The 288,358-nt window shown below is 43.6% G+C and overlaps 2 protein-coding genes across 3 annotated transcripts; one reads left to right on the top strand and one right to left on the bottom strand.

Moving 5' to 3' along the window:
- Window positions 1-15,187: 15,187 nt before the first annotated feature.
- On the top strand, window positions 15,188-120,325 carry GALNT2 (polypeptide N-acetylgalactosaminyltransferase 2). Its single transcript, XM_053298316.1, has 16 exons — window positions 15,188-15,410; window positions 68,335-68,428; window positions 76,031-76,184; window positions 87,452-87,550; window positions 87,655-87,722; window positions 89,958-90,023; window positions 96,426-96,547; window positions 99,271-99,358; window positions 105,359-105,446; window positions 107,200-107,303; window positions 108,355-108,481; window positions 109,668-109,760; window positions 109,965-110,048; window positions 111,298-111,424; window positions 115,239-115,358; window positions 119,254-120,325. The coding sequence occupies exons 1-16, from the start codon at window positions 15,300-15,302 to the stop codon at window positions 119,407-119,409; spliced, it is 1,701 nt and encodes a 566-aa protein (XP_053154291.1). The 5' UTR covers window positions 15,188-15,299; the 3' UTR covers window positions 119,410-120,325.
- Window positions 120,326-138,761: 18,436 nt separating this feature from the next.
- On the bottom strand, window positions 138,762-257,350 carry PGBD5 (piggyBac transposable element derived 5). 2 transcript variants are annotated; one of them, XM_053298303.1, is made up of 7 exons: window positions 257,234-257,350; window positions 184,895-185,322; window positions 176,444-176,578; window positions 164,718-164,898; window positions 159,449-159,646; window positions 157,670-157,775; window positions 138,762-152,472 (listed from the first exon to the last, which is right to left on the bottom strand). In XM_053298303.1, the coding sequence occupies exons 1-7, from the start codon at window positions 257,250-257,252 to the stop codon at window positions 152,277-152,279; spliced, it is 1,263 nt and encodes a 420-aa protein (XP_053154278.1). In that variant the 5' UTR covers window positions 257,253-257,350; the 3' UTR covers window positions 138,762-152,276. The 2 variants fall into 2 exon arrangements, with proteins under 2 accessions (XP_053154278.1, XP_053154268.1); XM_053298293.1 differs by lacking the exon at window positions 257,234-257,350 and adding an exon at window positions 243,117-243,817.
- Between the last annotated feature and the right edge of the window lie 31,008 nt (window positions 257,351-288,358).

Below are 288,358 nucleotides of genomic sequence, written 5' to 3'. Positions count from 1 at the left end.
AGTCCTGCCCAAATGAAGAGAACAGAAAAGAACATGAACTGTGGCAGAAGAAATGCAAGGAGACAACAAGGGATGCAAAAAGAGAGTTTGTGGCACATATAGCTAGAAGTGTTAAGAGGAATAACAAAAACCTATTTAAATATATATATCAGAAGCAGAAAACCTGCCAGGGAGGTGGTTGGACCCTTAGATGATGAGGTCATGAAAGTGATTATTAAGGAGGAGAAGGAGATTGAATGAGATTGAATGAATAAGAAACTGAATGAGTTCTTTGCATCTGTCTTCATGGCAGAGGATACTGGCCATATACCTGCTCCAGAACTGAGCTTCTCAGGCTTGGAGGCTGAAAAACTAGGCCGAGGTGACAAGAGAGGATGTTCTAAACTGTCTTGAAAAATTGAGCATTAACAAATTGCCAGGGCCAGATGGCATTCACCCAAGAGTTCTGAAGGAACTCAAATGTATCCTGTACCAGAGGACTAGAAAATAGCTAATGTAACTCTGATTTTCAAAAAGGGATTGGCGGAGGGGGTGAGAACCAGGAAATAACAGGCTGGTTATCTTAACTTTGGTGCTGGGTAAATTTATGGAAAGCATATTTAAGGACAAATTTGTTAAACATATAGAAAAACAGGCCTTGCTGAAGGAGAACCAGCATGGCTTGTGTAAGAGAAAGTCTTGCCTCACTAACCGTTTGGAGTTCTTTGAGAGCGTCAAAAGGCATGTGGATAAAGGTGATCCGGTTGACATTATATACTTGGACTTCCAAAAAGCTTTTGACAAAGTTCCCCACCAAAGGCTCTTGAGTAAACTTAGCAGTCATGAGATAAGGGGCGGGGACAGGTTCATGTGTGGATTGGACAGGAAACAGAGAGTAGGAATAAATGGAAAGTTTTCACAATGGAGGGAAGTAAAAAGTGGCATCTGTACTCTGACCAGTGCTCTTTAATTTGTTCATAAATGATCTAGAAGTTGGGGTAAGCAGTGAAGTGGCCAAATATGCAGATGACACTGAACTATTTAAGGTAGTGAAATCCATAACAGATTGTGAGGAGCTCTAAAAGGATCTCTCAAAACTGGGTGAGTGGGCAACAAAATGGCAAATGCAGTTTAGTGTAAGCAAGTGTAGCCCCCCTCCCCAAAAGACCCACATATACGCTAATGAGGTCTGACCTGTCACTGACTGATTAGGAGAGAGATCTTGGGGTCATAGTGGACAGCTCATTGAAATTGTCACCTCCATGCATGGCAGCTGTGAAACAGGTAAATTCCATGCTAGGGATCATTAGGAAGGGGGTTGAAAATAAAACTGCTAATATTATAATGCCCTTATACAAATCTATTGTGCGGCCACATTTGGAGTACTGCATGCAGTTCTGGTCACCAGATCCTAAGAAGAACTGGAAAAGGTGTAGAAGAGGGCAACCAAGATGATCAGGGGCCTGAAACACCTCCCTTATGCTCCAAGGCTACAGCATCTGGGTTTTTTTAGTTTGGAAAAGAGGGAGACATGATAGAGGTGTATAAAGTTATGCATGGAGTAGAGAGAGTGGACAGAGATACATTTTTCTCCCTCTCTCACAACACAAAAACCATGGGTCATCCCATGAAACTGAAGGCTCGGAAATTTAGGACTGACAAAAGGAAGTACTTCTTCACACAGTGCATAATTAATCTATGGAATTCTCTGCCACAGGATGTGGTGATGACCACTAGCTTGGACGTCTTTAAAAGGGGCTTAGACATGGAGGACAGGTCTACAAATGGCTACTCATCTGGTGGCTGAAGGCCACCTCCAGCCTCAGAGGCAAGATGCCTCTAAATACCAGTTGCAGGGGAGCATCAGCAGGAGAGAGAGAATGCCCTCACCTCTTGCCTGTGGGTTTCTCAGAGGTACCTGGTGGGCAGGCCACTGTGTGTAACAGGATGCTGGACTAGATAGGCCTTGGACCTGATCCCACAGTGCTGTTTTTATGTAGACTGGATATGCCTAAACTTTCATCTGCCTGGTGTCATCAGAGAATTGCACCATCTATATAATCCTTTTACATTAGCGTCTATGAACATATGGAATTAATGTATGGGAGTGGGGTGGGGCATAAACCAGGTAATCAGTCATTAGGATCCAGCACTTTGCTTTTGCACTAGCAACACTCTCCCTCTTCTGCAAGCCCAGCTTAGTCACCATAGTACCTGAGTATAGGGGAACAGAAAAAGGACAGGAGGGGAAGAATTAACCCCCTCACCCCTCAGCACCATGATCCCGATCCGAATTACATTTGCTTGTAGCTGCTATTATCCCTTAAAATGCAGGAGATCCTAATGATGGATCTCCTATATCACCTCAAGTATGGCCCTTACTATCCATTCTGATGTTATTTGTGTCAAATTCTGTCTTGGAATGAATACAGATTAATGGTATGTATGTATGTATGTATGTATGTATGTATGTATGTATGTATGTATGTATGTATATTAAAGGTTTATAGCCTAGATTTCAATCTCAAAAATCCCCAATGCGGCTTACAGTCAATTATACAATACAATAAAAATTACGTTGTCAGGACATAGTGCTGTTTATAGTGAATAAAGAGTTGGATGTGAATTGAAACCTGAATTCAAGTGCCACTTCTGCCATGGACCCAATATGTAATGTTTCTATTTTTGAATTCATGGTGATGCAAAGAAAATGAGAAAAACCAAGGCCAGCTGCATTATGTGAGATAGGCTGAAGGCTCTGCTAAGTGGCAAATTTGGGGAATAAGTTGGGGGGTGGGGTGCTCACATCCATAGAATGCTGGCCAGGGTCAAATTCATTGGGCCTTGAGAAGGCATCATCCTTGAGCAGTCCCACTTAGAAGCCTGCACGGAATGCAACGTACATGTTCAACCCCTGTTATTTTCAAACCATGTTCCAGAAAAACCTGGGGTTTTCAGGAAAGTTCCCTTATGAGAAGATTATAAAGGAGAACAAGTTTGACTCCACTACTGTTCCTCCCTTGCAATATGCAGCTTCAAGCAGCCCATGTGAAGTATTGGGGCAAGGGATCAGTGGGCACAGGGCATTTCATTTATTCATAAAATGCTTCTAGAAGAGTGGAGAAAACACATTTGTTTTTCTTTGCTTGGATATGCCATGAATAAATACAGATGCGCAGATCCATGCATGCACATTTTTGTCATATGACAGGAATAAATAATGCATGCAAATCAGGCATCAAAGTCATGAAAGGGTTACAAATGCAATAAAAAACAAGGCGCATGAGCGTCCAAATCCCCTTGTGGCCCCACAGCTGATAATGAGGCACATGCCGGGCCCAGTGTCTCTCCTTCGAGGCTGCCTTTCCTCTCCAGTGGTGCGGCGAGCAGGCCGCAATTGGATTGGTGTGCATTCTGCACTGCCAAGGGCCCTTGGGGGAAGAAGCTGCTGGCCGGTAGCACTGTGGGACCTGGGAGAAATGGGAGGAGAGAGTGAGACTCGGGAGGGGGCAGGGTTGAGGGGAAGGTTGGAGCCCTGCCGGCTCTGCACAAGGCTATTTGAACAGGAGGCAGCCAATGATGAGAGCTGTTCTCATTCTCTGTGAATGACCAGAGTTCTCCCGGAGAGGAGGTTGGGCAAAGGCGAGAAGCACAGGAGGAGGAAACAAGTTGATAGTATAACCCCCTCCCCTGTATTACTCTGAGGCATCTGCCACTGCAAAAGAAGCTGGGAGTTAAACCCCTGAAGAAACAGGTGCACTGCTCACCCCCACCATTGCCTGACAATTGGAAGCAGAGGGTGGATGCGAAGACCTGGCTGGGTGAGCATATCGTTTCTAGTACAATGCCTCCAGTGTGGGGTGGGATCAATGTCCTTCAGCATGGATATGAGCCAATTTGGGCAGTGGCTGGTTGACCGACAAGAGCAGTTGGTACAAGATCTGATAAGACATCAGCAGGTGGCCCAGAAGGAACTAGTGCAAGCCCTGTGTGTTGGAATAGCAGTCTGCCAACCAATGCCTATAGTGATGGGGAATGCTGTGGGGTCCCTGTGCTTAACCCCTTTTAGACTCACAAAACACATGGGGGAAGATGATGTGGAGTTACTCCTGACCACCTTTGAGTGCACAGCACAAGCCGCGGGCCCAGTGAGCATATCTAGTGGGGCCTTATTTATCCGGACCCGCCCAGGCGGTACTACAGACTGCTGGATGATGAAGCTGTGGACTATGATAAATTAAACGTGGCTATCCTGGACCAGTATGAAATTCATGAGGAGCCATATCGACAATGCTTTAGGTTCATCAAGTACCGAATGGGGGATAGACTGAGAGCTCTGGTGGCCGACTTGAAGGAAGCAGTATTTAAATGGTTGCAGCTTGGTGCTGCAGGGGAAGTGAGGATCGTGGAAAAGATTGTAGTGGAGCATCTACTCCAGATCGTAACATTGGAGGCTCGGGCCTTGTTAGTTCATAGGTCCTCTACGCTCAAAGCAGCCACTAAGCTGTTGAAAACTTCCTAGCCACTGAAGCCATTAACATGCCTGTTGATAAGGGTCAGGGCCCTAGAGAGGCACCACACGTGGGGCCTAGGAGATGAGATGAAATCTCTAGAGTGCAAAGGCAGTAGGGTTGGGGAGAGCAAGATCTAATCCAAGGGCCCCGGCACTGGCTTGGCCCCCATGGTGGAATTTGTTAGAAAGGACTGCAGAGGAAATGGGAGCAACCCCTAAGAAGGAGAGGGGCACCAGCGACCAGGCCCCCATTAGAAGGACCATCAGCTGGGACATTGCAAGGGACTTGCTTCACTTGTGGACAGTATCGCCATTTTCGCCCAGACTATCCATATATGGGGTATGGCTTTTGTGCCTCTGTGTTCCTGGGGTTGTTCCCTGTGGTGGGGGAAGCACAGCCCTTGGTTGTGAGAGTGTACATCGGTCCAAAAAGGATAGAGGCTCTGTTGGATATGGGAAGTTTGATATCAATTATACATGCTAATGAGGCCTCACTGTGGAGTCCTATCGGAGCAAGAGGCCCGGATGACTTGTGTTCATCAGCACGCACACATAGCTGCCCTCTAGTAAATGTGCGGGTGTTGTTCCCTATAGGAGAGTGTTGGCTTCGGGTATTAGTGATGACACATCTGCCTTATCCCCTGTTGTTGGAGCACAATGTACTGGGAGTACGGGAGGTCCATGGCAAGGGCCTTCTATCATCAAATGCAGGATAGGACCTTGGACTTACAGTATGGACAAGGACCTCACATCCGTAAGAGGCTTCACATTAATCTGCTCAAGGCCTGGGTGGAGAGGAACCAGACCTGCTTGCAGTTGTGACTGGCTGTTTTAGGAGGAGACAACCCCTTGGGGGAAGGAGAGCTGCCCTGGAACAGGCAAGTGGATAACTCCATCCTCCACATTGATGGGAGTGCAAAGGGAAGACTTAAAGAGGCTATTAAAAGACTTCCCTGGACTTTTCTGAACCTGCCCAGGCCAGGTTCAAGACATTCACCACACCATCTTAAGTTTGCCAGGAAAAGTGGTGAGGACAGCCTGGAGGCCCATCCCCTGAAAAAGGTGGGAGGCAGTAGAAAAGGAGGTAGAGGAAATGTTAGCACTTGTGTGATCGAATCATTCAAGAGTTCCTGGCAGAACCGGATTGTTTCGGTTCCCAATCTGGTTGGTTCTATATGCTTTTGCAGAACCTGATTGTTTCGGTTCCCAATCTGGTTGGTTCTATATGCTTTTGCATAGATTTCTGTGAGGTGAAGCAAATATCAAAGTTTGATGCATATTTTATGCCTACAGACGATGTACTTATTGGACAGCTGATGGAAGGCTATTTGCAGATTCTGCTAGGCCCTCAGGTCTGGGAGAAAATGGCCTTCATGGCACTCCAGGGACTATTTCAGTTTACCACCATGCCATTTGGCCTTCATGGGGCTGCTGCCACCTTCCAACACCTGGTGGACAGTGTCTTGAGCTGGCCAAGAGTACTCCCTGGTATTTCTCAATGATATCATAATTTTCAGCCCCACCTTGGAGTCACATATGGACCACCTATTCGTGGTTCTAGAGGCCTTGCAGGGAGCTGGCCTGAAAATAAATCTGAAGAAGAGCCTTTTGCTGTCCTCAGAGTTAAAATATCTAGGGCACCTGGGTAGGTGGACAGGTGAAACCACTGCCAGATAAGGTGGAGTCTGCTAGGTCATTCCCCTAGCCCCAGTCCAATTGGCAATTGTGAAGATTCCTGGGGCTTATAGGATGTTTTGGAGGTTTATCCCTCATTTTGCTTTGGTAGTGGTTCCCCTTAAAGGAGATGCTGAAAAAACAAAACTCCAATGGAATCAGCTCCAATTGAATTCTGCTAGCATGGAGGCCTTTGGGTGATTAAAGGATGCATTGATCTCAGAACCAGTCCTGAGAAGTCCAGATTTTGCAACACCCTTTACACTCCAAATGGACACCTCAGGAACAGGAATGGGGTGGTCCTATCTCAAGAGTCGCAAGGCCAGGAACATCCAATTGTTTTCTCCAGTCATATGCTGAGCTACATTACTCAACCCTAGAAAAAGAAGCCCTTGCTGTGAAGTGGGCCGTTACTGCCCTGCCATACTATCTAATGGACAATCAGTTCCCCCTTGTACCTGATTATGCCCCTTTGTTGGATGCATAAAATCAAGGTCCAGAACACATGGGTTTTATGATTGTATATTTCTTTATTGCCCTTTAGAGTTGAGGTTTTGCATCAAAGGGGTTCGACTCATGTAAATGTTGATTACCTCTTCTGTTCGTATGAAGAAGAAACTGCAGCATGTCCACCTGGGCGGGGAGCAGTTCTGTCGGGGCACTGTGGCACCCAAAGCTTCTTGCATATCTGTAGCTGATGGTGAGGCATGTGAAGGGTGCAGCATTCCTCTTTCAGGGCTGCCTTTCCTCCCTGGTGGCGAAGCAAGCAGGCCATAATTGGATTGGCATGCATTCTGCACTGCTGAGGGCCCTCAGGTGGAGGAGCTACTGGCAGCCACACTGGTAGCACTGTGGGACCATGGAGGAATGGAACAAGGCTTGGGCGGGGTCAGGATCGAGGGGAGGGTTGGAGCCCTGCCAGCACTGCACAAGGCTATTTGAACAGGAGGCAGCCAATGATGAAGGCAGCTCTCTGGAATGACCAGTTATTCCAGAGAGGAGGTTGAGTAAAGGCTAGTGGCACTGGAGGAGGAAACAGGTTGATAGTACAGCCCCCTCCCCTGCATTATTCTGAGGCATTCACCACTGCAAAAGGAGCCAGGAGTTAAACCCTTGAACAGGTAGGTGTGTTCCTCACACCCGCCATTGCCTGACAGTGTGTAAACCCAGACCTGCCTGACAGAAATCTAAGGGTAGAGGTTCTGGTTTAAACAGCAAAAGGAACTTGTGGTCCAGAAGGGATGAATTATCTTCATCTCCAACCATCTTACCTCCCTGCACCATCCCCATGGTGATTTTCTCTAAGCCAGGCTCACTGGAGTCCAGCTGCAGAAAAATGGTGGTGGAGGGGTCCATACCCCTCAGCTGTGCACACTTTGTGATGTCAAATTAGACCTCACACCCACATTCTATATGATTGGAGCAGAACCTGGATTAAATGCAGAGATATGCCACTGTCATGTCTAGTTCAGTCCTCATCTAACAGAGCATGGGGTTTCAAAAAGAGGGAGCCATTTTCAGAGGTTAGCTGCCCTAGATTTTCATGTTTTCATAACAACAGGACATGCCCTGCAGTGATGCATCTGAAAGTCAAACCATGGCCTGAATAGTAAATCAAGTTGTTGTTCTTTCTCTTTCCAGTCATTCAGTTTCCCCCCACTCACTGCTTTTCTTGAGGGTGGAGGGACCTCCTAGACCAATTGGAGGGCTGAAACTTATCACACCAATAGTTCTCTAACACAAGATGTTAATAAAGAGAAATATACAGATTCAGTCAGACTGGAGGTTTTGTGAGTGAGGTCACAGTGCTTACTGCTGGATCGCTACAGTGTTTCCCTACTTTCTCTGCATAGTTTTTTTCTTGGCGAGGTTGCCTGCAAGCATGTCATGTTCTTTAGCAACAATAACAAAAGGAAGGGGGGAAATGAAACAGATTGTGCAGTTTGTAAATCAGAAACCATTAGCATGAGGGTGAACAGATACCAAGGGAGGAAAGGCTTCTGCATTTCTCTCGGGCAGAAAGGGGAATTTAAGCATGTGCCGCTTTCCCCACCCCTCTAGGACATGCTGCATATGCCCAGTTGACGTCAGGCTGTGGTTTTCAAACTCTCGAGAATGTTTTCCATGTCAGCTTATCTGTCAGAGAGCCTATGTATGGAACCTCTGCACAATCAGAGGATTCTGGGACATGTTCTAAGGTGCACATTCACTTTATGCAAGGTGCTGGCTGGGACTGTTGAGCTTCTGATTGACATACATATGGATCTACCAGCCAATGCCACATCTAGTTTGTTTCTAGAATCTATAAAAGAACAAAGGGCATCTGCTTATCTGCCAAAGAACCTCTTAGCAATATATGGAAAGAGAGAAGTTTGCCAATGATATAGGGCCTGTTCTTCATCATTATATAAGATCAGGGTACATATCATTAAGTCCCATGTTAGCTGAAATACGAAAACATCCAAATTGTCTCACTGCCAAATGCATTTTAGACATCACAAAATGCTCTATTTCAGACAGCTAAATTCGCCTCCTTTTAGAGGGCCAGCATGTAGCACAAAGTGACAACACATCTCTTTCTTCCTTCTCCCAAATTGGTGTGTGTGTGTGTGTGTGTGTGCGTGCGTGTGTGTGTGTAATTATTCCTTTTGCATGGGGTTGTCTACTGTTCAAGTCTTAACACTGACCCATACTCTACCCATTAAAAAGGAACTATTATAACTGGAATGAGCCAATAAATTGTACTGGATAAAGAGCTGTTAGATTTTGGCCCTGCTTTGCCCAAGCAATCAGGTCAATGCTCTCTCTGCTTCACTGCACTGTTCAGGCAGTTTGCAGAGCTTACTCCCAGGTACACGTGATTAGGATTGCAACCTTAGTTGCCCACTAGACCTGTGCAGTGTGGTGAAGCAGAGTATTGACCCATAATGGTGTTTCCCCTCACATTCCGAGTGAGGGCAATGAAAAGGTTTCATTTGTTCTGAGTGATATCACCATATAGACAGATTTGATTGGCTATGTTGCAACATGATGTCACCATGCTCATAATACAAGATGTAATTGGGTGGGATCAGATTGTGCTGTATGGAACATGAAAAACTCAGTTTTCAAAGAAGCAGCAATGAGAGGACGAATAAAGGATGTTTTGTTCTAGGATGTAAACCACCTAGAGACATGAGTTGAAGCAGTTTATTATGCAGGCACAAGACTGCCTATGCATTATGGGTAGAGAGGTAAAACAGCATTCTGTCATGTTATTTCACCTGACTGCCCCCCCATCCTATGTCTTCTCAAAGCTTTCCCTTTGCACTATTCATGCTAGAAGGGGCATTGTTACACTCAGAATTGCCAGCTCAACAAGTGTGCCAGTGGAAATCTGTGGAAAAATTAGGGAATCCGCAGGAAAATGGCTAAGTTACGTGGAGTAAAAGTTAAGTTAAAAAGCAGACATGAAACCTCAAGAGCAGAGTTGGGTCTTCCACACACACACCCCCCCCATCTTTATAATGGGATTTTTTGCACAGACTGACTCAATCTCTTTGGGAAAGGTCTCCTTAGATGGTCTGACTTCTTTAGGACCCATGCTTTCATGGGTTAGTTGAAATATATATGTTTTGAATTTTTACTTATTATTAACAAAAAGGGCCCCGTAATGTCAATCTTGCTCATTCATACTCAGATCAGTCGGAATGTTTGTGAAGAGAAGAAGCAAGGGGGAAGGCAGTGAGTGGGCACAGAAGGGAGGGGGAATAAACAGCCTCTGCCCTTGTTGCCCTGGAAACAGCTGTGAAAGGGGCCTCTGCCAGTGCTAGCTAAGCAAAGCTTTCACCACTCCCAAAGAAGGAGAAATGTCTAGAAAGAATAACCATTACAAGCCGACCCCTGCACAGAGCATCTGTGCACTCTTTGGGGCTGGCTACCTCTCTCCTCACCGCCCCAGTCTCTGGCCGGGCCGAGTGCCATACCGCCGCCTCGCCTCCGTGGCCGGGCCAGACCCGCTGCCTCTCTCCCCCCACCCCAGTCTCTGGCGGCATGCCGCCACGGGCGGGCCCACCGCCAGGCTGAGAGCCACCACTGCTGCCACCAGCGGGGCCGCTGAGAGCCGCCGCTGCCACCAGCGGGGCCGCCGAGAGCCTCCGCCGCCATCTGTCGGGCCTGCCAACCCCACCCCAGTATCGGGGCCCGCCACGCTGCCGCCTCCTCGCTCCTCGGCCTGTCCTCCCCGTCGCTGCCAGGCCGGCCCGCCAGCGGCCATGGCCGCCACCACCGCTGTTTTCCTGGGTGCGCCTTACCCAATCAGGTGCCCCCGCAGCCCAGCCAATCAGCTGGGCTGCCAGGACGCACGTTCGAAAGGCACACCCAGGAGAATTGAATATATAGATAGTTGAATGGTTTAACTCATGTCTCTGAAGTAAATAGGAGAACAGGCTTGATCACACAGGTCTTGCTTCTTACCTCTGGCTGCTTCTGTTTTGCTCATTTTGCCTCAGAAGAACTTAGTGCTCAGTATGGCATTTACCACCTTCCAACTTTGTTCCTTATAGGAACAAAGGAAGCTGTATAAGGCAGTTTCCTATGTTCCTGCTTAGCAAAGTGGACAGACAATTCATTCGCACTACCACCAGAGGCACTCTTACCCCTGGACTTCTGGGCAAATGTCCAGGTCCTTCATAGCTCCTGCCCCCCTGAATCCTCTTTAGTTTGTCTCAGGTGGTGTGGTCGCCCAAGCATGATGACGCTTAATTTGCGGGGGGGGGGGGGGTCCAAAGGCTCTGAAAATTATGTCCAGGCTCCAAAATTGCCTAGGTACACCCCTGACCACCACAAGATCAACTCTCCTCCCTCATAAGGGGAAGGGCTGCTGAGTTCATTATAAGGGACAGAGGGCCTAAGACATTTAACAGTTGCATGACAGGTAGGATAATTATGGGTGTGGCAGCTCCAACTGAGCTCCATAAAGTGTGGAGAGTCAATGGCCCATTATGTTCACATTATGGGGGCATGAAACCTGATGTGAGTCTAAGATATTGTACAGGCTTCCAAAATCATAACCATGGAAACACAATTTGGGTAGGCCTTCCATGCTCCAATCCACCAACTACATAGGCTGCGTATGTACCAGCACTCACCATATACTCAGAGGCACATGTTACCAAATTCTTCTTAAACACTGTTGTCACACTAATCTGCAGAGTCTTTTATTGTATCAGCCTATGCAGGTAGTGGATTGGAGCATGAAGGACCCAGCCAAATTGTATTTCCATGGTTATGATTTTGTAGGCCACTGCGATATCTCTCAGGCTGGACATCAGCAGGCGTGGGCCGTGCACGTGCCTCTGGGGGGGGGGGTAGGCGGCTTCTTTAAGTGTAAATGGAGCCGGTGGGAATTGCCTCCGCCACTCACCTGGCTCCCACAGAGCCAGCGGCCAGGTGAGTGTTTGAGGCGATTCCCCGCCACGGGGGCTGCTGGGTGGCATGGAGCACTGGCTCAGTTTATACTTAAAGAAGCCGCCTGCCGCCACCCCGGAGGCACGTTCACGGCCCGCGCCTGGACATCAGGTCTTATGCCCCCCTGGCCTCACTTTCTGGAGCTCAGTTGGAGCGATCATACCCATAATTATGCTGTATACCAAAGGTTGTTTGTTCCGCATACCAAAGGTTGTTTTGGCTTTAATAAATTCATAAAATTAATAAAATTATATATATATATATATATATATATATATATATATATATAAAATTTATCAAATTTGTACACCGCCCCAAACTTTCATCTCTGGGCGGTTTACAATAACATAAAACCAGTTAAAAACATATTCAAAAACTTAAAAACAATTTAAAAATTTAAAAATCAATTTACTATCATTAACTGCCACATAGACATACATTTGGAGGATTTTAGGGATGACTTTTTGCTTCCAAGCCCCCTTTTTTCAGACCCAAAATATTTACAGGCAAAATGCTTCCTAACGAAATTAGAGTTTCCCCTTATCTGAATGTTTTCAAGAAGGATCTGAACACATAACTATTTATTTATCTGATTTATATACCGCCCTTTCAAAATAGCTCAGGGCGGTTAACAAAAGAATAAAAACGATTAAAACAGTTAACAATTAAAATCAAAACTATTAAAACAAAATAAAACCAATTAAACATTCAAACAGCTAAAAAAAAAAGCCAGGCTTTTAATTTATAGTTTTAATGCTTTGGGTTTTAGTTTTTATTTGTACTAGCTGGCCCGGGTGCAGAGCATCTGTGCCTTTAGTTCTTCCCCCTCCTCCCTCCCTCTCGGCTATTCCCCCATTCTCAGCCCCGCTGGCCGCCGCTTTCCCTCCCCCGCCGCCCTTTTCTCCCTCCCACATTTTCTCCCCCTGGCTGCCACCTTCTTCCCCCCACCGCCTTTTTCTTTCTTCTTCCCAGCCGCCACCACCATTTTCTCTCCCACTGCTGTTTTCTTCCCCCCGCCCCCGCAATTTTCCGCCCGCATGCCTGTTCGCCACCACTTTCCTCTCCCCCTCCTGGCAGCTCGCTCATGAAAGCTGCCATGCGTTGGATTAGCGACGGGCACATCTTAGAGAATATATATATATATATATATATATATATATATATATATTGTTTTAATCATGTTAATGTTTTAATGGTTTTTAGATTGTGAACCACCCAGGGGCAGACTGGAGGCACTGAGAGGGCGGTGGAATGTATGTGGGGAGGGCACCAGGTATTGAGCAGAATGGGTACTTAAGGGTGGGAGTATTGATTGCTGCCGTGTGCGGCGGGGCAAATGGGCTCCCTGCGGGTGGGGCGCACTGGGAATATGCCCTGTTGCCCTGTGGGCCAGTCCAAGCCTGGAACCACCCAGGGACTTTTTTGTATGAGGCGGTATAGAAATGTACTTACTTAATAAATAAATACCAGTTCTACTAGCAACACTAGTGCTAGTGACAGAATGGAGCAGTGGAGATATCTCAATTCAATGTTTAGAAAATGCTGCTCAGTTACTGCATTTGTCTGGAGAGGTGATCATGGAAGTGCCCACCATCATGCTTATGGTGTTAGCCTTTTCAGACTAATGCACTGACTATGACCAATGTGGTGTGGGGGCAGAGTGAGTGACATGCTGGGGGCAGGACTTCTAGACACATTCTTGGTAGCACACAGGAATACTCCCTCCTTTAAAAGAAAACGTCTGAAGAGAGCTCCACAGTAACTAGGATTCAGGTAGTATGTTGTATGAATGAACAGATGTCTGCACACTTATACATGTTTTTGTGTGAGTGACAGTGCCTGTGTTTATTTAAAAGTGAACCTGGGTACAGGTCCCTTAAATGTATGGTACAGATAGGAAGTGTTCTGCTGTACCTGCACTCAACATTACATGTGAATAATTGTACCTTGCATATAGATCTGTACCTGTTTACACTAGTACACTTGAGCCCTCGTCAGACATTAAATAAAAGATGCTGTACATGAGCACAATGTCTAAAACGGGGTTGGAGGTCCCACCATAAGTCATCCCCTCATCCCCTCGCAGGTGTTGCTCACGTCGTATCCAGGAAGTCTGGTGTTTCTATGATGGGGCCTGCCACCAGCCTCCCGATCAGTTAAACGCCTGCATTCATGGATATAGTGGCCGTCTCTTCAGACGAATGCTTGGCGGTGCCTGCAAAAGAGTGAGTGATGGGGAAAACATAGGAAACTGCCATATACTGAATCAGACCATTGGTCTATCTAGCTCAGTATTGTCTTCACAGACTGGCAGCGGCTTCTCCAAGGTTGCAGGCAGGAATCTCTCTCAGCCCTATCTTGGAGAAGCCAGAGAGGGAACTTGAAACCTTCTGCTCTTCCCAGAGCGGCTTCATCCCCTGAGGGGAATATCTTGCAGTGCTCACACATCAAGTCTCCCATTCATATGCAACCAGGGCAGACCCTGCTTAGCTATGGAGACAAGTCATGCTTGCTACCACAAGACCAGCTCTCTTCTGGGGGCCAGCAGGGTTGAGGCTTCTGGCTCTGTTTTCAGACATACAGTGTCTTTTATCTAACGTTTGAAGTGGACTTTGCCATACGAGTGTTGAACATAAGGTATGGATATTGCAATTATCGCACTTTATTATTTTACACTTACAGCCTCCACCTAGCGCATGCCAAAACCTTTTGAAAATCAACGTTGTCAAGCTACCACAGCTAAACATTACACATCCCTTACACGTTTCTCCCATCATGGCATGAATAAGACGACATGAAGGCTGCACCTTATGCAGGTTTACTAGTTGGGACTAACCTCCGCGTCCGCCCCAGGCCCCCACCTGACTCCACAACTCAAGGGGGCTTCATTCCGAGTAACGAGCAAGCACGTGCTGCAGTCCTTAGTTTATCATCTATCCCTCTCAAAAATTTGCCTGGATGGCGGGTCTCTGATTTACTTCCATTTTACAGATCTGGCCCCGAGATAGCGTTATTCCAGGCGGGAAGACTCCTGGTTCGTCTGTCTGTCTGAGTTTGAAACAGTAGTTGGGAAGAAAGCACAGTGCAATTATCCTCCCCACCCCTTCTTTTTAAAATTCCTGGTTTATTATTATTCAAAAAATAATAATACTAAAAAGAAAAAGAAAAACTCTCCCACCCCCGTTGCTCGCTTTGAAGACGAAATTTACAGCTTAGCAGACGCACACATAACGGGTTGGGTTAATTTAAGCGACGCGATATAAAACCCTGATATAACGTGATACTAGAAAACCCTACGGAAGGAACGGCGCTGAGCGAAGAAGGCAGGGAGAGCCTCTCTGGGTTGGTTGCTTGCGGCCGCTCCAGGAGAGCAACGGGTGCAACAGGGGCGCTGCTGCTGCTGCTGCGGCTCCTCGCAAGCGCAGCCAGGCAGTCGCAGGAGAAGAGCCCCGGCGACCATGCGAGGGACCCCAGGAGGCTTAGCGTGCCGCTGCCATGACGACGCACCCAGCCCCGCCCCGCGCGGGGCTGGGCGGCTCGCGATTGGTCGGGGGGTGGGCGCTCGCCCTCTGCCCCCTGACCCTGCGCGGCGGCGGAGGTGGAGGCAGCGGCAGCGCTTGCTGCCCGTTTCCTGCTGGCCTGGCGGCGGCTGGTGCCGCTGCAGCAGCCCTGGGCGAGCGGGAGAATGCGGCGCAGGTCTCGGATGCTGGTCTGCTTCGCTTTCCTCTGGGTGCTGGGCATCGCCTACTACATGTACTCCGGGGGGAACGCCGCGCTCGCCGGAGGCGGCAGGAAGGTGAGAACGGCGGGGAAGGAGGGAGAGAAGGAGCGAGCCCAGCGACCCGGGCACCGTGGCGTCCCTCGCCGGAGGCAGGCGGACTAGGCGCTGGATATCCTTCCAGCATGCTCCCCTCCACGCCCTCCCTTCAGTTTGGAAGAAGGGCTCACCCTCGCCCGGACGTCCCCGCCTCAGCCGCTGCTGTCTGCGCCGGCTCTCCTGCGCTCTTCCCTGGGCTGCGTCTTATCTCCTCCGCCTGCAGTGCTGCCCGTCACCCCCAAGACGGACCGCCCGGCTTTCCCTCTTCTCCTCCCCCGCTTGTGACTGAGGCGTGCGGGCGGGGGGGGTGGGGGGATGAGCTCCGCTTCCAACTCAGGATTCGCTCTTCTGCCCCCCCCTTCCTTTCCGTCTTTTCCTTTAGAAAGTGGTTAAGAGAAAAGCCTCGCCTCTCCCTTCCTCCCGCATCCCCGCTTTATCTCCCCGTCCCCCACTTCTCTAAACCGTTGGAGTCTCCGCGAACGGTGTCTGGGCTCGGGGCAGCAGTGTTGCGACACCCCCCGCCGCGTCTTGCGAGTAAAATATGGCTGGGAGGGACTGCTGCCCATTTCCCCACTGAGAGAGGGGGTGTGTGCGCGCATGCAAGTGGGGGGACTTTCCCTTCGTGAGAAGGGGGAGAGCAAGCGGCTCCACGGCTCCTAGGCAGGGAGGCTTCCTGGAGGAGCAGGAGGGGAGGCTGCCTCTCTCCACATGGAAGGCGCTCTCGCCTCCTTGCACGGTCTCTGCCTCGGTGCAGTTCCCTCCACTCCAGCGTTACTCTTCCGTTTTCCGTTCTCCACCCACTGTAGACATTGACACGAGGGGAGGCGGATTCTTCCTCGTTCTCTCAAAACGAGTGGCGTGAAGTCCAGACGACCTGAAGGACTTCCGACCTCCTGGTTCCCCCACTGGCTGGCTCCCTTTCGTGAGGAAGGGTAGGCAGCAGGAGCTCGCCTCTGCCGGGCTCCCTGTTGAAAAGGGCAGGTGGCTTCTTGGTGGACTTCAGACGGGCTTCCAAGGCGTCACTGCACGATTCGTGTCCAAGCCAACAGGCGTGAGCCACGTCGCAGCTTGTGGGGAAATCGGCGTGGGAGGGAATGTTCTCAGGGGAATGGGGAAGGCTTGTTCGGAATTGCTCTCTATCCTCACTACTTTGGAGGAATTAGTTGTTTATGGCGGGCCAAGCCTCAGATCTTCCCCAGCACACCTTGCATTTGGAAACAACGTTTATTACGTTTTCTTCAGATGAGGAGCAATGTCTCATCTGGTTTTTTCTATGTCAAAAACAACCCCTGCCCTTCATTAGCTGTTTTTCGAAGTGCTGCTTTGGGGTGGGGGTTGGAGCTATGTTTTCTTTAATTAAATTGATTTCAGTGGCTTGGTTGTCTTCAGGTGTCTGGAGAGTTGGAAGGACACAGCTCCCTTTCAGGCTAGCTCCTTAGATTGTTAGTATTTGGATAGTGCTGAATACATACAGCACAGAATAGTTGCTCATTATACATACACTGACCCCACCCCCTCATCACTACAATTCATTGGGTAGGGATATTGGGCAATATATGTTGAACAAAGTAGGTGTTCCTAGAGTTGGGTTTTTTAAATTCAATGATGGATAGACATCAAAGTTACCAATATTTGTTGTTAATTAAGTATAGACTTCAATACTGATATGTAACACTTTTTTTAGAGTCCAGCTCAGTGACAATCTACCTCTTGTAAAATGGAGTTATCTTGTCTAAAACAAATTTTTAAAAATGCACAGTATTCTATGCCAGTACTTCCTATTTCATATTCCTAGTTACTGGAATATGAAAGAGATAATAATCTCTTAATTTAAAAGGCTCCAAAGTTGGTTTTTGCATAGGCAAGTAAAATGACTTGTATCAGAAACATGTAGTATATGATTAGGTATGCTAAGCTGATCACAGAAGCACAAGAAAAAATTCTAGCTACTAGTATTTATTTTACCTTGATCTTGACTTTCAGACAATTCCCTATGTATGTAAAAAAAACTGGCAATGATTATAATCTTGAACTTCCTGGAGAACCAATGATGACATTTAGTTTTGAGGAATAGTGATTCATATGATCCAGAGGTGTTAAAAAAATAATCACATTGCATCTTTCAAAGTTTTGGAAACACGATGGTATCAGAGATGTGGGTTTTCTGGAAATTTTGAATTGGAAAATTTTCAAGAAAAAGGTTCCAGAAAACATTCCCCCTCATTTGCATAAAATGGGTTAATTTTTCTTCCTTAAAATTGCTGTGCAAATTTTCATGGTGCCCTAAATAGGTTGTGATCTGATTTGGCATGTTTGACCTGTTTATACAGTGTTTTTTTTTTTTTAAGTAACCACTGTATTAATTTCCCACCCTGTTTCAAAAGGTTTTCAAATCATTGAACTGAAAACAAATCTTTGAATGGAAATAAAATTCAAAATTGTATGTGAAAGTATTCTTTAAATTGGGTTACTAATATTTATAGATTCTCTCGTAAAAATTCTAGGGATAATCACCTGAAAAACATGAATTACAACTTTGAAATTGCTAAACTTGCCTAATATTGCACTGACATAATTCATTGTTACTATTGAATTTTTTGGAACAGGGCTGGACATCTGGGCTAGCATTGCACATGAGAGTTCCAAACTACCAGGGGTCATTAAATGTTGGCTCTGTTCAACAGCCAGAGAAAACCTTTTTACTCGTCCAGTTATATTGGTATATTACTCATCAGGATTCTTCTTAGTTATCAGGCGTCATTTTTCATTCGCCACAGGCAAGTAGACTAGTGGATTTCCTGAGCTCTGCAAACTACTGCTTTGCAGTTGCTTGAGCAGGGTGTGTGTGTGAGCAGGGTGTGTGTGCTAATCTTTCCTTCCCTATGAAGCCTACTGTGCATCACCAAAATATGTCCCTAAGCATTGTGTGACCTTCACGAACTTATTTTGGTAATTCACAATGGGTTTCTTCATCAGTGTTCCCTGCTCAAATGACAGTGCAGCAGTAGTCTTGAGCTCACACTATTGCATGTATGCAGTGCTGCTCTGCATGTCAGCCAGTGAAATGTTAGAAATGGATTTTTTTCTTGGGGCGGGGGGTGGTGGTTGGAATATAGGAAATATTTCCAGAATATGTTTCACCCCACAATTTCCCCCAGATCTTTCACCCCTAAGAGCTGTCTTGTTAGCTTTATGATTAGTGCATGCAGAGTTTAGCATAAAGTCTGCCATTTTAGGGGTTAGGAAATAGTGGCAGTAAGAAAAATAAAGTTTATAAAAATGGTCATGTGGCTTAACCTAGAGCTAAAATGTAGACAGTCTAAAGTAGTGACCCTGATGATGGGTTGCTGAAGGACTGTAACTATGGATGAGGGAAATGAACAATTATACATGGATTGGTGATCTAGAATTCTATTTTCTCTCAGTGAAGTGTAACATTTAATCCCAACCTTTAGAATGGCTTAGTAATTGTAAGTAGATAAAGGTGTGAATATATAATGGCTTTCGAATCTGTTGTAAAAGTCTCATTAAAGTGGGATGTCAGACCTTGAAATAAAACTTGGGTGTTTGTGAGGGGGGTGGAGGAAAGATATTAATAGAAAGATACAATTAACTTCCTTATTTCTCAAAACAGGATTTTTTTTACTTTCATATATTCACTGAAGGTTAGTTGCAAATGACTTTTTTTTTTAAAAAAAGGGAACATACTCTAGTTAAACTATTCAGTTCCAACCCCCTCCCCCCAACAAATTCTGTCTTTGTTTTGTCACCTGTCTATGCTGTGGTCTCGTTTCCTGCCTGCTTATAATACTGCATATAGATGCATAGCAACCTAAGGATATATATAGACTGGGGCAGTGGCAACTTGTGGGAGCAGTAGAGCATGATAAGGGCATAGACAATAAAGAGGAGGAGGAGGAATAGTTCTGTAAGGCTCTAGTTAGTAGTGACTCAGTTTTCTACCACCACAGCTTTGTATAGAACTAAGTTTGGTGAGTAAGGAATACTGTCTAGACTTGCAGGGTGAGGCGTGTTTTGCTCTGAGATGTAGAGTGTAGAAAAGTCACTGCCGTGTTGCATTTTTCCATGACAGACAGATCATTGCTTCTCTTGACTAATTTCAGGCTTTTGGTGCAAGCTCTGCTTATGAATCTAGAGTACTGCTATCTTAATATAGCAGTTTTTGGAAATATTTGATTATTTCTAGAACAATAGTAATTATAGCACTTTTGTTTAGCTCTCATCTTTTTGAGTGGGCAAAGTACTTCACCAGTATTATCTTGTTATCCTATCACATATATTATCCTTGGAAGATCGATGTATTATCCCCATATAGAATCTGAGGAGCACAGGCTGAAAGGTAGTGGCTTGCCTAAGGCCACCTGTTAAGTTCATGGCAGACGTGAGATGCCTGCCAGGCAAATCTCGATTTGTAGCTCAGTCTTCTTCACTACTCTGCAGTAGCACTAGTTTCACTTTAGGAATGGCTTGTTTATACGGCTTCTGGATATGTTTGAACACAAATAAAATAGATTGATATTGTCCTTGGATGCTGTGTTCTTGTAAGGGAGCATTATACCTACAGTAAGTTATTGAAATCTGCTGGTGTCTCTCACTGATTTTTCTTTGTTATATATTTGATTTATATCAAATATAAATATAAACTGGCCCTATCCAAACCATTTTATATTACTTCTGGATCATGGATTACAGGAAATACTTTGTGATGATGGGCTCGAGGAACCCATAGTAGGCAGACAAAGAACTTCTATAGCATTACTTGTTTTCAAGACTTTTTTTTTTTTTGCCTCAGCCAGGGACTTTCTTAATTCTGTGACTCGTTAAGAATTTTAAGATAGAAAAATTATTTAAGAATTTTAAGCTGGAAATTTTAAGGTTTCAAATAACTTCCAGAATCTGTTAATTTGTCAGTGCCTTACTTCAGTGTTGTATAGCTCCAGTGTACTGCAGCGTTGGGAGAGTTTTGAAGAGATGGTTAGCAGATAATAAAGGGAGAACACTTCTAGGCTGGCTATTTAGCATCTATTTTGGAGATCAAGATAGCAGTTCCCCTGCTAACTGAGCAAAGGAGCATCTTTTTTAAAGTGGTTATTTTCTTTATTGAGCCAGGGGGAGAGCAACTGGCCCTATCCACACCCAGCACAGCACCCCTCCAATGGTTGTTGCTGGTGTTTATCTTATGTTGTTTTTTAGATTGTGAGCCCTTTGGGGACAGGAATCAATCTTTTTTTAACAACAAAAAATTTCTCTGTGTAAACTGCTTTGGGAACTTTTGTTGAAAAGCGGTATCTAAATATTCGTAGTAGTAGTAGATCAAGCATTGCTGAACTTTGGTTTCTTCAGACAGTAGCACTGGAGCCAAAGGTGTTACTGGCTGCTTTCAACCTCATAGATCACCAGACTTTATATAATACAAGTTCGTGTCATCTGGAACCAAGAACCTCAAAGTTGTGGAGAACATGGTTTGGGTATAGCTTGGGCATTAGATACAGAAGTGTAGAATATTTCAATTTTTGAAAATAATTTTATTTTCCTTGTGAGTGAAGCTGTAGGCAAAACTTTATCCAGTGTTATTAAAAACTTGATAGAGCCACCAGGGAATCGCACAAAATTGCTTCATGGAATGAGCAACAAGCTGTTTAACTTTGTCTTCAATTTTGCATGCTTTGAAAAGGCTTGGAATTTCACACACTGCTTGTGTGGTGGTTTTCAGTCTGAGTTTTTTTGCTTACTGTCTTAAGTGTACTAATGTTTCCATGAGTTGATTAAGAATTGGTTGTTCCAAAACTATCCTCCCACATCTAATTTAGTCTGTAAACAAGCTTTGTTTTTCTAGGGTAGTAGACATTACTGTAGCATGAAGTAACCTGCGAATGAATGAATCTGAAGAAAAATGAAAAAATGCAAGAAATAGAAGATGGCAGAAACAGAGGAAACTTTAGCATGGCTCTTTTTAGCAAAAACAAATGTTAGAAGCCTTTTTAAAAGGACAACATTACATACAGCATACATTTCCCTGAAAATTAATGACTTTAGAGAGAAATCATTGTTCTTTCATGCTAGGTAGCTCTTCATTACACATTCTTATTTTGTCTCATAAGAAAAAACTTAAAACTAAATTGAGCTGGTGTTGTGATAGATACTTCTCTTTTTAAAGGAGGCATGATTGTTTTTTGGTACTTCATAGGCAACAAAATGGTAGAATCATTGCATTGTTCTGTTCTTCAAATACTATTTTGCTGAAAATCAGGGACATGGTGACTGACAAACTGAAGTTCTCAGCCAGCTATGATGCTGCAACACACTTGTATATTGTTTCAAGCCATGGTTTATTGCAAAACATCATGCATACTTTAGAATATTAATGATGAACTAGGGATATTCTCTTCTTTGAAGAACATGGAAGAGTATTGTTTGTGTTATTGTTGAGTTTCCCACAAAAATGCAAGTCATGTCCCCAAACTGAATAGACAGCTCTCATTCATGACACCCCTTCAAAACACACAAACAAAAAACCCTTCAAAGAGCAAGTTGCAAGTGTGTGTATGTAGATAAAACCTAGATTACTTAGCTGAAGGTGAATAACTTGTTAATGCAAGTATGCGGCTCTTGCATATGGATGTTTTCCATGCAGGTGGCTTATTAAATAAAGCCATCCTGGCAGTTTGCCAGTGACTTGGAAAGAGTATTCAATCTCTTTCGCTTTCCCCCACCTTCAACTGCCCTTTCTTGCCTCTCTTCAAAATCAACTTTAAACATTCTGTGCTCTAAGGGGAAACCCTCTTGAAACTTGCAGTGTTAAATATAATGCAAATTTAAGCTCCTTTGGTTATCCTAACATGGAAATTATTAAAATAAACCTCCAGTAAGAGTATTCCACGTAAAAAGAAATCTGACCTGTTTTTGCCTGTCATTTTTTGGTGTTTGCCCCATGCCCTCCTGTTCTTCTTTCTGTGTTGGCTTTCTAATATTCAGAGGAATAAGTATTAAGCCGTGGTTTAAAAAGTTGTGGTTGGCTAGTACCACTACAGTCATGTGTATAACTTCAATTGCAGAAGCTCTTCAGTAGAAAAAGTGCCTGAACCAGACACTTTCTTATTTGAGTATAACTTTTGCCTCTTAAAGGTAAAGTGTGCCATCAAGTCAATTTCGACTCCTGGTGCTCACAGAGCCCTGTGGTTTTCTTTGGTAGGATAAAGGAGGGGGTTTACCATTTCCTCCTCCCGTGCAGTATGAGATGATGCCTTTCAGCATCTTCCTATATTGCTGCTGCCCGATATAGTACCTGTGGGGATTTGAACATGCAACCATCTGCTTGTTAGTCAAGCATTTCCCTGCTGCACCACTTAGAGCAGATTAAAGATCAGTTAGTGCAAGTTAGTTATGCACTGTTACCATTATTTTCTGTTTGCATTGAGTGTCAATTAACAGTACTCAAACGGTGGATTTGTTTTCTCACTGTTTCAGTGCATGCTGGTTTGTGGCAGCAGAACTCTATTTGAGGTTGTTGATTAGAGAACCAGGGACTGATACACTTACCTCAGAGTAAAATGGTGTGACTTTGGTTTTGTCTCTCTGATTCTTGATTTCAAGGGCAAATATATTTGTGACCAAAACTGTCATTGGTTAGCAACCAGAAAGGAGCTTGCTATGCTGGACAAGCAGAAGCCATTTTTCTTGTTCCCTCCTTGTTGCTGCAGTCTCTGGTCCAGGAACCTTCTGTAACAATGTGAGATGTCTTGGGTAGTTGCAGGGCATGGGAGGGATTCAAAGAGAGGAAGGAGCTCTGTACTGGTGGAGCTCTTGTCTGGATGCCACTCATAGTTATGAGAGAAGCTTTCTGAGAGGAGTGCTGGGTTAAGGTAACATAAGTTGCACATTCATTCAAATTGTGTATATGGTTATTTCAAGTGCTACTTCAAACCAACTCAGTGGGGCTCCAGGTGGAAAGTAGTACATGTGAAATTTAGTTTTGGATTAAACCTATTTCTTTTGCAAGTAGAATTCAGTCATTTGATATAAGTTTGTTTAGAGTTCCTAAAGTAGTGACAAGTTCTGCCCTTCCTATTTCCCAGATTGTGTAAAACAAATTCAAGTTAGTGCTCCCAAATGACGTTTCATGTTGCTGGCTGCCTGCCATAGTGCTTTTGTGAGAAGTTGGAAACTGTATTACTAGTCTCACTTTGATTTAGCTGCGAGCTCTTAACCACATAATGGTAACTTGGTCTGCATGGTGGTTCTCCAAAACCATCACTGCAGTCTGGACTATAGTTAAGTAACTTGCAGGAAGGAGTTCATCAGAGCAGGTTTAAGCTCTTGCCTCACATGGTAAAAAGTGTATTGTATAGGAAGTGTGTATATACTGTTTGTAGGATTTTGAAATATAATTATTGCATTCATAACTTCAGTGAAATCCTGTCAGTATGTGTTCTTTAATCTGCCACATCAGTTGCATAATTCTTAAAAAACCCTGTTCTGAGAACCATTTCTGGTCTCTAACACAAAATTTAGTTACTGAGACATTTGTGGTGTTAAAATCCTGGTGATGTACAGTTTTTGCTATGGTTTTAACAAACTAGCAACTGATTTTTCTCAGTTTATCCAGCTGTTAGTGCTATGTACATAATGAAGGAGTTAATGATCCTTTTTTTTTTTAGAAGCAACAATTAGTAAATGCTTTCTTCAGTTCCACTAATGAAAAATCTGCATTTCTTCTGGTAGTCTCTCGGTAACATCTGAATGACAAAATAATTGTAAAAGTACAATATGTAAATAACCTGCTGTGAGAAAAGAGAACTGTGTTTTACATGTAGCAGGTTATTTTTAAGGGTAGCTTTACTGCAAGGTTTTATATTAATTTAAATGTCTTGTATTCATGACAGCAGTTGGATTGCCACGCAGTTTTTTGACATTTAAACATGTGTTTACAGCTATGTCCTGCATAAAAGGAATACCTTGGTATCTAATCTCAGGATTTGTGTGCTGCCCGTAATATATTAATCTGAGGCAAGATTATTGGATAACTGCATTAGGTGGTTGTGGCTCCTGTTCAGAGAGCATAACCACATTGCCTGCATCCAAAGGATAGGTTTGACCTTTGGCTCAGTCTTGAGCCTTGTTCTTTCCCCCAGAGACAAGTCAACTTGCAGCAAGAGGGAGAGGATACTTTCTCTCAAAAGTACACTTTTATCCATTTAATAGAGCCCCCCCCCCCGCCCGAGGGAGTCTCTGTGTGTGTGTGTGTGTGTGTGTGTGTGTGTGTGTGTGTGAATATATTATATATAATCTTCTCCCCGCTCAGATTCCAATGGCAGACTTGTATTTGAGATTCATGCAGTGCTACTCTTAATACTGTGGGCCCTTGGGTAGAGTATTGTAAAAGGCAGTCTTCCAGATAGGTAATTGCCTCATATTTTGACTGTGTTTTGGAGCAGGAGAGTGAGGACAAGTAGCTTAATAGTGTAGTGAATTCTAATACAGAAATCCTGTCAGTTGCAACTATCTTAATTTGCATTGTTAGTTCTTTGTACTACTACAGGGATTTGTTTCTTTTGGAAGAAAATTCAACCCATTTCAGTCTTGAAGATGTTTTGGTCAAATTTGGCTGCAAGTTAATAACATCAAACTAGGAAAAAAATGAACCAAAATACAAGTTTGCACCTCCACAGACTGCTTTAGTATGGCAAGCTTCTAGCCATCTGTGCCAGAGTTTCTTGTGTAGTTTACAAGTAAGAGCTTTTTAAAGAATGTTGCTAAATGTAGGCCTAAGCAATACAGCTAGAGAATTAGTGGGCACAGTTGACAGGTCCATTACCTTTTCTTTACTGATGACAAGCTTAACTCAAATTTGGATTTGTATCAGTGACAAATAATAGACTTGCAAAAAGCTTTTGAGCTCACATGCCAGAAGTCTGTAAAAAGCCAAGTTAGTAATGGTATAAAATACTTTGTGGATCCAATAGCTATTTAAAATGATAGTGAAACAGAAGATTAATCATTTCAACAGTTAACTACCTTTTGTCTTTTAAAGGCAGCAAGAACTTTGTATATTTTCATGGCTTAGATGCTTCAGCTCACTTGTAACTTGAAAACTTATTGCTGATTCTGCAGAGTTGATGGCTGACTTCCATAATAATATTGTGCATACTGAAAAATGTCCAGGCGTGCATTGGAGGAGGGGCAGTCCCTCCCCCCCGTGAGCTTCCCTCTGCAGCCTCCTGAAAAATATGTCCCTGAAGGTCGTCGTACTCTATACACATTTTTGGGGAGGCACAGGCAGCTGCAGGGGGATCCAGCAAAAACAATCTTCTTCTCTGTTGTGTGCATTGAACACTTTAGGGTATGTGGCATTAGTTTTGATGCCAGTTTATATTTTCTCTTTGAGTTTTTAAAAAATGAAAGAGATCCTTGGTCCAAATTCAGGTAACTCAAACCCCATATTTTGCATTAAGCTTTTGGTACAACCTCCTATACTAGTTACCATAGTCTGCTCTATGCCTTAGTACACTATTTATTGATATACTCACGCTTCTAGACCACCCCATCCAAAGGCTTTGGACAGTACACAACAAGTTTAAAACATAAAAACAAACACCATTTAAAGCACACTGCTTAAAACAATATAAAAACAATTCTAAAATAATTCAGAACCATTTAAAACCAATTAAAATACTTAAACAATTAAAAAGCCTTAGAACAATGTTTCTCAACCACCGGTCCATGGACCAGTGCCGGTCTGCGAGGCATTGGGTACCGGTCTGTGAGGCATCCCTAATAAAAATCACCCCCGCAAAAAATTGGGGGGGGGGCTGGCGGGGGCCACCAGGAGGTCTTCAGAGCTCATTTCCAGGCAGCCCTCACTGCTGGATAACGTTCATTCTGCTTCCTCGAAATGAACATTATCCAGCAGTGAGGGCTGCTTGGAAATGAACTCCGGAGAGCTGCCCGAAATTGTTCTTTGGGGGGTGCCTGGGGGTGGGGTTGGAGGCGAGGGGGTGACCCCCTTACTAACTAAATGCTGGTCCAGGAAATGGTGCATGAATAATGTACCGGTCCATGACTCCAAAAACGCTGAGAAACACTGCCTTAGAAGGCCAGGTCAAACAAGTAAGTCTTTAGGGCCCTCTGAAAGGGCAACAAAAAGCCTAAATTATGGATATCTGCTGGGAGTGCGTTCCAAAGGCCAGGAGCAGCTACAGAGAATTTCATTTAACTGAAATAATTGTATATTCCTTCTCTGTTTACCTCTGCCAGCCCTCTTGTATTCTATAAAGTGCCACACACACTGATGACGTAAAAATAAACCAAATCTATTCTACTAAGGCATGCACCAAAGAGGCTGTACTGTACATTCTATAGTGCTAATCAGAGAAGCATCATATTCTTACCCAGGGATCAGTATTCTGTAAATAAGCTAATTGTGGGGGTGGGGGCGGGAATTGTAAACTTCCTTTATCTTGCTTCTCAACCACCATGTACAAAGCACTTTACAATATCAATAAATACATTAAAATTTGGATAAGCATCTCTTGGAGGGTGGATGTCAGGCTGCAGACTAAATGGCTGCTGATGAACCAAGCAGCATCATATAGATTAATCCAGTTATTGAGAAAATGTATAAAGTGATTTCCCAGAACTTTTAAGATCATCACTTCACTGCAATATCTGCCTTGCTCTTGGAAGATACTCTTTCCGTGAATGGCTGCAAAACCAGTGTGTAACATATATCTGATATTAGTTACCTCCTTTCTGTAGGATTCTCTTAAGATGTTAGGAGAAGGTGATCTTGGTATGGCCATAGTTACTTCTGCATATCCAGGCCCTTAACTCTACATGTTTTGCTTCTGGGACTTTCATTTACATTTAGTAGGCGAACCTGCTAAAATGTCAAGATATTTTCCTGATAATTGTTTTGCATGCTTGCTTTTTAGAATATCACTGTAGTTATCAATACGGGGTAGTTACAAAAGGTGCAGTGATGCTGTCCCCAGAAAACATTGAGAAGAAGCATAGTAGTGTGAGAGCCAAATGCTCCACAGATAAAGCCTTCTGTTGCAGATTCCCATGACCAGATGTTCAAGGAGTTGTGGGAATCTGGACTGGAAATGATACAGGGCACAGTTCACCTACTATGTCTTTTCATGTGTAAATATCTCAAGAGGACGCCTGGATATGTTCTGCTGAACCTTTGTGTCACTTCGGTGGACAGCTCATTGAAAGTGGCGACTCAGTGTGCAGCAGCTGTGAAAAAGGCCAATTCCATGCTACGGATCCTTAGGAAGGGGACTGAAAATAAAACTGCTAATATTATAATGCCCTTATACAAAACTATGGTGCGGCCACACCTGGGGTACTGAGTACAGTTCTGGTCACCACATCTAAAAAAGGACATTGTAGAACTGGAAAAGGTGCAGAAGAGGGTAACCAAGATGATCAGGGGCCTAGAGCGCTTTCCTTATGAGGCAAGGCTACAACACTGGGGCGAATTAGTTTAGAAAAAAGACTGTGGGGAGACATGATAGAGGTCTATAAAATCATGCATGGGGTGGAGAAAGTAGATAGAGAGAAATACTTCTTCCTCTCCTATAACACAAGAACTAGGGGTCATCCCATGAAATTGATTGCCAGGAAATTTAGGACCAACAAATAGAAAGGTATTTTTTCACACAATGCATAATCAACTTGTAGCAGGGTGGATTTGATTTAAATCAAACTGATTTAAATCACGATTTAAATCACTAGCAGGTTGGATAAAAATAAAAAAAATCCGATTTAAATAAAAAAAATCCAATTTTTTTGATTTAAATCGGATTTTTTTGATTTTTATCCACCCTGCTAGTGATTTAAATCGTGATTTAAATCAGTTTGATTTAAATCAAATCCACCGTGACTTGTAGAGTTCTCTGCTACAAAATGTGTTGACAGCCAACAACCTGGAAGGCTTTAAGAGGGGTTTGGATAACTTCATGGAGGAGAGGTCTATCAACGGCTACTAGTTGGAGGGCTATAGGCCACTTCCAGCCTCAAAGGCAGGATGCCTCTGAGTACCAGTTGTACGGGAGTAACAGCAGGAGAGAGGGCATGCCCTGCCTGTAGGCTTCCAGTGGCATCTAGTGGGCCACTGTGAAACAGGATGCTGGACTAGATTGGCCTTGGGCCTGATCCAGCAGGACTGTTCTTATGTTAATTCTTATATGATCTGACCAGATTTCTTTGTGTTATAATGCAACAGAGTTATGCTGCCTAAGTTAAGCCTTGCTTGTGTTCTGCATGTGAGAAGGGTGGCCTCCTGTAATGCATGGCAAGGAGAAAATAGTATCTAATGGCATCAAATACAGCTCTGTGTCTGAGCCATGGCAGTTTATTGCATTTCTGGGCAGTGACCTAGGCTAGGCCTTGACAAAATTTTCTTTGGAACTAGGAGCTGGCCCAAAAAATTAGGAGGCAGACAATGGAAAAAATTACTAGACTTGGTGATAGACATTGTGGCGGAAGGCAGGGAAGAGGGTAAATGGGCTTTTTTGTCCCTTCTACAGATAGTATGCTTAGAACAGGGCTGCTTGGGACAAATCAAGATGTCATTAAATCTACCTCTGAATATTCTGGCCTTGATGATATGGCTCCCTGGCGCCTGGGAATTGTCAAGCCCAGACCTAGATACTGGCTCAGCTTTCCCATAGCAGCTGCGTATAATAAAACTCAAGTTTTTTAAAACCACAGATTTGAACATCTGTGTTGCCAAAGTTTCTAACTTTCTGGTTTGGCATTTGAATTTGTTTAGTTTGTAATGTTCTCATGTATTTGTGAATCAAAATTCTTAGCTGAAGAGATCAAGAAAAGACAGGCTAGGGAGAGAGCTAGAGGCTGTAGTAAAAGTCTTTGTATTGGCTTGCGTAGAATGTACAATTCTTGCTGTTTTATGTTTAACGTGCTGGCTCTCTTATATTTATGGGAAGAACTGTTTTTATTCAGCTCAGCCCAGTGTGTCTTCTGTAGCTGTTGCTGGTGTCTCCTTTATGCATTATGTGTGTGGTTTTTTAGACTCTGAACATCATTGGGAAAGGGAACCTTTTTCTTATTCCATTTGTTATGTAAACTGCTTTGAGAATTTTTTAAAAGCAGTATAAATATTTTAGTATTATTTTGGAAATTGTAATTGCCCTGGAGCCTAGTCAATAACATGTTTTATCTTTTGGTTACAGCCTGTATTAGGTTGCTTCTTAGAGCTTAGTTGAAAAGTAGTTTTGTTTTAGTGTTATGATGTAGCACATGGTGGCTGAACATTCACTTCTGTTCCAGACTAATTTTTGTGCTAATGCAACCACTCATACAAGCCTGTACATGTGCAAATGAGCATTCCAACTGCAAAAAGTTCCATTGTGGACGCTACCCTAGGATTTTGGTCAAATAAAGGATGAAATTTGAATGCAATGAGGTATATATGAGCATTATGGATCCCTATAGATCACTTTGGAGTAGCTGCTTCCAGCCATCTTGTTGCATACAGAGTCGGGATGTGCCATTTAATCTGAGGGCTGTGTTTAAAAATTAAAATTAAAATTGCTACTCAAAATGATGAGTAGAGTTTTTGCTACTTCCCTGTAAATATTGTGGCTCCTCAACACACACTCTTGGCATGATAAAAGTCTGCATACTTTATCACTGCATTTTCACAAAGGGAGCAGTTGGTGTGAAACAGTCCTCTTGTGAATAGTGGAAATGTTTATCATGTCAGAAATAAAAGAACACTTCAAGCACTAGGGATTTGCATGGAACCGTGTCGGCCTCTTTCAAAGGTGGAGGGTGTCTGCCTTTAATGGTGGGGGAGGGTGCACTTACCCCTTCCTCCGTCTGTGCCCGTCAGCCCATGTGCACGGACCCGACATGCATGCTTGACGGAGGGAGGGGTAAGTGCACTCTCCCTTGCCCTTAAAGACAGACACTCACACCCTTACCTTCGAACCGGCAAGTGTTTGAACCTGTTTGCAGGCCCATAAAAGGGCCTCTGAATAGGTTTGTGCACATCCCTGTCAAGCACTTCTCCATTCATTGAAGCATTATCTCAACAGATTAATGTGTAGAACAGAACTTTATTACGGTCATAGACCAATATACAAGAAATACAAACAATGCATCATGTAAATAAAATTTAAAAAGAGAGAAATATATAAACTACTTATCAAATACATTGCTAAAGATCAGATCGAGTTTTGCAGATTATAAAACAAAACCTGGCCACTATATTAATAATTTTTTTCATCTGGGTTAAGTAATAAAAACTTCAAATAAAAAAGAGTGTCCTAAAAATTTAGACAATAAGGGGGAGATTAATTTCAAATGGGCTTCCTTAAAAAAATCGCAATGTAAAATTGAATGTGTACTGGTCTCTACATGGCCAGAACCCAAAGGGCAGAGGGGGGCGGGGAAAGAGATGCCCTTAAACCTGCCCTCTAAAATGGCAGATGGAAGGGCATCCATTTGGGCTAATGTCAATGCACGTCTGAATTTGGGGATAATAATAGAATACAGATAGCCTGATGGCTTGAGATTAGAAAATTGTGCCCCGAGATAGACTGTCTTAGAAATAGAAGCAGCTTCCTCTTGCAATCCTACATCAGTGATGCGTTGTTTGATCTCCTCCTTAGCCCAGTCATTGCCCAGATGCAGCAGAACCTTTGGAGAAAACCCATAGTAAGTTAATTTATCACTAATCTATGAAAACCATTTAAATTTAAATGAATCAGTCTTAATGAGGAAAGCCAAGCTTGCGCAGGAGGACATAAATTTTAACCAGAATATGAAAATAGTTCTCCAGACTCTAGATTCCATTCGTAGCAGGCCAGCCTCCTCAGTACCTCCGATGGAACACAACGAGGGACAGCTAATAATGATCTCAGGAATTTAGCTTGCAAAACTTCTAAATTCGAGAAGTTTCGAGGTGGATCTAATTGGGCACCATAAAACAACTGAGAATACACTTTGGTGGTAAATAGTTTAACCGCTGCAGGGATTAAAAAAAGCACCTCTCGAATAGTAAAAGGAAGTTATGTGTTTTGCAGTGAGTTGAGCTACATCAGAGAGGAATTATAATGGGCACTGCGAGACAGATTAATGTGTATATTGTTGCTTCAGGAGATTTCTGAGATAATTGGCTACCATCGATAGTGTTAGGATATACAGCATGCAAGACTTTAATTGATAAATGATGCAATTAATCAACAAATGTTACTTGCATAATAAAAAATGTCTCCCGGTTAGGATGTCAACCCCTCCAGGAATTGGGGCTCCTGGGCTACCATGCAAACTAACTTCCTGCTTGTGGCAGATTTGATTGAAAAAACCCCCACAAACCTTCAAATCCAGTATTTATTAATTGATCATATTTCTATACCACCTGATATAGATATCTCTAGGCAGTGTACAAAGTTAAAAATATAGTGAATGTATTCAATATAAAAACAGTTAAAATTAACAAAACAAGTAAAAACAATCTCAGAATATAAAAACATTGAATAATTTAAAATCTCAGTTAAAAGCCTGGGAAAGCAGGTATGTCTTGAGGGTCTTTTTAAAAGCAAACAGAGAAGGAGATGCTTTTATTTCAATAGGGAGAGTATTCCAGAGCCCGAGGGCAGCCACAGAGAGGGCCCGGTCCCAGGTTTGTTTAATAAATCTGTATACCACCCACTACCGAAGTCTCTAGGCATTTTACAGCATAAAACAAACCAAGAATTTAACAGTTAATACATATGAAAATCAGATTAATTAAAGTAGTCATTAAAACGACTAACTAAAAAGCTTGGGTGGAGCAGCTCTAATCTCTGCAGGAAGTGCATTCCACGGTCCTGGGACAACTACAGAGAAAGCACACCTTTGGGATGCCAGACGGTCATTAAGGCCTCCCCGAAGACCTTAGTTGGTGGCAGGGTTCATAACGAAGAAGGTGTTCTCTTAAATACCATCAGCCCAAACCGTTAAGGGCTTTATAGGTAATAACCAGCACTTTGTATTTTGCCCAGTAACCTATTGGTAGCCAGTGTAGATCTTTTAGAACCAGAGTAATATGGTCTCTACAGGACATCCCAGAGACCAATCTGGCAGCAGCATTCTGTACCAATTGTAGCTTCTGGACTACATACAAAGGCAGCCCCTTGTAGAGTGCATTGCAGTAGTCAAGCCTGGAGGTTATCAGCATGTGCACCACTGTCTTAAGGTCACTCATTTCAGGAAAAGGTGTAGTTGGTGATAAAGAGCACTCCTGGCCACTACTTCCATCTGAGGTATCAGAGAGAGGGTTGGGTCTAGACGTACTCCCAAACTGCAAACCTGTTGCTTCTGGGGCTGTGTAACCCCATCCAGAACAGGCAGATTTACCCCATTTCCCAAACTGCGGCTTCCTACAGTGACTTCCTTTTAAAAATAGGGTTTTCCACCTTGTTTGGATACGGTCTTGGTTTGTCTGTCATCCAGCCCATTACTGCCTCAAGGGAGGCATTTAGGGAAGTTATGCCATTGCCTGATGAAGTTGATTTGGGTATCATCGGTGTACTGAAAGTACCCTGCACCAAATCCCCTGTTCTCTCCCAGTGGTTTCATGTAGATGCTAAAAGGTTTTGGAGACAAAATGGAGCCCTGAGTGACACAATACAAAAGCTCTTGCTTTGTAGAGCAGCAGTTTCCAAGTAAAAGTAAAGTTGTGCTGTCGAGTTGGTGTCGAGTAATACCTCCTGAAATCTGCCTGAGAGGTGTGAGCGGAACCACTGCAAAGCAATGCCCCGTAAACACAGTTCCCGCAGGCTATCCAGAAGGATACCATGGTTGATGGTATTGAAAGCCGCTGAGAGATCCAGATGGACTAACCAAATGAGCCGGTGGCAATCATAATTGGACCTCTCTAGATGATCTTAATAGGCAATAGAGTTCATGACAAAGAAGGCACTCTTTTAAGTACCCTGGACTCAAGTTATTAAGGTCTTTAAAGGTAATAACCAACACTTTCGAAACACATCGGCAGCCAGTACAGTTCTTCTAAAATCGGTGTTATATGGTCCCTTCGAGCAGTCTGGCTGCTGCATTCTTTACCAGTTGTAGAAGCCGCCAGATGTTACTGAACTAAAACTCCCATCAGCCCCAGCTACAACTTATTGTGGCTGGGGATGATGGGAGCTGTAGTTCAGCAACATCTGGAGGGTCCTAGTTTGGGAACCACAAAGACGCTTCATTGTGCAAAAGTTTTATAAAAGGTTGGTACAAATCAATTAAAAACATTTCAGCATGCACACCATCAGTGTACAATCAAGAACAGAAAAAGACTGCTTATGTTCCCCAGCTGTTAAATTCCTTAACCAGACAACACTCTGTTCCATGACTGTCAGAGAGATAATGAGGGAAGGTGGAGAGAGGGGAGTTGCTTGTTTTTCATCATAAGCTAATGACTGTTAGCATCATATTGTTTGATAAGACCCTGCACCAAACCTCCTGATGATCTCTCCTAGCAGTTTCATGTAGATGTTAAAGAGCACTGGAGACAGTATGGAGTCCTAGGGGATGCCATATAAAAGTTTACATTTTGAAGAACAGTCTCCAAGTGACAACATCTAGCATCTTCCAGAGAGGTAGGGATAGAGCCACTGCAAAACAGTGCCACCTAATCCTACCTCCCTCAAGTGACCCAGAAGGATACCATGGTCAGTGGTTTTGAAAGCCGCCAAGAGATTCAAAAGGAACAGCAGTCACACTCCCTCTGTTGATAGCCAATTGGAGCTCATCCATCAGGCTGACCAAGGCAGTCTCAACCCCAAAGCCCACTCAAAAGCTGGTTTGAAATGGGTCTAGATAATCTGCATCATCCAAAACTGCTTGGTGCGGAGAGGCCACCATCTGCTCAACCACCTTGCCCAACCATGAAAGATTAGAAATGGGTCTGTAATTAGCCACCTCTGTGGGGTCCAATGCAGGTTTCTTAAGATAAAATCTAATAATAGCCTCCTTAAGACTAAAGGAGGTCTAATAATAGCCTCCTTAAAGACTCAGAGAGGCATTTATAATATTTACCAGACCCTCTCTTATAATATGATTACGAGATGAAATAAGAAGTTGGGTAAAGATCAAGAGAACAGGTTGTAGGACACACAGTCCAGAGTAGTTTGTCCACATCCTCAGCAGTCACAAAATGGAAGTGATCCAATCTAATCCTAAACAAGAGTTGCTGGACCCCTGTACAATAGACTCAGCAATAACTGGGGAATCCAGTTTGGCGTGAATACGAGAGATTTTATCTGCAAAAAAACCTGTTAGACATCACAGCAAGCAACAGATGGTTCCAAGTTCAAATTCCAGGGGGAGGGGTCATAAACTAGCCCCCCCTCACAACCCTAGACAATTCATCTGGATGTGAATTTGTGGAAGCAATGCAGGCAAAAAAGAACTACTACTTTGCCGCCTGCACTGCCAGAGCATAGATCTTCAAATGTGCTCTGTGTTGCGATCTGTCAGATCCATGCCGAGTCTTCCTTCAATTGTGCTCTAGTCATCTACTGTGCTGCTTCAGCTCCTGTAGTTCTTCTGAGTACCACAGGGCTGACTTTGAAGCAGGTCAGAGAGGACGCTTAGGAGCTCTTGTGTCTACCTCTCTAATGAGTTCATTATTCCATATTTGCACCAGAGCATCGACATAAATCACTAGCAGAGCCAACTTTAAACCCTTCCAAGGTTTCTTGGAATCCTATTGGTTCCAATAACCTAGGGCGGACCAACCTAATGGGAAGATGACAGGAGTCCCTACCCATGGAACACCACCCTGATCAGAGCAAAAGATCAAATCGAGTGTGTGACCAGCATCATGTGTCGGTCCAGGAACCAATTGCGATAGGACCATAGTCATCATGGATGCTATGAACTCCTGAGCTGCTACCGACAAAATCGGTCCCAAAATGGACATTGGGACCCACCAACAACAACATGGGCCACTCCAATGCCAACTCTGCAACCAGATCCATCAGCTCAGTTAGGGACTCTGTTGAGGCAGCAGGGTGATCGATACATCAACAGAAGGCTCAGACTATCCTTGGTTCCTATGCTTAAGTACACACGTTCAATATAGGCCAATTCCCTGATGGGGATCCTGGTAAGGGAGATGTTATTCTTATAGACCACAGTATCCCATCTCCCTACCCACATCCTCTCACCTGCTCCACAATGGAGTAACCCATTGGGAGAAACTAGGACCAAAGTAGCCTCTCCCAACCAGGTCTCCATAATGCACACCAGATCGGCATCTTCATCTATTATCAAGTCATCTCAAACTTATTTTGAACCAACTTGGCATGGTCAAAACGTTGTGCCAGTAAAATGGGCAGAACTTTTCTCACTAGGAGTGAGTTGGGGGCTAGCAGTGAGCTGTAGGCTCGCTTTCCTCTAATTAGCATATAAAAGGTCTTTTTCAAGTGTTTGAGAAGAACTAGTGACAAGAGGCTTCCAAGAACATTTGTGGTGGCAAATAAGCACAAAGCATCTTACAATAAATTGAAAAATAAAGCATAATTATGAAATGTATTTTACTACACTAAAAATAATTATAAAAGCAGCAGTTGACAGGTCAAGTTTAGCATAATGTCTAGAATCTGGTTTTTCCCCTTGGTGTAATGCCTTCAAAAATCATTTGGAAGCTTTGGAAGTTTCAGCTGCTGTAGAGTTCTGCTGTGACTGACTGAATCCAGTTTCTGGAAGTATGTTATTCCACTCCTGTTGGGACCAGTTGCCATTTTGCTTCTGGGCACAGTTTAAGGTCCATATCACTTTAACACCCTAAACTACAGGTGAAACTCAGAAAATTAGAATATCGTGCAAAAGTCCATTAATTTCAGTAATGCAAATTAAAAGGTGAAACTGATATATGAGACAGACGCATTACATGCAAAGCGAGATAAGTCAAGCCTTAATTTGTTATAATTGTGATGATCATGGCGTACAGCTCATGAAAACCCCAAATCCACAATCTCAGAAAATTAGAATATTACATGGAACCAAGAAGACAAGGATTGAAGAATAGAACAATATGATCATCACAATTATAACAAATTAAGGCTTGACTTATCTCGCTTTGCATGTAATGCGTCTGTCTCATATATCAGTTTCACCTTTTAATTTGCATTACTGAAATTAATGGACTTTTGCACGATATTCTAATTTTCCAAGTTTCACCTGTATTTAGGGCTGAAATTCCTTAAGGATAGTATTTCCCTGTATGAAATCGCCTTGAGATTATTTTTAATGAAAGGTGGTATATAAATTCAACAATAAATAAATAAATTCTCTGAGATCAGTTGGAGGGGGCCCTCAGCATATCTCACCACCAGCTGAAGTGTGGTTGGTGGGAGTGAGAGTTGTGGGAGGGGAGCGAGGGCGGGTGGGGGAGAAAGAGTGCCAGCCCTTTTCATGGCAGCACTCAGCAGTGGTCCCTCTTAAAAAAAAAAAATCTGTGCAGAATGAGTTTTGTTCTGGGCAGCAGTACCAAGGCAGTGTGTGCGCACATGTGCATTCAGAGTGGAGTCATCCTGATTCATTCTGAGTGGGATCTAAAATTAACTGAGCGGGCTGAAAAAAACTTGTGAGCACGCACATGTGCACACACTCTAGAGGGAGCACGCACATGTGCACACACTCTAGAGGGAGCAATGGCACTCAGTAGGGCTGTGCTTTGAATCATCTGAAGCTAAATAACATGCACCAGCCCTTTGGACCTGCATGGAAGTGGCTGATTCCAGTGTAGTTGTCTCCACAGGATACTACCCACTTCCAGTGCAGGAGTGGGGCTTCCTTTATAGGAAGCAGAGCTTCATCCTGCCCCAGTGACAGCTGGAATGGTGTGTGGAAAGTGTTGCCAGGGAGGTGTAGTCCCTTCAAGCACTTCCCCTGATGAGCTGTATTGGGAAAGGACCACACCTCTCCTAGTGGTGGACAAAAATAGCTTTGGAAGTAATCACATTGTTGGGTCTTGCTCATATGATTGCACTGTTCGAATACTACCAGAACAACATGGAACATGTCTGTGGAGAAGTGGTAACCACACTGCTTCTATAACATAAGGATCAGCCCATGGTGTATGGAATATTATAAGACGGCACAGTTGACACATTTTTCTTGCATGCCATTGAATGTTCTGTGCAGGCATAACTCAGTGAAGAATACCCAAAGCAGGGAAGAAGAAGAAATAACAAACTTATTTTACAACAGTTAATAAGGTGATTTGGCATATGTCTTTGTTCAGTACAGAACTGCTGAAGCTAAATTAAAGATGTGTTGTCACTTCCTTAGTCTTTGCCCTCCCTGTTTCATTATTTGTGTTACATCTCTTTGTCCACAAAAAAGCATAAAAGGAAGAAAAGCAAGGCAAAAGACCAAGTGCTCTGTGGGGAGGCCAAGAAGAAGAAAGAGGTAAACTTGTGTGCTGGAAACAGTTTTGACAAGCTTGGATGAAAGAGACTTGGGAAGATTAATGGCAGGCTTTCATTTTAATGAGCTGCGTTATCACCTGGGGTTTCATCAAATCCTGGCCACTCACTAGGCTGTTGGAGGTTGAATGATAGAGCAAAGGCTACTGGTAGGGCTTAATTGTTTGTTGTTGGCTTTTCAATCCTTCTGCCATATTTTTCAGCTTGTGAGTTAGTACATAGTAGGCATTTTCTGCAATGATAATGTCTTAACGCTCAAAGGCAATCCATCAGTATTTGTCAGAGGGAAGTAATGCCAAGATAGAGAAGCCCCTATTGCTACAAGGAAGGCAGGAAAAATGCTCTCTCCTTACACACTTAAACTTTAATATCTTGAGCCAGTGTCAGTTTTTCTAGCAGGGCACTGTACTTTAATTTTAAAATGAACGTGTGAACCTGTGAAAGTTTACAGGAGTCAAGAAGAAGAGGCCAAAGGATGCTGCTCTCTACTTTTTATTCATTGCAGGGGAAGTAATAATTGTTAAAAGGGAGAAACCTGGCTGAGAGAAGACTTGTCTTAAGCACCCTCCCCCTTTTATTCCTGCAGTCCTACTAGCTGCAGAGACAATAGCCCTTACGGATGTGCATGAACTGGTTTGGAGGTCCTCTTATGGATCTCCTAACAGGTTCGAAGGTCCGGCAGTTTGGCTGGTGCCCCCAGCACTTCTGATCCGTTGTGCACCGGGGCAGCAAGGAGGGACACTGCCACCCTCTGGGACAATTTTTAGTCACAGAGCCGGTGTGGGAAACATGGCGAGGGTACCCGATACACACACTGTCGAACCAGCTATCGCCGGCTCCATGCACATCCCTAGTAGCCCTCTGATGTCAAAGCAATGGCAGGAGCAGTGGATTGGCGGGAGCAGGGGGGACAGAATTGTGCTGGGTGGGAGGGGAAATTGAGCTGAATTCCCCACCCCCACCTCGCTCTTTCCCATGATTGCCTCTGTCCTTGAAATTATTCTGAGCGGTGGATGGGGAGTTGGATCCAACTCCCTACCCCAGTAGACAAGGCTAGTATCTCCATGCTGCCCTTTGCTTCTGGGGATATTCCCCAGTGTCATGAGGGAAGCATGCATATGCAGTCATCACCTGCAACAGTTTTTTGGGTGGGTGGGTAAGTAGATCAAAAGGGTCTCCTTTTCTAAAAGAAGAGGGTACAGAGGCTCTGTTGTACCCTTCCCAACCCTCTCCTTCAGTGTCAGCATTCAAGATGCTAAAAGCACAGAAGTATAGAAACAGTATTCAGAAGCTGTGCAACTTCTGTAACTTATTTGCAATTCTGATGGTAAGCTTTTGAAATTACTAGGATGAAATGGCTTTGTGTGGTTTTTTTTAACAAGGCAGTAAACGTTTTCTTATGAATACTGCTGACACTTTAAAACTTGTCATTTGGATGCAAGTACAACTGTTCTGCACTATTGCTTAAGTTTGTATCCTGTCTTTTTTTGAACCTTTTAATGGGTGGGTGGAGTATATTGTCTAGGGTAAGTTCATTTCTCTCCCCTCCCCAGTTTTTTTACATAGGTTAATGTGAATGATTTGTGAACTTTGACTAAGTGGGGATTTGAACCTTGGTGTCCTCCATCACAAGTCCAGCTTCTCAGCTATTACCTCATACTGGTTCTCCTTACAGTATGAAATGGTGAAAACCCTTGTCTGCCATTACATTGCATTGGTTGCACTAATTCCCCTTCATTCTTTGATCTGACAAACAGAGTGTTCCTGCTGTTTGTAAAATCTTATGTACTAATGTAAAAATAGTTAATTTATATAATACTCAGATGGTGCTGAGAATAGCAATTTGTCATCGGTTACCTCCTTAAAGTGAAGCTTATTCTAAGAACAATGGAGGCTTTCATAAACTTTTTCTCATGTGAAGGAGCTAATGAAAAGGGTTTAGGCGCATTCATTGAGGACAAGTCGATCATTGGCTACTAGTCATGATGGCTATATGCTATATATACTGTTCAGAGGCAGTATGCTTTTGAATACCAGTTTATTAGAAGCAGGAGTAGGCTGTTTGCCTATATAGCCCACTGGAGGCATCTAGTTGGCCACTCTGGGAAATAGGATGCTGAACTAGATGGCCCTTTGGCCTTATCCAGCAGGGCTATATATGGTCTTAATGATGCTTGGAAATGTACAAGAGTTTCTTAAGAATAGGCCCTACTGTATCAAATCATAAGTCCAACTTGTCCAGTATCCTGTTTTCAACAGGATAGGATCTTTAATATCTCTTTTTGAGATGTATACAATGCTGATCTCTCTGATATCCCCCCAAACAGTTGCAATAAAGATCCAAGTAAGGGCATTTTGGTACAAGCAATGTTGTTTTTAGTCTGTTTCCTAATGATCACTAACTGACTTTCACTTCCATTGCACCTTGAGTTGATGTTTTCATTGAATTATCTGCTGTGATCAAAGATATATTCCCTAGTTAGTCGCAGCCTTTTTGCACCAGTGTATATCACTTGACTACATTGATTGTTTGCCATTTTGTTGCCCGGTGAGCCAATTAATTGCTCGTAAAGGACTGTAGCTTGCTTACTTCCAATGTATTCGTACATTTGGTTCCTGTTCTTTATCCTGTTGTTGTTTTTACATTTATATCCCGCTCTTCCTCCAAGGAGCCCAGAGCGGTGTACTACATACTTGAGTTTCTCTTTCACAACAACCCTGTGAAGTAGGTTAGGCTGAGAGAGAAGTGACTGGCCCAGAGTCACCCAGCTAGTTTCATGGCTGAATGGGGATTTGAACTCTGGTCTCCCCGGTCCTAGTCCAGCACTCTAACCACTATACCATGCTGGTATACCACGCCTATACCACGCCTCCATTAGATGACCTGTCCTCTTATCTTAGACTGGTTAGGTCAGGAGCTTTTGGTATGAGTCTTGGTCAAGACCTCTTTGATCAGATCATGAGTTTCATCTTTGGAAGTCCAAGTGGACAATGTTATCATGCCATTCTCTATTTTGTCTGAAGCACTCAAAGAATTCCAAAGACAGCAGGGTACATTTTCTCTTTTCAGAAACAATTTTGATTTTCTCTGCAGTATCTCCCCCCCCCCCGATCAAGAATTATAGCTTTAATTATGCTTTCCACCATCTTAGCTGGGACAGAGGTTAAACATAGGAAGCTGCCATATACTGAGTCAGACCATAGGTCCCTCTAGCTCAGTATTGTCTACCCAGACTGGCAGTGGCTTCTCCAAGGTTGCAGACAGGAATCTCTCTCAACCCTATCTTGGAGATGCCTGGGAGTGAACTTGGAAACTTCTGCTCTTCCCAGAGTGATTCCATCCCCTAAGGGGAATATCTTACAGTGCTCACACATCAAGTCTCCCATTCATATGCAGCCAGGATGGATGGACCCTGCTTAGCTATGGAGACAAGTCATGCTTGCTACCATAAGACCAGCTCTCTTCTCCTATAGGCTCAACTGTTGAGCCTATAATTTCCTGTCCTCACTCTTGGATCCCTTTTGAAAAATTTCTTGTTAGATAACCAATTTCACCTGTTGAATTCTTAATGTCTGGGTATTTGCCACCAGGATGACTTGTTCATTTTTAGCTTGTCATAGTGTGCGAATTAGCCCTTCATCTCTTGTCACTTCTGTTTCATTTGGTTCTTTCCCTGTGGTGGATGGAACTGCAGCTTGACTCACTGTGCTTCCTCGTTGGGGGTGGGGGACTATATACATCTTGATAGAAAAATGACAGTCAAGCAAAAACCAAGCTCCTGGTTAGGAGGCACCTGTTTTCCCATTCTGTCTCTTCCCTTCTACAGGACTAATTGCCTTTTGCAGGGCTTAAGCTTTTCCTCTTCTCAGCTGTTTGCTCCATAAAGGAAGTAGGGTCATACCTGCCTCCTAGATCACATGAAACTGTGATTCAGCAACTAGCCCCTTAACAAGCTCTTGGGAAATACTAGGGTCACATTCCTGCCCCAATTATTCTCTCTCCATCTTTTGCACTGAAGACCAAAGCAAAGGATTCATTGAGTTTCTCTGTAATCTCCTTATCGTCCTTCAGCATAAGAAGAGAAGAACTTACTAACAGAATGTGTATATGATCCAACAAGAACTATCTAGGATGAAGAAGATCAGGTGTCTCATATACAAATAAGTACTATGTTTATTATCTAAATTTGTTTTGTTAATATTACATTTTATAAATCTTAATAGGAATTTACTGAGTAGTCATCAAAACAGCTTAAATACAAAGTGTTTTTGTATTTGTGAAGCCATTTGTATTTGTAAAATAGAATCAATGAGGTGTAGTGGTTAGTGTTGAACTAGAACCAGAGAGACCTGAATTCAAATCCACATTCAGCCATGAAACTCACTGGATTACTCTGGGCCAGTCATGTAACTCTGTCTAACCTACCTCACAGGGTTGTTGTGAGGATAAACATAGCCATGTACTCTGCTCTGGGCTCCTTGAATGAAGTGCAGGATATAAATGTAAATAAAGTCAAATGATCTGGTTTACAGATAAGGCTACCTCTGAACCTTGAAATAGCATTATACTCATGACAATTTCCTCGTAGTTGCCATGATTAGTTTTGGAAAGGGGGAAAGTCGTATTCTCAGGCTGGTATTTTTCTCCATGAAGATTCTGGTAAAGAGTTTTGTTGTCAGGTTTTCTGGTTTGATGTATCTGTGCGTTTATGTGTAGTACAACACCATCCCCAGTGGGAGAAGAATAAAATAAAAATCTGCCTCATTTGAGTTAGTCTGCTAACTTGGCGATTCTCTTTATTTAGCAGGGAGAGAGTAACTGGCCCTATCCACCCCCAGCACAGTACCCCTCCAGTGACTGTTGCTGGTATCTATCTTATGTTTCTTTTTAGATTGTGAGCCCTTTGGGGACAGGGTTCCATCTTATTTGTTTGTTATTTCTCTGTGTAAACCACCCTGAGCCATTTTTGGAAGGGCGGTATAGAAATCGAATGAATGAATGAATGAATGAATGAATGAGTAAATAGTCTTTGCCAAAAATTGGCACTGATGTGAAGATAGGACTAACTTATTTTGATCTGTACCAACTTAAGTTACCTGAAGTGTAGATATATGGGGTGTGTGTGTTACAGTATGAAGTTCCATTTACCAAATATGTTTCTGGCTCCCTTAAAACAACTAGAAATGGTTGGCAACCAGCATTATCTGATGTGTGTGTACCAACATGTTCTCACTCGCACATACACACTAACTCAATCACCCCACACACACCCCAACAGTAGTTCTAGAATGGGCTGTCATTTAACATAATTAAAGCTTTAAAAATACTGGCATCATATAATTGCTGAGAGTGCCTCTTTTTGAAAGTCGGGTTGTGCTTTGTGCTGGGATACAGCGGTAGTGTCAGGTTAGAAGAGCTGAGTTGATATTTGCCACTTCTCCCCCTGTAAAATTGCTCAGGGCAGTGGCTGTAAAAGAACATGCATTTTGTCTTGGAGGAATTGAAAGCAAGAGAGCTAAGCTCCATGGTTACCAGTGGAAATAATTTGGTTGTTGGTGCCAACATTTATGGATTTCTGATGAATGTCATATTGAAGGCATTCAGGCCTGTAAAAATATGCCCCAAACTCAGAAAAGGAAATCCTGTAGTTGATACAGAATAAAGTTGTAGCAAATAGCTATTGGCTGCAAGAACACCTGCCTTCACTCTATTGGAGCCCCGTTCTCCAGCCATTTTACGAGGTGCGGTGGTAGATGGAATGTTCATGAACATTTGAATGTGACCGTGCTGATCTGCTAACACAAAGGCCTGAAGATAGGAGGAAAGAAGTGAGAAGCCAGCACTTATTACAGGTAGTGATCAAGTGTTTGACTGAATTTATGGCCAGGGTGTTGGAGAGAAACAAGCAGAGAATTAATTCAGACAGGTTATTTCAAGCAAAAAACATGCTCATAAATTTTCATACATCTCCATTAAAATTTACACTGCAGTACAGCAGACTAAAACATAATCAGATGATTACCATGAGAAACCTGCAGCAAAGAGTATAGTTACCAGCATCTCTTCTGGTGTCTGAGCAGGGACTTGCAGTAGATTTTAGGAAGTGGAGCAAGGGACCATAGGGCCTAACTAGGCAAGCTGTGGTCTCTAAGATATGCATGGCCAAGGTTGTGAAGGACTTCATAGAACACAGTAGCAATTTGAAGTGATTGTGGAAGTGAATAGCCTGTGCAGCAACTGCAAGATGGAATGAATGTGTATGTTTGAGACTTTTATATTACCTTTCAGTATAAATTTCCATAGTGGCATATAATGTGACAGAATATGTTCAACTTAATTTGCTAAAGGCAAAATTGGTAATAAAGAGCCGAGAAAAGCATGTTGGCAGACAGAACTTTATAAAAAACAGAAAAAGATCTTAAACTTCTTTTTGGAATGGTGGGACATACCCATGCAGACTTTCCACAGGGAGGTATTGCACAATTTCAGAGCTAAAAGGCTTTTTACCTTATTGAGGCCAGCTTGACCCCAACAGGAAACATCTTCAGCATGCCTCATTAATGGATTTTAAAAAATTGTGTGGGAAAGAGGTTCATATCAATTTCTAGAGATGACTAGAGATGTTCACAGGATGATATTTGTATTCTATTCTGAACTCAGAACGGAATACAAATGCCTGGAACGTTCTGTTGGAACAACTGGTTGAGCTGGTTGTTCCGCCAGAATGAGCTTGGAACACTCGAAACAGCGCCATTTTGAACTCCAAAATAGTGGTGTTCTGGCCTCTGAGCATGTGTGGCAGTCATTTGCTTGGTGGTGCTGACCACATAAATGGCTACCACATGTGCACAGAGGCCGTAAGACTGCCATGTTGGAATCCAAAATGGTGCTTGGAATGGGGTTGTTACATTATGAACTTGGAACAGGCCCTTCATCTGAAGGGTGTTCTGTTCTGAGTTCGGAATACTCGAAATGGCTCATTTCAAGTCGGAACTTTCCGAGATTAGAACGTTGGGCACTTCCTTATCCTTGACCATATATTATTATTACTACTACTACTACATTTATATCTCGCTCTTCCTCCAAGGATCCCAGAGCGGTGTACTACATACTTGAGTTTCTCCTCACAACAACCCTGTGAAGTAGGTTAGGCTGAGAGAGAAGTGACTGGCCCAGAGTCACCCAGCTGGTATAATGGCTGAATGGGGATTTGAACTCGGGTCTCCCCAGTCCTAGTCCAGCACTCTAACCACTACACTATGCATATAGTACCTTTAAGTCAAAACCAACACCTTGAATTGAGCCTGGAAGCCAATTAGCAGGCCCATCTTTCAGAGTAGATGTAATAAAGTATTGCACCTCATTCACTCTGCCCCATGCAGAGTGCATTAAATATCCAATCTAGAAGTCAAAGAACAAATGACAACAACCAGGTCACTCTCTAACAGTAGCAGACATGTATATTGGTTGCAGCTGATGAGATACTCCTGACTAGAGCTGATGGCTGGGATTCCAGGAGCAAGTATCCCAAGTGTTATACCTGATCTTTTAGAGCCAGTATCTACAACTTTGGCCTTCCTGCAAACGTTGGACTAAAGGTAAAGTGTGCTGTCAAGTCAGTTTCGACTCCTGGCGACCACAGAGCCCTGTGGTTGTCTTTGGTAGAATACCGGAGGGCTCTTCCATTGCCTCCTCCCGCATAGTATGATGCCTTTCAGCATCATCTTATATCGCTGCTGCCCGATATGGGTGTTTCCCATAGTCTGGGAAACATACCCGTGGGGATTTGAACCGGCAACCTCTGGCTTGATGATCAAGTCATTTCCCCACTGTGCCATTAGGTGGCTACAATTCCCATAATCTCAGCATATTGGCCTCTGTGGTGGGGGATGATGGGAGTTGTAGTCCAAAACCAACTGGAGGGCTGTAGTTGTGCAGCCCTGCTTTAGAGTGTGACCCTGCCCCAAACAAGTAATTTTCTGAGCTCAATAGGTTACTGGATTCTCTGATAATAAATTGACTTACGTGGATTGAATTCTTGTTCGCTCTTATCCAGTGCATCACTGATCTGAGGCGTATTTATGGTCACCTGCATCTCGCCTAGATTTAATAAAGAGGGGAGACTGCTGGGTGTCGTCAGCATATTGATGACACCAAATTCCACACCTCTGCATGGCCTCTCCCTGTATTTTCATGTAGACATTAAAAAGCATGGGACAATGATGTGACAGCTCAGTAAGGAAGAACAATAGCTTCCCAGTACCATTCTCTGAAACCTATGCTTCAGGATGGACCAGGCCTGATGCTCCCAGTCTCAAAAGATGGTCCAGAAGGATTAGCATAGTTGAAGGTCCTCCCTCCTGTCAGGAATCTAGCAGAGTGCTGTTGCTGACTTTTGAGCTCCCTACTTCTACCAAAGACAACCACAGGGCTCTGTGGTCACCAGGAGTTGACACTGACTTGATAGCACACTTTACCTTCTTTAAAAATTTGTCAGGTATTTATTAAAGCAATATATGCTGCAGGCTCTAAAGCTAGCAGCATTGGCCCAAAGTAGGTAAAACTAGTTATAATTCTGCAAAATAAAAGCATACTCGTGCACCTTTTTTTAAAAAAAAGGGTTTAATTATGCAGGAGACTGCTGCTTTGATAGTGTATGCATTAATTTGCCATCTTGGTTTTTTCATGGTGAAGGTTCTTCCAGTTAAATCTGCAAGTAGCTAAAGATGTGAAGAATTTTGTTGGAAAATGGTAGGTATCTTTTCTGGCTGTCTTAAAAGGTGTGTGTGTGGGGGGGGGGGACACCCTAAACAGCTGTTTGAATTGGGTATGGGGTGACACCTGTTCACCCCATGCCCAATAAATGAAATACTCACTCACAAAGAAATAAAATATTCTGAAGCACAGTCTTGCACAGCTTTTCAGTTTCTCATGTGTACTGCCACACTTATTTTTGCTTCATAATAGCTTTGGACATAAATATTTAGTGGCTTTTTAAAGAGAGAACATAAAGAATAGCAAGTTGGGGGACAACTGGAGAAAAACATAACTGCATTCTAAAGGACTTCTTGGCAGCAAGAAGGTCCCTCCCTGCCCCCAACCCAATGTGTGAGCAGTGCTGAGGGAGCAGTAGAGAACATAGAACATTTATTTCCTACTGCAGTGCAATTAAAAGTACTGCTGGCTTGGAAAAAATGAAGGTTGCACTCTAGAAAACAGTCCTGTTCATGTTTTCTGTACATACTGTATATGAAATGCAAGATTCTGGACATATATCACACTGGAGTTACTTCCGAATCTCTCTAAGCAGTGGAATGGATTTTACTTTTGAATCTGTGTTTGATGGGATGAGATACAGAATAACATTCTCACAAAACATATTTGTTTAACATATTTTTATACTGCCCAAAACTTAGTCTCTAGGTGGTTTCCTCTTGTAATGTGGTGGGCTTTTAGTTGTTGTTGTTCCTGTCTGGCAAAATATGTACCTATGTTTTTGTATTTAAAATAGCATTCGTATTTTCAAGCAAGGTTCCTTCCACGCCCAAGAATTATACAGGTGGACCTCATTATCCGTGGGCTTCTATCCCTGCATATTACTGTGGATAACAAAAACTCAGATAATGAGTCTATGGGAATGCTGGGGTTTGGTTCCTAGACTTAAAACACACACACACCCCAAAGCCCACAAAAATGGGCCAGACAGAGCATGCACCGCAGGTCTCCTGGTGTCCAGCAATGCCGCCCCCCCCCCATGGTCCCTCAAATCATGGATTTTTCCCGCAAAAGTGGGTTGGGTTTTTTTGCTGAGCCACAAAATGGTTCAAAATGGACAAAATGGCGGCAGGAAATGGCCTCCATAGTCACTTCCAGTCCTCTGGGAACCACAGACATACGGCTTTTAACCTTTTCATATCCACAGATAATGGAACGGGGTGTTGGTTAGACACCTATGAATACACGAAACCGCTGATATAGAATCCGTGTATGATGGGGTTCTCTTGTATCCTGTAACTTTTTCTCTCTGTTAGACATTGAATAAATCTTTTACTGCAAACCAGCTTGAATCAGGTGGCTTTTACCATACTGTGCCACAAGCTCTGTAATTTAAGCATTTGGTCTTCTCCCGTTTGAAATCGTCTGGCCTTCAGCTCCCTTCCAATAGGGAATGCAAGACTTCGGATTCTTCTCTGTGGACACCTTGCTTGAGGTACTATATTCCACACCTAGTGCTGACATTAAAAGGTAAAGTGTGCTGTCAAGTCGGTGTCAACTCCTGGCGACCACAGAGCCCTGTTCTGACATTAGGAAAAGCTTAACTGTCTGTTTTAAAAAGCTAGATAAATGGAATGGGCATTTATCCAGTCTTCACCACCTGCAATCTTAAGAGTTGCAGAACTGTATTCAGTTGAACATGCTTACGGAACTTAAATGACACTGAAATTATTCTCATGAGCAGTGAAAACCAGGCTAGGGAAGCTCAGCCCGGTTTTCACTGCACGTGAGAACCTCTGGGAGCCGCTCCGCTCCTGGTGGTGGTGAGCCCTCTAAAGTAGCCTGCCGCTTAATGCAGGTTTTGGCTGTGAGCACGCCCCAAAGTCGGGCTAACTGATCGTGTGGCTGCTTGGGGAGGGGCCTCCCAGTAATGCACTATGCACTCACGTGGTGTGTTAGTTGGGCTCCAGGGGGTGGGGTGCCGTGCCGCATGGCAGCACTTCCCTGCATCCCAGAGCTGCTGGGTGAGAGCCGCACGTGGCCCACAGGAGACCCGCTGCTCGTCTAGGCGGGCAGTCTGCCCACCTAGTGAAACATAGATCGTCTGCGGGGAGGGTTGGGAAAACCTGCTCTCCCTGCAGACCTGAGCCGCACGTGGCCCACAGGAGACCCGCTGCTCGTCTAGGCGGGCAGTCTGCCCACCTAGTGAAACATAGATCGTCTGCGGGGAGGGTTGGGAAAACCTGCTCTCCCTGCAGACCTGCCCCATGCTCTTCACATGGGTTGTATGAAGAGCTTCACTAAGTTACTTGCTAGCATACTTATGTGAAACATGGTATCTGGGATTAGAAATATGTAAAACAAAGCTATTTGTCCTTGTGACAAATAACAAGCAGTATTGCAAACTTCTGTACTTATTTGCAAAAGTGTGTCTGACTCCTCACCATCTTCTACTTCCTTCCCCTTTTTGCCATTCTCTTAACTTGCAGTATACCCCAATATACATTTATTTTTATTATTACATTTACATATATAACACTAGTTGTTCAGCGAACATTCGAACCTACAAGGCATAAACTTACTGAGTGTGAAGACATCTGTATTGCATCACGTGAAGTGGGGTCTGGCCCATGAAATCTTATGCCACAATTAAACTCCTTAGGTTTTTAGGAGGCAACAGGGCTTTTTGATGACTTTGCCTTCAGCAGACTAACATTTGAGTAGGTTAAAAATAAAAGTAAAACTTTTCATTTTACTTGGAAGGGACCAGAATGGGATCTAGTCAAACAGCAGCCCAAAGGCAATAAGGTGGCAGGCTCCAACACTTGCAGATCAATCTGACAATCACAGTTGCAGAGTACCACAAAAAGGATAGGTGCACACTACAAAAGCGGTGCATAGACTGATAATCCAAATGACTTCTGCAAGTGAATCAAGCTACAGACTTCAGTAGGGTTGCCAATCCTCCAGTATTGGCCTGGAGTTGCTAGGAATGTCCTCATCTCTAAAATACTGCCGAAAGCAATTCTGGAGATTTTTAATGATTTGATATTTTGTGTGTGTGTGTGTGTGTGTGTGTGTGTGTGTGTGTGTGTGTGTGTGTTTGGGGTGGGGGCATAAGGGAAGGCAATCTCCAGGGATGACTTCAGTAGAGCTGATAAACCAATGTTTCAGGTTGTGTATGTGTATGTATAATTTTGTCTTAGAAATAAGGGAACTCTCTGAGTTGCAATGCTGAAAAAGAGTGAAAACTTCTCTGCCATAATAATTGAATTGCAAGGGGAAATATGTGTGTTGGGAATATGGGATGGAGGAGAGAGCAAAATGATTAAGATTGGTAATAGAGGAGATTTCTAAAATGTAGTATTCTGGTGATTTTGGAGAGCAAGCATTTGGATTTTGAGTGTATTCTACAATTGGTGAACTGCTTCTCCTATAGAATGTTCTTCAAGCAGCTGTTTTATTTTATTTGTGTTTAAACATTTATGGAAGTTCTGTGTTTCTAACAAAAATTACCCACAAGGTGTCTCACAGATAAAAAGATGAAGAAAACGATAACCATCAAAAACACTCAAGCTTAAAAACACAGCAACTAAGCAGAACAAAAAATTGGCAGGCTTAAAAACAAGGCTATGCACATGAACAGCCAAACCCTAGCCTGGGTTTGGCTGCCCATGTGCACCGCCAGGATTGAGCCTGATCCCTCCACTGGCTTTGCAGGTAGTCCAACTTCTAACCCCGGCCTTTAGCCAGGGTTAAGGGTGTGAGCATGCCCTTAACCTGGTGCTGGGGTAGTGTATGCTCGGACTGCACGCAGCCCAAGCATAGAGTGCCCAACTCTTGGGGGAATCCTCCAATGGATCGTACTCATAGCATGGTGTATGTTGGGCTTCCTGGAGGCCGGGACCTGTTGTCCCGGCCACCAGCAATCTGCACTGCCGGGAGCAGCGTGGGTCATGTGGGCATGCAGTGGCACACCCAAGGGAGAACCGACCATCATTTGGGAGAAAGGTAGGTCCATCCCTGCCTTCCACCTTGCCTATACACACAGGTTGTGCACAAACCAGTTGTGTGTACAACCTTAATGACTACTGGGGAGCAAAGAAGATAGTTTTCTGTTACCTCAGAGGCTTGACAGAAAAAGAAAAAACTTAACCTACCACCTATAAATTGAAATGCAATAAGGCAAGCAAGTTCCCTTTGGAGTTATGCTTTGACTCCTAAAGGATAAGGTTATATGAATAACTTTTCAATGTTAACTTGCAATTTTAGAAGAGTATGGAATAAGCTAGTCAAAGCCTACTCTTAAAAAAAAAAAATCAGAGGCTAGCACAATGTCTAGAATCCTTCTGAAAATCATGCTGCTTGTAGGTGGTTGTTGAATATGTTGCAATAGTCACTTAACTTCCAGATTAGTGAGTAATGCATATGTATCACAAAGGTATTTGAGGACTTTAGAGAAACTGAGATGTTTTGACATGTTTCATAAGCAGTCCTCAAGAGGAAGCCCTAGTGAGATTAATGGATTTCTGAATTTCAAAGTAGTAAGCTCTTGAAATACCTTGTTCATCTTTTGCATTGTCTTAGAGGCGGGGGGGGGGGGGGAATGGTTTACCAACCATTAGTGCCCTTGTCTGGCTTGCTTAAACCAATCTTAACAATGGTTTATTGATCTTAACTTGGATGTATTTGGATTTTAGCTTGTCTTGTAGCTATCCAATGAAGACTGCGCTGTTCTGCTGCAGGTGTTTGCTTTGTTTGTTGAAGAGTCTTCATTAGGTAATGTTAGTCTGTGTATCATGAAATGACACGTTTCTGAAAACAAAATTCCTTCTCAGAGCACTTTACAGGAACTGTAACCTTAACTTCAGGATTTCAAGCATGCTTCATGACCTTTTAAGTTTTCTCAGTTGTAGACAGAAATATCACATTACTGCTCTTTTCTGGTACAGATTTAACTTGGTCTCCTTCTGCAAGTGAAGCACTGAAATATTTCAGGAAACTCCCCATCCCCGCCCATAGTGTGTCACCACTGTTTCTCTCCACTTCTCCTGCCACTTTGAGTTTGCTCACCCTTTCCTAGTTCTCATCTGCACCTCCCCCTGCCCCCCAGCCCTGGTCTAAATAATTAAGCTTTTCATTAGGTTTAAAATTGGCTGAAAGTTGGGTATCAGACACTCTAGGAATGTTAAGAACCTTGCAAGTGGTATTTTTGAGGTGAGCAGCAATTGGACTGTCTGAGCTCTGGAAGCTGACTTGAGGTACATGCTGCCTAGTCAGTGTGGGTCAGAATAATTTGGCTTGTAGTGAAGAAACAGTCTGGATTCCCAGTTCTACCTTTAAGTTGCTTGATGACAGATTATTTAATTTGAGTACAAGAGGTGGTGAGCATTCTCCCAGTCTCTAAACCTGGATTCAGTTGAGGGTCTGAACTACAGCTATACCAGACTTTCTCCCACAAACATTTTCAATGCAACAAATGTGTGGTATTTTGTGCAAAAAAAAAAAAAAAAAAAAGGTCCAATGTGTATCAAACCAGTGTTTGATATAGAATATGTGAAGTAACAAAGTTGTTGATCATTTTGGTGACACTGCATTAATTGGCCAGAACACTGGTAGGAGTGAGGAGCAGTTATTGAACGTTTGGCTAAAATGCTGCCCCTTTTCTGTTTGTGTCTCCATATGTAAGAACCTTGTCCTGCTTGAAAAGGAAAAAATAAAAAAGTGAAAATCCCGGAAGACTATTGTATACATCAGGGAGACAGATTTTTCAGGACAGGCCTCCATTTAGTAGCTGTGGCCCTCCTTTTAGTACCTGGATTCCCCCCCTCTTATTTATTTACAAAAGCATTTCAAATTTCCCAAGCCACTTCATCATTTTATGGTTTTTATTTTCAACTTCTTTAGTAATATTTTGTTCTGAATATATTTGTGTTAATTAAGAATCAAAGCACAGTTAGCAGATGGAAACTATTTGAGCCAGACTGAGTCAACTCTCAAGTGTGAGAGTTTAGATAGTGGAAGGCCGCAGAAATGTATTAATTTCTATTGAAGTGAAAAGATAGCCGTCTGATCTGTGTGATGCTGCTTTCTATGTGGGATGGTAGAAATTTAATTCATTTGAGACATGCCTGCACTCAAGGCACTTGGCATATAAGACTGCCAAGACAACAGTTTCATCTCACTTCTTGTCATCTGTGTTTGTGTGCTTTGCTTCTTTTACATACTACTTTAAACTCCTGTCTAATGGTCTTCATGCTGACAGAGGGCTTAACTTAATGCGGTATGCCACTTGTGTTTCACTTGAAATGCCAGAACTGGTAAACAGCCATGTCTGGAATCTAAAGGGTCCCATGTGTGAGTGGAAAACTCCAACATGCTACAAGAGGATCATGAATTTCCATTTTCTCCCATTCTCTCCCTGCTCTGTGCAGCATCACATACAGCCCTGACCCTTGGGAGCAACTCTTTTTGGAGCGGGTGGTACAAGGAGCTTAAGGGAGAGGATAGAAAGGCTGCATTACACGCTACAGAACAGATCATGACCAAACACAGGCTAGACCCCATATTAGGGCCTACTCTATGGCGGTAATGGCAGCGAAGAAATCCTACTTTTCTGCCTCCATCGCATCAGCTCAATGTCATCCAGCGGAGCTTTTTCGAGTGGTACGGGGCTTACTAGGTGAGGACCCCAAAGACCATCAAAGAGAACACTTGGCACCCACTGTGACAGATTTGCTTTACATTTTGAAGATAAAATAGCTCATATCCGTTCTGACTTGGATACCAAGATTCTTGAGGCACTGGAACTGGATGTTGCTGACGCACCGTCTGGTCTTGTTATATTGGATGGTTTTCAGACTGTGTTACCTGAGGAGGTGGACAGGCTGCTTGGAAGGTTGAGGCCTATCACATGTGTCCTCGACCCTTGCCCTTCATGGTTGGTGAAGGCTTGTAGGGAGGGACTGGGTCTGTGGGTGGCGGAGGTGGTGAATGCCTCTTTAGAGCAGGAGGTGGTCCCCCCTTGCCTGAAGGAGGCAGTCATTAGGCCCCTTCTTAAAAAGCCCTCATTGGACCCAGATAACTTTCGACCAGTTTCAAACCTCCCCTTCTTGGGCAAGGTGTTGGAGAACGTTGTGGCATCTCAGCTCCAGGGAACCCTGGATGAATCTGATTACTTAGATCCTTTCCAGTCTGGCTTCTGACCTGGATATGGGACTGAAACTGCCTTGGTCAGTTGGATGACCTGACCTACGCCAAGAGATAGACAGAGGGAGTGTGACTCTGTTGATCCTCCTGGACCTCTCGGCTGCTTGAAACCATTGACCAAAGTATCCTTCTGGGACATCTCTCTGGTTTGGGACTTGGGGGCATGGTTATAGGGTGGCTCCGCTCCTAACTAGGGGGTCGTACTCAGAAGGTGGTGCTGGGGGATGCCTGCTCCACCCCTTGACCTTTGACCTATGGGATGCCACAAAGATTTATTAAGTCAACAGAAACCAGGGAGGCAATGGATGCTCTGAACTGGGACTTGGAGGCCGTTCTGGACTGGATGGGGGCAAACAAGCTGAAACTTAATCCAGATAAGACGGAAGTGCTCTGAATTGGTAGAACAGATCATCTGAGTAATGAGGTAAATCTGGTCTTGGATGGGGTCATGCTCCCTCTGAAAGACAAAGTCCGCAGCTTGGGGGTGCTCCTCCTTGGAGGTACAGGTGGTGGCGGTGTGCAGCTACAGCTGGTACACCAGCTGCGACCCTGCTTGCAGAAATCGGAACTGACTTCAGTCACTCATGCATTGGTAACATCCAGATTGGACTACTGCAATGCACTCTACGTGGGGCTACCCTTGAAGACTATTCAGAAGCTTCAGCTAGTCCAGAATGCTGCCACAAGGATGCTCGTGGGTGCAAGTTGCTTCAAGATTATTACACTCATCCTACGTCAGCTTCATTGGCTACCGGTCCGCCTCTGGGCTAGATTCAAGGTACTGGTATTGACTTTTAAAGTCCCACATGGCTTGGGGCTGGGGTACCTGTTGGACTGCATTCGCCCATATGAGTCTGCCAGGGCCCTCCGCTCATCATCTCAGACCCTGCTCATGACCCTGCCACTAACAGAGATCTGGTTGGCAGGAACTAGAGGCAGGGCCTTTTCGGTTGTGCCCCCCCCCGGCTTTGAAACTCCCTCCCTGAAGAGCTTTGCCATGCTCCCTCCCTCAGTGTTTTTAAAAAAACATCTTAAAATGCACCTTTTAAAGGTGGCTTGTTAATGCTCCATATTTTTGTTATATCTGTTAGGTTCTTTAGCTTTTTATAGTTTTCAGTTTTTACCTTTTAAAATAACCTTTTAATTTGAACCTAATAATGATTGTGGTTTTTAATCTGACAACTTTTTTGTTTAATATAGTTAATTTTATTACTTTTATTGTATCTTGTGTCTATCTTTTTGTTGTGAGTCACCCTGAGCAGTAGTGCACTGGAGGGGCGGGGTATGAATATTTTAAATAAATAAATAAATTTTTCTATTCTACCACCTTAAGTGGCACAGCGGGGAAATGCTTGACTAACAAGCAGAAGTTGCTGGTTTGAATGCCTGCTGGTGTGTTTCCCAGACTATAGGAAACACCAATATCGGGCAGCAGTGATATGGGAAGATGCTGAAAGGCATCATCTTACATTGTGTGGGAGGAGGCAATGGTAAACCCTTCCTGTATTCTACCAAAGGAAACCACAGGGCTCTGTGGGTGCCAGGAGTCGAAATCGACTTGACGGCACACTTTACCTTTACCACCTCTGCACTGACATTCAGAAAAAGCTAGCAGTTACTGAAAGTGTTAAATTGTTTGCTCATTTTTCTTGTTGGTATAGAGGTAAAGCATTTCACCCACCATGGTGATGTATAAGTCAGCAATAATAAAACTGTGTAACTTGTGTTCAGTAGCAGCTCTAAATAGACTTTGGCATATCAGCAGTGTGATGTAGTTAGCTTTCCTCACCAAGTGCTGAACTTTTAGATACCAAAATTGCTTTTTAAAAAAATGCAAGAACTGAATAGAACACAGAAGAGATGAACATCAATAAAAATGGACTTGGCAAAAATTTAATTTACAAATGAGTAGGAAAATGGATTATATCTTTATGTATATTCTGTTAATGGTGTTTTAAAAAACCAAGTGTGTTCCTTGTTGGGGAAAGGGGTGTTCTTCTGGGGCAGTGAAATTACATTTGAAAGACTTCACTAGATTCTTCCTTTTTGGATGATAATTCTTTGAGCAGTGTTTAGCAGATTTGATGCCTTGATTACTTAAGCTGGTGTCCCTCATGATTTATGAAATGGTGCCTCTTTATGGAGTAACATGGTCTTCTGTGCCTCCAGCCTAGGAACCAGGGGAGTGTGCACAGACCATTTTTTTGCGTTTTGGTTCAAATTTGAACTGAACCGCTGGTCTGTGAACCAGTTTGGTCAAATTGACTGGCTGGTCCAATCAATGTGATCAAACTGGTTCGACCTGATTCGATGGTCCTAGGGGCTATACTTGTAAAGGGGAATCAGGTGGGAATTCCTCTTTACAAGCAAAGGGGAATCCTTCCTTCAAAAGCCTTCTAGGGCAGTGGGGACAAGAAGGCACCTTTTAAAAGTAGGTGCTCACCAATCTGTTGGCGGCAGCTCCTGGAAACCCCGGTACTCCCCCAGCAGCCCTCCTGTGCAGCAGTGGCGCAGTTCTGGCCTCTGCAGATGCACACAGGCCATTTGCATGACCTTCATGCATGCAAGAGGTCATGCAAGTGGTCTCCACACATGCTTGGAGGCAACACAAATGGCCTGTGTGCATCTGCAGAGGCCGGAACTGCGCCGTCACTGTGTGGATGGTTTGCTGAAGGGAGTGCCAGGGTTTCCAGGAACCGCCGCTGATGGATAAGTAAGCACCTACTCTTAAAGGTGCCCTCTTGCCACCCTTAGAAGCCTTTTAAAGGCAGGGTTCCCCTTTGCCTTTAAAGAGGAATCCTCACTGGGCTCACCTTTACAAGCATAGCTGCTTGTACCATTGAACTGGTCCTCAATAGACTGGGCTTGATCCAGTTCCATCGTGGACTGAACTGCCTCTCCTGAGGGCTGGTTCGATTCACGACTGAATCATTAACCGGCCTGGTTTGAATACAGCCCTACTAGAAACCACTTCCAGTGCATATATACACCACCTGCATTGCTTTTGACCTTCTTATTTTGGCACAATCCCAGTGTGCTGAGTAAGCCCCTGCCCAGCTCTTATGTGTACAGTTTGCACACCCATGCATGGCACTTTGCCCCTTCAAGCTCTGGTTTACAAGCTCTCTCTGATTAGCATTAACCATTGTTAATATAGGTGTGGATGCTATTATTTATACACTGTGTTTCAGCCAAACTCATATCTGGCTGAGCAACCGGAGTGTGTTTCTATGCTGAGAGATCATGGTGGGCTTATTCTTATATTCAGTGGTCTGAATATCCAGAGGAGAGCTGACCTTGTGGTAGCAAGCATGACTTGTCCCCTTAGCTAGGCAGGGTCCGCCCTGGTTGGATATGAATGGGAGACTTGATGTGTGAGCACTGCAAGAGATTCCCCTCAGGGGATGAAGCTGCTCTGGGAAGAGCAGAAGGTTCCAAATTCCCTCCCTGGCTTCTCCAAGATTGGGCTGAGAGAGATTCCTGCCTGCAACCTTGGAGAAGTCACTGCCAGTCTGTGAAGACAATACTGAGCTTGATAGACCAATGGTCTGCCTCAGTATATGGCAGCTTCCTATGTTCCTAATACACCAGCTGCAAATGCTTGTCTGATCTTAAGTCATTGTGAAGGTCCAAATCTGCTTTAAGAATGGTTGCCACTTATTGCCAATTGTTGCCACTTAACCCACAGTGGTTAAACTCCATTAGTATGAATTTGGTCCCAGAGCAATCAGGTTAAGTGCCAGCTTTCCAAGAGGCAACATGCCTATATGTGTTTACAAATGCAAAGCTCTTTCTGGACATAAGAGCGTGCACACACACAAATGCGCGTGTGCGCACACACATATTTCAGGGTGAGAATTTAGCAGTGTATTCATCTCTTGGACATCATATTAAGGTGATTGTTGCAAAAACTCACTTCTGATACAACCCATGCTGTTATGTAGGTTCTCATATACTGTTGCACAATGCACTTCAGATTTTCTGGAAAACTAGCTAATGGCATGGTACGATATAGGTAACTGGCCAAAATCTGGTATAAGCAATGCTTATGGTAGAAGTAACCTTTCAGATATCAAAATTATAAATGCTTACCATAAAAGGCTGATGTAAAATGTCCTGCCAGTGACTTGAAAATGTAAAAGGTAAAGTGTACCATCAAGTTGATTTCGACTCCTGGTGCCCACAGAGCCCTGTGCTTTTCTTTGGTAGAATACAGGAGGGGTTTACCATTGCCAGTCTGAGATGATGCCTTTCAGCATCTTCCTATATTGCTGCTGCCTGATATAGGTGTTTTCCCATAGTCTGGGAAACATACCAGCTAGGATTCGAACCGGCAACCTGCTTGTTAGTCAAGCATTCCCCCCCTGTGCCGCTTAAGGTAGCACAGCTTCTTTTTTGTTTTTTGTTTTGTTTTGTTTCCTAATTCTGCTTGGAAAGTATTGTAAAACAGTCTTGCAGCACCATTTTTAAATCTGTCCAGATTAGCCTTCAACCTGCTGCCTTATGATAGATGTTCAGATTGGGTTGTGTTAGCTCTTTCAGGATATTTTTCCCCTACCATTAATTAGTCACATGTGGTTTTGTTACTTTTCTTCCTCCACTCTTTAATAAGTAGTTCAACTACTGTTCCAGTAGTGCTATGCACTGAGGATCACTAAATTTCACAGATGGACTATTTCTCCTACTGCCACGAAATCTTACCCATGTTCCTAATTGCAGATCATTTTTTGGCTCCTTGAATTATTTCCCTTTACCTATTGGGAAGATTATAAACATATACATGTATCTTGTTAAAGGGATCTCTACTGATCCCAGGGTGTAATATTTCTTGTCAACTGTTTTGATGTTGATGCATATATATTTTAAAAACTGCTTGGTTTTGGAGGAAAAAACTGCCTAAAAAAAGATTTGATGGGGTATGCTGCTGGAATACTGATGCTTACACAAACACTAGACTATTGGAGCTGCTTTCTCTTGTCATTCACTTGATCTTTTAAATGCTATTCACGACTTCTACAACAGAGTTTCGTTCTCATTTCCTTTTCAAGATTAGTGAAAGGTACTCATTTTCTAATAAGTTGTTGAATAGCTATCTTGCTATCGTGTTGAAGTGACCTGTAATTGCTGCTGGCTTGCAAATACAGGATTGTCACGTGGTTTAAATTTTAGTCCTTAAAGTTGTGTTTGTGCATTTAATTTTGTTTACTATATTTTGCTGGAAAGCTTGAAAATGGTGATTTAATCTAGCATTAGTAACTTTGGAAGTTAAATAGAAAAGAAGTTTAAAGAACTTATTTGCAATACTGAATAGAGAATTTCCATTACAGTATAGTCTACAATGATCCTTCACTAGAGTACATCATTTGAATATTGTGCCTTTTTGTCTTAATGGATTTCTACTAGAGTACAGAAGCTCTTTCAGCAGTGCACCTGGCTTTTCTGTTGCTTGGATCAGTTCATAGTTCTCAGTCTGTCTTCTCTTTCTTGTACCTTTTTTCAGTTATGTGCTTTCTGGACAAAGTTAAGCTTAGCATTCCTTAAAGTACATAGAGGGCTCCCCCCCACCCCCAAACCATCACTGATGAATAGGCTGCAACTTAACCCCTCTCTGCCCCTGCCTTTCTTGGTGGAACTCAACAAGGAGATCATAGTATAGTGAGTGTTAGAGTGAATACTTATTATTTATTTATTATTTATTTATTGAATGTATATACCGCCTAGTATAAAAATCTCTAGACGGTGTACAGAATTAACACATAAAACACAACACATTTAAAATTCAAAAAATAAAATCATAATAGATAAAAACACATTAATAACACATGAACATTTTAAAAATTGAATCTCATCTGAAGACCTAGAAAAACAGGTATGTCTTCAGGGTCTTCCTAAAAGCAAACAGAGAAGGAGATGCTCTTATTTCAGCAAGGACCTGAAATAAGTTGAGTATTGAATTATGGGGGTAGGAATGGTTTGGTTAGATATTGTATCCTTGCAGTTTATTTAAAGGGCTTATTTTTATGGTTGATTTCTTTGCAGCATTATAAGTTATTTGATTGATTTTATCATTTTTATACCGACTGATATGTAAATCTCTAGGTGGTGTACAAATTTTAATATTAAAAACCACAAGTTAAAACAATAACAATATAAAGCAAATAATTAAATTACTAAAATTCTAATTAAAAGCTTGCGAAAACAGGGAAGTCATGAGGGTCTTCCTGAAAACAGAGAAGGAGATGCTCTTATTTCAGCAGGGAGCATATTCCAAAGCCCTGGGAGAGCCACAGAGAAAGCCCAGACTTGAGTTGCCACCAGACGAGCTGGTGGCAACCGTGCCCGGATCTCTCCAGAAGATCGTAAAAGGTGGGAGGATTCATGACAAAGGAGGCACTCTCTTAAATAGCCTGGGCCCAAGTTATTAAGGGCTTTATAGGTAATAACCAGCACTTTGTATTTCAGCTGGAAACATATTGGCAACCAGTGTAGTCCTTTCAAAACGGGTGTTATATGGTCCTTTCATGCTATCCCAGAGACCAATCTGGCTGCCGCATTCTGTACCAATTGTAGTTTCTGGACTACGTACAAAGGCAGCCCTGCATAGAGCACATTACAGTAGTCAAGTCTAGAGGTTACTAGCATATGTACCACTGTTTTAAGGTCATTCACCTCTAGAAATGGATGTAGCTGACATATCAGCTGAAGCTGATAAAAAGCGCTCTGGCCACCTCCTCAGCCTGAGAAACCAGGGAGAGCTTTGGGTCCAGGAGCACTTCCAAGCTACGTACCTGATCTTTCAGGGGGAATGTAATCCCATCCAGAACAGGCATATCTAAACCATCTCTCGGGTCTCAACCCCCCACGGTCAGTACTTCCATCTTATTTGGATACAACCTCAGTTTGTTATCCCTCATCCATCCCATTACTTCCTCCAAGCAGGCATTTAGGGAAGATATGCAATTTTCTGATGAGATCGACATGGGAAAGTAAATCTGGGTGTCATCAGCAGATTAATAACACCCCAGCACCAAACCTCCTGATGATCTCTCCCAGCAGTTTCATGTAGATCAGGGGTGGGGAACCTTGGTCCTCCAGCTGTTGTTGAACTACAACTCCCATCATCCCCAGCCACAATTATTGTGGCTGGGGATGGTGGGAGTTGTAGTTCAAAAACAGCTGGAGGACCAAGGTTCCCCACCCCTGATGTAGATGTTAAAGAGCATTGGCGACAGTATGGAGCCTTGTGGAACTCCACACTTTAGTTCTTGCTTTGCAGAGCAATAGTCTCCAAGTGATACCATCTGGAATCTACCAGAGAGGTTGGAGTGGAACCACTGTAAAACAGTGCCACCCAATCCCACCTCTCTCACGCAGTCCAGAAGAATAGGTCAATGGTGTCAAAAGCTGCAGAGAGATCCAAAAGAATAATCAGTCACACTCCCTCTGTTGATAGCTAGTTGGACATCATCTATCAGGCCAATGAAGGCAGTCTTAACCGCATAGCCCACACAAAAACCAGTTTGAAATGGGTCTAGATAATCTGTATCATTCCAAACTGTCTGGAGCTAAGAGGCCACCACCCACTCAATCACCTTGCCCAACCATGGAAGGTTAGAAACAGGTCTTTAATTAGGTAACTCTGAGGGATCCAATGCAGCTTTCTTCAAAAGTGGTCTAATAGCCTCCTTAAGACAATGAGGCATCCTGCCCTCCCTCAGAGAAGCTTTTATAATATTTACCGGACCCTCTCTGATAATATAATTATCAGAAGAGTTAAGCCAAGTTGGGCAAGGGTCAAGAGAACAGGTTGTAGGGTGTACAGTCTGAAGCAGTTTGCCCTCCTCCTCAGGACTCACAAACTGAAAATGATCCAATCTAATCACATAAGAGGAGTTGCTGGACACCTCCACAGTAACCCACAGTAACTCCAGACTCTGCAGTAATCGTGGAATCCAGCTTGGCCTGAATGTGAGAAATTTTTATCTGCAAAAAAGTCATTAAAAATGTCACAGTGAGTGACTGATCGTTCAAAAATTAAATTCAAGGGAGAAGGGGTACATACTAGTCTCCTCATAACCCTAGACAACTCAGCTGGATGTTAGTTTGCGGAAGCGAAGCAGACAGAAAGGAACTGCTTCTTTGCCACCCGCACTACCAGAGCATAGATCTTCAAATGTGCTCTGTGTTGTAACTGATCAGACTTGCACGGAGTCTTCCTCCACTTGCGCTCTGGTAGTCTACCTCACCACTTCAGCTCCTGTAGTTCATCCGAACTCCACGGGGCTCTCTTTAAAGCAAGTCAGAGAGGATGCTTAGGAGTGTATCTACTGCTCTAGTGAGTTCGTTATTCCATGTTTGCACCAGAGCATCAACAGAATCACTAGCAGAGCAAACCATAAACCCTTCCAAGTCTTCTTGGAATCCTATTGGATCCAGTAACTTCCTTGGGCAGACCACCCTAATAGGTCCTTCACCCCTGCAAAGGTGGGCCAAGGGTGTAAGCTCTACCTTAACCAAATGGTGATCTGTCCATGACAATGGGAAGATAAGAGTCCCCACCCACAGAACACCACCCTGATCAGAGCAAAAGACCAAATTGAGTGTGTGATCGGCATCATGTGTCAGTCCAGAGAGCAATTGGGATAGGCCCATAGTCATCATTCCCGCTATGAACTCTTGAGCCATTCCCGACAACCCGGTCCCAAAATGAACATTGAAGTCCCCCACCACCAACAACCTGCAGCACTCCAATGCCAACTCAGCAACTAGGTTTGTCAGCTGAATCAGTGACTCCACTGGGCAGCGGGGTGATTAGTACACCAGCAGAATTTGCAATTTATGCCGAGTCCTTAGACTTAGATACACAAATTCAATATAGGCCAAATCCCTGACAGGGATCCTGGTAAGGGAGATGGTATTCTTATAGACCACAACTACCCCACCTCCCCGCCCACATTCTCTCACCTGCTCCACCACAGAGAGTTACTTCTGAGAGAAGCTGGGACCAAACCGGACCACTAGCCTCTCCCGGCCAAGTCTCCATGAGACATACAAAGTCAGCTCCTTCAGCCATGATCAAGTCATGCATTACTTCAGATTTATTGTGAACCGACCTGACATTACAGAGTAATAAGGTGAATTACCCACCACCACTGGTATAGCTGCCCCATGGTCCACATCTCTGTTAAAACCAAGACACATACCTGTTCCAAGCCTAACTAAAAACTAAGCAGCAATGAAATGAGCAGGACTCTTCCTTCCAATGATCCAAACAATTTTGGCCCTAGCCCTCAGTCCCACCCCCTTTGGTGGCCTGCTTTGGTGGCTGCCTGCAGGCAGCTGCACCTCCGGTCAGCCCTGGTCCCTATTTAAGCCAAAGAGTCCCATGGGCTTCTGGAGCCTGGCAGCTGGAACAGCCGTTACTCAGCTGCAGCTCATCAGGGCAGTTGGATCGTGGCAATAGCCAGAAACAGGATCAGCAGATGATGTTACTCTGCTACTGAAGGCCAGACGTTATCCCTTTCTCCTATATAGATGACAAGTTGTCTGCCACCAAATTCCATGCACTAGCCCTTCTAATACTCCACTGGGAATATTTTACTAAAATAGAATACATGGGCACTATAGTAGAAGTAAAAGCATCCATAAAATAATCTTAAAGTATAATTGGAATTCTAGGTAGTCTTGAGAAATTCACCAGTGCAAGCCTTCTATCCAGCCAGCTGTCTGTGTGTAATTGCTCAGATATGGGATGACTCTTATTTTAGACACACATGATATTACAGAGAAGAGTGAAGTTTTTAATCCTCATCTGAAAACTGTGCTGTAGGAAATTGCACAAAGCAATTGCGTTACAAAACACATTGGTGGGTTGGGAAGGAGGCATTAATCTGTGTCACTCATATTTTTTTAAGTACAGATGTGAATTATAAAATATTAAATGTGATAGTCATTCAGAGGGCTTAGCTTTTTTTTACATATTTCATATTAAGTTTTTCTTGTTTGAAGTTTTAACATAATGATGTTGATTTCGAATATCTGACTCACTCTTCCTTTTTCTGAGAAGCTTTTATAGGGCTAATGCTCCTAGTTAGATACTATTGTCACAAACATGCTCACTAACACACACACACACACTTTATGTGAAAAGAGATGGCTATTTCTCCTAAAGATCTCTCAGGGCATGGAAAATATTTCAGATTCTTAAATTTTGGACTTAAGTGCATGATGCTAAAAGCAATTCTAAAGTTTAGAAACCTGGATGTCCAAGTATCTAGGTCCCCCAACCCCTACCCAATTGAAGGGTTTAGTTCCTGGACCTTTAGCTGGCTTATAAGAAAACAAAGGAATGAAAATTTTATTTATTATTTGACTCGTGTACTATGAAATGCTCTTCGTACAAAATGTGTTTATAGATTTGTATGCCTAAATGTATCCTGCCATTGTGGCATGTCTGTCTGTAGATCTCTGCATCTACATTAATCCATATGGTCCCTATGCATCTTGGATAAGCTTTTGCTAAAACTTGAGACACCTTCAGAAATGGCCTTGGATTTCTTGTCAGTAACTGCTGATGGGAGGGAAATCTGGGGGAAACTAGTACATGCACATAAAATTGTACCTAAAGAAGGACTTTGGTTCATAATGATGGGAAAATGTTATGTTCTTAGGAGCAATTTATATTTCTTGGCAATATCACATTTTTCAGATTTCAAGCATCTATCATGATAGTGAATATTGGCTAATTGAAAGGTAGTTATGTTGGCAATAGTTTTTTCCTCTTCTTTATACTGCCCCAAACTCACGTTTCTGGGTGGTTCACAACAAAGCAAACAGAACAGAAAGTTGCCGGAAATCATTTATTAAATAATCCATATTTAAACGCATAACAGTATTGTAGAGATTAGCTTGATGATCCATGTTAGTCCATAATAAGGATAATCAAGTCTTCTAACTTCTAAACCCTGCTAACTGGGCAAAGAGGCACCTTTTTAATGTGGTGATTCTCTTTATTTAGCAGGGGGAGAGTAACTGGCCTTATCCACCCCCAGCACAGTATTTCCAGTGACTGTTGCTGGTGTCTGTCTTATGTTTCTTTTTAGATTGTGAGTCTTTTGGGGACAGGGAGCCGTCTTATCTATCTATATATTTAATTTTCTGAGGCATACCCATGACTAATCCCATGCATGGCAGCTCTCGCGAGAGTTTGGAGAGCTGCTGGATAGGCTAGCCATGGGATGGGTGGGAGGGAAAAAAATGGCTGCAGTGGCTGGCCAGCTGACTGGCGTGGGGGGGTGGGAATGGCACTGAGAAAACAGCAATGGGCGGAAGGAGGCGGTGGGGATGGATGGGGGAGGAAGGATGTAGCAATGGGTGGGCGGGCGACAAAGGAGGTGGCAGCGGACGGGGGAAAGAACAAGGCAGAAACGGGGCGGGGGGAGGCGGTGACAGGCGACAAACTAGAGGGACAGATGCTCTGCGCCCAGCCCAGTAGTTTATTATTTCTCAGTGTAAACTGTTTTGGAAACTTTTGTTGAAACTTTTGTTGAAATTTCCATTGAAATCAATGAGACTCAGTTATGCCTTACTGTACACAGGTCCCTGACCTCTAAGTGGAATTCATTTCTTATACAAAGCAGTATATAAATATTTGTTGTTGTTGTTCATATGCATTGGTTTCCACTTGGTTCCAGGTACAGCAATGGTTAGAGAAGTTTAGAAATATCTCTGGGACACTGTTAAATACATTTTGTACCTTGACTTAGTATCCTCTTTTTATGCCACTTTCTTCAACACTACGTATTGCACTTGTAAGACATAATGAAATAAAAAGGTTAAGTCGGGGATGGGGAATGACAACTTCATCAAACAATCTAAACTGCCCCCACCCCCTGCAAATTGTGTCTTTTTTTCTTTGACTCCACTGTGTTCCATTTTACACATACTAAACTGCATGTGACTTGAAACAAAATGCTTGCTTAATCCCTGTGTAGCAGAATGCAGTGGTTACCTTGTATCACTAATTGAGTAGTACAACTTTCTCCTATCACTAAGCTTGTGAATAGTCTTCTAAAATACCTGTGTAGCTATATCTACCACTTTTTTGCATGGGCGGACGTAAACTGCTATAAAACATTGCAGGCGGGGGATTATTCTCATTTTGTAAGGCTTGTGCGTCATGCTGTCTTTGTCAGTTAAATCTAAATAGTTATAACTTCCTTTACATTTCTCCTTCAGGCTTGAGTTTGTAGAAATTGGCTTCTGTGCTCAGTTTAAGTCTGCTCTTGAAAAATAGCTACAGGCTATTATCCCCTTTAAAATTTCAGAGCTGTTCACAGCTCTGTACACTAATTGTCATACCTCTCAAAGGCTGAAGTCTACTCTTAAAGAAAAGGGGAACAGGTTTTTAATTCTTTAAAAAAAGAATCCAGCTCTCACTCATCCCTGACTCTGTAATTCCCTTGCCACTGTAGCCCCATTCAGACATTATGGGGGTATGTGTGGGTGTGGGTGTGTGTTTTCAGATGTCTATGTAGTGGTATATGTGTTTGTATGAGTGACTGTACCTGTGTTCATTTTAAATGTGAACCTGGTTGTAGACCAAAGGTGGGGTGTAAATTAGACTAAATAAAAGAGATAATCTTGCTACAATCGATCAGGGTTGTTAATTTCCATTGAAATCAATGAGACTCAGTTATGCCTCACTGTACACAGGTCCCTGACCTCTAAGTGGACTTCATTTCTTATACAATAATCATAATGCTGCTCCTCATTATGGTATGCCTCATTCTGAGGTGTTTCATCACTAATTTTAGAGTGTAGTATTATAGTGAAAGCACAGTCTTCCTCCATGCCCGTGAGTAAGACAGACTAACCTTTTTGTTTGGAAGAATTAACTATCCTATTACTTTGGGAAACTAAAATGGAAGTCACTCAGGTTTAATCAGGCTGACTTTCTTTTACATTGCAGTTAAATGTATAACAAATACAGTAATGTTTTAATGTGACAAAAGCAAAGTCTGAAACTTGGAGCTATTTTGATTTCTCACTTCTATGGCTTGCATTTAGGCTTACCATATTTCATACACTTTAATGTCTGAGTACTCACCAAAGTTTAATCAAACTATCCTGTTACTGTGATTGTGAGGGACAAAGGTCGTAGGCCACAACCCTGTAAGGGAAAAGTCCTATGCAAAGACAAAAACAATGAAGGAAAGCAAGGCAACAGACTAGATGTTCTTCATTGCTGTGGGTAACTCTTGTGGTTGAACTCATTTGAAAATGTTTTAAGGGAATCCTAGTTGTCAAAGACAACATGTAAAGGTTAGCTTCATATATTGTGTCAATACTTCATGGCAGAACGGTGCACATTTGTAGATGTTGGAGGAGAAAATGTGTCCAATTTTAACTAGAGAGCAGTTCATCCATGTACTAGATGTTCTTTTTGGTTTGGCTTTTTTTTTTTTTTTTAAAGTAACTGAATTCCTGGTAGGAGAGTGGAGCAGCATGAAGGTGATCTGAAAGAAGGATCAAGATTATGCAGAAGATTGTCTGACTGTGCCATGCCAGTCTGTTGCACTGCCAGTTGGCTGCATTGCCACATGCTTCTCAGCTTTATATGCCAGAAACTTGGAGGGGAAATCCACAGAGTGTTGGATTTCCTTGTAACTTCCTGGTGGGGAGGCCCTAATGGCTGGTTTTAAGATAACACACGTGGACTTAGTTGTTAACATTTTAAAACTGCAGGCCATTCTAAGTCCTACTGACTAATTGCTTCTATAGCAATTAAAAGTACCATTGCGCACACATGACATGTTGTGAATCCTGTTTTTTAAAGTTTCCTACATTTTAAAACTGTTTCCTTATTTTATCTCTGCTAGAATGGAGAACTTTCTAGTTTGCAGAAATAAGTAACAGATGCTTGATTAGAAGAGCTAGCAAATATTGCTTCTTAACTTCCACATGGAAAAGAAACTCAGCTAGAACTTTGAATTTGGCAGGAGAGAGAAATTTAATTTTGCTTTGGATATGTAGCAGTTTCCAGTTCTTGTAGTATTTGTTTTGGCAACGTGACCCAATTGTCCAGCATATACTTTAATGAATAGCATTGCATGTTATGCAGTAATCCCTACTAGTTCTATTTAGTGACATCACTGCTGCCTATTTAAAATTTAGTCACTGAGCACTAGTTATACAAGCACAATATAACTGAAGATTTTCAGTTTCCTAATTGTCAGGAATTTCCATTTTTAATGAAATTCCTTATGGTAGTTCTTGACAATATCTGGTGTACTATCTGCTTGCTGCACATACAGCAAATGCCTGAATGAATAAATAAATACTTCGTTGCTCAGTTCTCCTTACTGTTTGCTGAGGTTGATATTTTTAAGTTTCTATTAAAATATCTTCTTGGTTGCAAAAAGTGAAAGGAGCCATTTATCTCCTAGTAGCAACATAAAAAAATAATTATTTAATGACGTTTGCTTTTTCTTCTTCTGTTTTCCAGGAAGACCCAAATAACATTAATGCATTAAAAAAGAAAGAGCAACACAGTAGCAATGGGGATGAAAAGTCACAAAGCATGGAGACCCTACCTCCAGGTATTGAAATACTATTAATCTTACACTGAAAAGCAAGGACTGGCAGTGAAGATTAACATCTATAACAAGGATTGAAAATGTGTTTAGCACTGTGAATGACATAGAGCATAAAGGGGGAAGAAACATTTTATAGCTTTGATAGTTAAGATGGTGGTTCCATTCTAGTGATCAAATGCAGGAGCCTTTAAAGGAAGAATGACATATTGTTTGATAAGCTCTTTTGCCAAATGTGCTGGTGCTGATATATAATTGTGGTGGTAGATAGAGCCTTTATTACAGTCATTGACCAGATTAACAATAATCGTAGAATTTGCAGCAGAAAATAAGAGCCATCTCACTTAATTTTCACAGAGAAAGCTACAATCCTGAAAATTTCAGTGGCCAGCATCCAAACCACTGTTGCAACAAACAGGCAGCATACACTGCAAAGGAGGCAGGGGCGTAGGGAGCTTGGCCACGGTTGCAGGACAAAGTCCTCTGGCGGCTCCCCCGCCCACTAGGCTTTATCATCGCACGTGCAAAGCGTGCATGTGACTCAAGCCACATTGCTACATTTGACATTCGATGCAAAGGGGTGGGGCCAGTGCCGAGAACAGGGTCCATGAGCCCTGGCAAAACTTCCTTCTCAGCAGTCAGCAGTTCGTGGAATCGCTGACTGGGAACTCCTTTCCCTGTCTTCTCAAGGGGGCAGGGAAAGGAGCTCCCAGTCAGCAATTCCACGAAACGCTGACTGGAGAAGGGAAGATCTGCCGAAGCTGACGGGCTCTGTTCTCAGCATTGGCGCCACACCCTTGCATCTGATGTCAGACAAAGGGGTGAGTCCAATACCACCAAATGGACCCTCTCCCCAGTCAGTGTTTCATTGAAATGCTGGCAGGCTGGACTCTCCCCCCCCCCCCGCTGCTGCCCCAGCACAGCCAGCGTTTCAGTGAAACACTGGTTGGAGAGGAGCGGGCATGCCTTGCGCTACCAGTTGGCAAGCACTTCATATGCCAGCTGAATGCAGGAGGGGGCATGGGGCACCCTGGCTGAGGAAGACAAGATGCCTTGGTGGCTCCCCCGGACCCTGGTGGGCAGGGGACTGTTGCCCCCCTTGCTCCACGGTCCCTGTGCCCCTGAAAGGAAGGATGATTTTTGCTTATTCCCTTCCCTCTGTAACCTGCTGTGACTCGCAAAATTATGACCCTGAAGGTGACACAGACATACTTTTGGTAGTCACCATTGGCTATAGAGGGAAGGGGAGATTGATGAAATCATCCATCCCATGTAGTGCATGTGCAGCATTCCTATGGATGGTGGCCAGTATGTTTCTTATCTAGATGCTGATTGTCGTGATTGTGGGGGGAGACCTGAAATGGCAGCATTTCCTAAAGGTTCAGGTAGCCTAGAGAAGTTATCTAAAAACGGTAAAAACCAACTGTGATTCATGTCTTATTTTAGAGAGTAAACCACTCATGATGAATCCTTAGCATTAATAAATACCAAGTATTTTTTTCCCCTGGCGATTGTGAAGACTTTGCTATTGAGAGAGGGCTTGCCATGTTTCTCATCATGCCCAGAGCTGTCTCTGAAAAACCAGTGTGCCGCTAGTCATATACTTGGCTATTTTGGAGTGGCTGTGGCAAACCGTATGCAGCATTTAGTGGGCCTGCAGCCCAAAGTGAAATGCATGCACACACAACACAATAGCATGAAGTATCAAGAAGGTCATTTTATTTTATTATTAATCCTGGGAAGAGCGATAAAGTGCCCATCCTCTACAACTTATTTCCAGCTGATTATATGTTTTCTGTCTTTCTAATTTGTTCACGCTGAATCTGCTTTAAAATTTATTCTTTCATCCATGGTGACTCTGAGTTTCATAGCATTTTTTTGGTAGTTTGTTGATTTGGCAGATGGATTCCTAGTCTGACTTAGCATCTGCATGAAGGAAATGTTGTCATTTAAGAATCTAGCCAAAGACAGCCTTCAGTGGGCATGGGCAATTACAATACTTTGCAGATAACTACAGCTATTGACCTGTTGGAGTGACAGTTTGGCATATCCTTTTTTTTTTTTTTTACCTGTAAAAAATCTTTCTGGAAGCATCTTTGATGGGGAAGTAGTGACATATACCTACCTACTCTTTCTACTAATCTGGCAACAAAGATAATCTAATTGTATCATCTCTCTGAGTATTTTTAGTCTATTTTCCTGTGTGTAGTGTGACACTGATAGATGGGCAGTGGGTTTGACGTAAGCAATGTTCGTATTTATGCCAACTACCCACCCCTTGTGGCAGAATTGGAGCATCTACTCTTCCAAAATATAATGGTTGCGTTTGTGCTGTGATTTGCTTTTAGATTCCTGAAGTGTTGGGTTTCTGTGAGTCTGAGGAATCTTTAATTAGCAAAGCAGAGAGGTTTTATTGAGTTTCTCTGTTGAAAGGTTATAATCTGCAATACTCGTTTAGATCATGAACAAGTAGTAAAGAATATGGGCTTTTGCAAAACTATTAAATTTTAAAGGATAAATAGGATTATTGGCTTTCAGAATTCTTAACAGAACTCTTGAGGGCCTCACTGCAGTTTGTAAAGTGCGAGGATTATTGCTTACTGCATTAAGCAACGTTGGCTGTCGCAGGAGATAAAAACCTGAACTTCCCTAGCATCAGTTTAGAAAGATTTATTTCCAGCTTGGTAGATTTATTTGCTCCTGCCCATATGTGGTAGTATCATTCTTTTATATTGTGATAATTTATTATACGTTTCGATTGGAGCCTTGCAGTTTAGCATCTCAATAAAGTAGTAATTAATATACCTTAATCTTTCTGTCAACTTTTAAAGTGAAAAATATTCATAAAACCTATGTTGTGGCTAACAAAGGTTAAAACAAATTCAAGCCCCTTTATAACTGCTACTTCCTGCTTGGCTGCTTTCCCAGCACAGGCTATTCAATTTACATCCTGATAATAAAGAATCTAAACATTGCGCGCTCTCTCTCTCTCTCTCTCTCTCTCTCTCTCTCTCTGTAATATTGATTATCTTCAATGGTGTTCTATCACTTATTTCTTTCTCCTGTTTAAAATCTATTCATTTCTGTTGCTGTTGGGTTAGAGCAGGCTACCTTTACCTAAGATCTAGCCCTGCAGGTGTAGGGACTAGATCATTGGGCCAAAGAATATACTAGAAGAGATGTGGAGAGTTAATATAATTGTTCCTTTAACAGTTCAGGTTCTTTTCCAGAAACATGCTCTTCAGAATGAGCAAATATGCTTTCTCTTCTCTCCAATATTTACAGTATCACCTTGCTGACATAACAAATCTGCAACTGGCAAGAACTGACCCAAATTTTCCTTTTTAAGTCTGTCAACCTGAATTCCAGGATGAATCAAGGCTTTTGAGCCTCCCTAGATGCAGTTAACTAGATGCCTAGTGCCTGAAGCAGTGTGAGTGAGCGTAGTTCCCTGTTGTATTAAAACTGTAGTTACATTTTCAGATTTGCTGACTTCACATCTGTAGTAGTTGAAGAATAGACTTCAAATCCAAACTGGAACAATAGTCCGTGTTGGTGTATAGGTATAAAGAGAGGCCTGCTGCATGTTATTGCAGCAGGCCTATATAAGATAAATATTGATACCTGTATTACATATTTGAGACTCTGGAATGGCTGTTATCCCTTTTGTATCTCTCATCTGTTGGCATAACTTGAGTAACTATTTTAGTATCCCTTCAGGCCTAATGCTGCTGCTACTAAATGCCAGGTCAATAAATGGGCAAAGGACTGCCATCTGGGATTTAATCCTGGATGAGCATGCTAACCTGGTATGTGTAATGGAGAAATGGTTGGATAAGAGGGAAGGGGTTAATTTCTCCCAGTTCTGTTCTCCAGTTTTCTGGATGCAGCAGTAGTCTCGACTTAGACAGCGAGAGGGCTAGCTGGTGGCGGGTAGCTAAAGTCCATAAAGATTCATAAGAATGGCCCTGCTGGATCAGGCACAAGGTCCATCTAGTCCAGCACCCTGTTTCACACAGTGGCCCACCAGATGCCTCTGGGGAGCCCACAGGCAAGAGTTACGTGCATGCCCTCTCTCCTGCTGTTGCTCCCCTGAGACTGGTATTCAGAGGTATCATGCCTCTGAGGCTGGAGGTGGCCCACAGCCACTGGACTAATAGCCATTTGTAGTGACCAGTCTCCCTTCCCTCTGGAGGGTTAACAGGAAGTGAACCCCTGTCCTGACTGACAGGCTGATGACCTCCAGGGCTCGACTTATCATTCCACCCGGTGGGTGGGACATGAGAGCTGTAGCAGGGAGTTGTGGGAAGAAGAAAGGAAGTCTCTGCTGGGAGTGCAGAGGACATGCAGCAACCAAGTTTGCTGAAGCCGGATGACTGTAGATCTTTAAAAGAGAGGAGTTCAGGGGGCTTGATTCTTATCAGGAGTTTGAGTTCAAGGAAAGAAAGCCAGGACTAGTGTTTCTAAAAAGCTGAAAGCCTCAGACAGAACTAGTCTGTAGTAAATGAATAAACAAAAATTCCCTGTTCTTTTTACAGACCTCTCCCAGCTTGGTTATAAACCCAAAAGGGGTAGGTGGATTTCTCTGGTGCAGAACACGTCTCAAATAGAGCTTGGCCAATTAATAATTAACTCTACGTGCAAGCAAAATGCCTGGGAGGGAAAGGTTTTTCTTTATTCTTGCTTGTTAACAAGGGGGAGTAAATTTTTGGTATTTGCCCAATACCCAGTTACAGAGAGACTGGACTAAATCACTCTAGTCCAACAGTTGGACCTCAGAAAGCCTTACGAGTGCTTGGTGGCAGAGAGATTAACCTACCAGAACCTTGGGGTTTACCAGAAACCTTCTCCCCCCACCCTTCCCCAATCTTCTTTGGCTTCCTGGGTTTTAAAAGTTAGACTAAACTCCAGGCAACTTAGAGGCGCAGAGGTGACTCATCGAGGAAGCCTTGTGTGCAGAGCTAGTTAGATCTGGGCAGTCAGTTAATCATTCACCTGGTTTCTGGCTGAGTCAGAGGGAAAGGGAAATTCCACTACCCACAATCTGCTACACCATTGATAGACCTATCCTCCATGAATTTGTCTGAGCCCCTTTTAAAGCCATCTCCCTGACCAGGCATTCTGTCCATATATTGCCAGATTTTGAGTGTTTGTACGCCCGTATGAATCTGCCAGGGCTCTTGGTTCATGTTGAGCACTGCTAGTGGCCCCGCCATTGACTGATATTTGGTTGGCGGGGACAAGAGGCAGGGCTTTTTCGACTGTGGTCACTCAGCTATGCAATGCCCTCCTAGAAGAATTTCACATTCTCTCCTTTAGGGTTTTAAAAAAATATCTCAACCTGTCTGTTTAGAGAGTGGCTTTAAAAATCTTTTAATGATGAATTGATGGACTCTTTATTTTATTTTTTATTGATTTGTTATTAATTGATTCAGTAGAGACCTGCAGTCCACAACTACTGCTAATCAAGATCTGTTGATTTCTGGATCTCATGTTAATAAAGTTATATTAAGAAGGATTCTCTTTGGATCTTGTCCATCTGAAATACTGGGAATGGATTTTTAAAAAGAACCCAAAGTTTTTTAAGTACATGCCTTGTATGAATATAGATGTTGATTTCTGTTGCATGGTAACTTGGGCCTTGAAAAATCACAGGTGCCAGGGAGCCAAGATATTCAGAGGAAGAGTTATTGAATAAAATCTTTTATTTGTCCCAGGCAACCCTGTTTTTGTTCAAAGTATGTTACTTGTAAAGGGGACAAATAAAAATTCATTTACCCCTTTCCCCTGCCCCACAGTGTCCATTACTAAGTCTAGTAATTTTGTCAAGTGTCTATTGTCTGGCTTCTAAATTTTTGGGCAGACTCCTAGATCCAAAGAAAATTGGCCAAGGCCTGTGGTAACTGTTAATAGAGAATTACCATGGTATAATAGCAAGAATTTGCAGTTCATGCCCTTTCTGCATCAGTGGCATTGCTTATACTATGAGGCAGACTGGGAAGACTGATCTGTCCTTTCAGCCAGCCAGGCCTCCATGCAACAGCAGTTGTAGTGTTCCTCTTCCACAGAGCCATTATTTACTTTCAGCTGTGTCATCTTAATATTCCCATTTATGTTCCAGTCTGTTGTGCAGGTGCTTGTCCTTAATCAGCAAGAAGTTTCAGACTGGGTGGCTGTATTAGTAGGGAATCCAGCTGCTGGTGTTCTTTCCATCTCCCATTGGTCCAGCCACAACTCTCAGTAACATGCTTCTCTGGAGTCTGCTCTTTCTTCATTTTGTGTTGCTGCCCTCAAATGCACAAAGCTACAGGCATAGTTTCTGGGTCTAAACCTGGGCACTTTCCAGGCTAGCTGCTCATCAGTATCAAAATGCCTCAATTCGGGCAAGTTGCATTCGAAACGTAAACAGTAGCGGGAGCAGTCTCGTAGCAATTAACAACCCGGGGAAAAAACAATTATTTTACGCTGGATATACGACATCCTAGCTCTATATCGCAGCGACTAAATTCAAAACAAGGAACTGGAAATGTGAGCAGTACCCTGCTGTCTGCCTAGGGACTGCGGTGTCACAACGCAGGAAGTGTGGAAGCACACTTCCAAGATACACCCTGACCCCGTTGTAGGGTCTAGTCTGGAAAGCATGTTAGAGAACCTAGTGGTTTCCATGCAGGTTTCAGCTACTATATTCTCCACTGTTGTAGAAAGTGTTTTATTGGGTATACTGGAAGCAAGGACTTCAGAATATTGACCACACATCTCAAGAGCTGTCACCATTGTCTTCAAAGGTGGAAGGCTATTTTTGTATTATTTTGCTTCACTGTGATCGAATGACACAACTGACATAACACAAGATTGGAGACTATCTAGAAATCTGTCCTTCCAGAGTAAAAATACAAAACAAGGACCCACTTAACCTCTTCATGTTTGAGCATCCTTAGATGTGCTGTGTAACTGGGGGATGCCATTGGCATAGAACTAAAGTGAGTGGAAGAAGTCCTGTTGAATCAAATAGTTATCAAGTGCATCAGTAAACAGTTCCTAAGCCTAAGTACAGCGCAAACAGTAATTGTGCACATGTTTTAGATGCTGAAACTTGTTTTGATGCAAGTATGAAGCAGATTTTTTGTATTGCAAGCAAAGGTGTGAAACAGATTTTTTTTTATTGCTTTGTTCAGCCTGCTTCAGTTTAGTACATGAATCAGTAAAGGTAAAATAATAGCTAGGTTTAAGCAGATTTAGCTGCATTGAAGTCTGCTGAAGTTTAAATCAAGGAGCTTTTAACTTCAGCAGCTTAAGTCAATATTAAGCAAAGGTGCTTTGGGTTTTTTAAATCTCTGTATCAACTGTTTTGGTGTGTGTGTGCTTTATAACAAAGCACACAGTACAACTTGAAACAGAGAGGGAAATATGTCCTGTGCTTAGAATTGCCAGCATTTGATTATTATCTTGCTTTGCACAGATTCATTGTATGACTGGAAAAGAACCCTTTGAGTTTCTCTGAAGGAAAGGTGGCCTTCCTGGGATTTTGAGACTTGTTTGCAAAATACAGATTGCTTATAAGAGAACCAGGACTTGCTTTTGAATCTAATACCATGTTTTCTTTCTTAGGAAAAGTTAGGTGGCAAGACTTTGATCAAGAAGCTTATGTTGGGGTTACTATGGTCAGAGCTGGACAAGACCCATATGCCCGTAATAAGTTTAATCAAGTGGAGAGTGATAAACTGCGAATGGACAGAAGTGTTCCAGATACAAGACATGATCAGTAAGTACTGCATTGCTGTATAAATCGGTTTCCTGTACTACTTGGTCCTTAAGCTGAACAGTCTGTACTGACAAACGAGGCAAGTACAGCAAACAGCTGTCAGGAATTCAGTTGTCATAGTAAAGCTGTAAGGATTTTGGTTGTCATTATGTGATAGCCATCATAGTAAGTGCCTGAATTCTGTTTATACTTTTCTATCCTGCTGTTCCCAACTGAGTTACGTTGATGGATAGTGCTGAATGACAGTACTATAACAATACAGAACTACAAAGGGGTGAATTATTCAGTGTGTATGAGATCTTTTGACTTGCAATATGCTACAAATGCTTGTGAAAATACAAGATAGTCAACATCTTCTACACTTCATGTTAGCTAGAAATGAAAAAGGTGTGCTGAAATGTGTTTGGTTCTTGCTGAGAACCCTTACAAGTAGCTGGAAGAACCAGACTGCCTCATCTGTTTTTCTTATGCAGGATACAGTACAGTAAAGTGTGTGCCCTCAAGTCGATTTTGACTCCTGGAGCCCACAGAGCCCTGTGGTTTTCTTTTGGTAGAATACAGGAGGGGTTTACCATTGCCTCCTCCCATGCAGTATGAGATGATGCCTTTCCGCATCTTCCTATATCACTGCTGCCCAATATAGCACCAGCGAGGATACGAACCGGCAACCTTCTGCTTGTTAGTCAAACATTTCCCTGCTGTGCCACTTAGGGTGACAATACAGTACAGTAGGCTGCTGAAAAAGAGTTGCGGAAGAAACATTTATTCCCTTGATGGGTGCATTATATCTCCACAAAATGCAACTAGCAGTGGTAAGGGAGTGATGCAAGTGTCCTGTGCACTAGATTCCAGAGTACACACTGGATGGACTGGAACAGAAATGTGACATATGAAACTTGTATGCTAGGTAAAGTGGTGCACTAGTGTGTGTTTGCTCTTTTTTCCAACATGAATTTGAGCCACTGGCTCATCACTCATTCATTGTTCTGCTTCATATTTTGTGCTTCTATACTTTAAAAAATAATAACAACAGTGTAACTGACTTTAGAAGCATCCATGTTTGTCTGATCCCAGGATAGATAATTATTCTTGGTTGATATTAGCTGAGCTAGATAGACCAATGGTCTGACTTGGTATATGGCAGCTTCCTAATTTCTTGTAATAGCAGTAGGGCCTCTTGGTATCTCTCACAGAGAGAGAAGTAGGCTAAACACACACATTATTTAGGGCAGGGCTCCAGCTGTTGTTAGACTGCAACTCCAATCATTCCCAGTCATAATAGCCAATAGTTAGGGATGATGTAGTCCAACTGATAGAGAGCCAAGGTTGTGCGATCCTGACGTAGGGATTTATTCCTGGTGTCATGCTTAATAAAATTCAACAAAGTGTGTGTGAGAGAGAATACACTCATATGCATGTTCACGTGATGGTAAAATAAATTCTTTCCTACTAACTAGCAAGATGTCTGACTAAAGCAAAATAACCTGCTCAAACTTGAAAGTAAAGCTGTAGATTCTGTATATATATATGTGTGTGTGTGTTAGGTATGAGAGAGACTGTTACATTATCATGCAATGCTTTTTGGCTATACATTTATTTGTCTTAAACTCCCCTATGTGGTGGGGGTAGGAGTGACATACTGTCAGAGATTGGCTTTGGGGGAGTCGATTGGTGATATATTAATCAGTGAGCATTTGAATTCTAAAGCTTGAAGAGCAGAAAGTTTTTAAAGGTATGGACTGGTGGCGTTCATGCATATTATTTATTTATTAGAAACATTTAATATACCGCCCACTCCAAAGACTCCAGGCGGTATACAATTACATGTAAATAAGGTAACATTAAAAATTACGATCAAATTTACAAAACACACACACATATGCACCCACAGGTTAAAATAGATAATGGAAAGGAAATAGAGTAAACTACGGGGCAAATGCCCGGCAGAAAATAAAGGTCTTCAGTAAAAATTTAAAGACCAGTAAAGAGGGGGCTAGACGAATTTGAAGAGGAAGATGCATATGACAGAATGGTTAAGTGTAGAAGGAAAATTCTTAGGTGAAATGAATCGGCTCACTAATAAAATCCCTGGGTGGCTGATAAAAGGTACATATAGAAGAACTTGTCTGCCTTTTAAATGGGATATTTTTGTGGTGCTTCTGTGTCTGTTGCTTTCTGAATAAGGTGGTAGGTTAGCTGCATCACAGGGCTCAACAATCCCCAAATGGCAGCTCAACATGGCAGCTGGAAATGTAAGCATAGTGCCTGAGCTAGGTAATGGAGGAGTGACCAAGCAAGGTGGGGCAGGTTGCTCCCTCCTCCTGATGGTGTCGGTCCCTTGCCTGCCTGAGGCAGATGGATGTGACCAGGCAGTGGAGAGAGCAACCTGCCTCCCACCTTGCTTGCTCACTTCTCCTGGTCACATCTGTCACCTGCCTGAGGCAGATGGACATGACCAGGAGAAGTCAGCAAGCAAGGCAGAGAGTCTGCCCTCTCCCTTGGAATGGAGGTCATTGCTGGGAGTGAATGATGAGCCCACTCATGTCCCCATGGAGTAGAGAATAGGTTGGCTCCTCCATTTTTGGCTGGCTCCTAGAATTGGTCAAAATTTCAGTTAGTAGCTGTAACATGCTGATTAGGTCAAATCTAATCAGGACGCTCTCTTCCCCATTCCCAAATATGTGATTGAAAATAGGAATGAGTGTATTCGCGATAGAATTCAAATGCCACTTTCCCAGCTCCGAACAATGAATTTCCTTGGAAATCTGCTGGCCAAATAGAAGTCCACCCTGTTCCATGTGTAATCTTACAATTCAGTATTTTCTTTTTGATACAATCTAGACCTGAATGTTGTTGCACATATGTTTGTTTATAGTTCCACTGCATTGTGGATTTTTTTAGTCCTAACACTTCATAAACTCTTGTATATGCATATTTCTTCACTTGTTACATTGTATCATGGCAGTCTTGAAGCTGCACAGTCACTGAGTCATTCTTGCAAGTGCATTTTGCAAGATTAAAGGCTTTAAAATATTGTGTGATTATGCAATCAATGCTTATTGATAAATGTAACAGAACTGAAAATGTTCAAAGTGAACAGGCGGTGGGTCCTTTGAACACTGTCAGAGTTTTCACAGGATTTGATTATTGAGCTTCTTTGCTTATGCTGTAGATGCTTCCCATGTCCCAGCAGCCTGTATTAACTATTTAAAAAAAAAATCATGAATAGGTATTGCATATGGAGGAAGGATTGATTCTCTCCCCGCCCCTTTAGTTTGCCAAGGGAACTGTTGTGCAAACTGGGCAGGAAATGAAACTTGCACCTAGAATTGATGTAGAACAAGCTTTGAGGTGGTCTGGGCTGGTGGTGGTGGTGGAGGAGGTGGAGGAAGAGATAAGGAGGTGCAGAGGTGATAGTTGGGAGCTAATTTACAAGGTATGGGAGAATGCAGTTTTTTCCGTTTTGAAGCACTTAATCAAAATTACACTTACTCTTAAACTACATGCATCTAAGGTAAAGTGTGCCGTCAAGTCAATTTCAACTCCTGGTGCCCACAGAGCCCTGTAAGTTTTTTTGGTAGAATACAGGAGGGGTTTACCATTGCCTCCTTACGCGCAGTATAAGATGATGCCTTTCAGCATCTTCTTATATCGTTGCTGCCCGATATAGTACCAGTGGGGATTTGAACCGGCAACCTTCTGCTTGTTAGTCAAGCATTTCCCCTCTGCACCACTTAAGGTGGGACATGCATGCAGTTTAAATGTGTTTTGTTTCAAGCTTGAAAATGAAACACAGAATGCTCAAAACATTTTGTTGAAACAGCGGCAGAGCCGAAACAGACTCAAAACGTTTCGAGTATTTTGGCCATGGGCAATTCAAAACACTCAATTGTTCCCCATGTGTAGCTCCTAGGGACACCCAAGTGGGTTGGGGGGTAGGGCATGATGGGTGCTATATACCACCCAACCCTCAAAAGAAACTGGCAAACGGGTGATTTCTAACAAAGTTTTAACCTTTCTCCCAAACCTCCATAGGATCCTCTGGGGAAAGATTAAAAACTGGTTAAAAATCGCCCACTTGCCCATTTCTTTTGTGGGTTGGGTGGAAGGTAACACCCATCATACCATATCCCAAGTCACTTTGGTGTCCCTAGGAGTTACACATAGGAAAGAATGGGGCGTTTTGAATTGCCCATTGTTCCTTATGGCCAGAACAAGCAGAATGCACAGTTTTGCAACCCTGCCTTGAAAAACACTGCAGAAGCACATAGTAAAAGGGAATCTGTCCTTTCTGACATGGAACACACATTTCAAAGACAGCCCCAAAATGGCCAAAACAAAGAGTCACTGATAGGGGTGTCCATTGAACCGCACAGCTGTGGTCTGGCACTGTGGAGGGGGTTCCTTTAAGGGCGGCGAGGGTTTACTTACCCCTCCTGCCACTTGTCCCCCTCCAGCGCTCGTATTTACTGTAGAAATTGGGGCGGCAGGATACCTCCCTGCCGCCCCTTCTTGCTGCTCAATGCAAAAGGCTCCGACAAGCCTTCTGCGTGCGCGCACTTCACGTCTCCCTGACGCCGGAGGCCCGGTCTACCCAGCCTCGGCCCCTGCTGGCGGGTAGACGGGCCTCTGGCGTCGGGGAGACGTGAAGCTCGCGTGTGGCGTGCGCAGAAGGCTTGTCGGAGCCTTTTGCATTGAGCAGCAAGAAGGGGTGGCAGGGAGGTATCCTGCTGCCCCAATTTCTACAGTAAATACAAGCGCTGGAGGGGGCAAAGCGGTGGGAGGGGTAAGTAAATCCTCCCCGCCCTTAAAGGAACCCCCTCCACCTGAACCGGTCTGGAGGCCTTTAAAATGGCCTCCGGACCAGTGTGGACCCATCCCTAGTCACTGACTCAGAATCCACTGTCAGCCACAGTGCCTGTGCTGCAGTAATATAATTGGCACAAGTTTTCTCACACACAATTGTAACTCCTTATGTTCCTACTAGCACTGCAACAGCTGTCGCAGCAACACCCTTAGCATAGCCATTTGCTCAACTACAGCAATTTCAGCCACATTTTGACTGAGTACACCTTGCAATGCAGATTGCAGAGCAGTGAGTGAAACACAAGTTACACTCAAGGCGAGACATGGAGCTCATCACAGCAATTGCCAAGAAATATTATACACTCTCACACACAGTCCATTTCTTGCCGCAACACTATCTCACAAACTCAAGAAAGACAAACAGACACCCTAGTTCTGCCTTTGTCAATCTGCAATCCAGCAAAAACAAATAGTTATAGCAGCAGTAGCACAGCAACCATATTATACTCAGTGCTGAGAAAAGAAAACCACAGAATCAAACCTTCCTTGATTCTTTCTCCTCTCCTGTGGTAAGGGCTCTCTGTGTCTCCCAGTCCCTTTGAATACATTTTGAAATTTCCTCCAAAAGTGTTCCCCCCTCCCTACAGCCAATGGGGCACATTTGCACAAGCCAACACTTGATTTGGATGCTAACAAGCCAGCCAAGAAGCAAGGAGATTACAAGCCAGTTGGAAGCCAGTACCAGAAAAACAATCAACAAGGGCAAAAAGCAGCCTGACAAAATGGCGCTTAAAACACTTGAAAGGTTTAGAATTGAAATGGGGTCATTCCGTTTTAAAACTCAAAACAAGCCCTTTATTTTAAGGGCATTTTGTTTCGAGCTCGAAACACTCAAAAAAGCCCGTTCTGAACTTGAAATATTTTGCACATCCCTAGTTTAAACGTTCTTGCTGGCCCTGGCAAAAATTGAAGTTTTATTTCTCCTCCATTGAACTCTTGCCATAGTTGTCTTGAGGCTCTGTATCATTTAGAAGTCTGGAGAACATTCATCACTTGATGCAGAAGATGGAGTCTAAGACAAGTAAAAAGCAAGGGGAGTTGGAGTATCAAATCTTGCCTCCATGTTGCTGGAGCAGTGTGCTTGTTAGATTGCCAGATTACACTTCTTGAACCAAATACTTACAGATGTTCTGTAATCCGCAACGTTTGAAAGAACTTTTTAGTATGACATTCTCCACATTAGCTATCAAATCATCGCTAGTATTGCCATCTTTTGAATCTTGTATCTAAGAGTTTTGCATCAGAGTGAATTGAGTGTAATGGTATTTTAAAATGCTTCACTTATTTTGCAAGAAAGAGGCAGTACTTCTTAAGAATATTTTCTTCCCTGCCTAACTTCCAATTTTCCCCTTTCAGACTTGAATAGGACCAGTGGGGGTGGGAGAATTCTCATGTTCTCCCTCACACCCCCTGCAAATTTTCTGTGTTCCTCATGCATGTCACCCCTTCCTGACACACTTTCACATTTCTGGTTGTGGACACTGGAGTTTCAGTATTGATGATGTGGCAGACCCCACTGAAGCATACGTGAACAGAGCTAGAAAGACTTGGGTGTAGTGTGCTAATTACAAGTTTTTCATGCTTCTGGAATATCTAAAGGTAGAACATTACAGGGCTTTCTTCTCTCCAATGGGACCTGTTGTCCTGTTTGCTGGAATAGGGGTGGATATAGTCTAGTATTTGGGATGAATTTCATACCCGTGATCTAACTCAACACTTAAAACACAAAGTTGATACACTTTCTAGAAGCTGAAGAGTCCAGGAGAGAGATCTTGGGGTTGTGGTGGACAGCTCGTTGAAAGTGTCGATTCAATGTCCAGCTGCTGTGAAAAAGGCCAATTCCATGCTAGGGATCATTAGGAAGAGGATTGAAAATAAAACTGCTAATATTATAATGCCCTTATACAAAACTATGGTTCGGCCACACTTGGAGTATTGCATACAATTCTGGTCACCATACCTAAAGGACATTGTAGAACTGGAAAAGGTGCAGAAGAGGGCAACCAAGATGATCAGAGACCTAGAGCACCTTTCTTATGAGGCAAGGTTAAAACACCTGGGGCTTTTTATTTTTGAAAAAAAGATTGAGGGGAGACATGATAGAGGCCTATAAAATCATGTGTGGTGTGGAGAAAGTGGATAGAAATTTTTCTCCCTTGCACATAACACTAGAACCAGGGGTCATCCAATGAAATTGATTGACATGAAATTTAGGAGCAACAAAAGGAAGTGCTTTTTTCACACACTGCATAATCAACTCTAATCGATCTCTGCCACAAGATGTGGTGACAGCCAACAACCTGGGTTGCTTTAAGAGGGGTTTGGATAATTTAATGGAGGAGAGGTCTATCAGTGGCTACTAGTCGGAGGGCTATAGGCCACCTCAATGAGTCACCTCTGTGCCTCTGAGTTTCCTGGGGTTTAGTCTAACTTTAAAAACCCAGGAAGCCAAAGAAGATTGGGGTGGGGTGGGATGGGAGAGAAGGTTTCTGGTAAACGCCAAGGTTCTGGTAGGTTAATCTCTCTGCCACCAAGCACTCATAAGGCTTTCTGAGGTCCAACTGTTGGACTAGAGTGATTTAGTCCAGTCTCTCTGTAACTGGGTATTGGGCAAATACCAAAAATTTACTCCCCCTTGTTAACAAGCAAGAATAAAGAAAAACCTTTCCCTCCCAGACATTTTGCTTACACGTGGAGTTAATTATTAATTGGCCAAGCTCTATTTGAGACGTGTTCTGCACCAGAGAAATCCCCCTACCCCTGTTGGGTTTATAACCAAGCTGGGAGAGGTCTGTAAAAAGAACAGGGAATTTTTGTTTATTCATTTACTACAGACTAGTTCTGTCTGAGGCTTTCAGCTTTTTAGAAACATGAATCCTGGCTTTCTTTCCTTGAACTCAAACTCCTGATAAGAATCAAGCCCCCTGAACTCCTCTCTTTTAAAGATCTACAGTCATCCGGCTTCAGCAAACTCGGCTGCTGCATGTCCTCCGCACTCCCAGCAGAGACTTCCTTTCTTCTTCCCACAACTCCCTGCTGCAGCTCTCATGTCCCACACACCGGGTGGAATGATAAGTCGAGCCCTGGAGGTCATCAGCCTGTCAGTCAGGACAGGGGTTCACTTCCTGTTAACCCTCCAGAGGGAAGGGAGACTGGTCACTACAAATGGCTATTAGTCCAGTGGCTGTGGGCCACCTCCAGCCTCAGAGGCATGATGCCTCTGAATACCAGTCTCAGGGGAGCAACAGCAGGAGAGAGGGCATGCACGTAACTCTTGCCTGTGGGCTCCCCAGAGGTATCTGGTGGGCCACTGTGTGAAACAGGGTACTGGACTAGATGGACCTTGTGCTTGATCCAGCAGGGCCATTCTTATGAGAGCTTAAAATGTACAAAGAATTCCTTTTGTTTTACAAAAGTTGTTTCTTATTTAGAAAATATATGCTTAAATGGGAGACTGAGTTGCCTCAACATGAAACTGGCTGTCAGTCCCTAGGTAGACTGTTGAGACCATGGCATGCAGTTGTGTTTCTGCAAAACACCCGTTCCCAAATGCTGATGGAGTCAAAGGCCTAGTTCTCAATGAGGTGGTCAACTTGTGTCTAGATGGTACAACTTCAGGCCTTAGTTCTGAATAAATTAATGGTCTTCCATATAAACAACAAATTCTTGCATATTGAAACCTAAATGTTCAGGGAATACGGAGCCTTCTCCTGGCGTCCAGTTTTCTATGTGCAAGTTTTTCACCTACTTTCCAGTAGGCTTATGAGATCACCCAGCATTCCGTGTGTGTCCTCCCCTACTAAATTTGCAATGCCTGGGCCAGTATGAACCAAATTGGGTACAGTTGTAGAGACCCATAGGGACATCTTAGTGGTGTAGTTTGTAATGTCATCCACCCCAATCTAAGATGACAGACGCGTTGAGGCACAAGTGGGCTAACTTGTGAACCGCCTAACCAATTTGACCCAATTTGCTACAAGTGTAGGGACCCATAGGGGTGTCTCAAGGGCGTTGTTGGTAATGATGTCATCCACCCTGATTCAGGATGGCAGTCATGTGAACATTTGAGGTGCAAGTGGGAACTGATTTGGACCAAATTTGGTACAGTTGTAGGGACACATAGGGATACCTCAAAGGCATTGTTTGTGATGATGTCATCCACCCCAATTCAAGGTGGCAAGTGCATGTTTTAGGCACAAGTGGACTACGTTGTAAACTGCCTGACCAATTTGGACCAAATTTAGTCCAGTTGCAGGAATGGTGAAAGGAAAATAGGCAGATTAATTCTTACTAGAACAATTTGTTTCATATGGAAGGTTGTTCAGTCACATGAGCCCCCACCTGTAGTCTGAAGTTCCATAGTGAAATCTTGGTCTTGTTTCCTTGATGAGATAAACTAGGTTCTAACAAGAGCATCAGTGCTACTTTCTGTTAGGGATGTGCACGAACCAATGTTTGCATTCTAAACTCTGCCCTTTTCAAAGGTGGCTGCATGCACTAAATAACTGCCTTACACATGTTGCAGAAAACGTGATGCTGCTGCCCATATTCCCCAGTTCTTGAGCCTTCTTGGCTCTAGTTAGAAACAGTTGTTCTTTTAGATACTTATAAAGTCTGAAGCCAACTAATTGGGCCTCTTCTAGTTTCTAGTCTGGTATTCTACCTTCCATCCTATTGGTGTAGCATGTCAGGATTAGCTTCGGCACAAAATACCAAATCGTCTATCAAAACTAGACTAAAGACAGAATACCTGACTTTTTATGCATTGCAGAACAAAATTTAAGTTCTTTACTCTGTGTCATATGTAGAAGTGGTCCAGAAATGCATGCTCTCATCTCCTCTGTATAATTCTGGAGGGGAATAAACAAAGGATTAATGAGACTTTTCATTCCTTTTGCCAACGAGACTTTTAAGCAGCTTAATGTTATATGGGTCCTGCAGGCTTATGAATATTTTAGGATTTGATTCCTTTAGACCTAGATTCAACTGGACTATTAAAGCTGATCAAATAAGTTACTTTAGATGGAATACTCTGCCACTATTAGTAGGATTGGATTTTAAATGCCACTGAATGAATTTTGCACTATAGAGCTCTTATTCACAAAATATTTATACTTTTCGTTTGTGGCACCATAGTAGATGTAGAGTACTAGAGTATTACGTAAAGTTTTGCTGTCAAGCCGGTGTCGACTCCTGGTGACCAGAGCCATGTGGTTTTCGTTGGTAGAATACAGAAGGGGTTTACTATTGCCATCTCCTGCACAGTATGAGATGATGCCTTTCAGCAACTTCCTACATTGTTGCTGCCTGGTATAGGTGTTTCCCATAGTGTAGGGAACATACCAGCAGGGATTCGGACCAGCAGCCTCTTGCTCCATTACATAGTAAATCACCATAGATGATTTGCATCCCACTTCTGTCTATTGTCGAGGACTATCTGAGCCACATGAGATGGCCTTTTGCCTTTTTCCAAGTCAAAATGCCCGCCTCTGCCAGGTTTTTATCTGTTGCTTGTAGTGTATTAAGCTTGTCTATTAAACTGTTTTATTTTTATAATATTAGTTGCTTTGGGCTATAATTGACAGGATATACATTCTTACATCTTAAGTCGTCATTGCCATTAATGGTTTGGGTCCTGAAGGACCACCTGCTCTCAAGGGTTTCTGCCCACCCAACAAGGTTGTCAGAGGGGCCTTTGCTCCATGTGCTGACATTGAGAGAGGCTAAATTGTCATGCATGTGGGACAGAGCCTTCTCTGTTGCTGCCCCCAGGCTCTGGAATGCTCTGCTAGGGAATGCCAGCTCTTTGACATCTGTGACTACTTTTCAAAAACAACTAAAGACCTTTTTATTTGTTCAGGCTTTTACCCCTTAGGGGCTGCTGGGTCTCTCAGCTTTCCTGCTTCTGTTTGTCTTTTTAATGGTGGTGGTTTGGTGTGTGATGGGTTTTACTGTTTAATTGATTTTAAGGTTTTAAATGTGATTTTTTTAAAATGGAGATTTATTGTATTTTAGCTTTTGTAAGCCGCCTTGGGATGTCTTATGAAAGGCTGAATAAATAAAATAAACTGAATAAATAAAATAAATTGCAGAGCCTTATAGGACAAACAGCACATCCACGCTGCCTGCCATGTATGTACCATTATATACTCACATAAGATAATCTCGGGTCACTCCTCAGCACAGACCACCACCACCCCTATGCCTTCAGTCTTTCAAAACAAATCTTATGCAATCTGTTATATCTGTTTTTAGCATATGGAATTGCTGTTTTTAGTTTTTATTTTCTTAAAACATTGTTATTACTCCTCTCCTAAATGAAAGAATACGGAAACATCCCATGACTGTTCTTAGTAGCTGCACATGAAGGTCTGTCTCTAAAGTTTGTGTCGTCTTTCAAGGTGTCAGCGGAAACAGTGGCGGATGAATTTGCCAGCTACTAGTGTGGTAATCACCTTTCACAATGAGGCAAGGTCAGCTCTGCTTCGAACAGTTGTCAGGTAATCTTGACTAATTTCTTTACCTACAAAGAACCTCTCTAATGTGGTAATAGATTAATTAAATGAATTATATGAATGTACTCATTTGTTCTCTGTTTTTTTAGTGTTCTCAAAAAAAGTCCATCACATCTTATCAAGGAAATCATATTGGTAGATGATTACAGTAACGATCGTAAGTACGAACACAGGGCTCCGTTCTTCTTGTAATACCCTTGTTTTTAGAAGCCTTAAATGCAATCTGTGAAAAGATGGTCACAGTCACACATAATGTGAACCTGGAGGTCGACTAACCCACAGTTTCAATTTAAAACTGCAAATCGCATCGCATACATTGTCCAGTCACATTGTCTAGCAGCCTCCAGTTTCAGGGCAGGACGACCCCTCCCTGTTCTTGGCCACCAAGGCCATATCCCAACGAACTCCATAGTCAGACTGTGGGCAAAGCGCCAGCACATCACCAGAGCAACTGCTATTGGTCACAGTCTTGAAGGGGGTGTGCCGAGCCCATTCCCAACATGGAAAGGGCATTTAAATCCTTTTAAATGCCATGCCATGGCAGTGCTTCTTCTGACAGCAATTACACCTCCTACCTCCTAAGAGCCCTGCAACAAAACTCCCACACAAGAACTATTTCGGGAGAGGGGAGGCGTGTCAGTGTGTGTGGGGGCATTATTTCCCTGTTAGGAAAGGGAAGAGAACATGAGGACTTCCCAGAAGGGGATATGTATATGAGGGAGGGCTAAAGATCCAGTGTGTGTGTGTGGTGGTGGGGGTGGTCTCTCCTGCTGTGACGTAGGATGCTCTTGCGAGGGCTCGCCTCAACAAAGCAGTCCATGCACACCAAACCACAATCCTGCTCCATTGGCAGCTTGCTGCCGGAGGACTTGTGGTCTCATGTGAGGGCCAGTCTACTGGGGAAGACCACTGGAATGAGCACCATCTGGCTTCCATTGGTCTGTGCACTCATGAATTGAGCAAATCCAGCAAAGAGGGCCCTGCTTTCTTGGGGTCCCCACTCTCTGGTTAAAGTTAGAACTTTTGCACTACAGCCCCCTCCTACCATGGGAAGCCTTGCATGGACCCAAAGGAGATTGTGACACTCCATGTGTCAGAGTCTAGCTGCGTGTGTGGACAGGAGGAACACCAAGTGCAGGGATGGATCTTTACTCCCTTTCAAAATTCCCAGGTGTGAGCCGGTTGCCATTTCAGGTTGTACATGGGAGAAGGGGTTGTTTTATCATCACACATTATTAGAGATTTTGCCTGACACTCTGGTCCCCACAGGCGGTTCTTCTCATTAGTTGTGAGGGGGTGTCTGCATTGCCTTACCTGGCTCAATGAGTGAGTGGTCCACTCGGGATCAGCATCCATCATTATCACATAAGAAATCTCTCTCTGGTTTGACAATGCTGATTCTGCTGCCTGGCCACTTCTCATGAGTAAGCCTAGGGAGTGCAAATGTCCCAGGCTGGGCCCCCCTTCCCCAACTTTTCTGTACAAAAAATTGACTTTGGACATTCAAGAATCCCTGGTTGGGGCTGCCTTTTAAACCCGACCCTGAAACACCCCCCCGCCCGGGCTGCCCAGTGTTCCCATCCCGACACTGTAATGGGGTGCTCTGCTTACGTTGCCACCTGGAGTGTTTGTCTGAACATACATCATAGTCACTTACTTACTGCCTGGCCTGTCATCTTGTCCCCTTTCCTCCTGTTTTCCACTAGGGGAGAGAGGGAATGCCCTTTTGCTACTTTGCCGCTTGACAAGCTGAAAGATTTGGGATGGGTTCCTCATGGAACCGCAGTTGTGGCACTGTCCACATTCAGATATAACATTTCAGCAGCCATACCTCCAGATTTTGGCAGCAAACCTTACTGTAAACTGAAGGTTCATATTGTTGGCGAGTCAAACTGCAGGTCGCTTTCACCACAAAACCTGTGGTTGCATGAATTTGGACGTAATGGAGTTCTAATCTCTGCCCTGTTTAACTCCGGTTTCATATTGTGTCTGAATTTGGCCGATGTGTTGACCATCTAGTGGATTTCTCTTCTTTGGTTGTGGCTGGCACATTCTTGTCGTGGTCCTGCCTTGTGCACTGCTTCCAGTCTTAGCACTTGCTTTTTGATGTCAAAAGTAAAATCTGCTTTGATCACAAATGACAAATAGAGTTAATCACATTAACTGAGTGTCTTCCATCATTACAAGCTGTTTGCAGCTGAAATGCTCATCTACGTGGGAAGATATTGGTCCTGTAAAACAGGTTTGTCCCAGAAAGGAGCAAGTAGTCAGGTCTTCCATAGCTCCCCAGATTTGGCAGTTGTCGATGGCTTGGCAGGAGCATATAACATTTCATGTGTGTTTCTTGAGCCAAAGTAAACAAATTACTAATTAATGTTGCTTTTTCCCACAGCTGAGGATGGTGCACTCCTGGGTAAGATTGAAAAAGTGCGGATACTTAGAAATGATCGCCGGGAAGGTAAGAATTTTTGGGACTAGGAAAAACATGAAGCCTGAAACTCCAGAGTTAACTTTTTAAACAATGGAAACAATTTGCTACTGCTGCAAGGTACTATATGTATCTGCTTCAGTTGCTGAGAAGTGAAATGCAATGAATTGTACAAAGGAGACAGCTATTTAATATGATGGTCCTTTATTATTCTGTCTTCTGAAGCTTTCTAAATGCTCCCATTTCACGGTACTGGAACCATTCCTTAAATCAACAACTTTCTGGGTACAAAGGCTTTAAAAGTTAAAATGTGGAAAGCTGGTAGTCTAATTGCTTTGTTGTACAGCCATATGTTAGAGGGTCTGACAGTTGTTCTTGCTGAATTGAACTACTTGATAGACACTCTTTATGAAAAATTACTGACTGCATTACCATGCTTTCCTATAAGGCAGTTAGAATCACTAGCATCCTGGGTAGATGCAAAAAATTGTAAAAGGTAAATTTTGATGTATTAAGACCAGTGAAGTATGCTTGTGTATATTGTGCTCCAATGGTAGAAAGAGAGTGTGCTTAAAACTTGCCTTTGTAACAGTTTTTTTAAAGAAAGGGTTTCTGATATATAATACCAACAGAAACAATACCTTCAGACTTGTTGCTTCGTTATGTGGCTGCAGACCACATTAAATTTGATAGCAACAATTAAACTCCTTTAAACATATAGTATGTGTTTGAGGTGGCAATAGAAGTATTTAAGTATTTATTATCCATAGTAGTTAAATCTTGCCTTTTTTAACATAAGAAACCAAACACAGTTAAATCCGCAGAATCCTTCATAATAATAAGAATTTGAAATAAATTATCCAGTGGCATAATCCTTGATATAATATGAAGGTTAAATGCTATTCCTTTACTGAAGAAAATTTTGTTTTGCTTTTGAAGTATGTTTTGCACAAATGGCAGAGGAAATTTAAGGAAACACTTAGCAGGCTTTAAGAGGACTTTTCTAATAATTCTGTCTTGTTTAATGTTGAACTCCCCTACAAATTTGATGTGTGCCATGTTTAAAATTTATTGAAATTGGTTTTGTTGAAACTTTAACTTAATTGCCATCTCTATGAATCCAGTACCTCATTATTCAAGTACTTTTCCAAGTGGTAGGAGGGTTAAGAACTTGAATATCTCCACATGCATTCTGTTTTCTCTATTCTGTTTTACAGCATGAGAGGAACCACTTAAGAATTAAAGGTAGAAAGTAATGAGGATTGTACTAGAATGTATGCTTAAACTCAATATATAGCAGAGCTTGGTCATCTTTTCAGTTAAGTGCATATGAGTAGCACATTAGAGGAACAAAGCACAGTATGTTGTAGAAAGAGAAATAACCCCTGCTTACTTGGCAAAGAGGCACCTTTTAATGTGGTGATTCTTTTTATTTAGCAGGGGGAGAGTAACTGGCCCTCTCCACCCCCAGCACAGTACCTCCAGTGACTGTTGCTGGTGTCTATCTTATGTTTCATTTTAGACTGTGAGTCCTTTGGGGACAGGGATCATCTTATTTATTTATTATTTATCTGTGTAAACCGCCTTGAGCCATTTTTGGAAGGGCAGTATAGGAATTGAATTAATAATAACAACAACCCCCAGTGAGGTACTACCTTGGCGTGGTCATGGGGCTTGCGTGCTCTTAGGAAGGTGAGAGCTATGCCAGAGGTCCAACCATACTGGACAGGTCTCACCAGAGGAGCCAGACAAAGAGTGCCTCTCCCATCAACAATATGGTGAGACGTAACTTTAATAAATCTATACCGGATCGGTCATCTCCCAGGTCAACAAGGACCGTGCCAGGTGCTGGAGTCCCTGGACATCTGGTGGCAAGTGGACAACAGGACTCAGGATCTTCAGTTGAGCAACCAGGGCTGGAGACTGCAAGGTTACTGGAAGAAACGTCGCTTAACCGAAAAAATATACGAAAAGCACCAACAAGGAAATAATGATCTGCTTTTACAAGTCTAGTCCAACTAGAAGAGGTTATTTAAAAAGAATGTACCAAATTTGGAAAGAGAAGCATCCAGATACAGAAATAAGGCTAGCAGACCAGAGAAGATTCATAATAAGAAATAAAGTATTCACAGGAGTTGAGCTGGAAGAACTGCAAAGAGCAACACAAGCTCAAGATATGGATGAAGAATTACCACCAACTGAAGAAGTTGCTCAGGCACAGGTGGAGGAGGTGTTGGAAATAGAGGATGCCACTGTTGCTGAACTATTTCAAAATCAAAACCAGGCAACCTCCCCTTTGCCTTCACCTCAAAAACCCGAATGCTGTTTAACAGAAAAGTAACAAGAACTAAAGCAAAAAATAACTGAGCACATGAACCAAACAACCACCAGGATTCGACTTCCAGCTCTAAAAACAGTTGCCAAAAAACAACTTGCTCAAGCATTAAAAGATGTCAGTGCTGCACTTGCAGAAATAACAACCAATAATTTGCAAGAAACAAACCAACTAATTGTACAGTGCAGCAGCAATAACAACACAAGAGCTCGAATATAAGATCAGTGGACCTGTAAAAAAAGAAAGTAGTACATCACCTAAATGGAAGTTTAGATAAGAAAATAAAATCTCCAGGCTTAGATCAGATGCTATTAAATTGAAAGATATGAAAGACAAGAAGCTGAAGAATGAAAACAACAAACAGTATCTGATCCAAAAATACCACCTAGATTCAAGGAAAATTAGAGAAGTCCTGGAAATAATAAAGCAGCAAATAACAGCAGTGTCAAAGAAGATTAGCAGATATGAAGCCAGAATTACACAACACAGGCAGAATCTCCAATTCCAGTCGAATCAGAGACATTTCTACCAAAGCATAGAAGGAGAAACTGCAAGAAACATAGAAACACCAAATAAAGAAGAAACAGGGCAATTCTGGGGGAAATTATGGGACAATCCAATAGATTATAATAAAAAAGCAGGCTGGATGAAAGAGGTCAAAAAATGTAATCAACAAATGCAAGATCTAACAATAACACCAGAATTAATAAGTGAAAGAGCAAAGAAAATTAAAAATTGGACTGCACCAGGTGACGATGAACTGCATGGCTTTTGGCTTAAACCCCTAACAAGCCTTCATAAACAACTATCAAAACAGTCCAATCACATTTTTCAAGGAGGTGATATTGAACAATGGCTAACAACTGGGAAAACTCATCTCATCATGAAAGAGCCAGCAAAAGGTGCAGTTCCGAGTAATTATAGACTGATAAGCTGCCTGCCAACCATGTTCAAATTATTAACTGGAATAATAGCAGATGAAGTAATGCAACACTTATTAACTAACAAACAGCTTCCAGATGAACAGAAAGGAAATTGTCCAAACACCAGAGGCACAAAAGACGAGCTGCTGATTGACAAAATGATTTTAGAAAACTGCAAGAGAAGAAAAACAAATCTAAGTGTTGCATGGATTGACTACAAGAAAGCCTTCAACTCATTGCCTCACACATGGATACTAAAATGTTTAGAAACAACTGGTGTCAGCAAAAACATTCAGATATTTATAAAGAAAGCAATGAGCATGTGGAGTACACAGTTAACAATCAATGGTGAGACACTTGGACAGGTTAGCATTAGAAGAAGTATTTTCCAAGAGGACTCACTATCCCCTCAGTTTGTAATCGCCATGACTTCACTTTCACAAATACTAAACAAAACAGGCCTTGGATACCAAACATCTAAAACATCAAGTAAAATAAACCATCAACTGTTAATGGATGATCTGAAGTTGTATGGAAAGTCCCAGTCAGAAATTGAATCACTGCTAAACACTGTCCGTATATTTAGTAACGATATAGTAATGGAGTTTGGACTAGACAAGTGTGCTGCATTAATAATGAATAGAGGAAAAATAACAAAAACAGAAGGAATAGAACTACCCAATGGAAGCAAGATCAAGAACCTGGAAGAGAAAGAACATTACCAATACTTGGGCATTCTCCAGGCTGATAACATTGCACATGCTGAAGTTAAAAAAAAAGAAGGGGAAAAAAAGGAAGTGAATACATCAGGAGAGTTAGAAAAATCCTCAAGTCCAAACTCAGTGGCGGGAACACCATACAAGCCATAAACACCTGGGCTATACCTGTTATCAGATACACTGCAGGAATAATAGACTGGACCCAGGCAGAGCTAGAGACGCTAGATCATAAGACCAGGAAAATCATGACCATCAATCATGCTCTGCACCCCCGCAGTGGTGTAGATAGGCTATATCTCCCTCGCAGCTCAGGTGGAAGAGGAATGCTGCAAGTCCATCAAACAGTAGAGGAGGAGAAAAGAGACCTTGCAGAATATATAAAGGACAGTGAAGAAGATGCACTTCAAATGGTCTATAATGAGAAACTATTCAACACCAATGAAACAGTCAATAACCAAGCAGAAAAATGGAAACAGAAGCCACTGCATGGTCAATATTTGCACAATATAAGTGGGAAATCAGACATCACCAAGACCTGGCAATGGCTTAAGAATGGCAACCTGAAGAAAGAAACAGAGGGTTTAATACTGGCTGCACAAGAACAGGCACTACAAACAAATGCAATAAGAGCAAAAGCAGAAAAATCAACAACAAACAGCAAGTGCCGCCTTTGTAAAGAAGCAGATGAAACAGTGGACCACCTAATCAGCTGTTGTAAAAAGATCACACAGACTGACTACAGACAAAGGCATGACAAAGTAGCAGGGATGATACACTGGAACATCTGCAAAAAATATAAGATACCTGTAGCCAAATATTGGTGGGACCATAAAATTGAAAAAGTTGTAGAAAATGAAGATGCAAAAATATTATGGGACTTCCAACTACAAACAGACAAACATCTGCCACACCATACACCAGATAAAACTGTAGTTGAGAAGAAAGAAAAACAAGTCAAAATAATCGACATAGCAATATCAGGGGATAGCAGAATAGAAGAAAAAGAAATAGAAAAAATCACCAAATACAAAGATCTACGAATTGAAATTGAAAGGCTGTGGCAGAAAAAGACCAAAATTATCCCAGTGATAATTGGCACACTAGGTGCAATTCCAAAACGGGCCACAGAAATCACCATTGGCCAATTACAAAAAGCAGCTTTCCTGGGAACAGCCTATATTTTGCGATGATATCTATAATAAGCAATGGTATTGATGATAAAATCAGCCATCCCAGGTCCTTGGGAAGGACTTGATGTCTGTATAAAACAAACCAGTCAATAACACCTGTCTGACTGTGTAAACAAGAATTAATAATCTATAACAACAGCAACAACATTGACAATAAAATTCAGCCATCCCAGGTCCTTGGGAAGGACTCTGTCTGGATAAAACAAACCAGTCAATTATACCTGTCTGACTGTATAAACAAGGAATAATAATAATAATAATAATAATTAATAGGACATTAGAATTCATCCAGTAAAAACTGTGTGGTACTTGCAAAACTACCACAAATTTTGTACAAATGTAAAAATTGAAACAAAAAGCGAGTTTTTCAGGATTATGTGCTTGTTGAAAGTTGTGTTGAGTTCCCCCTCACCCCCAGGTTACAGCAGCCTGAGTTATTGCTTCCTAGGTAAGTAGTGATGGGCAACCCCACCCCAGTTAGGTTCTGGTCTGGGCTCCAAAACCATTTCAGGCTGGGAGGATGGAAATAGTGCAGTTAGTTCTGAGCCAAATTAGGACCCTCCCAGTAACACATGAAGTGCAGCAATGCCTGAATTCCTCCTTCTTCCAGCCTCTGAGCCTCCAAGCTCCCTTATCTGGCTTATACTTGGGCAGTGATGACAACAGAGAGGTAGAAACCTCCCTATCACACCCCACCCACTGACACTTGGAAGTTGGGATACTCGGAAATGTTGCCTTCCCAGGTGTTCAGAGAAAACTACATTTCCCGGCATCCCTGGCACATGTTACTTTGGAAGTTACCAAAGTAGCATTCCAGTACCAGAGAAAGGAGGACAGGAAGAAAGGGAGATCTCTCTCTCCCATCACTGCAGTTGGTTGAATGAAGTCAGAGTCCTCTAGGACTCCAGTTACAGTCTGAACTGAAAAACCTGAGGTTCGGCAATGGCACCGTTGAAAATGTTAAGGCCCTTAACAAACACACCAGTTTTGGACTCCAAACCAGACAATTATGAAATCCAGCAATATTATAGGATGGTTGAGTGTGTTGCTGTTCATTGCTACAAGCCAATGTATTGGTAGCCGATCTAATGAACTATCTAGGTCATTATGCTTCTGTCTGACAACAGCCTGTGCTACATGCTGCAATGAAGAGACTCTAGCTGTTACCTGTATTTTTCCTCTGCCACTGAATTAGATTGAACCACTAAAGTTAACTGCAGTGTGAATGTAGAAGCAATCTGCTAACATGTTCTCTTGATTTTCAGGTTTGATGCGCTCTCGTGTCCGAGGGGCAGATGCAGCACAAGCTAAAGTACTGACGTTCTTGGATAGTCATTGTGAATGCAATGAGCACTGGTTGGAACCTCTTCTGGAGAGAGTAGCTGAGGTCAGTTAGCTGGAGAATGCATTACTGAATCATAAAAATTGTCGGTCTTGATTTCTGTACTGCGTTGAAGAATTTTGGGGTGTATTTAGTCCCCATTGAATTTCAAACAGTACTTCAAAAATTTCTAATCTAGAATATGAATTTGATTAATTATTCTTACAGACACAGAGGCGTTATAAATTATACCTCTAATGTGTGACGAGGAGAACATAATTGGTAATCACTTAACTTCCTTGGGAATGGGTTTAGCAGAAACCTTGGTTAGCTCTATCTGTGGTTAACTTGTCTGCTACCATTTAACTACTCTTAAGTTTAGCAGGGGAATTTTGTGACAGCCCACTCTTCAAGGCCACCAACTTGTTCTCTTTACAATCCATCTTTCTAGAGGACAATAGCAGATGGAGTAACATTTTCCAGAGGAGGTGTTCTCTTTGTCTGGACAAGCTTGTAGCATCTGGGATAAGAAGGGGCTTATCCCAACACTGTAAATAAGCTGTGTAAGCAATACTTTAATATATATACATCCAGGTAGAAATAACACTCTGTTTCAAGATCAAAGGGTTGCAGGGGCAGAGCCACCGTTGGGCAACAGGGTTTAAAGAACCCGGGCTGCCACCCCTCAGGGGCCACGCCTCGCAGCCCTAACAGACCCCCGCATCTTCCTTCAGATGTGGAGAGCATGATTTAGCTCCTGAACAAGGCCACACAGCGTGGAGAGTTAAATTGGCCGGATTTAACTGCATGGCGTGGAGAGACTCTCTGCCTTAAAGGCAGGGAGAGCCGCTCCTGGCCACGCTGCGAATGCAGCACTGGCTTCGATTTAGCTCCTGAATGGGGCCGTGCGGCCCTGTTCAGAAGTTAAATCAGCCGATTTAACTCTGATTTTAGTGTCGGCTGATTTAACTCTCTGTTCTGTGTGGCCCCATTTGGGAGCTAAACCACGCTCCCCACGTCTGACAGCAGATGGGGGGCAAGGGGGGCTGCCGCGGCAGCCGAACACGGACCGCCACTGGCCACGTCCACCACTGAAGGGTTGTCTCTACTTATGATCTAAAGATGATGTCAAAGGTATAGCTTGCAAAGTCAGTATTTCTATGGATGATGTGAATATGCTGGTGGTGGTTGATGATCTGAATTCCTTTTATGGTACTGATATGAATGAAATGTGCACTAATTTTGGTTAAACCTACAAATTAGAGGGATTAGGTATTGCTGGCAGGGTGACTGGAAGCTGAGATACTTATGTAAATGCTTTGTTTTCAGTTGTATAAAAATAGAACACACGCTTGATGGATAAGAAAGTTGATTCCATCCCTGCCTCCTGGACCTTGAACTATTTAACAGAGTTAGATGAGGGAACAAGAAATTAGGGTAAAACACCTTGTGGTACCTGTATGTGGTAATACATATTCTTGAAATCTGGGTGATCCAGGTTGCTGCTCACGGAAGTGCCGGCCATCACAGTGACGCTGCTTCCGCCTTCAGACAAACAGCACCATAGCAGTGAGTGCCTGGCAGGAGAGGGTGAGCCTAAGGGTGGAACGTCCTCCCCTCTGCTCCTGTAACTGTGTGCTGCAGCACTCACTAATGTCTGAATGGGGCTTTTGTTCTATGTGATGATCAAGGAAGGGACATGGGCACATTGGAGGGTCCTGTTCATGCAGCTGAACTTTGTGCTGTGTGCGTGTCACAACAGTTCTTGCTGCTGAAGAGACAAGATGCTGTTGAGTTTTAAAATGCCTTGACTGCAGAACCTTTCTTTTAGTAAAAAGGAAGCAAGCCTACATAAGCAAATCTTTTCCATACATGCAAGTCTTATATTTGGATCTCAACAAATGCATTTGGAAACTGGACAGAAATCTTGCCCTTTGGTTAGAAGGCAAAGTGTGTGGTGTTAGTAGGGGTATCCTATGAAATTTAACGGTGTTGATGCTGAGCTGAGATTTCTGCCTTTTATCAGATCAACATTCTGAGATAGAGATAGGAATTGGGGAAGGAGCTAAAGGAGAAAATATTGTATAAATGGGTGACTTCAATTACCCTCAAGTTGATCAGATGAATATATATTTAAATTATGAAAGATACGATAATGTAACAGTGCCCTAGAACAGGCTAGCGGGAGGTGATCCTGGACTAAATCCTGAGGGGTATCCAGCATCTCATACCAGAAATGTTCAACTGAGCTATTAAACTGAACATATACTGTATGTCAGTGGAATGTTGCCCAGAAAGTTCAGCATATTCACACTAATTGCAGCAACAACAAAACTTCTCAAATGGAGGAATTTGTTAAAAAGAAATTGAAAAGGAAAGTTGAGATCAGACTTCTTCAGGATGCTTGGAGAATGCTTAAAACCAGCGTCATAGAAGCTTTGCTAGAATGTATACCACAGATTAGGAATAGTGCCAGAAAGTACAAGGGGATGCTGTCATTGACAAGCAGTGTCATGGAGATCACCAAGGGGATAGACTCCTCCTTTTAAAAAGTGAGAGTGATGCCCAATAAGGTAAATGAGCACAGACGCCGGCAAAAGATTTAACCATAGGGGAAATAAAGATTGCATTTGAACAATCTATTATTTAAATCTGTTTTAACGTTTTGGAAGCAGGAAATTAGCCAGAGAGGTGGTTTTTAAAAAAACATACAAACTTTGTGGCAAAAACCAAGTTCAGTAACCTTTGTTGTCCCAATGTTTACACTGATTTTTGTTTCAATATTTTAGGACAAGACCAGAGTTGTGTCTCCCATAATTGATGTAATTAATATGGACAACTTCCAGTATGTGGGGGCGTCAGCTGATTTAAAAGGCGGTATGTACCTATAATAAAAAACCAACCTTCCAGCTCCCCCAAATATGAGTGCATCTCCTAGTTATTGTAGTGTGTGTTCGTATTTTGCACTGCAAACATTTGGAAAGTCAGAGTACTCTAGTTGAGACTGATTTGTTGTGCTGTGCACTTCATCATTTCACATATTGGCTTTCCCCACATAATGCATAACCAATTTGAGGAGTCAAATGTGGTTGTGAGCTGATCCTAAGAGGGGCAACTTGAAATATTTATTTGTCTTCACATTGGTTGAATTTAGAAAATAAGGTTTTAAATCACCAAGAAGTAAAGATTGTTGGCTGACATTGCACAGTGAAACACAAGTGGTTCTGAATGGTTTGTGCTGCTGTGAGTGCCTTAAAAAGCCACTGGTACTCTTACACAAATGCTTAAGCTAGCATTTTCACACTTTTGTGACACTACTTACATTATTTCTGATGCAAGAAGCATCATGGATATGCAGGCACACCAAGTCTAAGTATTTGTGCAAGAGCACTGGGTTGGCTCGTTGCACTCTCAGCAGCATGAGCAGTTCAGAACTGCTCATGTTTCACTGTGCAACTTGTTGGCCAATGATTTTATATTTTCCTTATTTAAATACTTTCAAAATAAAGGTGCATATTAATTGGTTACATAAAAACATATTGGGTTATATCCAAAGTCATTCCATGAATGGAAGGTGGTACGTTTTACACAAGAAGAGGATAATTTCGATTGATTCCCCGCCCCCTGCCATTTCCCTCATGTCCCTGTGGCCCCTGAATATGTGCTCCTGGGGTGGAGAACTCTTCGTAGCAAGGTGCTGTGTGTTATCAGGTGGGTCGGGGTGGGGGCTATCATGAGAAGGAGGAGATTGGTGAAAGTTGCCCCTCTTTTGTGCAAATAGAACTGCTTTGTGGAAATTGGAGGATGGATACGACCCAGTGGTCTAATGTTGCTTCATTCTGACAATCAGGCTTCATGTCTCATTGTTGCACTGTTTCCATTTGCCACACTTTCCTTTTCTACCCAGAGAAGGTTTTTTCCCCAAAGTGCTCCCAATTGGGGGATGTCTTATCTACACTCATGACAGGTTTTTGTAGACAGATGCTGGTTGTTATAAATACTAGGTGCTGCTTCTTTGCGGTGTTGCTTTCTGTTTTAGTCTTCCCCTTTTTCTCTGCCCGTATAATTACTATGTCCTCCCTCCCCAGACAGACAAAAAGGTAGTTTCTAGGTAGAGCAGTAGTCCATGAGTTGGAAAGTAAAGGTCCATGTTATCTCATTAGAAATAAACATAAATATTTATTGACTCTGAGCTACTTGCATAAATTGAGTAGTTGCTAGACATAAATAGGAGAAAAGGGTCACCCAGATGCATCAGTGGATTACCCCTGTACTGACCTGCTGTCCCTGCCTGGACCCCAGTATCAAGCCATGATAGAGGTAGATATGCTATGACACTGCACAAAGATATTTTCCCTGAAGTTCTCTTTACGAAGCAGTGTTCCATAAGTTCGTAAGAAGATAATAAATTCAGCTTTAGGAGATCATGTTTGCATTAAGTTCAGATTTCATTTTAAATCAAGTTATTTTAAAAAGAGTAACTTATTATAGCTGAATTTTTCAAAAACCAGCACTTTAAAACAAACAAAAACCTTTTATCTACCCTGTATTACAAAGAAAGGTGGTGATGACTTGACTTCCTTATGAAAGACAACCTCTTTACTGGTATGCTTACTTTGGGGTTATACAAAGGAGGAGAGCTGGTCTTGTGGTACTAAGCATGACTTGTCCCCATAGCTAAGCAGGGTCTGCCCTGGTTGCATCTGAATGGGGGACTTGATGTGTGAGCACTGGAAGATATTCCCCGCAGTGGATGAAGCCGCTCTGGGAAGAGCAGAAGGTTTCAAGTTCCCTCCCTGGCTTCTCCAAGATAGGGCTGAGAGAGATTCCTGCCTGCAACCTTGGAGAAGCCGCTGCCAGTCTGTGAAGACAATACTGAGCTAGATAGACCAATGGTCTGACTCAGTATATGGCAGTTTCCTATGTTCCTATAAATGATCTTGGTGCACAAGTTGTTATTAACATCACAGTAAGTGGAACTTGTCTGATCAAATTGGGCTGGTGCATTTGTCAGCTTACTTCCCCTTAATACTGTTGAGTATTTCAGGATATCTTGTGCTGTATTTTTGATTTGTGTTCCTGAAGAGCCCCCTAATGTTTGCTGTAGTGTACACCACTTCTGGCTCAGCTATGATTGTGAAATGTTTCTGCTTTTATCCTTGTATTGGATTAAAGATGTTTAATGACATGAAATATACACTTTACTGTTTTAAAAGGTGCTTCAGTAATTACAGCATGTTTCCCCCAGACCCATATGCCAAATGTAATGTTGGCATACAAAGTGCTTTTGAGTGGAACGCTCAGATACAGTGCAAATAAGTTGTCATTTCATCTTAATAGTGTATCACGTCTGATAGCACAGAGATCTGTTAAAGCAAGGGAGACTATAAGAACCATTGTGCTTTGAGTGGGAGAATCTGTAGAGGTCTTAATTTTGCTTCTGCTGTCCTGTTAATCTGAAGCCTATTGGTGTACACAGCCCTGTAGCAATGTAACCTTACCTCTTATTAGCACAGAGGCTTGTATATTCTAGTTTTCACCTGAAATTAAGTATGTTGTTCTGAAACCACTAATCAATAGGATAGTTTCCACTCCCCCTGTGTATTGTCTAGCTAAACACACAGACTGGGTTTCCTGGCCTTAAAGGCATATGATGGCCTCTTGAGAATGAAACATGCTTCTGAGCAGTGCTTTGCTGTGGCTTGTTAATTTCACATTCCCAACACCTGCTAGTTTTGCCTTCTGGGAAGAATAAACTTTACATTCATTTGAATCAGAATTTGGAAATTTGTCAGCTAACTTCATGAGGTTCGAGTATTAATGATGGCAGTTGTCATAGAGTGATTAGTTGACACCACTGTGGCATGTGCAGAAGATTAGACTTCTGCAAGCCTTTTGTTTTAAAATATAGACTCATCTCTGATTGGTGAAGGCAGACTAACTATCCTGATTGCTAGATTTTCCATAACATATTGTTGGTTTTTGTATATTGGGAGTGAGGCTTCAGTATACTCTCAAGCTGTATACAAACATCTTGTTACCGTAGAGCAACAGGAGCAATTGCTTCCTTGCCACTACTGGCACACAAGTGTGTATCTAGCACTGCTAGCTTTATGTAAATGTACAAATGCATGGGAGGGTAGAAGGGCTTGCTCTGAGATGCGGTGGATCTTGTTCATGTTAGTGTTGCTAATTGCACCTGCTTCCTCTAAGCCAGGCCTGCACAACTCAAATGACCTGGCGGGCCGAAACCAACCGTGACTTGGTTCATGGGGGCTGAGGTCAATTCCTAGGGTGCTGATTACTAGAGTAACACTTAATATCAATCAATCAACCAAATTAAAGAGAAATGAATTAAAAATGAATTAAAAATGAATTTAATCAATATTTAATTTTTGATGTTCTGGCAGACCAAGATTGATTTAAATTAATATGAAATAAGTTGAATTAAAATTCATTCTAATGATATAAATATTATACAATCTGTACAAAATACATAATAAAATGCATTGTTCTTCCTTTCCACCTCTGCCAAATCATCACACAAAACATGGAAGAGAACTTCTTCTCATAATTTTGGAAAAGAAGGGAGAAGGGGAAAGAAAGATGGAAAGGATGCAGCAGGAGGCTTGGCTTGAGAGAGAGGGAGAGAGAGAGAGAGAGAGAGAGAGAGAGAGGAGCAGTCTTGATGGGTGAGAGAGACTTAACTGTGCAGGTGCACTTTGCAGTTGGGAAGCAACGCTGGGCCAAATGGCAGGCCCAAATGTCGCTCTGGTTTCTGCCGCTGTGCGCCGCTGCTGCCGTGGGGGAGGGTAAGGAAGAACACCCGCACCCTGCAGCCATCTCCTCAGCTGCTCCTCAGCGGCTGGAATTTGGGGGTGGGTGGGTTAAGCAGCAGGGGGAGGAAGGGGAAATAGCCCCGGGGGCCTGGAAAAAAGGCCTCGTGGACCGCATCCGGCCCCCAGGCCGCATGTTGTGCAGGCCTGCTCTAAGCCCATCCAAATAATTGGAGCAGGTGACATATAAGCAGCTTCTGGTCTAATTGGTTTCAAAAGGAAACTTCTGCAATGTGTTCTTCAGTGGACTACATGAGTCTGTGTAGGTTTGTGAGTATGTGTGCATCACTGCATAGCCTTTTTTAAAAATTCAAAAAGGGGGTTCAGCACTTCTCTTGGTATGTGGGAGGTGGGGGACTGACTGATGTGGTCATTGATTAGGAATGCTAGCTTTAAAAGTGCCTGCAAGAGTCATAACTGAAATATGCGCACATTTGCTGGTCTCTTGCTGGAAGGCTAGGGTCAGACTTTCTAGAGTAAATCTTTGTATGCTCTCCAAACCTGTAAACTTAATCTGACCCGTTACAAAACACAGAACACAAATGTGTGCATGCCAAAAGCAGTGGGAGCTGTACAATACCAACTTCAAATTCCTCAAAAAGCCACTGTCTGTACATAAACGCTGTGGGAGACAGGCTGCCAATATGTTTTTGATGAATGTAAGTTGTATGCAGTGCTTCTAAAAGACTTGCTCTAGGAGGCTTGCTTTATAAATGAACCCTGAAAGGAGGAGATGGCACCACATAAACTGTAGGATCATGTTGCCTGGAGCTTGGCCTGAGAGTTCTGAATTCCATTCTTGGGGGTAGACTCACGTCACTGCTTTGCTCTGCCAGTTGACTTGAGCACCATGCACATGCAAATAGTCTGTTTCTAGATTTTTTATTAATATTCAGAGGTCATCTGGGATTCCATCTGGGACTTGAAAATGAACAATTTTCAAGAAACATGTACATTCTAGAAAGCTTATCCATTAAAACACCCATCAAGAAAGACCTGCATTATTTGGATTCCAGAAATGCTGAAGAGCCCATTAAGCAGTCTGTTTCATCTTTGAAATATTGACAACAACTGAATCACGTGTAGATGGTTCAGGAGATGACTACAGGGGGCTATTCTTACAAGTTGCTAGGAAAGAAAGGAAGGTTTAGCACAGAATTTCATTTCCAGTGCAGTTTTGGGAGAGCTGAGCAGGGAAGGCAAGAAATGGAAGGCATGCTGCTTCTTCACAGCTTTCAGTGGTGTTCCTGTAATCATATATTGTTAGTGCTTGATTCTCCCAAGCCATACAATAGAAGTTAATACAATTTCAAATTTTAGAGCCACTCAAACTTCAGAATAAATCTGAATAAAATAAGATTTTATACTGCATATAATCTGTGGTAGTGTGTGTGTGGAATATGACTTGGACCTTCTTAGTAGTGTAACTTCTGCTCTGGTTGTATAAAACACAGCTAGGGATTAGGAAATGGATGCAGGGGTGGTTATAATTTGGTCATGTTGAAGAAAAATCACTTCATCATTGACAACTTTCAGTGGGGCTATCTGGATATTTCCTGTTATCGATAGTACAGGAGAACCTCATTATACATGGATTCTGTTCCATTATATATTTTTCCATTATACGTGGATTCTATTCCAAAGAAATGGAGGGATCCACAATTTTGGGGACTATTGGGGGGGCATTGCTGGATGCCAGGAGATGTGTGGAACATGGTAGGGCAACTTATTTGGCCCATTTTTCATGGGGGTTTTGGGCTGTGTGTGTTAGTCTGGGAACCTAACCCCCGCATCACCATAGACTCAATGACTCATTATCCATAGTTTCGTTATCCACAGTAATATGCAGGAACGGAACCGCTGCAGATAGTGAGGTCCACTTGTTTCTTAAATTAAGCTAACTGTATAACAGCAAAGAAATTCCAGATTGCAAAAAAGGAATCAAGGATGTGTACAGTTGGGTCACATTTATTGAGTGCTTTGCACTCTACTTCTGTCTGACCTATGTATGGTGTTGACTTTTTTTTCTTCTGTCTCTTAGGCTTTGATTGGAATTTGGTATTCAAATGGGATTACATGACTCCTGAGCAAAGAAGAGCACGGCAAGGAAATCCAGTTGCTCCCATAAAGTATGTGCCTGCCATTACCTTCCCCGCACCCTCATGAAACTATGGTGGTGGTCTTGGTATCTCAGAGTTGCACTTACCTTTCCTAAGTTAGACCTTGCACATTATAAAACTAAACACAGGGAGAAATTATTGCAAACTTCAGGTATGCGTTCAAAATATTGTAGACTTGTGTATGCAAAAGTCAGTTTGACTGCCATCTATGTCTTTAAAACTAGAAATTATAGTTCTGTTATGGAATAAGTACAGTCGGTTTAATATACGAAATAGATTCCTGCAAAACGTATTTTAATACATGAAATGGATGACTACTAAACATGCTACATGTAAACTGAGGTTGCATCTCTTATTTTAAAAAAATAGCTTGTGAGGTGTTTGAATCAATTTTGCATGCACCTTAGCAATTGAACTGCAGTACTATTGTGCACAGCATACGAGGAGAGTGGCATAGCACATTAGTCAATATAACAATTCCTGATTATCATGGTGCTCACTAGAGTAGATAGAAAGTTACTTTCATCCACTTTAACATGCTGGGATACATGGAATAGTGGGCTAATAGCTGCTGGAGAATAAAGTTTACACATAGTTTTGTCCTTATTGCTATTAAACTGTTAATGGACATAAGCCTGGCATGCGTACATTCATTCCTCCAGGGTCCATGTATGTTCCATACTAGTGTCAAATTACAGTATTGAGGACAGTACTCTGCTTCCCAAGAACCTCTGCTCTCATTTTAAAATTAAAGCACGTTTCTGGCCCCCACAAATTAAGTATGCTTGGTGAAATGTCAAAAGCCAGAGGAGAACCTGAGTAGGACTTTAGGGATGTGGAACTTGTATGCTCTACAGTAGTCCCACATTCTTTGCAAATAGAAGAAGAATAATCAAATATTTACACATGTATGAAAGTTATATACATTGCAGAATGTCTATGGAAGTTATATATGGTGCAGAATGTTTAGTACAGAATACACTGTCCTGATTGTTGTTAATACATACTAGGCATAGAGTTGCACATTTATAAAGCAGGCCAAGAACTTCAGAGGACAAAATTGTTGGTTATTCTCTGATTCACCAGCTTATTCTAGAAGTAGACTGTAAAACTTGCAGATTCCTGAGAATAACCACTTTTGCTTTTAAAGAAGTTGAAAAGTAGTTAGCCAGGAAACAATTTGTTATGCAAGAGCATTTTCCATTGTGGCAGTTTGTGCCACTCCACTAGGACCACCTCCTCCCAAGGGTTTCTGCCCACGTGACAAGGTCATCAGAGCCTCTGCTCCACGTGCCGACAATGCACGAGAGAGGCTCAGCTGTTGTGCATGCAGGACTGAGCCTTCTCAGTTATTGCCCCCAGACTTTGGAATGCTCTCCCGGTTGGCATCCGCTCCTCAGTTTCCATCATAGTTTGTAGAAAGCAAATGAAATCTTTGCTTTTTACCCAGGCTTTTATGAGTGTTGTTTTTGTTGCTGCTGCTCTGTATTTTATGGTCCTGTTGTGTGTGTTTTTTAAACTTTTAATTAGATTTATATTTTTATATTCCAATGTTTTATATTGTGTTAAATGTTTTGTAAACCACCTTGAGATTGTTTTAATGAAAGGCAGTATAAAAATTTAACAATAAGTAAACTGAATAGGATGGTTTTATAGAAGTCATGGGTAAAGTATTCATCTTGGAGGGTTTAAATACTATGTCTGGTTACCCTGTAAAGTATCTAATTGCAACTTTTCCCCTTTTATCTTTCTGCCTGTATAGAACACCAATGATTGCTGGCGGACTCTTTGTGATGGACAAACTTTATTTTGAAGAGTTAGGAAAGTATGATATGATGATGGATGTATGGGGTGGAGAGAATCTAGGTATGAATCTTTTCTCATTCTCTTATTTGCTTTGAAGAAAAGCAAATAACCTAATTTTCTTGAGTTCATGACCTTTGGATCTCTTTCTGGAGAGGATTAAAATGACAGTTAATACTTTAAGTGGATTATTGGCAAAAATTCAGCACAACAGGGCTGCATTTTTAAAATCTGAGCATTACGTTGAAAAATAAGAATTGAGTGGAAGCTTGAGTTAAATGGTCTTTGTATAAGATGTTGAAGCATTAAAGAAGCTTTATCTTTTAAAGAAATCCCACATAATGTGAAAATACCATTCTATTTTTACTAAACATTAAAATGCAGCTGCCAAAGTGCCTCATTTAACAGGATTTTAAAGATCTTCTGTAACTTTGAGTGTTTTTAAAACGGAGCACGGAGTTCATGGGCTTAATCCTTGTTTCTGTACTTTAAGGGATCTATTATAAAATAGATTACCTGTGGGTTGAGCTAATGCATTTTGATTATCAGTCCTAGTAGATAACTGGAACCTTTGTTTAAGATGAATTGTGGTTTTTATGGCTCTATTACAGCATTCCGGTTTGATTTTTCTTGCTGACACTTTCATTATCATTATTAATCTTTATTCTCTGATGTCCATGTTAAAGCCATGTAGTTGAGCATGTCCGTATAATCATGCTTGTCTTCTCCTATAGGATTTTAAAAAAAATTAACTTAGTTTTAGCATTTTGAAGTGAATGTGTAAAATGTGCTGCTATGTTCTGAAAACTGTTACTGGAATGGCATGGAAGCAAGTAATCACACCACTTCCACAACATAAGAATCTGCACGAAAGAATTGGAGTAACACAATTGGAACATTGATTTGAATGTTCATTTTGCAGGAACAACTACACCATTTCATAGAGTGGTGACTAATTTTGGCAAGCAAGTAATTATAAGAATTCTGTTCTCTTGACACACAGCCACTGTGCTTTTAAAATCCTGTACTTCTGAGCAACGGCGAAGCTCAACTTCGTGGTTGGGAAAGTCATGTTCTTTTCTGTGTGGTTTATTGCTTGCTTTTCTGATGGCAGAGATTTCATTCCGTGTGTGGCAGTGTGGTGGGAGCCTTGAAATAATCCCATGCAGCAGGGTTGGCCATGTGTTTCGCAAGCAACATCCTTACACCTTCCCAGGAGGAAGCGGTACTGTTTTTGCAAGGTAACTTGGGGAGTCTGTTTCAACTAAAATGACAGAACCAGGGATTGAGCTCTTAATCAAAGATCCAGCAAATAGCAATAACTTGTATTGCTTTTTTAAAAAAGGAAACTTTACTTACTACCAGTAAAATCTTGCAAGTCATTTCTCTGATTAGGTTTTGTTAAAAGTCTGTCAACATAGCAATTGAAGCAGGAGATGAATGAATTTCAGAATACTAAATTTCATAGCAGATAGGTTATATCATTGTGTCATTTTCAGACCCAGGAACAACCTCCAGAAAATCCAGATATATGCATGCACATGTGTCTATACACACACATTCTGGTGTCTTGTACCATTTGGGTGGGTTCACACATCATGCAGAATCACTTTTTTTTAAAGCTTTATTTACCAGACCTGGATTGGTTCCACAGATGTTCACCAAATCTTGGTTTGTTTCACCATACTATGGTCTGTTGAGTTCCATCCCTTCTCCTTTGTGCAATTGCTGATGGAGGAGGTGGGAAAATATAAAAATGAAAATGGGGTACTCAATATTAACACTGAAAAATCCTTAGCCTCTAGGAAGAATGATTAATCTGTTTTAATCCCTGCTAACTTGACAAAGAGGCACCTCTTCACGTGGCAATTCTCTTGATTTAGCAGGGGGAGAGTAACTGGCCCTATCCACCCCAGCACTGTTGCTGGTGTCTAGCTTATGTTTCTTTTTAGATTGTGAGCCCTTTGGGGACAGGGATCCATTTTATTTATCTTATTTATTTGTTGTTTCTCTGTGTAAACTGCCCTGAGCCATTTTTGGAAGGGCGATATAGAAATTGAATGAATGAATAAATGAATAATCTTTTTCTGTTTCTGAAATAGCATTAAAAAGTATCTTCAGCCTGTCTTTAGGAACATCTTGTTCCCTACCCCAGGGCTATAATGGAACCATGTGGGATAAAAAGGTCTGTCATGCCCTTTTCCTTACAAACAAACCTTCCCTAAGCAAAGGAGCTCAGGGAGATTAGAATAGGAAACGGCATGACTTTCATTTGTACATATTTAGCTTCTTGAGGCATCAGTACATCTTACTCTGTGCCTGCAGTGTCCTTAATGTGGAAGGATCTGCAGCACTCAAAGTAGCAAAGAAATACGAGAGTTTCATGACTGTGACAGAAGCAAATAACACATCTTGAATTATTTCCAGGAATACACGTAGGGCAGCAGAAGTCTGGATGGATGAATACAAAAATTTCTATTATGCAGCAGTGCCTTCAGCCAGAAATGTACCTTATGGCAAGTAAGTCTAATCACTGCCTTCCCACTGTTTTATCTATTTTGAGACTTTAGACTTTGTGGGGTGGGAGGTTCATGGTGCATGTTATAAAAACTGAACAAATAATTGCATAATTCTTAAATTTTATCTTCTATAGAAATACAGTGTTTAGATTATGCCAGTTTTTAAATATAGCTGATTTTAAAAGCCCACTGTTTCTTGCAATAGTATTCAAAGCCGAACAGAGCTGAGAAAGAGACTAAACTGCAAACCATTCAAGTGGTATCTTGAAAATGTATACCCTGAGTTAAGGTGAGTCTTTTTATTATATATCGTGGGTTGAAGTGTGTTCACTTCTGATAGGCAAGGAAACTTGCTTTCAGCCTTTCCCTGTCTTGGAGCCTTCATTTCAGACTATTATTTTTCCTCTGTCTACTTTCATATCTTCATGATCCAGTAAATGTATAGCATCTGTGTTGCTAGAAATAGGCCGGCTGCTTTAGGTTGCATCCATGCTAAAATGAAAGAGCATTAAATGATTAAAGATTCTACATACATGCCAGGCAGGGCCTGTGTGTAACCATACCCATTGAGTACTGGAAGGGTGTGCTTCACTTGCATGGTCATTGCAGTCACTTGTCAGGATCATGGCAGTAGCTAAGACGTACATCACAGCGGGCCTGGATAGAAGATGATATTCCTAATGTGGCTCGCCTGACACAAATAGTAAAAGGTGTGTGTCGTTCTTCTGTCTGCCAATCACAATAGCCAGTGTGTATGCCCCATTCCCATCTTCTGAATATGCACAGTCCTGGGTAGCTTAGACTTCCAATTGTGAAGTTCTTGGTCTAAACCATGAATCGCCAATGCAGTGTAAGAGTCATCTAGATCAATAATTTTTTTTGTTACATGTGGTCATTTTTGAGGAATTACCACATGACATCACAACTTTGTACTCCAGCCTAATGATGGAAGAACTATCACCCACTGACTCCATAGCCATAACTCCTAAAGTGGAAAGAACCCTGTTGTGCCCATTGTATCCAAGTGTTGCTACAACTAAACAGGGTGATTAAAATCTGCCAAGGAATAACTAACCCCTGCTTAATAGTGTCTTGAGAGTGCATCCTGAGCTTGCAGTCTGTACCTTTTCCTAGGCCTTGGGAAATGAACAATACTTAACTGTTCTATTCCATGTAAGAGGCCAACTTGTACCAGATGTCACCCTGGATGCAGTGCATTTTCTGTTAGCTTTGTCTTCAGCATTTAGCTGTTAGCAAGTCTCCTCCTGATCCCCCTGACAACATGTTTTTAAACTCTGTTTGAAGGCCTGCTGATGGGGAGGCTGCCTATGTTGCAATTGGCTGCTCTTGTGTTAAATAGCTTTTTAAATCCAGGGGAATTAAAAGGCACTGTGGGGGATATGCTAATAGAGCAACTAACAGGGAAGCTTTAGAAAATAACTGGCATTGTGTTGCAAAAATGCACCTCCAAATTGCTCTCAAGCTAAAATGAGCTGAATGTTGAAGAGTGATTTGAATAAATTGTCTTTGTTTTTCAGGGTACCTGATCACCAAGATATAGCCTTTGGCGCCTTGCAGCAAGGTACCAATTGCCTCGACACTTTAGGCCATTTTGCAGATGGCGTTGTCGGCGTTTATGAATGTCATAATGCTGGGGGGAACCAGGTTAGTATAATAACCAGAAGTTTATAATCTGAATTAAAAATTGCTTACATGGGAAAATGTCTTAAAATCTAACCAGACAGTTGAAAAGATAGTGACAATTTTCTACATGTATCTTAGTCTGTAATTGGTTACATTCATTCATTAATAGTGGAAATGCAGGGACTGTACTAAAATCTTGTAATGGTATTTTGAACTGTTTCTTAATTCTGCTCAGAATTTACCTGCACACAGGGGTGTCGCCACCACAGTGTGAACAGGTTCAAAGAACCCGTGGCTTGGGCTCCAGAGGAGCCCAGAGCGAACTCCCACGCCCGGCCCGCCAAAAACTTGGGGAACTCTCCACTAGTTATTTCAGGCAGTGCCGACTGCCTGATAGGACATTTTCCCCTTTCTCTCCCTCCAGAGAGGGAGAGAAAGGGGAAAATGTCCTATCAGGCAGCCAATGCTGCCGGAAATGACGAGCTGAGAGCTCGCTTGGGCTCTCGGCAGCCCAGGCCACTCCTCCTTTGCACGTGACGTCACTCACAAAGGGGCATGGTCCAGGCTGCTGAGAGCTCGAGTGAGCGCTCCCCTCGTCATTTCCCTTTCTCTCCTTCCAGAGAGGGAGAGAAAGGGGAAAACGTTCTATCGGGCAGTCGGTACTGCCTGAAATAACTGCAGGGGAGTTCGCCTGGGCTCTCGGCAGCGTGTGTGTGTGGGGGGGGGGAGTTCGCTCTGGGCTCCTCCAGAGCCCGAGCCACACCCCCATGCATGGGACATCACACGCACGGGCGTATGTGGAGGGAGCCGCAGAATGGGGCTGGACCCAGGCCACCGCTTGGCTGGCTCCGCGCCCGCCTGCACATCTTCTTGATGTGTGAGGATGGGGAGATAGATCATGATGTGCTCACAAATGGACGTGTGTAGGATATTTATAGCTTTTACAGCAGTTTTCAGACAACATCTACACTTCCTTATACAGACCTAACTAAACAAAATATACCAGGCAAGAGAACAGGTAAAGTGTGCTGTCGAGTTGGGGTCAACTCCTGGCAACCACAGAGCCCTGTGGTGTTCTTTGGTAGAATACAGGAGGGGTTTGCCATTGCCACCTCCCATGCAGTATGAGATGATGCATTTCAGCATCTTTCCTGTATCGCTGCTGCCAGATTGAAGTGTTTCCCATATTCCAGTAGGGATTTGAACCAGCAGCCTCTGGCTTGCTAATAAAATCATTTCCCCGCTGCGCCATTAGGTAGCTTACCAGGCAAGAGAACATACAGCACAATGCAGTGAAAAGCTGACATACTTGGTTAACATGTTATGATTTGTTCCTTCAATATATAATTGTTGATACAATGATCCTCAGTCCACAATGAAGTGATGCATTTTTATGTAACTATGTCTGACATGGACAGAGGAACAATAAATGCCATAGCTTGGAGGGAAGAGTAGTGTAATGTTCCTCCTAAAATTTGGACAAAAGATAATGGGGTCTAACAAATAACAGACTGTAAGCGATGCAATAAGTTAAAATTCAGCCAGTTTGGATAATCTGTATAGTTGCTCTTGCAACAGAGTTGCAAATACACTTTACATTCAGGCAGATAGCAGTTCTTGGTTGTAAGCAGACAGGTAGGAGTTAGTTGTATAGAAGTGGCTTTTTGCTAATCCTCCTGTGCCTTATGAGAAGTGAACGTGTCTTGCATTTGGCAAGTATCTGTATGTGGCAAGAGCTCTAAGTTACCTAGGAGCAAAACCATGAGCAGTTAGTCTTCCCCCACAAGATGTTAAGAGACCATATTCTTAAAAACAAGCAAACAAAAAACAAACAAAACTGCTACTCTGATTTTGTTTACATGGTAAACTGGAACTGGGGATTCCATCTTTGTGGTTTACACATGGATGGTGAACTTAATCCGTGTACAGTGTATACAGGTACAGATCTCTACACTGGTGCAGTTTTTCACATGTTATGTTGAACCCAGATACAACAGCACACTTCCTATCTGTGCCATGCATTTGACACATGGCATATACCCCCATGAGGGTGAGATTACAAGGCAATAAACAGATAAGTGTGTCATGATGTGCCCTGCTGTCCAATGAGGGGGAAAGGCACTTCAAAGACAAAGCAGAGATGGGATGAGACCCTCATATGAATTTATTACACATATAGATCACTTTTCTACATTGAAAGTGGTTAACAATAGAATTGAATATAAACATTAAAATACAGTTAAACATACAATTATCTATTTTTTAAAAAAACCCAAACCAGTGACGATACACAGGGAGCACAATAGCAGCACCCAACCACACTTGGCTTCAGGCATACTCTACTTCTGCTTAGGGGGCCTTCCATTGGTAGGTGTGAAATAACACTTTCCTTGATGGTTTGCTCTTACTCTTGTGCTTCTGGAGCTAAGTTATTATTAACTTAATCTTAGTGGTCTTAATCTAAGTTTGAGGCGGCATGGAGGGGAGGGAGGTAGCAAAAATGGCCTGTTCTGAAACTTTTGTAGGTCGTAACAGAAATGTGGATACAAAATCAATTACAGGCAAGACAGAAGCCATCCATACCAATCCTGTATAATTCTGGATGAAATTTAAGAATTTTTCAAGTCTTACTCACCCTCCCACATGAGATGTACATATTCCCAGCATATATGTTTGACTAAAGCTGGCCACCTAATGGCGCAGAGGGGAAATGGCGTGACTACCAAGCCAGAGGTTGCCGGTTTGAATCCCCGCTGGTATGCTTCTCAGACTAAGGGAAATACCCATATCGGGCAGCAGCGATATAGAATGATGCGGAAATGCATCATCTCAGGCTGTGCGGGAGGAGGCAGTGGTAAACCCCTCCTGTATTCTGCCAAAGACAACTACAGGGCTCTGTGGTTGCCAGGAGTCGACAGCGACTCAACCGCATACTTTACCTTTAAAGATGGTTTCAGTTAGTTAAATGCTGTTGTGCTGTTAGACCAGCAGAGGGGAGTATAGGACAACTGTCATTAATCTTGAAAACATTTTTGTTTTTTTCAAAAGAAAACCTTTTTCTTTCCAAAGGATCACATTAAAATGTCTGTGGCGAAGTTCTTAAACATTCTTTGAATGTTTTAAATTGTATTTTTAACAGTTCATTTTATTTTGTCTTTATTGTATGCATTTTTGTGAACTGCCTAGAGCCTTTGGAGTCAGGCAACATATAAAATAATATAAAATAAATAGTACTTTTCATTATGGCTACCTTAGAGAGGTAAGGCATGATCTCCATCATATGTTGAGGTCATCTGGAGAGGTCCGTCTCCATTTACCACTGGTACATCTGTTGGCAACTGGGAAAGGGGCCTTCACTGTAACTGCTCCTGGCCTATGGAATGCAGTCCTAGCAGATATCCGCAGTTTAGGCTCGCTGTTGGTCATTAAGAGAGCCCTAGAAACTTCCTTGTTTGGCTTGGTCTTCCAAGGTTTTTAAATTGTGTTTAAGTATTTTAATTGGTTTTAAAGGGTTTTGAATGGCTTTTAAATTGTGTTTATATTGTGTTAATCAGTGTGTTTTGAATGTTTGTATGTCTTTTTAAACTTGTGTACCACCCAGAGCCTTTGGATAGGGTGGTCTATAAATGCTAAATAAATTAATGAATAAGAGAGATAAGTATTAGTAATGTGCCTCTCAAGTCAGCTGGCTAAACTGTTGATCCTTGAGCATTTCTGTGTTTGTAGAGGTTCCCCCCCATGTTATACAAATCTGGGCATATTGAAGTGTGTGTGTGTGTGTGTGTGTGTGCTTTTATATACTCAGATGCAATTGTGTGTTTGCTTTATATTTCAGGAATGGGCCTTAACAAAGGACAAGTCAGTAAAACACATGGATTTGTGCCTTACTGTTGTAGACCGAAATCCTGGCTCACTCATAAAGCTTCAGGCCTGCAGGGAAAACGACAGTAGACAGGTCAGTATCCAGAGTGTGCAAACAGTTCTGAGGGCACAGCTGTATCACATGTCCCGTGTGGGTATTTATTCCTCTGTTCAGAAGCCTGGTTAACTACTCTGGACTCTGACCTGTGCAAGCTGTACTCAGCCTGCCGTCAGCCATTATCTTGGCTATGATGTGGCTGCTGTATTTCTGGCAGTCGGTGTACTGAATCCCTTTACACATTTTGGGTGGCTGTGATGGGAACGATAATAGCAAATACAGTTGATGGCTGGCATTTCTTTTTGCATCCCACCTAGTGTGAACAAATCCTTGTATTTTGTTATGTTGATGTACCTATGTCCATACTGATGTACCTATCTTGCTTGAACTACAGGAGTGGAAGTGACAGCCTTCCTCAGTTCCATTCCTTTTTGAGTGTAACTTCCTCTTTAAAATTTCAGTTTGCTAAAACACAAGAGCACATCAGACAGAGAGAAGATATTAGACCAGGGATTCTCAAACTTGGGTCCTCAGGTGTTATTGGACTTCAACTCCCATAATCCCCAGCCTCAGTGGCCTTTGGTTGGGGATTATGGGAGTTGAGGACCCAAGTTTGAGAATCACTGTATTAGACCAACAATATATGCACTAGGGCTATCAAATAGTAGCCTGTTACCCTGTGCTAAAGCAGCAGAGTTACTAGACCAGCACCACCATATACATAGGAAGAGCCTTGCTGGATCATGCCCAAGGCCCATCTAAGCCAGCATCCTGTTTCACCCAGTGGCCCACCAGATGCCTCTGGGGAGCCCACAAGCAAGAGGTGAGGGCACACCCTCCCTCCTGCTGTTGCTCCCCTGCAACTGGTACTCAGAGGCATCATGCCTCTGAGTCTGGAGGTGGCCCACAGCCACCAGACAAGTAGCCATTGATAGACCTGATAAGAACATACAGAAGGTATTAACTCATTCCACTCGGCATTGGCTGCAGTCCAGTGAGTTCCTTCACCTGTCTGCATAGGTGTTCATATGCAGAGGAGGTCTCTCCTCCTTGAGCAGCCGCATGCCACCTCTCCACACACTCCCTGTATGTGGAGAGGTGCACAACATGACACTTTAATGATGAAAGGGCAAGGCTACAGTTGGCATCACCCCCTCCCCCGTCTCCTGTGTGTCTCTTTGCCCTTCTCTGGACTGCAGCCAAGGAGAGGCTAGACCGGCATCTGACTCACGGGGTTCTTTATTTCATAAACTAATGTGTAGCCAAACCCCACACCCCACCCCACACACAACACTGTCCCTTCTCTTTGCTCCAATTCAATGGGTCTACAACATTCACTTTATTTTTTTAATTGTTATTTTATTGTTAAATTTATACCCCACCTTTCATTAAGAAAATCCCAAGGAGGCTTCCCTACAACATTGGCCCCAGAGGGTGCCATTCCTAGCAACAGGGAGGAAGAGCAGCACTTGCAAAAGGGAAAAGTAAGATGACCCTTGAGTAAGAAAAGTAAGATGACCCATTCTCATTTTTAAATTATGCCGATGGCTGATTCTTTCAGTGTAAAATAGAGAAGTCTGGAATAGAGAGGGAGGAGCAGGAGAGAGATTATTTTAAGATATTGTCCACATTTATGGTAATATGCAAGGCTTTCACCCCTTAGATTCATTCCTGAGAAACAGGCCGCCTGTTTACTGGGACCAAGTCTATTTCAGCATTCTCATTTTGAGAACATTTGAGTCTCTAGAGGTAAAAACAGCTTGATTATCTTCCAAATCTGCCCAACTTGTCAGAAGCAGAATTTTTTGAAGTGATGGGCTGTGTGAACAGAAGGCAACTCATGCAAGGAGTCTTCTCCACCCCGCCTCCCCAGAGCAGCTCTCTTGTACCCCCCAGAAAACTTTGCTGAGGGTTGGGAGACCTTTGGAAACAGAATGGCATGTAGTGTGTGTGGCAGGGAGGGGCCACAGTGGAAGGGAATGCACTGTAATTAGGCAGAGGCATTTGTGGGAGGACTTCTACCTGATTTCTGCAGATTCCCCTCACACCCTGCAGCCTGTTCCAGAGGGTTCCTGGACCCTCAGAGGCTCTTATGGGGGGGTTGCTATGGTGAGAAAGGGATAGGGAATCCCCTTTCATGAGTTTGCTTCTGCTATTGCAAGTCAGGATTCAACTTGAAGTTGCTGAATCAGTGCCTCAGTCTACAACTGCCCTAGACTCTAAGAACTGTGGCATGCATCTACTTTGATCTCCAGAGCCATGCACAAATGAGGCAGCATTGCCAGAATTATCCAAGGCAAAACCTTCGGATAAGTCTGTAGACCCCAACTGTGTGCAGCTACTCTGAAGAGTAACTTTGCCCTTGGCAAACAAACTTTTGAAAAGCTGATTTCTGTATAATTCTTTAGCAGAGTACAGCTGTCTTTGATAGTTTTATCTTGTGAAACATTTTGGAGAAAAGAAACTTCTTCCTTGCTTTGTCCTGTAGATGAACTTTGGTCCCTCTACTTAAGCCTATCTGTGAGCAAGCCCCTTATGAGAGTGCTTGCATTCTGGAAAAGGCAACCTTCACAGTCCTTCGTGCCTTATCCACTAAATATTACGAATACAACAAATATTTATATACCACTTTTCAACAAAAGTTCCCAAAGAGGTTTACATAGATATAAATAAATAAAACGGATCCCTGTTCTCAAAGGGCTCACAATCTAAAAAATAAATATGGGATAGACCAGGCGCGGCCCATGAATGCGCCTCCGGCGGGGGGGGGGGGGGACACGGCATCTTTAAGTGTAAACAGAGCCAGTGCTCCATGCCACCCAGCAGCCCCTGTGGCGGGGAATCACCTCCACCACTCACCTGGCCACTGGTGGGGGCTTGCCTCCATGGGAGCCAGGTGAGTGGTGGGGGCGATTTCCCGCCACGGGGGCTGCTGGGCGGCATGGAGCACTGGCTCTGTTTACACTTAAAGAAGCCGCCTGCTGCTGCCCCCCCCCCGCCGCGAGGTGTGTTCACGGGCCGTGCCTGGGATAGACACCAGTAACAGCCACTGGAGGAATGCTGTGCTGAGAATGGATAGGACCAGTTGCTCTCCCCCTACTAAAGAAAGAGTATCGCCACTTTAAAAAAGGTGTATCTTTGCTCAGTGAGCAGGGGACAAGTATTATTCACTTCATTTACTCAAAAGACATGCCTGACCATCCCCACTGGTTAACAAAATTATCTAAAATCCACACAGCTACCCCACGGTTCACATTATTCTCTTTTTGCAGTGTCTTTTATTTTCACTATATAGAATGTTATCTACCTTGCAACACTCAAAGATGCTTTAGCATTTAAAATTAATGAAACCGAACATTATTTGGTCCTGTTTCAACTTTTGCCTGTTACGTGATGTTGGAAAGAGAGGGTAAGGAACTCATGCAAGTGAGCCAGACTCTAGAAGGGAGGGAGGCCACTTGGTTGGCCCCTCAGAGGGGTTAAGATGCTGGTTCATTCCTCTTCCCCTGTCCTCTCACACAGTCTCAGTCTACATGTTCATGTACAGTTGCCAGTCCTTCAGACTTCATTAGGGTTTGTAAGTACTGTGGGCACTTTTTGGCAGAATTTTTGGCTTTGGCAGAATATGCAACGGGTTCTATAGATCTGAAATTAAAGTACTCTCTAAGTGTGGAAAGGTGGGGACAGATGACATTTACAGACACGCTCTGTCACTTTGCACACTAATTCATTTGCAAGCATTGTATTTAATATCTTTACCCAGCAATGAGAGCTTGAAATATACTTTTCTTATATACGGAAGCTGAGATTGTCAAGACTCCAAGTCGCATGCCAGCTAGATCTTTCCTTGTAGAATGGAATATCCTAGGAAATGTTGGTCTCTTTAAATCCATGTTTATCTGACCAGAGTATAACTTTGTTTTTCTTTTAGAAATGGGAACAAATCGAAAGCAATGCCAAACTGAGGCATGTCGGCAGCAACCTGTGTTTAGATAGTCGAAATGCCAAAAATGGTGGTCTGACTGTTGAAGTCTGTAGTCCTTCACTATCACAGCAGTGGAAGTTCACACTTAATCTACAGCAGTAGAAGGGCTTGCACACAAGTACTGTCTCATTTCCTAAACCTTGGGCAACAGTTTAATGATTACATTACTGATACTTTATATACCTCAGTATTCCATCTTTGTCTGAAAGTAGGCGGCAACAACTAAAGTGAACTAAAGGGAAGCAAGTGAACTGGGGACCTTGCCATTGTCTGATCGAATATAGCTGCAGCACGACTCACTCCTTTCCACCATAAAGGCTTATCAGTTCCTTTCCAGCTTCAAGCTAGTACTTACACAGCAGATGATTAACATCCCCAGAAACAGATGTACAGTAGAAAACGGCTTTCAACACATGGGGGCAGCGGGGTAGTGTGGGGGAGGGAATGGTTGGGAGGGAAGCAAATTGCTTGGAGAAGATCATTGGCAATCTCCATTTACATTGAAATCAGTGTTTTGTGCTTTCCAAGAATCAAAGCATCATTTTGAGGGTTTTGCCATGTGTACTTGGTATATTTGACCTTGGACTTTTCTATGACAGGACTCTAAATATAAATATATATATATATATATATAGTCAATTTCCAACTTTCTATAAATTTTTCATCATCCTGTAATTTATCAAGAAAGCAATTTACACTTCACTGGAAAGTGGATGGGACAGTTGCAGAAGAACACCACTTTGTGAAGATGCAGGCTTCTGCTGCTGAGTCGTGTTCATGCAAACACTGGATGCTTCTGATTCGCAAAGTGTGCCCTTTTGTTGCGCTTCCTTCTCCTGGGAAACCTCGGACCTCTGGGCTCACACGCTTCATCTCACCAGCATTGTCACCTCCAGTTGGGGAATTCATGCCATGTGCTCTGGATATCTGTAAACCTGGTATTTGTGTTGGACAATTCTAGACACTTTGTCTTTAAACTAGTTCTTTCTTTTTTGAGTAATGCAGCTATGAGGGTTTAGTCTCTTTTTTAGATTGTGTTCTTGTTGGTATGAGTTTTTCTTTTTCTCTTTTAAAATTGTCAGAATGACAGAACTTAGCACAAGACCACAACAGCCTTCTAATGAAAGCATGAACAGCTACTAAATGTCAGTGTTGCAGCTGTTCTGCACCTGCTCTAGGGTGCCCTGGTTTGGATTTTCTCTTTAGTTCTGTCGAGCTAGTCTCTCACACACTGACCTGTAGGGATGGGCCCGGACCAGTCCGGAGGCCATTGAAAAGGCCTCCGGACCGGTCCAGACCTGGGTGGTTCGGATTGGGGGTGGGGGGTCACTTTAAGAGTGGCAGGAGGGTTTACTTACCCCTCCCGCCGCTTTCCCGCTTGCCGCCGTAAACATACGAGTAATTGGGGCAGCAGGATACCTCCCTGCCGCCCCTTCCCTGACGTTACTTGCAAAACCTCCCAGGAGTGCATTGCGCGCGCGCACGTCACAGAGACGAGCGCGTGCTTCACGTCGCCGTGACGTGCGCACAGGCGCACAATGCACTCCTAGGAGGTTTTGCAAGTAACGTCAGGGAAGGGGCGGCAGGGAGGTATCCTGCCGCCCCAATTACTCGTATGTTTACAGCGGCAAGCAGGAAAGCGGCGGGAGGGGTAAGTAAACCCTCCCGCCGCTCTTAAAGCGACCCCTCCCACCCCAGTGCCGGACCGCAGTTGGCGGTTCCGTGCACACCCCTACTGACCTGTAGAACATGATCTGGGTGCCAGTACTACATTGGAAGCAGCCGTTATACACAACACACACACACACACTAATATTGAAGATGATTCAACCCCATTTTTGACATTTTAAAAACAAAAAAATAAAGCTTCTGCAAGATTTTAAATAGGTGAAAATGAAACTAGGATTTATAGAGTGTCCTCTGGTTACAAAGGACAAATGTTTTGTGTCAACAGAAAGTCACTTGTGCCAAGGCACTCCCTCCTGCCTCTTCTCCACAGTAGCCCCACTGTACTCTGAAAAATTTCTCCGAAGGATCAGGGCAACCTTGGAAATGGGTCCATATCCAGGCTGCAGAGGGAGACGGCACCTCTCGAAAAGGGCAGAGGTACGTTCCATGAGTGAAGCTGCACTTGCAAAAGACCGCCTCTGGCAAATTTTCAGCAGTTCTCCCTCCTCATGCTGCTCCCACCCTCAGGAAGCTTTTTCTTTTTGGCCAGGGTGTGTGTGTGTGTGTGCAGGGGCTCCTGTGAGAAGGAATGGTCCAGGAAGTCTGCATCTGCAAGCTTCCTTCCCCTCACGGAAGCCAGCATACAACCCGGAGACAATACATTATTAATCATGTCTTGACAGTGTTCTCTTTTGGCTACAGAGGTCTGAGTATTCCGTCAAAGCATTTTCCCTTTAAAAATGCAGTATTTGCCACAAATAGTGGGCAACCTTTCATGCATATAAATACTTTAACTCTGCATTGCCTGTTTGAAACAGGCAGATAAACACTTGGATTTTTATACAGCATGCTTGGGATCTCTTCAGGTACTATTTTGAAATGTCTTGGAATACTACATGGTTTGAACCTGCAATGCTTTCCTTGGATGGAGATGTATGTGTGTTTTTCTTCCTGCCCCAACTTTCCTCCTCCCTAATAAAAGCTCCCATGCATATCCAGTTTAAAATGAACTTTGGCAGGAAAAAAATGGGGGTGGGGTTATGTTTCAATTTCTCTCTTCAGGACTTGTGATGAGGAATACAATCCAGATATTAAAACTTATCTGGAGGGATAATGATCAAACTCTTAAAATAGACAGGTAAATAGTTATAATCAGTGCTTCTAAGGAGAGAACTTAGTAGAGAAAAGTCAAGCTAAAATTTTAATGTTTTCTGTTGTGAATCAGAAACTAGCAAGCAGACAAGCTGCTGTTTGCCGGAACAGCTGCTGGAATTTTAGGATAATTGACTGTTATCTAGTCAGGTTTGTTAATAAGATTTTTTAATCTTTTCCCCTCTCAAAAAAAAAGTTGTAAATGTCAGCTGTGTATTGTAGAAGGGGAGTATGTTGTATAAATTCTGGAGATGCTATGCCATTCAGAGACTGTAAGCTGTGGGTGATATTGTATGGTCCCTTGATCAGAACAGAAATATGGTAATGTCTTGTTATCTATGTTTACATGACACAGTGTGCCAAAGCTATTTACTGTGACTTCATTATTTAAAGTCTGTGGATTTCAGGTGCAGTGCATCAAGCACTGCTGTTGTGCACATCCTCTGTCAGTGGGGCATGCTGAGGAGCTCTGTGCAAGAACCTTTCACATGAACTGAGGGTGTGCAATGGCAGCCAATGGTGGATTGTGACTGTGCATATAAGAAGTAGCCAAACCCACCCTCCCTCCCTCCTTCCTCTTCTTTTGTAATAAATTACTAGGAGCCCTTGAAACAAACTGCAATGTCATCTCTGCTCTAACTTTTTCTTAGCATCTTCAAAACACAGATTATGAAGGTGGTACATGCAAGTTTGATTTTTGCAAATTAAATATAGTTTGGAAACTGTCATTTCAGTTGGTTTTTAAAAATCTGCTGTACAGAGCTTGTACTTGGTTCATTTTATAGATGGAAACCATCCGGGGCGGGGGGGGGGGGGACCCTGTTTGTTTAACTTAAGAAAATAAATACTTTATAGATAAAGTAGCAGGGTTTGCTGTCATTCTGTTGTTGTGCACATTCAGGATCCGGCCAGAGATCAGCGCACTCTTCGGGATCTGACCGAAAATCCTTGAACTGTTTGGCCAACTAACTCTCATACTTCTATCTATAAACTAATTTTACAGATCCAAAGAGTTACTCCATGGTCATGCAAAAGGTTGGGCTCTTCTTGTTTGGGGGGTTTTGTGTTCTTGGAAAAGCAGAGCCCTGGTTAAGCATCCATTACATACTTTATTTGAAAATCATACTGGCAAGCATCCAGATAAGTCATATGAGCAAAATCCTTCCCCAGCTGGGGGTGTGTGGTGTTTTTTCAGCTGTTCCCTTTCAACTGCCTGCACCCTTGAAAATATTCCAGAGAGTTGAGGGCACCCTTAGGAGCAGCCAAACCTCAGGGGTACACCAGTTCAAAGCTCACTTGATTGCAAGGAATTGGTAACATGATGCTTTGGATTTAGCCTGAAGTATTTGCTAAAATATAGTATCTAAAGGTTCTTACAATTGGCAGGCTCCACACCAGAAACACACACACACACACCCCGTGTCCTGTTCTTGCTACCACTCATCTCTGCAATTTTAAAGTTCCCAGTTAATCACAACACAGCTTTGAAGCTGGCTTTGTGTTGCATTTCCTGCACAAACATTCAGCAAGATGACATTAGGTGGAAAGGGGAGAAGCTATATCTTGTGTGCATGAAATCTTCTTGAAATGGGGATCTAGCTTTCCCCCTCCCCCCCACCCCGCCAACTTCCAAATTTGAAGAAAGCATTTCAAACTCAGGATAGTCCCATGTGTAGATACATGCTTACAATATGCTGCAGATGTTCTGTTCATGGTGAGCAGATTCTGGGAGGGTGTTCATGAGCCCAGGTGTTAGTGCACTTTCCCCACCAATAAAAAGGGTGTACTTGCCTGACAATAGAAGTTTAACTATAACGGGGATTCCCCTTGCCGTCACCTCCCCGTCTCATGTAAACTGGGCCTGCAGTTTGCAAGCATTCCTCCTGTACCACAAAAGGACCATGCACGATCCCTAACTTGTTGCCGGTTGATGTCCAGAAGAGCTTGTGTTTAGAAAAATGTATATATTTTACACACATGGACAAATGTGTTGGTACTCCTCCATGAAAAAAGAACCCACAATTGTGTCTGAAATAACTTGAAACTGACAAAAGTAATTGGCACCCATCATTGTTTGTTCCACATTTAACAAAAATCAGACTTTGCTTTAGAGTTTTGATGCAACAGAATATTTCAGATAATAACACAAATGAAAATGGCATGGACAAAAATGATGGGGACCCTTCACCTAATATTTTGTTGCACAACCTTTAGAGGCAATCACTGCAAACAAGCGATTCCTGTAGCTCTCAAAGACTTCTGCACCTGTCAACAGGTAGTTTGGCCCACGCTTCCTGAGCAAACTGCTCCAGCTGTGTCAGGTTTGAAAGATGCCTTCTCCAGACTGCATGTTTCAGTTCTTTCCATAGATGTTTGATAGGATTCAAATCAGAGCTCATAGAAGGCCACTTCAGAATAGTCCAATGTTTTCTTCTTAGCCATTCTTGGGTGCTTTTAGCTGTGTGTTTTGGGTCATTATCCTGTTGGAGGATCCATGGCCTGCAACTGAGACAGAGCTTGCTGACCCTGGGCAGGACGTTTTTCTCCAGCATGTTTTGATAGTCTTGAGATTTCATCGTTCCCTGCATAGACTCAAGGCACCCCATGCCAGATGCAGCAAAGCAGCCCCAAAACAGAACCAAGCCTCCTCCATGTTTCACAGTAGGTATGGTGTTCTTTTCTTTGAAAGCTTCATTTTTTCATCTGTGGACATAGAGCTGATGTGACTTGCCAAAAAACTCATTTTGTCTCATCTGTCCAAAGGACATTCTCCCAGAAGCATTGTGGCTTGTCAATATGCATTTTAGCAAATTCCAGTCTGGCTTTTTAATACTTTTCTTTCAACAGTGGAGTTCTCCTGGGTCTTTTTCCATTGAGCCCACTGTCACTCAAAAAGTGACAGATGGTGCGATCAGACACTGATGGACCTTGACCTTGAAGTTCAGCTTGTATCTCTTTGGAAGTTGTCCTTGGCTTTTTGTCTACCATTCTCACTATCCTTCTGCCCATTCTGGGGTCAATTTTCCTCTTACAGCCATATCCAAGGAGGTTGGCTACAGTCCCATGGACCTTGAACTTCTTAATAATATTTGCAACTGTTGTCACAGGAACATCAAACTGCTTGGAGATGGTCTTATAGCCTTTGCCTTTGACATGCTTGTCTATAATTTTCTTTCTGATCTCCTCAGACAACTCTTTCCTTTGCTTTCTCTGGTCCATGTTCATTGTGGGACACAGGATGATACCAAACAGTGGAGTGACTACTTTTCTTCATTTAAATAGGCTGAATTACTGATTGCACGATTGGAGAAGTGTATGATACTAATTAAAACAGCTAATTTTAAAAATCACTCTAATCTATTTATGATCTTTTCTAGGGGTACCAACAAATGTGTCCAGGCCACTTTAGAATATCTTTGTAGAATAAGCAATACTTTATCTCTTTTCACACTTGTTTTGCTTTACTCAATGACATATCAAAGGCATGCAGGTATACATGGGACAATTGCTTTTCATTTAATCGCTTTTCAGGAGGCATAAAACACTTTTTCAATGAGCTGTAAGGGTACCAACAAATTCGTCCATGTGTGTATATCTGCAGCATTTAAGCTTTTTCATGTTTTTTGATTGCTTAACTGAGTTTCGTGGAAATCTGACACAGATTGAAATGCATTGAACTGAAGAAAAAAAATAGCTTGTTCATTCCTTCATAATTCAGTGAAAGTCCAGGGTGTCTTGAAAAATACCTGAGAAAGCTGCCAAAGTTTGTCAGGAGATATTATTCCCCATGCTTTTCCAGTGGGAGACTTTTCCCACATATTTTTGCAAATTAATAATTTTTTCTGGGATTTTCGATTTTCCATGACTGTTGATCTCCCTCAAGCAGTTGGCAAATGTATGAAAGTCAAACAAGCCCAAGCCCTAGCTCCCATTGCTTTCATGGACAAAACAAATTTCACCTTGACCTAGTTAGATAACAGTGAGCCTGTTCCAATACCATTCCCTGCCAAAATATACTAAGATGCAGTTGTTGCATTCGCTACAGTGTTACACAGAAGTGGGAAGCCTGTACAGCTTTTACTTGGGCTTTTATTTTCTCTGAGAGCAACTGCTTCTCTCTAGGTCACTGAGAACAGGAACTGTGCAATATTGCATTCCTTTTTCAAGACAACTTGGATCCTATAAACTTGGCTGGACATTGCTCTGTGGCATTGAGTATAGTAGATGAGGCCTTTATCCCTTATACAAGTCTAACCTTCATACCTGGAGGGCAAAGAGAGTAATTGGAATCAGTGTCTGGTAAAGAGAGGGAATTGCTAAGCAATAGTAGGCCAGCCTGTCTGCCAGGCAGTAGACTGCCAAGTTTACCACCTTCCCCCCCTTCCTTGCAGTTCCCTGCTTTCCCCTCCTTGCTTCTTATGTAATTGTGCCACATTCATGCCCTTGACAATCAATGCTCGCTTTGAAAACCCATCTGTCCTTGAATACCCTGTTGATAGTTCCCCTCATAAGCAGGAAACCAAAGTACAAAGCACTAAGAAGACAAAGCTGTGCTGTCCACTTTTGGAACCACAGGGCTGCATGGGGAATGATTGTACATGTCCTGAACTAATCTGGGGTCCAAAAACCTAGCTAAGTAGCTTCTGGCATCGCCTATGGAACTAGATCAGAAGGGACAAGCATCCCTTTCATTTCATATATGTATGGATTGGTTTGCTGGAGCGGAAGGTGAGGGAATGGTGGGTTGAACTGGAACCTTGAACTGAAAGCATTGTAATGAATGCACTTTTAATCAACTGTAGCTGCTAAAACAAATCTTCATAAACTTTCATTCTTAAACTGAGCACCATCTAAGAACAGTAACAAGAGGCAACACTTTACAGAATACTGAAGTAGCTTCATTTAAAGGTCCTGTGTCATTGCAGATGTCCAACATCTCACGCCAAGTAATACAAACAAGTATCAAGATTAAATTTAATGTACTCTTACAGATGCAAATCCCTGTGCTGTTTCTGTACATAATTTTTGTTTGTTCATCAGCCTTGTTCTTGGGCTTCCCGGACTATCATCTGACTGACTATTGGGAGAAGCAGGATGCTGGGTTGGATGGACCCTTGGTCTCATCCAGTTGGGCTGCTCTTCTGAAGGAAAAAGTAGTAGAGGATTAATGCTTCAGAGCTTGTGAAGGATCACTTGAGAAATAAACTTTTGTTAGGTTTCAGCCAATGAATATGTAAGTGGGTTTTCTCTTCCCAAGAAACTATAATTTAGCCTGCTCTGTCTGGGATTAATAGGGAAGATGGGCTTTGAGACCCTTGAGTACCCCTCCCACTTGAGGAGGAGAACCTGGTTTCTCTTACCACCCACAACACACACACACACTAGTACTGCTGAAGCTGTTGTGGTTTTTTCCATCCCAAATGCAACATGACACAGATGTGCATCATCATAATTAGAATCCACATCATCAGAGAGGTGGGATCTATTGCATTGCAGAGAACAATGTGTTTTCAATCCCCTGTAAATAATGCTCATCTAATTGACTGCTTGAAACTAGCAGATTTCTTCCAATTAAAAATCTCCAATACTGGACTTGCAACTCTGATGCACAATTGCCTTTGCCAAAAGTAGGGGCACATTGTGAAGATATTTTTAGCCAGATGGCATGAATCAGAAAATCATAATTGCCTTCCCAGCACTGCAGGGCAGGCAACCAGCTCCTGCTCTCCTGATTAGAAGTAATTGGCTGTTGATTGGTTTGGTAAGCATAATTGGTCATGGCTGCCTGTCTGGTCTTGCTGTTTGTTGCCAACTGCAAGTTTTATCAATATTCTCAAGTTTTCTATGGTGTTTGCTGATAGAAACTACACATGCAAAAATCCAACATTTGCACGGCTGTGGCTGATTCTAGGAAACAGCCCGTCATTTAAAGAAGATTCAGATGTTGACCTCAAAAATTCAAAACGTGGAATTTAAATTGGAAGCATGTTTCAGACTTGCTGTCAGTCTCTTGGCAGTGGTGGGTTTGGCAGGTGTCAAGTATCAGATTTCAGAAGCCCCTGACTTTCAAATACTGTCAGTTTCCAAAATACTCCTTAAAGAACTAATACAGCTGCCTGTCAGCAATTGAATGCTGCTAATACTAAATACCATTGCAAATCAACTACCCAGAACTGTCAAGTGCCAAGTAGACAGTATCGTATTTAAAATACAAGTGTTGTACATGTCCAGCTTCAAACGTTTTGCTGAATATGAGAATATTCATTTGCAACACTTGCAGAAGATAAGCCTTTTAGGAACACATGCATGTCACAGTATTGTGTTTGGTGTTCTGAATTAGATCCAGTTTCTAATGAGGTAGATGGTAGCATTTCAGATCGTCGGTGGTGGCTCATAATATTCTCCTAACCCCCGCCTCTCACAAAAATCTCCCTGCTCATAGCAAGCTAGCTAGTAGAGACAAGGCTAGAGCTCTTCTTCTCTAGATCTAGTTTTCTATGTGTGTGGATTGATTGACTTTGCAGAAGGACATTAAGTAGGGCTGTGCATGAATGCAAATGTTGAGATCAGGTCCGACTTGATCTTATCCAATCCCACATACATTAGTTTGGGGTCCTTTGGACCCTTCTGAATGTTGGGATCGGGAATTTTCCTTACCATACTTTGTTTTTAAGTAACTGGGATATTCATGGTGTGGTGGGTGGGGTTTGTAACTGAACACCAGAGAATCCCAGGGAAAATAATGAAACATCAGAGAATCACAGGAAAAACCCAGAAATCAGTCGATGGCCTCATTTTTTAGACTGTAAGCTTTAAAAGGATTTTTTAAAAATTTTAAATCAAAACATAAATGCACGTGCAGGCAGATGGCAGATAGATGCCCCCTTTTAAAAAATTGAGCCATGATTGGCTGTGAAACAAATGTGACTTCCCTGCTATTTGAAGCTCCAAAATGCTCTGAAATTTACCAATGTTGGAGAACTTCGAACCAACCTAGGCTTTCCAAGATCTGAGTCAGGTTCTCTCTGGCATTGTCTGACATGCCTGAAATCAGAGCATTCCCCACTTCCCTGATCTAAACTTGCACAGCCTAGCATTCAGTTTTGTGAGCCTCAATGTTAGCCACCAGTTGTCAGAAATGAAAGAAGACCTTGCTCTGCTGATTCAAATGCCAGTGAAGCTGGAGTACAAGCAGGAGTGGTCCATAAGCAGGAGAGGAGAGGAGGAGTTACATCTACCCCCAGGCAGACCCCAGGGTGAGGGACTGGGTGCTTGCCTGCCTACTTCTGCTCCTGCTCCTGCCCCACCCTGCTTACTATCTGCCCCCCAGGACAGGCTGCTGGACTGTGGTGAAGCTTTGCAGGACTGGGACTCACAGGGGGTGACTTGGCAGTTTCCTGGACTCCATCTGCCACAGCTTGCTGCTCAGGGCGATTTAGGGTGCTGCTACTGGTGGTGGGATCGTCACTGAAGGAGCCACACCAAAGGGGATCATCCCTTTGGGGGAGCCACTTTGGGGGATAGCAAGGGCCAGGCCTCCTGGCCCAGGTATTTGTATGTGGGGTGGCATTTAATAGTAGGGCTTTTGTTTTAATTAGTCCTGGGTGAGATTGTTTTAGAATGTGTCTGGGCTTACCTGGGGATGCGGAGGCAGGGTGTGTGTCCACGGACTGTGGGGCGGCCATTCCGGTGGTGGTGGGGAACAGAAGAAGTCATGTTGGCAGGTCAGCGGGCCGTTACAGGGGAAGGGGACTGGAAAATCTAATAGCTGTTTCCCCTTCCGGCTGTCCTGCCAGCTCTTTGACCTTGGAGAGCGGTGCCGACCACCCCTGGAAAGTCACCTTGCTCCTCTGTAATGCCAGGTTGGTCCAGAACAAATCAGAAACCATCCATGATTTGATTCTGGATGAAGATGCCAACCTGGTATGTATTACAGAGACCTGGTTGGGGGAGGCTGGGCGTCCAGTGTGGTCCCAGCTTCTTCCTCCAGGGTACTCTTTTGAGGAGCGGGTGAGGGACTGTGGGTGGGGAGGTGGAGTGGCTGTGGTCTATAAGAACAATATCTCCCTTACCAGGATCCCTGTTGAGGTGTTGGACCATATCAAATGTGTGTTTGGGGGACCAGGGATAGACTGGGACTTCTGTTGGTGTACCGATCACCCTGCTGCTCCACAGAATCCCTAACTGAGCGGATGGACTTGGTCTCAGGCTTGGTGTTGGAGTCCCCCATGCTTGTGGTGCTGGGGGACTTCAATGTTCATTTCGGGACGAAATTGTCCGGGGCGGCTCAGGAGTTCGTAGCGGCCATAACGACTATGGGCCTATCCCAAGTGGTCTCGGGACTGACACACAATGCAGGTCACATGCTTGATTTGGTCTTTTACTCTGATCAGGTTGGTGTTCCATGGCTGGGGACTCCTGTGATTTCCCTATTGTCATCGATGGACCACCATCTGGTTAAGGTTGGACTTACAGTCACTTCTCACCTTCACAGGGGTGAGGGACCTATTAGGATGATCCACCCGAGAAGGTTATTGGATCCAATAGGGTTCCAAGAAGCCTTGGAGGGATTTAGTGTTGACTCTGCCAGCGATCCTGTTGATACCCTAGTGGAGAACTGGAACAGCAAACTCACTGGTGCAGGTAGACATGATCGCACTTAAGTGTCCTCTCCGACCCCCTTCAAAATTGGCAACTTGATATATGGAAGAACTTCAGGGGTTGAAGTGCCAAGGTAGATGACTGGAGCGCAAGTGGAGAAAGACGACAGATTACAACAAAGAGCACAATAGAAGATCTATGCTCAAGCAATACGTGCAGCGAAGAAGCGATTCTTTTCTGCCCATATTGCATCCGCAAGTTCATGTCCAGCGGAGCTGTTTAGGGTTGTGAGAGGGCTAGTATGTGCCCCTCCTCTCTTGAATCAGAATCAGGAACCATTGATTACTGGCTGTGACGTGTTTAATGAATTCTTTGTGGGGAAAATTTCTTGTATTCGGTCCAACTTAGATTCCGTCTCACCAATTTCCCCACCGGTCTTTGTTTTTATTTTGGAGAGGAGAGCTGGTCTTGTGGTAGCAAGCATGACTTGTCCCCATAGCTAAGCAGGGTCTGCCCTGGTTGCATATGAATGGGAGACTTGATGTGTGAGCACTGCAAGATATTCCCCTAAGGGGATGAAGCTGCTCTGGGAAGAGCAGAAGGTTTCAAGTTCCCTCCCTGGCTTCTCCAAGATAAGGCTGGGAGAGATTCCTGCCTGCAACCTTGGAGAACCCACTGCCAGTCTGTGAAGACAATACTGAACTAGATAGACCAATGGTCTGACTCAGTATATGGCAGTTCCCTATGTTCCTAATTACTTCAGTGTCTGATCTGGCAGGGGGGTTGTTTTTGTAGAAGGCCTAGTAGAGATTATAAATGCATATCTGAGGGAAGGCAGGATGCCTCCTTATCTTAAGGAAGCAATTATTAGATTGCGTTTGAAGAAGCCTATCTTGGATCCCTCAGAATTGAGTAACTACAGGCCACGTCACAGAGACAAGCGCACGCACGCGCAAAGCACTCCTGGGAGTTTTCTGAAGCAACATCGGGGAAGGGGCGGCAGGGAGGTATCCTGCCGCCCCAATTACTCGGAACTTTACGGCGCCAAGCGGGAAAGCGGCGGGAGGGGTAATTAAACCCTCCCGCCGCTCTTAAAGGTACCCCCCCACCCCCGAACCAGACCGCCCAGGTCTGGAGGCTTTTTGAATGGCCTCCGGACCGGTCCGGGCCCATCCCTACCTTTTGGGCAGGTTCCAGATGGTGTCCCTTGAAGACTGTTGTTTTTCAAAATCTGAACTTTTGTATGGTGTCCCTCAGGGCTCCATATTGTCTCCAATCTTGTTTAACATCTACATGAAACTGCTGGAGACATCATCAGGAGATTTGGTGCAGGGTGCTATGAGTATGCTGATGGCACCAAAATCTACATCTCCATGTCAACATCATTGGGAGGGGGCATAACCTCCATAAATGCCTGTCTGGAGGAGGTAATGGACTGGATAAGGGATAACAAACTGAGACTGAATCCAGATAAGATGGAGGTACTCATTGTGTGGGGTCGAAACTCAGGAGATGAGTTTGATCTGCTTGTTCTGGATGGGGTCACACTTCCCCGGAAGGAACAGGTACGTAGTCTGGGGGTGCTTCTAGATCTGAGCCTCTCCCTGGTCTCCCAGGTTGAGGCGGTGGCCAGAAGTGCCTTCTATCAGCTCCAGCTGATACGCCAGCTGTGTATCCGTTTATTGAGATAAACAACCTCAGAACAGTGGTGCATATGCTGGTAACCTCCAGACTGGATTACTGTAATGCACTCTATGTGGGGCTGCCTTTGTGTGTAGTCTGGAATGTACAGCTGGTTTAGAATGCAGCAGTCAGGTTCTAGGTCATCTCGGAGAGACCATATTACTCCTGTATTGAAAGAGCTACACTGGCTGCTGATAAGTTTCTGGACAAAATACATGGTGCTGTTTATAACCTATAAAGCCCTAAACAGCTTGGGCCCTGAGTATTTAAGAGAACGTCTTCTTCGTTATGAACCTCACCGCCCATTGAGATCATCAGGAGAGGTCCATCTGCAGGTGCCACTGACTTGTTTGGTGGCTACTTGGGGATGGGCCTTCTCCGCTGCTGCCCCAGAGCTTTGCAATGTGCTCCCTGCTTGAAATAAGAGCCTCCCCATCTCTGACAACTTTTTAAAAGTCTGTAAAGTCTTTAATCCTATTCACCCAGGCTTTTAATTAAATATTGTCTTAACAGTTTTATCATTGTTTCAAAATGTTGTTTTACAAATTTAAATTGTAATGTTGTAACTTTTACTATGTCATTTATTTTGTTTTAATTACTGTTTTAAGTTTTTGTTGTGGTGGTTGTTTTTTATTTTAACTAATGTTTTAGCTTTTTGTTTGTTTGTTGTAGACCGCCCAGAGACGTGAATTTTGGACGGTATAAGAGTGAGATAGCTAGATAGCTAGATAGATAGAAGTGAAGCATTCATCTCACCTGGAGCACCAGTAGCATGCCCAGATGCCCACTGCTGCCTCCATTGCCTCCTGCCCACCCTCACCTGGCACTCCTGGCAGAAATCCACAGCTGGAGTTCATTGTTGGCCTTCAGGAGAGCCCTTAAAACCTCTCTGTTTGGCCCAGCCTTCCAGGGTTTTAAACTGTTTTAAATGTTTTAATTGTTAATGGTTTTAAACTATTTTTAATTTTTTAAAAATTTATTTTTTGGTAATGATTGCTCTTAAAGGACTGATTCGTGGGTTTTATTTTTGCGGCTGTGCGCACTGCCCAGAGTCCTTTGCATGGGGCGGTGTATACATGTAATTTTAAAAATAAAGAATAAATAAAAGTCTGCTCCCAAGGGGCCCTTCTACTTCCCTTTCTATTTCAGAGTGGCAGCACTCACCCCCACATGACTCTGCATGCATTGCGCTGTGCTGTGCCTCCTTCATGTGCCTCTGCTCTGGTTAAGGAAAGGGGAACAAAGCAGAAGAGGAAATGTCACACGGGCAGAAGACGACTCCAGACACACCACAGAGGCATCTTCTTTAGTGTGCACCAAGTCAGGTGATGGCGGCTATTGCTGCTGTGGAGAAGTCAGGGGTGTGTAAGAGCAGGGGGTGGGGGGTGGCTACATCCTGCCTTAAGGCTGTGGCTACAGGTCCACCCAGTGACCATCCAGAAGCCTGTAGGCTGGCAGTAGCACGGTAGCTTTCTCTTTCCTGAAGGCTGATCCCTTATCTACACATGTGTGGTGTTAACCAAGGGTAGCCAGTAGCTTCTATCCAGCAGACTTTCAGAACTGATGAGTTGGTTTTATAAGTAAATGGCTGGCAAGGTAAGAATAAGCTTGGTAATTGTGGCATGTGTTTCGTATCTCTGGGAATTTCCTCCCATAGCATTCTAGCATCCATCTGACGTTTCTAGAACAAACGAACTTTAAATGGCAAATGTGGTTGGGTCTTTCCTTACTGACAAAAAACCCTTGAGCCTGTAGCAGAGTATATCGTATAATGTAGCAGCTTCTAGTTTGATTAAACTCCAACTTCTATATACTTCAGTGGTGGGGATGGACAAAGATGCCATGAAGCAGAGGGAAGGGTGCACACGCATGCGCTTCTTTGCTTCACAGTATGTGTTGAATACCTATGGGAATTTCCCCCCATGGCATTCTAGCATCAATCTGACATTTCTAGAACAAATTAATTTCAAATGTTTGAACAGTTTTCTATTCCCCTACTGGAGCCTCTGTAGATCAGAGCTCAAGCACTAGCCTAACCTGGACTGGGACATAGTGACTCTGAAGTTGTATGTGTCTACCGCATATGCAGGGGTAGTCCAAGCAATTTTGTTGCCTGGGGTGAATATGATCCCCACCCCCGGCCATCTGCGAGTGCATGTTCAATGTTCTCAGCCAGTGGGTGGCAACATAAAGATTAAGACTGTGCCACCCAGCCAGACAGTGGTGCTAAGGGCATTCCTAGCTCAACTTGGGTCGGGTGGGGTGGGCAGGGGGAGAAGGGCTGCATCCCAGAGGGGGTTGGAGAATGAGTAACATGCCCAAGGGGGTGAAGAGTGGCAGCAGTGAATGGTGATGGCACCTGTGGTTGTGGGGACCTAGCATTTGTCACCTCCATGCTCCGTCCTGCACCTGCGCCTCAGTCCACTGCCTCACACTGCCTCACAAAGAGCCACCCTTGCCTATATGGGTGACTTAAGGGGGAAACAAGTGCAAGCCACTTGCTGAGGCAAGCCTCTTCTGGTTAGCTATACAGGGCTTTCCAGTCCCTTGACTTAGACTCAGTGCTACAGGTGAGGTGACCTTTTGCGTATTCTTGTCGTCTCTGTGAAAGAATGGCACCCAAACTACCCAAGAGGGTGTTAAGTGGGCTTTTGGAGGCAGTGGGTTAGGGTTCCAGGGCTACTTTTAACATACAGTATTTGCAGGCCACAACCTGTTGCAGGCCTGGTTTGCGCCTCACAGACTGGGTAAGGCCAGGAGTGTTGGGGCTTCAGGGAAGAGAAGAAGAGGGAAATGGGTAGTCATTCATTGTCATTCAAGAAAGGAAGTAGTTTGTGAACAGACATGCATCGTGTGTGTGTGTGTGTGTGTGTGTGTGCGCGCGCCAGCATGAATATTTTTCCTTTGCACATTGCATGATGTCCAGTGGTGGATTAACAGAGAGGCAGAGTAGGCATTTGCCTATGATGGCAAATTTTGAGGAGCAGCAAATTTTGCCACCCACTCTCTGTGGGCAGTGGCAGCTGCAGCAAGGGTGGAGTGGGCAAGGAGAAAGTCCCCCTTTTTACCTTATATAAAAAAGGCAAACCTTTTTTGTTTCAGGTAAAAGAGTGGCAAAAGCTTTTTTGCCTATGGGTGGCAAAAAGCTTAATCTGCCCCTGATGATGCCATGAGTAAGCCTGGGTCAGTGCATGGGGTAACCCACACTCGACCAGTACATGTCCTGTTCACAAGCTGAAGGGGAGGCATATACATGTTCTCTCTACCTGCTTAGAAGAAAGCACTTACTGAGTAGGGCCTGAGGCATCAGAGGCAAGGAGCGTGGACAGCACCACCTTACCTGGCTTGCCAGGTTATCCTGCCATTATGCAGGGAAAGGACGGGATCTAATATGGCGCAAAATTTGCAGTCAGTTCATATGTAGCCAAAGTTATAATGAGCTCAAGTAGGAATTATTTTAATTTAAATCTCCATTTTATTGGATTAGGAGATTGTAGCTGTCAGGCTGGACTTGGAGACTGCAGAATCCTGCACAAGATGCTGATTTACATATATTTCCACCATTGCTGCAAAATCTAACACTGCCCCTCTCTTCTATCTTACCCTAGACTTCTCATTTTGTTTTCTGTGTCCAGCATCTTGATTGTAGTGGAAATACAGAGCAGCTGGGCATAGAATTTTAGAGCTGGGAGGAAGCTTGGAGGTCTTCTAGTTCAACCCCGTATTCAGTGCAGGAAACTACTACAATATCCCTAACAGAGGGCTGCCCAGCCTTGGGTTTGAAACCTCCACCAAAGGAGAGCCTATCACTGCATGAGACAAGACTGTTCCACTACCAAACTGCTCTGATAGGAAATTCTCCCTAAAGACTAGCCTAAATCTACTTCCTTGTAATTTCAGCCTGGAGAGCTGGTCTTGTGGAAGCAAGCATGACTTGTCCCTTTAGCTAAGCAGGGTCTGCCCAGGTTTGCATTTGAATGGGAGACTACATGTGTGAGCACTGTAAGATATTCCCTCTTAGGTGACAGAGCTGCTCTGGGAAGAGCATCTAGGTTCCCTGACATCTCCAAGATAGAGCTGAGAGGGACTCCTGCCTGCAACTTAGAGAAGCCACTGCCAGTCTGTGTAGACCAGGGGATGCTGGGAGTTGTAGTTCAAACACAGCTGGAGGGCCAAGGTTCCCCATCTCTGGTGTAGACAATACTGAGCTAGATGGACCAAGGGTCTGACTCATTATATGGTAGCCTCCTGTGTTCCTAACCTTTTGGCTCTAGTCCAGGCCTGCACACAGGAGCCTGGACCTAAAGGCTTTTGGAGGCTTCCCCACTGCAAGTTAAGCATCCTTTTTTAACACATAGGTTCTTGAGGGCACAAACCATGCCACCCAGGACAGACTAAAGAGGATTTGCTGGGGACGGGGGAGGTGTGGAGACACTGGAATTTGGCCCCCAAAGTCCAGCACCTCAGCCTCCACAATATAAGGCCCAGGGCCAGATCTGGCCCTCCAGGTCTTTTTTTGCTGGCCTGCAGGTGGGAATATCTGGCAGCAACTGCAAGAGGGAGTGCCTGTCCTGCTGAAGAGCATCTGCCATTTAATGCAGTCGGCTGCTGGAGACCAGACACCTCTTGCCCTGGGTCTGGGCTCATGGACATCATCTCTCATCCCTCTTTCCCCTTTGCTTTCCCCCGACTCCAGCCCTCTGCCCCTTCACTCACATTCATATTTTAAACAATACATTTTAATATAATAATTGATCTGCTGAAAATTGGCCTTGGTCCCCACACACCAAGTCATGGTTGGTTCTGGCCCACCGGGGTGTTGTGCCCCTGCTCTAATTCTACCTTCAGGAGCAACAGAGAACAAGGCTGCTCCTTCTGTACGACAGCCCTTCAGATATTTGAAGACAGTAGGAATTTCTGTCCTTCATCTTCTCTTCTTCAGATTAAACATATCCACTGGTCCTTGTAGGCCTTGATTTTCAGACCGCTCACCGTCATTATTGCACTCTTCGGACTCCTTTCCAGTTTACCAAAGTCTCCTTCGAATGCCTATGGTAGAACCGTGCCCACAGTAGGGATACCCAGCAGCTGGCTCTTCTTTGACCCACCATTTCTTCTCCACAGAAGAACTAGGGCTTAGTTGACAGAGCACATGCTTTGCATGCAGAAGGTCATAGATTTGATCCCGGTCATCTCCAGGTAAGGCTAGAAAAAGACTCCTCTCTGAAACCCTGGAGAGCCACTGCCAGCAATAGTAGACCTGGGCTGCACAACTTTGGCCCTCCAGCTGCTTTGGGACTACAACTCCCATTACCCCCAGCCACAGTGGCCAGTAGTCAGGAATTGTGTGAGCTGTAGCCCAGCATCTACAGGAGGGCCAGTGTTGTGCAGCTAGACAATGTTGACCTCGTGTAGTGGTACTGCGGAAGATATGGCAAGGCAGTTTAGTGGTGTGGTCCCCTTTCCTCCCTTTTGCACATGTAGGGTTTTACTTTTTCTTCTATTTATACATATAGAGAGTTTCATTTTTAACTTTTGTAACCCAGAGATCTTGTTTTTCACTGAGGACCATGTAACCCCCTGCATCCCTGTACTCATATTTTGAATTTTATATCTTTGTGCCAATTAGTATAGCAAGGCAAAGAGAAGGTTAACTTAAAAACATACTCTCTAATCACCCACCTGAGATAGGGAGGATGGGAAGTTGGGCGGCCAAGGACAATATCTTAATTAGAATGTCCTGGGCAGTTGGCCAAGTGTTTGGGTCTCACCCAAATGACTGATAAGGGGAACCCACCATCATGTTCATTTTCAGTTGGTGTTAATGAGTCCTTGGCAGTAAAGTGTTTGAGTCTCACCCAAACACTGATAAGGTGTGCAACCAAACCATCTCCAGGTGTTGTTCATGAATATAAAAAGACAGCAGGACACCCCAGAACTTTGAACCTCAGTGTAGATCTGACGTCTTAGGAAGATGCTATGCACCAGCTGGCGTTAAATGGGTCTGTTCATCATTATCTGGGGTTCCTGACAGTTGAAGAGACGTTTGGTATATCCTTATGTTCTGTAATACTCTTTATGTATTATTTATCTCTACCTAATAAAACTCATTGGCATTTACACTAGTCTGAGCTTATTGTCTTCAAATCCCTGAACCTGTTGGACACTAGCTGGCCACCCGTGCCAAGATGTCTCAATGGACCAATGGCCTGGATCAGTAGGAGATGGCAAGATGGGCCAACTGTGGCCGATACGATTCCTTGGAATTTCATTTTCAATGTTAGTTATCACTCCAACTCATTCTCCAAACCCCTCCCTCCAGCAAAAAATGAGGCCAGAAAGAAAGAAGCTCTAGTTTATATTTGACTGTATTTCAAAGTTGTTGATTGTAAACAAACTTTGTTGAAGGGGAAAAAGAATCACATGACAAGATATCAGAGTGATACTATAAATCCATTCAGTTGTTTTGTTGTTACCACACTTCACGTTTTGGAACTCAGAATTTAGCTCATGGTGTAAAAAACTTGTAAAAATTTATTGCAAGCGTGCCTCTTGTGTAAAACAAAAACCATAGTCACAAAAGTTAGGTCCTCACTTGAACCAAAGAGCCAGAAATACGAATGGGAGCCATACTCAGGAGTAGGATCCTCACATGTGCATTTCCTGAACAGATGCATATGTATAAAATTGTTCTTCAAGGTTTCAAACCAAATGGTAAACAAAACAGCACCGCACATTTAATCTACCATTGACATCTTTGAACAGAACCTTTTAAACACATTTTCTGGAAGGAAATGGAAGCTTGCAACGGAACTGCAATCACTGTTTGTGTTGTGAGCATAGCCTTGATAACACATGGGTAGTTGAGTGCACTTTTCACAACAACAGCACTACAATAGTGTTCTGTACAGTCACTTCATTAGATGGAATGTAAGTTGCAATGGTGGAAAAAGGACAACAAGAATTTGTAGCTCACAGGGTTCATTTTTGAATATACAGTTATCTCCTTTAGTATGACCTTGCCTGTTTAAGTGATATCTACTCCTGAGATCTTGCTATAAAATCTTGATGGATGGTGTAACAGCAATATTTTTGAGTATACAAGAATGGAGCAGAATTGTAGAGGCCTAACTCTGTCAAAGGTCTCTCATATTGGTGGCTTTTAAAATAAATGTTAGAATACCCAGAAAAAGTGAAGTAATTCCCAAGTTTGAATAGCTGGAATCTCAAGCTCCTTTTAAATTAGATAGGAGGAGTTACAAGAACTAAACTGAGTCTTTCAGATCTCAAAATTAGTTTAAATTAATTTTAAATTCCACTTCTCACAACACATCAGGCCGTTTTTAGCCATGTAATACCATCACTGCTAAATGTCAATTTAATTTGGCCAGCTACCTCTTATTGTATTATCTAAATTCCACTATTTTCCAGTATGCAGGGCTTTTTAGAACTTCTGTGCACATGCCAGATCAAAATTTAGCTTAAAAGTTGGAACTCGTGAAACAAAAGCAAACAAGCCATGCTGTAACAACCCTAATTGAACAATGAATTGCTTGCATCTTCCCCGATCACCACACCAATCGTATAAATAGCATCCTCCTATTTTGTGGTGAAGCATGAGGTCTTTGTTAGTTGTACACTTTGACACTGATTAATTTTCCAATGCCAGAACCATATTGTTTTGAGAACAAGCACATAAGAACTGAACTAGGCAACTCTGGAATAATGGGATGCTAGTGCCTCCTAGTTTTCACCTGTTTGGGTTGTATATAAACAGCATTACATGCTCTGCTAAGAAAGAAGGATCCACGTTACAATTTTCCCACCTGGAGGCAGATGTGCAGAAGTCCTGCCTTCCAACTCTGCACCCCACCTGCAGCAGCATCCTTTCCTTGCTTGAAAGTTTTGTTAGAAGAGAGAAATAGGCCATTCATTTTATGGAAAAAAATTGACAAACTAATTGCAACAAAAATATGTTGTTTTTCATACTCAGGAAGATATCCTAATAATACATGCAAAGTCTACCAAAATCAGAGTGACATAAGCTTGGAAAGATGCACCTTTTTTGAACGCAGGTTGGTCCCGTTCACTTAAAACATGTGCAAAATTAAAGGCAAGTACACACTTGTTGACTTCACCTTAGATTGTACCATACCTAAGATGCTTAGCTTCATTTGGTCAGTTAAAGAAAGCTGAGAGTTGTATAGATACATGCCATATTGGGGACATCCATATCTCTCATAGGCAAAAAGACAACTGATAACTTACCAGGCTGGCAACTTCCATCTATGTGCCGGAATCTGGCCCATCCTGGGAGTGAGTATTATACAAATGGTGAAACTTTTCAAGGATAGCCACAGTGTCTTGGAATCTATTTCATACACTTCAACCCCTTGTATGTCACTGAATGAAATGCTGTGGGTCAAATGCACAGTGGCTTGGGTTGTGGACCCATTTCCCTCTTCTTGCAGTCTTGGGCACTGTCTAAAGGCAGCGGTTACCAGTGGCCATTGAGGCTAGGGATGGAGGAAAATGGATCCAGTAACATCTGAGGACTCATGGTTGGTAACCCCTGAATGATCTAAGGGACTAATTCACTTGAGCTGTACATAGAACAGAAAGGAATGAAAGGAGGTTTTTAATTAACATTCCTATATCTTTTTGCTACTTGTAGTGTATGTGATATTTATAGTGATGGAGGTAGAAACTGGTTAGAGACAACTGCACAACCACTTCCTTTGCAATATTTACAGAAAAAACCTATTTGAGATTGCATCATGGGTATAGGCCCAGTCAATAAATATTTGTGTTCCTTTAATTGAACACAATTTTTAAATTCCTGGACCAACAGAGGATCAGATATTTGTGCATTCTAAGTTTATGTTGCTCTGAGTAAAAATCAAATACAGCAATGGTGGTCTTCCCTCACTTCAATTTTGGTAAATGTTGGATATGTTGATCAGGATATCTTTTGAGTATGAAAATCTACATATTTCTGTTGCAATTGGTTGAGGTAAAATTGTAAAATAACTGGCCTAAAATGCAATGTATGCTACTTAATTCTCATAACCCCCCGTTTCTCTTCCATCCAGTAAATTGTGGTACTTTCAAGTATCTATACATGCTTACAAGGTTAGCTGAGTTAAATACTCCTCACTTCACTCAACTAGTCAATATGTTGCCCAAGCACTGCATCACTGGTGTCTCAAGGAATGGGACTGTGGTCCTTTCAAAGTATTTAATCAACCCCAGTTCTGTACTTATTTTCCAATAAAGATTCGTGATACACAACGGTTGATGGATAGTTGAATGATGATGTTACTTACACCTAAGTATTGTATGAACCACTTTAATATCAAAGTAACTACTTCTCAGAGTGATATGTCTACAGTATATGCTTTTTTAAAAAGACTTTACAGTGTCTAATGTAGTTCAGCAGAGCTGCTGATGTCAGGAGTACGCCAAGATCCCATTGAGCAGCAATCAGTATTAAGGGAAATGCTGCTTATTATATGAAGTGGTGTGTTCTCCCTCTGATATCTTTGCCGTGGATCTACATAGACTCATTCGGCGGCCCTCATGAGGGCTCATCATCACAGTGATTGCCATAAATATACCCTGTCTTGATTTGGATGAAATTTACAAACACACCTATGTACGAAACAGCCCAGCTTCATTACTCAAAAGTGACTAACATCTTTATCCTGTGTTTTTGAGCTGACATTACATCACATACCAGGGTGTTGAGCAGTGTTCCCTCTAAGAGAGATTCCCAGATGTTGACTACAACTCCCAGAATCCCCAACTGCAATGGCTTTTGTTTGGGGATTATGGGAGTTGTAGTCAACCACATCTGAGAATCCCTGTTAGAAGGAACACTGGTGTTGAGCTGCCGCACCCCTCTCTAAGCAAGCACATACAGAATGGCATATGAAGACAAGATCAGGCTGTAAGTCTCCAAGAGGAAAATCACTCTTCAGCACTAGTGATGCTTTGGAAATAAGACTTAGCTTGCATAAATTAGATTTCAAAATACATAAATAGTAGGATTGAAAAATGATTAATAGTAAAGGAAAATGATCCCTTATTTTCTAGAAGACATTCTTACCAAATGAAAACCACTAGTAAAATCATGTGCACTACTTTGTGGATGGGGCTCAAGATACCTACGGAACACCGCAGGGTTGTGCAAACAGCAATTAGGACACTTCAGTCTGACAGAGAAGGTATAGTTGGTAAAAATAAGTAATGAAAACTGTTGTTTATTATGAAGCATTGCTCAATGTTGACATTAACCTCCACTAACAGTCCGAGGCAAACAGTGAACTCCCCACATATAGGGCAAGTTCATGGGTTAAGTACTGAGTAACTAGTAAGTAGGATGTCCAATTGTGTGTGAAAAGGAAGTGCTTGACAAAGGATTAGCCCTTGTATTTCACTGCATTAAGAAGAATAAACTGAGGAGGAGTTGGGCACACAAGGTGGTGGTTCTAATGTTTCAGATATGTCACTTATGCTATAGCCAAGTTAATACCTCACATCCAGGCTTACCTCTGGTTTCCACATTTTTTAAAACAGACTGGGCTGCAGTCAGTCTATGTATGCATCACTGATATCTCAGAACATTAATGTGGCTTGTTACAGTGGCAAACAAGGAGGCCCACAGAATCCTGGAATCGTTTCACTATACTGGTCAACATTTAAACTGCTCAATTGAATTCATTCTACGATGTATCCTGGAAAAGGTCAAGGAAGACATCGTGCATCCTCAGGCAAATTTAGATATGCCTCTTTAGGAAGGCCTGTTACTTCTGCCATCTCTGCTGTGGACTCTGTAGAAATCCATTGGGCAGTAAGAGAGAAGCTTACTATTCAACACTGGAAATGTTTCTATTACTAGGTATCGTAAGCAGTGCTTCATAGGCTACAGATCTCCTTCTGGTAGCAGCTAGAGCTTCCCCTTATGGCAAGTTACTCTTATAATCAGGAAGAGGTTGACAGGACTGTTTCTGGTGACTCCATTGGGCTTTGTTTCTGGGCCAACTGCTCAGAAAAGACTTGAGATGCCACTGTACACTAGGCAATATTCCTCTCCAGGTCAAGGTTGCTGCTTCTCTGTGAGGTACCTGTTATCTGCTTTAGGCCCTGAAAGACTACATTATACAACAATGAATATTTATTTACCACTTTTCAACAAAAGTTCCCAAAGTGGTTTGCATGGATATAAATAAAATGGCTCCCTGTCCACAAAGAGCTCACAATCTGAAAGGGAAACATAAGATAGACACTAGCAACAGCCACTGGAGGGGTTCTGTGCTGGAGTTGGGTAGGGCCAGTTGTTCTCCCGCTGCTAAATAAAAAAGAATCACCACTTTTAAAAGGTGCCTTTTTGCTCAGTTAGCAGGGGACTAGTGGTTGCAATGAGCAACTCAGAGAAAAATCCTTCTTTCTCAATATTGAGTGACTCTGAATCATAAATCAAGGCTTCTATGAAACTGTAACCAAAGGATCATGAATTGTTTCATCTATTTGGAAAACAGCACTGCAGAACTATTTGAGCTGACTGTTTTTGTGACTCAATGTGGATGGAAATTACAACATATAATACACACCCAGTTGCTGGACGGACACCCTTTCCTAATACTAGGCTTCACACATGCTGTAATCACCAAGTTTTCTCCATCCCCAAGCACTTATAGCAGGCTACAGTACAGTACACTAGAGCCCAACTGTGAAAGGTAACTCTGGTATATCATTAAACCTTAACAGAACAGGTGCTATAGTTATTTGCATGGGATGTAAATAGTGGAGTCATTTCCACCATTTTTGTGGGAAATGAGTCCTTTATCAGAGTCAACCATACTACCAGATCTCAGATGGAAATAACCTGATTAGCAAGATTTAAGTTGGATCATGTACACTAGGGAAATGTTACACTAACTAGCTAGAATCCATCTGATATTCAAAAGTGATTTGTGGTTAGATGTCGTTCACATATTGGCCAGATTTACCCCAAAGTCCCTGCGAGTTATCGGGGAGCAGTTCACACACAATTCAGGTTTCTCATAGTGCATTACAGCGTAGCCCAATTTATATCTGGGGTTAAAAAAAAATCTACTATTTGTGTCGGTTTTTTGGGGACAACTTTGAGTTTCAGTAAAGCCTCCCAGTAAATGCATGGTAAAGCCTGCTCTTTGGTAAACCCAAAGAGCAAGTGTTTATAGAATCCTTAATCTTAACTACCTTCTCACCCTAAAATTAAGGAGTATCACATCTGTTGCATTAGTATGGTTTTAAAAGCACTCTCCTCCGCTCTTTAGCTGGAAGGCATTATAGAAGGGCAAAATGCAGATATGGTGGATGTCTAACCCTCAAACATCACTGAAATCAGCATTTGTGGAGGCAGCCTATACCTAGAGGAAGCCTCAGGATGCACTCGAAGAGGGCTCATGAGCTGCCGGGTCAGGAAGGATTCCATTTGGCAACTGCTGGAAGAACAAAGCCTGCAGCAGTGTGCAAGTGGAGCATCAATCAAAGGTTCTAAAGAGGCCAATTTTGAGTCTGTCTCTTTTTTTGCAGAACTTTGGAAATGTCTTTCTTCATAGGTTAAGGTTATAAGATTGCAAAATAATGATAGCCCCAACTCACTTATTTAATGACATGAGAGAACTGCGTGTAGGAATATAGGAAGCTGCCATATACTGGGTCAGGCCATTGGTCCATCTAGCTCAGTATTGTCTACCCAGACTGGCATTTCCAGGGTTGCAAGCAGGAATCTCTCTCAGCCCTATCTTGGAGAAGCCAGGGAAAGAAATTGGAACCTAGATGCTCTTCCCAAAGCAGCTCCATCCCCTGAGGGGAATATTTTACAGTGCACACACATCAAGTCTCCCTTTCATATGCAACCAGGGTGGACCCTCCTTAGCTAAGGGGACAAGTCATGCTTGCTATCACAAGACCAGCTCTCCTGGCCATGTAGAAACAAGGGTTTTGAAAAATCAAAACTATCTGTTAATGGGGAAAGAGACAAAAACAATGACTAAAAGCAAAGCAGAGCACATAAGTGAACACTTCTTTTAAAAAGACATTTCTATATTTCTCCTAACTGTCAAATGGATAAATAGGGAAAGACCAAAAGCAACAGTGGACAATGTCCCAGTGAGCATTTCTAACAGAGTTCTAAATAGGAGCAAACTTGATTTGCATTGATATTTCAGTTAGTGTGGTGTTTTTGCTTAATCCATTCCTTGATTCTAGCCAGCTTTTGAACAGTGCTTTAATTATTTTTATTCCAGTCCTGGAGTAGAGGTGCAGCCAACAAACAACCAGCAGCAAAAGCACTGAAGGTAGACTGCACTTGCCTCTGTAAATAATATCTGTCTCATTAAACCATTAATATTCCTGATTCAACTCCACTGTCTTGTCCTTGCATACCACAACTCTTTCCTCTGGATTCTACAGTTGATTGATTAAGTGCCATCAAGTTGGTGTCGACTCTTAGCAACCACATAGATTCTACAGTTAGCAATACCTAATGTTATGCTTCATAATAAATAACGCAGAAAGAACATTTTAACACATGGAAGCACAATACGTGGTGAGAATGTGCTGTGCATAGAGTGTAGTTTGCATATTACATTGCCTGACAGTTCTTTGAAGTGGTGTGGCAGAGATACAGCACACAAAGGGCCTGATCCAGCTCTAATCCTGGGCAACTTGTTGCACAACAATCTGTTATGCATAACAAGTTGTGCTTGTGCATAACAATTGGTGCCACAGATAAGGGTGCACTTGATGCATCCATCAAAAGATGCATCAGGCCAGTTGATGACAAGTATCGCAATGTAGATGGTATCCACATCCAGATAAGCATCTGCATCAATTACACATGCAGAAGACTGCTTCCATGCATGCATCTTTGGGGTGAAGAAAAATAACTTTTGCTCTCTTCTCTTATATGTGCTTTGAGCTGCTTAATTTTAAGTGGCACTTAATACATGATAATCTCTCTCTCTCTCTCTCTCTCTCTCTCACACACACACACACACACACACGCACACAAACACACACCCATCCCATCTCCTTTGCTGATTAACTGCAAGAGATGATAATGGCAAGAATCCTTGCAGACTGGTCACGTGAACAGTGCAACAGTAGTTTTACCTGTCAGGTTATCCAGAGATAACTGCAGATATCGGAGTAAGATCAGCTGTGATCTTATCTTTTGGCAACCTAATAGGGGCTGACATACCACACAGCCTCCTGCACACATTTAGGGCACTGCAGTGTCTTCCTAATGGCAATTGCCAGAGCGCGCACCTGCAGAAATGCTGAAATTGCACACGGAACTTGCATAATCATATGGTTGTGAAACTGTGCAAGTGTGCACTTTTGCAATTTCCAGTAGGAAGACACAGGAGTGCGCGTGGTGCATTAAACATGAGTGGGAGGCAGAGTGGTTTGTCTGGCAGAGATGTTAATTTAATTATCCCAACTGGTCAGCATTTTGTGCAGATGCTTTCCAATGATGGACTTCAATGGACTTATGTATTGCAAACATTAACAGTCACCTAACATGGATTTAAAAAACAAGAAGCCATGTGGAATCTGTGAGACTAAGGGCATGATCCAGACAAAGTTAAGTCTTGTTAAATCCTGTTGATTTCAGTGGGAGAATTTTAGACTTTGGTCCTGATCCAATTGTATGTGACTATTGAAACTGAAGTTGTGTGTGTTGTGTAACCCTAGTCAGTTGTGTAACCCTAGTTGTGTAACCAATCTAGCCTATTAGATTGACAGTATTGCCTATCAATTGGAGGGGGGAGGGGCTGGACTTAGTAGAACTGCCTCTTCTTTCCTTGAACAGCTCTTTGGGGCTATTGCCTGTGATCTGACAAGGCTCTACACACACAGTTTTGGCTAAAGCACTCACATGCTTTAACAAGGATTTTAGATATTAATAGGGTGGTTAGTTATTGTTGCTAACACAGACTGATATGGATAGAATTAGACATAAAGGAGTTAGTTACCCTTGAAACCATCTCTCTGTACAAAATCAAGATGGCCAAGGAGTGGTATATGAGTGGATTTTTGTAAGCACACTACAGAAGCAAGTTCATGTGGGGAGTGAAGAGTTTAAATCCAACTTAGTGTTTATATTAGTACAGGGCTTATAACCTGCAGTAATGCACCCATGATAGGAAACAGACAGTGCTAACATAACCATATCAATAATGCCTCTGAATACCAGTTGTAGGGGAACAACAGCAGGAGAGAGGGCATGCCCTCACCTCTTGTTTGTGGGCTTCCCACAGGCATCTGGTGGGCCACTGTGTGAAACAGGATGCTGGACTAGATAGGCCTTGGGCCTGATCCAGCAGGGCTGTTCTTATGTTCTTAACAATCAGTGGTTATGAAAGGTTTACATTTGTGCCCTTGAACCTTTCACCAGTTCAGTCCTGATATAGCAATCAATCAACCAACCAACCAATCAATCAATTTAACATATTTCTACACTGCCCAAAACATGTGCCTCTGGGCAGTGACATATTAGTGACTTCAGTGTCTCAGAGACAGACATGTTGTTTCATGGTGAAAGAAGAACTAAAGGGAATTTTACAACAAAGGAATATGTAACAAGAAAACTACCATGCTAAAATGCTGTTGTTTTTTAAAAGGTAACCACACAAAAAGTTAATTGATATGATTTGCAAAGTTTAAAAGAGAAAAATAAGATGCTTTCTAGACAAAAAACCAAAACAAAACAATTTCCCACATCCTGTCAACAATAATGAAAGAGAAAGATTACTGTTGACACTCACTTGATTCTTGGTACCCTTGACAAGGAAAATTATCCAAGTAAGCTTTGAAGAGCTGTCATTCGGTGCTCTGCCACTGAATACCCAAATGAAGGAACCGAATGCATGTCAAGTAGGAGCATTTCAAGCTGAAAACTGATTCCCCAAATAGCCTGCAGCCATGTTGTCATTTTCCAGCCACAATGGAGGAAAATATTTCTCTATAAAAACCTGACCCTGTGTTAGCCCCAATTAGTATTCACTCTAAAGAAGCGGTACTCAGGAGTCACTTCCTACGGCAAAACTAGGGCCTGGTGAAATGTTAACACAAGCAAGGTTGTTATTTTGTTAAGTGTCTGCTTCTGTGTTGCCATAGAGTTCTACAAGATATAATCTTGTTCTAATGATTGACACTGAAGTCAGTAGTAAGAGCATCTTCTTCAGTGAATTTTAACCTGACCCTTTGGAAGGTACGAAACGTAGCTTAGTGGGTGCAATGTCTTAATGGGTGAGTTAAGAGGGCCAGATAAAGGTGGTTCCACTGACATTCATGAGCACTTGTTTCTTCCACTCATCTTTCAGAACTGAGCAGTGTTCTCTGTAACTGGGATTTCCAGATGTTGTTGACTACAACTCCCATCATCCCCAGCCAAAGGCCATCGAAGCTGAGGGTGATTGCAGCTGTTGTTGTTGTCAATAACATTTGGGAATCCCTGTTATGGGGAACACTGGAGTTGGCTACTTCTAAGGAAGTACCTTATGCGACCCCAGTGGGAGGAAGCAAAAGAGATTGGAGAGGCGGGAAATATCCTTGGACACTGGTGAGACGCAGAGCCTAATTCACTGAGTGCAGACACTGCAGCCGGGATAGCCTGGTTGTGTGGCTCTGCAGCCGGCATGTGTACAATGTTGCCTGATAACAAAGGACTGTGAGAGGGTTTCCACAGCATGCTGTCAGAACTCATGGTCCCTGGCCATTCAAGAGAGCACCATAGCACAGCATCACTGCTTCCCTTTCTGGAAAGAGCCATGCCACCACCAGACTATCCTAGTTCTATGACTCAGGGATGTAAACCTGGCTAGAACAGTGCACCTCTTTCAGTCTCTCAGGAACTTTGTCCCCTGGTAGCTACTAGGGCGAGTAGATGTGAAATAACTTCCCATCAGAAAGCTTCCAATGAGATTTCCCACCCCCACCCCGCCTGCAAGGAGCTGTTAATGTGCGTGCGGTAGTGAGATCCTCCTCTGTGCCTTTACTTGTGTGACACCTTGTGCTGAAGTGGCCATCTCCTCCAGCAACAGAGGCTAAATTTGAAATGATCATGGGAAGATGGTGGGCCACAGGCAAACTGCATATTTTAGTGCACAACCCCTTCATACCAGGATATGGCTGGTGGCACCATCTGTGCTGTTTGAGTGTGAAGTTTCAATACAACAATGTTTAGGATGCTTTTGGGCTGGTTAATAATGCCTTCATGTTTGAACTTACAGTCTAGCAAGTATAATATTTTGCTTGCAGACCGAACTGCAGCAAAGCATCAGGACAGCTCAATAACTAGGGGAGGAAGGGGGAATGCTAGAAACTGAAAATATTGTTTGGGCAGTGGGAGCTTTAGCCCACATAACCTTACATGACCATAATTCTGAGATACTTTAAGGTGCCATCAGACTCTTACATAATTTTTGCCAGTACATGGCTTCTCTTCTGGAATTTGTCACTGGAGAAAAAAGTGGTCAACGAAAGGAGGACAGACTGAAAGAACGGCAACAGTCAACCGCACTTTCAGCATCAGTGTGAAATTTTCAGCATCCAGTGTGAAATCCTTCGAATATAGCTAAATGGTCATGTCTAGGTACAGACGAATCCTGACAACTGCGTGGATTTGGATGTTCCTCAGCAAATCTAGAAACATACAGCCTCTCTGGCCAGCTGCTTTTAGACTACATGGAAGTGTGTAGTTCTGGATTATATCTAGAGAAAAGGTAATGCTCAAACAAGCAGTTCCATGGAGAAACCATCAAAATCCCAAATTCTGTCATGATGGTCATTTTCTTTTTAAAATGGGCCCTGATTTTAGCACATGGCTGCCTGGCTGTATCAGCAGATTCAGAATTTATCTAGGCTGAATTTCTATTTCATCTAATGGGATGCCACATAAACAATGATAAGCTGCATGTGCTTTGTAAAACATATCCTCTCCATTTTTGTTTAACATTCTAAATGAACAGTAAAAAAAACCCAACACAGCAAATATTTCTCATTTCCTGATGTGATGAAAAGCAATGGTCCCTGACAGCAGCTTTGATCTTTGGGAGAGGATAAGATGGGCACCCACCTTAAGTACATTGATTTCATGAGTTATGGATTGATGTTCTTTCCATGGATGTTCTTTCCTTCCTTCCCCTTTAGCTCTTAGTGAAAACCTTCTACCATAGAGTCTCGTAACTATTGGCCATTGGTGACACAAAACTCAGAGTAGTCTCCCTGTTACTGATGGCTGTTCACAAGCAATAAAAAATTAATTTTGTTCCTGTGATGTTAGGGTATATACCAGCTTGGCATTTTTACCATAAAACATGACTCTTTTTGGATAAGTAATTTTGCAAATGTACAACTATTGTGGGAAATCTCCATTTCTAGCAACTCCTGAAGAAGATCTTCAGAGTGCTACTACAAAATGCATTTCTGTTGGTAGACTATTCTTGCCTAACACTTTTGTGAAATGTACAGTAACTCAGTCTTGCCTGGGGGCAGGGTGGGGAGGACAGGAAGAAAATGGGAGGAAACAACACATTACAATATGGTACCAATCAAAAGATGCTCACACATGGTAATGCATTATGTGCTACTAGTACTGTATGCACAAACATGCACACACACAAAACCAAAAATCAGATGTAATTACAATTTGCGTCTGCATGGAGAGAGTTTGAAGGGAAGGGTCACCCTCCTCTGTTCTACTCATGGGTCATAGAGTCACTTTGTTTGTTCACATGCAGTGGCATTCTGCAGTGCAGAGGACATCCCTCTGGTCTGCCTTCTTTTGTCCTGAATTGTGGGATTGTATGAAGTTTGCCCAGATGGAAAAGCTCAAAAGGCTGCTACTACATTCATAGGATAATCCATGGGGTGGGCCATATATGCTGACACAGCTGTAGAAGAAACTGAATATCCTACTAAAGTCAAGGAGAAGTTGGTGCTTCAGATATCCAGCATTTCTTTGAGATGTGATGCTGCAGGGACCAGGGCAGCGGGGTGGGGGGGGGAGTGCCATATTTTATTTATTAAATGCAATCTGTTATGCTTCTGTTATGCCACCATTGGAGTCAATATCAACGCGCACATTGTCTTCAGCAGTGGCAAAATGACTTTTGCTTTGATTGGTAAACCTTCCAGTTTCTAATCACTTGTTTATTTTTTAAAAAGACTACTTTCCCCTAAATTATATTCTGTACTACAATTCAAAAGCATTGCAAGAAAATAAAATCTTCATCTGTCTACTAAGTCTCAGTTGCCATTGTCTAGGAACAGGCTTGCAAAATAGATCTATACATTTTTAAATATTTCTCTTCTAGAGGCCTCCTCCAGACTCCGCTCCAGCTGCTGAGCATTCTCAACCACACAACATGTGGCACCTTTACTGTGTATCTCAGTCACACAACCCTACACCAAAGGTGCTTGACTGTGATGCCAGTTTGAAGCGCTTAGCCGCTTTTGTCTGGGAGGGGACAGGGAGAAGGGCTCATGTGACAACTAACACCCTGTTGGACAAATTGCATTAAGAAATAACTACTAACTTAAATTCACTTCTGGTGTACAAATGCCCATGGAGCATTCGCAGGTGCAACTTCCATGCGGTGCTCTCTCCAAGGGCCTTTGATTACCAGCAGTGCCTTCAGCACAGCCTCCACCATCCTCATGGCTTCCCTCCTCATTTTTTTCAAATGGGGAACCACACGGCTGGAGAGATTTGCAAGTTCCCCACTTCGGTATTCCAGAGTCGCAGTCTCCTTGTCCTCCTCCTCTTCCCCTCTCTGCTCTTGACCTGAGCCGTGAGGAACGCTCCATCAATTGGAAGGTGAAATATCCTCCAAGCCCAGCAGCTCCTTGACCAGTCTCTCACCAAACTGCACTCGGCTGTACTTTTTCACATGGTAGGCATCTGACATTTTGTACAGGATGTAGGCATTGTTTATGGCAATGCTGATGGCAAACCAGAACACTTGTTGCCAGGTCTTGTTTGGTTTATGAGAAATGAAATACCTAGAAAGCACAAGAAGGGAGGGAGGGAGGGAGGGAAAGAAATCCAAGCGTCATTAAAGCTGTCTCTAAGACACGAAGGAGGGTTTGTGTCCTTAACAGTGCAGAAGCCAGACATAAGGCAGAGGCTGACATACTGCACAATGATACGTCAAACTAGTAACAGTGCATGAACTCATAAAGTTGCACAAATATAAAAACTGTGCAAATGATGTCATGTAACATTTGCACAGTTCTAGAATCTGTGCAATTTGAGTGCACACAACACTGCTAAGCTGGCGTACCATTGTGCAGTATTTCAGCCAGAATGCTTTGACCGTATATGTTGCACTTAGGGAAGCTGCAAATGAACAAACCAACCATAGCTGTTGATTTCTGTTGCTAATTTCTCCATAAGCATTTATAGAGCTGTCAAACTAGGAGAGAGGATATACTACATAACACAGCTGCTGAACAGATAAGGCTGGACAAGGTATTTGTTTCAAATATTGAAGACTCCTGCAGGGGGCACAGCAAAGTTGGAGTGGGCCCTGGGATTCCCCTTAGGAGATGGGCCTCTCTGGGAAGAATATCTGTATGCTTGCATGCAGAAGGTTCCAAGTTCCCTCCCTGGCATCTCCAAGAAAGGGCTGAGAGAGACTCCTGCCTGCAACCCTGGAGGAGCCACTGCCAGTCTGGGTAGAAAATAGTGAGCGAGATGGACCAATGGTCTGACTCAGTAGAAGGCAGATTCCTATGTTCCTATGTAAGTGAAGATGCCCTCCTGCCTTCCTCCTCCCACTCACGTTTTTAATATGCCACAGCCAAAAACTGTGAGACTCCCATCAGTAAAGCTTGCCAATATTGGTGGCAAGAAAAGACAAGCCAAGTTAATCTGCCCTGGAACCATACAAAAGGTCCCGCATTGGAAACAATGGAAGTCGCATAATGCAAGTGCCCACTCGTCATTTTAGCTCGCTGTGCAACTTCCCACCTCTCAACACCATTGGGTTGTCTTTCATTTCACAGCAGGAGCAGCCTTGGCGGGTCCCTAATGCTGGCAGCCCACAGTGTGGAATGTCAACCAATTTTTTAAAGGCAAACGTTTCGCCTAAATTGGAGATGATAGAGATCAGGAAATGTGATGGCTGGTTAGCTTATAGCATAAAGGTGTGCAAGGACATTACCGCTGACTACCACCACCACCACTCTACCGCTCTCCTGTCTTAATTTCGCATGATGGGAGTGAACTGAATCTCCATTGGTTGTTTTACAAGTAAGTTTCTTCTTCCAGACAACATTGCTATTTGTTAATCTTTTAAATGGATGGAGATGTGAAGTGGCAGTGCCTGGTACGTTGGACCTAAACTCTATGCTTTTCTCACTCCATTTATAGGATGTCTCAAGCGCAGGTCTGCTGTTTTTCAGTTAGGCCTACCTAATTTTCAAGTCTGAGTGCATCTGTATTAACTTGTTCAGAGAGACTGCTTTGAATTGCTTCTCCCTGCTCTTCCTCTGAGAAGCCTAAGCATTTTAATTAAAAAATTTCTGGGAAAAGATTTTCTAAAATGATTAAGAAAAACCAAACTCCAGCTCTCAAATCTAGTTCTTAAATTGCATGACAGCTGTGCCCTTCATCCAAACGCCGGATATTGCCTTATAAAATGCTCAAACAGAAATCTGTGAAAGCTCGATTTTGAGGCTTTGGATATCTTCCTATGGAAGCAGCCTGTTTATAAGGAGATCTAACCTTGCTTTGTATTTCTTTGGAGCAAATAAAACAAACTCTGTACAACTTCATGGCCTTAGTTTACTACTACTTTTTGCATCTTCCAGGCTCATGTTCTGGTGGGAACGCAGCTGCTGAGCTGGCAAACTCCAGTGGCTACAATGTTAGCTTTTTTTGGGTTGTTTTTACTTGTAAGTGATTTGCAAAATGGATTTCAACAGACCCTTGAAGATTAAAAAAAAGGGATTTCCAAACTTTTTTGGGGTGTGTGTATGTCCAGTTATTTCCCATTTCCAGCTTTAGAGGCTCATGCCAAATGTCAGCCCCACAACCCCCTGGAGTCCTAGGTGGACACCTATGACTTCCAGGAAAGCTGCTTCGCCTTCTTGTTACAAATAAATCAACACACTGAAGTTGTGTGACATATTGTCAAGGATGCACTCATTTTGAGAACACATTTTCTTTTAACCCTGGGCTCCTGTAGGCATCTGCTTCTGGATCTGGAAACTGATCACCATGATATTTTGTTATATTCAGGAGACTATGATGCATATTCATATCCCGCTCCTCAACCAAAGTTCTCACAGTAGTTTACACAGAGAAATAAATTAGACATTAAAAAGATGGCCCCCTATCCCCAAAGGGCTCACAATCTATAAAGAAACAAAAGGCAGGTACCAGCAACAGCCACTGGAGGGATGCTGTGTTGGGGTTGGATATGGCCAGTTGCTTCCCCCCTGCTATATATAAGAGAATCACCACAGACGGGCAACCTGTAATGTACTGAGGAATGTTGAGTACAACCCTAGTTCCATACTCAGTCAAAGATCCATTTCAATTGTACAAAAATCAAACACTGTACAGCTCTTTCTAGAGTGAACCATTTCAGAAATGCAGGTAAGGGAACCATGTTTTTGAATCCGTCCCAAAACAAAAAAAAAATCCCTGCATGCGAGAAGCTTGTATTAGTCTTGGTAAGCCACAACACTCTTTGCTGTTGTACAACGTGGCTATTTGCTGCAACGTGGCTTTTCCTTTGGAAGGGAGGAAAGGACATACAAAAACCAAGATGACCCTGTGTTTGTCTGATGTGGTTGCTGCGCTTCAGCAATGCATAAACCCTCTTTTGGAAGGTTTAAAAAAAATATTGCAAAGGAGCCAGTTCTAACAAGGATCTGGATGTAGCATTTCCTTGGTTTAATCCTCTCTGGCACATCCTGGGAACAAGTTTATGAATTCTGGCCAGACTGCTTTCTCCTTCCTGGAACTCTGAATTGAAATGCTAATCAGCTGGTTGCCAAGCAGGGAGTGTGCTTGCCCAGTTCTGAGGCGTGATGTCATTCGTGCCTTGCCCAGCTCTAATTGGCTTTCCTGAAGCCCTGTCTTTGAGGTGCAACATTGATTGGTCCATGTTACAAAAGGTGGTGATAGAAACCTTTGCTCAATCTGGAAGGCTCTGCATTTAGGTTTCCCTTCTTTCTTTTTTTAAAAAGACCTGATCTTTTTTTGTTTAAAGTTGCTCTCTTTGTCCATTCTGCTTGATGGCTGCTGGAGGTCACATTTATTTTTATTATTTATTTATTATTAAAAAATTTATACCGCCCTTCCAAAAGGCTCAGGGCGGTTGACATGACTCAAGCCAACTTGGAACAGAGTGAAGTAAAGAACTTTTTGGAACATTTACATAATCCAGAGCACTGCCTGGTGCCTAGACCATAAGCATCTGCCTGAGGAATCTTCCCTTTTGCTATTTTTATGCCATTGACAACCACTTTCTCCGATTAAATAAAAGTGGTTTATTACAGAGAGGGATTAGTCATCAATGGCAAACAACAAAAAGGAGGATTACTCAGGCAGATGCTTTTCTTCACTGTCTGTGTTCAGTCTGATTGGGGATCAGCATTGCACTCAAAGTGCCTCCTTACACTAGTTAAACACATTCTTGAAAGGGCTTTCTGTCCAGATTAGCAAGGAGAACTTGGGACGACGGCGAAGGTAGAAAAGTGAACCCAAGCCTTAAGGATGGTCTTCCTTTTGGCTTGTGTGAATCTTGGAGCATCTTGAGCACCATAAGACACTGGTGGTGGCAGCTGCTGAGAAACATACTCTGCTAATGTTTAAAATGCAGAATGGACTTGGACTGAGGATAGAAACGGATGTGATGTGGTTGGATCTCCCAACATGGGTCTCTCCCACCCACCCACACACTTTAAAGCAGCCATGTGCAGCAGAATTTGACTGCAGCAGGGTGCTGGAGATGCAGCTCCTGCATGGCCTTAGCACCAGCAACCCTACTGACCACTAGGGGCACTAGGAACAGCCATTAAAGGCATTCCCTCCCTGACCATGCTCTCTCTACTCTCATTCCCCTTTGTTAGACTGATAGTCTCAGTTTTCATTCTTTCCCCTGGAGAGAGAATCTTCCTTCTTCTCCCTCCCCCCTTCCTGTACGTAGCTTGCAATGAGGCATGTAGGTCTCAGTCTATCTCCCTGATGGATTTCCCAAATAAACTACTTTATTTGGAACTTTAACTCCATGACTCCAGACAATATGAATTAGCAGTGCTCCCTTACCTGTGCACTTCCACTGTAGCTGGGGCAGATAGAGAAATCTCCCCTGCGGAGCTCTCTAACACAGGGTGCTGGAAAAGGGGGCATTTACATTTGGGAAATGGCAGCGGAGGAACAGAGGGAGGGAGGGTTAAACTGCACCCCCTGAAGTTGCTATTAGTCCTGCTGCTGCAACAGCAGACTTTAGGGGCCTATATCACATCTGTCTTTTTTCCATGCAGGTCTAAATAGGAGCATGGGTAGGAGGGGCAGAGAGATCAAGGAAATGATGCAGTGGGGAAGCAGTGCCTCCCTCAGCACTATTGCTCCAAGCACAATCAGAGTGCCCCCTCCCCACGGCATTAAATGGAACAAGAAAATAGGACATCTGATCATGGATTTCTCACATCACATCTGTTTCCACTTTAAGTGTTCTTACCCCCATGTAAATACACTCATGAGTTAAAAGCAGTTTTAAAAAGAAGTAGAAAGCGCAAACAATACTGTCATGTTAGTTTTTCACATGCACAGAGGTTGGTTTTTGGGGGGTTTTTTTGGCATGGAGAGACATTCAAACATGCACTCTTCTACCTGCAGGTGAAATGGTGTAGCCCAGAAAGGCCTGTACTACATGTTATTTCTCCATGCTAGAATACAAGGGCCGTAAACCTAAAACCAATCCACATAGCCACTGTGCATCAGTGTTCCCCTGGACCTTCAGATTAGCCACCTCAGAAACATCTCCCCACCACTCAGTTCTCAAAGAAATCCCCTTGATGAGTCTGCAGGGCAGCTCTCTCCCTGATTCTGCCTTCAGTGCTAAAGTCAGCAAAGGTAAAATCAAGCACTTTGTTCCTCCTGGACATCTGAGAGAAGGTCTAACATTCCGAGAAGGTCCAACATTCCAAGGTTCAAACTCTCCCCACCCTCTTGCTCACTTACTTGCTGTATTTGTCATCATATTTGCAGATATAACTAAGATGAGCAGCAAAAGCTTCTACTGCCAGTGGGCAGGGGATCTCTCCACTTTTCCTCTTAATTATAACTCCTGTTTCAAATTAAAACAAAATAAAACGATTTGTTGTCATTTACAGCTCACACAATAGCTGTGTGGTTAACACACAGCTGCATATCTTACACTATCAGCACGCCACCATAGGTAAAGGTAAAGTGTGCCGACGAGTCGAGGTCGACTCCTGGCAACCACAGAGCCCTGTGATTGTCTTTGGTAGAATACAGGAGGGGTTTACCATTGCTATCTCCTGTGCAGTATGAGATTATCCTTTCAGCATCTTCCTATATTGCTGCTGCCCAATACAGGTGTTTCCCATAGTCTGGGAAACATACCAGCGGGGATTCGAACCGGCAACCTCTGACTTGCTAGTCAAGTCATTTCCCCATAGCTAGGGGAGAGAGGACCTGTGTTCACCCTTCTCTCCCGCAGCCCCTGGGAGTGAGGGAGATAATGAAGAAAATAGGGAGGGGTGGAGCTGGGGGACCCTCAGGAGCTGGGGGGCCTGGGTTCTTTGAACCCATCTGCTCAATTATAACTACACCTCTGATCTTAAAACTGTTTAACTCAGAAGTAAGCCCTAATTAGAATACTGAGATTTGTTTCCCCCCTTTCCTCTCATGGAAAATTTTGTTTACGGAAGAGGAAATGGAGGCTGGGGTTAGAGGATATACAGATTGTTTCCAAACATTTAGAAAAATCTCAATAAGAAGAGGGTTAAGAAGCAAATGGCTTTAGATAAGAGGGAAGTAGATTTAGAGTAAGCAGCTTTCTCAATAAGCCTCCAATGTCACTAGTCTACCTGCCTACAATATTTATATTAATCCCTTGTGGTTTAGAAGGGAAATCAGCCCTTGTTTTTGCAAAGCTCCCCTTCCCTGGTCACCTAAAGGCAATGTTTCCTCACCATAGGTGATCAGACAAATGTCGTTCTAGAAGACTGGGGTCTCCGCTGTATATGCAGCAGAATGAGGTGGGAATGTAGAAGAATGCGGAGATAGTAGAAAAGACTGTAGGTCTTCAGGCTGAAGGTGAGAGGTTATGGTTTTTGAATGGTTTCCTATATTAGAAGAGTCTCTGAATACTGAAAAAGTACAATAGGGAGCAGACTGGGCTCGGGGCTTTCTTCCTGATGTGCTCATTTTCTAACCTGCAGTACATTTTTGATGGGGAGCATTCAAAATGGCATCCTCTTGTCTGAAGTGGCTCAGTGGCAGAGCATTTGCTTTGTATGCAGAAGGCATCTAAGTAAGGCTGGGGAAAACCCTGCCTGAAATTCTGGAGAGCAGCTGTCGGTCAGTATGGTCAGTACTGTGCTAGATGGACTATGGCCAAACTCTACTTAAGGCAGCTTCCTACGCTGAGCTGGTACAGGCAACTCTACCACTCCATTCATGCCATCTCAAATTAAACAATAAACAAAACATCCTAACTTGGGGAGCAGTTCAGTCATAGAATAAGCTGCCTAGTGAGGTTGGTATACAGAATACCACATGATTCAGAAGCATGACGCAGGCCAAGTTAGGCATTTTTCAGTCTCATTGATTTCTATGGGAGATATTTAAATGCTTAGTGCTCCCCTTAAAATTCAATGGGACTTGTTAGTCCCTAGGATTGTTGCCTGGACAGTACTACTTCATTGAGATCCCAGTTCCTACCCACTACTTTCTGCTACAAAATGAAGTCATATAGTGGCATGGATGGCTCACCTTGCTGAACTGGAGAATAAGCATTGGTCAAAAACCGAAAATAGCCTTTATTGTACCAGCAGATCAGGGACATGTTTCCTTTCATCTTTATCCTGTACTGTCCTCGTGACTGAGGAACATCTGGGTTGTTTAGCATAGATGGAGGCAGGCCTGTGCAGTCACTTTTTCTTGCACTTAGTAATCCACAGCAATAAATCTCTGCAAATGAAAGAGGATAAAACATTTCTCTTAGAAAGCGACCTTGTGGTTGCAGAGTGGAAAAGAACAGAGCAATCTGCTGACCTATCACGATGGAGCAAGATGTTGTAATAATAGGTTGGCCAATGACCAACAGTTTTAAGAAAGAAATCATTGTTGTCTTAATAACACATAGCCAGCATACATACTGAAGCACTGGAGAATAGTTTGTTAATTGTCTTCTATGGCACATGGGATTGCAATACATTTTTTATACCACGTCTCCCCCCCCCCCCCTCGCCAAAAAAAAAAAGTGACTGACATTATGCACAGTCTTCTGTCACCAGAACACTCTGTGCTATAGCTGCTGAGGACATGCACAGAGCCCAGACACCTTTACGAATGAGTGGCTGCAGCGGCACCACAGTTATTCCCATTTACCACAATGGAAATAACCATGGTACTACTTTTTGGGCAAACGCTCATTCTCAAAAGCATTGGGGCTGCCTGTGCATCTGCATGGATGCACAAATAGCAACAGAATGCTATGCAGTATGTCTGCCACTATTTTCATATCTATATACTAGAAACACTAACAGGAAATGGGAAGAGCAAGGGAGAGGGATCTGCTCAGTTGTGCCATACTTCAAGATAGCAGTGTTCAGTCCAACATACTGAAATCTGAAGCATTTAAAACATGTAGGATGTTTTAAAGAATCATTCAGATTCATTCAGAATCAAGTATGACGAGCCAAATATGGAGGAGATGACCCAAAAGATTTATCTCATTTGCTTCACCTAGGATAATACATCACCAAACATCTTTAAGCTGAATTCATAAACGTAATTAAGTGTATATTTTTGAATACAAACTGCTCTGAGTCATTTTGGATCGGTGGTATAAAAGTGAAATTAAATACATACACTATTTGTGGCATGTGTGATATTTTAGTATGAATAACTTTCAGTTTCTCAGTTATGAAATAAACAAATCTTTATTTAACTATTTACATAGGTAAAGAGTTATACTTAGAGAGAAATACTAGGTCTGTTTGCCAGTTCAACTCTAACTGAGAGGTTGCTGAGTCACTTAGCAATAATCATTCAAGTCCAATCCTCTTGAAGAGAGTGACTGCATTTGGACATAATACGAAACCGGAGTTAAATGGGGCAGAAGTTGGAACTCCGCTACATCCAAATGTGTGCAACTGCAGTTTCGAGCCGAAAGCAACCTACAGTTTGCCTGGTCAAACTCCAATTTGAACCTTTGGTTTGCAATAAGGTTTGCTGCAGAAACCCGAGGTTTGGCTGCCACAGCATTACATCCAAATGTGGATGCCACCATAATCGCAGTTTCGTGCTGATTTTGGAACCGCAATAATAGAGAGGGCAGCCCAGACCTGCCCAGGGATGGGGTAGCTCTATGTATGCTGCGGTTCTCAATGACTGCCTCTCGGCCAAAGCGCCACACTCCCACCATCCTCCTTTCTCTTCCCTATTCTGCCTGGCAACAGTGACATGATCGGAGAATTTAAAGAGACTCAACCCTTTCAGGTTTTTCTGGCTTTTTGCCGCTGTAAAGGGGGACTCAGACAAGAGGGGGTAGGAGGCCCGTGGCGGGGGGGGGGGCATTTTCTCCTTTCCACCAGAAGAATGTTCCAATCGGGGATGGATGGCAGTGGGGGAAAGCTGGTGTGGAAGCTGAATGGAGAGCAGTGGAGGGCTGGAGACACACACTGTCAAGCAATGCTTCATCACAGCAGGTGCCACAGGCTCCCAGCTCTCTCGGCAACAGAAGCCTGCCTGCCACAAAGGGTGTGACCCTAAGGTCCATGGATGTTTGACAATGCTGACCCAGACAGCGGCACTCTCCCTCCCATCCTAACATTCGGTGTACATGCAGTCCTTGGGGCAGAGAGGGGTCCTGTGGTGGCGAGACATGCCCCATGGTGGAGGAGTAAAGGGACAACAGCCTGACATGCCCGCGCATCTAGGCAGGCAATGCCAAGTAATTTCTACAAGACTCATCATAATGCTGTTCTCCCTCTCCGTGCCCCCTCCCTGCAGCATCACTGGTGAGAGTGGCTCCTGCCCAGTCACAGCCTGTGCCAACAGAAACAGTGAGACCAGCCGTGTCCGCTGTGCCTGTGGACCAGCAGGGTGAGGGGATGGAGTGGAAGGTGGAATGTACCTTTAACTACCGGTAAATTCTCCCTACATGGTGGCCATTTGAAGGGTCCACATGACAAGGTTTTGCTGTGCTGGCCCCTCAAATGTCTGCCACACATAATCAGCTGAGTGGCAGAGGTGGGGGTGAGCTCATTGTCTATGTGGAATGCAGCAGGAGCCCTTACTGGGAATTCAAGGCATACTCCATCTTCCACTCCACTGCCCCAGCCTCCACTGGATGGGACTAAAATATCTTAAGGATCTCGTTAACAATCAACCAGTTTGTTGGCCAAGCCCTCTTCAGTGGTAATGTTCACCCTAATGAAAAGGATTAGATGCCTGCAGTAGGCCTTAGGGCCTGTGAGTTGTGAAAAAACCTCTTCAGGCCTGTAGTTGTGTATAGAGGAATGGGAGTACAGCTCGTCTCTACCCCAAAGTGCTCTGTAGCCCTGCTCCCACACTGCCCATGAGTTCAGTGTTTATCTGTAGGGATGTGCACGCATGTTTTGGCAAGGCAGGGAATGGTACCTTTAAGCATGAGTAAAGCATGTCCTTACCTGCTCCTCCGCCGCCCTTCCACTTTTCTGGGCACAGCGCTGAGCCACTCAAAAGTCCACACATGGCAGTGGGGCTTCACCCAACAGCTTGTGCATGGTGGTGAGACGCACGTGACCACCACACAGGGTGTTGCTGATCACACACAAGGCTCCCATGCATGCGCAGTGGTGATGTGCATCCTATTACCACACGCAGGCTGCTGGGCGAAGCCCCGTGGCCGTGCATGGACTCTTGAGCAGCGCAGCACCATGCCTGGAAGAGCTGCAGGGCAGCGGATGCGCAAATAAGGACCTGCTTTACTCATTCTTAAAGGTACCATTCCCTGCCCCACCAAAACAATTAGATGAGCTGCACCCAATCGATTCGGTGTGTTCCTACTGGACGTGCCGAAACCATTCGTGCACATCCCACTTTGTCTTCAGAGACAAACACCGCACCTGGAGTGACTGGGGTACAGCACCCATTTCTGAAGAGAACTTCAGGTATCTGCAAAACTCATAAGCCAAAAGGTCTACTGCAGGAACTTAATTATTTCTCATAGTGTGGAAATACACATGACTAACTAGTTTCCTAAGAGGGCCTTTAATTTAAGAAGCACAACCACAACAAAAGTCTGAAGTATTTAAAGACAACCTTTCATTTGGTTCAGAGAGCTTGTAAAACGAAGGACATTTTACACAGGATAATGGGAACCGTGTATAAATGGCTGATCTAATGCAAGAGAAGACTGAGGTATCCTAAATTCATAACCCAGAAAATAGTGACTGTTAACAGTAGTAGTAGATTTAGTGCCACCATTTGGCATGTTTAACTTGCAAGGATTAAATGACTAAATCTGCAGTGGAAACTCACAGTTGCTATGGCAATGTGCAATGAATATTAAATCCATCTGGATCAATTGTTTCCCCCACTTTTTCATTAAATCTGGATCACATGTATTTGCTTGATACCAAGAGTGCATATATTGGCCTGAGAGGTAAAGGTGGAGGACAGACTAACAGGCTTGGTCGAAGCCCAAGTGTTGACTCAGAATAAAGTCCCACTGAGCTCATTCCTATGTTTGGTTACCAGGGTTTAACTAACAGGGATACCACAGCTTTATTTCCTCTCTACCAAAGGTTGTAACAACCAGCTTCAACTCTCATCTTCCTCATCCCTCCTCTCCCTAGGTCAGCACTGATCATCCCTTCATAGAATGGTCTTGTAGTAGCAAGCATGACTTGTCCCCTTAGCTAAGCAGGGTTCCCCCTAGTTGCATTTGAAAGGGAGACTAGAAGTGTGAGCACTGTAAGAGATTCCTCTCTGGGGATGGAGCAGCTCTGGGAAGAGCAGAAGGTTTCAAGTTGCCTCCTGGCTTCTCCAAGATAGGGCTGAGAGAGATTCCTGCCTGCAACCTTGGAGAAGCCACTGCCAGTCTGAGAAGACAATACTGAGCTAGATAGACCAATGGTCTGACTCAGTATATGACAGCTTCTTATGTTCCTATGTTCCAAGAGTTACAAGAACCTCCCCCGCACTTTGACATTTGGCATATCACTCTTCTTACAGTATATACAGTACATTTCCTCTTCCCTGCATAGCCTCTGCCTGCCTCAGGCTCTGCCTCGAAAAGAAGCAGATGCCATGGCTGACCATCCAACCCCCCTGCCTATTAATCCATCTGGTCTTCAGTGGCTGTGTATCTTAGCAAAGACACCTTTTGGCACTTTCTCCTGCAGCAGCCACTTCAAGATCACCTGCTGTTGCGGCTGCAGAACATGATTTCCGTGCAAGAAGAGCCAAAACGGTCAGCTGAGGACCAGATGGATTAATAGGCAGGGGGTTGGATGGTCAGCCATGGCATCTGCTTCTTTTCCAGGCAGAGCTTGAGCATGGGAGTGGGGGAAGTACAGAGGCAGGCTCTCCTTCCCAGGGAGAGCACCAGGGGAGGGAAGGACACAGTGGTATCTCTTGCTCTCTTTTTCACTCCCAGACTAGAGTGCAAGATGGCAGCAAAGATAAAAACAAGTTGGGAGTTATGGGGGTCACTAGATACATAAGAAGCAGCCTTACACTGAGTCAGATTATTGGTCCACCTAGCTCAGTATTCTCAGTATTCCACAGCAGTTCAGACAGGAGTCTTTCCCAGTCTTAAAGCAGATGCTGTGCCACTGAGCTATGAACCCATCCCTAGGCTACAATCCTATGCAGAGATGTACAGGATAAGCCCTGTTGAATAATGCATATCAGCTGATGGGGTGTGTGAAAAGGGGGAAACCGCCAGCCAAAACATTAGCTACAGGCCTCTCGTACTTGAGTATTTATTGTGGCAAACACTTCTGTAGCCTCTTTGTTCTTCAAGGTCAACATGTAGCCCACCACAAACCTTGCTTCTCAAACTCTTCAAAGAGATTCAGGCTGGTAATGCTGGGCCCAGTGAAGATGATATGGTTTTTCCCTGCGCCGTTCTGACAAAGGCTTTTGGCCACCATACTGTGGAGCTGGGTTTTGTTCTTCAAAGCATCCAGACCTTCAGTCCCACTGCTTTCTTTCAGGTGGACGTAAATCTTAACAAGAAAGAAGAAAAGATACAGCAGGAGGAAGTCAATGTGTAAAAAGGCCAACGGCAGTACTCCTGGCTTTCTGGGAGAGGCATCTAATAATATCCAGAGTGGATCAACACTAAGGCCTATTGGTCTTTCAAAACTGTATGTTGGAACTACATCAAGAAGTACCATTCCATTCACAACAGTTAATAAGTAGCATCTGAAGACAGACAACATTTGGAGCTGGGCTGTTTTCAAAAATCATTAACTTTTTAATCTACTGAAACACCTATTGTGCCTGAAACGTGAAAGTGTTTATGTGTGGCTGTCTAAATAACCATGCACTTTTTGCAGGTCTTCATTATTACTTTCAGGTTGGTATAGGGAAACACAGTTCACAGTTCCTCTGATGGGCTTCCTCTTACTATGCAGTTTGAAAAGACCGTTGACTGTCACTAATACGCCTTGGACATTGGACAATCATGTTTAGGGTTGTAAGTTGCTATTTCTTTGAGGCACATCTCTTATTTTATCTTCTATTCAAGGATCCAGCATCTTCACTGAACATAATAAAGATTTATCTTGCTCTCTCTTTTGCTACGTTTCTCACACTCCATGCTTTAGCTTCCTCTGTTTGGATTGATCAAGATTTGAATTGCTTTGAATGTGCATTAGAACTAGTATGAACTGGTACACCATTCAGAGCAATTCTATACTAGGACCACTATGTTCAAGGCCACTATACTAGAGTTTATACAGTACAGCTGGCTGGTAAGCTATGCTTTTGTAATCACAATGTCAAAAATGCAATGAAATGATAGTAGGAGGGAAAAAAGCAACACAGAAAAATTATGGCCACTCCCACTAACATCCTAGCAACTCTGTCACCACCCACCAATCACAATCCCCTTATACTAGCCCTGCATGGAAAGCACCAATCAACACACAGTTATGGCAGGATCACCATAACGCCCCATAGTGTGTTCCACACCTCATCCTACACACCAGGCATCAGCATGCTCCCAGAAAGCAATCAAAGGGCCTTCTCCAGCATGCAGCTGGTCTTGTGGTAGCAAGCATGACTTGTCCTCTTAAGCTAAGCAGGGTCCGCCCTGGTTGCATACGAAAGTGTGAGCACTGTAAGATATTCCCTTTAGGGGATGGAGCCACTCTAGGAAGAGCACCTAGGTTCCAAGTTCCTCCCCTGGCATCTCCAAGATAGGATTGAAAGAGATTCCTGCCTGCAACTTTGGAAAAGGCACTGCCAATCTGTGTAGAAAATACTGAGCAAGATGGACCTATGGCATGACTCAGTATATGGCAGCTTCCTATGTTCCAACTGTGTTTTTTCAAACACTTTTTATTCTAATTTGGGGGAAAAACAGTTGTTTCATGGATTGCCGCAGTTTGCCAGCAGAAAGCGCTAAGAATATCGCATGACATCCTTGAATTTACTGTGGGTTTCCTGATTGTTGTTGTTCTTTTGGGGTAGTAATTTGAGCTCAAGTTGAAATATATCATTGTCCTGAAGAGCCCTAAGCATACTCCAGGAGTTGAGGTTATGGCAACATAGTCACATAACTACACTATTGTAGCTTCACTGTAACTTGGGAGACTGAGTTAAAGCAGCAAAGGAGATTTAACTGCAATCCTGTCCTCCTTCAATCATGATAATTTGAGAATAAGATTACAGCAGAAGACATCTTACTCTGGCATTTCCTGGGGAAAAAGAATTTCGAATGCTATACAGCAGAAACCCAAAGCAGCATCTGTTTTGCAGCACAATCTAATGGGAAGTTCTCCCACACAATTGCCACTGAAATGAATGGGGTTCATCTCAATGGGGCATGTGTAAGAGAATTCCCTGGTGGGTTGTGCTATTGCATTTATTGTCAGTCTAAAAATAGGAACGCACATATTCTGACTCATCCAGCAGTTGCTTGGCATGAACTATCCTATACAAAACAGCCGCCGGGCAAGCAGCACTGTCCTGGGTCATATTTTCACAGACTTCAGGGCGGACTGTATAATAGGAGCAATAATTTATGCACAAATGGATGTCTTGGCCCTGCGCTTGACAGAAAAGGTTTCCCACATGACCCTCATGAGTGGATATTCTTTAAGCCCTGCTTTAATTAATACTTGGAATTGATTTCCAAGATGTCTATCCCCAAAGCGAGACAACATAAAGCTGCAAGCGTTATTTAAAAGTCTGAAGCCAAGTGAAAATGAAACTCTTTTCTTCTGGGAAGAAGGAGCCTTTATCAGCATGGAGCACCGATGCAACTGATCGGGGGTGGGGGTGGGGGGGGTTGTACAATTTTTGGATTTCCACAGACATCTTTTTTAGACAGACATTTGTCCACTACAAGCTTTCACAGGTTCCTTGCTTATTCATGTTTCTCAGGGCCAAACTGCACTTGCTGTCAGGAATTAATTTTGAAAAAAAGTAAATGCATCCACAGGGTCCCCTCATTTGGACTGGGGCAGCAGTGCTCACGATGAAGGTTTTAAAATCCTTTCCCCAGTCCATCTTCTCAATCTGAATTGCCCCAATGAAGCTGATATTGGCACCATGGGGAGGGGGATGTATTTGTACTTGTACATTTTCTCACATGGAGCAAACAGCAGCTGCATTGGGGGAATGCAGATCATGAAAACAGCATTCATTTATTTACATACCTACCACCCTTTGTCAGGATCTATAGTGTCCAGTACTTTCCGTATGTCTCTGGAAAGGTAACCACATCTCTTTAGCTGCATCAGTGCACAACCACCCTGTGCAGTAGGCCATCTCCACATCCATTTAACAGATAGAAAACTGAGGTGGAGACACCAATCCTTGTTAAAGTCCTCCCAGTGAACTCAAAGCTAAGGAAGAGCTGGAATGGGGGGTTAACCAGTGAGTGCCTATATAACTGTAAGGTTGGAGTGTTGGATTTAGCAATGCAACTGAAAACCCTTGATCAACCACAGTGCTCACTAGATGGCCCTGGGGCAAATAAGTTGCCATCTCTTGGCCTATGCTATCCTACCAGGCTGTTGCAAAGAACAGATTGTAGTAGGCTAGGAAGAGAGCTGGTCTTGTGGTAGCAAGCATGACTTCTCCCCTTAGCTAAGCAGGATCTGCCCTGGTTGCATATGAAAGGGAGACTAGAAGTGTGAGCACTGTAAGATATTCCTCACAGGGGATGGAGCCACTCTGGGAAGAGCAGGAGGTTTCAAGTTCCCTGCCTGGCATTTCCAGGATAGGGCTGAGAGAGAGATTCCTGCCTGCATCCTTGAAGAAGCCGCTGCCAGTCTGCGAAGACAATACTGAGCTAGATAGACCAATGGTCTGACTCAGTATATGGCAGCTTCCTATGTTCCTAAGATTAAAACCTCTCTGCCCTAGTCCAAGTCTAAATCAGGATCTACAGAGAATGTATTTACTGGCTGACATGAGGGAAATTACTCAAAGTAGTCCTGCTGAAATTAAAATGCCAAGTTAAGCAATGCCCAGTTTGTCCTTTTAATTTCAATAGACTACTTTGAGTAATTTTCCACATCCTGTTAGCTGCTATTTATTTATTTATTTTAAAAGCACTCAGGCGCTCCATTTTAGATCTCCCAAACTCTGTACTTTGCTTCTCAATTTCTGGACAAACATACAGAAACATCATACCACTTCCACTGTTTGATTTTGGTTGACCTAGTTGAAACTTAGTATCATGTTCTTTTCAATAAATCATACTTAAATACATCCTTTAAATTGATCATGTGTGCAGATTCAATGCAGATGAACATCTGGATGTGAAAGCATTCAACTTGATCCACACAATAGGGATACAATACCTTCTCTAGAAAGGTAGGACCAGAGTTTTAAAGCTTCCATATCAAACTGAAATATAATATTAGGATGTCAACAGTTCTCTGATGCTAGCCTACAGGATTATAAAGAGACAGATGGCTGACCCTCCTGCAGCTCTGCCCTTGAAAAGGAAATTCACTCCAGGCTTATATTTTCCTCTCTCAGAACAGAACTAGTAAATCAATTAGAACATAATGTGAGATCAAATGAGCTTATTCATAATGACAGCCAAAGTCATCCCAATTCTAATGTAGCACCTTATCATGTTTGTTAGAATTAGAAGTGTCTGGGGATGTCAGAATTTAGGGTTATAACTTCCACAGGTTTATGAAGAATTTAAAGGAATTTAAATGAATTTCCATGATTAAGGGTCATGGAGAAGGCAAACAGAAATACAGACTCTAACCTCAGAACATGGGTACTTCAGAATAAGAAAAGCTCGGCTGGATTAAGAACATAAGAACAGCCCTGCTGGATCAGGCCCAAGGCCCATCTAGTCCAGCATCCTGTTTCACAGTGCCCCACCAGATGCCGCTGGAAGCCTACAGGCAGGAGTTGAGGGCATGCCCTCTCTCCTGCTGTTACTCCCCTGCAACTGGTACTCAGAGGGATCCTGCCTTTGAGGCTGGAGGTGGCCTATAGCCCTCTGACTAGTAGCTGTTGATAGACCTCTCCTCCATGAAGTTATCCAAACCCCTCTTAAAGCCACCCAGGTTGTTGGCTGTCACATCTTGTGGCAGAGAATTCCACAAGTTGATTATGTATCAGTGAAAAAGTACTTCCGTCCGTTGGTCCTAAGTTTCCTGGCAATCAGTTTCATGGGATGACCCTGGTTCTAGTGTAATGTGAGAGGGAGAAGAATTTCTCTCTATCCACTTTCTCCACACCATTTTATAGAACTCTCTCATGTCTCCCTGCAGTCATCTTTTTTCTAAACTAAATAGCCCCAGGTGTTGTAGCCTAGCCTTTCCTCATGAGGAAGGTGCTCTAGGCCCCTGATCATCTTGGTTGCCCTCTTCTGCACCTTTTTCAATTCTACAATGTCCTTTTTTAGATGTAGTAACCAGAATTGTACGCAGTACTCGAAGTGTGGCCGCACCATAGTTTTGTACAAGGGCATTATAATATTAGCAGTTTTATTTTCAATCCCCTCCCTAATGATCCCTAACATGGATCTAGCACATTGAGTCAACACTTTCAACAAGCTGTCCACCACGACCCCAAGATCCCTCTCCTGGTCAGTCACCGACAGCTCAGATTCCATCAGCATATACCTGAAGTTGGGGTTTTTCGTCCCAATGTACATCACCTTACACTTGCCAACACTGAACCGCATTTGCCATTTTGTCACCCACTCACCCAGTCTGGAGAAATCCTTTTGGAGCTGCTCACAATCCTTTTTGGATTTCACTACCCTAAAGAGTTTGGTATCATCTGCAAATTCGGCCACCTCGCTGCTTACTCCTGCTTCCAGATCATTTATGAATAAATTAAAAAGCACCAGTCCCAGTACAGATCCCTGGGGGACCCCACTTCTTACTTCCCTTCATTGGGAAAACTCTCCATTTATACCTACCCTCTGTTTCCTGTCTTTCAACGTGTTAGCAATCCACACATGTACTTGTCCCCTTATCCCATGACTGCTAAGTTTCCTCAGGAGTCTTTGATGAGGAACTTTGTCATAACCTTTTTGGAAGTTAGGTAGATAGATAGGCCAAGGCCTATTTAGGCCTGCATCCTATTTCTCACAATGGCCAATCAGATAACTCTGGGAAGTCCACAAGCAGGAGATGGAGGCACCCACACCTCCCGCCATTGCCCCCCTGCAACTTTTATTCAGATACATATTGCCCCATGGAGGCAGCATACAGCCATCATGACTAGTAGCCATTGATCACTTTCTTGGTAAGTAATTGACAGCTCAGCTATGTATATGTGATGTGTGGACGTTTTGCCCCAGTATGTACCACTTTACACTTACTTACTACAAATGAATTGCATTTTGGAAGGGTGGTATAGAAATTGATTGATTGAATGAATGAATGAATGAATGAATGAATGAATGAGTCATTTTGTTGCCCACTCAACCAGTTTGGAGAGATCCTTTTGGAGCTCCTCACAATCTGTTTTGATTTTTATCAATCTGATACCATCTGCAAACTTGCCCACCTCACTCCTTTCTCCTAACTCCACCTCCTATGTGATGTTTGTGGCCCAATGCCATTTTAAAGGGCACGGAAACAAACAAGACTCAAGAAGCAAGCTGGGTGGCAAGACTTAAGATTACCCAACTCTGCTGAAACCGAGTTATGAAATGGGCGACAGTCACCACTCTCACTTCCTGCTCCCATTTGGGTAGCAGCAACATGTAGTAGATGGTTTACCTCCACAACGCAGAAGGCATTGGCCACCACCAAATTATTTAATTCTGCAAGAAATAAGAAGTGCCATTCTAAAGTGCTGGAACTTGGCCACTTGGGAAATTATCGTTCCAGTATATTATCGCTGTCCTCCTTTTTAGGCACCACAGTTCAGTATAGTTATTGACAAGTTGGCACAGATTCAGAGGATAACTGTAAAGATGATCAGTAAAGTTATAAAGATGGTCTAGAAGAGTAATCTTATGAGAATACGAGGGATATGCACGAACTGTTCTGAAACAGGTTCGAACACTGGCTGGTTTGGAGGTTTGATGGCGGGTGGTGGGTGGGTGTCTGCCTTTAAGGGTGGGTGAGGGTGCACACCTCCCCCCGCCCCGCCGCTGCGTTTTCCCTGCCGGTGCTCAGTTTCCTCAAAGTCCCTCGGGTGGCAGCATACCTCCCTGCTGTCCCGTTGCCCTCTTTACCAGAAGTACTTGGTGTGCATGCCCAATGCGCATAGAAAAGTCGAGTACTTCTGGTTACTTCCGGTAAAGAGGGCAACGGGGCGACAGGGAGGTACGCTGCCACTCCGAGGGACTTTGAGGAAACCGAGCACCGGTGGGGGAAACGCGGCTGGCGGGGGGCGGGGGTAAGTGCACCACCCCCCACCCTTAAAGTTACCCTCCTGCCGCTGCTGCCGCCGAACCAGCCCCTGATGGTTCCATGCACATCCCTAGAGAACACTGAAGAAAATAATATGTTTATCTTCGAGAAAAGAAGATTAAAGGAGGATAATGATCAAATATTTAAACACATACTGGGCCTGAAGAAAAGAACAATTGTTCATCCATGTCCATCAAGGACACAGCATAAAATCATTTTTAATACCAGGGAAGTAAGATTCATAAGTGTGAGAACAATTTGATACTGGAGCATACTCCAGTTTGAATAGTTGTAGAACCTCCTTCTTTGGGTGGCTTACAAGGCAAGGCAGGACATACTGAGGCTGTTCTCACATGCAGCCTAACCCAGGCTAGGGACACCCAGCCTGGGTTAGGCTGTACATGAGAAGTGCTGGGATTGGGCCTGATCCTGGTGGGCCAGCACCACGTAGCCCGGCTTTTTAGCCCAGCTGCTAGCCAAGGCTAAGGGACCGAACACTCCCTTAACCCAGGCTTGCTGCTCATGTGTGAGCCAGGCTGCATACAAAGACAGGTGCCTAGAGCGCCTGTCTCTTGGGGGAATCCCCAAATGCATCACACGTGTCACATGGTGCATTGTGGAATTCCCAGCGGCCAGTGCTGCTCATCTGGGAGCGCAGTTCGTACTCCCAAAACATGTACTTGCTCATCTGGGGGAGAAGGTGAGTTTATCCAGCCTTCACCTCCACTTGCCCATCGCCCTGCCTGCCTGGTTGTGTGAACGACCTCACTGTGTATCTCAAGGATGTTTCAGTCAGAAAAGTGGCTAAGCTAGAAGATAAAGTCTGGAAGGAGCAAATGTAGGATTCCTGCCAGAAGGGGAAGTCTTGTTGGGATCTTCCAGGGACTCAAACCAGGAGTATTCTGGTCTGGTTTGTACTATGGTACCTTGTGTGCTAAGCTACTTGAAGCTGCAGAGTGGATGAAAAGGGATTTTCATTCCTCATTTCACCGCCCAAAGGTTTCTGCATGCTCGACAAGATAATCAGAGGAGGCTATGCTCTGCATTTTGAGAGAGGCTCAATTGTTGTGCATGTGGGACAGGGCCTTTTTAGTCATGGCTCCCAGGGTTTAGAATGCTCTCCCAGTGGACATCTGCTCCCAGGCCTCCCTTGCTACCTTTAGGAGGCAACTAAAGGCCTCTTTAGTTAGGCCTTTGCCCTATAGTAAGTGCTGTTACTACTAGAGCTTTGAGCTGTATTTTATGGTTTTACTGTTGTGTCTTCAAATGTTATTGATTTTATTTATATAATTTCACACATTTATATACCATCTGTAACTAAGTCTGAAGGCAATTTACGATTAAACATATTTATAAACCTTAACATCAACAGTTAAAACAAATAATTAAAATTTAAAACCGGAATCTAAAAATTAAGAGCCTGGCTGAACAGGTGTGTTTTCAGTGGCCTTCCGAAGGCTAGAGACACTGCAGCTCTTCATTCAGCCGGAGTGCCTTCCACAGCTCTAGGACAACTCACTGCCAAGCAACCAGCAGATGAGCCAGTGGTAACTCCAAATAACCTCCCCCAATCATAACTGGCAGCAGGGTTCATAATGAAGACAACATTCTCTTATATACCCTGGGCCCAAGCCATTTATTGCTTTAATATATATTTTTTACTGTAACCTGCCTTGAGATATTTTCTAAATGGCATTATATAAATGCAGCAATAAATACACCTTTCAGGACAGGCTCTTCCTGCCTCAGTATAGTGATGACTGCTTCCAGGTCTGGAGTGGGCCTTTGCCTAGGCAAGAGACAGATTCTAGCCTCGTCTATATGGCTCTCTGCTTATAAGCCAGCACACAAACACACCCCGCCCAAGCCCTGCCTCTGACTCTTCTAGCTTCTTTGTCTGCTTGCCTGCTTTTCAGCTTCCTTCCTTGCAACCTTGCACCATCCTCCTTCAGGTGACCCCTTGGCTGGAATCCTTGCCTGAGATTGACTCTTCTTTTGAATGGACCCTCCTATGCTATGCATTCCAAGTTCTGTCTTGGCCTTCCTACAGCATCCGTTCCAATGCTCCATCCAAACTCCAAGCTCAGTCCTGCCAAGACCTGTCCTCCTAGCACTCTGTGCTCAGCTGCCTAAAACCCAGTGCTGGCAATGCTACATAAAGGAAGGGAGAGATCCGCGTTACTGTTTTGAATTCACATTCACCATGGCTGGGCCTTCTCCCGGTCCCTCTGAAACAGCTCTGGGGCAGAGAGAACATGGCTGGTTGTTTGTGTGAAGCAGATAGATAGCACCTTAATTTTTACAAATCAGTCACACAATTAAGATCCACCTATGTACGTATCATTTCTACACATGTATCTTGTTTCTCCTGCCCTTCTGTAAATTCTACTACTGAGAGAATATACAGGAGAAAAGATTTCTTACTGAAGCTACGTTATCAAAAGATTTCAGCTGTGGTTCAAAATATGTTGTGCTATGCAGCTACTTCCATGCATCCAAGAGGACTTTGGACACATATTTCTTGAAGAAAGGTGCCCCTTTCTACATAGCACATGGGTTCTAACAAAGAATGGGAGTAGCAGGATATGCTGTTCTCTCTCTCTCTCTCTCTCTCTCTCTCTCTCTCTCTCTCACACACACACACACACACACACACACACACTCTCTCTCTCTCTCTCTCTCTCTCTCTCCCCCACCCTGTCTGTAGGTACACCTGAAATAATTATCTGAAGCCCAGCCTTCATGTGTACAAATCATTTGGTTTGCAATGTGAAGCAATATGGAGAACAGAAGAGAGGCCACCATTTCCTCTTATTTAGCTCAATTATCTCTTTATAGGAACCAATCATTTAGTCTCAGCAAAAGCCTCTTTTTGGTGCATTGAGCAAATTATTGTTTTCCTCCTTCACAGAACAGCAGGCATCTTATAAAAAAGTGGTTGACTTCCACATGGCCTTTGTATAAATTCACTAGGGAGGTCGTCAACATACAGCTAAATGTGGTATTTAAGATTATAGTCTTTTGGGGGGAAATAGCACATCTGTTCTTGCAGCCGTGGGATTGATGGGTTCACGCTTTGAAGTGTTCATTTTCACAAGTTCTTGAAATCCTTTCTCACCTGACCCTTTGGAATAGGAAGACAGAGCTGTCACAGTGCACACAGACATCAAAGACTCCCGAGATTATTTTGGAAGTTATTTGGATGCAAGTTAAACACAAGTGTCAATTTCATTATTTTCTGCAAGCTGTTGAGCTTGATCCTGTGATATGCTGAGTGCCATCTATTTTCATATGCTCTGACAGTTTGTTAATGTATGTTAATGGAGCTAGAAGGAGGGCAGAAAATACATTACACTTAGAGCCCAGTATACGTGGAATCCTTCCAGCAAATCTCCATTCTTAACGAATTTGCTTTATGACCTATAGACCTTTTTCTATATCAGTTATCCTTCAATGCTAAGATCCATACAGGTCAGACAGTTCTCTTTGCAAGTGAAATAAATAAATAAATAGATGAGGATGAGGATGATGAACAACTTTATTTGTTAGCTACCCCATAACAAATTCTTCTCTGGGCGGCTCACAAAAGAGGATTAAAACATACTATAAAAACACATAACAGACAAAAAAGTTGAAAAGAAAATACAAAATACAACACAAAGTAGCTTAAAAACTCATTTTAAAAGTTAGTTAAAAATCAAATCAAATCTGAAAACCCGAATTAAAAAGGCCTGGGTGAACAAAACATGAAAGACCCACTCTTCTGTTAGCTCAGGGGCACTTGAACGGCCACAGTGTGTTTGTGTCCCATGATGTTCTAGTAAAAAAAAAAGAAACTTGAGATTGCATAGGAGGCACTGAACACAATTTCTCCATCTCTAGCAACTCTGGCATGGGTGGAATGTATAATAGCAGCGAATCTGGAAAGTGAACTCTGATGGTTCAGAAATCCATGGCCCATTAGATTATTATCCTAAGCCCCCTCCAAAAGATGGCCTATGTTAATAATGGATTCACTGCCACTTACCCATGTGAATGAGAGGGAATCAGCAGCAGGGAAGACTCACTAGAAATGAGTGGCCTTGTAGGCGTCACCTTTAAAACCTGGATGCTCTTCCTCAGAAACATCAGTTCTTGATGGAGTGCATGGAACTTGTAGTTCCCTATGCTTTCTGAGTGACAGATAAGAATCAGGAGGCACAGAAAACTACAGTTGCCATGCACTCTGGCGGGAAAGGCCATCCTTCAGCATGTTTAGGAGAATCCAGGTCTTAAAGAGGGTGCCAACACGGCTTCCCCTGCTTCTAGCAACCCCTCCCTAATGCCGAGCCGACTCCTCCTTTTCACAAGGAGAAGAGGACTGGGTGGCTGAATTCCCACAGGAATAATTTTTCTGACACATTTCCCCCTCTAAACATTGGCTTACACAGGGAGCTGCTGCTGGGGGAAATGCAGTGGAGATTGCTCTCCTTACTGAAAGCCTTGGAGAGGTTCCAGCTGAGCATGGATCATGCAACTGTAGACTTGGGGTGGCGGCAGCATATTTCTGCACAGGTCAGAGGCTTGTTTCTGCACAGGCTAGCTTGCAGGAAACTGCACAATACAAATTACAAATTAAGGCACTTGTCTCAGTCTGGCTGCATGAAGACTGGCTGCTTGAAACGGGGCGAAGAGCAATCGCACTGGTTCTTACCTGGCAAATAAAACCGGTAGACGAGCACTGCCGTACCCAGAGACTGAATTTCCGCTTTTTCCTCTTGCGCAACTCTCGCTCTGTGCAGGTGGCAATGAAAACTGGGTCTTCATCAATGAGAGGTTCATGGAGTACCTGTAATTGTAACAGGTAACATTACTTGAAAAGGAAACTGTATTTTGAATTCTTCTTATGCAAGTGTGGCATAGCAGAGAAAGCCTTGGGCTTTGATTTATCCCTGCTCAGCCATGAAATCTACTAAGTGATCTTGGGCCAGTTATTTCATGCCTAACCTACTTTGCAGGGTTGTTATGAAGATAAACTGGGATACTGCCCTGAGTTCTTTGAAAAGAAGGCAGGAAACAGAGAGATTAAATGGGTGTGTGTGTGTGTGTGTGTGTGTGTGTGTGTGTGTGTGTGTGTGTGTTTCTCCTCCTACTCTGCCTGTGTTGGAAAGTTAAGTGCCATCCTAAATATGATGCTGGCATCAAAACTCAATGCAAGAAAGAAGGCTATGATGGATGTCCAGAAGAAGTATTCTCCAAACACTATAGAGTATCTACACCCCAAAGCACATGGGAATACATTTATTCTGGGGAATATTAAAGACCCACTGTAGCAGGGGTAGTATATAGGAAAAATTCAATGCTCATGTCCAACTTGGGCTTAGAAGGTTCACATTATGCCTCTAATTCAATCTCCTGCAATACAATCCTTCCACTGCCTTTGCTCAGCTCCCAGTGCCCCGATTAATTATCATTAGTGAAAATGTTTTCCTTAGCACCAGTGAACTCAAGGAGTGGCTTACTTGTGAGCCTGTTCCCTCCTGAGACCACCCCCTTGGTAATTTTAATTCCCTCCAGAACTTAATCTTTGGCTGAGTTCATGTTGATGTTTGCCAGCTGTGTTCAACATCTTTAGCTATCCAACATGAAACCATCAAATGATAATTTCTAAAAACGTTACTCATTCAAAACACAGATCCATTTTTGGGAAACATCTTTTACGGCAACTAATTTATGGAAGGTGCCATGGGGCCATTATTAAAACGTTAATAGCAGGGAGGAAAGGTTTTTTTTTTTTTTAACCCCTACAAATTCACAGTATATCAATTTCTTCTTCATGGTTTTAAATCCTGATCTATAATCCACCTAACCCAAGGGTTGGGGTGGCAGCATCATCTAAGGCCAGTGATGAATGGATCCTACCAATTATTTGGGGCACTCAGATCATTTTGCTGGATGCCTTCCAGATATTTAATCAAATAACCCAGGTTTGGAATTGGATCTGTTGTGGATAGCATCTTCCCCTGTGATGCCCCAATGTGAGCCCACCCTGTCTTCCCCCTCGCTTACTGGGATGTAGCAGTGGCAGGGAGAGGTCTCAGACTGAGCACCACTGTAGAGTTTCTGCTGGGCCACAGACTATTGTGAACATGCACAGCAGTGTCTAGAAATACTGAGAATCATGGGAAATGTGACCTTTAAAATCTCCTGGTATTAAGAAGCCAGGAAATGTGATAGTAATGGCAGAAGAGGCAAGTACCAGACTGACATCCCTGCTGAGGATGACAGAAATGGAGTCCTGAAAGTATGCTCCCAAGTCTGATCCAGAGATGTCTGCCTCCAAAAATGAATATGGTTATAACACCATTCCTCTCCAGCATCATCATATCTACACACACACACACACACACACACACACACAGAGAGCTGCTGCACATCTTCATTCATACAAGACCTTAATGGCTCATAAAACATTCACAGCACCATCTGAAAGCACTTTGGCAAAATGTACGGATTAGACTCAAAAAATAAGAAATGCAGGTGTGGGGAGCTGTGCAAACTCTACTTGATAATGCAGGAAATGCAGAAGCTAGGCCAGACACTGCAAGCACCAACTTTATTTTTCCCATATTAAACAACATTATGCTATCAAAATGAATATAACCACAAGGAGCTGAACATATGGGGTTTTTAACCTAATTTCCAAAGGGAAGATGACTTACGAGATGTGTGTGTGTGTGCCCATTCTGATAATTTTGGGTTTGCTGATTGATAGAAACCAAATTCACAGCATATGGGAGACAAACCTAGCGGACCCTGACAGGTGTATTTTTCTCCAACCCACCACACTAGTTCAAGATGGTGGCCACTCAAGGTTTAGGCAACACCTCTCTTTAACCCATGTGCTGACACTCAGATACAAACCAAATTCCAAACAAACTCTCCTTGGTAAGAGCCATCATGTTAACAGAAGTGGAAAGTAGGATCCATCAGTTCTACATAGAACTATTGGTGGTGTGTATGTGTTCCCCCATTCAGAAAGGATTCAATAACTTGAAGTGACATTACTCCATCTAGGAGAGTATTGTCTATTCCAGGCCTGCTCAACTTAGCCCCCACCCAGCTGTTTTTGGACTACAACTCCCATAATACCCAGCCACATTGGACAAAAGACAGGGATTATGGGAGTTGTAGGCCAACATCTGCAGGAGGGCTGATGGCCTGGTCTACTCTGACCTGAAGCAGCTCTCCAGGATTTCAGACAGGGAGGGGTCTATGCCAGCCCCACCTGGAGATGCTGCCAGGGGTTGAGCCAGCGACCTTCTGGATGCACCCTACTGAGCTGCAGCCCTCTTCTTTGTTCTCAGGGCCAAGCCAGACATGACAACAGCAGATGTTTTGTTCAGATCCAGGTCTGTTTAAATCTAGGTTGACATTAAATCCCAACCGCATGTAAAGCAAGAAATAGGCCTCTATTTTTAGAGCAAAAGGAGCTCACAGGTGTGCACTAAACTCTAACTGACTGCTGCTTACCTTTCCACAGTCTGTAGCAATCTGTAGCCACTTTCTCCTCAGCTGAGCTTCAATGTCAGAACTGAGCTCACTGTTGGGAGAAAAACACTTGAATGACTACGCTACAGGGAGGTCAGCATGGGGAGAGTTCAGCTCTCCTCCCTCACACACCCCTTTTGCTCTAAAAATGGACACTTGCACACAGCACTTGATATGGAATTGGGGCAGATCTGGCTGCAAAGAAACAGAGGTCTGCCACCACTGTGCCTAGTTGGGACTTAAAGCTATAGCTCGCTATCACACCACTTATTTGGAGTAATTGGGAGTTATTCTACAGAAATAGCACTTACATTTATATACCGCTTTATAGCCGGAGCTCTCTAAGCGGTTTACAATGATTTAGCATATTGCCCCCAACATTCTGGGTGCTCATTTTACCGACCTCGGAAGGATGGAAGGCTGAGTCAACCTTGAGCCCCTGGTCAGGATCGAACTTGTAACCTTCTGGTTACAGGGCGGCAATTTTACCACTGCGCCACCAGGGGCTCATTGAACAATGTTGTGAGGCTTTATACATACTGCAGAACGTGCCCATTATATTTTGAATTCTTTCCCTCTTGCCAGCTCTCCTCATTACCTATTGAGAGAGTTGGCCCAAGGCTTTTTGGTGCTTGAGGCTGGAAACCCAAATGGTGCCTTACCACGGTGCTAAAAAACACCACCACAATGACTGACTATCTGCTGCTATTCCATGGTACTCCAGAACCTTCCACCAGAGGCAGGACCCTACATAGGGAACACCACCCATGTTTAAATCCCACAGAAGTTAGCAAAATCCCTTGCACCAGCCGCCAGAAGGGGCCAGGGAGGCTTTCAGGGACTGAGGTTTTCCTTCCAGAGCAGAGGAGCAGCTGCTTCGTGCCAAATGAGCAGCAGCAAAAAAACCCTTTCAATGGAAGCTTGTCAGACTGATTCTAATACGACTAGTCCCAGGAATCTGCTGGCCCCTGTGACTTCCAGTAGTCAGACATGCTACGGACTACTGACATGCTTCAGCAAAGATCACACTCAAAACCCTCTCAGTCTGGAAGCACCCTTACCTGGCAGTTGTGTTGTGAATCATTTACACATAAGGAGGAACCACAGCCAGATCCACCACCCCCCGTCTGAATTTGGAAGAAAATGAAAGCGTCCTCCCTGCAGTCAGTGAGACTGCATAGAGGAGGGGGATATGGTTGTGCAGGCTTCCTTCTTGACTGAAGGACAGCCTGCACAGCCAGTCACAGGCAGAGTTGAGGGAGGAGCTTCTTCCCTCAACCAGGGGCACACCTAGCTGATTTGGTGCCCGGACCTTCCAGCCACGAGCCTCCCACCCCGTGTGCAAGGCCACTTGAAACCTACTTTTGGAGGACCTCGCTGAACCTCCAGTTTTTTTTCTTTTACTACAGCCGCTGCACGGCTGAGGGGTGGCTACTGGGGGTGAGCGGAACAGTCCTTCTCTGCTTTCCCCGCTTTGACGGCTGTGGTGGCGGCCGGAGCAAGAGTGGGCCTTTCCACTTGGAACGTTTTCTACCAACTGCGAGGCATGCCTGTGCAGCTGAGAGATCGTCGCAAGCCCGTGAAGTCATGGACTTGTGACATCTTCTCAACTTCGCAGGTGCACCTCGTAGTTGGTATTATTATTACTAATTATTCTATTTCTATACCGCCCTTCCAAAAATGGCTCAGGGCGGTTTGCACAGAAATAATAAATAAGATGGATCCCTGTCCCCAAAGGGCTCACGATCTAAAAAGAAACACAAGATAGACACCAGCAACAGTCACTGGAGGTACTGTGCTGGGGGTGGATAGGGCCAGGTAGAAGACACTGGCCCGAGCAGACAGGTCCTGCATTGCTCTGGCCACCGCCGCCGGCGGGGCGGATAGAGGAGAGCAGAGAAGGAGTGCTCCGCTCAGCCCTGGCAGCCACCCCTCAGTTGTGCGGAGGCTGAAGGTTCAGCAGGGCAGGTTCAGGGTGGCTGCCGGAGGCCCCTTGGCCATTTGGAGGCCCCCTGGACCTTGGAGGCCGCAGACCAGGGCCCCAAGGTCCGGGGGTTAGAGCGCCTCTGCCCTCAACTCCAGTTGAAGGCTATGCAGCCTGCATTTCTGGATTTGGACTTACTACAGGCTGTGTCCAACATCATGTTGAGGTGATAAACTCACTGAAACCTGAGGGTTCAGATTGGAGTTCGAAATCTAAAACCTCGGGTTTGTTGCCATGCCAAACTCCAATTGCTCGCATTCATATGCAACGCTCATGGAATCTCTGGCCCCTTTAACTGCAGTTCTGTGTTATGAGTGAATATTATTATTATTTTACATTTATATCCCACTCTTCCTCCAAGGAGCCCAGAGCGGTGTACTACATACTTAAGTTTCTCTTTCACAACAACCCTGTGAAGTAGGTTAGGCTGAGAGAGAAGTGACTGGCCCAAAGTCACCCAGCTAGTCTCATGGCTGAATGGGGATTTGAACTCGGGTCTCCCCGGTCCTAATCCAGCACTCTAACCACTAAACCATTAGGCTAATGGCCGTAAGTATTGTAGCAAACAGGGTAAAAGAAGCAACAATTTCTAGGCCAGGAAGTAGTTGAAAATGAAGAGATAAATTTTACTTTAGCAATTCTCTTAGTAAAAGTGTTGAGGGTTCCCCACAAGATTCAAAGCAAACTGAAGGGAATCCCAGGCTTTCAGTATCACTGAGCACTTTAATTCCCACATATTCCAGACTGGATACCATATTTATTCCAGCGACAGCTTTCCTATGGTTAGCATCAACCTGAAAACCCTCTGTCTTTGCTATTCTATGTGCCGTGGTGTGAGCCACTGTTAAGTGTGGTACATTAAAAAATAAATCCCATCACGAAACTGCTGTCATGAGAACAAGTTGCCAAACCTAAAGGTCTCTAAATAATTCATCTGAAATCCGTGTTAAACCACAGCAGAAGCTGCCATTTCAGCATCTGCCAATCTGACAGCAATACTCTCCCATCAGAGAATGGAGCCAAGAGACAGATACTATTTAAAGTTGTAGTAATCCTCCAGACACGGTCAATACAGGCAAGGCTATAGCAAAACTTCTAATTTTGTACAAGGCTAATTCAAACTGTGTAAGGGTGTCAAAGAAAATCGTGGAAATGGGAATATGCAGGTAGATTTCACAGAGAGTTCTGGGTTATGCCATTTATAACTATCTATCCAATCTGGTTTTTAAGCCTTTGATCTTCAACACATTTTAAGGGCGAATCCATACATATATGCACATTATTGATTTCTTAGCACACTGGATAATTGTCACGAACACATGAACTGACATCACCAAAAAGCACTGGGCATAATTCAAATGGTCATAGCTGTGGCTTAGGTTGTTTCCACTAGCTGTTTAGCCTGGAAATGCTGTCTTTCATTCACCCATTTTTTGATGGATGAACCAGATGACATTGCCAACCCAATACTTCACATATGTTTTCTTTTAAGTTCAACTGGTACAAAACCATTTGCACAGCTTATTTAAGCAAAGTAAATACCTAAAGTCTAGGCATGTGCAGGTTGAAAGTTATCGGATCCCATTCGACTCAACAGGAAAATTGTCAGGACAGCCATCATGACCCCCAACAAAACTATCAGGTCAATCAGACTGGAGATCCAATACTTTCCTGACATTCTATCAGGATTTAAAAGTGTCCTCTTTAACTTTAAAACACCAACAAAAAGTCATCCTTCAGCTGAGAGTCGGTGCTGGCAGTTCAATTTTTATATGGTCTGCTTGACGCTTGTCAGCTGAGAAGCCCAAGGCAATAGGGACGTGCACAAAAATATTCGGGAGGTGGGGGTTCTTTAAGTCACAGGGAGGTTGCTCTTACCTCCCCCACTGCATTTCTCCCTCTGGCGCTCTCCCCAAAACTGCTGCTGTGGGGCTGCAGCATACCTTCTTGCAGCCTCGGTCAGCATCCTACTGGAAGTGGCCGACACACGTGCGTGTGTTGGCCACTTCTGGTAGGACGCTGACCGAGGCTGCAAGGAGATACACTGCAGCCCCACAGCAGTGATTTTGAGGAGAGCACCAGAGGGAGAAATGTGCTGGGAGAGGTAAGAGCACCCTCCCTGCACCTTAAAGAAACCCCCACCTCCGAACCGGCTCGCATGCTGGTCATCCAAACTGGTTTGGCGGTCTGTAAAAGGATCGCCGAACCGGTTCATGCACATCCCTACAAGACAGACCATTTAAAAATCCTCTCTGCCTTGGCACAGGGGTGATTTGACAGATTGTTGGCAGGAAGGGGCAACCCCCTGAGGAAGACCCACTGTTCCTGTGCACCCCCCTCGGAAGATTGCCTCCCTCCCACCACCCACCAATTTCCAGAAAGCAAGCTATCGAAATCACCTGGGAGCTTTCAAATCATTGGAGCACTTTTGACAGCTTGTCTTATGGAGAATGGCAGGTGGCGGGAGAGGGGCACCCACTGTTCCTATGGGTGCCCCTTGGGGAGTTGCCCCCCTCTTGCCAGATCCCCCATCCCAATTTCCAGAGGACTAGCTGTCAAAGTCTCCCCTAACTCAATGCAGAGATTTTTAAATGGCTCTGTTCTGGCTTCTGAGCTGAGAAGCAGGAACAGGACATTTCAGAGTGAAAGGGCTAGTATACCAACTCTCAGCTGAGAAGTGGTGACGAGCAGGCCATTAAAAAGTTAAATGTCCTGCATACCGACTCCCAGCTGAGAGTCTGCTGAGCTGGTCCCTAAGAGTTCCAACAGGCATATCGGAACTGGACATAATCCCAAAAGGGCAGGAGGTAGTTTAGTTGGGTTTCTGACTTTTGGGTCTCCCTCTTGTAGTTTTTGGAATTAATACCTATTGGAACCATCCAACTGCACAGGCCTGCTGAAGTCCCTAAATGCCAGTAAACTGTTTTGTTTGGTCTACTGAACCACCACTACCACCAATTTAAGTTTGCAACCCAGAGGTGGTGGCAGAAATCATTGAAACAACTTCGAATTAGTTACAAAAGTAGTTTCAATTAGTTTTACTAAAATGTAGGTAACTAGTAGTTAAAACAATTTTTAGGCAGTACTTAACCATGGTAGTTAAAACTAAAATAGTTGATAACTACTTAATAAGATACTATTGTCAATCCCAGCTCTCTAGTGAGAGTACCTCTATAGCCCAATTCAGACATTATGCTGTACATGCATACAAGTGTTTGTACACCTGTAAATTTTTGTTCGACTGATTGTACATGAGTTCATTTTTAAAGTGAACCTGGTTCACTTTAGATGAGCCCCCTCAGATACAGGATGCAGATAAGAAGTGTACTACTGTAGGTGCATTGAACATAATATATAAGCATACAGATCTGTATGCATATACTGAACACAGATTGTACATGCACTGAATGTGCAGATAAGGACTTTTAATACAGGGATTTCAAAATGCATATTTCTCATATGCACACATTATGATTTTAGGTGTACATCTAAAACTTCATGGGTGCACACCTGGAAAGGTGTCTCAGATGATCCATTTTTCTTTTGTACCAGGAGCTTCTAATACAAAATGACCTCTGGTAGAGTGTGGAGTAAGCTTCGATTTTCCACATCCAAGTATTTAACTCTCACCTGGGTTTGAGAAGGCTTAAAGGCAGAATCAAAGCTATGTTGCAGAGAGTCTAGAAAGGGCTGGATTTTGTAGAGGCCGTGTGTAGTCTGACTGGAACGGAAGGCCACAACATGGAAGTACTTGAGGATCTTCTCAAATCTTGGCTGAGTCATGATCAGTGCTATGCTCTTGTTGCTATAGAAACCACTACTCCAGATGCTGAGGACAGACTCGCAGTGGTGAGTGCTTGTGGATATCATATACGCAAGGAAAGCCTTAATTTCAGTCAGGGTGACATCCATCCAGGCATCATCACTCCCAAACCGCTCCTGGTACTTCTTGGCATACATATTTGTTTGCACCACCATGTTCTTTAGTACATTGTCGGGGACAAAGAGTTGGAAGAAGTCCATGGCACTGGCAGTTGGTGGCATTTTGCGGGTTGGGCCTAGAAGGCAATAATAATAATAATATTAAGCTCATTTCTCTTCCTGTTCATTACGCTAATTAGGTAGCTGATAATAATAGAATGATTCTAGTTAGGTCACCCAGGCTATCCCACTCAGATGCAGGAGTGTTGCCTTCCTACAGTACAAGTCACAATCAATAGTCAAAGCACTAGGTCACTAGCTCCACTCCATGCTCAAATTAAAATACTGCACCAAGAAAATTTGTAATTAATTTTTTAAATTTATTTTACATTTATATCCCGCTCCTCCTCCAAGGAGTCCAGAGCGGTGTACTACATACTTAAGTTTCTCCTCACAACAACCCTGTGAAGTAGGTTAGGCTGAGAGAGAAGTGACTGGCCCAGAGTCACCCAGCTAGTCTCATGGCTGAATGAGGATTTGAACTCGGGTCTCCCCGGTCCTAGTCCAGCACTCTGACCACTACACCACGCTGGCTCTTGTAATGAGGGGTAATGCATGACCCCTATAAATCATGCCGATTTGCATTATTTTGTCTCATATGCAGTAGGAATGTGCACGAACATGTTCGAGAGGCCGGTGTGTGTGTTTTAAGGCATAGGGAGGGTGCTTGTACCTCCTTCGCTCCCCCCAAAATTGCTGCTGTGGGGCTGCCGAATACCTCCTTGCAGCCCCGGTCAGCATCCTACTGGAAGTGGCTGGCGTGCACACGTCAGCCACTTCCAGTAGGACGCTGACTGGGGCTGCAAGGAGGTACACTGCAGCCCCGCCACAGCGATTTTGGGGAGAGTGCCGGAGGGGAAAATGTGGCAGGGGAGGTTAGAGCACCCTCCCTTTGCCTTAAAGAACCCCCCCCCACCTCCAAACCAGCTCAAACACTGGACATCTGAACCAATTCGACTGTCCATAAAAGGACCGGTTCGTGCCCATCCCTAACATGCAATGCAATCCTATACATGTTTACTTGGAAGTAAGGTCCAGTAGGCAACTTCCAGACTAGTTAGTCATAAGTATGTACACACCACTGAAGTCCATTAGACAAGGTAGTCATTACTAGCTTAAATCCTATTAATTTCAATGGGACTCAGTCATGAACAACGTCGTTTGGATGTTGCCTGCTGTCTTCAATGGTCTAGATCAATATTGTCTCTACACTGACTGATGGCAGCTTTCCGGGATTTGAGAGAGGTATTTTCCAGTCCTCCTTGGAGATGTCAGGGGTTGAACTTGGGACCTTCTGCATACAATGCATGTGCTTTGTCTCTGAGCTATGACTCTTCACCTGTTTTGCATTGTTTGCTTTGGGTTTCTAGTAAGAAGGAGGAGAATGAAGCCATGCAAGCACTGAAGCCCTTCCTCCTGTTACTAGAAATCTTGTTTACCACCCATTTGGCCTCTGAAATTTCCACATACATTTCCCACCCTTTTCAGTCTTTTCAGTCATAAGGACTAGAAACTTTCTTTAGAAAAAGAAAGTCAATATTTTTGAGATGCTTAGGTGTCAGGTGCGACATCTTTTGGATTCCCCTGGATCACAACACTATCTACCTCACACTCTTGTTTTAAAAGATCTCAGGGGAGATTCACAGGAATTGGGGTCAACACTTACTTGCTGCCCAAAGCCATCTGGCATGGCCACGGAAAAGCAGCATAGTACAAACTCCACCATGGTCCCAGAAGAGCCATTTCTATCAAGAATTTCCAGCATATCAGTGTCTCTTATCACTCGTACATTGCCATTTGAAATGATGCAGTTTTGTAGGTCTGCATATCTATGAAAGTAAGCTGCATTTCTTTCTCTTAGACAAAACAGGCTGAATAAAGTTTCCCAAGGCAGGACATTTGTATTGTTCCCCAAGTTCACAGTTCATAGCTGTGAACTATGCGACTCTGCTGTATTCCTTATGTTTGGTAATACCTAGTCTGCAACTCATTATGAATTATTGAATTACTTCTACTTACCTACAATAATAGCAATAGCACTTAGCAATAACACTTACATTTATATACCGCTCTATAGCCGGAGCTCTCTAAGCGGTTTACAATGATTTTAGCATATTGCCCCCAACATTCTGGGTACTCATTTTACCGACCTCGGAAGGATGGAAGGCTGAGTCAACCTTGAGCCCCTTGGTCAGGATCGAACTTGTAACCTTCTGGTTACAGGGCGGCAGTTTTACCACTGCGCCACCAGGGGCTCAATATCCCCAAAAGAAGTGTTTCTTACCTAATAAATAGAAGGGCACAATTCATCCTATGGAAGGGGATCAGCATAAAGCTCAGTAGAAGCCTTGCCTCTCTCTGCCCCTGCTTTGAATCTATGGGTATGGTGTGTGTGTGTGTATTGTGCCCCAAATTTACTGGGGAAAATTGCATGCCCTGCTTGAGCCTTTAAGATAGAGCAGGCTACAGAGCAATTCAAATATATTAAACAAAAATATTTTGTCATGCTTGGGTTTGTTGTGGTATTGGCTATTGCATATTTCGTTTCAGACTACTGAGGTTTTTTGAATGCTGGTGTTTTTGTTTTGTTCCACAACTTTTTATAGTAGGTTTCTTGTACTTCATTATAGTTATGAGCTGATGGAAGGCTGGTATCATGTTGCACTTTTTATTATTATTTTCTTTTAAAAGTAAAAGTAAAGTGTGCCGTAAAGTTGATTTCAACTCCTGGCGCCCACAGAGCCCTGTGGTTTTCTTTTGCTAGAATACAGGAGGGGTTTACCATTGCCTCCTCCTGCACAGTATGAGATGATGCCTTTCAGCACCTTCCTATATCGCTGCTACCCGATATAGGTGTTTCCCTTAAGTGGTAACATTTGGTAGCTGTGAACTATGCAACTCTGCTGTATATCTTATGTTTATGTATATCTTATGTTTGGTAATACCTACTCTGCAACTTAATATGAATTATCGGATGAACAGGTCTTTTGTTTTTATGAATTATCGGATGAACAGTTATTTTGTTTTTGTAATGGGTCAGTGTGGACCTTGCTGTTTCTTAAAAGAGAAAATGGGCGGGGGGTGGGGGCTGAACAGAAGAGGAACAAACAAGAGGCAATGTTTCAGCATGCCCAATATATGCATCTCAAAATGCAGAGATACATATGGTAAAGGTAAAGTGTGCTGTCAAGTTGATGTTGACTCCTGGCAACCACAGAGCCCTGTGGTTGTCTTTGGAGGGGTTTACCATTGCCATCTCCCACTGAGTATGAGACGATGCCTTTCAGGATCTTCCTATATCGCTGCTGCCCAATATAGGTGTTTCCCATAGTCTGGGAAACATACCAGCGGGGATTTGAACCAGGAACCTCTGGCTTGCTAGGCAAGTCATTTCCCTGATACATATACTATATGTGTTTTTGAGTCAGACTGTATTCAGTTACCTCGCATATTGCTGAAATATATCTTCTGGTCAATCTTTTTAAAAGATTGAACTTGCAAACATTTTCTCCCCTAAAACCATTCGAAAGAGTTCCAAGTTCTCCCCCTGCCACCTCTCTCTCTCTCTCTCTCTCTCTCTCTCTCCCCCCCCTCCCCTCTCTCATACAAACACACTGCTCCCCGCCAAAGAGGGCCAGTTATGAAGTAAGCATTGAAAGGCTGTTTCCAATTAGAGTCTCTGAAGCTTTAATTTCAGGAATGGACATGACAGGAGTCTAGTCCAGTATGCCTGCACTCTCTGTACGCTGTGTTCTGGCTCTGATAAGCACGAGTGCTGCCGTTTACTGCAGAACAAGTATTGCTAAATCCAGCATCCAAAGGGGTGGGAGTGGGCAGGGGGAGAACAAGCTGCATGTACAATCTGCTAACCAGCATAGTAGAGAGAGAGTGTGTTCACAAGCTATCATAATCAATACAATCTTTATCTGTTCTGCAAATAATAGCCTAAAAAGTTGTTTTTTAAGAGATGTGCAAAATGATTCATTCAAATAAATTCAAGCTCGAAATTGGCTGTTTTGAGTGATTCAGACTCGAAATGAAACACCCTTAAAATAAAGAGTGTGTTTTGAGTTTGAATCAAAATGACCCTGATTTGAGCTAAAATAGATGAGGAACCCGGGCCAGGCAGACACTCAACAGCTGCAGGGAGGGCAGGTGGGCACCAAGTCAAGGACCCACCCACCAAATCAAAAAAGAAAAAACTGGGGTGGGGCAAGAAACACCAGGGAAACAGAGAGAGCTTGGGCAGGCTGGGCACCAGACAAAAGTCACAGATCACCAGCCTGGGGGTGCGGGGAGAAAAGGCAGACCAATCCAGGCAGGCAAACATACAGCAGCAAAGAGGCTGCGGCAGAAGGAAAAACAAACACTCAGCACAACACCCAGTTATTGAAGCCACTGGGGGCTGCCTACATGCAAAAAGAAGAAGAAATCCAAATAAGAGGGGGAAATCAAAAAGCAACACCCAGTTAAAGCCACTGAGCTCTTGTACCCGCCAAGCAGCATCCAGAGTGAGAGGTTGTTCTCCATGGTCCCATCACACATGCATGGATGCTGACTTGGTGGAGGAGAAGCTGGTCTTCCTGAAGGCCAACCTCCCCCTGCTGGGCTATCCAAAGCTGGACATGGAGTGTGAGTGACTCATGGCCACCCCCACCCACTGCAACACCACTGGCAGATCGCCCCACCCTGGCCAACCCCAAATCAGATGTGTCTGCTGACACATGCACACCACCACCATTGCCAATGATAAGATGATGGACTGGTGCCCTGACGCATATGTCAGGCTGTCAAATGGGGCCCAACACCAATCTGAGGTCATGGTGTTATCCAGACACAGGCAGGCAGGCAGGGATGTATGCTGGAGAAGAAAGAAGAGTTCTTTTCATGGTAAGCATCTAATAGCTTTGTTTCTTGTCAGACAATTGGCCCATTATTGTGTAGGTTATTTTTCCTCAGCAATGAGTATAATATGCTGTGCTATTGCTCCTTGTAACTATTTGGTTTTGCTGCATCTCAGACTGAGGAATACAGAACTTGGGTGCATTCCTTCCTTGAGTTGTGGTTTGCTTTGTGAGCTAGTGTTGTGGAAAGAAATGGATGGATAGTGACAGCTCAGCTCCCTCTCTCCTTTCTGAAGTATTTTCTGGTAAATGCTGTGAGAAGAATTCCATGTCTAGACTAACTTGGAACCTAGGAAGCTGCCATATCAGACCATTGGTCCATCTGGCTCAGTATTGTCTACACAGCCTGGCAGCGGCTTCTCCAAGGTTGCAGGCAGGAATCTCCCTCAGCCCTATCTTGGAGATGCAAGGGAGGAAACTTAGAACCTAGATGCTCTTCCCAGAACAGCTCCATCCTCTAAGGGGAATATCTTAGAGTGCTCATACATGTCTCCCATTCATATGCAACCAGGTCAGACCCTGCTTAGCTAAGGAGACAAGTCATGCTTCCTACCCCAAGGCCAGCTCTCCTAACAGTTAGTAACTTATTACTGTTACTACTAGTAATAACTACTGTTACTAACTTGTTACTCACTGCGCTGGTCTGCTCTGCAATCTGCATTCTGAACTGCAAAGTGTACTCACTCAATCAAAATGTGGCTGAAGACATTGCTATAGTTGAGCTTATGGCTATGTTTGCTGCTGAGTAAGGGTGCTGCTGTGGCAACTGTTACAGCAGTGCAGGCACTGTGGCTGGCAGTGGATTCTGGGTCAGTGGTTCTTTTTTGGCCATTTTTGGACTGTGTTTGAAAAAAATGTGTGTTCTATTTTGGGAGGGACAGATTCAATTTAATTATGTGCTTCTAATCTGCAAGGTTAGGATAAAAAACGCCATACCACCCAACCCACTTTGGTTTCCCTAGGAGCTAGCCATGAGGAACAATGGGCTGTTTTGTGTTTCCCCATTGTTCCCTATGGCTGAATCACTCAAATCAATTTGAGGTTGATTCATCAAAACAGCTGGCTTGGGCTGCTGTTTTGACAAATCGATTCAAGGATTTTGCTCTTCGTTTCAAGCTCAAAACGAATCACAAAATCCTTCTCGTGCACACCCCTCTTGCTTTGGTCATCAGTGGGGCAAGATACTTTTGCTCAGCATCCCAGCTCTTGTCAGATCCTACAATTATGACACTGCAGAATTGCAATGATGTAGACAACACCTTGTCTTCATTGTTGCAATGATAAACATGGAAATATAAAGAGTTGGGGTGTGCAGAGCAGTTTCTATTTGAACCTAGTTCAACAGACTGGTTTGACCGGTTCGGACTTCAACCAGACTGGACCCCCCTAAAGTGGTGCTGGTCTGAGTTCAAGCTGAAAGGGGAGAACCCTGCCAGCCTTAAAAAAAACCTACTAATGCGGGCAGCAAGAGGGCACCTCGTTATTGAAGGCAGTTGCTCTCGAGTTGTGTGCCCGAGAGCGAGGGAGCCGCTGGCTGCTGCTGTGGCCTGCGCTGCACATGCTGGTGCTAGCTGCCGGCCCACCCCTGTCCGGACCATGCGTGCCTCTCTCTCTCCTCCTCCTCCTCCCAATATCATACAGTGCCAGCAGCCATGTTTGCCTGCCTGCTGGGTGGGCTGGGGGAGCTTCTCCTCCTCCGATGCCCCCCATGACCCACCATCACAGGGCTCCCTCCCACTGTTCCCAGCCACCCGCCCCCTCCTCGAGCAGGCCCTGGTGTGGCCCCCATATTAGGGACTCTCAGAGGAGGAGAGAGAGGCACGTACGGTCCAGACGGGAGTGGGCTGGCAGCTAGCACCAGTATGCGCAGTGCAGGCCGCAGCAGCAGCCGGCAGCTCCCTCGCTCTCAGGCACACGACTCAAGAGCAGCAGTAGGGAATGCCACACGGCATCTCCCTGCTGCTGCACCCCACTGAAGCCCGGAATCTGCTGCCCCCCACCCTCCCAGGTCCTGCGGCGCGCTCCCAGTCTCTCTCGCCTAACGCCAGCCAGAAAAGGTTAAGAGTAGGCTCACCACCGCCACGCCACCGCCGCTTCTCCCACATTCCCAAGTAACTGTCTGTTGGGGTGGTGTGGGGAGTTCACCCGCCCACCGCCCCCACCCCCTGAGCCAAGACTGAGGGGAAAAACCCTGAGCCCCAAGAAGAAGCCAGCCGCAACCACCCTCCTCCCCCCACAAAGCGAACATTAAACATAAAATAAAAAACAGCAGATCTTCAAACACACACTGTCCGTGAACACTCGGCTAGGGGGAAACGTAAAGGGCAGCAGGCTCTCTGCAACCATTTCCAACCCTCCTGCCCCCCAGTAAATTTAATTAAAAGAAAAGATTTTTTTAAAAACAACAACAACAACAAAACACACACACTTACTGGATGCTGGCTGCACACTTTATTTTGAAGTGACCATGGCACAAACTAACAACGAAGTCGATGAATGAATGGATTCTTCTCCAGGTCAGGAAAGCACGCAGCCTGAGCAGAGAGACTTAGCAGAAGCCGCGTACAGTGTGTGTGATGGTGACGTGCAGCACTGGCGGAGATCTCGTACTGCGCAAGCACGAAGGGGTGGGGCCGGGGGGTAGTGCCCAGCCAGCCACAGCAGCCAATGATGAGCAAAGCAGCAGCAGGCAGCACCGCTTCGCCCCGCCGAGTCGCGGTGACGCTTGAATCTCATCGGGGCGCCAAAAAAAGAAGCTAAAATTGGGGGGGGGCAGCCAGCGGCAATTTTGCGCCCCTCCCCAGGTGGCTCCCAGGGCACGTGCCCTGCCTGCCTCCCTCTGGTTACGCCTCTGCAACCTAGTCTCCATTTCTAACTGCACATATTCCAGTTTTCTAGGGAACAAATCCTATTGCTCAAATAATATCAGAGGGAAGGCAGATGCCTGTGTGTCAGACTCCTAGTTTACTGGACTCTGTCTGGACAAAGCTACTGTCAGCCCTGCCTAGCTCCCAATAGAGAGGATTAAGGCACACACCTATGTATTCCTGGATTGTGCTTAGAAGCTGTAAGAATGTATTATATTGTGTTTTTGCTCCAATGATGTAGAAATCAGTTTGAAACTTTATCTCCATGAGAAAGCCAAAACCATCTTCATTTTGCAAACTTGCTTAGTGCATGTTCCCATTTCTATTTCTAACTCTCACCCTCTTTGAAGCTGGAAACTGATGAATTCAATGTAGTATGACAAAAGTATCCTTAGTGAGCATGTGCGCACAAACACAAGCATCCCTCATGATCACACTGTGATCTCTAGTCAAACAGGTTTGTCACATGCTAGTAAAAACTTGTTTACCAAAGGTGGCAGCATATACATCACCGGCAAGGATTCCTTCCTCATATCACCTTTAACACTCTGAAAAAGACATCATCTGATTCCAACCTTGTGTAAGGAGAGCTGGACCATTTGCCATAGTAGATCTCATGCCTCTACTCAAGATCACCGATGCAGACAACAAAATAATGAATATTCTCAAGTTTAAACGTGAATGTTCCATGGGACTCTTACAATGTGTGTGTGTCACACTGCAAGAACTCACCACTGCACACATCATGTGCTGCAAGGGATTCTAAAAGGCTTTCTTAACATCACTTGGGAATGCATCCTTTGTTGAAGCTAAATATGCTGAATCTGTAGCATGACAGTGAGACGATGGAGTTTTACACACACACACACACACACACACACACACACACACACACACACCTCTTTTTAAAAAAATGCAATGTAATAAGAAGCAATGGCAGGGGGTGGGAGGAATCAATCTGTCTTTCCAGGAAGGGGGAGAAATCTTATTAGACTGTTCAAATCTTCCTGCAATGACTGTAGTCTTTGCGTCATCAGAACCAGGAATGCGGGGACATCTGCCTCTGTCCCTCTTTATCTCTGCCATTTGAGACTCACCATGGCCGACACTTTGATGCTCTGTTAGCTAGAGTGTTCTCTTCAATAATAGCCCCACCAATTCCCCTTTTCTTAAAAAAAAAATCCTACACATGCACTACATTGCACATTAGGGCAACTCAATAGTGAAGCTACAGAAACTAATGCATAATGTGTTAATAGCTTTTGAAGACATGTTAAGAACCACCAACAGATTCGTAATGGCTGCTGAATGGGCAATACAATGCAAGATGGAACTGAAGGACCCAAACAATGTTCCTTTAATTGGTGTTTCACTATAGATCCACTACAAAGCATAAAGTAAGTACTCAAATACATTTTATTTCTGATGTGGATGTGCTCCCCACCCCCCACCCCACCATTTTGAACATGTGCATTCTCCGCAGAAAATAAAAGGCACCCATGCAGAAGAACACGGCTCAATTCAGTCCAGCATGAATTCTTGGTTCCCAAGTGCTCAGCAGGGGATAGAAAAGGGCAACAATAAATGCCACTCGAGCCAATATTTCTGTTGACGTAGTCAGACTTAGTTATTCCCTAGCATGAAATAGTAGACAATCACTTCATCAGAAGGGACATGAAATGAATGTGACATTAGTCTTCAACCAGGGGACCACACTAGCAGTGTCTCAATCATCTTTTGGAGGGAGGAGACGACTAGGCTAAAGAAAGATGGACAGGGGAAGGAGAAAGGAAGGAAAAAGAACGAGGGGAGGGGGAAGTGTTGTACATATAGGTTGCTTCTGCACCAGCTCCTTTCTCTGAAATAGCTATATTCATTCACACTCTCTCTCCCTCCCTACCTCCCCCCCTCTCTCTCACACACATTTATCTATTTTTTTTAAAACAGAGCATCCACATGTCATTGAATTGTTGCATTACAGTGCTTTCAATGTTGTGTGTGTGTGTGTGTGTGTGTGTGTGTGTGTGTGTGTGTGTGTATAAAGACCTGATTTGTAGCACACACACAAAAATGCTACAAAATGCAATTGCTTGCAACTCTGTTTTGTGTGCATAGCCAAAGCATTATTAGGACAATTTAAGAGGAACTGTTCCTTTAAATGGAAAGCTTCTTGTTTGTCATTTCAGCACATTCTTACTTCCCAGATCAGAACAGCTGGGGGAGTCATGTTGAATTGCTCCTTAACAGTCTCTTATCTAGTCAACTTTGATTTCCAGTGGAGATTGGTGGTGGTCTAAAGTTACTGGTTTATTTATGTTAAAGTTGTTGTCTTTTCTCTTTTGTGATGAAATGCCACTGTTCCACCATAAAATAAAGAGAAGAGAAAATAATAAAATGCAGGTGGCCCTTGTTATTCAGGGATGTTCCATTCTCGTTGATAGGCACAAATACAGAAGCCACAAGTAATAAAACCTTGAGTCAATGGGAATTGGGAGATTCGGTTCCTAATTTTTTTTTAAGAGACAGTATGTCATTTTCCAGGTCTCCAGCAATGCCCCCCCCAAAACAGATTGAATACACACACACACACAATTTTAAGAGCCACAAAATGGTTCTCTGCTGGAAAATGGTGTCCAGAAATGATCTCAGAAGTCATTTCTGGCCACTCAAAACCACGGATAATCAAATTTTTCTATTTTCTACCTGTGGAAAATGAAACTGGGTCTCTAAAACCCAGTCGTGGATACATGAAACTGTGGCTACGGAGTCTGCAGATGAGGGCCACCTATAGTAATTTAACACACACACACATACATATTCCCACAGGAAATCAGTGCTGACAATAATGTTGATACTGGTTTGTCTGGTGGCAACTTGGAACCGGGCCTTCTCTGTGGCTGCTCCTGGCCTGTAGAAAGCACACCCAGCAGATATCTGTAGTTTGGGCTCGCAGGCCTTCAAGAGAGCCCTAAAAACTTACTTGCTTGGCCTGGCCTTTCAAGGTTTTTTTAACTGTTCTTCAATATTTTAAGTTGGTTTTAAATGGTTCTGAAGTGTTTTAGATTTGTTTTTATATTGTCTTAAGTAGTTGGTTTTAAATGGTGTTTGCTTTTATTTTTTACTTGTTGTGCACTGCCCAGAGCTGTTGGACGGGGTGGTATAAAAATGTAACAAACAAAACCAACAAACAAGGGGCAATTCAGGAGCAATTCAGCATCAGTACTCCAATCAAACAAATAGGGAATAAATAAAGTAGGCTGATCGATCTTTCAAATAAGAGACTTTCAACTAGTACTGGTGAATGGAGTTTACTCATTAGTAAAGTCATGGAGAATGGCATCACCAAATAATGAAGCTATTCCCACGATCACTAGAAACTGGGCTAAGGGAGCCCAGCCCAGTTTCTAGTGATCGTCAGAATCACTGGGCTTACAGGGGTTGGGGCGCCACACAGCAGCACTCCCCTTCCCTGACCACCAGAGCTCCCACAGGAGTGACCAAGCAAAGCCCTCTCTCCCCACCAAACCCCTTGAGAGTCTACACCCTGGTTGTGTGTAGAGCCTTAATATAATGCTACAGCAAGTGCTATGTGGAACCTTTATTTTAAATTCAATTTGCAGAATACAGAGTCATAGTGTGGAAGCAACCATACGAAAGAGCAACAACATGGAAGATATAAGAAGAGAAATTAAGTTAGTCCCTTGTTGTAGGTTATGTTTAAAGAAGGCCTTGGTTTGGTAAAAGTTAAGGGCCACTGGCACACAGCATTAACTATGTATTTTTATATCCTAATATACAATTACCCACCTTAAGTGGCGCAGCAGGGAAATGCATGACTAACAAGCAGAAGGTTGCCAATTCGAATCCCTGCTGGTACTATATCGGGCAGCAATGATATAGGAAGATGCTGAAAGGTATCATCTCATACTGCATGGGAGGAGGCAATGGTCAACCCCTCCTGTATCCTACCAAAGAAAACCACAGGGCTCTGTGGGAGCCAGGAGTCGAAATCAACTTGACGGCACACTTTACCTTTAATATGCAATTGCTTATAAAGACAGGTTGTACTATCAGTGTCAATTTCCTTCATGATAGGAATCACACTTAGTCAATCAATGGTACATGCAGTACTTAATTCATTATAACTTTAAAATCTACTGTAAAAATGCAGCTGTAAAGCCACTAACATTTGTTTTCCGGGTATTCTTGAGGATCATATTACTCAACAATCAGTGTCTGCTACAAGGTTGTAAACAGAAGGTTCCCTGAAACAGCACTTTCCATTTCCTCATGTAGATACCATCTCAGAGAATGAGGCTGTTCACACAGAGCAGCCCTACTCAGGCCTGGGCAGCCTTATCTGGGCAGGGCTGCTTGTATGAAGCACTATGATCGAGGCTGATCCCTGCACTGCCTGCCCGGGTAGCCTGGGAATTTAACCTGACCTTTTTACCTGGGTAAAAGGGTGCAAGCGTAGCCCAAGCAGAAACAGAGCCAGGTGCCTAGACTGTCCAACTCATGGGGAAATCCCTCAATGCACTGTGCTCATATCGTGCAGTGCATTGTGGGATATCTGGAGGCTGGGACACATTTTTCTGGCCTCCAGAATGCTGTGTGGCTCACGGCACCACCAGTCATGTGGGCACATGAGCTGCATGGCTGGGATTGAAGTTGGATTGTCTGGGGACAAGGTAGGTGCTACCCTGCCTTTCCCCCACCCTGCCCTCCAGCAAAAGGTCACGTGAACGACCTTAATATCTCAGTGAATATATTTTGCCCACCAGCATTAAGTCTGTTCGTATCTTTTTACAGTGCTGGCAGTAAACTGATCCACATATGGCATCTTGGGACTATCCATTAATGAAAATTTACACAGTCATCTTGTGCAGGCAGAGGCTGCAGGCAAAAAATCTGTGTTCAGAATTGGAGGCCTCAGACTATGTACAGTGGCTGCATGTCGCTAGTTCTCTTCCACAGGCAAAACACTTCCATTCCATTCTCATCTCTGTGTGTCGTAAGAGAAGCAAAAGATAAGAAGATATATAGGATAAGCCTGCTTCTTTTCAAAGCCAAAACTCCACTTCTTATCAGGCATGATTATAAGAAAATAATGATTATTTAAGCCAGTGCAATTATTACTTCACTGAAAGGCAGCCTTTTAAATTGCCACTCACTTGGCTCATAATAATTGTTTTTAAGGCTAGTTAGGCAATGAATTGTTGCTCATATGAAAATGCCATATGCTGAGCCAGACAGACAGACCTTTGGTTCATCATCTAACTCAGTCCTGTCGACATAGGGACATAGGAAGCTGCCACATACTGAGTCGGACTATAGGTCCATCTAGCTCAGTACTGTCTACACCAGTGATTCTCAAACTTGGGTCCTCAGGTGTTATTGGACTTCAACTCCCATAATCCTCAAGCAAAGGCCACTGAGGCTGGGGATTATGGGAGTTGAAGTCCAATAACACCTGAGGACCCAAGTTTGAGAATCCCTGGTCTACACAGACTGGCAGTGGCTTCTCCAAGGTTGCAGGAAGGAGTCTCTCTCAGTCCTATCTTGGAGATGCTGCCAGGGAGGGAACTTGGAACCTAGATGCTCTTCCCAGAGTGGCTCCATCCCCTAAGGGGAATTATTGGCAGTGGCTGTCCAAGGCTTGAGTCAAGGGTTTCCCCCAACCTTACCTGGAGATGCCAGGGACTGAATCTAGGACGTTTTGCATGCAAAGCAGGTGAGCCACAACCTCCCTACAGGTATTTCTCCTCTATTTATCAACATTCAATTGACATGCACACATATGTAAATTACACAATCTATGAAAAGGTCAAGTTTGTCATTCTTTTATGTTCTCCCTTGAATGATGACAATCTCAGAATTCCATGTGAAGGTAGTGGCAGGCTTATTTAACTGCAGTACAGACCATCTTATATTATCTAACATGCTTCACTGTGGGCCAAACTAGGCACATTATGCTTATTGTGTAACTGAAGCCTTTGTGCTTCATTCTTAAAAATGTAAATAGCAATTGCACTGAGGACGGATCCTGTCAGGGAATCTGGGGTGGGGGGGGCAGGACATTTATGCTTTTCTTCTACGGCACTCCCTATCCTGATCACCCCACCATGACTACCATCCCACCCACCCCAGAGAAAAGCTCCTATTGGTGCCCATGGGAGCTTTCCTCCTGTGGCTGCCACTGTGTCCCCACCAATCAGAATCAGGAGTACAATGGGAAAGAAGGGTTAAAACCTCCCCCTTGGTCCTAATCTGTACCAGAAGTTTGACATTTGCTATTTGTGTTAGGGGGGAAACCTGTTTAAACAGGGTTTTTGAATGTATATAGAGGAGTGATTCAGATGAACAGCCCTCTCACACAAAGGAAGTGCCAAGAGAAGAGCGCACCAGCATGTCTGCCAATGATGTTGCTGGTGGGGGGAGGGGGGTGTTCTCATCACAGCCTTGACATTAATGTCATCGGAGTCATTAATGTCAAAGGAAGGCACTCATTGGGGACAAGACTTCTTTATGGTGTTACAGAAAGGAACTAGTTCAACCAGAAGTACAGCCAGGAAGTGGTCCAATTAGGACCACTACTAACAAATGCTAGCGCCACCTACTGGCTGGACATATTACAACATTTCCACCCAACGAGTGCGTGTGCAGGGTTGTGTTCATCGGGACTGGCCCAACGTTCTTCTCCATAGTACCGAAAAAGGGGCCCACTAAAGATGCACAGAGAATAGCATGCTGGTTCATTTTGACACTCTCATTCAATTGCCAATCATCCCAGAGGAACCTGATTAATAATTCCCAACTTGAGTGCAGAGAACACTCCGGTGCTAAAGACTCCTGTAAGCCTATTGGAATGGGATAATTTTATTCCATCTGGTATGAATGTCTTAATACAAGCATTCCCAATGCAGAAATGCTGCAGAACTATTGGTCCTTAGAGTAGGCTGCTTGTTGCATCTCTGCACAAGTAACAGTTCTGGCCTTGCCTTTTTTCAATCAGAAGTCTCCCCACCACCAACTGCAAAACATGGTGGAATACAGGTTAGAGCTTCTTCAAGGGCACATCGTGTGTGTGTGTGTGTGTGTGTGTGTGTGTGTGTGTGTGATAAAGTTAATCCCATGCCGTTAATCAAATTGCTGAGTTTGCCTGGGCTAAAAACTTTGTTCATCAGCAGCCAGCTCTTATAATTGCTGGAAGCCAGATGGCTCTGCAGGCTCTTAGCCTTCAAATAATCTCAGCAGGGTCACATTCACAATAGCATGCCACACATAGTCCCAATGCTGGGTTATTTTATTTATTTATTTAAAACATTTCTATACTGCCTCAAACTTGCGTCTCTGGGCGATTTACAATCAAAATAATCTAAAACATCAAATCACTTAACAGTTAGAATCATTTAAAACATCAAAAATTTAAAAACATTTAAAACCCAGTATTACATTATTATTATTTTTTTAATACTGGGTAATGGAGGTACTGCATGCATGTGGCAGCTTCCTCTGCTCTTTTCTGTTCTGGAATTAAGACAGAATCTGGACCCTAACAAAGGACAAATCCTTGTGCTTAGACATGCAAAACAACAGAGTTGCATGCTGTGACCAGTGAGCTGGGGGAAAAACCAAAAGCTCTCAACTGAAAGTATTGACATTCTTAATTAGATATGTAGCTGGCTTCCATTGTGAATTGTGCCAGTCAATCAGTATTATCGGCACCCAAACAGCCACTAGCCTCCCACATTTTGTACCACTTTCCTTATGGATATCACGAAGCACAAGAAGCTGGAGTCAACACAGAGCTCAAAACAGTAATACACCAGTGCCAATCTCACAGACCACATGATAGTGTCATCTGGTTTAGCTGTTTCCATGCCAGTTCTCCAATTCTCTGCTGCTGTGTTTTTCTGCTCATCCACCTTTACGTTCAAAATTTAACACAAAACATTTATGCACATCCAACTGATTAGCTCTATAGGCCATCTTGACAAGGGGCTGACAGCCATTACACATTCAGGACAGATCAAACACTGTATTTGTCAGATCATAAGTCATAACTGTAAGAACAACAATATAAAATTACAATTCAATGCATCATAATATAATTGAATCAACCAAGTGTTCTACTTTCCATTTTTGATGTATGTTGGCTACTGTTTTGAACTGACTAATGATCCTTTCCCAAAGTAAGCTGTCCAGATATTTAGTTATAACACCTTACTTTTAGATAGAGCGCTCTTTCACCAGAGTTGCAATAACCCATACAGGGAGATGTACGCCTTTGTGTGAACTAAAACAATACCATGGGAGGAGAGCTGGTCTTGGGGTAGCAAGCATGATAGACCAATGGTCTGACTCAGTATATGGCAGCTTCCTATGTTCCATCTTGTAACAGGTAGGGCAGAAATTGGTTTCATGCACATCCAAGGTACAAAGCATCATCAGGATAAAATAGGAATTCACAGGTTAGATTCCTGATGCCCTTAAGTCAGAGCCATTTGAAATAGTAAAATCTTATTTTACACAACTATTAAAAAACCCACCCATATTTAATGATTACTGTGTATTAAAGCTTCCCCCCCCTCTAATGATGGCCTCATCCTGTAGGAAAATGACAAGATACTTAGTATCAATCAATCAATATGCCTTTATTAGTCTACAGACCATAATAAAGATACTTAGTAAGAAATTACATCATCAGGTGTTTTTTTATTTAAATAGTACATTTTCTTCTCTCTTCTTGGAATAATATGAATAATATGATATGATGGCAGTGGATTAATATTTCATTTCATGGATAATACTATTTGATATTGCAACTGTTATTAGCAGAGCCTATTTACTGTTTTACTGTTATTCTTTTCTGTATTTTTGTTATTTCTAATTTATTATCTGTGAAACGTTTTTCTAATAGAATGATTTAGCACACAAAAAGTGGGGGATCCACCATTCACCCATTCCCAGCTATTATTATACTGTACAGAGAAGACACAGAAATAGTGCCATTCTGTACCAAGGGTTAGTAAGATCTTGAACTGGTTATTCATGAAATCAAAGCCAGCAATGGACACCCATGTAGAACCACTGAAAGCACCAAGGCTAATGCTTACTTTGTATACAAAAAGCACAGGCCACAAGGAACAGGCCTTTAGTTTTATTGGTGAATCCAAGAGAGACCTGCAGTCCTAACTGATTTTTAATTCAGTGCAAAGTACCTAAAGCACCCCCCCCAAAAAAGGGGGTAGAAAAAAAGCATGGAGGGGGTACATTAACAACAGGCCAAGAAGTGAAGCTTCCCAACTTTCTAAGGAAAGAACAGAGCTAGCTTAAAGGTGCAACGATATATCTTTACCACATCCTCCACAATTGTCCAGCACATTCAAGCCTGTGCAGGTCTTGCATCAGGGAAATGTTCGTATGATAGGAGAGGTGTTTCAGCTTCCGCAATGCCTACAGATGGTGCAAATGTTTGCCCATCACTCCATGGTGAACAGTCCTGGGCATACAGTTACATGTAGGAAGCCAAATCTGAGCTTCATGCACATTCACAGGGTGCCATCATTAACATTTGCACTCTGCAAATTGCTTAGGAAGTTGTGTGAGCAGAAGAAAATCTCTATAGTATTTAGATTGCTTCCAAAGTGCTGCAACATAAGGGGGCCCTCTAGTTTTATTCTTACAATTTACAATAACCCTGTGAGGTAGGCTAGGCTGAGAGATATGGCCAGTGCATACATGGTAAGATGCAGGAGGGCCAGAGGTTCACTCTTACACATAATGGCTGGATGCAGGATCTCTGCATAGGTTACTTTTCTGGCAGTAGACAGAAACCATGAGTAGACCATATCCACACTGACATGCATAGGCTCCAGATCACATTAATGGTTTTATGCATAGTGGGAGAGAGTGCAAGGGCCTGAAGCACTCTCCCATGTCCTGCCCCTTGGATAGGCTTCATGCCTTGATTGTGTGCAGGGCAGGTGGGGGTGGGAGGAACAGCCCACATGGTCTGGCCCAAGGGTGAGCTTAGTGGCTGAGCAGAGCTTTCAACCCAAGTCTTGCAGGTTTAAGTCCAGCTTTCTAACCACTACATCTTACCGGCTCTGAGCCACCACTTCCCAAGGGTAATTTGCATGAGCACATCAGCACATGTTCCAATAGCTGTACTTTTGTGAATCGCTGCCAGAAATGGCAGCTGTATTCATGGCTGCACCAGTTCAGAGACACAGCTGTGCCTGCAAAGTAAACCACCCTTTTACTTGAAACCGACCCTGAACCGACCCTGAAAGTGTTTGTTTTGTATGATAAAGCACCAGACACAATATACTCTACACACAGAAACAGAGGAAGCTGCCTTATACTGAGACAGACCATTGGTCTATCTCGTTCAGTATTGCCTACACTGACCGGCACCAGCTCTCCAAAGTTTCAGGTAGGAATCTCTCCCAGCACTACCTGGAGATACTAGGAAGTGAACCTGGAAGCTTCCACAAGCAAGCAGATGCTCTACCACTGAGTAGAGCCCCATCAGAGAATGCTTGCCCCTGGACTTTATCTGCCATGAAGGATGATGTATTTGCAAAAGTGTAATCCATATGCCAAGTGCCCATGATGATTGTTCTACAGTTAAAGATTATCTGGAGTATTTTCAAGTAGTGCTATAAGACCTTATTTGTGTAGGCTATTGGCAACCAGAGATAAAATGGTTTGAAGGGGACTGGGCAATGAGTGTATAGACAGATCTGGTTCAAAAATTTTGTTTCAGGTCTTAAGATATCCCTCACTGAGATAGTGATGCACAGAAGGCTAAATACATACATTGATGGAAAAGATCCAATGTTTACAACAGCAGGATTGAAGAGCACTCAATAGCTGGATTTCTAGGGGAATATTCCAGACATCTTCAGATCAGGGCACTAATACAACTCAAAGAAAAAATCTGATGGAGTCAGAAAGCAGTACCTAGGAATAGCATTAGGGTCCCAGAGTGACAGAATGTCACCATGGCAATCTCCTCTCAGGTAACTGTGTGCAACAGGCATAGCTGAACAGCACCTATCAAGAAATGGCTGTCAGCAACTTGACAGAGCAGTGCATAGCTTATCCCAGGAGTTTTAAAAAATGTATATGTGGGGTGGGGTGGGGAACAGGGCTGGAGGTTAGGCTAAGCTCACAAGAGGTGGAAACCTCATACTGCACAGGTGGAGATCTGAATACGAAGGTACCTCCCATTGCCAATGCTGTCATTTTTCTACATGGCTGATAGGCATGTGCAAAACCAGTCTGCAGTCCGGTCCGGAGGTTCGGGATCAAACCAAACCACCCCCACCCCCGTTCTGTCCGGACAGGAACCAAACTTCCGGACAGGTCCGAATTTTTTTAAAAAATTTAAAATTAAAGCTAAATACCTGTAGCCCCTTTGGGGGGCTTGCTGTAGGCCTCTGGGGGGTGTCTGTGAGGGTTCCCCCTCCCCCTGCCAGCCTCACTCATCACAGCCACCCAAAATGGCCACCACTCACCTTTACAGAGGCCCGAAAGGACCAAAAATACTATATTTACCCGGCCGCAGCGGTGACGAGGGAGGCCAGCAGGGGGAGGGTGAACCCTCGCTGGACACACACACACACACACACACAAACACACACACGGCCTACAGCATGCCCCCTGAAGGGGCTACAGGTATTTAGCTTTAATTTTAAAATTTTTTAAAAAATTGCGGACTCCTACTGGACCGGACCAGATCGGGGGGGGGGTGTTCCGATGGGGGCCAGACCAAACTGGCCCGGTTCTGTTCGGGGCTGGTCCGGCCTCAAACCTAACTGGGCCAGACGGTTCTGTGCACACCCCTAATGGCTGAGAACAGGAAAGTGATTAGTGGAGAGTGTGGAGAAGTAAAATGCAAACACCATGAGCTGTATGAATGTATTTCTGATTAATTCAGCTCCACTTAAAGATGCCACAGGTGCAATTATAAAAATATGCAACTCCTATTATATAGAATGTTTTTTACACTGGTAGGGATCCCTGAGGAAATTGACAAAACAATGCATGATTATTGCAGGGAATTTGAAAGGGTTTCAGTCAGAACTTTTTTCTCATGATCACAAATCATTAACATATCAATGGCCAGGCCTGGATAATTCCTCTCCTGGTCCAGCTCAGCCTGTGAGGGGGAGGGACAGTGTGGCCTCACTCCTCATCCACCCAGTGCTCTGACCTCACCTCCAACATCCTTGAACATCCAGACAGGAGCATAACATTAAAATACAGGCTACACACATGGAATTCCAGATCTCTCCAATAAACAAACCACCAAGCACACAGCCTCAGGCTGTCCACAGTAGATTTCACATGCATAAACTGCATTCAATTGTTATGCCCCGGTGGGTTGTTACCATGCTTGTTCACACCCATGTACACTTCTGTACTGGCATGCCTATCTGTGCTTTTGGATCAGCTCAAGGGACTTTGCTCAAGTATGAGTAACAAGCAGTCTGCAGTCTGGATAGAGGCAAAACTACAGTCCTATTCACATGTTACGTTCAATGCATGTACAATCTGTGTGCAGTGTACACATACACAGACCTATTTGCACGGACTATTATTCACGGCTACACTGAATGCACGTACAGCAATACATTTGATAAGAACAGCCCTGCTGGATCAGGCCCAAGGTCTATCTAGTCCAGCATCCCATTTCACACAGTGGCCCACCAGATGCCTCTGAGAAACCCACAGGCAAGAGGTGAGGGCATGACCTCTCTCTTGCTGTTGCTCCCCTGCAACTGGTATTTAGAGCCATCTTGCCTCTGAGGCTGGAGGTGACCCATAGCCCCCAGACTAATAGCCATTGATAGACTTGTCCTCCATGAGTTTGTCTAAGCCCTTCTTAAAGCCATCCAGGCTGGTGGTTGTCACCACATCTTGTGGCAGAGAATTTCATAGGTTAATTATGTGTTGTGTGAAAAAGTACTTCCTTTTGTCAGACCTAAATTTCTTGGCAATCAGTTTCATGGGATGACTCATGGTTCTAGTGTTGTGAGAGAGGGAGAAAAAAATTATCTCTCTCCACACCATGCATAATTCTATAGATCTCTATCATGTTGCCCCTCAGTCCTTTTTTCTAAACTAAAAAGCCCTCATAAGGAAGGTGCCCTAGGCATCTTGGTTGTCCTCTTCTGCACCTCTTCCAGTTCTATAATGTCCTTTTTGAGGTATGGTAGCCAGAACTGTATACTGGAGTACTCCAAATGTGGCCGCACCATAGAGTTGTATAAAGGCATTATGATAGTAGATATTTTATTTTCAGTCCCTTCCTAATGATTCCAAGCATGGAATTTGCCTTTTTCACAGTTGCTGCACATTGTGCCAATCCTTTCAACTAGCTGTGCACCATGACCCCAAGATTTCTCTCCTGGTCAGTCACTGACAGCTCAGACCCCATCAGCATATAGGTAAAGTTGGGGGGTTTTGCCCCAACATGCATCACTTTACACTTGCTTACATTGAACCACATCTGCCATATTGTTGCCCACTCCTCCAGTTTGGAGAGATCCTTTGGGAACTCCTCACAATCTGTTTTGGATTTCACTACCCTAAATAGTTTGGGATCATTTGCAAATTTGGCCACTTTACTGGTTACTCCAACTTCTAGATCATTTATGAATAAATTAACGAACACTGGTACCAGTACAGATCCCTGGGGGAACCCACGTATTATTTCCATCCACTGTGAGAACTGTCCATTTATACCTACCCCCTGTTTCCTGTCCTCCAACTAGTTACCAGTCTACATATGAACTTTCCCCCTTATTCCATGACTGCTAAGTTTTCTCAAGAGTCTGATGAGGAACTTTGTTGAAAGCTTTTTGGAAGTCCAAGTATACTATGTCAACAGGATCCTCACTAGGGATCCTGGTCTCACTAGGTATTTAAGGGATTCTTGCAGAGGCCTGTCAGAGGTCAAGGGATGGAACCTTCTCAGAGGAAGCCCCAGGTTCTGAGATTCTCTCCCCTGGGAGGTTCATAATGACCCATTTCTCCTGGCTTTTTAACATTTACTTAAACCCCATCTGTTTCACTGGACCTTTGGGGCACAATGGGATGGGGCTCTCCAAGTGGATTACCACTTTCATCCTGCTTTTTACATAATTGGTTCTCATGCAGTCTCTGTAGTTGTGCTCATATAATTCTATTGTTTTTGTTGCATTTTCTATATTTTTAACAGTTGCTAGCTGGTTTAGGCCACAAGACAAAAAGCGGAATATATGTCAAATAAAATAAAAACAGCTAACACTGACATTTTCAACAGAATACAGCTTAAAGAGCAGTGTGAGATTTTTGCAATGGGTGTCAAAGGAGTACAGAGCCATGACAAGAACACAACAAAAATTATGAATTTATCCCATTCAGTTTTTATTCCTCTTTCAGCCACCCACGCTCCTACTGTCTATGTTCTCTCACCTCCTATTTTGATTCTCTTCATCTTCATTATATTTGCTTAGATTCTGGCCTTCTTTCCACATCTTTCTTGCCCATCTGTTCTCTTCTCCATGCTTGCCCTACTTACAAAAACCCTGTCATCCTATTCAGAACCTCCCACTTCTTAATGAAGATTTTGTCTTTAAATGGCCTTACAGGAGTGAACACAGAAAGTTGGATGAGGTAGTTAAATGTCTAAAGCAGCCAATTCCACGAATTTTAAACCAAATAAGAGATTTATCATTAATAAGGTATCCTGTCAGATTTTTAACCAAACGATAACAGTCATAGGTCAGGTCAATATTACTTATGATTTGTAAAGAGAGAGAGAGCCTCATCAGAGAGGAATGCTATTTATAAATAGCTTAACAAGGGTAGGGATGATATAATCTCCTACATTGTCAATAGACATCTTCAGAATGTTGAATCAATGCTCTCCTATATTTAAACACACTTTTGAGAAATGAAATGTGCCAACATTATTGAAGACACACACACTTAGGGCCATATTGCACACTCATTGTATGACAGGGCCCGTGTGCTTGGTTTTTCTAATGTAAATATCATACACTGTGGGGAAATAATCTGGATATGGACTGTGGAGGGGAACTTTAACCCTTTGCACGCACACACCCCTCTAATTTTGGCTTGCCCCCCACCACCCCAGAAGCCACTATTTGCCACAGGAGTCCCAGTCCAGGTCAGGACCATGACCCCTATACAGACCACCATCCCACTCACAGGCTATTTATTTTTTTAACAAACAAGTCAAGTATGCCACAGGCATATTGTCTACTTTGGCCCATAGAGATGAGGTAACATCACATCTTTGAATAAACAAATGGCTTAAATATTCCTATCTTCACAACATCTTGTGTGGTAGGTTAGGCAAAGAGATTACAATTCTGTTTGTGGGATATGAAAACATGAAAAACTGGGACTGTGCTGATACTTTAGCAATAGCAATAGCACTTACATTTGTATACCGCTCTATAGCCGAAGCTCTCTAAGCGGTTTACAATGATTTAGCATATTGCCCCCAACATTCTGGGTACTCATTTTACCGACCTCGGAAGGATGGAAGGCTGAGTCAACCTTGAGCCCCTGGTCAGGATCGAACTTGTAACCTTCTGGTTACAGGGCGGCAGTTTTACCACTGCGCCACCAGGCTCTTTAAAGTTCATTCAAAATTCTGAACAGTGTTCACACGCATAGGCATGGAGGAGGTTCTATTCAGAGCTTCAGATTAATGCCAGAAGTCAGGAGCACAGCCAGTGGGCAAGATCCCATTACCCCATCTATGTGCTCATTATTCCAGGAATGACACATGACCAGGGTTACGGACTTGACCATGGGCCACTTTGGATGATACTTCACCCACTGGTCCCAGCATGCACAATGAGTGTATGTGTATATATCTGTATCTACACACACATACACACACACACACACACACACACACACCCCTACCGTATATTCTGATCTCATGGTGAGGTTTGTCCAACTCTACCAGGGATTAATTATTTGATTGCACAAATACCCAGTTTGCTCTCCCCGCACCGCAGCTTTCTACCCTGTGAGCAAAAGTGGCCCAAGAGCATTATATGTATGCCTGCTCCCAACACAAAGTAAAACAGCAGCAGACATATTGTCAGGACTGACCCTGACCCTCATCTGGAGGCCAGTGGCCCAAGGATGACAGAGATGCTGCACCAATAAATGAAGCCATTCCAGCTATCAGGTCCCCAATGCCACTATCACCAGACCACCTGAACCTTCCATTCCCACTGAGATGCCACCGCCACCTAAACCCACTGCTCTGGCAGAGGCCCTGCCATGCCTGAATCCACCACCCCAGCTGAAGCCACACTGCCCTCTGCAGAGGTTCTGCCACCCATAGAAACTGGTGTCCCATAGAAACCATGGAGGAGACAGCAGACCCAGTAACATTCAGGGCCCAGGCCTCTGAACTCCCTGTCTCACCGCCAAGTCCCCAGGTGAGGAGGAGATGACATGCCCATGCAGAGATCCAGCAATGGAGATCTACGGCTAGCTTCTCGGGCATGCCCCTCGATGGGTCTCCTCAGGAAGAGGGGAAGCCTGAACCAAGGTCTCCTCTAGAGCAGGGCAGGAAAGGCCATGGCTCCTCCAGGCTGTAAAGACTCTCAGTTCAGCACTGGACTTTGCTTGTTCAACAACTCTCCTGGAGCGTTTCCACAAAGGGCTGTTACCGCGAATCTCCTTCAGAAGAGATTGTGTGCGTTCGCACACTGGCCAACCTACCCTGAAGTCCATTCAAGATCCCTGGAAGCTCTCCTCACACAAATTGGGCTTTGTCTTCCGAATTCTAGATTAACATATTTCCGGGTTTTTAAAATACCAGGAGCAAATAGGGAGAGGCACTGAGAATCATTAACAAGATAAGAAGAAAACATTCTTTAGGAATGCAGATAGAGCTCTTTAGAAATGCATATCAAGCAGGCTTGCCTAGCTGCAGGAAGCAAACTCTTTAGTTCTAGTTACAAAAGTAAAACCTCTGTTTGCTCAGGTTGACTTTTTGGAACAATATTAGTCTGCTTGCTTAAGGTGTTCGCTGGTTAAAACACCACATGTGTTGGGAAAAAAGGGAAGAAATCTGTTCATGCATACAAATGCTCCCAGTCTAGGACACAAGGTTTTGAAGGCAACATTGTGTTCCTACCCAAGGAGCACTCTCTCTCTCTCCCTCCCATCCCCCATTGGCTAGAAGGAAAATGCGGAGGCCTGCAACGTGAACCTGCACCAAAAGAAAACCCGAGAGCAAAGGGGAGGGCCTGCTTCCCTCAGGCCGCAAGTGTAATTCGAAGTGGTTTTGCTCAACATTTACCCCAGAACTTTACCTGCTGTGCGTAAAAGCCCCTAGAGAGACTAAACCAGCTACCTGCCTGACTCTTGGTTGGTTCCTTTCCTTGCTCCTGCTTTGGCCCCCTGTGTGCTGCTGTGACTCCTGTTGCTATTAGGCTGCCCTGTTCCCACCTGGGTGCTCAAGGCTTGCCATCCCTGTGAGGTCTGGCTGCAGGATCGGACACACATGTTTATCTATACAGATTCTTTCAAGTCCATCTCTTTATTTTGCCGAGTTAAAATATGCCACTTCAGTACTGGTCAGACAGTCACGAGATATGTGGGAGAGAGCAGATGCCAATTATTTATGGTTACAAACGTGTTGGTCTGGGAATCACTCCTGAACACTTGTGGAAAATATGCATTTTGGGAAATGGTGGCAAAATGGCAGCAGCTCTCCTGAGAACGACCTCTGCTGCAGCCCTCTGAGTTTTGCACCCAGCACACTGCAACGGAATAGTGTGCCAAAGTGATGGAGAGGGAGGGGACCAACTGCCCTCATCTCCTCTCTGCATGTGCTGCCACCCTCACTTGACAGGTAAGCAAAAAGAAGGATGTTTTGGGGGTTGGGAGAGGGTGTTTTTCCAAGATATTAATTAGCTTGAGATAGGATCCCAGTTTTCCATATTTTGGGAAGGGGGAAGAACTCTGATCAATTTTAACCCAATTTGAAGTGAGATTGTGGAAGCTTGCCCATCCCTTTAAAAAAAAAGAATATAAGGGCTACAGTAATACCACTGCAATAGTTAACCTATGAGAATAATTAAAGAAATCAAAATAGAACATCAAGAAGGAGATACAAGGGAGGATAATCAAATTTTAAATAATGTTGTAGTGCAGGACAAAGAAGAAAACATCCATCTAAAACTGAGAGTAAGCACATGTGCAAGAGAACAGCATGAGGCTGGAGTTCAATCAAAGATTTGGTGAATGAAGGGATTGAGGAAGACAGTTGAGAGGAAGCCATGAAGGTAGAAAAGAGGCAAAACCGTTATAGAGCAATGGAAAACCCAGTAAAGAAAAACTTTTGGAGATGTAAAATGATCGAAGAGTGAAGAAAGAAATGTTTAAATGAGCAGAAAAGGTGAGAAGAACAGAGATTATATGTTAAAACTAAGGGCAGCAGGGCTGGTAGGCAAACCATCATCATCATACAGATGAGACAGAATGAGAATTTTAGAATACCGTAATTAATTTTAGGAGGATACATTTTAGAAATATTATTAAGAAAGAGGAAGAACAAACCTTATCTAGAACAGTATAGTGAGAAAGCTCTTAACTTAGTGAGAAGGCTGAAAAGCGATGTTGCCAACTGAAAGAGAAAGTGTAGGGGGCAGAACTACAATACATTCCACTGAGTTTGAGATAATGATCCAACATTCAAGCAGAAATAGCTATAAGCTAATTGGGGCATGGCAGGGGGGACCAGACTCAAAAGGATTTTAAAAGGAATTAGAAGAAACAGAATTGAGGACCCGTTAATAGACAAATCTTTCAAGTAATCTGCAGGTGAAAAAAAGAGAAATAGAATAATAACTGGAGAGAAAGAAGACCTAAATCTTAAGACGACATTTCTTACAAACAGGTGGGGGTGGGGGAAACAAATAGCTTGTTTAAAGCAAGAAGAGACAACACTAGAAGAAATGGGAAAATGTTGAAATTGTGAGTCAAAGAATAGAAAAATAAAGAGGTACTAAAAAGGAAGGTGGAACTGTGGGCCAGATCGGATGACACCGTCCCGGCCCCACACGATTAGGAAGGGAATGCACTGATAGCACATCCATCAGGACATCCTTCACAGATGTCCCAACATCCTCCCAGCACGTTCCTCCATCATGGGGGGGGGGGTAGAGCTGTGTGTGGAGTCACCCTACTTCAGGTTACCTTTGCAGCCACGACTCAGATCTGCTTAGGCAGGATCCAAGACAGACTCTCACTCCCCCACCCCACCCCACCCCACCCCACCCCTCGTTTGTGTAGCAGTGTGTGGGGTCTCTCTTCAGGTGGTGTGGGGGAGGGAATAAAACACATCTGTTAAAACTAAAAAAAGGATTTGATTGTTTAGTGAACGTTCCTAAAGCGTGATGGTTACAAGTTCTAGAGGTATGTTAAGTGTAGTGGTTTCAGAGATGTTATGGTCCTTCTCCACTCTGGGTTTCAGGTGCCTTGCTCAAATACAGAGTCTCTGCTCTGCCTCCCTCCTGAGCACTTTTGGGTCTCCCCCTGAACAGGCACTGGCTTTCCAGTGGTGAACAGATTCACCCCTGCCTCCACCCAGTTCTCTCTTCACCAGAGAAATCTCCCTTGTTCAGAACCCTTCTCTCTCCAAGTCTCTGGCTCACCTCACTTCACCATCTGATTAACTGTCAGATAGACCAACTGAGCTGCTTTGTCTGCCTCCTCCTGCATTCCAAACAGGGCTTCCTTGTCCCTCCTGCAGGGGTCTCACCACTGCTGCTGTCAATCAACCTCCTACACAGACTTACACATTGCCACAAACAAATTCCAAAACAAAAAACACCACACAAAAAATTAACAAACAAGACTAAAAAAAATACAAACTGCCACAGGCTGTTTGTCCGAATGGCCCCTGCCCTGTGCACACTTATGGAAGGGCCATTCAGATGAACACCTCCCCGCCACCCACAAACACTGAAGCAGATGTGTTTATGTCAGAAGGTTTGTTCTCGTAGTTTTCTTATGTTTTTTATTTACGTAATGAAGGTCTGGTCTGAGGAGTATGGAGCAATGAAACACTGATAAAGTACTGGAGGAGGAGGAAATAACTAAGAGTAGTAATGGGTTTTTAAGGCTAGAGGCAGAAGATTGAATAAGATTAGATCAAGCAGACTGCTAAACAAGAAAAAAATCATATTTATAAATGAAACACACACACAATAAGATTGTGAAAAAAAGATGAAGAAAGCTTAAGGATAAGAAGCCGTAGAAAGGACTTTATCATCCCAGACTGCAGGTGGGAGAATCACATGTTGAAAGTTCCCTGCATATGGAACTCTGCACATCAAGAAGGAAGATTCTACTAGCCTAGCCCTTTCCAACATGCTAGGGGAGGATCCAACTATGTTAACATATCACACAATAGAACTCAGTCTCAGATCTCAAGCTCTAATTCATAAATGAAGCACCAAGTGGATAGTGATTTCCCCGAAAAGTTTAGCTTCACAAAACCTGCCATGCATTGCACGTCCAGAGTAAGCTCCAACTCTGAAGTGAGTCAGAGAGCATCTGCCCAGATGGTGCTTTGTGAGCACATCAGGATGTCCACAAGCATCAGGATGTCCACAAGGAGCCTCTGGATTGTGGAAAAAGCCATTTATCAGTATCTGTAAACACATAAGATCCAGTTCCACCCCAAATCTGCTTCACAGATTTTTAACTGATGATGTTCCAAGGCTTGCACCAACTAGGGACATGCAAAAACTGGTTAGTCCTGTTTGGTTTGAATTTGAACCCAATTTGAACCAGGGTGGGTAGGTTCGGTTTTGCTTTTGCTCGAACCACCCCTTGGTTTGGTTCAAATTCGAACCCAACTCAAAATGGTTCTAAAAGGTTCTACATAGGGTATAACGGGGACTCGAACTGGCCCATTATTGCCTATGCAGAGCACCTAGGGGCACAAAGCTGGGGTGTGTGGTAGGCACACAGGGGTGCCTACTACCCACCGAACCCCAAAGCAATCGGACACTCCAGCAATTTTTAATGATTCGTTGAATATTTTTCAGATATTTAGCATTTTCCCATAGGGAATAATGGGGATTTGAGGATGCCCCAACTGCCCCCCTGTGGGGTGCCTGTGCACCAAAGTGGGTTTGGGTGCAAGGCAGGTATGGCTACAACTTCCCCCAGGAGCCCCAAGCCAGTGGAGTTCTTGGTTTATTATATATATATATATATATATATATATATATATATATATATATATATATATATATATATATGTATATGTATATATATACATATATATTTTAAGCTTTTAGCCTGTTTCAATGCAATGAATAGGAGTCCCTCCTCCATTCATAAGTAGAACAGTGTGACACCTTAATTGCTGTGAACTCTATGTTCTATAAGAACATAAGAACAGCCCTGCTTGATCAGGCCCAAGGCCCATCTAGTCCAGCATCCTGCCTCACACAGTGGCCCACCAGATGCTGCTGGAAGCCCACGGGCAGGAGTTGAGGTCATGCCCTCTCCCCTGCCGCTACTCCCCCGCAACAGGCACTCAGAGGCATCCCGCCCCTGAAGCTGGAGGTGGCCCATAGCCCTCCAACTAGTAGCCATTGATAGATCTCTCCTCCATGAAGTTATCCAAACTCCTCTTAAAGCCATCCAGGTTGCTGGCTGTCACCATATCTTGTGGCAGAGAATTCCACAATTCCATGGGCTGACCCCTGGTTCTGGTGTTATGTAAGATGGTGAATAATTTCTCTCTATCCACTTTCTCCTCCACACCATGCATGATTTTATAGACCTCTATCAGGTCTGCCCGCAGTCATCTTTTTTCTAAACTAAATAGCCCCAGGTGTTGTAGCCTAGCCTTGCCTCATAAGGAAGGGGCTCTAGGCCCCTAAATCATCTTGGTTGCCCTCTTCTGCACCTTATCCAGTTCTACAATGTCCTTTTTTAGATGTGATAACCAGAATTGTACACAGTACTCCAGGTGTGGCCGCACCATAGTTTTGTATAAGGGCATTGTAATATTAGCAGTTTTATTTTAAATCCTGTTCCTAATGATCCCTAGCATGGACCTAGCACACTGAGTCGACACTTTCAACGGGTTGTGCACCATGACCCCAAGATCCCTCTCTTGGTCAGTCATTGAGCATTGAGACAGACTAAAATCTTTTTTAAAAATATAAGAAATAAACCATGAACCCCACTGGCTTGGGGCTCCTGGGGGGAGTTGTGGCCATACCTTCCTTGCACCCAAACCCACTTTGGTGCCCAGGCACCCCACAGGGGGGCAGTTGGGGCATCTTCAAATCCCCATTATTCCCTATGGGGAAAATGCAATTTTCTTTTTTGCATAAAATCATTAAAAATCGCAGGTGTATCTGACTGCTTTAGAGTTTGGGTAATAGTTGGCACCCATGGGTGCCTAGAACCCCAACCCAGTTTTGGAGGCTTGAACCTCCGAACCAGTTCAAACTGGTTTGAATAGAACCACACTCTGTTTGGTTCAAACTCGGACCAGCAATACCAATTCAATGCCCTGTTTGGTTCAAGTTTGAAACTTCAAACCAAAATGGTTCATATTCGAACCTGTTTGCACATCACTAGCATTAACTCCTAGTATGTGTTTGCTGCTCCTTTAGAATGGCTTTTCTTTTGAACCTTCTTCCTTTCAGCAAGTTATTTTTTAATAACTTTCTGAACAAAGGAACAAAGTAATTAAAAGTCAGCAAAGATCCAAGGCCATGTTTGCTAGTCTTTCCCCAGCCCAAGGCAACCTTTTTAGGAATAGCACAGCATGGAAATTATGGAAGGTAAAGAGAAGAAGTCAAAGCTCCACAGGGACTTCTGGCACTCTTTTTATAACTGCTGAAAGCCCGGTTGTTGTTTTTTAAAGTATGCTTTTGTGCTTTCTCTTCTCCCTTCAACTTCTCAGTGTGATACTCAGAAAAAATGTCTTGGCTAAGGAATAATTTTCTCAAACTATGTCTTTTTGATACTGCTGACCATTATCCTTAACATTAACGAACAAGCAGCATCTGGCATTTAGCTGAATGTTCTCCTGCTTTGATGCAGTTTTCCTCTTGCTTATAATGAAATAGCCTGAAAGGGAGTGCTGTTTCTTTCAAGATGGAAAATGACCACACTCCCACACTATAGGGTTAGATCCTGCAAGGTGTTTTGTGTCTTAACTTCTACAGTCGTTATGAGAGCAAAACCCAGTCAACGCTTTGTAGGACCGAGTCAGTGTGACTAGGAGGTCCCTTTTCAAGAAATCATGGCTCCACTAGATGAAGACTAGATGAAGAAGATAAGGGTCCTATACCTGTAAGGGCTGTCTGGATGCAAGGAGGAATTTCAGCACATACTCACACAAGAGTGGGGGAAATGTCACTTTCCATAATTCAGTCTTTGCCTCTTAAAGGAACAAGGTGCTCCTTTGCCTTCAGTTACTTTAGGAGTCACATAACCCCCAGAAAGTTAAGATGGTTTCACATGTGAATTTTAAGTTGCCTTCTTCTTGCTGTATATATATAAGAAGCAGAAGATATTTTTAATTCAGAAGGTGACTTTAAGTTAAAGAGGGTTTTTAGCCCTCTTATGTCTGGCATTTATTTTTATATTGCATTTGTATTATATTTCTATATTTTGTAGTTTTATTTTGGGTTTGGTTTTGTTTTTTAAAGTTTTTATTGTATATTTGTAGGCTACTTTACAATTATTATTTTTTTAAAGACAGAAGTTTTAAAATAAATGAATATTGTGGTTGAAACCGAGTGGCTTGCTTAAATGCCGCCTATATAGTTTTTTTGTGGCAGAGGGAAGATTCAAATTGGGGACTTCCTGATTTGTAGCTCAGTCTCTAAGCTACACTAGTTTATGTATGTAACCATGTTAACTCTCATCTCCCCCAGCTAACAACAGGCTTATTAGTCCATCTCCCATGGCATGCAGTTCAGTTGCCTGAACAGGAACTTTAAAGTATATCTGTATCATCTACTTTTTTCCACAGCCCATCAGTGGCTGCATCCAGACTAACATTGTACATGCCTATAAATATTTCACATGTGCAATGGGAGAGGGACAATTTTCATTCTTCTCCCCTTTCTTCAACAGACCTCTGAATTTTCATTCTTCTCCCCTTTCTTCAGCAGACCTCTGCTTCCTGAAAATATGTCCCTGAGGATCCTCAAGGACATATTTTCATGAGAAACAATTAGCTGCAGAAGAAGGGGAAATGGTGAAAGCTTCTCCACTGTACATGTGAAATGTTTCAGTGGCCGCAACATTAGTCTGAATGTCAGCCATTGAGAATAACAGTGGTTCCCAAGCTGGGAGCCTCCAAATGCTGCTGAACTATGACTCCCATCAGCCCCAGCTATTTATTGTGGCTGGGGATGATTGGAGCTGTAGTTCAGCAATATCCAAGGCTCCCAGTTTGGGAACCACTGGAATATAGAGTGAGAAGTCATTTCCTATTCTGACTAGCACTCCTGTTCCTACTCCCATCTCGTGAAAGAGATCACTTTCCAAAAAAGTAATCTTCCAATGTCCCTTGCTACTATTTAGACAGATATCTCATAGTGTTGCTTAACCTGGGCACCATTCTACTCCACCTCCCTATTATTGTAGGCTTTATTGTTTTTTTAATCAATAAATCTTTTACAGTCTTAGACCAGCAGAAGGCAAAAAAAAAAAAAAGAGCATGTAATATTAAAAGCAATTAAAAACAGATAAAAATATGTCTTAAAGGGTGAATTTGCATATATACAGAGATTAATATATTGATTAATTTTACTGTTTGTGTGTGTCCATATTTGACCTAGCACAACCCCTAGCTACTTCACAATCCTGTGGGAACTATCTTAAGGTGTTCCCCTTAATCCTTCATATCAAAAATATTTGGTGTTGGTTTAGTCCTTAATCCTTCATATCAAAAATATTTGGTGTTGGTTTAGTCCTTAATCCTTCATATAAAAATATTTGGTGTTGGATTAGGTAGAGGACAATTACACTATTCAGCAAGATTTAAGACAGACAAGCCTGAGTTCACAATCCCAATAGAAGGAAATGTGTATGTGTGGGAAAGACACAAAGAATATCACAATGTCAGTCAGGGACATGCTGGAATGGAAAGCAGCATGGCAAAGTTAAGCCTGACAGGCTATATCCTTACTCTCAAGTAAGCCGCACTAAATTCATTGCAATTACTTTTAAATGCATTGTAAAATGTCATTTAGGAATATTGTTAACATATAGCCCAACTATGGCTAATGATGTCCCAGTCTTCTTGGACAGCATTCTCTAAAGAGAATGATAAGGAGAAACTGTTGTTGCTTGAAGAAAGGTGGATTCTAGGGATGTGCATGGAACTGGTTTGTCTAGTTTGAATCTAGACTCAAATCGACCCGGTCTGGCTTCAGGCTCAGATGAACTGAATCCGGTCATCGAACTGGGCTGAACCAGTTTGCGGGCCTGTTCGGAGGTATACTTGTAAAGGGGGAATCCTTGCCAGATTTCCCTTTACAAGTAAAGGGGGAATCCCTAATACAAGGAGGCGAGGAGGGGGAGCAAAAAGTACATTCAATTTAAAGCCTGCGGTGGCGGCAAGTCTTCAGAGGTGGTGGTGGTGGGCGCACCTCCAAGCCCCCCTCCGGTCTCCCAAATGATAGCCTGGTTAGGCTGCGGCCCAGTTCGGGCCTCTGTGCACACACGGAGCCCATTTCGTGACCTCTACGCATGTGTAGAGGCTATTTGCATCACCATGCAAATCAGCCCCCCTTTGGGGGGGCGGCGGTCTGATTCTAACTCAGACTGCCTGAACTGGGCCAGTTCAATTTCGAGCCCAGCTCAAATCGAGCAGGCTCACACATGCCTAGTGGACTCTCGAGTTAAAGTTAATGGCAGTACTGTTGGCCTATACTGTGGCTTTGTGAAGTTTTCCTGGTTTATGGGCACATGGCTTCCCTTTCCAAACCCACTTAACGGATTTTAATAGATCCCAGCATTAATTAAGGGAGAGGCATCTTGACCATATCTATTAAGCCTCTTTACACTATGGTTCTGCATAAAAGCTACAGATCTGTTTGAAGAGACTAAATTGTAGTGTTTGCTGACTTCTGTGTACCAAGTGCTAAGTAACATGGGCTGTCACTCCTGAAGCAGAAAAACTGGTTTCCACGCCAGGTCGGGGCCACACTACTCATTATGGCTCATTATACTTGTTTTTTTGTTTTAACTTCTTTAAAGAGTAGCCATCACTGGCGGGGGAGGGGTCTAGGTGGTGAGGGCTTGTATTTTATTCTGAACGCTTCTGGATTGTCATGGGAGTGGGGGGGGGGGATAAGTGATAAGGACTATAAATCATATGTTAAGTGAGCCTAGCAAAAACATTTCTGAAAGCATGTTCTCTTTTCATAAGCTAATAAGGGACCTTTGCTAGATAAAGAGGTGGATTGTTTTGAAATGCCATAACAGTCATTCTCAAACTGTGCCACAAGAAGAATATTGGAGGATCTCTTATCTGTGGACAACACACACAGTAAGCACATGCAGTTATTTACATGTTATGTCCAAAAAGTGTACAGCAGTTTGCACAAAAATTTAGATTTGAGGGCACCAGTCTTCATGTTGACTTTTTAAGTGGATGCATAAGCTATTTATATGAAAACATCTCTCTGCATACGAACACCTGTCCAGGCATACAAAGGGTGGGCTATCTCATAACTGCCATGACAGGAGGGAGAGGGAACTGGAGATTCCTCGAGCTGTCCATGCTCCCATGGAGCATGTCATGAAAACCCGCAAAAATGGCAGCAGTGTTGGTTTGGTAACTCACTAACTTGAGCTCCTACCAACGTCAGCAATCTTAGATCTAATGTCAGGAGGAGGCGGCCAGTTGGCACATTGTCAATTTGGCAGCAGCTATCTTTTCAGAGTTATCATGACCATGAAATGGGAGCATGCGTGGCTCCAGAAGCCCTAGGTTGTCATTTAAAGGGTCAGGAGACCCAGCCACATATCACACAATAGCCCTAGCAAATCATCTGGTTACCAGATACTGGATGCAAGGAACAGGGGATGGCATCAAGCCTCATTTGTGAACTTTTCAGAGAGGTGTGTTCATCTGCAGAGGGCAGTGCTGAACACAGGGTTCCTCCATGCAGCGTGGAACCCTAAACTCCCAGGAGAAGAACCCTTTACAGTACACCAGGGGTTCTCAATGGCTTTTGGTAATTATGGCAGAGAATGACTGTGGAAGGAGATGCTGCAGCCAAACATTGGCAGATCCAGCTTTGAGAACCGTGCTCTACACATTCAGCATTGCCCTCTATAGAGGGCACAGTTCACATCCAAAATTAATTTATAGCCACCAGAATTCCACTGAGAGAATTTTGTGAAGTCTTTATATGAGGAGACAATTTTGGCCCAAATAACTCCAAACAAGAAACCAAATATGTAGACATGGAATTAACACCGCAGCTGGTCTAAGCCCATGCTTCAACTCCCCAAACAGTGGATGCAGTCTTGCTCAATGTCCCTCACTTCAATGTCCCTCACTTCAATGAGGACATGGGGAAAGCCAGGGAGATATGCCTAACAATCTCTCACCATGGATGCAAAAATGCCTCTACCAGCTGTTGAGTAGGAGGGCCTTCTCTGAATATTGACTGATTTTTAAATTGAAATTTTGATTACGTAGCTGCTGCTTTAGACTTCCAGGCATTAACTATTTATTTTTAATACATTATTCAAAGTGTGGTATACAGTTTTGCAAAGCTAGTACATTTATACTTCATGCTAGTAGTGCCATATGTGTCAGTGGAATGACTTGCACTGCAACAGGATTTTACTAGTTCCTTATGCACTCTTGTCGAAATGATTCTCCACATTATTGCAGTCTTTCATGTAGCTATGGCTGTGTCCAACTATATTGGCTGTGTAGACTCACTTTGGCTCCTCTGGCTTTCATACATTGTAGCTTCCCAGCATCTTCTCCTTTCTGCATCTGTCTGACTGGGAATCTATTCCTCCACTTAAGGAAGGAAGGAAGGAAGGAAGGAAGGAAGGAAGGAAGGAAGGAAGGAAGGAAGGAAGGAAGGAAACCCTTTTCTCTATATTCTTTTCATTCTTTCTCCCACTCTTAATTTGAATTGCTTTATGCAATTCCTGTCTATGCACTGGAATTAGGCATGTATCACTGGATTTGCCAACAATGCAGATTGACTGAATGAAGTCAATGCCTACCACTTCTTGTCATAAAATGGCTGCTTACAATAACAAAACCTAATAATATAAAACAGAATAATCCAACCAGCTGATAAAAGGCCATTGCATACACCACTCGAAGCTGAAGACAGCTTTTCCTGATGTTTAAGGGCAGAACATGTTTAGGAAGAAAGTTCCATAATTTGAGTACCAAAAGAAGAGCCATCTCTTCTGTAGACACCCACCCACCTGACTACAGGAGGCACACCCAGAGAAGGGCCATTCTGAATCAGGTCTTAATTGACAAGCAGGTTCACATGCCCTTGGATGAAATTCTTACAACTACTGGATCAAACATATACTGTGCAGTGGCAAATCTCTATATTTAATCCTCGTAGACATGCCCGTCCTGATGTGGAGAGTGTGTCAGCTGATTGGCTGAGCCATGGAGGTGCCGGATTGGCTGGGCACCAGTTGGCACTTGGCACCACTTGGGACTCGAGAGTGGTGGGCCATTTGGGGAAGCCGGCAGCAAGGCGGCTGGCTGCTTAGAGAAGCATGTGGCTGGCGGTGGCCTGCTTGGGGAAGTGGGTGGGTGGCTGGCGGTGGAGGCCGGGTTGGGAGGGGAACGGGGACGGAGGGCAAGAAGCGAGACTGGGGCAGGAGCCGGGGAGAGGTAGGGTAGGAAGAGAGAATGGGGAAAGAGGCGGGGGGGGGGTGGGGTAGAAGAAACAACCAACCAACCAAATTTTCCCAACTAAACCCCTAAAAGTAAGTAAACTACCACACAGATGGTCTGTACAGGTTCAGCTAGTAGTTTCTTATTTCAGAGAAGCCTTGTAAATGAGTCCACAAGAGTTACTTGTTCACACATTGCTAGCATGCCTGTTCACACAGATTAGTCATTTGCAGTACCCTGACAGGCAGGAGCATAGCTTGGGGAGAGGGGCCCGTGTTCATCCCTCTCTCTGGCAGCCCCCCAGAGTGTGGGAGATAATGAGGAAAATAGGGAGGGGTGGAGCTGGAGGGCCCTCAGGAGATGGGGGCCCGTGTTCTTTGAACCCTTTCGCTCAATTATAGCTACGCCCCTGCCGACAGGGCTAAGGGTCAGCGTTTCCAGTTTGCAAAAGCTTCCCTGCCTAAAAGGTGATTAGTACTCACCACAAGTTTCAGAATAACCTTATTTACTCACAGAGCCTCGGAGACGTCCAGTTTTTGAAACTTTCCTTTAGGATGGATGAGCATGTGAGACACAAAGTAGTTGTAACATTAGCTGCATGTTTTATTGATTTGATTATACCTTTTATTAGCCCATTAGAGAAAAAGATTTCTGTACAACTTATGTACTAATGTACCTGACCTATTAAAAAGGCATGATCTGGCCTACTCTGGAAACTGTGTGTCGATTCAAATGTGCAGGAAAGTACATGGTAGAGTCTTTCCTGGACAGTACCAATTCAGTCTGAGTTAACACTTTAGCTTTCCATGACCAGGGACTTTTATTTTTCCACTTTTATTTTTCAGACTGAATATGAATAAGTAGGAATTTTTACTTTACATAGTCTTTACATTTACTTTACATACTATGATACGATATCTCACACAGACTTTGACATAAGTCTGCCTGATGTGTGAATGCACACTTGCCCTTCCCATAGCAGGGATGTGCATGAACTGGTTCGGAGGCTCTTTTATGGGATTCCGAACTGGTTCGAACCGGCTCGAAGTTTCGATGGCGGGGGTGGGGAGGGCTTTAAGGGCAGGGGATGATGCACTCCCCCCCCCCCCACTGGCATGCAATTCCCTAAAAGCCCATCAGGGCGGCAGCGTACCTCCCTGCCACCCCGTTGACCGGATATTATCCGGACATTGACCGGATATTATCGGAAGTACTAGCTGCGCCTGTGCACATTGTGTGTGTGCTCGCACACGTCAGGTGCATATGCGTTATATGTGCAGGCGCAACTAGTACTTCCGGTTATTTCTGGTCAATGGTGGGGTGGGGCGGCAGGGAGGAATGCTGCCACCCTGATGGGCTTTTAGGGAATCACATGTCAGCGGGGGACACACGCAGGAGGGTGAGTGCATCCTCCCCTGCCCTTAAAGCCACCACCCCCCACCATCGAACCAGCCCTTCTGTGCACATCCCTATCCCATAGTGAAGCAAAGTAAAATCGCCATCTGGTAACAGCCCTGGTGACTTCATTTACTCTCCACAGAAGCAGCCTTTGTAGCTGGTCTGTACTGTATGTGAGGCTTGTACAGTTATTTTCCTTTGTTTGTGCATTCTTGTGTTTTGATCCTGTCGTGTTAGGTACAAATCTACACATCACTGTATGTTTTCCATATTTCTCTGTATCTACTGACGAGCAATTGAGATGTATGTGCTTGTGTGTGTTTGTGTTTTGAACCCCCTCGTTAGCTACAAATCTGCAATTTGCCAGTTACTGCTAAGGCATCCACCTAGTCCTGGCTCCATCTCTGCAACTACCCACAATTGGCTCCACCCCTCACTACCTGTGGCTCCGCCCATCACCTGCCCTGCCTGGCACCCTGCTCCCCATCCCAGGAACCATGAGCCGCCACTGGCTTTTAATGTATTAAAATCAGTTAATCCAACTAAACATTGTCTCCCTACTTATTGCCACTGTACTTTCCTAAGCTTCTTGAAGTGACTGAGACTGTCCCAGTCCAGGTATTCTTTAGACTACTTGCACACACATATATGGGAAGAGGACTGCAGGTCAGGGGGCAACAGCTTAATCCCAAACAATGCCACTGGCAACACTGTCCTAAAGCTTTGATCCAACTCTTCTTTGCTGCTTCTAAACAATCACAACTTCTTAGCATTCCTCCAAGGGAGCATTTGATGAATGAAAGCCAACGTTCCATGCATAATCAAGGACACAAGCGTGCACGTCGCATATGCTTGCTCAGTGTTTCTGCTGCCTTTCAGAATATTTCAACCGCGAGGGGGGAAAGACAGGGCCCAAATGGAATAAAATTGTCTTTACAGCATACCAGGAAATAATCTTTTTCACATGTGTGTGTTTTTCTTCCCTTGGAATAGAAAGTGAAAGGTGTTTAAAGTAAAGATTTTAAAGCTCACTGCTTTCTCCGGTCAGCAGTGTACTGCAGATACAGCAGATACAGCACTGGCTAGCTCCCAAAAGACAGGACTAGCTCTCTGCATTAATCAAGTACGCTCCTTGGTTTCCTGTCATAAATATCTAGATTGTACTACAACAGTGCATGCAGGCCTGCTTATCTCTCCAGCAGAGTGGATTGTCTCTGTATAGGGGCCCGGCTGCACTCTTAGCAAAAGTGGCAGTTCTGTTCTCTTATACAGCTCCTACACATTTAAATGAGATTGCACAGGAGAATTTCCCAGGACACTGCATCCAAAACCATTTTCAGTAATCTACTTTGCGGACTTGTTTTCCTATACATTTCGGCTTTTAAAAATCCAATAAAGATTCAATATACATTTAAGTCACAGGCATTTGGAAAATAGAATGGTGGTTCTTGAACTGATCCCTGTGAACTTTTCATTTACCAGGCCCAGTGTGTGGTGAGAGCAGGCATTTGCTAGAGCACCATCGCGGGCAAACGGCCCCTAACATTTGCAGTGAAAGAACTAACAGTAGAAGGCAGTTTCATATGAGCCAGACCATTGGTCCATTTAGGACAGTCCTGTCTACACCAGGGTGGCACAACTTTGGTCCTCCAGCTGCTGTTGGACTACGACTCCCATCATCGCTGACTATTGGTCATGGTAACTGGCGATGATGGGAGTTGGACCCTACAGCGGTTGTTGGACTACAAGTTGTGCAGCCCTGGTATAATAGCAGCTCTGCAGACAAGGGTCATTCCTAGGAGCTGATCCTTTAAAAAGGCAACTTCTGTAATATGGAATCCTAAAAGGAATCAAACTATTTTCAGGCCGATGTATACATGGTATACACTTCAAGAAGTTTTGCCATAAAGAGAATTAAGCAGGCATATGCACAAAACATGACATTTCTATTAAATATGCTACTTGACTTTACAATAAAATAAACTTTCCCAAGGGGCTGAATAATGTTGCTACCTTGATTCTCACAATAAGATCTCAAACTATAAGAACTGGCAGCCCTAGGGTCAACCGTTCACAACAAAAGTCTATGCAGTTGTTTTTGGAACTAGATATTCTGGTTTTTAAAATCGGTTTACAGTCCTCGTTTCTGATGGAGGAGTTGTGTGCCATTAGTAGTTGCGTGATCAACAAGTGTAGGGAAACACTGCAGCTATAAACTGGCACAGAGCCCATGTAAGGCGGGGGAAAGGTGACTGGTGAAGACTTAGTACTAAAAGAGGTTCCGAGAGGTATCTGAAAAGATGCAAGGAAGTTGAGCCTTTGAACATACAGCAAAACCTAGCTTATGCCCCATTACCATTCCAGTAGATAAAACTAGAGATAAAATACTACATGAAGCAGAAAAGTTTGTCATTTCCCTGTATAGTAGATAGGTGGCTAGGATAGCTAATTTACTATGGTCCTTGACCAGCCATTACAAAGCAGAAATTAAAAAAAAAATAGCAATAAATTATTCTACAATACAACAGTAAACTTCTATCGGCAATAATGTTACAGTCGAGCGGCCCTGTCCTGATCTATGGAGATTTCTTTTAATTATTGTTATCGGTTAACTGTTTACATATGCAACAAGCCGCTGTTAAGAATCTAGCCACATTGTTTGAAGTGCTTATATTCCGATCAGAAAGGAGAAGAAGAGTGTAAAAAAAGTGTAAAACTAACAAAAGGGGGAGGGGGAAGGTAAAATTAACTTCTGACAGATATTAAGCACAGTGGAGGAGTACAAGTTCCACCTTCTCTACCTCTCACTCTCCATTTAGTGAGACGTAGCACAAGGGATTTAGAGAATAGCTAGATAGATATAATTATCTGACATATGGAAGCGCATGAGTCAAGACAAACCTGAAAGGGATCCAGAAATGGACAACTGTAGTAGGAATTTCTTACTACACTGAATTTCACAGCTCAAGACAGAAGTGATGTAATCCTTGAATCAAGTGAAGGATCCTCCTTGGCAATTTCACTCCAAGAGGCAAACAGTATCGGAGAGGTTCAAGACATTTCGCTTCTGGAGGCAAAGAAGTGTATGAAGTTCCCCCATCTGCGGCTGGATGATTAGCATTGGCCAAGGCAGCAGCAGTTGCATGCTAGCACTCCAAGAATATGCCACCAAGCCAGGCAGGGGCATTCCTAGCTTGCACGAGGAGAAGTGGAGTGCTCCAACCCAGGTGAGGGTGTGGTGGTGTTGGTGGGGAGGAACACCCTGCCCCACTGGGATGAGGAAGGATGGCAACAATGGGCAAGAGGGAGACCTGTGGTGTCATGCCCATGGGGGTGGGGGCATGAACATGAGCACTGATGAGCATGCTTGCCATCCCTTGTGCCCATCTCATCCTGCTACCCCTGAGCAACATTTAGGATGGTCATGATTTCACTAATATCTGCACACATGCATACATAACTGGCTGTGCTGATGTTATGTACTTTCCCATCGAGTTCTGTGTTTACAGAGTGAGTTTCCCCTACACACAAGGAGTTCCCCTAAGCCACCCTTAGCTGCATGCTCATATTACTGAGGGCCCCCCCCAAAGACATTTATTACAAATATGCCCAGTGTTAAAAATGGAGTTGCAAGGTGCTGCACCCTAAAATACTGAAATATTTCCATGTGCCTGCTGGAAAAATAGCATAGAAGTGGAGAATAGAAGCCATCAGCATTGTGATAATATAAAGGGAAATGTAGTAGGCTATGTTGGCTGCACAAGAACATGATTACAATTACATTGTGCTACCGCAACACTGTTGTGACAGGTGGCCAACATAGTGGAACCACAGGACCAAACTCCCTTTCTTGCCCTAGCGTTGATAAACAGGATTTCCTTTGAGATGAAGGAAATGAGGTAATTGTAGATTATCTCAACAAAAGCTACCACCAATTGTTAGAAAAAAACTCACTTTTCCCCCATTCCCCCATTACAGTAGCACACCAGAACCCAAATAAACTCAAATGTGTGCCTAGGACCCTCACCTAGGGTCCTCTAGGACCCTCACCAATTAAAACTTGCTTCAGTGGATTAATCCACTAAAGTTTCAGTGGATTAATCAAACTAAGCCAATGGACATTTACAGGCCTAGTTCTAACCAGTGGAATGTGCTGGTACAAACTCAACCTGTATTAAAGTTTCTAATCATGGGGCTAAAACACTGTTAATCCCTCCCATACTCCGAATTACATCAGCAGAAACCCATTGCTAATGTTTTAAGCATTGAATATCTCAATTGTCCTGCAGGTTTCAAATCATGCAAAGCCATTCTGGATGCTGAAACAGTTGAGTGGATTATCTATGAAGAGAGAGAAATCTCATTTGGACTCATCCTGGATTAAGCTAGGGACGTTGCCACAAGATCAGCACGCAAATGACCTATGGCTAAATAAATGGATATACAAGTAGTGTAGAGGGCAAGGAGTGGAGATCAATATGTACAACTTTATATCATTGGGAGTTTGTGTCATAGTAGAGTCCATCTTGTTTCTGAGCACGTAAATGAACTGGCTGGGTGTGTGGGGGCAGGAAGTATACAGAGGAAAGCAAGAAGTCACTCTGCAGTAGGGATTTGCAGAACATTGATGTAAAAAATGTTTCAAGTGTTTTGAGCTCAAAACAAAACACCCTTTAAATAAAGGCCTTGTTTCAAGCTCGGAACAAAAATAACCCCCTTTCGATTAGAGGTGTTTTAAGGGCCATTTTGGAGGCCAGTTTTGCCCTTGCTGGTTGGTTTTCTGGCCCTGTCTTCCAATTGGCTTGCAATCTCTTTGCTTCATGGTTGACTGTGCCCCCATTAGCTGGGGGAAGGGGACACACACAAAAGGAGGGAGTTTCAAAATGGATTCAAAGGGACTGGGAGGCAGAGAGAGCCATTATATTGTGCCTCTCTTGAACAGGATACATCAGGAGAGAAGGAGTCAAAGAAGGTTTAATTTTGTGGTCTTATTAGCATCTAGTATAATATGTTGTGCTACTGCCGCTACAACTATCTGGTTTTGCTGGATCTCACATTGACCAAGGCAGAACTTGGGTGCCTGTCTTTGAGTTGTGGTTTATTTTGCTTGTGAGATAGTGTTGTGGTGAGAAATGGTCAGTGGCAGCTGTGTGTGTGTGTGTAATATCTCTTGGTGTTTGCTATGATGAGCACCATGTCTGTCCTTGAGACTAACTTGTGCTTCACTCACTGCTCTGGTCTGTTCAGCAATCTGCATAATTGCTAGGTGTACTCAGAAAAATGTGGCTGAAATAGCTCTAGTTGAGTGTGCAGCTATACTTGCTGCTAAGGGTACTGCCGTAACAGCTGTTTCAATGCTAGGCAGCTGTTACAATTGCTGAGAAAGATCTTCAGGAGATTTGGTGCAGGATGTTAACAGTATGCTGATGACACCCAAATCTATTTCTCCATATCAGCATAATCTGAGAAGTCATAACCTCCCTAAATGCCTGCCTGGAGGCAGTGACAGACTGGATGAGTGATAAACTGAGACTGAATCCAGATAAGTAGGAGGTACTTATTGTGTGGGGCTAGAACGTCTGAGATTATTTTGATCTGCCAGGTTTGGATGGGGTCACACTTCCCCAGAAGGAACAAGTACACAGTCTGGGAGTGCTTCTGAATCCAAACCTCTCCCTGATATCTTAGGTCAGGGTGCACAAAAAACTAGTTTGGCTTGAATTCAGACTGCATTTGAGCCAACCTGGCCTGGTTTTGCACCCAGTTTATTTATTTATTGTTTATTGTTAATTTTTTATACTGCCTTTCATTAAAAATCCCAAGGCGGTTTACAGCAAAAATTTAAACACAAGATGGTAAAAAAGACACAATTAAAATATTAAGTGAAAAATATTAAACAAATCTGATTAAGAATTTAAAACAAAAGCATAAAAGCAATATAGAGTACAAAGAGCAGCGGAGGTGGCGGCTCCCACCCCCCACCCCTGCTGGCCTCACCCAGGTCTATGCAGGGTTCAGGCCTCTGTGCGTGCATGGAGGCCATTTTAGTGATCTCAGAGCATGTGTAGAGTGCATTTGCCATTCCGAGATTCTGGAATGCACTTCCTGCTAGAATAAGAGCTTCCCCATCAATGTTTCCTCTAACAGGGATTCCCACATGTTGCTGACTACAACTCCCATGTTCCCCAAGCAAAAGCCATTGCAGCTGAGGATTCTGGGAGTTGTAGTCAACAACATCTGGGAATCCCTGTTAGAGGGAAGACTGCTCTCCATCTCTGAAAACTTTTAAGAAGCCTAATGATGCATTATTTTCACCCAAGTTTTTAAATTAGACTTGTGGTTTTAAATCATTTTAAGGTTTTTATGTCTTTTAAAATTTGTTTTATGTTGTTGTAAACCACACAGAGATGGAGGTTTGGGGCAGTGTACAAATATATTAAATAATAGGAAGTAAGGAGTCAACTCTGTGTGTGAGAGCAACTGGTGTCAATGATGTTACTGCAGTGCAGGGACCGTGACTGGCAGCGGATTCTGAATCAGTGATTCTTTTTGGGCTATTTTTGGACTGTGTTCTGTGTTGGGAGGGACAGATTCCCTTTTACTGTGTGCTTTTGCAAATTTTTTCAAGCTAGGCTTGCAAAATGCATTGCAAATTGTGGTGCTAAACTTGTGTGCACTCTGAGTGCAGCTTGTTCCAGCCATTGGGAACAATGGGGAACTCAAAACACCCCATTGTTCCCCATGGGTAGTTCCTAGGGACACCAAAGAGGGTTGGGTAGTAGGGCATGATGGGTACTACCTACCACCCAATCCACAAAATGGACAATTAGGCAATTTGTAATCAAAGTTTTCAACTTCCCCACAAACCTCCACAGGATGGGATTTGGGAAATTTTAAAGATAGGGTACAAAGATGATTTGTACCCAAATCTAGCTGATTTGAGCAATTTGTAGACAGAACAAATCACCCCTGTGCTTAATTGCCCAGATTCAAGTACAAAACAAATTATCCAGATTCAGACTAAAAAAAATTCAGATATTCAGATCTGCATTTTGTGGCTGCAGTGGGTTGGGTGGTAGTGGGAGCTACCACCCAAATTTCAAAGAAATTGGCTAAAGGGGTGTTTAACAAATTTCTGAGGTTTGCGTGTCTTTAAACCTTTTCCCATGGGGAGTAATGGGGATTTCAGCAGCCCTATAACTCCACATGGGGGGGGGCACCAGGATGGTCCAGAGTGGGTTATGGTGTAGTGCACATGGGATGCCAACCACCCCCCAAACCACAACCTCAATGGGTACTGGGCTTTGTGTTTTCAATTTTTTAGGGGTCCTCAGAGCAGATTCTTTGGTGCAAAATGATAGTGGGTTCTCTGGTCATTCATCATTTTGTACCAAAGATGATGCATGAACGAAGATGTTCATTCATCATCTTTGGTGCAAAATTATGAACGAACAAAGAATCCACTCTCAGAACACCTCAAAAATTGAAAACAACAAAACCCAGTACCCCAGGGGCTTGTGGTTTGGAGGTGGTTGGCACTCCATGTGCACTACACCACAACTCACTCTAGCCCACCCTGGTGCCCCCCACATGGAGTTATGTGGCCACTGAAATCCCCATTACTCCTTTGGGAAAAGGCTTAAAGTTAAATTGTTAAAAATCACCCCATTGGCCAATTTCTTTGAAATTTGGGTGGTAGCTTCCACCCATTGGGCACTACCCTGGAACCCCTTTTCTGCCCCAAATCAATTCAGATCCAAATTGAATCTGGGGTGATTTGGGGGTGATTCGATTCAGGTACAAATTGAATAGAAAAAATCAATGTGTGCACATCTAGGGGTGTGCATGGAACCGGCTGGCCTGGTTCAAGTCTGGACCAGACTTGAACCTGACGGGCCACGTTCGGTCTGGCCCCCATCAAACCCCCGCTGGTCCAGTCGGGGGGGGGGGTTCTCTGATGTATTAGTTTTTTAAAAAAAAATTAAAATAAATTTAAAATACCTCTAGCCCCTTCAGGACACTTCCTGTAGACTGGGGGGGGGGGAGGTCTGTGAAGGTTCCCCCTCCCCCCGCCGGCCTCTTAAATCACTGCCACAGCCCAGCAAAATGCTTGGTTTTGGCCTGTTCACGCTTCTGTATGTGCGTGCTGTGGCCATTTTGGTCACCACCGCGCATGTGTAAATGGCCTCTGCGAGGCCTGACATGGCCCAGGGCCTTGCAGAGGTCCTTTGCGCATGCACGGTGGCCATTTTCCCCAAAAAATGGTCACCGTGCATGTGCAAATGACCTCCGAGAGGCCCTGGGACATGCCAGGCCTCGCAGAGGCCATTTACATATGCTTAGTGGCGGCCAAAATGGCCATCACACACACTTACAGAGGCCCTAATGGGCCCAAAACAAGCATTTTCCTGGGCTGTGGCAGTGATTTAAGAGGCTGTTGTGGGGAGGGGAAACCTTCAAGGGCCCCCTGCAGCCTACAGGAAGCTCCCTGATGGGGCTAGAGCTATTTTAAATTTATTTTTAATTTTTTTAAAAAAAAAAATTGCGGACTTGTCCAGAGGTTCAGTTCCGGTCCAGACGGAACCCGGCGGGGGGTGGGGTTCGGTTCGATCCCAACTCCCCAGACATCTGGACCAAACCCCCAAACTGGTCCACACATCCCTAGTTAAAAATTGCCCACTTCTATTGTGAGTTGGGTGATAGGTAGCACACATCATGCCCTACCACACATCCCACTTTGATGTCCTTAGGAGCTACCAATGGAATAATGGGGTGTTTCAAGTCCCCCATGGCCCCAACACTCAAAGCATTTCGAATTTTGTTGAAATAACTGGTTCAACCACTGTTTTGATGAAACATTTCAGCCATCTGCTTTTTGTTTCAAGCTAGAAACAAAACACAACATCTGTTTCATGCACAGCCCTACACTGCAGTCCTCAGGTAGAGATTAGGAACAAGAAACAGTTCTACTTCCTGTTTTAGGCAGCTCCATGCTGATGCTTCTCCAAAGTCATTTTGGATTAGCAAAGTACTGGTCAATCTACATGGTCACTTATCTTCAAACAGTATGGCGCTGTGCAGAGCCTGCATTATATAGAAGTGGATATACAGTATTTCTGTTTTGAAGCAGCCTTCTGCCCATGCTGCATATGATGCAGGCCTGTATTAGGAAGGCAGAGGGCTTACTGGCCAGGGGAAATCTGATTGGTGGTATTAAAGAGGGAGAGAGACTACTTTTGTTAGTGTTTCCAGCCATTCCTGGTCAAGCAGCAATAACTGCATCCAAACTGGAGGGGGGAAGTTATTTCCCCCTGCAAGTCTCTTTTAGCAACTGCAAGTCCTCTTTAACCATTATCTTTTTTACAGGGACATTTGTCCAAATGATGACTCCCTCTCCATTCAGTGGATGAGGCCCCCTCCATTCCTTTATCCCTCCTACGTCCATTGTGCAATGTGGGGAGGGAAAGGTTGATTCTGTAAGTCAGACCCAATTTGTACATTACATGGAAACAGTGAGAGTGATTCATGCTTCTTTTCCCCCCCTACTTGCGTCTAGTGTGGGAAGCAGAATTCACCGATCACACCCACCGTAAGCTGCAGAAGTCATCTAAAGCATACAAATCTCAGACCCATTTTCTATATTTCCACAGTGGATAGGACATGGGGAACACATCACAAGTCACTCATGCTTCTGGGAACATCTGGACTAGCCTTCGGTTTCATCCATTTGAGTGGAATATTTCGTGGGACCCTTCTTCCTGTTCATTTTCCAAAATGCAGAAAATTGCAAGAGGGCTTTCAAACATTTCTTACAGGACACCCAAACAGACAGACTGATATTGTGAGTGGTGAAGTCATTCTAGAAGGTCATTCACTACATTCTGTTCATATGCACCATCTTCTTTCCAGGACAGAGATCACAGGAAATAAGTTATGTGCATTTGAGTTGTACACTGCACTGATTGGCTGGAAACTTAAGGCATCACAATGTTATCAACAGTTAAGAGTCATTTCCCAGATATGCACATTGCACAATTTGGTGCCTGTCAGATAAACTCGTAAGCAGCTCTTATATATAATTTAAAAAGTGGACAACCCACCTAAAGCAAAAAAGAAATGAAAGACAGATGACTCAATCAGCATTCAATTCACTGATAAGTACATCCGTGAAAAACATTGCTAAGTTAGACGAAGACAGGCTTGCTCTGTGGAAGGAAAAAAACAAGACAGCAAGTCCTCTTTTTAAGAAGTGTCTGTACATGTATCTTTTCAACCTTGCTTATTTTTAGTTCCCATTCTTTGTCACAATAGACAACTTCCCCATTCTTAATAGATATAGCCTCAGCTATATCTAGCTGACCTACAGATTGTACTAGCTGACCTACAGATCTCCCAAACACTGGGCTGTTCCCAGCTGCCTCCATCATCGTAGACTTGCCATTGCGGCCCAGGTATGCTGGATCTCCCCAAAGACTAACCTTTTTTGGCCACTCCGTTTCCTTCAACAGTCTCTTCTGAATGACTTCCAGAAGGGTTGCTGTGCTAATCTGTTGCAGCAAACATAACAAAAGAGTTGTCTGGCACCATAAAAACTGAGACATTTGTTGTAGCATAAACATTCATCCAATTCACATTGTTCCATGTCACTGCTCACTATGCTGTTTTCTTTTCATGCTCCACCACAATTCAGAGATCCCTTTAAGCAGCCAGCATACCCCATCCATATATGTAAAATTATCTCTTTTTTGCTCCAAGTTGCATCATTTCCCACTAGTTTACATTAAGCAGGATCCAGACTAGGATTGGCCTAAGGTAAGGTAAGAAAATATGTTCTTCTAAATTGTCTGTGTTGCTGCACAATGTCACACAACCACTAGTGGAAGAAGAGTAGGAAAAGAACAGCAGCAGCAACCTTCGTTGGAGTATACATTAGGGATATATGTGACTGTGCAAGGCATAGAGCAGGAAGTGTGATCTAGTGTGCCCCTTCTGCTAGTGGCTGGTCAGCATCTTCCAATGCAGTACCATAAGAGTTAGTCTGAAACTGAGATCCCTTTATTTGCACAACAGCCTTACGATGTGTTCTTCAACTAGTACAAGGGCATCACACTAGTCTGGATCCTGCTCATTGAATCTCAATGGCCATTTTGTTGCCCCTTCACTCGGTTTGAGAAGATTGAGTTGGGGCTTTGAAGTCTGTTTGAGTTTTCCACCATCCAGAATAATTTGTCATTCACAAACCTGGCAACCTCACAGCTGACTCCCAATTCATTTATAAACCAAGCTCAATAGCACCAGTCCCAATACTTGAGGGACCCCATACCCCAGTGGTGAGCTTCCAGGGCTATTGTCATGGCTGGGCATGGGCACAAGAGTGGTGTGCCATGGAGAAAAGGAGCCAGATCACAACCCTGGCTCAGCTTACTTCTCTGCATTATGACGACTAAGTTTATTGCTGCTTTCAGCTTTCTGTTCTTTAAACAGTTACTGATCCACAAGATACAGTAATATGTTCTCTTATCTCATTGCCAAGTTTCTCTAGAAGTCTTTGATAAGGAACTATGCTTTTTACATTGATAATCTGTGTGTATAATATCTACCAGTCTATCCCTACTTGCATGTTTGTCAATACTCAAAGAATTCTAGGAAGATGGTGAGGCAGAACTTTTTTGAGCAGGAGTCATGCCGATTCTTTGTAAGACAGACTTGTTCTGTGTGTTTAATCAATCTAGCTCTAATAATGCCTTCTATCAATTCACTCAGGGCAGAAATTACATTCACAAAACTAATTTTCTGGCTCTTTTGAATAATTGGTATTATATTGGCAGGCCAATTTTAGTGACAATATGCATTGTTGTTGTTGTTTTAAAGACCAGCAATTTCATACTTTATTTTAAATTTTAGGCTCATCAGTTAGCCCTAGAACTTCATCCCTTGCCACTTATATTCAACAGTTCTTCAGAGGCTAGTTAAAATGTGAATATCTGTCTAACATCTCCTGCTGTAAAGAATTTATTAAGCTTTGCTGCAACGTCTCTTTTCAGCATTGTCATTTAGCAGGCCTACTGTTTCTGATGTGCTCAAAGACATTAATGTTTGTTTAATTTATTTGCTCATTTTCTTATTAACCTACATTCATTTCACAAAAGCCTGGTTTTCTACTCATTTCCTTCATAGGAACACAGGAACATAGGAAACCGCCATATACTGAGTCAGACCATTGGACTATCTAGCTCAGTATTGTCTTCACAGACTGGCAGTGGCTTCTCCAAGCTTGCAGGCAGGAATCTCTCTCAGCCCTATCTTGGAGAAGCCAGGGAGGGAACTTGAAACCTTCTGCTCTTCCCAGAGCAGCTTCATCCCCTGAGGGGAATATCTTGCAGTGCTCACACATCAAGTCTCCCATTCAGATGCAATCAGGGCAGACCCTGCTTAGCTATGGGGACAAGTCATGCTTGCTACCACAAGACCAGCTCTCTTCTCCATGTGTTTAGCTCTCCCACACCCTTCATGTGTGCAAGGCTTCCACTTTTTAAAGGAAACATTATTGGAGGTAGATGAAGCAAAATGGATGAGATTTGGAACTCACCTCAATGCTCCAGCACTGTGGGCCTGATCAGAACTAGCATTTGGCGGGGTCCAGGTCAATTTGATTCAGCACAGTTCAAAGCAACTGCTTTGATTCAAAGCCAAGGTTCTAGTGCCCCTAACCCCCTGTACTTACTAAGCTGTTGGAGGGGCAACACACTCCCAGCAGCAAGGGAACAGCAGCTGCAACACACAACTTCTGCTTCAAAGTCTAGGAAGAGAGCTTATTTTTTGAACAACTGCAGTCCTGTGAAAGATGCTGGAGTTATTGAGAACTGTAGTCTTATCTGGGGCTTCTGCAATGGCTGTAGCCCCTGAAGAGACTACATTTTTCATGAAACTCTGCAACTTCCCCAGGAGTGCAAGGTTTAAGAAGAAAATTATACCTTCCTGGATTCCATCTGAAACAGAAGCCATGTGTTGCAGCCACTGCTCCCTCTCTCTCGAAGCATTTCGCTTCTCCTACAGCCCAGTAGTCAAGTACAGCAGAGTGGAGGGGAGATTCCAAACATTCGACCCAATTTGACCTGAACCAAACAGTGGTTTTGTTCAGGATGAATTAGGCCTAATTGGGCTAAATAGATTCAGAACCTGTTTGGCTTTTGCAACTTTGGCCACAAACATAATTGGCTTTTACAATTTTTGACTTTGCTTGTTAACTATGCTCTTGAACATAGTTACATTTTTACCTGGACTCATTCTGGAAAAGCCATTAACTGCACAGTCTTCTGTATGTTTACTCAGTATTTACTCACAGTAAAGTGTGTACAAGATTGCAGACGAAGGCTGCATTGCATAGGAATATAAAAATGAACTGAACAAGTCTATAACATATGTAACTTTACTAGACATACTTGCTCCCATCCAGAAAAATCATAGTACTCTTAAATATTTCTTAATTGTAATTTCCACTTGAAGAGAAGGAATTTTATGAAAGCAAAAGGAGTTGTCAGACTTAAAACCAGGCTTCTGAATTTATATGCTGGTTATTCTAAAGTTCCTTCATACATCAAGCACTGCAAAGTGAACAATAAAATCCCTTCAGGAAGAGGAGTAGCAATTTTTTTCCAAGGTCTGTTCAGCAATTGGGAGTCAAATGTAACTAAAGCACTAGAAAAATTCCCAGCAAGGTGGATATCATACACAGATAGAAAGACAAAGAAGCTAGGAGGAAGATGTGCAAGAAAATACAAGCTTTAAGTATGCAGAAGAGTCAAGAGATGCAAACTTATACATCAAGTGCCCCAAGCTTAAACATCTCTAGGATAGGTATCAACTCTTTCTACCATAACTCTTTCTACCATAAAATCTCACAAGAAGATAAAGAAATTTACTGAGCCTAGTTGGGTCTAACTTAACATATCTGCTAACAGAATACATCAGTTTGTTTTAAGTATTTATCTCAAAAGAGAATGACTAAAACCATTCTCCTGGAGAGAATGTCTTCATGATTAACCGATCGGAGGTGCAGACATTCATCCAACCTAGCCGGTTATAGATACCTAGATTGTTATCTAAATGTACATTCACCTAGTCAATGTTTCTAAAGTGTAATAATGGCGGCAATCCTATGTACAATATTTTATCCATTAGTTCCCCAACCACCAGCACCACGACGTCTTCTCTATCTCTAGATCATCCTCAGGCCAGTAAAATATCTATCTTATTTAGAATCTGGCATTTTTATGCCCAGTGATTCTGTGAAGAAGTTTCCCCCTTAAGTTGTTTTCAGTTTATTAAACGGTGAGGCTCTCCACACGAGCAGTGTGGAGAGCAGAGGAGGGTTTGGCCCACTCTCCCTGCACAGGAGCACTCTGCCCTCCCTGGATGGCTGGATTGGCCGCCCACATGATTACGGGCTCCATCATGGAGCCAGTTGGGGCAGCGGGGACTGGAGGCTGCCTGGCCCCTAGAAGTCCCAGAATCCCTACACGAGTGTGCGGGGCATTCCAGGGGAAACCCCGGCACCAGGAGGGTTGTTGTAGCCTCCTGGTCAGGGGTCTACTCATGTGTCACCATGATGGCACACAATCGCCAAAACGGGGTTAGCAGAGCGCCCGCTCCACTAACCTCGTTTTAGGGGAGGGGTATTTAGACAGGCTAGCTGCTGCTGAACCACCAGGCTCATCCACGAGCCCAGGGGTTCTCACAACTGCTGGAAAGTGTGCCTGCTTTCCAGCATTCATGAGAATAGCCTCTATGCTCTCTACTGCACCTAACAACCAACATTGTCCTCATCACACACACATTGTAACCTTTCCTCTCCTTGCCATGTGTTTTATAACCAGGGATAACTACACCCCATGGATTTTCACTGTTCCACCAGGTCTCTGATATGCCCACTATAATTTATGTTCTCTTTTAGTCAAGCACCCCAGTTCTCACAACTTGGGGATTTTGAGGCATGTGGTATTAGCATGTCAATACAGCATCCTTCTGAAATATCCTTTTCATGTGCTATTTTTCGTATGAAAGTTTTTCTTCTCAAACAGGGGCGTAACTATAATAGGGTAAGGGGAGACAGTTGTCTGGGGGCCCATTGCCTTGCCCCCCACCCCAAGTCAAGTCACATGACTGACTCCCCCAGCCACGCACCCACCCGGGCTTCCTTCAGTTGTATTCATCCTCCAAAATTGATGTGAGTTTTAAGACCTGGAGCTACCAGAACAGCATGTCTTTCTCTAGTACCATTAAATGACTTGCATCATCCACAATTTACAAAACCTTTTAAAAATAATTTAGGATGATGTTCTATTGTGATACATAGGCTTTATATTTAGATAGATATAGATAAATTTTACTATGCTTTTTGTTACCACTATTCAGCCTCATTTAAGACTTCTTTACTTCATGAGCCAAGCTTCAGTGAGTGGGGGCCCATTTTAAAATCTTGTCTCTGGGCCCACTCCAACCTTGCTACGCCCTTGCTCTCGAAGTGTTTAATTTGTTTCTGTATGTTTGTTGCCAATGTTTATCCCATCTCCACATGGAGGATCTGAAACATTTATACCACCATCCACAAGGGATGAGCGGCTCCCAAAATGGATTATCCTCAAATTTTGTGAGCATTTGCTTAGAACTCTTTTTTAGTCTCTGTTTTCCATGGGTGGGGTGGGGAGATGGTGAGGAGAATATTCCAGATCTATTTAAATATAGGTTGCATGGCAAACATAGGTTTTTTAAATTATACTTTGATCTTAGCTTTAAATACACATTTTATATATATTCATATTCAGTTTCCAGAACTGATGGTTAACAGTTTGTTTTCTGGAGGATACCTAGATCCTTTTCAGAATTTATGGCCTTCTGTTATTTTCACAGAACTATGTCGTTTATATTTTATTCTTGCTTGCAAGCAACAGGATTGATTTCCTATCAAATATGCCTTAGGCAAGGGTGAAACTTAAAATATGCAGCAGGGACAAGAGTTAAACCCTCAGAAATGATACCGCATAGACTAAAATAAGCTGGACTAGACACAGTAGACACATGCCATGGAAGTTTCTATGGCTTAAGATTTTACAGTTAACATTAGAACTCTTCTTTACAGCACATCAATCAAGACAATCAAGACTTTCTCCAAGGCTGATCTCCCCGCCTTGTGGCTTTAAAGGATCTTGTGGGGGGGGGGCAGATATTGGACTAGGATAAAGGGAAATAGCTACTGGCTTTACTAATAGCTAGTAAAATATGTATTCAGCATAACTCTCACCTCTAGCAATTGTGGGCTCCTGCCTGTGCAACCCCGTCTTCTTCCAGCTTTTACCCACAGACAGCCCCATTGATTTGGGAGCTTTGTGGGGAGAGGCAAGAGTCTTTGGCCAAAAGCCAAGGGTTTCCTGCATGCTGTGGAGGGGGATTCCTCCCATCTGGGGAGCCACTCCTGCCCTCTCCCTCCAGCTGTTTTGGCACCTGGTGCATCCCTGTGCCAACATTAGTAATAGCAGCTGCACTATAGAACATTTTATCTGGTGGATGCAGCATGTGAAATCTATGCCTTGCTTGTTTTTAAGGAACCATTTGGATTAGAATATGGAATAACAATATTGTTTAATGACAGTTTTCAACTGCTTACTATGTAAAACAGTCTAGGATTATTTAATTGATACATTCTGGAGTGAGTGTTGTGAACACTGCAATCTGTTTATATTTATTTACTTAAAGTAAAGCCAAAAGAATGAGTAGGCCCTTTTTCTAATTGCCCAGCAAAGGACTGCAAAAGATGACCTTAAGCATTCAGTTCATGTGGTAGCAGGCAGCTCTTCAGCTACCCAGGTCCCAAGCCACATGGGGTTTAAAACAAAACAAAACACGCACCAGCACATTGAATTGTGCTCAGATTAGAAGTCAACCAAATTGTTTAAGAAGTGGGTGGCAAAATATGTTTCATTCAGCTGGATTGACATGACATCAATCTAGCAGCCGCATTTTGGGCCAGCTGCCACTTTCAAGAAGTCTTCAAAGGCAGACCCACTTACAGTGCATTGCAGTAGTCTAACTTCGATGCTGCCAGTCTATGGCTAAAAGAGATCAGCTAAAACAATACATTTACTATTATTGGGACAAAATTTATCAATATTGTTCATAATTATCTGGCTCAGAACACAATTCTGTCCAGCTTGTAATGCTCAAATATATCGCAAACTAAGCATCATTAGCCTGCAAAGTTCTTCTCTGGTTTAGAATATGAAATGGGATGTATATACTGTATGTTAGATCCCCAAGAAGCTAAGCTCACAAAGCACTGAAAGTGTTTTTCTACTTTCCATCCAAGTCTTTCCCTGCCTCTCCACATCCGGGACTGTAGTCACAGCTCAGATTCTGCAAATGCCTCTAAAGTCCGATTATTAAGGCTCTGGGGAACGGTGCACAGTCCTTGAGCTACTGCCCACCTTAATCGTGTCTGACCAAGCTTGAGGAAGATACCTGTTCTCTGAAACCCTCCCACCAGCCCATGTAAATAAGATCACAGCAAAGGGAAGTAAGAGTGGGGCTCATACCAGTCAAATGGTCTAGGGGGAGAGCTTACAGAGTTTATAGGTGAAGCCTGACTAAGCATCAGCTCATTTAGGTTGGAGAGCATCCCCAAGCTTGGAAAGAAGATCACAGGAATCACACTGCAAGCACCAACTAGTGCTGTATATACAATCCACTTGCACATTTTAAAGAAATGCACATTTGTTAGTACATTTTGCTAAGTCAAGACTTGGTCCTACTTAGTCCAGCTCCACCAGAGTTCTTATCTGACACAGACAGGTCACCAATTTATCACCCAGTCATTGAGTCTGTGGTTGCTTGGTACCACCTAGATGAAAACAAGCGAGATCCGTGGCTTTTGCAGTGCTGAGCAAAACTGCAAAATGCCAGAGAGCCCTGCATCATCCTGTTGATCAGAGGTATATTTAGGCTTGACTCATACATGCAAGTATATCGCTCAATATTCATAATTCAGTTATTCTCAGCAGAACATATGAACCATGCCAATGGGGCGGGGAGACGGAGAGAATGACTGTATTGGAGCATGATGCAAAACCCAGAAGATCTCTACAGTGTGCAATATGCGACTCTTTTACACATGCAGTCCTCAAGATACTGCAGCTACTGAGCAGTCAACATCCACTCGGCCTGAAATCATCAAAAGAGGAGAACAACAACAACAGCTTGCAGTGAAGCTCTTCCCTGCTCCTCTGGTATGCTGGGTACACCAAGCAAAGGTAATTCACTGGTCAGCTCCCAAACCTAGCCAAGCCCTGCCTGCCAGTGACTAAGCTTTCAATCCCGACTGCTGAGCATGAATCCACACTTTATTTCAGTAAAAGAAAAGCAAACTTAAGCATCTGCCCAGAAGCCTCTCCATGTCCCTTCCCGAAAGGCTGAAGAGCCATCTCACCCCTGCTGCTGCACTGCCATTGTGCAGCTGCTGCTGCTGCTGCCCCAGCCCCCAAGAAAGGCTGGCTCCCCTAATGACTAACAGACATGATGAAGTGGAGTCTGCCCTACAAGCCAGCCTTTTAATGAGGCCAGAATGCAGCCAGACATCCAGGGCTGGGCTGTCGCACTAGCTCTGGGGATCCAGCAGCAGCAGCAGCAGCAGCAACATCCCCTGCAGACACCTGAGAGAGACTCTGCTCATTTTATGGCTCCTGCCCAGCTCTGGAGGAGATGCATTGAGTTGGCACGGCGGCTCAGCAGTTGAACTGACACCCAAGTGTTTGCAGCAACTAAACCCAGGGAGGGGTTAGCCTAAGCATAGTCCTCAAATATGGGCTAGCCCTTTTCTCAAACGCGATTCTCAGACACCACCACGGGTTCAGGGTGCCTTGCCTTCGAATGTTCCGCCGCTCCGTCAAACTCTGAAGAACAGACAGCTCGGTTAGGCAGGGCCCCTGAATTTGGAAACCATCAGCAAGCAAACGATGGGTTTGCTGAGACCTTTCAGGAGCTCTGTGTGTGTGTGGGGGGGGGGGTTCCTTCTCGATTTCTACTCTCTTTTGCATTTTATCAACACGGGAGGAAGTTGTTGTTTTTAGCCAGCTCCCTCCTCCAAATATGTTTAGGCAGCAACAGTGACTGCAGTTTTTCCGCTCTGGCGAAAGCCCATTCCTTGCCCAAGCTAGGTGACAGCAGAGGACTCTGCTCGGGCTGGACTACAGTTGCTCACCCAGGATTCTGAAGTTGGGGTGTCTGAAAGAGGAGGGCCTCCCTTTCCTTACATCCAAAGGGGCAACCGTTGGTGGGGAAACCAGCCCTCCGGAACAAGGGCATCCCCACTGCAAGACAGTCCTTCCTGAAGCAATAAGGAGCACCCAGCCGCCGCCGCCGCCGCCGCAGCACGGCACAGCACCCTCTCGGGATGCGCTACACTCTTTGGGGAGAAAGCGGGTGCAAGCCTTGCAGCACAAGAGGTCCTCTTCTCCCACCCCCACTTCTGAGAACTAGCAAGCCAACGCCGAGGAAGCAGCCTGCCTATTCAGCAGCTCTGCTAACCAGGAGTTCTGGAAGTCCTTCCAAACTGAGGCTCCAGAGGGAGCGGCAAAGCGGTCGCGCCTTCCCCATCCCACGCCACCCCCCACTTCGAAGAAGCCCCGGAGAGGCTGGGCACCGGTTGACTGACTGTGCGGAGCCCTGCAGGCTCCGGCATCCCCCGCCCTCGGCCACTTTACCGCTGCTATCCTTGAACGAAGGGGTCGGCGTGTTTCGCAGGTGGTCGCTCCAGCCCCTCTTGTCCTCTTCTTCCTCCTCCTCCTCCTCCTCTCCCTGCTGCTGCTGGGTGGTTCCAGGGCAAGCCGCCTCCGAGCCGCCCTGCACTCGCCGCTGCTGCTGCTGCTGCTCGGGGGCTGCCTTGGAGCCGCGGGGGCCTCCGGTCCTGCCCCTGTGGCTCCGTCCGCCCTCCGGGGCGTCGCGCTCGTCGTCGTCGTCGTCCTCCTCCTCGGAGGCAGAGCGGGAGTCGGCCGTGGTGCTGTAAAAGGGGTTCCCGCTGCTGTCCTGGCCCGACTCGCCGAAGACGTCGTCGGAGATCTGCAGGCTCTCGTAGCGGCAGCGGGCCGCCTCCAGCAGGGACAGCGCTTTCTGCCGCTGCCCGCCACCGCCCTCCGCCATCATCGCGCCCGCCGGCGTCGCCAGCAGCCCCCGCTCGGCCGGCTCCTCCGGGCGCAGGCAACAGCCCAGCAGCAGGAGCGGCTCGGTCACCGAGGGAGGCAAGCAGGCTGGGGAAGCGCCGCCGCCGCCGCCTTCTCCTCCTCCACCTCCACCGCCGCCTCCGCCGCCTCGGAGCCCAGCCTCCCGCTCTCCCCGGCACAACCCGCCCCTGTGTGTGTGCAGAGCCATGGGTGGAAGCAGCCAGCTCAACATCTCTCCCAGTGCCTCATCCAGCCAATTATAGCTACAGTCCTAAAACGGGAGGTGGGGTTTTATGAGCGCTCCGGAAGCCCTGAGCCCACCCACTCCCCACCCCCAGAGGGGAGGGTCTTCGCCGCTTAAAATCACAGGGCTGGTTTGGGGAAAGGCGAGCAGCGAGCTACGCACGGCACAGGCACAGCCATCCCAAAGCAGACGATTTCGGGCTGCTGCTAACGACTCTTTATGCGCAACTGCGCCCCGAGAGCCCTCCACTTCACCCTCTGGCAGGGGTGGAGGCTGCTGACTTCCACATTTAATCTAGGAAGAATTGCCCGCTGCCGCGGGGTTCCTGCTCCTTTCTTGTGCTCGCGTGGAACTGTCCACCAGCTCCGGTGCTGAAGCCCACGCGCCCACCCACCCATGGAATTCCTCCATGAGAAGCCTGGAGTACTAATTTGGCGCACGAGTTCACATTCATACCTGAATGCGATTTACAACGACAAGAAGCTGGAATCACCATAAATCGCCACGAATTATCGAGGATTTGGCACATGGCCGGAATAGGGGAGCGATAAGCAGCAGGACCCAGCAGGACAGGAGCAGAGAGAGAATCAGAAAACTTGTGCCTTTCTGCACAAACTGTGGTGTGTGACAATTGGCTGGCAATAATAAGCATCCTGTCACATTCCCTTCCTCGAAAATAGCATCTGCAACCACACATTCAGATATGATTAGGGTCTTCAAGTTACTTTCATGTCAGAGGAAATTGGAGTGGCACTAATGCATCAGGAGAGCACACTTTGCGGCACCTGGGAGCAACTGCAAAGAAGAGAGTTGCCCTTTATCTCCAGCAGTAGAAATTGCCAGGGTTGTAAAAATGAGTCTCCTTACCACAGCATTCAAGAGTCAGACTTGTTTTTGAAATGGTTGCTTCAGATGATGCCCAGAAACAGGCTGCACCAATAGATAATATTTGTGTTATATGCACCCAATGCCAGTAGTCTACACCTTCTGAATTGAATGAATGCTAGAAAACCAGATGTAACCAGACTGCCAAAATCAGCAACAAATTGCATTAATGACCTGTTCGCAACAAATCAAACCGCGTCTATTTCAGATTTCATAAGTGTATTTCTGCTCCATTTCAATGTGCATCAGTTTAAGATATTTGTTGGGGGTTGGTGGCACTAGCTGAAGCCAATGGTTCACCCCCACCTGCATAGTGCTTGTCTCTCTAGCCACTTTGAGGACTTTTCTGTTGAAAAGCGATATATATATATATATATATATATATATATATATATATATATATATATATATATATATATATATATAATATTCCATTCTATCCTAATCAGGGGAAAGAAGTGTGACTGTGTGGCCTCTGAGACCACAGGGCAGAGCAGGTCTACTTGAGCCTCCACCACCAAGTTGTCAGTCAGAGTTGCCTCTGTAGGGATTTGCTGCCCCAGTAGTCTCACAGGAGGAGGGACTCCCACTATGCAAGCATTTATCTCCCCAAGAGATTTGCAGCAATTGTCAGATTCTATTTAAGCAGATGGCCAAATATGATTAAGAGTGAGCAGCACAGAAAGTGGCTAGGGCTTGTGTCCGGACCCACTCGTACTTTGACCTGGAGGAGATTCCCTCAGAAGAGGAGGAGGGGCACACCTTAGCCAAAACCTCCAGCCCCAATGAAAGCCGCCTCAATCTGACAGACCGTGAATAACCAGTGCCCCTCCTGTAGTCACCCCCTCAGAGAAGCTGTGGGGCTCTGGGGACTTGGTACCCCCAGTGAGTCCCTCCTGCTCTTTCCCCATAGCCCCTTCTATCAGCTCCAGGACCCCACAAGGAGAGGCAATAATAACAATACTGTGCCAGAGCCAAACTTCAACACCAAAGGAACCTGGATGCTCAAGACCTCCTCCTTCCCAATCGGCCTACTCACATATATCCCTTCACATATATCCCTCTCCTCCTGAGAGGGATACCAGCTCAGACACCTGCTTTAGATCAGAGACAGCCTGACCTCCAAGAAGAGGTGGTGCTCATAGCTCCTACATGACATCTCTGTTTGCATCACCCCCTGGGATTTTTTAAAGTTTAATCTCAGCTCTCATGACCGGCTATGAACAAGATAGATATAGCTGGTGTTAAGCATTCTGGGACAAACTCAGCATTTGGTAGCAGGACTCAGGCTCTTTACGCCCTGTGCCACCATGGCTGCTTCTTGGCAGATGGAGCAGCCTGATCTCTGCTGCACGGCAACACCACACACTTACTGGCTGAACATGGTATTGCAGCTCTTCAGCCCAGGTGGCCTGAAGAACCAATATGGAGTGGGCCAGCTGGCTCTGTTTAGGAGTTGCTCCAACCTTGGCCGATCAGTCTAAGCAACTCAATCAAATGAGTAGCAACAGACATTCCTCCACCTTGCCTACCAAATCAAGTACCTGACCATCAGCTGTCCTTGACTACATCTTCTGTTTTTGGCCCTGTAAGGCTTCATGGGAGCTTGTATGCTTTGGATTACCTTAATGTGGCCCATGCAGCAATTTTTCATCGTTCTCATATCATATTCAGAAACCAAAGAGCATCACTATAACCTGTAACAGAAAATAACTTCTATTCTAAAATGAAGCGAGAGAGATAGAGAGAGAGGAGGGCACAGTTCTACTGATGGACTTGTGCTCTGCAAGTATGAATAGATAACTATAACCTCTTTGCATTAACAAAAGGTCGAGTTCTAAATGTATTTATAGGCATGCAATTTTCATTATAGTATTTGAGACAGTGGCTAAGTTCACACAATCATGGTGACCCTGACTAAAGAATTAACCGGGATTGCCAAGCCCTGCAGAGCCAATTGTGAGAACCCAGAATTTCCAGGCAATCCTGATCAAAACACTGTGAAACTGCATTTACCTAGGAGAGATAACCAGGATCCGATCTCACTAAATACAGTTTAATCACAGCAGTTTCACCAGGATTATTGGGTTTTTTAAAAAATGTTTTTTTAAAGTGGTGCCTTTCTTCAGTCTTTCCCCTACTAACGCTCTGATCCAACTAGCCACGTGTAACAATTCACAGTCTTAGACCTGGATGTATGCATCAAAAGATGCCCATTCAATAGGGATCAGCTGAGCAGCATGACATGGATGAGAAAGTAAATATCTTTTTGCAATGTATATCTCTTGTACTTAATTGGGATGATAATTTGTACATAAATGTAACCTTTTTTGGATGGAGTGTAATTGTGTTTAAGATTAATGCTCAAATTTTGAAAACAAAAGCAGCATAGTTGTTCTTAAACAACCTGTAGGATTTTTAATTAAATCAAAAGCCACTGTCTTGAAAGTAGTTCAAACATACCATAAACAACTTATTATTGAGTAACACTGCTGAAGTCAGTACTCTAAAGGAAAGTAATTGATCTACTTCAATTCAGTTAAACCTAAATCTGTCTTAATCTAACGGATGGCTGCATAACATCCTGTTTCATGTTAATGAAACAGATATTTCATTAAGGAAAGCATACCTAAGGACAAAATTGTTAAACATATGGAAGAACAGGCCTTGCTGAAGGAGAACCAGCATGGCTTCTACAAGGGCAAGTCTTGCCTCACTAACCTTTTGGAGTTCTTTGAGAGTGTCAACAGGCATGTGGATAAAGGTGATCCAGCAGACATAATATACACTCAAAATGCTTTTGACAAAGTTCCCCACCAAAGACTCTTGAGTAAACTCAGCAGTCATGGGATAAAGTGACAGGTTCAGTGGTGGATTGGTAACTGGTTGAAGGACAGGAAACAGAGGGTAGGAACTGCCACAATGGAGGGAAGTAAGTGGGGTCCCCCAGGGATCTGTACTGGGACCAGTGCTCTTTAACTTGTTCATAAATGATCTAGATGTTGGGGTAAGCAGCGAAGTGGCCAAATTTGCAGATGACACTAAACTATTTAGGGTAGTGAAATCCAAAAGAGATTGTGAGGAGCTCCAAAAGGATCTCTCCAAACTGGGTGAGTGGACAGACAAAATGGCAAATGTGGTTCAATGTAAGCAAGTATAAAGAGATGCATATTGGGGCAAAAATACCCAACTTCACATATACACTGATGGGGTTTGTCAGTGACTGACTAGGAGAGAGATTTTGGGGTCATAGTGGACAGCTCATTGTGAAAGTATTGACTCAGTGCACGGCAGTTGTGAAAAAGACAAATTCCATGCTGGGAACATTAGGAAGGGGACTGAAAATTAAAATGCTAATATTATGCCCTTCTACTAATGTGCAGTCACATTTGGAGTACTGAATACAGTTCTGGTCACTGTATCTCAAGGAGGGCATTGTAGAACTGGAAAAGGTGCAGAAGAGGACAACCAAGAAGATCAGGGCCTGGAGCATCTTCCTTATGAGACAAAGCTACAGCATCTGGGGGATTATTTATTTATTTATTTAACATATTTTTATACCATCCAACACTTACGTCTCTGGGCAGTTTACAACAAGATAAAACATTAAAACATTAGTTAAAAACAAAAACAAGAAATTTAAAACACAATAATTTTTTAAAAAATCAAAACAATATTCTAAAACAACATTAAAAACAACCAAAACAGTATCAGTTAAAAGCTTGGGTGAACAGATGCGTCTTTTTTAAAATTGTCAGAGATGGGGAGGCTCTTATTTCACCAGGGAGCACATTCCAAAGCCTCGGGGTAGCAACGGAGAAGTCCCGTCTCTGTAGCCACCAGACGAGCCAGGGGCAAATGCAGACGGACCTCTCCTGATGATCTCAATGGGTGGTGGGGTTCATGACGAAGAAGACGTTTTCTTAAATACCCAGGGCCCAAACTGTTTAGGGCTTTATAGGTTATAACTAACACCTTGTATTTTGCTCAGAAACGTATCGGCAGCCAGTGTAACTCCTTCAATACAGGAGTAATATGGTCTCTCCTAGATGAGATTTAAGTTTGGAAAAGGAGGTGTATAAAATTATGCAAGAAGTAGAAAGAGAGTGGACAGAGAAATTTCTTTCCCTTTCTCACAACACAAGAACCAGGGGTCATCCCATGAAACTGAAGGCCGGGAATTTTAGAACCAATAAAAGTACCTTTTCATTCAGTGCATAATCAAACTATGGAATTCTCTGCCACGGGATGTGGTGACGGCCACCAGCTTGGATGGCTTTAAAGAGGCTTAGACAAATTCATGGAGGACAGGTCTATCAATGGCTAGTAGTTGGTGGCCATAGGCCACCTCCATCTTCAGAGGCAAGATACGTCTTAATACCAGTTGCAGGGGAGCAACAGCAAGAGAGAGGGCATGCTCTTGCCTGTGGACTTCTTAGGGGCATCTGGTGGGCCACTGTGTGAAACAGGATGCTGGACTAGATAGACCTTGGGCCTGATCCAGCATGCCTGCTCTTAATTATTATGCCAGTATTTGAATAGTCAGACAAGACCTGAAACAGTAAATAGAACATTGTATCCATGGCAACAAAAGTACAGCTCTTAACTTTCCCAGATAGAAAACCTTTCTCCTCCCTTTATGTTCTTCCTCTTAAATCAATCAGGATTTCAGAGAGATTTCCTCAATCAAATAGCATGTTAGCTCACAACTTTTAATTTAATAAAATAAACATGATTTACCCATGATATTCTATTACCTTTAAAAAAGACTCCTTAAGTAATGCTTTTTGAAAACTGTTGTACCATATTTCTATATCCAAGCAAGGAAGACAAAACCATAAAGAGCAGAAATAAGGTGTGGAATACATAAATTCTAACTACTCAGTTTTAGATTCTAATACTGCTCCCTTCTCAATCATTGGGAGCCTATATTCTACACCATCAGAGGCATAGCTAGGGGAGAGAGGGCCCGTGTTTGCCACCCTCCCTGGTGGCCCCCCAGAGTGAGGGAAATAATGAAGAAAATAGGGAGGGGTAGAGCTAGGGGGGCAGGTTCTTTGAACCCATACACTCAATTATAGCTACACCCCTGCACACCACCCACAGAAAAAAGTCAATTAACAGTTGTTGGAATTGGGAAGAACCACAGGAGTACCAAAAAAAAAAAAAAGGCATGAAATGTAGCCCTCTCTCACAGTCTGGTAGTAACCAGCCCTGTGGATAAGAGGGAAAGGGCAAGCAAACCAGCCTCTTGCTTTTCCCACCTTTTGGACTTTACCACTACCATCAAGTGGAAATCTGTCTGCACTGAACATTAGGGGTGTGCACAAAACTGGTATGCACAGTTCAGTTCGAGTCCAAACTGGACTTGGACCAGGCATGTTTGGTTTTTTACACCCCTGAAAACCACCCAGTTTGGTTAGAGTTCGAGCCAGTTTGGGGGTAAAAAAAAAGTTTTTTTAAACAAACTTACCGCCTCCAGGAGCACTACCGTGGGGAAATCTCTGGAGGTTTCCCCTCCCTCCACCAATCTCCCTCGGTATTATAATGGCCCAGTTGGGGTGGTATTAAGTCCCATTCCGGGCTCACGTAGGTGTGTATTGCGCATGCGCAGTGGCCTCCAAAATGGCCACCAAAACTACACAGAGGTCCAGAATGGGCTGAAAACCTCCTGAATTGGGCCAATATGATACTGGGGGAGGCGGGCAGGGGGAGGGGGAACCCCCGGAGACACATACACCCCTGTGGCAGAGCCTCCAGAGGCGGTGAATTTGTTTATAAATTTATATACACAGAACCCCCTAACTGGCCAGAGGTGTTCAGTTCGATCTCGAGTTGAACCAGTGCAGGCTCATTTCGAAGCCGGCTCCATGTCAAGCCCTGTTCAATGTCAAGCTGGTTTGAATTTGAACCTGCTGCATATCACTACCAAACATCCCACAGTATCTCTCAGTCTCCAACAAGAACTCAGTAGGGTAGGATGGCAAGTAAGCATGGGCTGAGGAACACAATTCAGAGATTACAAGAGATCTGAACAAAGTTATGTCTTTACTTTAAACAAATAAAACAATCCATCTATATTCTTAGGAATTGTTTCCTGAAAAATATATAGGAAAAAACCCACATGAGCAAAGCATCATAAGACAAAGATGCAAAATAAACACATCCAGTTATCCTGTCTAAACCGGTTTCCGTAATGCAGTCAGTTTCACCTGCTCCTCAGACCTTCAGTTGCTTTCTTCTTCCTACAACACCTCCTCTGATTCTTCTTCTTCTAGCTTTCTCCTTTCAATCTCTCTCTCTCTCTAAGTCCAAACCCTTTCCAAACTCTGTCTTTTATACTCTAAAACTACTCCCCACTGCTAAAGTAACCAATCAGGAGGGCAGATTTTGCATTCATGCTAGTTGACTTCCTGGGCTAACCATTTCACTTCAAGCTGTGGCTAATTTCTTGGGCTAACCTTTTAACCTCAGGTTGCCATTTAAAATCATCATCGTAACAGAACACAAAATGGAGGACTTAATCTCAGTCCTTCCCACTCCATCTCCATACCTGCCCACGTGTCCCTCTTTTCCCATTCAAGGAAAGATCCTCTGGGGGGAGGGGAATCCAAGATGGTGACAAGCTAGTAGCACTATTCATGAGCTCCTGCCTTAAAATCAGATTTCTCTTCATTGGAGCTGTAACTCAAACCTTAACCATGCCAAATAAAAGTGTGGGTGGGGTGGGTGGGCGTGGGGGTGGGGTGGGCGGGCGTGGGGGGTGGGGTGGGCGGGCGTGGGGGGTGGGGCGGGGCAGGGTGTGGAACCCAGCCCAAACAACCAACCAGCCAAAGCAGGGAAGTAGATGAGGATAGACTCCTACCTTCCCACCAACAGAGCCATGAGTACAACCTTTACATCCTTACCAAGCACAGCCTTACAGCCCTGGGCACAGAAAACCCTCCCTCACAAAAAATACACACGAGGCACGTGCTGGACTGCCAAAAACAACCCATTCATCTAAGTCAGTGTGTGTACTTCAAACCTCCCAGGTTATATACTACGAACAGAAATGAACCTTCTTAACACAGCGATATGGTCTTATCATAAAGCTATTGCTAATTCTCTGAGCCAACTATTAAACTGCCACCCCAAATCCAATTTTTGCCAAGCTGCCCAGGTTTAAAGAGAATTCTATTCACTTTCCATCATCTCACCCTCCCTAATAAGGTCCTTCAGATGGTGGGGGGCACATATTTTCCATAACATAAGACCCACTAGAGTGTTTAAAACCTGTGTCATTCAGCCACTAATTGCAGGGAAGACCAGGAAGCAAAACATTCCTGCTGAAAGTGACCTTGGAGGTAAAGTTGCTAAGGAAATGGATTCCAGGCTTAGTAAACAGCCTTCTAATGACCCTGCCGAATCTCAGCTGCCTCCACAGTCTATGGCCTGCAGTATGTGATGAGAACAGGGCTATAGGCCTAGAGCTCGCAGATCTGAGGAATTTGAGGAATTTGCTCACAGCTGTTAAAGAACAGGTGCATCCCTTCTTCTCCTGCTCAAAGTCTGAACCCACAGACAGTGAGGAGAGTCTCACGATCAGTGAGACCTGCTGGAGGGGGTTCTGTGAAGAGAGTGGACTTAACCTGCTCTCTCCACATAACATCAAGGCTGCAGCCCTGGGTGGCCAAATCAGCCGCCCACACGACTGCTGGCTCTGTCACGGAGCCAGTGGGGGCTGTGGGGATTGGGGGCCATGTGGCCCCCAGACGTTCCAGGATGCACCACGCAAGTGCGCTGGGCATGCTGGAGAGACCCTTGAGCCCAGGAGACCGCTTGCAGCCTCCCGACAGGGGTCTCCTCGTGTGTTGCCGTGGCTAACCTGGCGCTTTGCTAATGGTGGCACTCCACTAATGCACTGCGGTGCTCTGCTAATGGTGTTTTGCCATTGTCACTCTGCTAACCTGGGCTGATGGGAGGGGTATTTAAGCGGGTTACCGCCTATGAGCCCAGTGTTTCCCACAGTCCATGGAAAGCGGGCTAAGCTCTCACTGATCGTGAGAATCGCCTCAGCAACAGTGATATGGAAACCCTCCCCCATCAGTCCTCACCTGAGGGCCACACTAGTGCAACTACCAGAGCCCTAGTCAATCCCCTGGAGCATGACCTTATTGATGGACACTGGCCCAAATAAGGTTATAATTCCACTCAGACCAAGGAGGAGACTATCTGTTCACTTCTGATTTCAACACAGATTCGGAGCTTGAAGACAACGACTCGGACATCACTGAAGCTCCCTCTCCCATGTCAGCTCACTCAAGGAGTGGGGATGCCCCAGAGCCTGGCCAGCCCCAACCCAAGACTACTTTATCTTAGCTTCCTCCCAATGCTGAAGAGCCTCAAACACTTCCCCAGACACAGAAATCACAAATGGGGCCCCTGAGCTAACCCAGCCCCAGTTCATAACACCAGTATGCATACCTCCTACTGCTGCTGAAGAGCTCTAGACCCTACAGACACTGCTACCCCAGAGGAAAGGGTCTCTACATCTTACTCATCACCTTGAAAGCAGCAATCACCACACATAACCACCAGTGGCGCACTGGAGTCTCACATTCCAGAAACACCTCATACTGAACTCTCAGCAATGACAAGGAATGATGTTGCATGCCCATCACCACCCCTAACCCCACTAGAGCAGCAGCTGCCCAATGAATTATCAAAAGTACAGCTGGAACTAGGGGTGTGCAAGCTGGCTCTGTTCCAGCTGGGCTCAACATCTAACTGGCCCAGTTCAACTGGTTCAGGTTCAAACCAGGCTGGCCTCAGCTGGTCAGAGTTCGAACCAAGCCTGCTCACTCTACTGGTAAACAGGAATCCAGTGAGGATTCCCCTTTACCAGTAAATAAGCAGGGAGGCTTCCTTAAACCTAGAGGGCTTAGGAGGGGAGTAATTTAGTACTTACAAATGCATGCTATGGCTGTGGTGGCAGCCTCTCACAGAGTAGCCAGGGCCACCAGCGGCCTGGTTTGGACCTTCTTCAGCCTGGTTTGGGCCTCTACTCATCCACAAGGGTCATTTTAATGACCTTTGTGCATGCACAATAGACATGTGCATACTCTTTTTATGTTACACTATTCTAACGCTGTAATAAAGATTGATTGATTGATTGATTGATTGATTGATTGATTGGACTGATTCTCCATTTATCAGATTTTCACATATTAGTCTACCCAACCCCAAGCATGGTAGGAGTGGATGACATGATCCAGGTAGATTTTGATAAGAGTGCATCAGCTGTGGCTGGCTCAGGTGCCCTCTCACCAACACATACCTGAGTAAGACATGAGGTGGGTACTGCAAGACCATTTTTGTTAAGCTCTTCGGCAAGGCCTACATCACTTCTCTGTCCTTACAACATCTAGTATAATTTTAATGATAAATGAATGTTAAATAGCGATAGGCTACTAAAAGTAAACCAAATGCAATAGTATTTAAAGTTAACAAATTGTCTCTCTATGATGCTCTTTTGATCCTGAAAACTTGCCCATTTTCAGGCACTTTTCTCATGCATTATGCTTTATACCATATGTTTGCCCATGAACATTTGTGGGTGAAAAGGGTGCTCTCAAGGGAGATTCTCCATAAAATAATCTTTGTGACCATTCACATTTTTTGTGTCTGTTCACAGTCCCAAACTACTGTCTCCTTAACATTTTTTAGTTTGTCTGCTTCACTACATGATCCTGGCCAATCAGGGATCACAAAGAGAACATGATGATATCATAGCACCACACAGCCAATCAGATCTGACATATTATAATGCCAGAGGAAGGCAAATGAAGTCAGTTACATTGCCCCACTTTGAATGGGTTGGGGGAAAGGGAATACATCCCCATTGCCAAGACAATCTAGCAGACACTTCCTGTTTTACCATGTGATGCTTTGGGATTTTCATTGCCACAGCACAACACAATGCAACAAAACAAGACAGGGAACATCAGCCCAGATACTTCAGCAAAAGGGAATGCATTCTCTCCTGCAACATCATTGGATTGAGTATTGCCCCCGGACAACGCTTTCTCCCTCTTTTGTACGAGCCCTCAACCATTGCTGAAAGGGATGACACATTTTGTGGATTCCCCCCGCCCCGGCACCTTTCAGCTCAGACTTAGCTTTAATCACTTTAATGTGGGTGTTCTTTGTTTTGTTTAGGTTTCACTTGGGTTTGTTGTTTAATTTGAATGCATATCCTCACCCTTGCACCTCCGGTTGTTTACTGGAACAGAGTTTAATTGTCTTATGTAAAGTCTTTACCCGAGGAGCCCTATGTCACTGCACTGTTAGATTTTCTAAAAGTGGGAGTAATTGGTTAAATATATCCTCAACTTCTGGGATGATACAGTGGCTAGTAATGCCTGTTCCTCCTACTGTGTGTGCTGCCTTTCTCATATACGAACATAGGAAGCTGCCGTCTATTGAGTCAGATCACTGGTCCATCTAGCTCAGTATGGTCTACACAGACTGGCAGCAGCTTCTCCACGGTTACAAGCAGGAGTCTCACTCAACCCCATCTGGAGATGCCAGGGAGGGAAACTGGAGAATGCAGATGCTCCTCCCAGAGCGGCCCTGTCCCTAAGGGGAATATCTTACAGTGCTCATATGTAGTCTCCCATTCAAATGCAAACCAGAGCAGACCCTGCTTAGCAGAGGGGGAAATTCATGCTTGCTACCACAAGACCAGCTCTCCTCCCATACTGCCCACTGTAGCCTCCCAGCAAGCACCATAACATGTGGAGGGGAGAGACACATAATAAACATGTGCCGCATAACTGTAGGCAGTGGTGGTTGCTCTGCAACTGTGTTATTACGGTTTTTCAGGCACAGGTCACTCAGTGCACATTACAGTGGTCACCGTCTTCAGAGATATGCAGTAAATAAAGAGGAACTTTCACTGAGAAATATGGGGGGAATATATCTCCACAATAAAAGTACATTCTTTTGAATTTTTAACAGTTCTAGCAGAGAAACAGCAAGAGAGAGCGAGTCAGAATTTGACAAAGAAACTGCCTTTGAGTGTTTCAGAGATAATTCTCTTTTTGGAATCCGGTTGAGTCATAAGCATTTGTGTATGCAATTGCACAGTATTCTTCTTAAAGCAGCAATAATATTAAAGTGTCTTTGTATAACAGTCAGAGCGACCGAGAGAACACATTGCTCGCAGGTTCCTAGTTAAGTTAGCAATGTCTTCAATAATGTATGGGCTGTTTATGGTGAAATGATTCAGGGTTTGGTGCAAGGGAGGGAATACATCCCAACTGCCCTTCCCCATTCTCTCCAGTGACTGCACTGGCTCTTACAATATAAAAGAAACCTGCATGTTATGACTGGGGTCAGAAGCAGGGGCCATGGGCCACACTGCCACACACCTGGTAGAAATCCCATTAATAAAGGCTGGGTTGCCCAACCACAGAGGCAACGGACAGGTTTTGCTGCCCAACCCACTGGTGATCCTGAGAGTGGCCCTTTATTTTCTCCCACAGAAGTGAATAGCTGCCATTTGTTTCATCACAAGAAAGTATAAGCAATCAACCTGACAGATACATTGCAGAGATGGAAAAACCTATCCATAACACTCATGGAGTTAACAGGGGCCTGGCTGCCTCTGTAATAACAGCTGTTCCAGGCTTTCTCATTCTGAGCAGCTGATCTAGCTAGCTATTTTCTCCATTATTTCCCTCACTCTGAGGGGCCGCTGAGGAGAGGGGTGAAGACGGTCCACCTCTCCCCTAGCTGCGCCCCCGCTAGCTAGGCAGAAATACTAGCTTGCCTTAACTGGACACTGACCACCCACTTGTCTCCAACAATGTCTCTTGCTTCTGGCCCTCCTATTCTTGTCTCCTCGATCCAATATCTGATCACCAGCTCATTGGGGACTCCATCTCCTGCCTCTGGCACCTGATCCTTGTCCACCTGTGCTGAGACTGAATCGCAGCCGTTCCTGACCCTTCTGAGCCCTGACAGTGCCAGAGTGCAGATTCCTACCCCCCACAATTATAACAATGCTCCAAAAAGCATTAGTTTCCTTTCTGCCACAAAAGTTCATTTGCTGAATTATTTTCTGTGGCAGAAGGTTACAAGCTGACTGTGCTATGGTCGGGCATCCCCACTCAGTGGCTTGATCCATCTCCTTCACTCTGTTTTAATGATGACACCTCAGCTTACACCCCAGTGACAGCTCTCAAACAGCGCTGATACCCAGAGAAGCAACAGCGCTGATACCCAGGCCTGAGGCAAGCCTCCCCCCACTTCTGGTTCATTCCACAAGCTCTGGAAACAAGGAGGGGTTGGTACTTAGGACAGCACAATGGACAGGTCCATGAGAAACATTGATGCAACAGTCAGAGGCAGATTGAGCTCTTAAATACCTCTGAGCTCAGTCTATTTCAGCTGGGCTCTGTCTCCCTGAAGAGCATCAGCCTTAAAGGGACAGCCCTCTGGTCTGGCACCTGGTATTCTTCCACTTCCCAAGACAATTCTGTCTCACCTGTCACCAGTGCTGACATGCAGATATTAGGAAGGGTGAAGGAGTTAGCTCCCCCAGGACTTGGGCTCTGAGGGTTTCTCTTCAAGGGGTCGTGTGAGACTTCTCTCCCCCAGGCAAAACAAGAAACTTCAAAGATAGCTCCTGGGTTAGTCTGAAGAAGCCACCTCCCCTTTTTATCTGCATAGCCACGCCCCTTGTGTGCACAGCCATGCCCATCTCATGACCACAGTGAAGAATAAAATGCTGGTCTTTTAAAATATATGATACAACAGGCTGCTGCAAATGGACATATAATGAGTAATGCAGCCATGTATTTGCTGATGTTAAATGAAGTAACTAGTTTTGTTGTTTGTATTGCTTAAGCATTGACCATTATATTTGTTTCCTTTTAAACAGAAGCTTTCTGTTTACTTGGTTCAAAAGTTGGATTTTCAAAAATATACCAAGAAGCTACAGGCAAGGCAGCTAGGAGCTAAAATTAGGACTGAGACTGTAATAAGTTTCTAGGGTAAATTATCTTATGTGCATATATAATTAATGTTCATGGTTTTAAGTGCTTGTTTGTAGAGAAGTACATCTGAGCCAGATGATTCAGAGGGGACTACTTAAATCTTATTGTGAAGAATTTAAGATTTGGTTCTTACTTTAGTTATATCTTCTTGTTTTTAACATTTGTTGTTATTTTCAAGTGGTGTCGAATGATTGTAAATGAAGTTTGATTACCCGACAGCATTGACACTATAATGTAAATAAGTCATAGTTTCATATTCTTGTCTGGTCACAGCAAATCTGGTGGCAGCTCAGGCCTGGGCCTTTTCTATAGCCATCCCAAGACTTTGGAATAAACTCCCAGTGGGTAAGGTTGCCAGGTCCAGATGCCGAAGAAAGTCAATATCCATCACCAAAAAGGTGGAAATAGAGAATGAAGAAGAACATTATTTATTATCACTGATCAGATACAAACATTTCAAAAGCCAAACACACACACACACACACAAACACACACACCAGGGGAGGCTCTTCACTTAGGGCAAAGTGAGTGGTGCCCTCCCAAAATTTCAATGCCACCATCATTTTTGATAACTCATTGCCTCCCTGTGTGTGGCTGCCCTCTGCACTTCCCTGCCTGCAGCTTGCCTGCCCAGAAATGTTTACATAGAGTGGGCGCAGGTAGCAGGCTCCTATTGAAAAGACTGAACAGTGTTCCCAACTTCATTTAAGTATTAATGAGGCAGCAGCCAATGAAAAGGCCTGCCTTTGTTTTCATAAAGTGGGCAGAAATTGAAATGACCCTGAAATGACCTGATAGGAGGCATCAGGGGCAAATCTAGGGTAGGGCAGGCAGGGCACGTGCCCCGGGCGCCACTAGAAGGGGGGGTGCCATTTTTTTAAATGAATTTTTTTTAAAAGGCTGCCTAAAACAAAATGGCCACCAGACATGCTTAAATGGCCTCTGCAAGGCCCTAGGTCATGCCAGGAGCATGCATGGCAGCCATGTTGTTTTTGGTGGCCATTTTAACAAAAATAAAAAATGGCCACTGCACATGCTCAAATGGTCCCTGAGAGGCCCTAGGCCTTGCCAGGCCTCGCAGAGGACATTTGAGCATGCGTGGCAGCCTCCAGAATGGCCACCACATCAATCTTTGCAGGCCCAAACAGGCCCAAAAATCAGCCTGGGATGGGCTGTGGTGGTGAATTAAGAGGCCTGTGGGGGGGAGGGGGAACATTTGCAGACACCCCACCCCATGGCCTTTAGGAAGCCCCCTGAAGGGGCTATAGCTAATTTTTTAAATAAAAAATTAATATAATATGTCACTGTACACATATTCAGTTTGGCACTATGTACAGAGAATCAGGGCTTGTGAATACTGAGCTAAAGCTTATGAGATAGGATTGTATTCATTTGCTCGTACTTTGCTTCTTGTGCTGTGAGTTAAATGTGATGTCTTAATAATATGGCTATTAATGGTGAGTTTTTCTTTGAATCAGTGTGAAATCCTTAGTAGTAGGCCCACTGGGAGTTTTTTGCTCTCTTTCTCTCATTTTAACTGTCTTTCTGAAATACTAGAATATATTCCAAGCAGTGACACAGTTTACTCTGTATACCCTTTAATTATTTTCAGAGTATCAGGGAAAAGACAAATTCTCCATTTATTTTTAAAATTTATGTAATAGTGATGCTACAATGCATAGTAGAGAATTAGACAGGCACTTCTGTTTAGTTTTCCAAGTACACCTCCACATAGTATTTGGGTGTTTCATGAGCCCCAGCATACTGAATTGTGTAGTTTCCCAGCATTTTTTAATCTGGCTAAGTCCACTGCTAAATAGTTTTTGAAATATTAAAAGATTAATGAGCTTGACTTGTATTTTTGAGCTGATATTATGGTAAAGTTATCTGAAAGGTGGGTGTCAGATGTTTGGAAAGGGGGCGCAATTTCAGTGCTTGCCCTAGGTGCTATTTTCCCTAGATACGCCTCTGGGAGGCATCATGTGGATTGACTATTCTATCAGCCAGTCAGAGTGGCCAGAGGGGAGGGTCATCTATTTTGAGAGTGGCAAGACAAAAAGAGCAGGAATTGCCATTTTGTTTAGTACTTTAGTGCCTGTAGGAACAGTTCCTCCTGCATTGTGTGAGGAATGGACTTGAAAATAAGACATTCAGTTCAGCAAAGAAACAAACTCCATTGTTAATATAGGACTGGACAACATTTGAGTGGTGGTGGTGATTATATTTGTTGTACTCTTGAAATTTGTCTCCCTGTCTGCCCTGAATGAATGTGTTTCAACTTGTTTGGATTTTGAGAGTTTTTCTTATATTCCGAAACCAAGCTACCCCAGGCAGCTGCTCTGTTTGCAATATGTTCCTAAAGTAAATCTCAACTGCATGAACCCTTTTCAAAAGCTTCTATCTCTTTGAATAAATATGCCAGCTTTGCTCCCCCCGCCACTCAAAATGAATCATTTCCATCTACTTAAAATGGTGGATGGCTAGCTTTGCTTTGTGCTTTTTATAACTGCAAATACAGTATTTAACATTTAGCAACTGTTCTTCTTGAGGATTCCTACTTTTCCTAATTAATTAGTAGTAAATCTTTCAACCTGTTAGCCAAAATTTGATAGTTCCCTTCTGAAGACTAGAGGAATGTTTTCCTCCTTTGAGTTGCATATTGTTCTCTCCTAACTCCTTAACAGTTCTGTTCTGTTTATTCAGACATCATTAAGGTCTTCTGCATTTGTATTAAAAAAGGATCACTCACCTATTTTGTCTACCTTCCACAGTAGATTCCGAATTGATGGAGGCTTGTTAAAGAGAGATGGAGAGTAATTTGGCTAGTAAATGAGAAGGGTTATGTGGTGGGTTGTGCTATGGTGGTCATATTCCAAAAGCGAGTGGACCACACGCTTAAACTAGTTTGAAATAGCTTTCATCATTTTGGGCCTCCTGAGTCATTATTTTGGGCCTCCAAAAAAACAATGGCAACTGCAATTTCGTGCAAATGCTGATAATGCCTTTATTAGAACCCTTGCATCAAACAACTGCAGCTCCCAGTGCCTGGGCAATGTGGAACCATGATGATTAAACAGGTTTGAATCTGGCTTAAAATGTGTAGTGTAGACATGTCCTCAAGAGTTAGGGAAACTGCACCTGTGGAACACTGGTTTTTATCAAAGACCTTAAAGGAATTGGCATTCCTCTTCGTTTTGGAACAGCACTCCTCCTCCAATTTGTGCATAGGAAGCTGCCATATACTGAGTCAGACCATAGGTCCATCTCGCTCAGTATTGTCTACAGTCTACACAGAGTGGCAGTGGCTTCTCCAAGGTTCCAGGCAGGAATCTCTTTCAACCCTGTCTTGGAGATGCCAGGGAAGGAACTTGGAGCCTAGATGCTCTTCCCAGAGCGACTCCATCCCCTAAGGGAAATATCTTACAGTACTCACACTTCTAGTCTCCCTTTCATATGCAACCAGGGCAGACCCTGCTTAGCTTAAGGGGACAAGTCATGCTTGCTACCACAAGACCAGCTCTCTTCCCTGTGCATTTTGTGTGTTTTGTCCTTAGACTTTTCTTTTATTGCAGGAGCTGGTTGTTATTGTGAAGGGCATGTTGCTAATATACAGTATGTTGGGAATAAACATACCTAATAAGGTCATTTGTGAAATATTCCTGCATAGGTTTTGAGGAGTGTCCCCTTCATCTTCCTGTGTCCCATCCCAACTTGTTCCCAAGATTCCTACAACCCCCAAAAGCAACCTTTCAGGGAGCTGCTGGGAAGAGAGGTGGGGGAGCTTCTATATGCCCAAGCCTGGCATAGCGGGGAAATAACTTGCCTAGGGAGCAAGAAGTTGCTGGTTTGAATCCCTGCTGGTATGTTTCCCAGTCTATGAGAAACTCCTATATTGGGCTGCAGCAATATAGGAAGATGCTGAAAGGCATCATCTCATACTGCACGGGAGGAGGCAATGATGAACCCCTACTGTATTCTACCAAAAGAAAACCACAGGATTCTGTGGGCGCCAGGAGTCGAAATCAACTTGACAGCACACTTTACCTTTACATCAACAGCAAACCAATTTCCTTACTACAGATTAATAATCTGATATCATTTTTTAAAATTAATTTATTCTTTGGAGCAGGGGAATGTTCAGGTTTCCCCTCATTTTCCAGCCACCAAATGCAATAAATGTTTTCAGATAGATTCTAAAGAAAGTCCTGGAACATTTCAACTCAATTTTCTGAACCGTTATGATGTGAGGGTGAGTAGAGTTCAAACCTTCCTCTGTTGACTGTAATAATGTTCTTTTCTGCCAGTTCAGGGAACACAAATCCTATAAATCTTTCTGATCTTGAAATCCACACAAAAGTGGCATGAAAGCGAAATGAGGGGAAAATCCTGAATGTTTATCTGTCTTGGAAATGTCTTTCCAGATATATGTCTTGCAAGATTTATGTGGCAAAGCTGCTTAAACAGTTCTGCCCAACACAGGAAACCTTACTTTTCTGGAGTTTAAATAAAAAGTCATTGATTCTACTGTGGAGAAGAATAGCTGAAGGAGACAAATAAATTAAAATACCCTTTTCCAGTGCCTCTCTGTAAATAAGGGTAACCTGGAAAAAATGTACCTGATATAACTGCTGAACTTGAATGCATGCTGAAGAAAAACAGACAGCTACTATATCAGTAACTCAGGAATGGATGGATATGCCACCAGAGGCAGAATAAGAAGCACCATGTGTATTCTCTCTCTACTACAGAAACACTAGTTTTTAGCAATGAGGAACTTTAGTAGGTCAAGCTGAACCCTGTGGGCATGTTCTCCATTCTTTTCTATGCTGGCAAATGCATGACAATGCCTTGTTTGGGGCATGGAATAGTCCACTGTTTGTAACAATAAATAGGAGTGCCACATGCAGAGCTTTGTCTGTTCTTTATGCACACTGGACCATTTGCATGTATGCTGGCACCACTGTGTTGCAAAAATTCATCCTTTGAAGGGCTGGGACTCTGTGCACTCAATGCCCATAAGGGATTGTAGAGCTTCAATGCCCATAAGGGATCGCTGAAATAAACATTACGAATGGTCAGAGGATGTCTCGTCAATAGGAATGTGTACAAAACCAGAATCTGAACAAGATTCGAGCCAACCCAGCCCAATTCAATTTGTGTTTTTAGTTTTCACTCAGACTGAATCCGGTTCAGTTTGAACTGAGCCAGATCGAAATGGCTCTGAGCCCTACTGGTAAAGGGGAATCCAGTGGGAGTGGGGAGGCAGGAGGCTTCCCTAAAGTTAGAGAAGGCAGTAGGGTGTAAGCAGCTACTTACAAGTGCCACTGGCAGCTGCAGGAGGACAGCAGCGGCTCCCCACGACTTCTGTCAGCCTCCCCTGGAGTAGGCAGGGCGAGCTGCAGCCCAGTTGAGGCCATATTTGGCCTGGTTTGTGCCTCTATGCACGCATGGAGGCCATTTTACTGACCTGTGTGCATGCACAGAGGCCATTTGCATGATCGCCAGCAACACTTGTAAGTCGTTGCTTACCCCCCTCCCACCTGCTCTACCTTTAGGGAAGCCCCCTGCCCCACCCTTTACCACATATCCCTTGGGTGCTGTGCTAGGGCCAGTTGCCCCCCCCCCGCTAAATAAAGATAATAACTAGAAAGGTTCCTCTTTGCTCTGTTAGAAGAGGAGACTGCTTGTGAGCCCTGTTCAGGTCTTATAAAAAGTGGGGACACTGTACTCATGTATAGCATTCCTGAGAGCTATCCCTGAGGCCCCACCCTGAGCTGATGTGAAGCTCCTCCCTCTGCTATCAATGATTCCAGCAGTTATCTGGCATTCCAATAATGGGAAGAATCATACCTGTAAACCTGTCCCTATTTTCCCATTCAGGTGAATTGGGGGGAGGGACAGGTATGTTGGCAGGTATGGAAGAATTGGTCCATGAGTACAGCATTTATCTCTGCAGACAAATACTGGAACTGTGGGCCTGGGGGGCAGAGCCTTTGAGCACACTGGGGCAGGACTTCAGAGTGTGATCTCAGGAATGCTATATCCAAGTATAGCATCCCTGCTTTTTTATACTGCCTGAACAATGGCTAAGCAGGGATTTGAAGTACCCAAATCTACCTAGTCCAAGTTCACCCTTGTAGTACAACCTACAGGCTCGTACGTCTTATGCCCTTTTAAAACATGCTTGTGTCCTTTTCAAAGAACAGAGCAGTTATTTTCTATGCCAGCGTCAGCTGGGCAGGAATCAGTAAAACCATTTTTGTTGTTTGCCATTTCAAATCTCTTGTGATTAAATAATGCGTTAGGAGGACAAGGGGTCATTGCTCCTTACAGGAACTCTAATGAAGAGTGTTTCTGCTTTGAGGCAAGAAATGTGAGCCAAACTCATCCAAAATGTTCGACTCAACGTTCTTTCTGCTTCGCTTGCTGTTAGAATCCTGGTCCTAACCAATTTGTTCTAATAACTTGGTCCTATGGCTTCTGTAGCATCTTCCTGGTTGAATTTAGATTCCTCAAATGTAATATCAGCTTGTACTGTTCCAGAAACATACAATTCATATGTAATTTTCTTTTGGGGATGAATGAACTTTGAAAAGCCCGCACATGAATGCCACAGAGTTATTATCTCCCTAAGAGATCACTGAACAAATCAAGCCTAAATATTAATCCGTATAGAAAACTGCATCAGCTTGTTTCTTTGTTCCACAGTGACATAAAACCCATCAGGACCAACTAAAATAGAAACATCCTATCCAACAATAGTTATATTAATTTCCCTTGGCATGCAGACAACTCTGGCAGCTTTAAAGCACATTATATCCCTTAACTCCATAGGCAATGCCCAACATGGGCCAAAGAACCCCAGATGGAATGCCAACAAGCCTCTAGTCAGACACTTTGTTCAGGAGAGACTTAAAGATACACTGTAAGGAAGGGACTTGACAGCAATGAGCAGCAGCAAAAAGCTTGATACAGTTATTTTTTTACTCAGTTCCATTTTTTATTTTAAAATTAATGCCCAAGTACTTGTCAGTCACCCCAGTTCCTTTGCACTCACTGGGTTGAAGCCTAAGAAAGTTAGGATTCCTACATCCCATTGACATTATCAGGGCTTAAAGTGAGTCATGACTAACTTGTCCCATTTATTTAAATGATTCTTACCCATAGCTAACTTAGGATGCAACTCATTGGCCAGAACACAGGAAGGAGCAGTTTTACTTCTTACTGAGTAATTGGGTAGAATGACATTGGCACATTTTTTTCCAGAAGTAAAAAGATGTGTGTGTGTGTGTGTGTGTGTAATGAAAACAGAAAATTTGGGAAAGGAGCCTGGAATCAGGGAGCCAGGTCCCACAAGTTCCCCCTGTCATGATAGGGGAGAGGGGGGCCTCCAAAGGCCTTTAGGTCCAGGCTCCAAAATTACCTAGGAGCACCTCTGATGATGATGGTCCTGAATGCCAGTTGTTTAAGGCAGGTGACTAAAGCAGAAAAAACCAGACCTGACCATATATCTGGGGCTGAAGTGGTAAACAAGTTCATTTTTCATTTGTATTTGGTTCCTTACAAAAATAAAGAGGAATTGGGTTTTGGTGGTTCAGCAGGTTAGCCTCTGAATGTTCTTCAGCTACAGCTAGTCAGTGTGGCTGGCAGCTGAGACTGCTCTGCACTGCAAAAGGAAGACAATGTGCTGAATTTAACACTGACTGAGGGCTATATATTAACCCAGGATATTGTTTAAGGAATGCACTGGCCCAAGGCACAGACGACACTGGTATGAGAAGAAAGAAATGCAGTGGCTTCAGTATACAATGATACTTCATGTTTGTATAGCACCTTTGAGTTTTCTAAAACACTTCGCATGCATAATCGTGCAGTCCTTACACTGTAATGTAGATATTACTATCTTTGTGTTGCAGATTATGGGGCTGAGAGGTAGTGGCTTATTTAATGCGGTCTAGCGAGTTTGTGGTGGAAGTGAGATTTGAACCAGGGACACTGATTTGTAGTTCAGTCTCTTAGGCATTATGCTACATATAGTTTGGTGAGGTAAGTACTGATGCACATCTATATAGAAGAAAGCCCCCTGAGTCCTCTCTTGGCACATGCCATGCATGATGCACCCTAGAATGTTGCATTGTGGAAGGGTTTCTCTGCAAAGATTGGCTCAGTAGACAGACAGCAGCCTGTTCAGGAGCCTTGATGCTGTCCCCAATTAATAGCGCACAAGAGTCAATACTGTAATGTGTGAAGAACACTTGCAAACGATTATTTTCCCTTAGGCTTGCCAGCTTTGCTGAGCCAAGAAACTATTGCTGCAGTCCATAAATTTACTTGCAGGAACTGACAATGCTTGCCATCTCGGGATCATATTCCTGACACATACTTCAGATTTTCAGACAAGTTTCCAGGAACTAAATGAGAAACACTCTTTCCTTCCTTTTTGTTTTGACACTTGAGTTGAGATACATCCTTTATATTTTGCAGCTGGAAACATTGAGCAACAACATTTTAAGCTACCATGATCAGAAGGGTTAAAATTGTGCTTTTCTCTCGCCTAATGAAGAGTTATTTAAAGGTCAAAATCTGGTAAAAACAGGTCCCAGACCTCCTGGCCATGTGAAACAAACAAAAACGATGCTGACAGGTGGCCATGTGAAAATTAGCACTTTACTGAAATGTCCCTATTGCTGAGTACTCTCTGTTCTTTCATAATGAAGCTTTCAACATGGACAATTATACTAACAAGGGCTGCTGCAATGTTGTTTCTCAGCCAAAGAATGCAATGCTTAAAAAAATAATAATCTATATTCTTTTTCTCAACTGCAAAAGTGTGGCTAGCAAAAACTGCTTCTTTCCTCTCCTTTCCTCCTCCTGTGAACTAAGAAGCTGAACCACTGAAAGAATGGGTTCAAGTTCATCAGTATCTTTAAACTCTCCAGTTGAGACATTAGTGTTACCAGGATGTGCTGGGCAAGAGTTTACTGCCACAGTCTGTTTCTATGCTTTGCTTCAAGTGGGGGAAATTAGCATCAAATTGGTGCAACCTCGAGAACAGCAAGAAACTACTTGAAGTCCTATGGAATTGTGGCCGCAGTGTTGATGCACAAGGAGGGGAATAAACAGAACGGGGACAATAGTTGAGGCAATCACCTGAATATGAAGTACTTCTTTACACAGCACATAATTAACTTATGGAATGTGGTGATGACCACTAGTGGTGACGACCACTAGTTTGGATGGCTTTAAAAGAGGCTTGTAAATAGTCATGGAGGGCAGGTCTATCAATGGCTACTAGTCTGGAGGCTATCAAGATGCTGCTAAATACCAGTTGCAGGGGAGCAACACAGGAGAGGAGGCAAGCCCTCACCGCCTTCCTGTGGGATTCGTGAAGGCAACTGGTGGGCCACTGTGGATACTGGACTAGATGGGGCTTGAGCCTGATCCAGCAGAGCTTTTCTTATGTTCTTATGAATAGGCTTTGGAGGAGGGCACATTACGCATTCTGGCATATACTTGCTTAATTTTGATAACGGGAGGGAGGCAACATTCTGTTTTTACAGTTTTGATTTTAATTGTTTTGTTTTTATGCTGTTGAAAACCACCCTGAGCCATTTTGGAAGGGTGGTGTATAAATCGAATAAATAAACAGGGCAAGAAAGCTTGTGCAACCTTGAGCTTATCATAGAAAGAAGAGGGCTTGCATTCCGTTTCATAGCTCATACACACGAGGAGATCTTATGCAGATTTAGCAAAAGGTTTATTCAGCAACAACTCCATTTTCTTTTTCTCCTTTCCCTCCCTTTTCCTTTCTGACTCCTCCCCCATACTCTCTACAGTATCCCCCTGGGACAAATGTCCAAACAAACGGCAAGAGATTACTGGACAGAATATATTCTTTTTCCCTTTGTCTCCTTTCAACTTTAATTGGGTCTGCTCTGCTTCTCCCTCTGCCTGTGCTCTATGCAGTGAGAGAGGGGTTTCCTCTGGCTTGTTACAGTCCTTAGCAAACTGAGCCAGTGTGGTGTAGTAGTTAGAGTGCTGGACTAGGACCAGGGAGACCCGAGTTCAAATGCCCATTCAGCCATGACATTTGCTGGGTGATTGTGGGCACGTCACTTCTCTTTCAGCCTAACCTACTTCACAGGGTTGTTGTGAAGAGAAACTTAAGTATGTAGTACACCACACTGGGCTCCTTGGAGGAAGAGCGGGATATAAATGTAAAAAGCAAATGAACCTTTTGGGGAAATGCCAAATGACCTTCTGTCTGGAATGCAGCTGACATTTCTCTTCCAAGCCAGGCTAGGAACAAGAAAATAGCCAAAATACTAGGTTCAAGAGGCACACTTGCCATGGAAAAACTGACTCCAGCATGGTAATTTTTTTTGCGGGGGGATGCTACAGTTATTGATGTTACACAATGGTATTATTGTGCTGTAAGGTTGGTCATGCGTAGAAGGGAAAAACAATATCTTTTTGATGGTCCGTGATTGGTTGCTGAGGGTGTGTTGGAGCACTGGAATTAGTGCATTTTGGGATCTTGTTATTTGCATGATTCATAAGACTTCTGCTTATATACTCTGTATCTGCCCCAAACAGGGGCTCTCTCTCCTTATTGACTGACAGCCCAGCATGTTTTGATTCATAAAGCTTTGAATCTGGCGGAATGGTTTGGCCCCTGCTTACTAAAGAACCCCAAGGAGTAAATTAACTGTGAGGGGGGAAATGCATTTACATGTTTTTAAACTATCTTACAAAATTTAAAAAAGAATGTTTTCATAACATTTAAAAATATGTCCCAGAGGGTTATGCAACCTTCAGATCAATATTTTCAGGTGTCACAACAGGTTTCAGAGGGAAGGGCAGATCAATGGAAATCACCCCATCTCTATTGTACCAGCACAGCATTAGCAACACAAGCCCTTCTTTAGTCCACATTCAGCAGCACTTCATCAGTCCAGCTTCAGTTCTACGCACCTTAAAGGCTGCCTCCTCCCTGTTTCACATCACAACTCCCCAGATTACTCACAAGTACCTTGTGAGTACTACATATTAGAATAGCAAGGATGTGAGGAGCAGTATTCTCAGTGGTTGATGTTCTTGGCAGGAAGGGCAAGTCCACACATGTTCGTGACTTCTGTTCTCTACTCTTGTTTACTGTAACCCTGATAGTTGGTAGCTGAACTCCACACCCCTTGAAAAGCATTTTGCTTAAGGTGACTGAGGTGATATGGGAGTCCTGTCCAGCGCAGAGCCAGCTGGTGGCCTGTGTCCGGCCCAACCCAGCAGACCCTCTAATGATGCCCTGTGTGCATTACATCACACATGGGGGCATGGCTTGGGCTCTAGAGAGCCCCAAGCGAACTTTCTTCTGGTCATTTCAGGCAGCGCTTGCTGCCTGACAGCATTTATTTTGCTTTCTCTCCCTCCAGCAATGGAGAGAAAGGGAAATAAACACTTTCAGGCAGCAAGCACTGCCTGAAATGACCGGGGGAGAGCTTGCTTGGGGCTCTCTGGAGCCCGAGCTACACTCCTGTGCACATGACATCATGTGCAAAGGGGGCGAGCTCTCCCTCGATCATTTCAGGCAGTGCTTGCTGCCTGACTGTGTTTATTTCCTTTCCCCTCCCTCCAGTGAGGGAGAGAAAGCAAAATAAACTCTGCCAGGCAGCAAATGCTGCCTGAAATGACTGGGGGAGAGCTGGGCATGGGTGAGCTTGCTCGAGGCTCTCTGGAGCCAAAGTTATGCCCCTGTGTGGGTTTCAGACGCCTTTTTCATTGGTGGCCTGGGTTCTTTGAACCTGTTCGGTCACTGGTGGCTCTGCTCCTGGTCCTGTCATTCAGCCGCCAGTAATCAAAACTCTTTCCAGACATTTTTTCAACACAGAGGAAGGAAGGAAGCTCATATATGTTGCCCCTACTATCTCATTTGAACATCAGCCTATGTACACACATAGGACTTTTTGCTATACAACTGGAAACCCTGAAAAAGTAACATCGCTAACTGTACAGGGAGAGCCCTACATGAACACAGTTGGAGGCCTGTAGGCTCTTCTCTAACTTTCACAAGGAGATTAGGAGCATGATTCCACTTGCCCCTCCATGCAACAAAAGAACGTCTGAAAAGGGCTCATGTGTACAGTAATCATCTGCAGAGAAATCCAGCATTGTACATGCATGTTTGAACCAAGCCCATTTATGTTTAGGACTGCACTTTAAGGCTGCCTTCAGACATTTATTATTATTATTATTATTATTATTATTATTATTATTATTATTAATTTGATTTCTATACCGCCCTTCCAAAAATGGCTCAGGGCAGTTTACACAGAGAAATAATAAATAAATAAGGTGGCTCCCTGTCTCCAAAGGGCTCACATTCTTAAAAAAACACAAGATAGACACCAGCAACAGTCACTGGAGGTACTGTGCTGGGGGTGGATAGGGCCAGTTACTCTCCCCCTGCTAAATAAAGAGAATCACCACGGTAAAAGTTGCCTCTTTGCCCTGTTAGCGGGGGACTAACATTATGCAAAACTGGAGGCAACCATGCCAGAAGTTCCACTTTGTGGTCATCCGGATGCATTAAACCGCAGTCTCATCACCCAACTGACCGGAGGTTTTCTACCCCAAACTGTAATCCAAACCTTCAGTTCGTAGTGAGTTTCACTGCTAGAACCTCAGGTTTGAAGGTGGCACTCTGTTGTCCAGATTCTGCCTTTATCAAAACCTGGGTTTTGTGCTGTGGCTGCTTCTGAAACCATAGAGAGGGTGGTTCAGACCAGCCCAGAAACACGTAAGCTCTATGCCTGCCATGCTTATTGCTGGCCACACAGCGGGAGAGGTCTCCAGCAATAAAGGGCTGCAGAAATATGTGCAAAAACACATAGAGCCCTGGTGACACCAGGAACTGGTCAACTCAGTTATTTCCCAGCAAAGGCCACACATGCCAGGGGAGTGATACCAGGTCACTTGGCAGAAACACCAGTGTGCTGACCCAGTGCAGAAACCCATGGAAACCCCATTCATGGAAACCTTCCTGTTGTGCAGTCAGATAAAGAAAGAGACAACAGGTATCCCCACAAATCTCCAGCTGTATTTGTCAATTTGCTTGTGTTACGTGAGCAACCTGCAAGACGCATCTTGGCACATTCCCTGGCATGCAGGACCTTTTAATTGCAGTTTGCATACAGGATGTTTTGACAGTTTCCATCCGGAGAAAGGGAGGGGGCACAAGTGCAAGGAGCCCTTTCATTAATAACACACCTGATCAAGTGTGGCTGCCCAGCAAGGCATCCTTTATAAGGTGAGTGTGGAGCGTGGTGAGTCAGCAGGGCACTGATTTCCCTGGATACCTAGACAGTATCTGTATAATTAAAGTTCCCATGGATGGTGCTGCTCCCGCCAACTGTATAGAGTGGTCCCCTAAACACTGCATATATACATGTGTGTATCTAAACATTCAGCCTTGGCCCCCTGGCTTGGAGGTGCCCCAGACTGGTGTGGTACCATACGTGCCAGCGAAGGAAAGTCTACCATCAAAGAGATAACCCAAACTTTGAGTTAAAAGGTAGCCCCTATTGTTCTTATGTGGTTCTGTTCTATTTTTGGTGCAAGTTTGCCCAGCCCCTTCCCCTTGGGTGCAAGCATGCAGTCCTGGCCATACCTCATGAGAAGAACCGTCCTGGGTTAAACCCAGATGATGTTTGGACAGGGATGGGCTCGAAAGCCCTATGTGACAATAACACGTGCAATAGACGCATTCCCTTTCTACCAAGGACCACTCTCTCACAAGAGTGACAGGCCATGGAGACACCATGTGGGCCAGAGGGCTGTTGCTGCCCAGCCTAGATCTTTACAAGCCCTGGGAAGGGGTACCCCAGCAATACAATTCCTGGTCCCAGTGACTGCCATGAAGCAGGAGTCCAAGCACTCCTTCTGATAGTCTGGTCTCCCCACAACCCATACCCATGTATTTTTTTTGGGGGGGGGGGGCACATGGCTACCTGGCTTGCCAGTTATCGCTCTAATCCATGGGTGCCCTGCCCCAGGATGCCCCGTGGCAGCTGATTTACATATGCCTCAACACCGGCTCCAGCCCAGGACATCTGAAGGTAGACTAGGATCTGTCTTCAGTGTTTCTCTACTCTGCCCACCTGAGATTGCCCAGACACATGGAGCAGCCCAGATTCCTTGAGATTCTAGAAGGATTGAGTAGAGATGGGAAGGTACAGGGTATGAGTTATGTTATTAACCAGAGATACCAGGACCCCCACATCAGCAGGGACCCCTAGAGTTGGGTGGCCTACCTCATGAGAGTGCAGTCCAATGTAGAGCCAAAGCTCTTGGAGCCTCTGGTCTTCCCAAGTGGACTGAGCCTCTCATGAGATAGCTAATCCCCGTCTGGAAAGCTGTGTTGGGTCTTCCCGGACTGGATCTAGCATTCGAAGATAATCCTTGGTCACAGTGGACCAAACCCCAGGATCTTTTGCTCACCCTCATATACATGTTCCCTCCTAGGAAGTAATCGTGATGCCTTCCCAGAGTGACAAAAAAATAGTGCCCCTCTGCATTCTCTGATACTAGTAGTTGTGCTTGTTTGAGACTTTATGGCTGCAGGGCCCTGGGAAGGGCATTGGTGCATGTAGTGTGAGGAATGGCTTTAAATGCTCTTTCTCTGCCAAGGGTGGGTGATCCATGCAAAAAGACACAATTACAGTGGGTATGCCCCCTCGAAATAAGACAATGGTTGACTATTGAGGTCAATGGTTGCCACTCTATTGATGTCCTGACACCTTGCCTGCAGTCTGGCGATGCAAGCGCTACAGAGCTTGCTGGGATGCGGCTTTGGTGGACCAGGAAGAGGGAGGGCCCCCTCTGCCCACAAGTCAGAGGCTGCGAGAGCACGGCCCAACGACCATCTGCTGGATGATGCCTAGGCTCACAGATTAACCTCATGATCGTCTACCTGAAGTTTCATGCTGTGTCCGAAGGTGGCCTTAGACTGTTACTGACTGAAGACTATCACTGAATAAACTTCTGAATTCTAAAGCTGGAGGGAATGAAATAATCTATTATTCTTTATTGCATGTATATTTTCCTCCATTATAGAACTCAAGGTGGTGTACACATAGGGTTTCCAGATGGTTACCCGTTTGGGCACTAAGCAGATGTACGCCTCTTTGGCTTCAGCAAGGTCTTGGTGGACCTTGTGCCCTCAGACCATGTCCTAAGATTATTATCTATTATTATTCATCTGCTCTTTTGCATTTCCTATACAGCTCCCAAAGCAGCCAACATCCAATGGATATAGGACTCTCCGCCAAGATGGACCATTACTCTGACCCAGAAAGGCTTTGTATATAGGGAAGCATATAGGATTATCGCATGCCAAAAACAATGCAGACAGAGTTGATAGTCAACATTTTTATGAAGTGACTTCATGAAATGGGAATTTAGCTTTTACTACAATCAATATTAGAAGCAACCAGTGTATAAATGCAAACAAACAGAACATCAGCCTGTTATCAAAATGAAACAGCCTAATGTACTATCAGATTAATGAAGCTTCAGAGTGATATTTTATTGAATCAGGCATAACATGACCTATATTAGAAGCTGAAGGAATTATGATGATTATATTGAGATTATGCCAGAAAGCAGCTTGGCTGCATTATTAAAACTAGGCTGAAGCAGCTTTAGCTACAAAATGCATTCCTAAGTAGCCAAGGACAGAAGCAAATTATACTGAGGAAAAGCAACAGAGGGGAGAAGAAATTGTATCACTGTGTGTTGTGTGTGTGTCTGCCATCAGTTCCTATCTAGCGGAGCAGAGTGCCAATAAAGTGAGAAGAGACTGCCTTTTAAAAGAATAAGTACAAGGCTACCTGGGGGGGGGGTGGAGCAGGGGAGAGGGGAGAGTTCTCTGGCCTGGTGGAAATTAAATGATATGCAAGGCAAGCAGGAGGAGGATCAATATAGTTAAGAGGATATTGAGATGGATTGAAGACTTTCTGGAAGGTGAAGGTCCATTTTATTCATAGGATGGTCCCTCTTGGAGGAAAACAAGAAGAATGGGAATGTATCTGCCCTGGCTGTGGCACCCTTTCCCCCTTTTGGTTAATTTCAGGGTATTACTAATGACTTTAGGGCCGGGTTCACACGTAGAACTGAAAAAGTTGTTTGCTGCAGGGGCTAGACCCCCAGTTGTGCAGGCAAGTCCTACTTACAGTCTCAGGAACAATATGCTGTGATTGGTAGGTTCACATGACACACCCATTCTTGGCATATCTTTGCTGAGACTGGACGTAGGGCACACGAGTGCACCCGGGGCTGTAGCTGCTCTTCTCAACCACTGGTTCAGCACTACATGTGAATTAAAGAGTACTAAATGGAGTATTAAACAGCTTGAACTCAACTTGCCTGAGAGATCAATCCGGTATGTTTATTCTTCTAAGCGGTGTACTAATAACTTGGGCCCAACATACCTGAGATATCACCTTCACCCCATATTATGTTATGATTCCCAGGAGCTCTTTAAGTCTGTAATCTGTGTGCCAGGTTTGTTTGTAAACTTAATGAAGCCAATAAACATCTTAATAACAATTAAAAGGTTAAGGCTGCTAAGGCATGGAAAGTGCTTTCACAGGCTGTCCCTTATCTGATAGGGAAAATAACCTTTCCCAGGAGATTCCCAAAATCCCAAGTCTAAGGATGGGTCCATACACCCGCAGATCCCTGTAGTGTGGTCCTGTGGATGCAACGAAATGGAACAAGTAATGTATGAGCGGGCATAATGACATTTGTTTTTATTTTATTTGAAAAGGTTGTGCCACTTTTTGCAGCAAGCTGCTCACCACATGATCCACAACTGTACAGTAAAAAACAAGTTTAAAACTATTTTAACAACACAATCACTGTTGGAACTGAAGGACTTTGCACTGCCTCTTGTTTCAATGATAGTGGAGGGCAGACTAGTGAGTCAGAGGGCTAGAGGGTCAAGACACTGGTCATCCCTTCTCTACTGCTCTGACACTATCCCTTTGGAATGTAGAGTGCTATTCTCAGGGACACTTCCTTCCTTCCTTCCTTGTCACTTCCTCTCTCTCTCTTTCTGTTCCTTCTACCTTGCAACATGCAAGCTCCTATCCCCTGCACCATGTGTGCAGAGATGCAGAATCCATCTGCATCCAGCTAGCTAGACAGATTAGAGATCCTAACTCCTCACTTTCCTATCTAGAATAGAGTTCTCTAATAAATACCACTTATATTGATTTTAAACCATGAACTGGCTCCAAGTTACTTTACTCTCAGCATACACGCATGCCTAACTAAATTCTGCTGTGTTGTGCCTTTGTGCACTCTGCTATAATGAAAAGGTTTTCTCTTACCAGAGAGAGAATTCCCAACAATCACATGGGAAGAACAGCAAGAGGATCACAGTTTCAGAAGAGCTCCCAGCCTCATTCAGTCTCAAAGGACCGACAAAATTATCTTCCCCTAGGTAAGGTTGTTAGGCATACTCACAACCAGTCACTTTGTTGCCTGACCTTGGGCCTGAAGGAGCAGAAGACAAAGTAAGTTTAGAAGCCTTCTTTATTCAGACCAGACTACAACACACTCCGGGCAGCTTGCTCTTAGAAAACAGAAAGTGAAGCCACCCCCAGCCAAACACAACCTAATCTTAAAGAGACAGAACATATATACAACAAGAATAAATGTGTCTCAAACCAGTTGTCAGAAAGCCAGAGAGGAACAAGCAGCATGAAGCTCCCAAGGGAGAGAGCTATATAGCCCACTTAGAGAGCTCTCTGTCCCACCTGCTCAGGACACCCCTTGAAAAGTGGTGGGGTGGGGATTTGGTGCCTTGCCTGATATGCAAAAAGGCCTTGGGCCACTCTAAAAACAACACCCAAATGTGCTTAATTTGCATGATTTATACTGGTTGTATTGTTCAGCTATTGTTTTCTAGTGTAGCCGCAGAGTTCATAATATTTTTTTGCATGTTTTTAAGATGTAGAATGTACATAACGTGGTGTTTTTGGTTAACCCATTCCTTGATCCAGGCTAGCTTTTGAATGGTGCTTTCATTACTTGTATTCCAGTCCTGGGGTAGAGGTGGGACTAACAAACAGCCAGCAGCAAGAGCACTGAAAAGCAGTCTGCACTTGCCTCTCTGTAAATAATATCTATCTCATTTAAACCATCCATATTCCTGATTCAACTCCACTGTCTTGGCCTTGCACACCACAACTCTATACCGGGCTGTGTTGATCCTTAAAGGCCGATATCATTTGTCTTCACAGTGCTGTAGGAGCTGAGAGCCTCTTCTGGGGGAGATGGTGGTGAGGGCCAATCTAGCATAGAGCTCTTTGGTAGCTCCTCTTAGAGCTGCTCAGCTGAAAGGAAGCCTGAAAGGAAGCATAAGAGGCACAGCACAGTGTCAAGCACCATTATCCAGGCCAGAGACACTGCAGCATGTTACTTTCCTTTAAAATGTTATACATAAAGAGTTGACAGTGCTGTACCTGGTCAGTGAGATCAGGAAGAAATGTATACTCCTTTTAGTAACAGCCTCCTCCTTAGGGGATGCTGCTTCACACTGACGGGCTTCTGCACTACAAAGTGGAATGGAAAAAAAGCTTCTGTCTTGAGCATGATGCAACCCACAAGCTGATGGAGACAATGGAAAATGATTAATAGGCAATTAACTATAGCAAAAACAAAACAAAACCGTTAGCAAAAAACAAAACAAAACCCTTGTCCTCAGGGAAGATGCACAGCACTCACTCACAACCATCTATAACTTTTCTCTGCATAGGAAAAGGCATGTACTGTACTGCACCATCATCTAAAAATGGTGCAATAATTTATTTTTCTGCAGTGGTGCCTATTGCAATTACAGTGTATTTAAAAATCAAGTTCTGGAGTTCTGTCTTTTGGTCACACTCTGGTGCAAAGGTGGCCAAGCTGAGGCTTGCCAGCTGGGGCTGGGTTACAAAGTGTATAATTGTCATCAGACAATCACAACTGGCCCATCTAACATGATGACAGACAGAAGATATCTAAGTAGAGCCAAAATGAGAACTAACATAAACAGCCAAACTCACCAAAAACTGAAATCTACTCTCAAAACCAGAACTGTACTTGGGACATAAAAAGCAAACATCATAGATTTTGATCTTCAAATATCCACATGCAAATAGGAAATCTGAAAATGAATATATGCAAATTCAAAATGTGTAAATATGAGATCTCATCCTGCACCTCATCCCAAACACAGTACTAATGATCAGTTTCAGCTCTGCAGTATAAGAGAACATTTAAGCATAAGTCTCTAATTAGGCAGGGTGAAGGAGTCCACTTTAATTGAATATTTTAGTGGAACCAGAGAGGACCACAAATTGTCAGTTCATTTTCATTTGTCATTATTATATTTTTGTCACTGTCAGAGGAAATGCCATTTGGATTTTCTGCCTCAGGTACCAAAATAACTTGGCCCTCTCTGTGGATTCTAAATATTTTTAGACAAGAACATTAAAATAATACAACTTAAAAAAATTATTAACATGGGGAATGACCAAAAGCAGTTGCCTTTTGACATTGCACAATATTTCTTTGATGTATTACAAGGTTTCCAAGTAGCTCTGAAAGACTCCCAAACGTAATTTTACAAATCAGGTAGAAATTTCAGGAAACCATTATTCTCTCCACGTATACTCTTCCTTCCCCTCCAACATTGCTTCTGTTGGCTGGAAATGTTGAAAAGGTTCTGTGTATAACTTGGGCCTGCAGTGTTACACATCTGGTGACACGGATGCAGCTGAGAAGGCAAGCCACTTGGGTGCATTTCCATGTGGCGTGTAAAGCAGTAGTTGCAGTTCAATCTATTTTAACCATGGGAGGTTGAACAAGCTTCCAGTGACTTGTTCAAAAATTGCCTGTAAACAGGAGCCACTTCACACATAAACAAGTTCGGCACACATAAACAGTTCGCCACCCACAAACAACTATGCCACCAGTAGAGTTAAGTATATGAATTGGACATTACTACTACTACTAACTACCTAATGGCACAGCGGGGAATTGACTAGCAAGCCAGAAGTTGCTGGTTTGAATCCCTGCTAGTGTGTTTCCCAGACTATGGGAAACGCCTATATTTGGCAGCAGCGATATAGGAAGATGCTGAAAGGCATCATCTCATACTGCACGGGAGAATGCAATGCGAAACCCCTCCTGTATTCTACCAAAGACAACCACAGGGCTCTGTGGTCGCCAGGAGTCCACACCGACTTGACGGCACACTCTACGTTTACTACTACTACTACTACTACTACTACTACTACTAATAATAATAATAATAATAATAATAATAATAATAATATACCATTCTTCAACCAAAGTTCTCAAAGCAGCTTACATAGGAAAATAAATAATACATAAATAAAACAGGGTGTGTTCACAGTTGAGCTACCAAACAAAAGTAGTACCATATACTCCAACAGTACATAACTTCACTTCTGTAATCCCTGCACTGCTAACACAGCAGAGGAGAAACTGAGTTAACAGTGGGGAGAGTACAGAAACAAATTATTTTACTGCTAAAAATACTGAGAGCACAGTTTTGTGTGCATTCAGAGGGTGTTTTCTTCATGTAACGAGTTCCAAGATAATTTTTTGATTTTCTTTTGTATTGTTTTTAAAGAAATGTATGGGTGATTGATTCATCCAGACTGATTCAATGCATTAGTAAAGTGGCTTACTAGCCAGGAATGTTGATTCCGGCTACCAAAGCACAGGAGGGCATTCGCTCTGGCTCACTGTCATGCCCTCCCTTCAGCAGTACTAGAAGGCCGTTATAGAAGGACTCCATTTACAGAGCAACGATTCCCCTGTGGCTCAGGGCAGATCGAAACTGCCAAGCATGTCCTCCACTCCTTGTTCTATAGAGACATTTGCACTCCCCTCAACCTTCCATTGCTATGCAAGTATCTGGGTCATTTGAGCCAATTGCTGCTTTCTGACTTTCTTACCATCACATATAACGTTGACAGCTTCTGTGCAGCAGCAACCAGCATTTGTTGGTGGATGGTAGGCAGTGAGTCTTATCAACCTTAATCTGACCCTCGGTGACTCAGGGTGGGCTCTACACTTGCTCACTCAGTATTGATTCAATAGAAAGACTTACGCTCCTGCCTTTTTCTTACTGCCCCTTATGGTCTTATAGTCTTATCTAGGGTTACCATATTCTGGTTCTCCAAATCTGGGTGCCTAATTTGCATATTATGTAAATTGGCTTGAAATTAATTTGCATATGCAAATTAGAGGCTGCCCTTTCCAGTTGACTTGCATTTGCTCTGGAGATATCTGCCTGACCATTTTCCTTGACATATTAACAGCAGCAATAGAACAAAAAAAAGAAAAAGAAAAGAAAAGAAAAGCACAGCTTTTTAATCAAGGCTGCAATTCTATATATACGTATTTCTTTATTTAATTTATTTAATTGTTTGTTTGTTAATTTATTCTATTTCTATACCGCCCTTCCAAAAATGGCTCAGGGCGGTTTACAAAGAGAAATAAATAAGATGGAACCCTGTCCCCAAAGGGCTCACAATCTAAAAAGAAACATAAGATAGACATCAGCAACAGTCACTGGAGGTACTGTGCTGGGGGTGGATAGGGCCAGTTACTCTCCCCCTGCTAAATAAAGAGAATCACCACATTAAAAGGTGCCTCTTTGCCAAGTTAGCAGGGGTTTGAGAGAAGATCTGATTGAAATCAACGGTGCTTACTTCTAAGTAGGCATGCCCTGAATGTAAAGCCAAGGAAGTCCTTAACCATTACATTCCACAGCCTGATAGGCAGCTAGTGATTCACATCAAAAGCAAGCTATCCTCTCAACTGCCCAATAGAGATCCCCTGCTGATAACAAACAAGGCAAACTGTTATGACTTTTATGCCCTTTCAGGTTTTTTATGCCCTCATACTTTTTGCATACATTCTATTATTTTTAATATTATTATGTACCTTAAGTACCGTACCATATGTAATCACCCTGTGTACTTTTTATCTACTCTTACTTTTAATATGTAATCACCCCTTATACTTTATGCTGGTCTATGACCATAATAAAGATTGACTGACTGATTGAGCCTCATTTGTAAAGCCAGCATAATATATTAGGCTTTACTGCATACATGGCACAGAAGGTGATCGCCTTAACTTGTGCTTTCCATGCTTTCTAGAGCAGAAGTTTCCAACCGCTGGTACTCCAGCGGTTGCTGAACTACAACTCCTATCATAATAAAGGATCGGAGCCACAATAAATTGTAGCTGGGGGTGATGGGAGTGTAGTTCAGCAACATCTGAAGTACCACAGGTTGGGAATCCTATTCTAGAGGACAAATCAAAATAGTAACCATATAGATGGATGCAGCAAGGATGGAAAGGCTAGGAACTGCCGATATGTAGTGGGGATGGAATATCATAGCAATGGAGGAGAAAGTTGGGTGAGGCTAGAGTGGATCCTGGAAGGCTTTGTTAAAGAAGCATGTTTTCACTCAAGGGCAGGCTTGAAATACAAGAGAGAAGCAGCTGCTAGTGAACAGCAAGGGTAAGTCTCTCCCAAGCACAGAGAACAGCTGCATGGCCAAAGGCAAGGACAAGGGAGCATGAGGAGGAGATGGAAGGGAACAAATAGGAAATGACTTTCTGCAGGATAGAGAGTGTGAGGAAATGTGTCAAAGGAGACAAGAGAAAACATTTCATCAAGAATAGAGAGGTGACAGATCTTAATAGTAGCAGCAAGAAGTACAGATTTACATCTGTGAGCATGTGACATTGTAGCAATTAGTTTGGGAAATAAATGTATGTATGTATGTATGTAAACTGCTTTGGGAACTTTGGTTTGAAAGCAGTATATAAATACTTGTCGTAATATGTGCCACACCCCACTCTGTTCAGTGCAGCAGAAACACTGGGTGGTGGCAAATGGCTCTAGTTTAGGACTGAGGCTCCAGTTTTTAATTTCATTGGATTTCAGTTATATGCAGAAAAGCTGTTCTATTACCTGCTATGTGAAATAGATTTGCCTGTATTATCCTTTCCATTTGCAGCCAATTAAATGAAGGCCAGGAATTAATTTCTGTCGAAAATGTAAGGTAAGCAGGGGATTGGAATAAGAATGTTTTATCGTGGGCTTATAGCGGCTATGTCTTAAACCAGCCACAAATCTGCCACATGCGTTGACTAAATCATCAACACCGTCAGGGGTCAGTTTCACACGGAAGATAAAATACCGTACCATAATTATATGGAGCAAATAAGAATGTTAGTTTCTACCAAAAAACATGAGAATCCACTTCAGCTTCTCTGAGCAGAACAAATTCTGTTTAATTCTGTTTCGGTTCCTTGAATGAGCAAAATGGTATATTTTGTCATGCACAATAACTACAGGCAGAAGACAAACAAATGCAACATTTTCATGTTTTTGTTCAAATTGTGGTCCTGATCTAAAGAGCAGCTGTAGGCAAACTTCAGGGTTGAGGATGCCATTGCAGTGTAGTTCAGATCTCAGTGTCAGTTCACAGCACAGAGACTAGACAGTGAGGCAATTCATACGACCATGAAATCTGTAGGACAAGCAGTAGCCAACCCAGCTTTGGGAGTTGTGCACACTTCTGATTTTTGTTCGTGTGTGAGCTACAACCTAGGTAAGAGGAGGGAAAAGTGATTGTATGGGAGGCAGGCACAGGTTCCAATGCCATCATCCTACCTAGGTTGCAGCTCACACATGATCAAAAATCAGGAGCACACACAGCTTCCAAAGCTGGATAGAGCACTTTTACCCAGCAGATTTCCAGTGGTGGTGGAAACACCGTTGGAGCCTGCATCCACCTCCCACATGATCGCTTCCCCCTCCTCCTACCTTGGTTGTAGTTCACACGATCAGGACACTTGCCCTACCCAGTTCACAGTCCTGTGAATTGCCTTACAGCATTCTCTTGAGAAGTCACTTTGAATAATACGCCACTCAGCAGCCTGCTGGGTCTCTTGCAGAGCAGGAGTTTAACCCTTAAACTACCTCAGATGCCCAGTGGGACTTTGACTTTGTTGTTTTGGACAATTCTTCCCCTTATGTTACAGCACTTTTGGAATTCCCCCACAGTTCCATACAGCTTTAAATGTTACAGCTGCACCACAGACTCTGTTTTTCCATAGGCTAACCCCCAGCATGGCAGTAACATTCAAAGGCAGCCAATCACATGAGCTCTTCACACGAAACCATCAATGATTTTGTGTGCAGGACCTGCATGATTGGCCCCACCCATGTAGTTGTGGGCCTCTGTATGTGGGATTAACCCACGTCAAAGCAGTGGCCAAAGCAAAGCTGTAACACTTGAAAAGTTACCTTTGTCGTGTGGCATTCGAAAGCTACAGTTAGAGGGCCAGATCAGAGACAGTGGGAAATCAAAGATTGGGTCTCCATTATTTATTTATTTTAAATGGCAGTTACAGTTGTGCTGTATGTGTGTACGCACATACGCGTGTATGTCTGTGTGTATGTGTTTGTTTGTGTGATTTGGGTGGAGACTACAGAGAAGGGGCTAACTCCTTTCCTCTTGTGCCACTTTCCTGGTTGAAATGTCACACACACACCCAAGCTGCTATATGTAGAAATATACCAATGCCATATGAGTAGCTGTATGTTTTGCCCCATGGGGCAAATAGCAGCTACAAGGGTCATTTCAACTAGGAAAACAGTGCAGGGGAAAGTGTTTCTTTGTCATTTTAAGTAACTGCAGGAGAGTCAACCACAAATCTTCCATCACTCCACCCAGTTGTGTCCTGAGCAACCTATGTACAAAGCCCCCTTGTACATATGGAACCAATTGTACAGTCCTGTGGGCCCAGGCCAATGTTTGTTGGAAATTATGGCTTATTAAAATATGAAGAAGTCTGAAGAGAATACATCTAAACAATCTGGGCCATTTTTTTCAGGTTTGTTAAACACTTTACACAAAATGGTGTGATCCAATATGTGAAAATACATCACACATTGAGTGTGGTAGGGCATACATGGTGAAAGTTATCAGGTATAAACAGTTCTAACAAAATATAGTATTTTCTAATGATCTGTCCAATTGTGACACTTTCGGAATGCGAACCTTAAGCTGATTTCTTTTGATGATTTTGAATAACCTTCTCCAGTAGGTGGATTTGTAGTGTGTGAGCTACATATTCACTTTATGCCTCTTTAATGCTTCACTTCTATGTGTAAGGTTTTTTTAAAGCCTGGTCTCACAATATGGAAATATCCATGCAATGGGAAGGAATAAGTGCAATTTTTTAAAAAATAACATGACATGATTGTATGTCTGTCTGTGTGTGTGTGTGTGTGTGTGTGTGTGTGTGTAGGTAAATACAAAAGAGAAGTAGAAGGAAAGGAAGAGAGAGAATGTGTTTTTGCATACTCTCAATCAAGAAAGAAACACAGTGGAAAATTTTAAACTAGCTTCAGTGATCAAATATTCCATTCCAGGCTGAAATGATGAGTTGATGCTCATTTTAGAGGAGCTATAAATAAAACTGAAGTACTTTAAATATTCAGCATCACATGGTTGTGATTGAGGCTGGCTATTATGTGGGGGGAAACTGCTGGCATCAACTACTCTAGAGAAATATGAGGCCCCAATTCCAAGCTGGTATAAATGAGGATTATGCCACCAAATGAAGGGTGATAGAGTTTCCAAATTTCCACCCAAGTTGTCCACCACTGCCCAATTTTCCATAGCAATAGGACTTAGGCCTTGGAGAACGGGTCTCCAATCTCACCTTTGTCACAGACAGTTTACATGACCTTGGTGTATCATTATCTCTGTGTTTTGACTTCCGATATGTAAAATTAAGGACTGACGTTGCAGGGTTGTTTTGAGAATGACTAGCATGAGGCCTAAACAGCTTATGCTAGCCCTAAACAGCCTAGGACTGGTTTACTTAGCACCTCATTTATACCAGCACCTTCTTCTGCATGATCCCCACAGCACATTCAGGTCATCAGTAGAGATCCATTTCCAGATGCCACTAGCTCCTCTGGTGGGGACGCAAGACCAGGTCTTCTCTGTAGTCATTCCTGGGCTGTGGAATGAGCTCCCTATAGACATTTGCAGCTTATCAGCCTTTAAGAGAGCCCTTAAGACATAGTTTTTTTAGCCTGGCTTTTAGTAATCTTTGAAAGTTTTAAATGGTTTTAAATTGTTGTTTTAACAGTTTGTTTTATTTTCTTTTTATTTTATTCATCTTTGTGAACCACCTAGAGCCTTTGGAGTTAGGCGGTATATAAATTAAATATAACAACAACAACAGTAACACAAACTGAATACTGTCATTATGATCCATGCAGTTGTACCCCACCCTTTTCCTGAGGATTTTGGGCCAGAGAGCATGGGGCTGTCCCATTTTATCCTTACAACAACCCTGTGAGGTAGGTGTAGCTGAGAAATAGTGACTTTGCCTAAAGTTAAGCAGGAAATTGAAACCAGGTCTCTGGTTCAGCTCCAGTACTCTGTTTACTACTCTAAACTGATTTTCTCTAAATGTGGCATTAAAAGGTTGCTGCCTCCCATTTCTCTCAGATATGCAGCCATGGAATTATGTTTGACTTTTCTCTTTTTGTCTCTTACATCTAGGCCATTGCCAATTCCTGCTGCTTCTTTCCCTCCAGTATCTCTAAGATCCACTCTGTCTCTAATGCCAAATCAATCAATGTGATGATTATTTATATTTTATATCCATGTTTAAAGCCATTTCACTTCCTTAAAGCTTTCAGTTCCTTGAGATGCTTACCATCTCCAGATTACCGGATATAAAGGCAACGCAATACACATGATGGATCTGCGACAATGCTCCTCTCCAGACCTTCTTTATTGAGTAAATTAAAACATAAGAAAACTATAACAGAGAAACAAATGTTTCAATGTAAACATGCCAGCTTACCATCTTAAAAAAATAAAGTGGCCCAGCTGTCTTGTCTATGCATGGCTTTTTTGTGTGAACAGCGTATGTCCAGGGTTCTTAAGAGATTGCGTCCTTTGTCATGAATCCTGCTGCGATTAGGATCATCTGGGGAGGTCCAGTTACAATTGCCCCCAGCTTGTCTGGTGGCGACAAAAGGCTGGGCCTTCTCTGTGTCTGCCCCAGAGCTTTGGAGTGCACTCCCTGTCAAAATAAAAGCTTCTCCATCCATCTCTGGTTGCTTTTTAAAAGACCCTTAAGACACTCCTGTTTTCTCAGGCTTTTAATCAAAATTCATTTTGAACTGTTTAACTGTTTTTATCCTGTGAAATTATTTTAATTGTTTCAGTCTGAATTGTTTTTGTTTTTTATTCTGAGAAAGTATTTTAATTGTTTGTTTTTGTTTTTATATTATGATTTGGGTTGTGCACACTGTCTAGAGATGGATATATCAGGCAGTATATAAATATGATAAATAAATCAATAAATGATACTGTACATTCCTTCAGCTCAAAAGTAACTTGGATACAGGCTCCATCAAATGCAGGGCACAGACAGGAAGTATACTGCTGTAGTTCAATGAACATAATGTGTGAATAACAGTAAGTGCTTACAGAAGTGAATTCTGCATATGTATTGTGGTGCATTGAACAAATGTGTGAATAGGGCTAAGGAATCATGCATGGTGTCCGAAGGACTTCATCTGTGTCGACTGGTGCAAAGGCTGCAATCCTATACCCATTAAAACATCCAATCCAAGTTTATTAGAGGAGTATTTAGGGCCCATTGATATCTCTCCAATGCAGCACCGAGGTTGAAAATGGGCCTCCAGAGGGTGGAAACAAAAGCATGGGTTTTAATCCACAGTTATTGGCTTAGGATCCATTTTCCCTCTCTGGGACTGATCCCTCTCATGTTAGCCGATAGGTTTCAGTCTACCTGGACACGAGCACTATTGGGCAAACTTTCATCACATGGCCTTTCTACTGAATATTTGTCATTATTGGATTACAGTCAAGCCAAGGAGATCCTCAAACAGAGGGTCTTGGACACTAGACATTAGAATTATTTAAGCTCCTTCGCGGAGACCATAAGAGGGTGCCTTAGTGACTTTAACCTATTGTCCCTTTCTTTACCAAACCATCACAGGGTGTTTCTCATAATGCCTTGCCATCAGCAAGCAATTTTATCTGGAAGGTTTTTGAAAACCCTTCTGGCCAGTCTGTTTTGCCCCTGTGGCTCAGGTGAGGTCGAATCTGTCCACCATGTGCTGCTGTTGTGCCCTTTTTATAATGATACCCGGTGCAGTCTTATTTCTCCCCTGCTATCATGTTTTCCTGGCCGGACTGCTGAATTTTATGCCACACTACTTCTTGCAGATAAGAAATCTTCTATCTCCTGCAATGTTGCCAGATTTTGTGCAGCTGCTGTTAAGACGCTTCAACAGCTAATTTCCAGCCCTTCTTTTTAGATTCTGCTACAAGAGGCTTCTAAGTTGGTGTATTCTGTATGACTTAACTTTTATCTGAATGCAGTATCATCTGTCTGTGTGTATAACTGATCAATGATCGTAATAAAGCTATTCATTCATTCATTCATTCATTCATACGAGGGGTGTGCAATTCAGATTTTTGGAGTTTTGATTTGGATCCAAATTGAAACACCACCAATTTGTTTTTGGGTCTGACCCATCCGAATCACTGACCCATCCAAATCACTCCAGATTCGATTTTGATCTGAATTAATCCGAATCTGAATCAATTTGGATCAAAAAAAGGGTCCTGGGGCCAAAAGTGTGGGGTGGAGTGGTAGGGCCTAATGGGTGGAGGCTACCACCCAAATTGAAGAGGAATTGGACAAAGGGCTGAGTTTTGGTTAATTTTTGAAGTATTAGTGTCTTTGGGGCAGATTTGGGCCATAAAGTGGTATCTGGGGCAGAAGAGTGGGGTGGGGTGGTAGTACCTAATGGGTGGAGGCTACCACCCAAATTTCAGAGGGATTGGGCAAAGGGCTGATTTTTTGTGAATTGTTGAAGTTCTGAGTGTAGATTCTCTGGTAGCAAATGAAATTTTTAATAGAAACCATGAATCCACACTCAGAACGCCTCAGAAACAACCGAACCCTGTACCCCATGGGTTAGAAACCCATGGGGGTGGCTGGCACCCTCTGTTCACTACACTGCCACTCACTCTGGGCCACCCCAGCATCCCCCAATTGCAGTTATGGGGCTGCTGAAACTTACATGATTGCCTATGGAGAAAAACCTTAAAGATGCATAACTTCAGCAAATCACCAAAAATCAGCCCTCAGCCCAAATCCTTTGAAAATATCCTGGTAGCTTCCTTGCCCCCCTTGGGCACTACCACCAACCCCACACCACTATAGGCCACCCCTTTCCCCCCAACGTGAAGCGATACACCTGCATTATACCTTATGGGGAAAAACCTTAAAGACGCTTAAACTTCAACAATTCACCAAAAATCAGCCCTTTGCCCAATTCCTCTGCAATTTGGGTGCTAGCCTCTACCCATTAGACACTTAACTTAAACTGAGTAGAACCCCATTGATTTGTGGGTGGGAGTGGGGTGTAGTTGGCACATGGCAGTTGACAGTTGGCACTGTCAAAAAGACAGTCAAAATGAATAGAAGAAATGAAGGTGTGTAATGAATCCTCATAAGGATTCATTGAGTGAAAGTTATTATACACCAAAGAATCCCATCACTTGAAAAATAGTGACCACACATTTTGCTCCATAACTCCACTTCTATAAGGGCTAGAGCTTAGCTTTTTTTTTTTTTTTAAGAAAGCTGGCTATCTGGGGGAATTAATAGGAGGGATCTGAAACTTGAACTGAATCAGGCGCGATTCAATTTGTACCTGAATCTAGCCAATGGACCACAGGGGTGATTTATTTTGTCTCCAAATCACCCGAATCATCTAGATTCTGGTACAAATTGATTTGTACCAGAATCAGTTTGCACATCCCTAATTCATACCCATCAAACTGGCAGTAAGCCCATTGAATTCAATGGGATTGGTTCAACCCTGGGAGCCGGCAACTGCCCCCTGCCCCCTCTTGCCACACACATCCCTGGACACCCATAGAGACACCAGCAACAGTCACTGGGAGAGATGCTGCACTGGGATGAACAGGAATAGTTGCTCTCCCCCTGCTAAATATAAGAGAACCACCACTTTAAAAGGTGCCTCTTTTGCCCAGTTAGCTGGGGTCAGCTCCCTGTTTCTCTCGTATGGCTCTTTGCTGCCTCTAGCTTAATTGGATTATTTAACTTCATCTAAATACAATTTCCATGTTCTTCTCATCTATTCCCCTCTTCCTCTGCCATTCCACTCCCTGCCAAACAATCTAAATGCTGTATACACAGGTTAACTGAAGCATAGTTATATGGAAATACATTTGCACTGCAGAAAATGTTTCATGCTTAAATGTGGAGGGCTTTTTTATTACAAGCAAAAACATATGCTGCAAAATTCTCTTATTAAATGCTCCCCCCCCCGCCCGTATTATTATCCTCTGCTCACTCTTTCTGCTCTTTGGCCTAGTTCTCAGGCTCAAGTAACATAGTATTAGGCATAGTTTCCT

The sequence above is a fragment of the Hemicordylus capensis genome, chromosome 1 (assembly GCF_027244095.1).
Source record: "Hemicordylus capensis ecotype Gifberg chromosome 1, rHemCap1.1.pri, whole genome shotgun sequence".
Classification (NCBI taxonomy): Eukaryota; Metazoa; Chordata; class Lepidosauria; order Squamata; family Cordylidae; genus Hemicordylus; species Hemicordylus capensis.
This window is presented reverse-complemented; position numbering and strand designations above follow the sequence as displayed.

Coding starts and splice junctions, on each gene's coding strand:
- GALNT2 (XM_053298316.1), top strand. CDS start 15,300: ATGCGGCGCAGGTCTCGGATGCTGGTCTGCTTCGCTTTCCTCTGGGTG. Junction 68,429..76,030: donor CATGGAGACCCTACCTCCAG/GTATTGAAATAC, acceptor TTTCTTTCTTAG/GAAAAGTTAGGTGGCAAGAC. Junction 76,185..87,451: donor CCAGATACAAGACATGATCA/GTAAGTACTGCA, acceptor TCGTCTTTCAAG/GTGTCAGCGGAAACAGTGGC.
- PGBD5 (XM_053298293.1), bottom strand. CDS start 243,804: ATGTTGAGCTGGCTGCTTCCACCCATGGCTCTGCACACACACAGGGGC. Junction 164,899..176,443: donor CTACCGGTTTTATTTGCCAG/GTAAGAACCAGT, acceptor TTTCTTGTTAAG/ATTTACGTCCACCTGAAAGA. Junction 157,776..159,448: donor TTATTCTCCAGTTCAGCAAG/GTGAGCCATCCA, acceptor AATTTGAAACAG/GAGTTATAATTAAGAGGAAA.